General features: G+C 56.6%; 12 protein-coding genes across 21 annotated transcripts; 5 read left to right on the forward strand and 7 right to left on the reverse strand.

Moving 5' to 3' along the window:
* Positions 1 to 6069: 6069 nt before the first annotated feature.
* Positions 6070 to 12487, forward strand: THY1 (Thy-1 cell surface antigen). 2 transcript variants are annotated; one of them, XM_029076194.2, is made up of 4 exons: positions 6070 to 6165; positions 8649 to 8717; positions 9664 to 9999; positions 11036 to 12487. In XM_029076194.2, the coding sequence occupies exons 2-4, from the start codon at positions 8681 to 8683 to the stop codon at positions 11146 to 11148; spliced, it is 486 nt and encodes a 161-aa protein (XP_028932027.1). In that variant the 5' UTR covers positions 6070 to 6165; positions 8649 to 8680; the 3' UTR covers positions 11149 to 12487. The 2 variants fall into 2 exon arrangements, with proteins under 2 accessions (XP_028932027.1, XP_028932026.1); XM_029076193.1 differs by lacking the exon at positions 6070 to 6165 and adding an exon at positions 6199 to 6243.
* A 2958-nt stretch (positions 12488 to 15445) lies between these two features.
* USP2 (ubiquitin specific peptidase 2) lies at positions 15446 to 58919 on the forward strand. 2 transcript variants are annotated; one of them, XM_029075678.2, is made up of 13 exons: positions 15446 to 15588; positions 32065 to 32846; positions 53673 to 53723; positions 54142 to 54265; positions 54514 to 54625; positions 54762 to 54872; positions 55042 to 55106; positions 55252 to 55355; positions 55446 to 55526; positions 55685 to 55763; positions 55967 to 56074; positions 56317 to 56437; positions 57160 to 58919. In XM_029075678.2, the coding sequence occupies exons 2-13, from the start codon at positions 32106 to 32108 to the stop codon at positions 57245 to 57247; spliced, it is 1785 nt and encodes a 594-aa protein (XP_028931511.1). In that variant the 5' UTR covers positions 15446 to 15588; positions 32065 to 32105; the 3' UTR covers positions 57248 to 58919. The 2 variants fall into 2 exon arrangements, with proteins under 2 accessions (XP_028931511.1, XP_028931512.1); XM_029075679.2 differs by lacking the exons at positions 15446 to 15588; positions 32065 to 32846 and adding an exon at positions 46020 to 46253.
* Positions 58920 to 63376: 4457 nt separating this feature from the next.
* LOC100073382 (membrane frizzled-related protein) lies at positions 63377 to 70554 on the forward strand. Its single transcript, XM_029074765.2, has 13 exons — positions 63377 to 63677; positions 63772 to 63871; positions 64067 to 64180; positions 64789 to 64938; positions 65675 to 65906; positions 66773 to 66903; positions 67170 to 67295; positions 67631 to 67707; positions 68395 to 68543; positions 68727 to 68857; positions 69011 to 69148; positions 69364 to 69491; positions 69872 to 70554. The coding sequence occupies exons 1-13, from the start codon at positions 63624 to 63626 to the stop codon at positions 70094 to 70096; spliced, it is 1755 nt and encodes a 584-aa protein (XP_028930598.1). The 5' UTR covers positions 63377 to 63623; the 3' UTR covers positions 70097 to 70554.
* A 45-nt stretch (positions 70555 to 70599) lies between these two features.
* Positions 70600 to 72436, forward strand: C1QTNF5 (C1q and TNF related 5). Its single transcript, XM_029075580.1, has 3 exons — positions 70600 to 70678; positions 70954 to 71209; positions 71645 to 72436. Exons 2-3 carry the CDS (start codon positions 70987 to 70989, stop codon positions 72160 to 72162), a joined length of 741 nt encoding a protein of 246 aa, XP_028931413.1. The 5' UTR covers positions 70600 to 70678; positions 70954 to 70986; the 3' UTR covers positions 72163 to 72436.
* Positions 72437 to 77811: 5375 nt separating this feature from the next.
* Positions 77812 to 80631, reverse strand: RNF26 (ring finger protein 26). Its single transcript, XM_007661969.4, has one exon. The coding sequence runs from the start codon at positions 79836 to 79838 to the stop codon at positions 78516 to 78518; it is 1323 nt and encodes a 440-aa protein (XP_007660159.2). The 5' UTR covers positions 79839 to 80631; the 3' UTR covers positions 77812 to 78515.
* Positions 80632 to 96939: 16308 nt separating this feature from the next.
* MCAM (melanoma cell adhesion molecule) lies at positions 96940 to 105416 on the forward strand. Of its 3 annotated transcripts, XM_029076144.2 has the most exons (17): positions 96940 to 97052; positions 99105 to 99229; positions 99415 to 99625; positions 99771 to 99841; positions 99977 to 100064; positions 100514 to 100693; positions 100807 to 100928; positions 101043 to 101202; positions 101934 to 102052; positions 102204 to 102345; positions 102632 to 102753; positions 102880 to 103018; positions 103116 to 103214; positions 103306 to 103323; positions 103423 to 103564; positions 103871 to 103988; positions 104596 to 105416. In XM_029076144.2, exons 1-17 carry the CDS (start codon positions 96983 to 96985, stop codon positions 104623 to 104625), a joined length of 1956 nt encoding a protein of 651 aa, XP_028931977.1. In that variant the 5' UTR covers positions 96940 to 96982; the 3' UTR covers positions 104626 to 105416. The 3 variants fall into 3 exon arrangements, with proteins under 3 accessions (XP_028931977.1, XP_028931979.1, XP_028931978.1); XM_029076146.2 differs by lacking the exon at positions 103871 to 103988; XM_029076145.2 differs by lacking the exon at positions 103306 to 103323.
* Positions 105417 to 108324: 2908 nt separating this feature from the next.
* CBL (Cbl proto-oncogene) lies at positions 108325 to 171960 on the reverse strand. Of its 2 annotated transcripts, XM_029075081.2 has the most exons (16): positions 171662 to 171960; positions 153157 to 153404; positions 123872 to 124018; positions 122809 to 122965; positions 121727 to 121848; positions 120796 to 120933; positions 118763 to 118850; positions 118264 to 118395; positions 117871 to 118077; positions 115090 to 115221; positions 114610 to 114984; positions 113637 to 113731; positions 111590 to 111739; positions 110983 to 111086; positions 110174 to 110356; positions 108325 to 109358 (listed from the first exon to the last, which is right to left on the reverse strand). In XM_029075081.2, the coding sequence occupies exons 1-16, from the start codon at positions 171866 to 171868 to the stop codon at positions 109084 to 109086; spliced, it is 2760 nt and encodes a 919-aa protein (XP_028930914.1). In that variant the 5' UTR covers positions 171869 to 171960; the 3' UTR covers positions 108325 to 109083. The 2 variants fall into 2 exon arrangements, with proteins under 2 accessions (XP_028930914.1, XP_028930916.1); XM_029075083.2 differs by lacking the exon at positions 115090 to 115221.
* Positions 171961 to 182030: 10070 nt separating this feature from the next.
* On the reverse strand, positions 182031 to 190350 carry PDZD3 (PDZ domain containing 3). 3 transcript variants are annotated; one of them, XM_029074615.1, is made up of 11 exons: positions 190311 to 190350; positions 189929 to 189956; positions 188298 to 188368; positions 187760 to 187971; positions 187461 to 187650; positions 186627 to 186763; positions 185006 to 185210; positions 184550 to 184746; positions 184203 to 184424; positions 182692 to 182892; positions 182031 to 182553 (listed from the first exon to the last, which is right to left on the reverse strand). In XM_029074615.1, the coding sequence occupies exons 1-11, from the start codon at positions 190324 to 190326 to the stop codon at positions 182524 to 182526; spliced, it is 1509 nt and encodes a 502-aa protein (XP_028930448.1). In that variant the 5' UTR covers positions 190327 to 190350; the 3' UTR covers positions 182031 to 182523. The 3 variants fall into 3 exon arrangements, with proteins under 3 accessions (XP_028930448.1, XP_028930447.1, XP_028930446.1); XM_029074614.1 differs by having other exon boundaries at positions 188298 to 188371; XM_029074613.1 differs by having other exon boundaries at positions 188298 to 188416.
* Positions 190351 to 191004: 654 nt separating this feature from the next.
* On the reverse strand, positions 191005 to 200542 carry NLRX1 (NLR family member X1). Of its 2 annotated transcripts, XM_029075829.2 has the most exons (9): positions 200355 to 200542; positions 200130 to 200190; positions 199076 to 199164; positions 197253 to 197872; positions 195976 to 196797; positions 194439 to 195034; positions 193924 to 194010; positions 193542 to 193793; positions 191005 to 191852 (listed from the first exon to the last, which is right to left on the reverse strand). In XM_029075829.2, the coding sequence occupies exons 1-9, from the start codon at positions 200419 to 200421 to the stop codon at positions 191534 to 191536; spliced, it is 2913 nt and encodes a 970-aa protein (XP_028931662.1). In that variant the 5' UTR covers positions 200422 to 200542; the 3' UTR covers positions 191005 to 191533. The 2 variants fall into 2 exon arrangements, with proteins under 2 accessions (XP_028931662.1, XP_028931664.1); XM_029075831.1 differs by lacking the exons at positions 199076 to 199164; positions 200130 to 200190; positions 200355 to 200542 and adding an exon at positions 198217 to 198255.
* Positions 200543 to 202617: 2075 nt separating this feature from the next.
* ABCG4 (ATP binding cassette subfamily G member 4) lies at positions 202618 to 215458 on the reverse strand. Its single transcript, XM_029074403.2, has 14 exons — positions 215205 to 215458; positions 214426 to 214543; positions 213190 to 213322; positions 212936 to 212986; positions 212592 to 212737; positions 212244 to 212367; positions 211780 to 211894; positions 211460 to 211602; positions 211158 to 211256; positions 210601 to 210769; positions 210359 to 210459; positions 209610 to 209768; positions 208920 to 209038; positions 202618 to 204451 (listed from the first exon to the last, which is right to left on the reverse strand). The coding sequence occupies exons 1-14, from the start codon at positions 215455 to 215457 to the stop codon at positions 204226 to 204228; spliced, it is 1956 nt and encodes a 651-aa protein (XP_028930236.1). The 5' UTR covers position 215458; the 3' UTR covers positions 202618 to 204225.
* A 5974-nt stretch (positions 215459 to 221432) lies between these two features.
* On the reverse strand, positions 221433 to 228245 carry LOC100083563 (histone H4 transcription factor). Of its 2 annotated transcripts, XM_029074579.2 has the most exons (10): positions 228192 to 228245; positions 225789 to 225966; positions 225272 to 225501; positions 224913 to 225024; positions 223624 to 223776; positions 223343 to 223420; positions 222990 to 223110; positions 222755 to 222893; positions 222511 to 222635; positions 221433 to 222039 (listed from the first exon to the last, which is right to left on the reverse strand). In XM_029074579.2, exons 2-10 carry the CDS (start codon positions 225961 to 225963, stop codon positions 221562 to 221564), a joined length of 1611 nt encoding a protein of 536 aa, XP_028930412.1. In that variant the 5' UTR covers positions 225964 to 225966; positions 228192 to 228245; the 3' UTR covers positions 221433 to 221561. The 2 variants fall into 2 exon arrangements, with proteins under 2 accessions (XP_028930412.1, XP_028930413.1); XM_029074580.2 differs by lacking the exon at positions 228192 to 228245 and having other exon boundaries at positions 221434 to 222039; positions 225272 to 225449; positions 225789 to 225863.
* Positions 228246 to 235156: 6911 nt separating this feature from the next.
* Positions 235157 to 242637, reverse strand: C2CD2L (C2CD2 like). The gene is made up of 14 exons (XM_029076275.2): positions 242150 to 242637; positions 238994 to 239089; positions 238698 to 238817; positions 238424 to 238534; positions 238191 to 238307; positions 237981 to 238092; positions 237564 to 237672; positions 237353 to 237417; positions 237021 to 237151; positions 236755 to 236926; positions 236502 to 236603; positions 236252 to 236385; positions 235769 to 236033; positions 235157 to 235677 (listed from the first exon to the last, which is right to left on the reverse strand). The coding sequence occupies exons 1-14, from the start codon at positions 242543 to 242545 to the stop codon at positions 235469 to 235471; spliced, it is 2139 nt and encodes a 712-aa protein (XP_028932108.1). The 5' UTR covers positions 242546 to 242637; the 3' UTR covers positions 235157 to 235468.
* Positions 242638 to 252787: the final 10150 nt, after the last annotated feature.

Below are 252787 nucleotides of genomic sequence, written 5' to 3' on the forward strand. Positions count from 1 at the left end.
AGGCGGGGGGTTGCTAACCTCTAGCTCGCTCTCTCCGTCTAGACCTGTCCTGGGTGCAGGGGATGGGTAGACAGAGGAGGGGTCTTGGGGGCTGAAAGGGGGCAGGAGACCCAGAGAGGCAGAGCTGAAAACGGGGATGTTTCTTCAATCTCCTCATCCTTGAAGGTTCCATTTAGCACTGAGCTGCCCCAGTGGGTGGCGGGGGTGGGGAAGGAGGGCAGAAGGGAGTGGAGTGAAGGCTTTAATATATTTGGTGGTGCTGGACCAAGACGGAATGAGCGGAGCCCTGAGTGGGAACAAATTCTAGAAGCTCCAAGCCAAAGACTAAGTGCTGGATGGGGTGGGGCAGTGAAGGCAGAGAGGCAGGGAATTTTGTCTGCATTATCCTCTGGGGAGAAATGGAAAGCCAAATGGGTGGGAGGGCCCTCTCCCACCACCCTGGTAGAAAAGTGAAGGTTTCTGATCAGGGGATGGAGCACGCTGTCCTCTCAGCCTGAGGTTTTCAGAGGTTCCTGGGCTCACTGCCCCATCCTCTCTTTCTGGATCCAGTCCGCCCAGTAGCTGAGGAGGACTTGGAGACTGGCCTGCCCTGAAGGCTAATAATAATAATAATAATGGTTTGCAGGGGAGGTTCTTTTGTTTTTTATCGTATTGGTTAAGTGCTTACTGGGCACCAGGCACTGTTCTAAGCAATGGGGTAGACATAGGGTAATCAGGTTGGACACCGGTAATGTCCCACATGGACCTCACAGTCACAGATGATGTAACTGAGGCACAGAGAAATTAAGCGATTTGCCCAAGGTCACCCAGCAGACTAGGAAGCGGCGTGGTTTAGTGGAAAGAGCACGGGCTTGGGAGTCAGAGGATGTGGGTTTTTAATCCCAACTCCGCCACTTGTCTGCTGTGAGAATTGAGGCAAGCCACTTAAATTCTCGGTGTCTCAGTTACCTCATCTGTTAAATGAAGATTAAGGCTGTGAGCCCCACATGGGACAACCTGATTACCTTGTATCTACCCCAGCACTTAGAACAGTGCTAGACACACAGTAAGTGCTTAACAAATGCCATAATAATAATAATAACACATTATTATTATTATTATTACATGGCAGAGCCAGGATTAGAATCCAGGTCCTTCTGACTCCCAGGCCCATGGTCTATCCACAGGGCCATTCTGCTTCTCTTTCGTTAAGTGCTGATTTTGTGCCAAACTCTGTACTAAATGCTGGGTAGATACAATATCATCAGATCCCACATGGAGCTCGCGGTCTAAACAGGAAAGAGAACAGATTTTGAATCTGGTTGTGGGCAGAAAATGTGTCTATTTATTGTTGTACTCTCCCAAGTGCTTACTACAGTGCTCTGCACACGGTAAGTGCTCAATATGTAAGATTGAATGAATGAATGAATGAATCCCCATTTTGCAGATGAGGAAACTGAGGGACAGAGAAGTCAAGGGATTTGCCCAAGATCACACAGCAGACAAGTGGCGGAGTCAAGATTAAAACCCAGGTCCTAAATTAGAATCCATAGCCGTGAATCCCTTCCAGCCACCCCAAGCGCCATCTGGCCCCTGCCTGGACTGTGACCCTGGAACTCCAGGAGTGGCAGGTGGAACAGGTCCAGATGTCAGGGCCCTGCCAAGGCTCACCGACGTCACTTCAACCGCTTAACGTCTCTGTGCCTCAGTTTCCTCATTTGTACAATGGGGATGAAACACCTGTTCTCCTCCTTAGACTGTGAGCTCCATATGGGGCAGGGGCTGTGTCTCATTTTGATGATCTTATGTCTTAGCACGGCGCCTGGTACATAGAAGCGCCGTCATGATCGTTTTGGGAAGTAGCGTGGCTTAATGGAAAGAACACAGACCTGGAGCTAGAATTCCTGGGCTTTAATCCCTCCTCTGCCACTGGGCTGCTGTGTGATGTTGGGCAATTCACTTAACTTCGCTGTGCTTCAGTTTCCTCAATCTGTAAAATGGGGATTAAATCCTCCTCCCTTCAATTTAGACTCTGAACCCCCTGTGGGGCAGGGACCGTGTCCAACCGGATTATGGTGTATCCATTCCAGTGCTTAGAACAGTGCTTGACACACAGTAAGTGCTAACAAGTACCATAATTATTATAGTAAGTGCTTAACAAATACCACAGTAATCATAACTAGAGAAGCAGTGTGGCCCAGTGGAAATCAGTCAATCATATTTATTGAGCACTTACTGTGTGCAGAGCACTGCTCTAAGCACTTGGGAGAGTACAATATAACAGAGTTGGTAAACATATTCCCTGCCCACAGCGAACATACAGTCAGAGCAGGGGGCTGAGAGTCAGAAGACCTGGGTTCCGCCACTTGCCTACTGTGCAACCTTGAACCAGTTGCTTAATTTCTCTGTGCCTCAGTTTCCTCACCTGTTCAAAGGGAATAAAATAACTGTTCTCCCTCTCCCTTAGACTGTAAGCACTTATGGGACGGGGACTGTGTCTTATCGGGTGAAGCAGCATGATCTAGTGGATGGAGCAAGGGCCTGGGAGTCAGAAGGATCTGGGTTTTAATTCCGACTCCTCCACTTGTCTGCTGTGTGACCTTGGGCAAGTCACTTAACTTCCCCGTGCCTCAATTACCTCATCTGTAAAGTGGGGATTAAGACTGTGAGCCCCTCCAACTGTAAAGTGGGGATTAAGACTGTGAGCCCCTCGTGGGACAGGAGCTGTGTCCAACCCAATTTTCTTGTACCCACCTCAGCACTTAGTACAGTGCCCGGCACATAGTAAGCGCTTAACACTTGCAAGCTGTGTGACTTTGGGCAAGTCACCTAACTTCTCTGTGCCTCAGTTACCTCATCTGTAAAATGGAGATTAAGACTGTCAGCCCCACGTGGGACAACCCGATTACCTTGTATCTACCCCGGTGCTTAGATCAGTGCTTGGCACAAAGGAAGCACTTAACAAATACCATCATCATCATTATTATTATTGTTAACAAATACCACAATTGTAAATGCCACAATGATTATTATGCCAGAGCCTGTGCCCGCCTCACGTGGGCCTGGTATGTTGTTCCATGTGCTTGTACATGGGAAAGCAGACATATGTGGCTTTCCCACTCACGCCCTTTAGAAATATGAATTCTCCATCCAGATTCCTTCCCCTCCTCCCAACTCCCTCCCGCTTCTGCCAGTGAGCAGGAATCATTTCCAAGAAGAGCGGAGAAAGAACGTTCCCTCCCTTCCACCGTCTCTGTCCCTCTCTTTTCCTCTCTCTTTCCCCATCACGCCCAGCCATCTCTCACTCCCCCACCCCCATTTTCCCAAAACGGATTTGGGGTCGCCCCCTCCCTCCAACACCCCCATCTCATTTTCTTGCTGGGCTCCCATTGGCGGAGGCTGCTTGGCAAGGGGCGTTAGGTATTTCCAGCTTCTGCAAAAAAAAAAAAAAAAGTGGGTTGCCGTGCTATTAGCTCTCAAGTCGCCGGGGAGCTGGCTGGCTGGCAGTGGAGGAGAGGATAGGAGGGGGGAAGAGGAACCAGGCCAATCCGGAGCTGCCATCTTCAGCTGCAGCTTCTGTAAGCAGTTCCCCCAGACCCAATCCCAGGATGGGAGCTATTTATTTCTCTCCCCTAGCTGCGGTTCACACTTCGGCACCATCTCCCGCCCCCTCGCTCCTCCTCCACCCACTCTGGGAAGGGCTTGGGAGCAGAGGAGGGTCCCCGGTTGCGTCCCCTGCTCTTTGGCCTCGAATCTCTGAGGTCCCCCGCATGTGACCCCTATCAAGGAGGGACTGACAACCCAGGGCCGGGCTCCTCCTGCAGGGTCAAGTTGGGCAGGATTGTCTCTGTCCCCGAATTGTCCATTCCGAGCGCTTAGTACAGCGCTCTGCACATAGTAGGTGCTCAATAAATACTATTGAGTGAATGAATGAATAAAGTAGGCCATCCCCTAAAGGCCAACTTTCATTCATTCCATCGCATTTATTGAACGCTTACTGTGTGCAGAGCACCGTACTAAGCACTTGGAATGGACAATTGGGCAGCAGATAGGGCTCACAGTCAACGAAGGGCTCACAGTCTAGAAGGGGGAGACGGACAGCAAAACAAAACAAGGAGTCAGGCGTCAATACTATCAAAATAGATAAATAGAATCATAGATATAGATACATCATTAATAAAATCCGTTCCGCAGTAGTCCTGGGCCGGGCTCCGCCCCACCTGCAGGACCCCTGGCTTCTCCTTCAGCCCACCCGGGGGGTGGCCTCCCCCAACACGATGCTTGTCCTCGAGCAGTCGCCATCTCCCTCGAAGCCAGACTCTGGGCCAGGTGACCTAGTGAAAGGCCTACTGAAGGCGCACCTCCTCTAAGAGGCCTTCCCAGACTAAACCCCCTTTTCCTCAGCTCCCCTTCCCTCCCACGTCACCTCGACTCGCTCCCTTTGCTCTTCCCCCTTCCCTGCCCCACAGCACTTATGTATATGTATAGATCTACAATTCAATTTATTGATATTGATACCTGTTTACTTGTATGGACGTCTGTCTCCCCCCATCTAGACTGTCAGCCCGTTGTGGACAAGGATTGTCTCTTATTGCCGTATGGTACTTTCCAAGCGCTTAGTACAGTGCTCTGCACGCAGTAAACGCTCAGTAAATACGATTGAATGAATGTATGAATGAAGGTGACCGTCTTCCTCTCCCTCCCGGGCAGCCCCTCGTCCCTGCCCCACCCACTAGGAAGAGATGAGCTTGGGTTTGGACCAAACCGGCCTGGAGGCAGGGGGATGGCCGGGGAGAAGGTTCAACCCCCCTACCCCATCCCACCCCACCCCTACGGTTGCCTACTGAACAACAAACGAGACAGGGGCAGGTGGTTGCCGAGAGAGAGCGATCTCCCCAGAGGGTGAGACCCCCGAGCTGCTCCTGGATCCATCCTCAACCCCCCCAGTTCATTCATTCATTCAAGCGTACTTACTGAGCGCTTACTGTGTGTAGAACACTGTACTAAGCGCTTGGAACAGTGCTTGGCACATAGTAAGCGTTTAAATACCATCATCATTATCATTATTATTATTACAGTACAGCAGTAGAGAGAGTCAATAATAAGAACGGTATTTGTCAAGTCCTTTACCCTGTGCCGGGCACTGTACTAAGCGCTGGAGTGGATACGAGCAGATCGGGTTGGACACCGCCCCGTCCCACTTGGGACTCACGGTCTCGATCCCCATTTTACAGCTGAGGGAACGGAGGCCCGGAGAAGCGGAATACCTTGCCCAAGGTCACACAGCAGATAAGTGGAAGGCGGGGATTAGAACCCAGGACCTTCTGACTCCCAGGCCCGTGCTCTATCCACTACGCCACGCCGCTTCTCCATCCCAGCTCACAAGGGCCTCACGGTCCGGGCGGGTGGGGAAGACAGACATCAATACAGGTAAAGAGACATCGATATAAATAAATAGAATTCTAGATATGTACATTCAGAGTCGAACCCCCCCCTCCCCCCCCCAGGATGGGTCCGGCCGTCTGGAGCCTGGTGTCTCGGGGAGGGGAGAAGGCTCCTCCCCTCGCCACCATTAAACGAGGACAGATGGACGCAGGACTGGGTGGCGGGGGGCTCTGTCCCGGTGACCCAGGCTGGGGCCCGGGGGATGGAAGCCAAATTGGATCGTCCCCAGTGGCCGGATCCGTCCCCCTCTGCCGCTCTGCGGTGCCAGAGCCTCTCTCTCTTTGCGTGACTCAGTTTCCCCCTCCGTACAACGGGCAGAGTCCCGCCCGATGGAGGGAGGGGGGCGGGGGGGCAGTTAACCTATAAGGCGCCGGGTCCGCTAGAACGGAGAAGCAGAGAGGGGTCGCGCCAGGAACTGGAATTGGGGGTGGGGAGGGGGGCTGGGGAAGGTCCCCTCCCATCCCCCGGCCCAGCCCCAGGCTCGTCCAGTAAACATCCCGGCCGACCAGCCGCAGAGCCCTCCGCCCCCTCTTCCTCTGCAGGAGCCGCCCCCTCCCCTCCCCCTCCCCCGGGCCCCCCCACCCACCCGGGACCCCCCCCCCCAGCTGCTGATTGGCTGAGCCCCTGGACCCCGCCCTCTTCTTTCCCCCGCAAACTGCGGGGCGCAGCGCAGGGCGCAGGGCTTCGGAGGCGGAGGCGAAGGAGAGAGACACACACACACACACACACACACCCGGAGAGGTAAAGGGACGGACAGAGACAGAGAGAGAGAAAGAGAGAGCAGCGGGACTGGGTGAGCCGGCCCCGCCCGGCCCTGAGGTAGGAGCCCCGTGCGGGCTGCTGCGGCGAGGACGGGCCCGGCGCTCCGGGCTGCAGGGGTCGGGCGAGAGAAGGGGAAGGGCGGAGCTGCGTCTCTCCTCTGGGGACCATCTTCCGGGACTGGGCAGCTGCCAAAGGGAGGGGACCTAGGGGCTATTCAGGAGGCAGAGGGGGTCCTGGGTGCAGACCCCCCAACATCCCACCCCCAACATCCCACCTCTAACATCCCGCCCCCAACATCCCACCCCCAACATCCCACCTCTAACATCCCGCCCCCACATCCCACCCCCAACATCCCACCCCCAACATCCCGTCCCCAACATTCCGTCCCCACATCCCCCCAACATCTCACCCCTAACATCCCACCCCCAACAACCCACCCTAACATCCCACCCCCAACATCTCACCCCCATCATCCCACCCTAACATCCCACCCCCAATATCTCACCCCCATCATCCCACCCCAATATCCCACCCCCAACATCTCACCCCCATCATCCCACCCCAATATCCCACCCCCAACGTCCCACCCCAAAATCCCACCCCCGACATCCCACCCTAACATCCCACCCCCGACATCCCACCCCCAGCATCCCACCCTAACATCCCACCCCCATCTCACCCCATCATCCCACCCCAATATCCCACCCCCAACATCCCAGCCCAACATCTCACCCCCAACATCCCACCCCATCTCACCCCCAACATCCCATCCCACCCCCGATATCCCGCCCCTCCCGCCCCCGCCCCCCCCCCGCCTTATCCCTGGACCACGAAAAATGTCCTCGGCCCGCTCCCTGCGCCAGCGAGGAAAGGATCTCAGATCCTGGAAGATCTCTGTCGCGGGGCGCGGGTGGAGGATGGGGATCCAGTGGGTGAGGGGGGCTCGGGCAGGGCTGCGTGGGGAGGGGAGGCGAAGCCGCAGTGCCGCGGGCGGACCCGGGGCGGGGAGACGGAGAAAGGGAGGGAGAAGAGGGGAGGGGTTCGGGTACCAGGGATGGGGGCAGAGGAGAGGGGGGGGGGGAAGAGGTTGGGTGGATGGGGGGGGGGGGCTGAGGATTCAGCCGGGTGGAGAGGAAGGGGAGATGGGGAGGGCGACCCCGACCGCTTTTCCCCGAGCCCAGATGCGGGACAAGGAGATCAGGAATGGGGAGGGGAGAGGGATGAGTCCAAATTGCCCGTCTCTCCTCCTCCCTTTCTTTTCCTCGCCTTCCCCGCTTCCCCCCTCCCCCATCCCGTCTCCATCTCTCCGCCTCCTCCTTCTCCCCACCCCGCTTCCAGTCTGGGTTCTGTCTTTCTCTTTCCCGTCCCCTCCATCCAATTTCTCCTTCCTCCCTCCCCCTTCCGCCTGATTTTCCATCTCCCTCCTCCACCTCCCGCCTGCCTCCCTCCCTCCCGCCCGCCCACCCACCCCCCAAATCTCCTCTCCCTCCTCCTCCCTTTCTTTTCCCCGTGACTCACCCGCATCCGGAGCCCGGGGAAGAAGAGTGCTCCCGCAGGGGGGTGCGGGGAGGAGGAGCGGGGAGGGGGGAGCCTCTCCCTGCCCGGGGCAGCTATGATTTCCCATCCCGGCTCCAATTCCCTCCTCTCCCCTTCAGGACTCAAAGGGCTGAAAAAGACACAGTGTGGGTCCAGGAAGGGATCCGCCTCCAGGCCCGCGTTCCCGGCTCTTCCTTCATCCTCTAGCACTTCACCCACCCACCCCCCGCCCCCTCGCCCCAACCTCACCATTGCCGGCTGCCCTAGGGGCATGGCCGAAGCGGGAGGGTACGGTCCTCGTCCTCGGAGGGCACGTGTTGGGACAGATATACACAATCTCGAACTCAAGGCCGGGCCAGGAGGGGGGTTCCAGCGGTCTGGACTCCTGGGTTCCGAGAGTGGGGACGGGAGAGGCTGATCTCCCTTGCCCACCTGATTTCATTCATTCAGTCGTATTTAATAAGTGCTTACTGTGTGCAGAGCACTGTACTAGGCGCTTGGGAAGTACAGTTCAGCAATAAAGAGAGACAATCCCTTCCCACAACGGGCTCGCAGTCTAGAAAGGGGGAGACAGACATCAAAACAAGTAAACAGGCATTACTAGCATCATTAGAAGTAAATAGAATTAGATGAGGAGAGAGAGAGACAGAGAGACAGAGATAGATATAGATAGATAGATAGATAGATAGATAGATAGATAGATAGATAGATAGATAGATAGATAGATATACCTGATCTCCCTTGCCCACTTTCCTGCCCGACCCCGGCTCCCAGAGACCAGCCAGCTTGGTCGGTGGAATCTGTGCCATGGAGTCCCCTAGCATCCATCAAGGGGACTGAATTCTGGGGCTGGAGGGTGGGGCCGTCTGCCTACCGAGCCCCCGGGGGTCGGTGAGTTCTCCTCTGACCACTCTGCTCCTGCCTAGGCATAGCCCATCCTGCCCCCACCTGAGCCACAATGAATCCCGCCGTGGGCATCGCCGTCCTGCTGGCAGGTACCAGGTGACGGGGAGGGAGGGAAGATGGTGTGCGAGGGGGGCGTCGGGGGGGAGGGGATGGGAAGGGGATGGTCAGTCTGGAGGGGTCCGGGAGGAGTGCCCCCAATCTCACTGTGGCCCAGTCTTGGACCCCGGAGTCAGAGCTCCAAGGGGGTGGCACTCCTCATTCTCTCCACCCCAACAAAAGCTAGCAGGGACCCTCCTGATCTCTGGAAAGCTGCTCCCGAGGGTGCAGCCTTACCGATGAGCTGGCATCTCATTCATTCATTTAATCGTATTTATTAAATGCTTACTGTCTGCAGAGCACTGTACTAAGTGCTGGGGAAAGTACAATACAGCAATAAACAGTGACATTCCCTGCCCACAATGAGCTCCCTCCCCTCCCCTCCACTGCAGCCCTTCCCCAGGGTTTCAGTCAGGGCAGGCTGCCCGGGAGGAGGGGGGAGCTCCTCGTTTTTAATGGAATTTGTTAAGCGCATACTATGTGCCAGGCCCATACTAAGCGCTCGGTAGGTACAAGCGAATCAAGGTGGACACAGTCCCTATGCCATACAGGGCCCCCAATCTTAATCCCCATTTTACAGAAGAGGGAACTGAGGCACAGAGGAAGTGAAGTGACTTGCCCAAGGTCACACGGCGGACAAGTGTTAGAGCCGGCTTTAGAACCCAGGTCCTTCTGATTCCCAGGCCCGTGCTCTATCCACTAGGCCACGCTAATCCTCTGCAAAAGCAAAGGATGGAGAGGGTCTCCGGGCTCCCAAATTCTCCTCCCAAAGGACCCGGACTTTCTCTTCGGAGCAAGCGCTTAGTACCGTGCTTTGCACACAATAAGCGCTCAACAAATACGATTATATGAATCTGAGCCCACCCGTCGTGTGCGTGTGTGTGCGTTTGTGCACGTGCGTGTACTCATATTTGTGTGTGCACGTTGCGCGCATCCCAGTGGTGCAGGCTGCCCGCGGTCAGAAAGTGCACAGCCTGACGGCCTGCCTGGAGGGTCTGAACATGCGCCTGGACTGCCGCTTCGAGAACAGCACCAAAGACCCTCTCAAGTTCGAGATCAGCCTGACCCGGGAGAACCAAAAACACGTGCTGCAGGGCGACCTGGGCATCCCCGAGCACGCCTACCGGTCCCGCCTCAACCTCAGCGCCGCGCACAACCACCTCGCCCTCTACATGGCCTCCTTCACCAGCAAGGACGAGGGCATCTACAACTGCCAGTTCCAGGTGCCCGGGGAGGTGACCCACAATCCCGGCAAGAACCTGACTGTCTACAAAGGTGAGGACCCCGGGAGGGGGCAGAGATGGGGAAGGTGCACCTGCCCAGTCGGGCCGACCAAGGGGCGCGCTGCAAATCCCTAGTGTTCGGGGGGAGCCTCCTGGGGAGAAGAGGTTACTTGTTGGGTTGCTGCTGTGGAGGAGGGAGTTGGAAAAGGGAAGGATCAGTTGGTCAATCGTATTTATTGAGCACTTACTGTATATAGAGCTCTATACTGAGCGCTTGGGAGACTACCCTGCAACAATGTAACCGACACATTGCCTGCTCACGACGAGCTTCGAGTCTAGAGGGGGAGATTAGATGAATTAATAGAAATAAATAAAATTACAGATAGGTTCATAAGTGCTGCCAGGCTGGGGGAGGGGGATGAATATAGGGAGCGAGTCAAGGTGGTGAGGAAGGGAGTCGGAGAAGAGGTAAGGAGGGCTTAGTCAGGGAAGGCCTCTCGGGAAGATGTAACTTTGACAAGGCTTTGAAGGAGGGAAGAGTCACTGTCAGAGATGAAGAGGGAGGGCATTCCAGGCTAGAGGCGGGATGTAGTCGAGAGGTCGACGGCGAGGTAGACGAGATCGAGGTACAGTGAGTAGGTCCGTATTAAGGACCCAAGGGTGCAGGCCGGGTTGTAGTAGGAGAGTAGGGAGGTGAGGTAGGAGGGAGGTCTGGCTCCAAAAGATAGAGCCTCTGCAGTCATCCCTGTGGTCCTCGGTTATGAGGATCTAAGCAGCTCCCACATCTCCCTTCCCCAGAAGCAGCTTGCAGTTTCTCCCAGGGATGGACTCAATCAATCAGTCAATTGACCGTATTCATCGAGTGCTTCCTATGTGCAGAGCACTGTTCTAAGCACTTGGGAGAGTACAGCACAATAGAATTAGTCGAGGCACGACCCTTGACCATAACGAGCTTACAGTCTAGAGGTGAGGCCCCGAATGGGGCCCGACAAGGGGTGGGGGCACCCTGCCCTTTCAAAGCAGCGAGGGGGGTAGGGGGTCGAAGAAGGATCCGGCTCAGCCCTCCCTCCCCTCTCCCTCTCTCCCAGATAAACTGGCCAGATGCGCCGGCATCAGTCTGCTGATTCAGAACACCTCGTGGCTGCTGCTGCTGCTTCTCTCTCTGCCCCTCCTGCAGGCCGTGGACTTCGTGTCCCTGTGAGCCCGGGCCTGGAGCCGGGGCCGAGCCGGGGCCTGGAGCCGGGGCCGAGCCCGGAGCCCGGGCTAGCGGACCCAGAAAACCGTGATGCCCCCCCACCCCCGGGGACCAGGGTCTCTCGGCCACCCAGGCCCCCACGCGCACACTGCACCCCCGGTGGGGGAGGGCCCACCCCCCATAAAAGAATCCCAGCTCCGCATGCCACACTCCCATTGCCCAACCCCCTCCCCCACCCTCCCCCCTACCACCTTCACTTTCACCTCGCAGGCTATACTTTTGTAATAGTCGCCTGAGCCGCTTCTGTCTGCTTTGATTTCCGTTTCTTTTCAGGGCTGGGGGAGGAGGCGGAGAGAGGGAGGGCTGCTTCTCTCCCACTCCTGCTGGGTGCCAGGGCAGGGGCTGAATCCAGGGCCTGGATTCCGGCTGGGGCGGTTGGAGGGCGGGCAGGGAGGGGTGGTCTCCATTTTGGAGCCTGCCACCGCCCCGCCTGGCGTGAGGTCCCTGGTGACTCCGGGCCCAGCAGGAACGGTGGGCCGCTTCCTTAGCGAGCCTCCGAACTGGGGAGCTGCTGGCCGGCCTACCAGCCTGCCCGCCCCCCGCCGGACCCTGCGGTGTCCCTTCCCCCCTCTGGACCCTCTCCACTGTATTCCGGCCTCCACCCTCAAAGAAAGCCCTAAGAGAATGAGGACTCTGAAGTGAACGGGGGAGGGAGGTTTGTCACCCAGTCTCCCCGGGCCCGGTGTAGCCTCAGAACCGGGGACCCGTCCTGGGAAGGGGGATGACCCCCTACGCCTCCCCACCCACAAGAGTTGGCAAGGCTGCGCCCGCCCCGGAAGCTGCCGGGAACCTCTAGCCTAGATCTATCCCTGAAGGGCAGGAGGGGGCCCGAGGTCTGCAAGGGCCACCGCCTCGATCAGGGCGGCGATTTGGCCGTCGGACGGTGTGGGGTGCTGGCCCCCGCCTCCAGGGTGGAAGCTCCCCGAGGACAGGGCGGGAAAATCCCTTCGGAGGGTGGGCCTCCTGCACCCTCCAGCCCAGATTTTATAGCTCAGGTATCTCTCTCCGGCCACATCTCTTTCCCCAGACCTGACGTTTCCTGGTGAATACGATGGATAAACAGAAAACGGTGATTTTAAAACAGTTATATATATATATATACATATATTTACATATATGTATATGTGTGTATACCCCCGAAACGCAACCCAGCTCCCCTCCTCCCTCCTCCCTCCTGATGTCCATGTCTCCTGTGATCATGTGTAGCGTTTCCACAGCTTGTACTCCGACATCTGGTCGAGGAAAAAGAAAAATACCGCACAATAAACCAAATCTTTGGAGTGTGTGAGCGTCTGCTGTGGCCTCTGGTTCTCTCCGACTGCGGGTTGTCCCCGGTGAGCCCCCCCGCCCCATCTTTCCCAACCTCCTGAGTCGCCCTTCCACTCTGATCTGTCCCCCAAGTCCCAGCTCTGCCTCATCTTCCCCTTTAACAAGGCCCAGGAGCCCCTCTGCCCGTGGCAGAATTATATCCCCGAGTCTGCCCCCTATATCACGATCCCGGCTACCATCTCTCCCGCTCCCCCTTCCACTCTGAGTTGGATTCCGTGGGGTCCCACGGGCTGCGACCCCCTCTTTCTTGCCTCCGTGCCACGGCCACACCCGTCACATCCTTGCCACGGTTCTGCTTTTCAGTCCTCCTAGAGAGAGAGAGAGGATGAGAAGGCACCGGGCGGGAGTGGGGAAAGCGGTCTGAGGAGACCCTTCGGCCTCTGATCCCTCGACCGAGCCGAGCCGAGCTCCTGACCCCTGGGGATTCCCCATGAGACAGAGGGAGGTGATGATGACAGAGAGGGGCCCGGCGAATGCCTGGAACCTCACCCCCGCCCTCTCTCAGATGACAAATCCCTCCCAGGCTGGGCAACCTCTCGGGACTGAAACCTTTTACTACTTCCTCGGGAAGGCGGAAGGACACCTGGACAGGTGGGCAGCGACGGAGACGTGCAGTCAACCATTGTATTTCCTGATCCTGCTAATTAGAGGAATGACTAATGATGAGGTTGAGCTCAGCCTGGGAGCGCTTTGAGATCTCCCGGAGGCAGGCAGGAGGAATGCTTGGACCCGCCCTGACCAACTGCACCAGTAAGATCTCCCGACCGCGGTCTGGGGAAGCCGTATGGCGTAGTGGATAGAGCCAGGGCCTGGGAGCCAGGAGGACCTGGCCTCTCATCCCAGCTCCGCCACTTGACTGCAGTGTGACCTTGAGCAAGTCACTCCACTTCTCTTTGCCTCAGTCCCCTCACCTCTAAAATGGGAATTAAGACCGTGAGCCCTAAATGGGACGGGGACTGCGTCCAACCTGCTAACCTTGTCTCTCCCCCGGCGCTTAGAACAGTGCTTGGCACATAGCGCTAAGCAGCACGCCTCATTGGAAAGAGCACGGGCTGGGGAGTCAGAGATCGTGGGTTCAAATCCCGGCTCTGCTGCTTGTTAGCTGTGTAACTTTGGGCAAGTCACTTAACTTCTCTGAGCCTCAGTGGCCTCATCTGTAAAATGGGGATTAAGACTGTGAGCCCCACGTGGGACAACCTGATCACCTTGTATCCCTCCCAGGGCTTAGAACAGTGCTTTGCACATAGTAAGCACTTAACAAATACCAAAATGCATTTTTTATTTTAGTAAGCACCTAGCAGCATGACTCAGTGCAAGGAGCATGGGCTGGGGAATCAGAGATCATGGGTTCAATTCCTGGCTCCGCCGCTTGTCAGCTATGTGACTTTGGGCAAGTCACTTCACTTCTCTGGGCCTCAGTGACCTCATCTGTCAAATGGGGAAGACCGTGAGCCTCACGTGGAACAACCTGATTACCCTGTACCCTCCCCAGCGCTTAGAACAGTGCTCTGCACATAGTAAGCACTTAAAAAATACCAACATTATGATCATTATTATTATTCTCTGGGCCTCAGTGACCTCATCTGTCAAATGCGGATGAAGACCGTGAGCCCCACGTGGGACAACCTGATTACCCTGTACCTATCCCAGCGCTTAGAACAGTACTCTGCACATAGTAAGTGCTTAACAAATACCAACATTATGATCATTATTATTATTCTCTGGGCCTCAGTGACCTCATCTGTCAAATGCGGATGAAGACCGTGAGTCTCACGTGGGACAACCTGATTACCCTGTGTCTCCCCCAGCGCTTAGAACAGTGCTCTCCACATAGAAAGGGCTTAACAAATACCAACATTATGATTATTATTATTATTATTCTCTGGGCCTCAGTGACCTCATCTGTCAAATGGGGATGAAGATGGTGAGCCCCACGTGGGACAGCCCGTTCACCTGGTATCCTCCCCCGCGCTTAGAACAGTGCTTCGCACATAGTCGAAGCAGCGTGGCTCAGTGGAAAGAGACTGGGCTTCGGAGTCAGGGGTCATGGGTTTGACTCCCAGCTCTGCCACTTGTCAGCTGTGTGACTGTGGGCAAGTCACTTCACTTCTCTGGGCCTCAGTTCCCTCACCTGTAAAATGGCGATTAACTGTGAGCCTCAAGTGGGACAACCTGATTCCCCTGCATCTCCCCCAGCGCTTAGAACAGTGCTCTGCACATAGTAAGCGCTTAACAAATACCAACATTATGATAATTATTATTATTCTCTGGGCCTCAGTGCCTCATCTGTCAAATGGGGACGAAGATCGTGAGTCTCACGTGGGACAACCTGATTCCCCTGTGTCTCCCCCAGCGCTTAGAACAGCGCTCCGCCCATAGGAAGCGCTTAATAAATACCAACATCATGATTATTATTATTCTCTGGGCCTCAGAGACCTCATCTGTCAAATGGGGATGAAGATCGTGCGTCTCACGTGGGACAACCTGATTCCCCTGTGTCTCCCCCAGCGCTTAGAACAGCGCTCCGCACATAGGAAGCGCTTAATAAATACCAACATTATCAGTCGGCGCTTCACGAACGCCAGCATTTTTTTTAATATAACAAATATCACCGTTATTATCATCGCTGTTGTTTTTGCTTCCAGGTCCCTGCCCTCCCCTCGCCAGGCCCTTCCTCCGGCCGGGCCCGGGCGCGCCCCTCTCCGGCCCCCACGTGCTTCTCCTCCACGTGTCTCTCTGTTTACCTCCGTCGCCCGAGCGACCGCGGGGGGCGGGGCCGGGCGGGGGTGACGTCACAAGGGGAGCGGCCAATGAGAGCGCGGCGTCTCAGTGACGCCCCGCGAGGGGGCGGGGCCCGGAGCGCCCGGAGCGGGCGGGGCGGGGCCTGCCCGCTTGATGGCGCTGTTTGGCCCGCTTGATGGGCCTCCGGCGGGCAGGAGCCAGGACCGGACGGCCCTCGGCCTCAGTCGGCGCTCCCGGGACCGCGCCAGGCTCGGTCCGGACCCCCCCGCGGCTCCATGCCTGGGCCCTTCTTGGCCCCTGCCCCACGACCACCAGGTAAGGGCTCCTTCGAAGGGGCCGATCCGCTGCCCACCGTACCCCCGGGGTGGGCACTGCCAGTCGAACGCAGGGCGGTCTGGCCGTTGCCGGGGGAGGGGGGGGGGCAGGGGCAGCCGTTCTGGAACTGCCCGGGGTGTCCCATGGAGGTGCCCTTTCCCGGATCTTCCGTGTCTCCCCCAGCGCTTAGAACAGGGCTCGGCTAATAATAATAATGTTGGTATTTGTGAAGCGCTCGCTAGGTGCCGAGCCCTGCCCTAAGCGCTGGGGGAGATACAGGGTCATCAGGTTGTCCCACGTGAGGCTCGCAGTTAATCCCCATTTTCCAGATGAGGGAACTGAGGCACAGAGAAGTGAAGTGACTCGCCCACGGTCGTACAGCTGACAAGTGGCAGAGCCGGGATTCGAAGTCATGACCTCTGACTCCCAAGGCCGGGCTCTTTCCACTGAGCCACGCTGCTTGTGAGCGCTTAACAAATACCAACATTATTATTATTATTATTCTGGGGAAACGGTTTGGTGGAGGGGTGACCCGTGTCCCCCTTCCAGCGAGGTATCCCACTCTCGTTAGGAGCTGGGTCCGCCCAGAGTCTGCCGGGCCCACTCACTCACCGTCGTATCTCAATCAATTCAGTAGTATTTAGTAGTATTTATTCAGTAGTATTTATTGAGCGCTTATTGCTATTGTTTTTGTCTGTCTGTCACCCCGATTAGACTGTGAGCCCGTCAAAGGGCAGGGACTGTCTCTCTCTGTTACCGATTTGTCCATTCCAAGCGCTCAGTACACTGCTCTGCACATAGTGAGCGCTCAATAAATACTATTGAATGAATGAATACTATGTGTAGAGCAGTGTACTGAGCGCTTGGAATATACAGTCCGGCAACAGAGAGAGACAATCCCTGCCCAATGACGGGCTCACAGTCTAGTCATATTCCGGTGAGTATCTCCGGTGGTGGGTTCGGATCCCGGCTCTGCCACTTAGCATCTTTGGGTCTGTGGGCAAGTCACTTCACTTCTCCGGGCTTCGGTTACCTCAACTGTCAAATGGGGTTGAAGACTGTGAGCCTCACAAGGGACAAGCTGATTAGCCTGTATCTACCCCAGCGCTTAGAACAGTGCTCTGCACGTAGTAAGTGCTTAACAAACAGCAACATTATTATTATTATTATTATTATTATTATTAAAATGGAGACAATCCCTGCCCAGTGACGGGCTTTCAGTCTAATCATACTCCGGTGAGTATCTCCGGTGATGGGTTCGGATTCCGGTCTGCCACTTGTCAGCTGGGTGACTATGGGCAAGTCGTAAGCAGCGTGGCTCAGTGGGAAGAGCCCAGGCTTGGGAGTCAGAGGTCATGGGTTCTAATCCTGGCTCTGCCACTTGTCAGCTGTGTGACCATGGGCAAGTCACTTCACTTCTCTGGGGCTCAGTTACCTCATCTGGAAAATGGGGATTAGAACTGTGAGCCCCAGGTGGGGCAACCTGATCACCTTTATCTACCCAGCGCTTAGAACGGTGCTTGGCACATAGTGAGCGCTTAACAAATACCAAATTATTATTATTATTATTATCCTCTGGGCCTCAGTGACCTCCTCTGTAAAATGGGGATGAAGACTGTGAGCCTCACAAGGGCCAATCTGATTACCCTGTATCTACCCCAGCGCTTAGAACAGTGCTCTGCACATAGTAAGCGCTTAACAAATACCAGCATTGTTATTATTATTATTATTATGTGGGCATCGGGGAAGTGGACAAGGAGGACGTTTCTGATCGGGCACAGCCACCCCTGTGAAGCCCGTGTCCCCGGAGGGCTCGACTCCAACAGATATGCGTAAATCCCACCTGTCCGCCTTGCTGCCTGGGGACTGGTGGGCGAGGGAAGGGGACAAAGCCCAAGGCAGAGGAACAGAGGGGCCACCCGGGGGTCACCGCTTCCTGTGCTTCACAGATTTCGGGTTCCTTGGATCCTAAGGGACCCAGGAGGGGTGGGGAAGGACAGACGAGGACTGGATGGAGGAACCCCAGGGGTGCCTGCCCCGAGGTCAGAAATGAGACTGGAATGAAGTCTCCCCATGCATCATTGCGACTCCAGGCTGAGTCAGTGGCATCAGCTGGGACAGGGCGGGGGCACCGCCATGGGGAGACTCCCAGGCTCTGGGGGAGGTAGGGGAGGGGTTGGCTTGGAGGGTACAGAGAGTCCTGGGGAGCAGAGCGTTCACAGGGAGAGGTGGACTAAGCTGGCCAGTGAGGACGGGCCCCGCCCCAGGTCAGCAGGCCACTTTACAGAATGTGGGCAAGCGAGAAGTTGATCTGGCATAGGGATTCCTGGGACGGGAACTCTCTCTACCAGGAGAGGGGTGGCTTCTTGGGCTGTCATCCCCTTTCCTCCTCTACAAGACCTTGGGCCCTTAAGAATTCCATTTTCCGGGCCCCTACTTGGTCTCCGGTCCCTCTCCACTGCCATTCATTCAATAGTATTTATTGAGCGCTTACTATGTGTAGAGCGCTGTACTAAGCGCTTGGAATGTACAATTCGGCAACAGATAAGATACCACTATCCTCCCTCCAATGATCCATCAACCAATGGTATTTATTGAGTGCTTATTGTATGCAGAGCACTGTAATTAAGCTCTTGGGAGAGTAATAATAACAGTTGTGGTATTTTTTTATAATGGTATTTGTTAAGCGCTTACTATGTGCCAAGCTGTGTTCTAAGCACGGGGGTAGCTACGAGGTCATCAGGTTGTCCCACGTGGGGCTCACAGTCGTAATCCCCATTTTACAGATGAGGTTACTGAAACACAAAGAAGTTAAGTGACTTGAACAAGGTCACACAGCAGACAAGTGGAGGAGTCTGAATTAGAACCCACATCCTCTGACTCCCAAACCCGTGCTCTTTCCATTAAATTTGTTAAGCATTCCCTATGTGCCAGGCACTGTACTAAGCGCTGGGGTAGATGAGAGGTAACTGGGTCGGCCACAGTCCCTGTCCCACATGGGGCTCACAGTCTTGATCCCCGTTTTAAGCTGAAGTATCTGAGGCACAGAGAAGTAAAGTGACTTGTCCAAGCCCACCCCGCAGACAAGTGGTAGAGCTGGGATTAGAACCCAGGTCCTTCTGACTCCCAGGCCCGTGCTCTATCCACTAGGCCATGCTGCTTCTCTAAGTACAGTATAATAGAACGGTAGGCAAGATCCCTGTCCTCTAGTCAGTCAGCCAGTTGTATTTTTTGAGCGCCTACCTTGTGCAGAGCGCTGTACTAAGTGCTTGGGAGAGTACAATATAACAATACTAGAAGTTCCTTCCTCTCCAGATGCCCTTTCCCCGGTTCTGGTTGCCCAACCCCCTCCACCTTCTGCAGGGTCTTCGGAGGGGGGCCGTCCCCACCGGGGTGGGTCTCCCACTCTCCCTTTAAGGCTCCCCAGTCCTGGAATGCAAAGAGCTGCTCCAGCCATTCTGGGACGTCAGATAAGATACTATATATATAGCGGAGTTAGTAACCTGAGCTCTGGATTGCCCAGCCTGGAGTCAGGCTCCCCTCCTCCGTTCTCCACTTCGCCCGCCCGTGCCCGCGTGCAGGAGAAGCCCCAGGAGAGCAGTGAGCGGTCTCCCCGGACCCAGGTCGGTGGTAGCCCCGGGCTTTCCTGCTCGCTTCCCTGCGGGTGGGTCTGGGCTAGTTGGGGGCCACCTGAAGGGGCCCCGGGCCGGGAACTGCGGGCACGGTTGCCAGTGCTGGGAGAAGAGGGCAGAGATGCAGGGTGGTAATGGGTCTTCCGACTCTGCTGCCTCCAAATCACCAGAAGCGGCTGTCACCGCAGCCCGGGAAAACCCAGACAGAGAAGCAAAGTTTGGGGCCTTGGCACCGTGGGCACAGTCCCTAAGGGGCCCCCTCAGGGGCCGGGGGCTCTCCAAGTTCAAGGGGGACTCCGAGCCGGCACCCTACCAGACGCCCGGTACGCTGAGGACAGAGAGAAGGCCTGCGCGGCCCCAGTTTCACCCTTTCCTCGGAGCTTTTGGTCCCACCTCGAGCCCCTGCCCGCCAGGCTGAGCGAAGGTGAGGTGGCCACCCTGGAGTGAGCTTCCTGACTCGTGGCCTGAGAGGCCGCCGTCAGAGTCCCCGGGGGCCGGCTACCCCGCCGCGGCCTTCCCGACCAGGCTCTCTGTCACATTCCGATCCCGTTAGCCAGCAGCTTTAGGAAGCCGTGAGGTCACCCGGTGGTGAGGTGGCCCCCGGAGCGTCCCCGGGGAGGGGGCGTGAGAAGCCCGGGGAGACGGGTCGGGCGGCCCCGGCCCCACAGGTGGGGCTCATCTGCAAAGCGGGGGTGATGCCGGTGACTTCGTCGTCCTCGGCCTGGGAGTATTCATTCATTCATTCATTCATTAGTATTTATTGAGCGCTTACTGTGTGCAGAGCACTGTACTAAGCGCTTGGAATGAACAAGTCGGCAAGAGATAGAGACAGTCCCTGCCGTTTGACGGGCGCACGGTCTAATCGGGGGAGACGGGCAGACGAGAACAATGGCAATAAATAGAGTCGAGGGGAAGAGCATCTCGTAAAAACTGCGGAGTCCAATAGGAGGGGCCGCGAGTTGGGCGGAATCAGGGGAGACCAGGGACCTTGGAGGCTCAGGGCAGTGGGAGCAGCCTCCCTGTCCCTGCCCCGTGGGTCGGGAGTGCCGGGAATTCCCCAGTGGCCAGTCACCTCCCTGGCCTGACAGGTTGGGGAGCCTTCACACGAACGGCAGGATATGACACAGCACCCTCTGACGCCAGGGTCCCGTGGCCCGGCCTCACAGGGTTAAACAGAGCCCTCGGGCCTCCCGACCGGCCGGCACCCTGAGGAGCGGGCCAAGGTAAAGCTGAGCTTGGGGTCGAGTGGGGCCAGGGGAGGGTCGTTCTTGGGGTCACCGTGCCCGGGGCACGGCCGCAGGCTGGCCTGGGGGGCCGAGGGGGCCCGGGGCAAGTCGAAGGCCAGGAGAGTCGTGACGCATGTGCTGCATGAGCGGCCAGCCCGGCGGGTGAAATGGATCCACCTGGCCCCATCTCTGGGACCATCGCTCGAATTCCTGAGCTCCGGGCTGCTGGCGGCTTCGCTTTCACCCACCTGGCAGTGGAAAATCAGGAGGGCCGGCTTCCGGCGGCTCCTCTCTGACCAGACCGCCTCAAGCGTCCGTGATGGCCTCTCACCCGGGACCCCAGGGACCACTTTCCGACTCCCGGCGCGGGCGGAGGGGAGAGACGCCTAATGGGAAGGGCCCGTGTCTGGGAGTCAGGAGAACAAGGTTCTAATCCTGGCTCCACCACTTAACTACTGAGTGACCTTGGGCAAGTCACTTCTCGGTAATTCAGTTTCCTCATCTGTAAAACGGGGATGAAATAACTGTTCTCGCTCCCGCTTAGGCTGCGAGCCCCATGCAGGCCAGGGACTGAGTCTGATCCGATCATACTGTGCCGGCCCCGGGACTTAATACGGAATTTGGCACATAGTAAGGGTTTACGATATATCACGATTATCGTTATTAATATTATTAAAGGGGAGAGCCCTGGCACAGAGGGAGAGGGTATTGTGCCAATCCTCTGAGGATTCTGGTACCCTCCTGGTAGCCCATAAGGATCTTATCCTCCCACAGAGAGTGAGAAAACTGAGCCAGAAACAAAAACAATTAATCCATCAAAATTTAGGGCTAACTGTGCAAATCACTGTACCAAGCACTTGTGAGAGTACAGTACAATAGAGTTGGCAGATCCACAAAGAGCTTGCAGTCGTGGGTTCTATTCCCAGCTCCGCCACCTGTCTGCTGTATGACCTTGGGCAAGCCACTTAACTTCTCTAGGCCTCAGTTACCTCATCTATAAAATGGGGATTAAGACTGTGAGCCCCACGTGGGACAAAGACTGCTTACCTTGTATCTACCCCAGCGCTTAGAACAGTGCTTGGCACGTAGTAAGCGCTTAACAAATACCATAATAATAATTATCATTAGAAGGGGAGACAGACATTAAAATAAATTACAGGTAGGGGAAATGGCTGAATATAAGGATATGTACATAAGTACTGTGGGGCTGAGGTTGGGGTGACTATCAAGCACTTAAGGGGTACAGATCCAATTTCTTAGACAACGAAGAAGGGAGAGAGAGTAGGGGAATGAGGGCTTGGTTGGGGAAGGCCTTTTGGAGGAGGTGTGATTTTAGGGTGACTTTTAAGTGGGGAGAATGGTGATCCATTGGTTACGAAGCAGGAGGGAGTTACAGGACAGAGGGAGGATGTGGGCAAGGGGTCAGCAGAGAGAGAAAGAGACAAGATCAAGGTACAGGGAGTAGGCTGGGGTTAGAGGAGCAAAGTGTGTGGGCTGATTTGAGTGGGAAAATAGTGAGGTGAAGTAGGAGGGGACAAGTGCCTTAAAGCTTTTGGTCAGGAGTTTCTTTTTGCTGCGGAGGTGGACGGGCAAGGCATTGGAGGTTTTCGAGGAGTGGGGAGATGGGAACTGAATGTTTTTTTAAGAAAAATGATCCTGACAGCAGAGTGAAGAATGGCCTGGAGTGGGGAGAGACAGGAGTCAGGGAGGTCAGCGGGGAGGCTGATGCAGTAGTCAAGGCGGGATAGGATAAGTGCTTAGATCAGCATGGTAGCAGTTTGGATGGAGAAGAAAGAGTGGATTCTAGAAATGTCGTGAAAGAGGCAGTGGGCCGTGGACAGTGGAGAAGAGTTAGGGGCCTGGGATGGGCGGGGCAGCCTCCCTCTCAAAGTCTTCCTGCCCAGGGTACCAGGGGTGATGGCACCCACGAGAGGTGCCCGCCTAAGCTGCGTGTCTGTACTTGCCACCCTGGGAAACCAAGGGGAGGAGATGGGCATGGGGCCCCATGCTGCGGCAGGAGGTGGGGGTGGGGAGGGAGTCCAGCCAATTGGCTCCCTCTCGCTGGCCCATGAAAGGCCTATTCAGCGGGGTCGTTCCCATGGCAACCAGGAGACTCGCAACTGCTTGAGATCCCTCGCCCAAAGCTGGGAGGCCGGATCCGGGCCCCCACCCACCTTGACCCCCCGCCCGCAGCCGAGCTGGCCCCCTGGGACGCCCCATGCCAGGTAATGCCCAGGCCAACCGATCCTGCCCCCCTCCCCCACCATCCCCGGCTCTGGTCGGCCCGGAACTTCTCAGTTGCCGGAGTCCAGAGGAGGGAAGAGCTCACTCTGCCCGTTCCTGCCGTGAAATAGCGACTGTCTCATCAGGGCTGGTGGGTCCCTTCCTGGGGGGAATGAGGTGAACATCTGTGGCTAGAAACTACTTTTTTTTTACAGAATTCCTAAAGCGCTTACTATGTGCCAGGAACTGTTCTAAGCTCTGGGGTAGATACAAACTAATCAGGTCGGACACGGTCTTAATCCCCATTTTCCAGATGAGGTAACTGAGGCCCAGAGAAACAAAGTGACTTGCCCAGGGTCACACAGCAGATAAGTGGCGGAGCTGGGATTAGAACTCAGGTCCTTCTGACTCCCAGGACCAAGCTTTATCCACTAGGTCACGCGGCTTCTTAGCGTGTCTCAGAACTGTGCCGAGACCCAGTGGTTGCACTGATGTGGGGATGAGGAGCCAAATGGGGCCACCGAGGCAAGTCAAGGCCCCTCTCTGTTCCTTTGTTTCCCTCTGGTGGAGGTAGATGGGGCCTTCCAGGAAGAAAGGGGTTGTTCGGGCCTAGGGCAACCGAGTCTCTCTGAATGGTTGACTAAATCCCCCACCCCCCGGCCCCGGTCATCTCTGGGAATCGGACTCCCATTCCCAGTCCTATGTATCGGGGGTCCCGGTCTGCCCAGCAGTTCAGCCACCTGCGTCACGGGCCCTGCCACGGGAGATCAGTGACCTAGAGTGCCGCCTGTAGAATTACAATTTCCCCAGCGAGCCAGAGAGGAGCGGCAGCGGGATTGGAAAGCCGGAGCTGAGGAAGGGCCATGAGCTCATCCTCTATGGAGAAAAAGAGAGAGGGACACAGAGAGAGGGAGAAGTAGGAGGGGAGGGAGGGAGAGAGGGCTGGCTCTTATTGGCTGCTGGGTTGCGGGGAGCTGGTGCAGGGCCTGGAGTTTCTTTGCTGCTGAATTATTGATGCAGGTCTCGGCAGAGTGAAATGGAGCGGGATTGGCTGGACTTCTCCCTCCATCCTCTACCTTTCCAACGTCCACTTCTTCTCTCTCCCTGACTCTCTGTCCTAATAATAATAATTTTTGGTATTTGTTAAGCACTTATTAAATGCCAGACACTGTACTAAGCGCTGGAGTAAATGATGATGATGAAGGTATTTGTTAAGCACTTACTAAACACTATACTGAGCACTGCGGTAGATACAGGCTAATCAGGTTGGACACCATCCATGTTCCACATGGAGCTCACAGTCTTAATCCCCATTTTACAGAGGAGGTAACTGAGGCGCAGAAAAGTTCAGTGACTTGCCTAAAGTCACACAGCTGACAAATGACGGAGCCGGGTTAGAACCCGTGACCTATGACTCCGAAGCCCGCGCTCTTTCCTCTGGGCCGCGCTGCTTCTCTAAATACAAGCTAATCAGGTTAGACACAGTCCCCGTCCCACATTGGGCTCACAGCCTGCGTCCCCATTTTGCAGGTGAGGAAACCGAGGCAGAGTGAAGTGACTTGCCTGAGGTCACACAGCAGACCGGTGGCGGAGCTGGGATTAGAACCCAAGTCCTCTGATTCCCAGGCGTCTTCTGATTCCCAGGCCCGTGCTCTTTTCACTAGGCCACGATGCTTCCCTTGCTGTCTCGGGGTTGTGGAGGGGGGTGGGTATGCTCCCACTCCCACATCCTCCCAGGCAGGGGTGGGATTGGGGTAGGAATCAGTTTTGGGGGATGGGGGGTCCTTGGGGTAGAGGATGAGTTGCAGGAAGGGTCCTGGCCGGAGGCTTTTCTGTCCATCCCCTTCCTCTCTCCCCCTCAGGGTGGCCAAGCTTGGGTGTGGTTTATAATACTAATAACTTGGGTATTTGTTAAGCACTTACTATGTGTCAAGCACTGGACTAAGCACTGGAATAGATTCAGGATAAGCAGATCAGGCACAGTCCCTTTCCCACCTGGAACTCAGTCTGAGTAGAAGGGAGAACAGATATAGAAAATCCCCATTTTACAGATGAGGAAACTGAGGCATAGAGAAAATGGAAGCAGCATGGCCTAGTGGAAAGAGCATGGGCCTGGGAGTCGGAGGACGGAAGACCTGGGTCACCTAACTAACTGAGGTTCCTTCATCTGCAAAATGGGGATTTAATACCTGTAGACTATGAGCCCCGGGGGGGGGACCTGATGATCTTGTACCTATTCCAGCGCTTAGTACAGTGTTTGGCACATACTTAACAAAATCCTCAATTGTTATTGTTATTACTAATAATTCAGGTAAGTGACTTGCCAGTGGGCCTCAGCTGTGCAGGCCGAGTTCCAGTGCCAAGGGCTTCCCAGCCGCCGTCTGCCCACATATTGCATTCCCTTCCCACCAGCTTCGTTCCTCAAGATCCCATCGAGGCTTGTGGCCCTTAAGGACTGGCAAGGGGCCTCTCCCCAAGCAGGCTGGGCCATGGGTTCCTGGCACCCGAGGGGCCGAGCGGGGGTAAGGTGGACCCATTCCTGCTGATCTCATCGGCCGGTGGGAGATGGGAGTGGGATGGGCCAGAGGCTGGAGGCTGAGGTAGCGGAGCTGGGGGCTACGGAACTTCTGTGGGCAGAGGGTCACGCACGTCCCCTTTGCTATAGATTGGGAAAACCGGTTTCTACTATAGAGTGCTAGCTGGGAAGAGGACCCAGGAGTCCTGGAAGACCGTGGCTCAGTGGAAAGAGCCTGGGCTTCGGAGTCAGGGGTCATGGGTTCGACTCCCGGCTCTGCCACTTGTCAGCTGTCTGACTGTGGGCAAGTCACTTAACTTCTCTGTGCCTCAGTTCCCTCATCTGTAAAATGGGGATTAACTGTGAGCCTCACGTGGGATAACCTGATGACCCTGTATCTACCCCAGCAGTTAGAACAGTGCTCTGCGCATAGTAAGCGCTTAACAAATACCAACAGTATTATCTAACCTCTCTTGGTCTTCCAAGACCCCCGAGATCCCTCAGACAACCTTCAGAGGCATTACCCTTCCTGAACTAGCAACCCCCACCCCAAATTCTGCTGGTCACCATCTGACCAGTATTTTTTTAATGGTATTTGTTTCAAACTTATTATGTGCCAGGCACTATATTAAGAACTGGGGTAGATACAAGCTTCTCAGGTTGGACACAGTCCCTGTCCCACAAGGGGCTCACAGTTTTAACCCCCATTTTACAGATAAGGTAACTGAGGCACAGAGAATGAAGCAACTTGTCCAAAGTCCAGCAGGCAAGTAGCTGAGTCGGGATTAAAACCCAGATCCTTCTGACTCCCAGGTTTGTGCTCTAGCCATTAGGCCACGCTGTTTCTCAGTGCACTCCCTAGCCACTTAACAGGAGGATGCAGGGGCTGGTATTGGATGCCGTTGAGGGGGAGAAGGTTGAGAGTCACCGGTGCATCTGATCTTGAGGCCGAGGCTCCACCCAGGCCCTTGGAGTCAGAGAACCTGGGTTCTCATTCCGGTGCTGCCCCGAACCTGCTGGGTGATTGTGGACAGGTCACTTCAGTATTCTGGGCCTCAGTTTCCTCACCTGTAAAAGGGGGATTCAGTGCCTACTCTCCCTTCTATTTAGACTCTGAGCCCCCCATGGGACGGGGACTGTGTCCGACCTGATGATCTTGTACGTACCCCAGCGCTTAGTACAGTGCCTGGCACATAGTGAGAGCTTAACAAACACCATTTAAAAAAAACAACCTCTTATTACTGGAGAGGTGGAGGGAAGGAAGAAGAAAGGAGAAGCAGCGTGGCTCAGTGGAAAGAGCAAGGGCTTGGGAATCAGAGGTCGTGGGTTCTAATTCCGGCTCCGCCACTTGTCAGCTGTGAGACTTTGGGCAAGTCACTTCACTTCGCTGGGCCGAAGTTGCTTCATCTGGAAAATGGGGATGAAGACTGTGAGCCCCACGAGGGACTTGTTTCTACCTCAGTGCTTAGAACAGTGCTTGACACATAGTAAGCGCTTAACAAATACCATCATCATTATTATTATTACTATTATTATTACTATTATTAAGGGAGAGGTGAGAGTCAAAGAAGGGGAGGCCACTTGGTGGCTGCAGTACTAACGATTGCCTGTAGGGGGCCCCCCTTGCCCAAGGTAAAGTAAGCGCCTCTTGAGAACTCGGCCAACTCTCCAGCGCCCCCTTTTGGGGGTGGGTGAAGGCGATAGCAAATTCACGGCCCCGCGGAAAAGGAACTGTTTAATCAATCAATCAATCGTAATTATTGAGCGCTTACTGTGTGCAGAACACTGTGCTGAGCCCTTGGGAGAGTAAAATAGAACAGAGTTGGAAGGCACGTCCGCTGCCCACAGCAAGCTTACAGTCTAAAAGGGGGAGACAGACATTAATAGAAATAAATTATGGATTCAATCATTCATTCAATAGTATTTGTTGAGCGCTTACTGTGTGCAGAGCACTGTACTAAGCGCTTGGAATGTACAATTCAGCAACAGATAGAGACAATCCCTGCCCATTGACGGGCTTATGGTCTAATCGGAGGAGACTGACGGACAAAAACAAGACAACTTCATCGCAATAAATAGAGTCAAGGGGATGTACGCCTTATTAACAAAATAAATAGGGTAATAAAAATATATGCAAATGAGAAAATGCTGAGGGGAGGGGAAGAGAGAGGGAGAGAAGCAGAGGGAAAGGGGGGAAAGGGGACTTAGCTGAGGGGAGGTAAAGCGGGGGGCAGAGAGGCAGCAGAGGGAGCAGAGGGAAAGGGGGAAGCTCAGTGTGGGAAGGCCTCTTGGGGGAGGTGAGCTCTCAGTAGGGCTTTGAAGAGGGGAAGAGAGTTAGTTTGGTGGAGGTGAAGAGGGAGGACATTCCAGGACAGCGGGAGAACATGGGCCAGGGGTCGATGGCGGGATAGACGTGAACAGGGGATGGTGAGGAGGTGGCCAGCAGAGGAGCGGAGCGTGCGGGGTGGGCGGTAGAAAGAGAGAAGGGAGGAGAGGTAGGAGGGGGCAAGGTGATGGAGAGCCTTGAAGCCCAGAATGAGAAGTTTTTGTTTCGTGCGGAGGTTGATGGCAACCACTGGAGGATTTTAAGGAGGGGAGTGACATGCCCAGAGCGTTTCTGCAGGAGGATGATTCGGGCAGTGGAATGAAGAATAGACTGGAGTGGGGAGAGAGGAGGAAGGGAGATCAGAGAGAAGGCTGACACGATAGTCCAGCCGGGATATTACAAGAGCCTGTACCAGTAAGATAGCCGTTTGGATGGAGAGGAAAGGGTGGATCTTGGCGATATTGTAAAGGTGAGACCGGCAGGCATTGGTGACGGATTGGGTGTGTGGGGTGAATGAGAGAGCCGAGTCAAGGATGACTCCAAGGTTGCGGGCTTGAGAGACGGGAAGGATGGTCGTATCATCCACCGTGACAGGGAAGTCAGGAAGAGGACAGGGTTTGGGAGAGAAGATAAGGAGCTCAGTTTTGGACATGTTGAGTTTTACGTGGTGGTCAGACATCCAGGTGGAGACGTCCTGGAGGAGGAGGAGGAGGAGATACGAGCCTGAAGGGAGGGGGAGAGAACAGGGGAGGAGATGTAGATCTGTGTGTCATCTGCATAGAGATGATAGTTGAAGCCGTGGGAGCGAATGAGTTCACCAAGGGAGCGAGTGTAGATGGAGAACAGAAGAGGGCCAAGAACTGACCCTTGAGGAACCCCTCCAGTTAGAGGATGGGAGGGGGAGGAGGAACCAGGGAAGGAGACTGATAATGAACGTTTAGATAGATAAGAGGAGAACCGGGAGAGGACAGAGTCGGTGAAGCCAAGGTTGGATAACGTGTTGAGGAGAAGGGGATGGTCGACAGTGTCAGAGGCAGCTGAAAGGTCGAGGAGGATGAGGATGGAGTAGGAGCCATTGGATTTGGCAAGAAGGAGGTCATTGGTGACCTTTGAGAGGGCGGTTTCAGTAAAGTGGAGGGGACGGAAGCCAGATTGGAGGGGGTCCAGGAGAGAGTTGGAGTTAAGGAATATTTATTGAGCGCTTACTATGTGCAAAGCACTGTACTAAGCGCTTGGGAGAATACAATATAACGACAGACATATTCCTGCCCACAAGAGCTCACAGTCTAGAGATGGATATGAATATAGTGCTGTGGGGCTGAGGGAAGAGTGAATGAAAGGTACGAATCCAAGTGTAAGAAGGAAGAAGATGTTTGCCCCAGGGAATGAGGACCATTCCACCTTAAGGTAAAAATAATAATAATGCTGATGATAATAAGAAGTATTTATTGACTGTAAAATGAAGACTGTAAGCTCCCTCTAGACTATAAATTCCCCCTAGACTCTAAGATCGATGTGATCAGGAAACTTGTCTACCAACTGTGCTTCTTTCATGGTATTAGTCAAGCGTTTACTATGTTCCAGAAACAGTATTAAATGCTGGGGTAGATGCAAGCTAATCAGATTGGACACAGTCCATGTCCCACATGGGGCTCACAGCCTAAATTCCCATTTACATATGAGGTGACTAAGGCACAGAGAAGTGAAGTGACTTGCCCATGGTCACGCAGCAGACAAGTGGCGGAGCCAGATTTAGAACCCAGGTCCTGATTCACAGGCCCCATGCTCTATCCACTAGAACAAGCTGCTTCGCTGCTCTATTGTATTCTCCCAAGTGCTTAGTACAGTGCGCCGCACGGCACACAATAAGCATCCAATAAATACATTATCCTAAGCCCTTCCTATGTGATGGGATAGTTAGATTAGGTGCAGGCTCCGTCCCACATGAGGCTCACAACCTAAGAGGGAGGGAGAATAGGAATCAAAGCCCCTTGTTACAGATGAGATCACTGAAACACAGAGAGGTTATGTGAGTCTCCCAGGGTCACACCGCAGGCCACTCTAGCATTGGAATAAGAACCTGGGTTTAATTGACTCCCAGCCTGGTAGGCCATGCCGCTTCCCTGATGCTTCAATCAATCCATCCATCGGTCATATTCACTGAGCGCTTACTGTGTGCAGAGTGCTGTTCTAAGCACTTGGGAGAGTACACACAACAATGTAACAGACACATTTCCTGTGAAGCAGTGTGGCTCAGAGGAAAGAGCACGGGCTTGGGAATCAGAGGTCATGGATTCGAATCCCGGCTCTGCCACTTGTCAGCTGTGTGACCTTGTTCAAGTCACTTAGATTCTTTGTGCTTCAGGAACCTCTTCTGTAAAATGGGGATTAAGACTGTGAGCCTCATGCGGGACATCCTGATTACCGTGTATCTACCCCAGCAGTACAGAACAGTACTCTGTACATAGTAAGCGCTTAACAAATACCAACATTATTATTTCCTACCCACAACCAGCTTTCAGGGCTCTGTCCTGGGGCTTCAGCAGCCTGCTACTGCCGTGGGCTCTGGGAAGGAAGGTGGGAGAGGAGGAGACTGGAAGCCAAACAGGACAAAGCCTTACAGAAAGCACATCTCCTCCACGAGGCCTTCCCAGACTAACCCCACTTTTCCTCATCTCCCACTCCCTTCAGCATCACCCTGACTTGCTCCCTTTGCTCTTCCGCCCTCTCCCCGCCCCACGGCACTTATGCACATATCCGTCATTTTATTTATTTGTACAGATGTCTGCTTATTTGTACTGATGTCTGTCCCCCTGCTTCTAGACTGTGAGCTCACTGTGGGCAGGGACTGTCTCTGTTGATTGTTATATTGTACTTTCCCAAGAGCTTAGAACAGTTCTCTGCACACAGTAAGCATTTAATAAATAGGATTGATTGATTGAATGACATTAAACAATTGCTGGCTAAGACAGACCCAGGTCCACAGGTCCCAGAGACCACCGGACGGGGGTGGCCCTCCCACCTGCTTCCCATCACCCCACTTACCCCAGTCCTCACTCTGGATGGGGTCAGGGGACTTAGGGGGTTGGGGGGTGCTAGATTCCCACCCCCTCTCAATCTGGGCAGACACTGTGTACGTATGCCTGTGCGCTCCTCTCCTCTAGACTCTAAGCTTGTTGTGGGCAGGGAACATGTCTACCAACCCTGACATATTGTACTCTCCCAAGCTCTAGTACAGTGCTCTGCCCAGAGTAAGTGCTCAGCAAATACAATCGATTGATTGTGCGTGTATGATGGCACATCTGAGTAAGTCTATAAGTGCACCTGTTTGTGGGTCTAAGGGTGTGACCGATCTTTATCTCTATCAGGGAAGCAGCAGCGTGGCTCAGTGGAAAGAGCATGGGCTTGGGAGTCAGAGGTGATGGGTTCGAATCCCGGCTCTGTCACATGTCAGCTGTGTGACTGTGGGCAAGTCACTTAACTTCTCTGTGCCTCAGTTACTTCATCTGTAAAATGGGGATTCACTGTGAGCCTCACGTGGAACAACCTGATTACCCTGTATCTACCCCAGTGCTTAGAACAGTGCTCGGCACATAGTAAGCGCTTAACAAATACCAACATTATTATTATTATTCTCTGTGCCTCAGTTACCTCATCTGTAAAATGGGGATTAAGACTGTGAGCCTCACGAGGGACAACCTGATCACCCTGTGTCTACCCCAGCGCTTAGAACAGTGCTCGGCACATAGTAAGCGCTTAACAAATACCAACATTATTATTATGGTTTAGTGGAAAGAGCACGGGCCCGGGAGTCAGAAGATGTGGGTTCTAATCTAGCCTCTGCCACATGTCTGCTGTGTGACCTTGGGCAAGTCACTTCGCTTCTCTCTGTCTCAGTTACCTCATCTGTAAAATGGGGATTAAGGCTGTGAATCCCATGTGAGACAGGGACTCTGTCTAACCGGATTACCCTGCATCTACCCCAGTGCTTAAAACGGTGCTTGGCACATAGTAAATGCTTAACAGTTGCCCCAATTGTTATTATCTGTATGATCTGTCTGTGAGTCAGTGGAGGTCGTCTCATAGAAGCAGCATGGCTTAGGGCACAGGCCTGGGAGTCAGAAGAACTGGATTCTAATCCTGGCTCTGGCATTTATCTGCTGGGTGACCTGGGGGAAGTCACTACACTTCTCTGTGCCCCATTTACCTCATCTGTAAAATGGGGATTAAGACTCTAAGCCCCACACGAGATGGGGAGTGCATCCACCCCGATTATCTTGTATCTACCTCAGCACATAGTAAGCGCTTAACAAATACCGCGATTATTATTATTATTTGCTTAACAAATACCATCAAAAAAAAAAAGGATGGACCTCAAGGCCCCTGTGTCCCTCCCCACCATCAAACCCCCTGACCCCAGCCACAGTGAGAACTGTGGTGAAGGGGGTTGTGGGAGTCTCCAGTGCAGGAGGGAGGGAGTCTTGGGGAATGGGTTCGAGGGCAATCCTGGAAGGGAGGCTCTCTGACCATCCACCCATCTCACTTCCCTTCCAGCCCATGCCTCTCTCCACCCGCTCTGAGACCCGGCCGGCAGGATGTCCCAGCTCTCCTCCACCCTGAAGCGCTACACGGATGTGCCCCGCTACTCGGATACCCCCTACATCAAGTCCAGCTATGGCACCTACACGCCCTCCTCCTACGGAGCCAACCTGGCCGCCTCCTTCCTGGAAAAGGAGAAGCTGGGCTTCAAGCCCGGCCCCCCGAGCGGCTTCCTGACCGCCCGGCCTCGCACCTACGGCCCCTCCTCAGCGCCGGACTATGAGCGAGGCCGTCCAGGCCCACGGCCCGAGATGGCGGCCCGGCGGGAGATCCAGACCCGCTGCTGCGAGCGGCCCGTGGGCGGCGGCCTGGGGGGCAGCACCGGCCTCCACTATGGCGTGGCCGGAGGCTCCCTCGGCTACCTGCCCACCGGCCCGCCCAGCCTGGCGCCCCTGACACGCAAGACGTCCAACAGCCACTCGGACCTGGCCCGGGACTTCTCCGGCCTCCGTGCCTCGGACGGCTACCGGCTGGACCCCGGGGCCGGCCGCAGTCCTCTGCTGGCCCGGACTCGCAAGGAGCTGTGCGCCTTGCAGGGGCTCTACCAGGCGGCCAGCCGCTCCGAGTACCTGGCGGATTACCTGGAGAACTACGGGCGCAAGGGGGGCGTCGCCTCTGCCCCGGCTCCGGCCCCCCGGCCCCCCGAGATCCTCAGCCCCACCCTGCGCCCCGGAGGACGCTTCGTCTTGTGGGACCGCAGCAAGGGCTCATCTGACTCCCATGGGCGCGATCACGTGGTGAGCGGGGCTTGGGGTGGGGGTCCGCTGATCCCGCAGGGTTTCTGACGCTTGGGGGGAGGGGGGCCGGTGACCCTGTAGGAGCAGGAGGCTTGGGGGGAGGGTATCTGTCAAATCTGAAGGACAGGGGAAGCCAGGGGTGGGGGATGCTGACAGGGCAGGCCCAGGCGGCTTGGGTGGGTCAAGGGGCCACAGACTCAGCTGAATTTATCAGAGGGCTGGACCTGGAACCGACAGGAACCTCTGCAGGCTGGACAAAGACAGCCCCCAACCCTTCCCTTCCCTGCTGCTCATATCTCCGGGGGAGAGAGATAAGATGGGGATCAGGCTAATAGGAATAATAATTGTAGTATTGGTGAAGTGCTTACACTGGGCCAAGCCCCGGATGGGTACAAGGTATTCTGGTCAGGCAATCCTTGTCCCTCAGGGACGCACAGTCTAAGTGAGAGAGAGAACAGGCTAATTGAATCCCCATTTTACAGATGAGAAAACTGAGGCCCAGAGATGTGTAGTGACTTTCCCAGGTTCACACAACAGGCCAGTGGAGGAGCTGGGGTTAGAACTCGGAGCTCCCGATTTCCAGACTTGGGCTCTTGCCAATAGGCCATCCTGCTTCCCCGGGGAATCCCAGGGGCCTGATAGGTCAGGCACTGGAAAGTAGGCAGGAGACCCCATCGCAGTCACCCCCAACCATGCCGGACACCCACCTCCTCACTCCCAGCGTGGCTCAGTGGAAAGAGCACGGGCTTTGGAGTCAGAGGTCATGAGTTCGAATCCCAGCTCCGCCACTTGTCAGCTGTGTGACTGTGGGCAAGTCACTTAACTTCTCTGTGCCTCAGTTACCTCATCTGTAAAATGGGGATTAAGACTGTGAGCCCCACGTGGGACAACCTGATTCCCTTGTGTCTACCCCAGTGCTTAGAACAGTGCTCGGCACATAGTAAGCGCTTAACAAATACCACCCCGGAACGGTGAGCTTGGGCAGGGAGGTGATGGGGGCTCGGTGAAACGGTAAAGAATGTCAGGCCGCCTCCTTGGCTATTCTCATCCTCTGTTTTTCCATGGAGCTCGTCAGACCCCCGGGTCTTCTGCAGACCCCACTCCACCCTCCCCCTCTACCTCGTGGACCTGGACCCTCTTCTTGCCCCTCCGAGCAAGACTTCAGCCTCCCGTTAATAATACTTAGGGTATTGGTAGGACAAGATGTGCCAAGCACTGAACTAAGAGCTGAGGTTGATACAATGCGACCGGATCCATCGGTCAACCAATCGATGGCATTTGTTGAGAGCTCACTGAATGCAGAGCACTGTATTAAGCGCTTGGAAGAGTACAGTACAGTTGACAGGCACATTCCCTGTCCACAAGGAGCTTACAGTCTAAAGGGGGAGACCAGACACAGGTCCTGTCCAACGTGGAGTTCACAGTCTAAGGGGGAAGGTTGGACAGGTATTTCACCTCCAATTTATAGACGCTCTTCAGAGTGCTCTTTCCACTAGGCCATACTGCTTCCTCTTCACTGCTCCTCCCCCTCCACTGGCTCATAAGCTCCCCCCACCCCCAGCTTCCCTGCCTCTGCCCCAGATTTGAAGACCCAAATGGTGGAAATTCTGGAGGGCAGGGTGGGGAGAAGTGTCACCTTGCCATGAGGACCTCCCTGCTGGTCCAACCCTGGCCTTGGTGTCCACACCCTGGTACTTGCCCCATTCTGGTTCTCAAGACTTGGTACTCACTGGGAGAGAGACCGGGAGAGGGAGAAGCAGGGTGGCGTAGCGGATAGGGCACAAGCCTGAGAGTCAGAAGGACCTGGGTCCTAATCCCAGCTCTGCCACATGTCTGTTGTGTGACCTAGGCAAATCACTAAACTTCTCTGTGCCTCAGTTACCTCATCTGTAAAATGGGATAAAGAGTGTGAGCTCCATGTGGAACAGGGCCTGTATCAACCTGATTAACTTGTATCTACCCCAGAGCTTAGAACAGTGCTTGACACATAATAAGTGCTTAAGAAGTTCCATTATTTTTTGTTGTTTTTAACCTAGCCTAGTGGAAAGCAGCATGGCCTAGTGGAAGGAGCACGGGCCTGGGAGTCAGAAGACTTGGGTTCTAATCCTAGATCTGCCACTTGTCAGATGTGTAACCTAGGGCGAGTCACTTCACTTCTCTGTGGCTCAGTTCCCTCATCTTCAAAATGGGGATTAAAACTCGAAGCCCCAAGTGGGACATAGACTTGCCTAACCTAATTAGCTTGTATCTACCCCAGTGCTTAGCACAGTGCTGGGCACACGGTAAGCACAAAGCAAATGGCATAAAAATTGTTTAAAAACCAACAACAAAGAGGCAGGTGGTGAGTTAGGGCTGGGGAGATGTGACTGTAAGCTCGTTGTGGGCAGGGAATGTGTCTGTTTATTGTTGTATTCTACTCTCCCAAGCACTTAGTACAGTGCTCTGCACAGAGTAAGTACTCAATAAATACGAATGAATGCAATATGAATGAGTGAGTGTGCCCAAAACTGGCTCCCTTCCATGACCAGAGTGCCACCCTGTGCATTTGTTTCAACCTCTGCGTCCAGAAGGGCAGCAGGGAATTCTCATTTCAGGGCTTCAAAGGGGCAGATGCCTGGTTGCGGGGGTGGGGAGGAGATGGCCCCCGGAGAATAATAGTAATGATGGTATTTGTTAAGCGCTTGCTATGTGTCAAGCAGTGTTCTAAACACTGGGGTAGATAAAAGTTAATCAGGTTGGACACAGGCCCTGTCCGGCCTCACAGCCTTAAATCCCCATTTTACAGATGAGATACCGGAGGCCCAGAGAAGTTAAATGGCTTGCCCAAGGTCACGCAGCAGAGAAGTGGCAGAGCCGGGATTAGAATCTAGGTCCTTTTGACTCCCAGGCCCGGGCTCTAGCCACTAGGCTGTGCTGCTTCCCTTCAATAATCTCACTCATCTGGGTTCTTCCTCTTGAGTCACCAGTGGGTATCCAAATGTCAGAACAAATAGCTGAGCTCCAACAAAAATATTACTGGGAGTAGAGTGGTGGTTCTCAGCCCCTTAACGACAGGGATCCCGTCCAATTCTGCCGTCCTCACCCGAGCGCACAGTAGGTGTTCAATAAGTAGTCAATCAACAGTACCTATTAATACAGCGCTCTACACATAGTAAGCCCTCAATAAATACCATTGACGATGAGGAGGACGACACTAGATTGCCATGTCTGCTTATTCTCTTGTGCTGTACTCTCCCAAGTGCCTAGAACAGCGCTCTGCACATAGTAAGTGCTCGGTAAATACCGCCGATCGATCAATTGATTGATGGAGGCAACGGGGGCCGTTGTGACAATGAGATAGAATGATACCGGAGTGGAAATGACCGTGTGCGGTATGCTCTGAAGCAACGGGGTCTAATGGAAAGAGCAGGAGCCTAGGAATCGGAGAACCTGGGTTCTAACCTCGCTCTGAGTACGGCCCTTGGGTAAGTCACTTAACTTTTCTGTGCCTCCGTTTCCTCATCTGTACAGTGGGGATTAAATATACCTGTGCTCCTTCCTACTATACTGAGCCCCATTCCGGGGCCGGGTCAGAGGCTGTGTCCAACCTGATTATCTTGTCTTTCCCCGTGAGCTTAGTAAGGTCCTCGGCACATAGTAAGTGCTTAACAAATAACAGTAACTTCTGTAATAAAGGTAATAACTGTATTTTTTAAACGCTACGTGCAGGCCTGGGGGAGATACATATAAGGCAATCAGATCAGAGTGCACCCGTCTAGACTTTAAGCTCACTGTGGGCAGGGTCCCTGTCTACCATCTCTGTGGTATTGTACTCTCCCAAGTGCTTAGTAAAGTGCTCTGCACACAGTTAGGGCTCAATAAATACCACTGATTGATTGAGTCCTGTCCCACGGTCTAAGGGAGAGGGAGAACAGGTGTGTCATCCCCATTTAACAGAGGAAGAAATTGAGGCTTAGAGACGTAAAGTACCTTGCCCAAGGTCACCCAGCAGGTAAATGGCAGAGCCAGGATTAGAACCCAGGTTTGCAGGCTCCCGGGCCCCAGCTCATCTGTACCCAGTTCCTTGTTGGCTAGACCATTATTCCCACCCTACGGGGAGCAGGACAGAGTCCCAGCTCTGATCCCCGCTTCACGTGCGCACGGATGCACACACACTCACGCTCACTCGCACGCACACAGTTACCCTTGCCACTCTGGGGATTTTCCAGTGTCCCCAGCCTGAGCCCTCACTACACTCTCCCTCCAACCTGGATTGCATTTGATTCACAGTGTCAGCCTCTCCTGGATCTAGGCACCCCTGCACTCAACCAGGATCAAGGGGTCACCTTTGCAGGCATGGGAGCACATCAATGTGGGGTTGGGGCAGTTTTAATAATAATAATAATAACTATGGAATTTGTTAAGTGCTTACTATATGCCAGGCACTGTACTAGGCGCTGGGGTGGATATAAGGAAGTAGGGTTGGACACAGTCCCTGTCCCATGTGGGGCTCACAGTCTCCCTCCCCCATTTACAGATGAGGTAACTGAGGCACAGGGAATAATAATGATGGTATTTTTTAGGCCCTTACTATGTGCCAGGCACTGTACTAAGTGCTGTGGTGGACCCAAGCAAATCAAGTTGGATACAGTTCCTGTCCCATAGCCTCAATCCTCATTTTACAGATGAGGTAACTGAGGCCCGGAGAATAAAGTGACTTGTCCAGGGGAGTGAAGCAATTTGCCCAAGATCACAGAGCAGACAAGTGGCAGAGCCGGCATTAGAACCCATGACCTTCTGACTCCCAGGCCCGGGCTCTGTCTACTCTGATGGCACATCGTAAACGCTTAACAAATACCAGGCTTGTTATTATCATTACTAGGATGGTAAAAATCAGGGAGAAAAGATCCAAAAAGGAGCCAGGTGGGGTAAAGTCTTGCTAAAACTTCAGAGAAGGCTCTCTCACACATGGGGGTGAGGGTGGGAAGGAGCGAAGGAGACATGAGAGGCAGAGGAGGGGCTCCCCATTCCCGCTCCCAGACCGCCCCCTCCCCACCCCTCCACCCCCCCCCCAGCTTCTTGTTTTCTACCTATTGGGCTCCAGATCGGTTTCCACTGAGACCTGCCAGGGAGAGCCCGGCGAACACAAACTCCCTCTTGCATTGCTAGGGGCAACCAGTTCTGGCTGAACTAGTAGCGGGCAGGTGGGGGTGGGGGTTGAGCGGTCCCCAGAGAATTAATCTGCAGTTCCACTAAGAGCCAGGCTTGAGAAAACAGTTGTGCTGGAAAAGGACCAGACTTTGGGTAGGAGGTTCCCACTGCTGTCCTTCCTCCATTTCCCCTTTTCCCCACCCTGACCAGCTTGTTATGGGTCGGGAATGTGTCTGCTAATTCTGTTGTACCCAACTCTCCCAAGCGCTTTGTTCAGTGCTCTGCACATAGTAAGTCCTCAATACAGTTGATTGATTGACCCCACCCAATTCTGCCTCTCAGGTCACCCTCGTTCCTTCCCACCCTCACCGCTCTATGCGAGGGCCTGAAGTTTTAGCGAGACTTGATCTCATCGGACTCCTTTTTGGATCTTTTGTCCCTGATTTTTGCCATCCCTAGTAGTAATAATAACAAGTGCCAAGCCCTGTATGAAGCAGTTGGGTAGATGCAGCATAATCAGGTCAGAAACAATCCCTGTCCCAGTTAGGGCTCAGAGTTTGGAGATGGGTGGGGGAGACAACAGGTGTCGAGTCCCCGTTTTACAGATGAGGAAACTGAGGTCCAGAGAAATAAAATGATTGGCCCAAGGGCACGTAGCAGGCAAGTGACAGAGCCAGTAATAATAATAATAATGGTATTTGTGAAGCAGCATGGCCCAGTGAATAGAGGACGAGCCTGGGAGTCAGAAAAACTGGGTTCTAATCCCTGCTCCGCCACTGGTCTGCTGTGTTACCTTGGGCAAATCATTTCACTTCTCTGTGCCTCAGTTACTTCATCGGTAAAATGGGGACTAAGACTGGGACAGGGACTGTGACCCATCTGATCAGCTTGTATCTACCCCAGTGCTTAATACAGTGCATGGCATATGGTAAGCACTTAACAAATGTCATAAAATAAATATTTGCTAAGTGCTTATTATAAGCCAAGCACTGTACTAAGCACTGGGGTAAATACAAGATAATCAGCTCTCGCATGGGGCTCACAGTCCAAGTAGGAGGGAGAACAGGTCTTGAATCTGCATTTTGTAGATGAGGGAACTGAGGCACTGAGAGAAGTTAAGTGACTCTCCCAAGGTCACACAGCAGACAACTTGCGGAGCTAGGATTAGAACCCAGGTCCTCCGACTCCCAGGCTCGTGCCCTTTCCGCTAGGCCACTGTGTTGCGGAAGGAGGTTTTCCCCTCCCTCTGTGGGCTGTATGCACGCAGGCCTGGGAGTCAGAAGGTCATGGGTCCTAATTCCAGCTCCGCCACTTGTCTGCTGTGTGACCTTGGGCAAGCCACTTCACGTCTCTGGGCCTCAGTTCATCTGTAAAATGGAGATTGAGACTGTGCCCCCCCCCCCCCCGGCCTACTGTAGGACAGGGACTGTGTCCAATCCCATTTGCTTGTACCACCCCAGCGCTTAGTACAGTGCTTGCTACATAGTAAGCGCTTAACAAATACCGTAATTATTCATTATTATGCTCAGGTAGTCCCTGACCTCGCCATTGAGTTGAGAGCCCCATCCCCTCTCTTCCCCTTTCCCTGTCGACCCCCTCCATCCCTCCCCCATTCCCACCTCCAGTGTTTCCTGAGCCCTACTGAGAACAGGCTGTTCCACCAGATCATGCCAAGGCCTCGCCTCCCTCCCATCATCCCCCCCTGCAATCCTCCCTAATCCTCCCTCCCCGTGCTCCAAGCCCCCTCACCAGACTGCTCACTCCCCTGACTCAGGCCTGGGCTCTCCGCCTGTGTCCCTCAGCTCCGTCACTGTCCCCCGGGAGCCCGGAGGGTTGGGAGGAGATTGGGTGGAGAGCGTAGGGGGGAGCGGAAGGGCCCTTTAGGGTGGAGCTTTTAGTGGGGAAATCCCCTAGGTGCCTGAGACTGAAGGAATAAAGTTCAGCTTCCAGCTCCATTTGCCCAGCTGGTTTAGCCTCTCCTTCTACAAACACACCCTCCCCCGGGTACAGTCTCTATGGAGCAAAGGTCTGGGAGCCCGGCTACCTGGGTCCTATTTGTCCCTGGAGATGCTGACTTATTTCCTCCCCACACCACTACTTTGGACCTCTTGGGGAAGCTGGGGGGGAAAAGGGGGTGTCCCTCCAACCCTTTCTCCCACCCACTAAGGCCCAGCCCTTTCCTGGAGTTGGGGCAAGCGGAGGGCACGCTGGAGTTCTTAGTCGGTGCTTAGATCTTCTTTCACCTGGAAACCGGGCCCTCCCCTCTCCCTGGTTGTTTAACCAGATTCAACCCTCCCATTTGCTGGTTTCTCCTGAGTAGAAGCCCAAGATTCTGGGACCTCCGCTTTTCTACTCGTTCATTTATTCATTCATTCAGTCGTATTGATTGAGCGCTTACTGTGTGCCGAGCACTGTACTAAGCGCTTGGAAAGTACAATTCGGCAACAGATAGAGACAATCCCTACCCAACGACGGGCTCACAGTCTAGAAGGGGGAGACAGACAACAAAACAAAACAAGTGGACAGGCAGTCCTTGGGTGCCGATCTCGGTGCTGGGAGGCAGCTGGAGAAACTGGGAAAGTTCTAGCCGAGTGGAAAGAGCACGAGCCTGGAAGGACCTGGGTTCTAATCCTGCCTCCGCCACTTGTTCCCCCCCCCCCGTGTGGGCTGGATGCACGCAGGCCTGGGAGTCCGAAGGACCTGGGTTCTAATCCTGGCTCCGCCACTTGTCTGCTGTGTGACTTTGGGAAAGTCACCACTTCTCTGTGCCTTGATTACCTCATTTTTAAAATGGGGATTGAGACTTTGAGCCCCACGTGAGACAGGGACTGTGTCCCACCCGATTTGCTCGTATCCACCCACAGTGCCTGGTAAATAATGAGAGTTTAACAAATACTACAGTTATTATTATTATTTTTTGGAATAAGGACAGCAAAAGCTGAGGGCCTAAGCCCAGTAATGGGGCAATGCAGAGAGAACTGCTCAGTGCTCATTAAAATGCCATTGATTGATTGATTGATTGGTTGGTTGCCAAGCCTGGAAAAGGCACAGCACTGGAGAATACTTACCACAGAACTCGCGGGGTTTATTTTCAGTTTGACAGGTGCCTCTCTGAGGCCGTCCTAAGCTCTGTGCTCTAGACCTGTTTCACCATTCTCCTGTTCCCCTCGCTCCCCTTCCACCACAGCTGGCACTGCCAGGGTTAACCCTGATCCAGGGAATCTTTCCTGCCCGGCGGAGGTCCCGCTTCACTGCCCACCCAGCTCAAGAAATGAACACCAAGTCCCGAGCCCGTGGGGCTTTTCGGGGGGAGGGGTGCTCCCTGATCCTTTCTCTCACCTTGCCGTTTGCTCAGAGCGGAAGCCAGACCCCCTTCCCCCGTACGCGGTTTCTTATGGGGTCTTAGAACTTCCTCGATGCCAACTCCCCTTCCCCAGAGACTGGAACCTGGACATCTGTGCCCGAACTCCAGATTGGCTGCTCCCTGTGTTTTTTCCCTCCTGTAATAACCCACAAGCCATTCCTTAGGGGTCCAACAGCTAAATGTATTTCCTGGGGAAAGCCAAAGAGCCAGGGCTCCGGTTACCTCTAGCAGGGGGCAACCACACACCAGCCCTATTAAGGTCCCACCTAGGCACAATGGAGTCCCCCAATCCCCCCTAGCCCAGTGAGGTAGACAGGCCTCAGCCCAGATTGTGTGCACTTTGCTCTCTGAGTCTCTGATGGTTGTACTTGGCCTGATTTTGTGGAATCTGAGGCTCCGGGAATGAGACTGGTTGAATCTGGACCTCATTTGATCTGCCTCTCACCTCTTTCCCCACCCTCTCCCTCCCTGGGAACAGAGAGGTGGGGACAGGTCGGGGTCTTGGCGATTCTAGGAATGGCAAATCCTACCCAAGGTCACTGGATTTCTCCTCAGAGCTGTGCAAGTCACTGTGCTCTCCTGGCTACACCCAGCACCAGTCAGACCTGCTTATCCACACCAGACCTTGTGTGAACTTTTCCCTAAGCCCCAGACTTGTCGGGGAACTCCCAGCTGAGGCCTGGCCTCCCTCTTCCTCCTCCTCCTTCTCTTCTTTCTCCTCCTCCTCTCTGACCTCTGCCCAAGGGCAGAAGAGCAAGAGAGAAAAATCTGATGCTCTCAACTCCCTCCTGGAAAGAAAGTAGATGTGCATTGTCGTCCCTACGTCTAGCCTCAGGTTCCTCGGCTCCCAGGGCAAGACAGAGCTGACACCCTGAAGACTCAGTGGCTCCTTCCTGGCCCATCCCCCTTGGCATTTCACCTGGAGCCATCTGGGCCTCCCACTCCTCCGCAGCTCCCACACAAGGTGCCCGAAGCACAGGCAGAGCAGTCTCTCAACCCACACCCTCCCACAGAGCCTTCTCCCTGGCTTCTGACACTCTGCACACACGCTGCCTGCCTTGCAGTTACTTCTCCATTCCATTCCCACTCTAGTCATCCGAAAGCTGCCCTGGGGAAGCTACACTCCCCAGGGCCGGCAGCATGGAACTGGTGAGGATGGCATGTGCCTGGGGTTTCATGGGTCATACCTGTGGCCAGGGCGAGGGACAATGTGTCTGTGGCCATGTAAGCATTCATGTGTGCATGCCAGACCTGTTTTATTAGGAACAGAAGGAGCTTGAGGATGAGTAACAGCGCATGCTGCCTCTCTAGTATTTTTAAATGCTGCTAAAAATATCCCACCAGCTCTAAACAAATTACTTTCCCTTGACAGGTTCACGGGCAGCGTTGCAAGGAGGGAGGGGACTGGGTTGGAGAGCATCGGTAGAGCGGGATAATATCCAAGAGTCGCAGGGTCCTGAAGCAGTGAATGGGATGGGACGCCTCAGAGCCATGCCAGCTGAGAGTGACTTTCCCAGACCCCCTGACCCCGTGCCCATTCCGAAAAGGCAGCCCCTCAGAGGGCCGGGTAAACGACTCCCAGGAGCTCAGCTCTGCCTGCCAGAGGGAGGGGCGTGGGGCCTGGAGTCCAAGACTGCTGTTTACTCCTGGTAAAACGTCTGTGCTGCGGTTTGGGGTGACAAAGGAAACCGAGACCACTTGAGACTGGTCAGGATTTCCACCTCCTTGGATTTCTCCATTTCCCGGAGTTAAGATGAAGCCCCGGTGGAAGGAGGGGCGCCTTTGGGGAGGGCTCCTCCAACCCTGGAGGAAACGGCGGGCCTGGGTCTACCTAAGCCGCGGACAGCCGCCCGCTGAGGGAAGAAAGTAAGAGGGGTTGGGAGTCGGGACTCCTGGAGCCAATTGGGCCACTCCTCCCCCAAAGAAGGAGCAGGATTTCAAAGTGTAGAAGCAGTGTGGCTTGGTGGATAGGACACGGGCCTGGGAGTCAGAAAGACCTGGGTTCTACTCTCAGCTCCACCGCTTGTATGCTGTGTGACCTTGAACAAGTCGCTTCACTTTTCTGTGCCTCAGTTCCCTCATCTGTAAAAAGGGGATGAAGACTGTGAGCCCCATGTGGGGCAGGGACTGTGTCCAACCTGAGTAGCTTGTATCTACCCCAGTGCTTAGTAGAGTGCTGGGCACGTAGCACTTAACAAGCACCATAATTATTATTACTACTCTCTGTACCTCAATCATCTCCTCTGTAAAATGGGGACAAAGACTGTGAGCCCCATCCGGGGCAGGGATTGTATCCAACCCAAGTAGCTTGTATCTACCCCCGTGCTTAGTAGAGTGCTCGGCACCTAGAGCTTAGCAAGTACCGTAATTATTGTTATTATTCTCTGTACCTCAATTATGTCATCCCTAAAATGGGGATGAAGACTGCGAGCCCCATGTGGGGCAGGGACTGTACCCAACCCGAGTAGCTTGTATCTACCCCAGTGCTTAGTAGAGTGCTCGGCACCTAGAGTTTAGCAACTACCGTAATTATTATTATTCTCTGTATCTCAGTTATGTCATCTCTAAAATGGGGATGAAGACTGTGAGCCCCATCTGGGGCAGGAACTGTATCCAACCCAAGTAGCTTATATCTGTGCTCGGCACATAGCCCTTACCAAGTACCGTAATTATTGTTATTATTCTCTGTACCTCAATTATGTCATCTCTAAAATAAGGATGAAGACTGTGAGCCCCATGCGTGGCAGGGACTGTATCCAATCCGAATAGCTTATATATATACCCCAGTGCTTAGTAGAGTGCTCGGCACATCGCCCTTAGCAAGTACCATAATTATTGTTATTATCCTCTGTACCTCAATTACTTCATCTGGAAAAGGGGGACGAAGATTGAGAGCCCCAGGTGGGGCGGGGACTGTGTCCAAGCTGGGTAGCTTGTATCTACCCCAGTGCTTAGTAGAGTGCTCGGCACATAGCCCTTAGCAAGTACCATAATTATTATTATCCTCTGTACCTCAATTACTTCATCTGGAAAAGGGGGACGAAGACTGAGAGCCCCAGGTGGGGCGGGGACTGTCCAACCTGATTAGCCGCAATCTACCCCAAGGCTTAGAACGGTGTCTAGCATGGAGTAAGTGCTTAAATACCACAAAAAGCGGGGCGAGGAGGGGGATAATAATAATAATAATCATGTTGGTATTTGTTAAGCGTTTACTATGTGCAGAGCACTGTTCCAAGCACTGTTCCAAGCGCTGGGGGAGATACAGGGTCATCAGGTGGTCCCACGTGAGGCTCACAGTCTTCATCCCCATTTTACAGATGAGGTAACTGAGGCCCAGAGAATAATAATAATAATAATGTTGGTATTGGTTAAGCGCTTACTATGAGCAGAGCACTGTTCTGAGCGCTGGGGGAGATGCAGGGGAATCAGGTTGTCCCAAGGGAGGCTCACAGTCCTCATCCCCATTTTCCAGATGAGGGCACTGAGGCCCAGAGAAGTGAAGTGACTTGCCCACAGTCACACAGCTGACAAGTGGCAGAGTGGGGATTCGAACCCATGACCTCCGACTCCCAAGCCCGGGCCCTTTTCACTGAGCCACGCTGCTGCTTAAGGGCGCGAGGCGCCTGCGGCCCCCGACAGGAGTGGGGAGGGCTGGGCCTGAAGGGCCAGACGATCCCTTGGATAGAGAAGCAGCGTGGCTTGGGGGAAAGAGCCTGGGCAAGGGAGGCAGAGGTCATGGGTTCGAATCCAGACCCCGCTTGTCAGCTGTGTGACCTTGGGCAAGTCACTTCACTTCTCTGTGCCTCAGTTCCCTTCTCTGTAAAATGGGGATTCAGACCGTGAGCCCCACGTGAGACAACCTGATGAGCCTGTATCCCCCCCAGCGCTTCGAACAGTGCGCTGCACCTAGTCAGCGCTTAACAAACACCAACATTATTATTCTCTGGGCCTCAGTTCCCTCCTCTGTAAAATGGGGATTCTGACTGTGAGCCTCACGCGGGGGGGGGGGGGTGGAGGGAGGGGGTGGCCACAACCTGATGACCCTGGATCTCCCCCAGCGCTTAGAACAGTGCGCTGCACCTAATCGGCGCTTAACAAATACCAACATCATTATTATTATTATTCCCGCCTGGCGCCCTTGACGCCTCGCGCCCTTGACGCCTCGCGCCCCTCGCCGCCTCGCGCCCTTCCCCCCGCCTCGCGCCCTTTCCCGCCTCCTGCCCTCCCCCCCACCCCACCCCTCGCGCCCCTCGCCGCCTCGCGCCCTTCCCCTTCTCGCGCCCCTCGCCGCCTCGCGCCCTTCCCCCGCCTCGCGCCCCTCGCCGCCTCGCGCCCTTTCCCGTTCCCGCCTCGCACCCTTCCCCCCCCCACCCCCCACCCCTCGCGCCCCTCGCCGCCTCGCGCCCTTTCCCCGCCTCGCGCCCCTCTCCGCCTCGCGCCCTTTCCCGCCTCGCGCCCTCCCTCCCCGCGCCCCTCCCCCGCCTCGCGCCCCTCCCCCGCCTGGCGCTCGGGGGGGGCGGGGGGGAGCACGCGCGCGCGCTCGCTGTCCCCGCCCCGCCTTCGGGTGACGTCAGAGGGCGCGCGTCCGCCGGGAGCGAGCGAGCGAGCGAGCGGGCGCGCAGGCGCGGGAGCGGCGGGCGGCCGCCGAGGCGAGGAGCGGGGCGGTCGAGGCGAGGAGCGGAGTGGAGCGGAGCGGCAGCCGCCCCTCGGCCGGGGCCGCCCTCGCCGCTCACCTCGTCCCCGCCGGCATGCGGACCTCCTACACCGTCACCCTGCCCGAGGAGCCCCCCGCCGCCCCCTTCCCCGCCCTGGGCAAGGACCTGCGGCCGCCCCGCGCCCCGCTGCCCCGCGCCCCGCTGCCCCGCTCCCTCCTCCTCTCCACCTTCGTGGGGCTCCTGCTCAACAAGGCCAAGGTAGGCGGGGGACCCCTCACACCCAACCCCGGGGGGCCCCAGGCCCGGCGACGCCCTCTTAATAACATGGGGATGGGTTCAGCGCTTAGTAGGTGCAGAGCACTGTGCTAAGCGCTGGGGGAGATGCAGGGTCGTCAGGTTGTCCCATGGGAGAAGGACAGGCTTCATCCCCATTTGACAGATGAGGTAGCTGAGGCTCAGAAAATATAGTGTCGGTATGGGTTAAGCGCTTACTAGGTGCAGAGCACTGTGCTAAGCGCTGGGGGAGATCCAGGGTCATCAGGTTGGGCCCCGTGAGGCTCCCAGTCTGCATCCCCATTTTACAGGTGAGGGAACTGAGGCCCAGAGAAGAAGAATAATGATGCTGGTGTTTGTTAGGCGCTTACTAGGTGCAGAGCACTGTGCTAAGCGCTGGGGGAGATCCAGGGTCATCAGGTTGGCCCCCGTGAGGCTCCCAGTCTTCATCCCCATTTTTCCAGATGAGGGAACTGAGGCCCAGAGAAGTGACTTGCCCCCAGTCAAACAGCTGACAAGTGGCAGAGCCTGGATTCGAACCCATGACCTCGGACTCCCAAGCCCAGGCTCTTTCCACGGAGCCACGCTGCTTCTCTAGTAATGTCGGTATTGGTTAAGCGCTTAAAGCGATGGGGGAGATGCAGGGTAATGAGGTTGTCCCATGTGAGGCTCACAGTCTTCATCCCCATTTTACAGATGAGGCAGCTAAGGCCCAGAGAATAATAATGACTGCATTTAAGCGCTTACTATGTGCCAAGCACTGTTCTAAGCACTGGGAGGGCGTACAAGGTGCTCAGGTTGTCCCACGTGGGGCTCACAGTCTTCATCCCCATTTTGCAGATGAGATAACTGAGGACCAGAGAAGTGAAGTGACTTGCCCAAGGTCACAGCTGACAAACGGTGGGGCTGGAATTCGAACCCATGATCTCTGACTCCCTAGCCCATGCTCTTTCCACTGAGCCATGCTGCTTCTCTAATAATAATAATAATAATAACAATGTTGGTATTTGTGAAGTGCTTACCAAGCACTGTTCTAAGCACTGGGGTGGATCCAAGGTCATCAGGTGGTCCCAGGCGGGGCTCCCAGTCTTCATCCCCATTTGACAGATGTGGTCGCTCGAGGCCCAGGGAGGTTAAATGACTCGCCCAAAGTCACCCAACCAAGTGGCGGAGCCGGGATTAGAACCCACGACCTCTGACTCCCCAGCCTGGGCTCTTTCCACTGAGCCACGCTGCTTCTCTGGCCCCCCTCGCCCCCAGGGAGTCATTACTCCGGGGATCCCGGCATCCCTCCCCGCAAGTCCCTTGGAGGCCAGACCCCGAATAGGACACAGCGAAGACATCGTAATAAGAATTACGGTATTTATGAAGCTCTTATTATGTGCCCTGCGCTGTCCTAAGCGCTAATAATTAGGGTATTTGTCTAGCGCTTGCTACGTGCCGAGGGCTTTTCTAAGAGCTGGGGTGGATACGGGGTAATCGGGTTGTCCCATGTGGGGCTCACGGTCTTAATCCCCATTTTACAGATGAGGGAACTGAGGCACAGAGATTTGCCCAAGGTGACCCAGCAGACAGATGGCAGGCCCGGGATTAGAACTCACATCCTCCGACTCCCGGTCCTGTGTTCTTGACATTATGCCTAGTGGACCAGAGGCGTAGGGGAGTGGGACCCTACCCGGCCAGGGCCAGACCCTCGACAAAACAGCCGGTTTAAGATGAGCCCCTAAAGTGACCTTCCTGCGTCTGGAGGGGAACCCTCTCACCCGGGGAAGGCAGGAGCTGATGGTCTTTTTCTTTCCCCACCCCTTCTTATTAGCAGCGAGAGGTTGAGTCGGGGACCAGCCCCTAAAACTTTCCAGGTCCGTCGGAAAGACAGGGGGGAAACGGTGGGACTGTCGGCTCTGGGGAACCCGCTTGGTGGGAGAGAGAAGTGGTTTGAGCTTGACGGTTCTTATGTAACAGACGCCGACTCACGTTGGCAGCGAGTGCCCTGCCCCGGGCCAGGGCCACGCGAAGCTCCTGAGCCGCAGCCGGGTTCCCAGGCACCGGCAGGTGAGGGAGCTTGAAGGTCGGGGGGTCGTGAGTGCCAACTGACCTAAGTCCGACCGGCGTTCCCAGGAGGAACCCTAACGGTGGGATTCGTTAAGTCCTTACTACGTGCCAAGCACTGGATTGGTAGCTATAATACAATCGGATCCTACCCAGTCCCTGGACGACAAGGAGCTCACAGCGTAGGGGAGAAAGAACGTTTTAGTGTTTCAGTCGAATTTATTGAGCACTCACTTGTGGGCAGAGCACTGGACTAAGCGCTTGGGAGAATATAACGTAATAGTTCGTGTTCTGCCTGCAGTATGCGCTCATTCATTCATTCAATAGTATTTATTGAGGGCTTACTATAATAATAATGTTGGTATTTGTTAAGCGCTTACTATGTGCCGGGCACTGTTCTAAGCGCTGGGGTAGACACAGGGGAATCAGGTTGTCCCAAGGGGGGCTCACAGTCTTCATCCCCATTTTACAGATGAGGTAACTGAGGCACCGAGAAGTTAAGTGACTCGCCCAAAGTCACACAGCTGACAAGGGGCCAAGCTGGGATTCGAACCCATGACCTCTGACTCCAAAGCCCCTGCTCTTTCCACTGAGCCACGCTGCTTCTCATGTAGAGCACTGTACTAAGCGCTTGGAATGTACAGTTCGGCAACAGAGACAATCGCTGCCCGCTGACGGGCTTACAGTCTCAGTAAATACGATTGAATGAGCAATAAACAGAGGCATTCCCTGCCCACAGCGAGCTAACAGTCTAGAGGGGTAGACGGACATTAATAGATATAATTAAATTATGGACATGTACATAAGTGCTGTGGGGCTGGGAGAGGGGGATGAATAAAGGGAGCAAATCAGGGCGACGCAGAAGGGGTTGGGAGAAGAGGAAAGGAGGGCTTAGTCAGGGACGTGCGCCTTCACGGAGCTGTGCCTCCGATAACACTTTGAAGCGGAGGAGAATAATCATCTGTCAGATATGAGGAGGGAGGGCGTTCCAGGCCAGAGGCAGGACGTGGGCGAGAGGTCAGCGGCGAGATAGACGAGGAGGATGAAGGTGAGGCACAGAGAAGCTTAGGGAGTTACCCAGGGTCACCCAGCAGAGAAGCGGTGGAGCCGGGAGCCGAGTCTTCCGACTCCCGCTCCTGTGGTCTGTCCATTAGGCCACACTGCTTCTCTGCTCTTCTGACTGAGTCTTGCGGCAGATACCTTTCATTTTTATGTGGCTCGTCTTGCTCTTTGCGCTCCCCGGCGATCAGCGAATGCCAGCTGGTTTACAGGCTTCTGAAGAGAGGATCTATTCCCAAGGGCATTTGCTCTTCTCCCAGTTCAGCCTCCTATGGGAGAAGTGTGGGGGAGCTCTCGATTAATGCTGTATTGAGCACTTACTGTGTGCAGAGCACTGTACTAAATGCTTGGAATAGCACAATATAAGTGGGCCGGTTCCCTGCCTACCAGGAGCTTAAAGTCTAGAGGGGAAGACAGACGTGAAATTATGGATGTGTATATAAGTGTCGTACGTAAAAGGGGGATGAATAGCAAGTATTTAAAGGGCAAGCAGCATGACCTCGTGGAAAGATCTTGGGTCTGCTAGACGCAGGACTTGGGTTCTAATTCCAGCCCTGCCGCTTGTCTGCTCTGTGACCTTGGGCAAATCACTTATCTTCTCTGTGCCTCAGTTTTCTCAACTGGAAAATGAGGGTCAAATACCCATTCTCCTGCCGACTTATACTGTGAGCCCCATGTAGGACAAGGGACTCTATCCACCCCGATGAACTCGTGTCTACCCCAGTGCCTAACATATAGTGTGTGCTTCACAAGTGCCAAAATTATATAATAGTAATTGTGATATCTGTTAAGTACTTACTATGTGCCAGTCCCTGTATTAAGGACTGAGGTAGATACAAGATAATCTAGTTGGACACAGCCCCTGTCCCACCTAGGACTCACCATCTCGATCCCCACTTTACAGATGAGGTTCCTGAGGCAAAGAGAGGTTAAGCGACTTCCCTAAGGTCACATAGTGGGGCAGATAGCCGACAGGATTAGAACTCAGGTCCTCTGACTCCCAGACCCCTGCTCTTTCCACTGGGCGATGCTGCCTCTATTATTACAGATCCAAGTAGGTAGGCGACGCAGAGGGGAGAGGGAGTAGGGAAGATGAGGGCTTAGGGAAGGTCTCTTTGAGATGTATAGTTCAACTCCCACCCAATCAATCAGTCGCTTCTGTTGAGTGCCTACCACTACGGTGTGCACAGAACGGCTGACTGGGGTCTCGCTCTGTCCACCCCAGCTTTGCTTGGGAAGAGGCGGGAAGCTGGCGGAGCAGACCCCCCTCACCCCCCAGCCTTTCCCAACTGGCCTTGCCCTGGGGCCTGAAGTAGGAAAGGTCGCTCTCAGGACAATTTGTTCTTCCCTGGAATGGAGAGTGCCGACTTTCCGTGGAACGCCTGATTTCGTATTCATTACAGAAGAATATCTGGCTGGCAGCACAGCAGACCTGGCCCCTTGCCTCTCCCCCAGCTCCACCTGGAGGGGGTTTAGAACTATGTGCCGGAGAGAGGTCAGGCTTAATTACAGACCGAGGGTGCCTACTCCCGGAATCTTTATGTGGACATTCATTCATCCCCCGAAGGGGAGAGGGTTGGCCCCATTGTTGGCTCAGGAATCGCTCCGGAGAGGCCGGTGGGAGCTGGTTCCGGGTGGATTCTCTAGGCAGGAACGGTAACGAGTGATGTGACAACACTGACTTACTTCCCTCTACCCACTTTTCTGTTACCCCTGCCTTTAAGCACCTGGGAATGGGGGTGGGGGTGTGTCAGTCTCCCCCCGGGCCACAGGCTTCTCTTGACACTGGATTTGCACCCTTTATTCACCCCTCCTCCTGCCCCACAGCACTTATCTATCAGTACGAATGCCCGTCTTGCCCTCTAAGCTCATTGTGGGCAAGGAGCATGTCTACCAATTCTATCATATTGTACGGTGATCTGCGCACGCACAGTAGAGCGGCAGCGTGGCCTGGTGGATTGAGCACCGGCCTGGGAGTCAGAAGAACTTGGGTTCCACCACGTATCTGCCGTGTGACCTTGGGCAAGTCACTTTTCTGTGCCTCGGTTGCCTCATCTGCAATATGGGGATTAAGAACGTGAGCCCCGTAGGGGACCTGCATTGTGTCCAGTTTGATTATCTTGTATCTACCCCAGTGCTCAGTATAGTTCCTGGCACCTAGTAAGCACTACACAAATACCATAAAAAAGCACTCAATAAATACAGACCCAAGAGACCCAAAGAGCCTGTTCATGGTGCAGCAGCCCTGTAGATACAGGTGTTGTGGGAAGCACTTAGAAATTGTGTGCGGAGCCTCGACCAAAAGCAGGTGCTGAAACAGAATCTGTCGTTCTGCCCTGAATCAGCCAAGTGGGAAAGTCAGGCTTTTATAGCTCTCCTTTTCCAGGGTCACTAGCAGTTTCCGATAAGACTGTTTGGTGAGGATAACAACATCAGAGGAGGAGCAGTGGAGAAATCCTTGGTATCTCCTTTTATCAGGACATCAAAGGCTGGGCTGCTCCCACTGCCCTTCCTCCCTCTTTATCACTTGATTAGGGTTATGGGCAAGAGTGGGGAGAGAATCTGCAATCATCCTGATCTCTGCCCCAGAGATCCCAGCCCCTACCCGCTGTTGTCTTTGGCTGCTTGACCTGGGGGGGGGGGGGCGGGGGGGGGGGGAGACTATTATTCAGAGAAGCCTGTCCTTTTCAGGTTGGGATTAGGTTTTGGTCTGACAAGGAGCCTCACTTGTTGAGAGAGGCAAGCAGATCAGCAGAGAGGAGAGCATCCTTTCCCCCAAAACCCCGACCCCAATCCAACCCAGCCAGGGGCATTGAGCTCTGACGTCCAAGTGGGCTGTGAGCACATAGCAAGGGTAATTTTAGCCGAGCTATTTTAAGCTCCTGTTCTGATCAGGGCTGAGCTGGCCCCACACACGCCTCAGCCGGTACTGCTCTAGAGTTGCCTCTTCCAGAGTCCCTCCCTCTGGAGAGCTGGGGGCGAGAATTTCATTTTCAAGCGCCTACTTTAACCCTTCTGAAACTCCAGGTTTCCCACCTGCTCAGCGATCTCGGTATGTTCCCAGCCTTAGAAGAGGGAAATGGCAGTGGTCAGCCCATTCGTCCAACCTCTACCCTCTGTCCATCTCCTTATCCTTAACCCAGAACTGGGACTTAGGTAACCCCAAAGCACCCCACTGCCATGCTTTCCTTTCCGGTCAGCCACCACTGGCCGGCACTGGAGTTGGCCTGTTTCCTGTCGGCACCGGGACGTCAAAATGGAGGGAGTCTGGCAGGAAGGATACTCCCAGGGCCGTGTTCACAGTCATCTGGCTAATTCCTTGAGCTGAAGGCCCTAAAACATAATTTGGGCATTTAAGTTCATTCATCTGTGCAAGAACTGTTTGAAATTTTTAGTCGTTTGTGCTGCTTCTCTGTTTTATAGAATGCAACCAGGGAACAGATGAGAAAAAGTCATTCGGTGAATTAGGGCCTGGATCAGAACTCAGGCTCTTTTTTTAAAAAAAAATTAATGGTATTTGTTAAGCACTTATTATGTACCTGTCACTGTTCTAAGCACTGGGGTAGATACCAGCTAATGAGGTTGGACACGGTCCTTGTCCCGCTGGGGCTCAGAGCCTTAATCCCCCTTTTCCAAATGAGGTAACTGAGGCACAGAGAAGTGAAATGACTTGCCCAAGGTCACACAGCGGGCAGGTGGCAGAGCTGGGATTAGAATCCAGTTCTGTCTGACTCCCAGGCTCGTGCTCTTTCCACTAAGCCTTGTTGATTCTCCAGTTCTGCTCTTGGACTTGCTTAGGTGTCGTGGAGTGAAACCTAGAAGTCCTGACCCCAAGAATTGGACTCTGACCACAGAACTGTTCAGCTACAGAGACAGGGAGGAGAAGGATTAAGAAAGCCATTGGGAGAATGAAAAAAGAAGGCACTGAAGAGAACATTACTTTCTGGGCCGGAGAAAGTTCCGGGCACTTCACACCAATTCTCCACTAAAGGGGCAGGGAGAGCGTAAAAGGTGTGGCCTACCTGTGCCTGTCTGTCTGGAGGCGGGGGAGCCCTCTGAGCAGGGCAAGGGGCGTGACAACCAGCCCAGTCCGAGCCCAGTAAGATCACTGTGGGCCAGGAGCTTGTGTACCGACTCTGTTGTATCGCACTCTCCCAAGCACTGAGCACGGTGCTCCGCACACAGTAAGCACTCAATCCCATTAATGGGTCGATTGGTTGATGGGAAATGACGACCCCATCACCTTCTAGCTGCCCAGTCCCGTGCGTCATTCTCAAGCTTGTTCTTTGCTTGTAGAATTCCAAGAGCATCCAGGGTCTGGTCGGCCTGCGCAACTTGGGGAACACGGTGAGTGCCTTCCCCGAGCCCCAACACCACCCAGTTTGGGCCTCTGACCCGGTTCTGGGCCAGCCCAGCCTAAAGGAGGGCCGCTCCTGGCCCTGGTTAAGGCGCTGCGATGGCGATCTTCCTCTGCCCCGTTGCCATCCCCAGGCTCACTTCTTTCCCTCCCTCCCCCCACCGGAACATCTAGGGAGTCCCCGTGGGTCTCATTTCCACCCCTCCTCCCCTGTTTGTTCTGCCTCTCACGCATCCCTACAGTCAATAAGTTACCTCATCCTTCGCTGACAGAGAGGAAATTTACAACATGTCAGCATCTTTTCATCCGTGGAAAGAGGAAGTTGGGGTGGTGGGAGGATTCATTTCTGGGGTGACCTCGAGAATCCCAACACCCGGGTCACCCTAGGCTTCCCGTCTCCTCTTGCAGTGCTTCATGAACTCCATCCTGCAGTGCCTGAGCAATACCCGGGAGCTGCGGGATTATTGCCTCCAGAGGATCTACCTCCGAGACCTCAACAGCGGCAGCCACATGCACACGGCCCTCATGGAGGGTGAGGCCCCCTGGATGGTGGGGTCCCAGGCCCCTCTGACCCCACAGCTGGCCCATCCTCCAGGCCGACAGCATGGCCGTTCTGACGTACCTGTGGGTGGGGCCTCTGGAGATCGCACCCCTCCCACTGGCTCTGGCGGGCGAGACCCCCCCTCCCCCTACCCTCCGCACCTATATTCCAGAGCAGCCCTGGGTCAGGCCAGCGACCCCTGCCCTCCTGCCTTCTGAAACCCTTGGCCTTCCCCACAGAGTTTGCCAGACTGATCCAGGCACTGTGGACTTCATCAGCCAACGACGTGGTGAGCCCGTCCGAGTTCAAGACCCAGATCCAGAGATACGCCCCTCGCTTCGTCGGCTACAAGTGAGCCTCCTGGGGGAGGGTTCCCCGCCTGGGGTTGTCGCTGGTGGAGGGGCAGTGGATTCACCGGGAGAGCTGACTCCTCAGGCCCCAGCGCAACAGTTCCCCCTCCCATCGTCTTCCCCCTTCCCCTGTTCAGCCAGCAAGATGCCCAGGAATTCCTGCGATTTCTCCTCGACGGGCTCCACAGTGAAGTGAACCGGATCATGGTGCGGCCCAAGTCCCACGCTGAGAACCTCGATCACCTTCCGTAAGTGGGAGGGGAGAAGTCGGGGGAAGGGGAGAAGAGGTGAGGTCCCTGTCAGCGTGGCGTCTTGCCGTCCGGGGGCAGATGGTTTTCCGGAAGCAGGAGAGAGTCCCTCTACTGTCCGGGCTTTTCCTACCCATTTCTACGGCTTTGTCTTTCTGCCTCTGAACAGGGATGAGGAGAAAGGAAGGCAAATGTGGAGGAAGTACCTGGAACGGGAAGACAGTCGGATTGGGGGTGAGTGCCCTCCCGGGCTGGCGGTGGGATTGGGCCACGGGAGTCCCTCCTGCCCCGATTTCTAGAGCCTCTGCTGGCAGGAAAGAAAACGGCGAGGCCACGGTTTTTCCCGGGCTCACCCTGCCTGCTTGTGCCTTTTCCTTAGACCTGTTTGTCGGGCAACTGAAGAGCTCCCTGACCTGCACCGAGTGCGGTTACTGCTCCACGGTCTTTGACCCCTTCTGGGATCTCTCCCTCCCCATCGCCAAGGTGGGTGTCCTCCATCCCTCCCCCCACTTCTAGCCCCTTCTCCCTCTCCCTTGGCCATGCCCTCCGAACCTCAGTCTGTTTTCTCTGCAGCGGGGCTTCCCTGAGGTTACTCTGATGGACTGTTTGAGGCTCTTCACCAAAGAGGACGTCCTTGATGGAGATGAGAAGCCGGTGAGAGATCTCCCACCCTTACCGTTTGCCTCCCGTGCGGCTAGGGGCTGCTTCCGGGGAGCATCTCGCCAGGAGATCAAGCCTGGACTGTCTCTGGGTTTAGAGCCTGGGGAGGACTCGTTGTTAAGCAGACCCCTGATACAGCCTTTCCCTTTCAGACATGCTGTCGCTGCCGAGCTAGGAAAAGATGTATCAAGAAGTTCTCCATCCAGAAATTCCCAAAGATCCTGGTGCTCCGTATCCTTGGGGTCTAATAGGGCTGGAATCTCGGCTTGGGAGTCGGGATCGTGGCAAGGGATGGAGAGTCTACATGTTACGCTGTGGGAGGGAGGGATCAGCGAGATGGGGTCCGGCTTCTTTCTCCTCCTTCGAAAAGAAGGAAGCCCTCTCTTTGTCTCCGATGTCGGTGCTTTGCCTTCCTTGACCAACCTCCCTGCCAGATCTGAAGCGGTTCTCGGAATCCAGGATACGAACCAGCAAGCTCACCACCTTTGTGAACTTCCCACTCAAGGATCTGGACTTGAGGGAGTTTGCCTCAGAGAGCAGCAGTGAGTGGCATCCGGGGGCGCAGGGGAATTGGGAAGCGGTGGGGGGAGGGAGTGGGGCTCGAGAGGAAGGGGCGAGGCAGCCGAGTGGATCGGGTCAGGGAGCCCGAGAGGAGGTGAGAGGGGAAGAGGAAGGAGGGGGATGGAGAAACAGGAAAGAAGGGGAAGTGAGAGAACAGGCTGGGGAGGAGAGGACGTGCAGGAAGCCTCTCCTGCCGACCACCTGAGTCGCCCTGTTCCCCCAGATCACGCCATTTACAACCTGTACGCGGTGTCCAATCACTCCGGGACGACCATGGGGGGCCACTACACTGCATACTGCCGGAGCCCGGTGACTGGCGAGTGGCACACGTTCAACGACTCCAGGTGAGGGGTGATGGGAAGGGACACTGCCCAGGGCACAGACCTGGCTCCTCAGAGAAACCACAAAAGAGGAGCAGCGTGGCTTAATGGAAAGAGAATGGGGCCCGGGAGTCAGAGGACCTGGGTCCTAATCCCAGCTCTGCCACTTGCCTGCTGATTGACCTTGGGCAAGTCACTTCGCTTCTTTGTGCCTCGGTCACCTCATCTGAAAAATGGGGATTCTCCTTCCTCTTTAGATTGTGAGCCCCAAGTGGGACGGGGACTGTGTTCAGCCTGATTATCTTGTGTCCACCCCAGCGTTTAGTATGGGGCTTGGCGCATGGTAAGCGCTTAGCCAATTCCACAGTTACCGTTTTATATAATAATAATAAATAATACTAGATCAGTTCCAAACAGCACCCACTGCTTTGGGGTGGGGGTCGGGGCGGGTGAGGTCTGTGGGCTGGACATTCACCTGGTGAGCTTGTGGGAAATATGTGTGGATTGGGGAGCAAGAGGGACAGTCGGGGGGATTGTAACTCAGGGATCTCCTTTACCCCCTGGAGTCCCTCCCGGCTCCAACACCCTCCCCCTCTAGGCTGTAAGCTCATTGTAGGCAGGGAATGCATCTGCTAACCCTGTTGTATTGTACTCTCTCCCAAGCACTCAGTACAGTGCTCTGCACATAGTAAGTGCTCAGTAAATATCATTGATTGACACTGACTCCTCTCCCTCTCTCTCCTCAGCGTGATGCCCATGTCAGCCAGCCACGTCCGCAGCAGCGATGCCTACCTGCTCTTCTATGAACTGGCCAGCCCCCCCTCCCGCATGTAGCGGTCGGCACTCCTCACCCCCTCCTCCTCCTTCCCCACCCAAGCCCCCCCGAGTGCTTTTAAAAAAAAAAAAAAAAGCAAATTGACAAATGAGAGAGAGAGAGTAATAAACTATATAAACTGCCAAGCAGGAGTTTATCCAGCCTGGTCAGGAGCCTGGTTCACTCCAGCCTGGTCTGGGACCTGGCCCAGGGAAACGGGAGGTCCCAGAGACCGGATGCAGAGCAGGCCTCACTGCTTCTCATCTTCTCGTCGTTTAAGTTTGCTTTTTTTTCCCCCTCGTGTGAAACAAGTTATGACCGGAACCCGGAGAGAAGGCCTAGGCCTCGTCCTGGTCCGCGCTAGCTACCGTCTGGCTCCGGCCTCCCGGCGGGAGCCACACCCTGCCTCTCGAGGAGACAGCGGCCCCCGGACCCTGACCAGAGGTGGCAGCGCCTGGAAACCAGCCACGTGGAGGGGGAGACCCCGACCCCCAGCTCCTCAGCCTCGACCAGGCTCGGTTGTCGTCGTCGCCGTCATCCTCATCCTCGTCGTCCTCCAGCAGCGTGAACAGAGCAGCCCAGACCAGAGTCGCCCCACCTCTGCTCACCACGACGGGACAGACAGCGGAAGACCCTGGAAACCAGCCGTTCTCATCTGAGGCCCCGTTATTTTATTTTATTTTAATTTTCCAAACAAAGCCACACAAGTGGAGTGGCATCAGCCTGGATCTCCTTCCCAGCAAGGCCGTTGCGGTGGTCTGACTTTTTAGAACTGGTCAAGCACAACCTTTTCTTCCGCCAGCCCCCAGTGACCGTTGGGAGCCGGCTCCTGACGAGGGCCTGGGCCCCGGAGCTGGTGTCCGACCAGTGTGGGTTGGGGGTGGTTTTAAAAGCTCTTTGGATGGATTCTAGTGGCCTCCAAGAATTGTGCCTTACAGCGTTTAGGGACCGGGAGGTGAACGCTCCACTCCCCAACCGATCCCTTTGGCCTCCCACGGTGCCGTGCTCAGACCCGCTCGGGCGCTGCTGTGAGCCGGCAGAAGCGCTGCCTCTCTCGTTGGGGGACGGCGTGTCTGGCCCTCCCTGCCCTGTCTCTGCCCCTCCCTTCCCGTTCCTTCAGGCCTCTTCTTCAGTAGTTCCCAAACATCCAGGCAGCGCAACCTCACCCTCCCTTCTCTCCCTCCATTTCCTTTAATTTATGCCCTTCCTTCTCCCCTCCCTTCCTCGGAACCCCTCCGACACTGGCGCAACGATGGACTTTACCGGGAACTACCCGCCCCAGAGGTCCTGTCAGCGTGATTCCCCGGTCCCACCCTGGCAACCCCAGCCGCCTGCACGCGGGTCCCGCCCTACCCTTGGGTCACGGGTGGGTGGCCCACCCCCGAGTGAAACATGCCCGAGGCACGAGGGGCCCAGGGAGAGCTGTGGACCTCTCCCACACCAGCAGAAATGGGGGCGGCTCCTTTGTGCTCCTTTGGTCCTGGCGTTTCTCCCCTCCCCCAGAGCGTTACTGGGGGGCAGTCACCCTCTCCCCCCCAGGCAGAGCCAGCCCATTCCCCTTCTCCAAGGGAGACCTGTAAACCTGAGCCATGGGGCTGTTGTGCATTTGTTTACTGTGTAAGCAAGAGGGGGAAGGGAATGTCTGTCATGTACAGTAGAGCATTGTACAGAATAAATTGAGGAAAAAAATGAGCCGGTGTGAGGTGTGATTGAGGTGGGGTGGGTGGGGGTGCCCATTGTCATCTGCACCCTGATGACCCACTGTCCTAAAAGCAGGTGTGCTTGGGAGAGGGGCAGTTAACAGACACGGAGGTGAACAGCCCACGGGATCGATAGCCCCGGCCCTGAGTCCCCCAACCGCAAATCCTCCGGGACTTAGACCAGACTGAAGCCAAAAATGGGGAACTTAAGGAAAGATTAAAGGACTTGGGAAGGTCTGCCCCACAGCTGCAGACCTGAAGCCGGGGACGTTAATGGTATTTGTTAAGCACTTACTAGGTGGCAGGCACTGTACTTAGCGCTGGGGCAGATAAAAGCTAATCGGGTTGGACACAGTCAGTGTCCCACATCGGGATCACAGTCTTAATCCCCATTTTACAGATGAGGTAGAAGTTAAGTGACTCACCCAAGGTCACACAGCATTTAGGGACCAGGAGGTGAATGCTCCGTGCCCCAAACAATCCCCTCGGCCTCCCACAGTGCCATGCTCAGACCTGCTCGGGCACAGCTCTGGGCCGGGAAGCACGCTGCCTCTCCTGTGGGGCAGTGTGTCTGGCCCTCCCCGCCTGCCCCTTCAGGCCTCTTCTTCACTAGTTCCCGAACATCCAGGCAGCAAAGAAGCGGGGGATTCAGAATTAGAACCCAGTTCTACCCCCAGGCGTGTGCTCTATTCACTGGGCCACGCCCTTGGTGCCCACCAGGTCCGAGATCCCCGGCTTGACCGTGCGGGTCTGGGCACTTTCACGGGTGACTTGCCTCCTGCCAAGGCAGCTCCCAAATGGCCTATTATGGTCTATTAATATTTTTTAATGGTATTTATTAAGCACTTACCATGTGGCAAACACTGCTCTAAGTGCTGGAGTCGGCACAAGTTAATTAGGTGTTGGGAGATTTCAGGGAGAGAAGCAGTCTCCCTCCGACACCCAGGAGAATTCTCCATTGCCCAGGGATGCACGTTCCAGGAAGCCATCGCGGTGCCAGAGACAAAGGCCTGGAGGAAATGAGGCACGAGCCCAGAAAGCTACAGCGTAGCCACTTCCCTCCTCTGTTCTCTTTCGTTGGAGGGAGCCGCTCGGGGGAATTGTACGTTCTTTGTGCCTGTACCACTTGGCTTCAGGAGGCACGATAGGATTGCCGCTGCCCTGGGACCCACTCTTGGTCCACTGAGCCCAGAGGCCCTTCTCCAGCAGCGGAGGAACGACAGCCAACCTCGTGGTTAGGGATGGATCATCCGCTACCCCCGATTCTCCCCTCTCCATCCCTGACTCCCCCAAGTGACCCAGCACGGACCATCCAACATCCTGACTCCCTTCTCCATCCCTGACTCTCCACCTAATAATAATAATAATGTTGGTATTTGTTAAGCACTTACTATGTGCAGAGCACTGTTCTAAGCGGTGGGGGAGATACAGGGTAATCAGGTTGTCCCACGGGAGGCTCACAGTTAATCCCCATTTTACAGATGAGGTCACTGAGGCACAGAGAAGTTAAGTGACTCGCCCACAGTCACACAGCTGCCAAGTGGCAGAGTCTGGAGTCGAACCCATGACCCCTGACTCCGAAGCCCAGGCTCTTTCCACTGAGCCACACTGCTTCCCATCCTAGTAAACTAGGATGGACCATTCAATATTTCTGACTCTCCCTTCTCCATCCTGGACTCTCCAGTGAGAGTCCAAAACCGCTGTACTCACCTTATCCCCACCCAGACAGCACTCGTACATATCCTGTATTATGTTGTCTTGTTTTTGTCCGTCTGTCTCCCCCGATTAGACTGTGAGCCCGTCATTGGGCAGGGATTGTCTCTATCTGTTGCCGAATTGTACATTCCAAGCGCTTAGTACAGCGCTCTGCACATAGTAAGCATGCAATAAATACTATTGAATGAATGAATATCCTCATACTCTCTGATTTCCCTCTATCTGTAATTTATTTTAATATCTGTCTCCTCTGCTAAACTCTAAGCATCTCAAAGACAGGGAACATGTCTGTTGACTCTACTGTAATAATGTTGGTATTTAATAATGTTGGTATTTGTTAAGCGCTTACTATGTGCAGAGCACTGTTCTAAGCGCTGGGGTAGACACAGGGGAATCAGGTTGTCCCACGTGGGGCTCACAGTCTTAATCCCCATTTTACAGATGAGGGAACTGAGGCACAGAGAAGTTAAGTGACTTGCCCACAGTCACACAGCCGACAAGTGGCAGAGCTGGGATTCGAACTCATGAGCCCTGACTCCAAAGCCCGTGCTCTTTCCACTGAGCCATGCTGCTCCTCTGTACTCATCTTGTACTCACCCAAGTGTTTAGTAGAGAGCTTGGCATACAATAGGCACTCAATAAATATCATCAGTTGATTGACTGATCTCTAATCCATCCCAGACCTATCTCTCATGAATCAACACTGAAACCTCACACTCCTTCATATCCTTAATGTTCCACTCCGCATTCCTAACTTTCCCTCTGCTAACCCACTGTGGACTTCTCATCCAGGAATTTCTTCAAGCTCTCTTGGACCTGTAGAGAATCTCACCCCCTGATGTTGGCATTCTTTTCCCTTCTGTTCTGAGGCTGCCCCCTTCCAGGAGCAGTGGATGAATGCCCCTTGCCCTGGTAGGGTGGCATTTGGGTAACGATTCCGACAGTTCCAACAATTCCAAAAATCCCAGGTTCTCCCTGCCCACCCTCATGCGATTTTGCCAACTCTATCAATCATTCCTACTTATCGAGCACTTCCTGCCTACAATGAGTTTACAATCCAGAGACAACTCCAGTCCTGGGTCCCTCTTGGCCTAGGTCTTTCCAGACTCTGAGGTGACTGAGTCTGGACAATCGGGAATTATTTGCCCTCTCTGTAATTTATTTTAATGTCCGTCATCCCCTCTAGGGCGTAAGTTCCTTGTGGGCAGGATCATGCCTCTCAGCTCTTTTGTATTGTAATAATAATAATAATGATGGTATTTGTTAAGTGCTTACTATGTGCCAAGCACTGTTCTAAGCCCTGGGGTAGATACAAGGTAATTAGGTTGTCCCACGTGGGGCTCAAGGTCTTAATCCCCATTTTACAGAGGAGATAACTGAGGCACAGAGAAGTTAAATGACTTGCCCAAAGTCACACAGCTGACGAGTGGCGGAGCAGGGATTAGAACCCATGACCTCTGACTCCCAAGCCCGGGCTCTTGCCACTAAGCCACGCTGCTTCTATTGTACTGCACTTGGATTTGCTCCCTTTATTCACCCCTCCCTCAGCTCCACAGCGCTTGTATCCATAGCTGTAATTTATTTATTTATACTAATGTCTATCTCCCCCTCTAGACTGTAAGCCACGCTGGGCAGGGGACGTGTCTACCAACTCTGTTATATTGTTATATTTTACGCTTCCAAGCATTTAGTGCAGTGCTCTGCATACAGTAAGTGCTCAATAATTATGATTGATATTCTCCAAAGTGATTAGTACAGTGCTCTGTACATAGTAAGCACTCAATAAATATCATTGATTGATTGATCTCAGCTGTCGTCTTACTAGAATCTCCTCTGTCCAGGAGTCCCCTCCCTGGCTAGCACTGGCCAGCCACAAACCGTGTCCTGGGCCCTCAGGGACCACAAGGTCCTGATGGATCAGAAACTGGCCTGCAGGCATCAGGAACTTTGCAAGTAAATATCCATCTCCCCTCCACCAGCAGGAAGCCAGAGAGCAAAGCCAGGGGGAATCTGCAACTATGATCGCTGGAGCCCCAGTAATATTAACAAGGCTTACTATGTGCTGAGCGATGTGCTGCAGAATAATTAGACCAGTCAGTCAATCATATTTATTGAGCGCTTACTGTATACAGATCACTGTACTAAGCGCTTGAGAGAGTACACTATAATAATATGAGACACATTCCCTGCCCACAACAAGCTTACAATCTAGCAGATCAGACACAGTCCCCATCCCCCATGAGGCTCACAGTCTAAGAGAGAACAGTTGCTACATCTCCATTTTACGGATGAAGAATTTGAGGCATAGAAAAGTCAAGTGACCCGCCTAAGGTCTCACAGCAGGTACTTGGCAGAGGTGGGATTAGAACCTAGGCATCCTGAGGAAAAACCTCACCCCCAGCTCCAGCACCCCATCACTCAGTGGCTGTGCACCTCCTCTCTGGGACCGGAGGCCTCACTTGACCCGCCCTGACCACAGTCCCCCCAAAATTGCCGTTTGCAGGCGAACCAACCTCGGCCCCCTCCATTCCTGCCCGCCTGCCTGCAAAGCGAGGGGCCGGAGGGGGATGGGCACTCCCAGCCGGCTTTGTCCCTTTAAGAGTTGGGTCCTGTGTGCCAGGGCCGGGATCTCGGCATCCTCAGCTGAGTTGGATTAGTGGGATATTCAGGGCTTTTGTAAATTCCTTCTCTGCGGTTGCTACTCCTCTCCCCCACCACACGCACATACGCTTTCCAGACCCCACAGCCAGCGGCCCTCGGGGTTCGGTCCGCCACAGCTGACCCCGGAGCTGAGGGCCCGCCCGCCGGGGGCCCCAAGTGCCTCCTCGACCCGCCGGGGTCAGCTCCCCCATCAGACTGGCACTGGGCTCCCACCAGGGAGAGTCATGAACGTCAGCAGGCTGCAGGGCACCAGGCTTCGAGACAGAGCACTGAGGGGCATCCAACTACGAGGCAACGTGCTGGGAGGCCACGCTCGGTCATGAAGAACTACAGAGATATGACCCTCTGCATGGAGACTCAGGAGCCGAGTAAGGTACAGGCTGGCACCCTGGCAGCTAACCCCTTTTCCCCGGGAGCCTGAGGGCCGAGCGTAGCCCCCGTCTCAACGCGGGTTTCTTTCCCCACAGACGGAGTTCTGCAACCCTGCCTTCGAGCCCGAGGCCGGGCTGCCCTCTCTGCCAGTGTCGCTGGGGGAGGCCGGGACCACCCCCGACACCTGCTGGGATGGTAAATGGGGACAGGGCTGAGGCAAGGCCGAGGCAGGGGCAGCGAGCGGGCCAGGGACCCCCGTGGGGAGGACTAGAGTGGGAGTAGGAAGCCCAGCGCGGCCCCACCCAAAGGTGAGGCGGCCTGGGAGGTAGGCCCGCTGGGAGGTAGGCCCGGGTGCCTCGGCCTCTTTCCTTTCCTCCTTCTCTCCCCCAGGCCGCCCCCACTGGAGACACCAGCCCGACTGTCGGTTTTCTTGGCTCTGCACCGGGCTGCTCTCCGCGCTGTTGCTGTTACTGCTGGGGCTACTGGCCGCCATCATCTTAGCCCGTGAGTAACCGGGGGCACCACACCCTCTCGGGGCAGCCCTAGGTCCACCTGCACCCCCCTAGAGGGAGGGGGTCAGAGGGCTACTAACTCCCAGCACCAGAGTCCATAGATTGGGGGTGATTATTGTTAATAAGAAGTATGATATTCGTTAAACACCTTCTATGTGCCAGGCACTGTACTGAGCAATGGGATGAATAGAAGCAAATCAAATTGGACACAGTCCCTGTAATCCATTTATTCATTCATTCAATCGTATTTATTGAGCGCTTGCTCTGTGCACTGTACAAAGCACTTGGGAAAGTACAATACAACGATAAACAGTGACATTCCCTATCCATGAGCTCACTGTCTCGAGTCCTGCCCACGCAGGACTCACAGTCTCAATCCCCGTTTTACAGATGAGGTAACTGAGGCACAGGGAAGTGCAGTGACTTGTCCAAGGTCACACAGGAGGCAAGCGACGGAGCCGGGATTAGAATCCATGACCTTCTGACGCCCAGCTCATGTTCTATCCGCCTCACCAGGCTGCTTCTCTAGGGAGAGGGAAGAGGGTACCACCTCACCGCTCCTCACTTTGTCTTTCCTTCATCCCTTCCCTCCCCCCACAGAGCTGAAGTCCCCATCCCCGGATGGGGTGGGGCTCCCCAGCCTGGCCCCCGCCTATGGACAGGCCAACACCACGGTCGTCACCATCCCCACAGCACCCTCCGACTCGGATGCCCGGGGAGAACTGGGCACCACCCCCATGCCACAGCCGGGTGAGTACTCCACCCCAAAGGAACAGAGAGAGGAGTGAACCACCACAGGGCGGGAACTGTCTCTATCTGTTACCGATTTGTACATTCCAAGCACTTAGTACAGTGCTCTGCACATAGTAAGCTCTCAATAAATACTATTGAAAAAAATAAATAAATAAAAGAGGAAGTGACCTCTGCTCTCCTATTTCAGCCCAGCCCACACACTGCGTTCCTCTAATGCCAATCTACCTTACTGTACCTCCATCTTGCCTGCACGCTGCCCACGTCCTGCCTCTGGCATGGAACGCCCTCCCTCTTCGTATGTTAGAGACGAAAACTCTCCCCGACTTCCAAACTTTATTGAAGGCCCATCTCCTCCTGACTAAATGACTAAGCCCTCATTTCCTCTTCTCCCACTCCCTTCTGGGTCACCCTTGCACTCAGATTTGCTCCCTTTATCTACTCCTCCCTCAGTCCTAACAGTGCTTATGTCCTTACCCGTAATTAATTTCTTTACCTTAACCTCTGTCTTCCCTTCTAGACTCTAAGCTCGTTGTGGGCAGGGGGCGTGTCTACCAACTCTCTTATATTATTATATTGTCCTCTCCCAAGAGCTTAGTACGCTGTCCTTGCACTCAGTAAGCGCTCAATAAATACGATTGATCGATCGATTGAACCCAGAAGCTCTGGCCCTCTAACTTTTAACCTTCCGCTCTTTGTCCGCTGCTCCCTGACCTCTGATTCTTGATCTCCGCAGGCTGTGGAGGACTCCTGACTGACCCGGAGGGCACCTTCAGCTCCCCCAACTACCCATCTCCCTACCCTCGCAATGCCCACTGCGTGTGGCTCATCCAGGTGGCCCCCGACCGGGTGGTGCAGCTGAAGGTTGAAACGCTGAGCATGGAGGCCTTGACTTCCTGCCTCTTTGACCGGCTGGAGATCTCCCCAGAAGCTGAGGAGCCTCACCTGCTGGGGGGGCCTGTGGTCAGGTAGGGAGCCCCCCCGGCCCCCTCAGTGTTTGCCCAGGATTGGGGAGTCACAGGCCTAGAACACCCACCCCACCCCCAACCCTGGTTCATTTATATAGATGATGTGGCATCCAAAATACCTCGACTCTCACCAGCACTTATTCTTTTTGTTAATTCGCTTAACTTCTCTGGGCCTCGGTTTTCCCATCTAATTTACATTAATGTCTGTCTCCTCTAGTCTCTAAGTTTGTTTTGGGCAGGGAATGTATCAACCAACTCCGATGCATTGTACTCTCCCAAGCATTAGTACCGTGTTCCGCTTATAGACAGCACTGAATAAATACCACTGATAAATTGATTGATCTGTTGTAAATTGGGGATTCAAAACCTGAGGTTCCTCCTATTTAGGCTGTGAGCCCCATGAGTCCAACCTCATTAGTTTGTAACTACGCCAGGGCTTAGTAAAGTGCTTGACACCAAGTCAGCGCTTTACAAATATCACAATAATTATTATTTTCATCATCAATAAGTGCATACTTAATGAGTGCCTGACATTTTGCTAGACCCCCATTGAGCGCTTGAGAGAGTATAGTAGCAGAAGGCCTGGAAGAGCTTCCAATCTATTGGAGAGAACCCAGCCTTACCCAATTATCTTGTGTCTGCCCCAGAGCTTAGCACAGTGCTCGACTCGAGGTAAATGCTTAACAAATACCACTATGGTGACTATAAGACTGTAAGTTTCTTGTGGGCAGGGGTCATGCCTACCAACTCTGTTGTACTGTACTTTCCCAAGCTCTTAGAATACAATGCTTTGAGTACAATGAGCGCTCAATAAATACCACCAATGGATTATTATTCTGTGCTCAGACCATACTGGTTCACCGCAGGATGTGCGGGCAGGTAGCCCCCGCCACTCTCAACACCAACACCAGTCGTATACGTGCCACCTTCGTCTCCGACGGCAGCGTGGAGGCCTCTGGCTTCCGGGCCTGGTATCGTGCCGTGGTGCCCGGGGAGGGTGAGTGACTCCTGACCCATCCATGGGATGGCTCCCCTGTTTGCTAAACAAGGAGAAAGTCTGGGAGGTTGGCATGAGGTAGAGCATTGGGGGTCGGCGGGGGGAAAAGGGCAAGTATGCCAATCGGCAGTATTTATTGAACACTTACTATGTGCCAAGCACTGTACTGGGTCTGGGGGTGAGGACAATAAAATTGAGTCAGTAGGCACAATCCCAGCCCTCAAGGAGCTCCCAAACTAGCAATCTCAGCCTGGCCGTCCCTCCAGGAGGCTGTGCCCAAGGAGAGTTCGCCTGTGACCAGCTCCTCTGCCTGCTGCCCACCTCGGTCTGCGATGGCACCTTCAACTGTGCGGACCGGAGCGACGAGGCCAATTGTAGCAGCAAGTTCGTGGGTACGGTGCCCCTCGCCGAGGGCTGGGGAGAAGGAGGAGGAGGAGGAGAGAAGCTCAGCCGGACGGGCGGCTGGGACCCCAGACACCTGAGTCCCCGTCCCATCCCTCGGCCCACCCGTCCCCCCTCATCGGCAACTGTGGGCCTCTCCTCCCCGGGATCACGGACCCGCCTCCCGTTTCATGAGCTGGGCCCGGGTCTCATCCCTCTGCGTGGCCTGGGAGGCTGCTCTTGGCCATGTCCAGCTCTGTCAGCCCTGGTGGGGAAGAGCAGGCCCGAAGCTGCAGGCCAACCAGCCCCCCTCCCCTTGTCTCCCAACCCCGGTCCCCTTTTATAGACTGCGGTGGGACCCTGACCGAGCTCCAGGGCTCCTTCCACAGCCCCAACTACCCACAGCCGTATCCGCCCACGCAGGTGAGCCTCACTGCCCTGCCAGGAGGAGAGGTGATCCTGACTGAGAGGACCGGGCAGAGAAGGAGGGGAGAGGGGCGGCCCTGAAAGACTTCCCAGGGCCCTGCCACCCCTCTAACAAGAGAAGCAGCGTGGCCTAGTGGAAAGAGCCCGGGCGTGGAAATCAAGGGAACCTGGATTCTAATCCTCATTCTGCCATGCGTCTTCTATGAGACCTTGAGCAAGTCACTTCACTTCTCTGGGCGTCGGTTTACCTCATTTGTAAAATGGAGATTCAACCCTACTCCCTCCTAGTTAGACTGTGAGCCTCATGTGGAAAAGGACTGTGTCCAACTTGATGAATTCGTATCTACCCAGAGTTTAGAACAGTGCTTGGCATGTAATCAAGGGCCAAGGAAAAGGCGGAGAGAGCAGGAGGAGGCTTGGTCTAGTCCCAGGCCTTCAAATTTGATGCCCAATTAATCGACCACTATTTATTGAGCACCCACCGAGTGCAGAGCTCAGGACTAAAGCGCTTGAGAGAGAACGACAGAAGTCATATGCTCCCTGCCTCAAGGAGCTGGCAATTGACTATCCACACCAGAGATTCCCCCAGAACTTGGCTGTGAGCACCAGATGGGGAGGATGGGAGCGGGCAGAAATGCAGCACCCATCTCCTGTGCCCCCCGCCTCCCCCGCCGGCCCATTCAGATATGCCTGTGGAAGATTTCGGTGCCCGCCGGGCACATCATCGAGCTGAAGTTCAACAACTTCAGCCTGGAGGCCGAGGACCATTGCCACTACGATTTCGTGGAGGTGTACGACAACGTGGGCATCCACAGTTCTGGCTTCCTGGGCAGGTAAGGGTTCCGAGGGCACTCAGCCCCGGCTGGTACAGCAGCCTGGCAGGGCCTGAGAGGAGCAGGAAAGTCCGAGGGTGGGTGGGAGGGCCGCCTGGGGGGGGGGGGGGGCCCGAGAACAAGAAGCTTGGATGAAGGTGCCTGGGGAAGACCAACACGCTCAGGCGCCGGTGCTCTCTGCAGGTTCTGTGGGACCCAGCAGCCGCCACCCCTCACCTCCTCCCGCCACGTCCTGACGGTGCTGTTCGTGGCTGACGACGGGCTCGGCGGCTGTGGGTTCTCTGCCACCTATCAGACCCTCAAGGCCACGGAAAGTAGGTACCCCCGGGCCCGGGGGCAGGGGTGCAGACGGGAAAGCCGGGGTGGGCGAAGAGTCCCAAAGGGGTCGTGCCCAGGAGATGGGGACTGTGCCCCAGAGGTGGGGTTCCAGGATGCACGATGTGCCCGGGCCCACCGTGTGCCTGCAGAGACCTGTGGCTCCGATCAGTTCTCGTGCCACGATGGGGCGTGCCAGGATGCCCAGTGGGTGTGTGATGGATGGAAGGACTGTGCCGACGGCAGCGATGAGTTCAACTGCAGCAGCTACCGTTCCTACCGGCCCCTCGGTGAGGACGCCAGGGCCCGGAACGGTGGGCAGGGGGATGGGCTGGGAGAATAGGAGGGGATGGAGGGAAGGGGGCTGCTAAGCAAAGGGGCCGAACTCTGGGGGAGGGGAGGAGCAGGGGGTGGGGATGGGTGGAGTCGGGCCAGGTTGCTGTCCATCAGAGGGGAAGGTGGTACCCAAGCTGCCAGGCTGATGCCCGCCCCTCGGACTCCTCAGAGTCTGTTTGCGAGCCCATCCAGGTGGAGGTGTGCCAAGACCTCAGCTACAACGGCACGGCCTTTCCCAGCGTCTGGATGTCTCTCCCCGACCAGCAAGGGGCGGTGAACGTGCTGAGAGACTTCACGGTGAGGAGGCCGGAGGCCTGGGCCTGGGAGAGGTTGGTGGAGGCTGGGAGAGGTTGGTGGAGGCTGGGAGAGCCTGGAGGAGTCTGGGGGAGACTGAGACAAACGGGGAGAGGCTGACAGAGGTTGGAGGAGGCTGAGTGAGGCTGGCAGAGGCTGGGGGAGCCTGGAGGGGTTTGGGGGAGACCGAGACAAAGGGGGAGAGTCTGAGAGAGGCCGGAGGAGGCTGGGCAAGCGTAGGAGAGGCTGGGCGAGCCTGGAGGGGTCTGAGGAAGACTGAGCCAATCAGAGAGAGGATGGGAGAGGCTGGAGGAGGCTGGGGGCTAGGGGTGGGCTGGGGTTGAGGTGGCCAGTTCCCAGCCTCTCCCTCGCTCCCCTCGCAGAGCCTCGCCGACCTGGCCTGCTACCAGCCCTTCCGACGGTTCCTGTGCGGCCTGTACGTGCCCCGCTGCGTCCCGGGCGAAGGGGTTCTGCCTCCTTGCCGCCCCGTGTGCCAGGAGGCCGAGTGGCACTGCCAGCCTACCCTGGAGCTGCTGGGTCTCCCCTGGCCCTTCAACTGCAACGTTCTTCCGGAGGCCACCGACCCCACCCAGTGCTCCCAGCCCTGAGATGGGGCCGGCCAGGGGTGGGAGGGCGGGACCCCCTCCTCCTCCCCGCCCAGGGAGCCCATCTCCCAGGAGGGAATCCAGCCCAATTCCCACACCCGGGATTTCCGGGGGGGAAGACCCAGGTTCCCCCGGGATATTCCCTAATCCCTCCAATCCCGGCATCCCACCCCATCTCTGCCTCTCCTGCTCTCCCCCTGGCTCTGCCTCTCGATCCGTCTCTCCCCATCTCTGTCTCCTCCCAGGCCCCGTCTCGGTCTCTCTCCGTCTCTCCCTCCTCCCTCTCTCCCCCCTGGCCTGGCGCCGGGCGACACCACGAGATATTTTCTCAGTTATTTTCCCGGCCTGGCGCTCTTGGCGGCCGGGAGCCTGGTTTCCTCTGGAGTTGGGGCGGGGAGGAGCGGGTCGGGAGGAGGAAGGGAAGCCTGTCTAGGAACTGTGGGATTTCGGGGGGGATCGGGGGAATCGGGGGAGGGGGGCGAGCGGCCTCTGCGGGGGGCGGTGGGGAGGGGGACAGAGGGGCCGGAGCTGCGGGAGCAGAGACCCGAGGGGTCCCGGCCCGGCCCAGCCCGGCCCAGCCTATCGGTGAGTCTGGCCTGGGAGTGGTGGGAAAGGGAGGGGGGAGTCAAAGGGTGGGTGCAGCCGGGCTCCCCCCGAACCCAGATCCCCGACCCCCTCCTCCTCCTCCTCTTCTTTTCCCAGAGGGAGGCCTGTCCTTCTGGATCTCCCCCTGCCAACCCTCAGCCCCACCCGCTAGCCCGGGACCCGGGGGGATAAACCTAGGCTCGGCGGAAAGGGCCAGACCCCGGAGTCTGACCTCTTCCCCCCGACCCCTCCCGGTCGCCCTTTGACCCCGGCAGGCCTCGAGCCCATTGGGGCTCCCCTGGCCAGCAATGAGGCCGCTGCTGCCCCTCCTCCTCCTGCTGCTGGCGGGCCTGGCGTCCGGCTCGGCCCCGCTAGACGACAACAAGATCCCCAGCCTGTGCCCCGGCCACCCCGGCCTTCCCGGAGCCCCCGGGCACCACGGCAGCCAAGGCCTCCCGGGCCGCGACGGCCGCGACGGCCGCGACGGGGCTCCCGGGGCTCCGGGGCAGAAGGGCGAGGGCGGCCACCCAGGTAAGGAGACCACCTCCTCCACCTCCGACCCCTGACCCCCACTCCCTTCCCTTCCCGAGCCGGCCAGCTGCCCGTGGCCCTCGGCCAGTTGACGAGAGCCTGGCTGTCGCTGCTCCGCCTCCAACGGGCCCCGGATGGCAGAGCCGGTTGGCAGAGCCGGTTGGCAAAGTCGTGGGACAAAACCGGGGGGCAGAGCTGGGGCAGGGAGCAGCATTCTGTGCCCCAGAGAGGGTGTGGGGGGCCGGGCTGCCCCAGGAACCGTCCCGGGGGGTGGGAGAAGTGGAGAGATGCCCGCAGGACTGTGCCAGGAGAAATACCCAGAGGGGTATGTGACCGGGAGAGGGGGCAGGGAGGGGGATGGAGGCGGGGGGCCACTAATCTCCCTCCCCTCCTTTTCCCTCCTTTTCTCTCCCTTTCCCTCCCGGCCCCCTGCAGGGCTGCCAGGCCCGCGAGGCGAGGCGGGTGTGCGGGGCGAGGCGGGCCCGAGCGGGGCGGCGGGGCCCGCGGGAGAGTGTGCGGTGCCCCCGCGTTCTGCCTTCAGCGCCAAGCAGTCCGAGAGCCGGGCGCCCCCGTCCCCCGACGCCCCCCTGCCCTTCGACCAGGTGCTGGTCAACGAGCAGGGGCACTACGACGGCGCCAGCGGGAAGTTCACCTGCCACGTGCCCGGCCTCTACTACTTCGCCGTGCACGCCACCGTCTACCGCGCCAGCCTGCAGTTCGACCTGGTCAAGAACGGACAGTCCGTAGCCTCCTTCTTCCAGTTCTTCGGGGGGTGGCCCAAGCCCGCCTCGCTGTCGGGCGGGGCCCTGGTGAGGCTGGAACCCGAGGACCAGGTCTGGGTGCAGGTGGGCGTCGGCGACTACGTGGGCATCTATGCCAGCGTCAAGACGGACAGCACCTTCACCGGCTTCCTGGTCTACTCCGACTGGCACAGCTCGCCCGTCTTCGCCTGATGCGGCTGCCCGCGCCTCGGAGGGGCAGGGTGGGGGGCCTGGGGGCGGGCTCAGGGCGCCCGGGAGGCCCCCCCGGCTGCCCGACCGTCCAGATTGGGGCGGTTGGGGCCGCAGGGGCAGGGGGTGGTCAGTTGGCCCCCGCAGCCAAGCGCCCCGTCTGAGCTGAAGTTGCCAGGTGGCGAGGCCGGGGGAGGGGTGGGTACCCTCGCCCCCCCGGGACCCCCGAGACAGCAGTTCGTCCTTGTAGATTCCTCAATAAAGTTGTGATCCTGTCCCTCTGGCTTGGCACCTTTATTAATGATAATAATTGTTAGTAATGATAAAAATGGTACTTGTTAAGCGCTTACTATAGGCCAAGCACTGTTCTAAGCGCTGGGGTGATACAAGGTCAGCAGGCTGTCCCACGTGGGGCTCACGGTCTTTATCCCCATTTTACAGGTGAGATCACTGAGGTGTAAAAAAGTGAAGCGACTTGCCCGAGGTCACGTACAAGCAAATCGGGTTGGACACAATCCCCGTCCCACATCAAGCGCGCAGTCTCAATCCCCATTTGACAGATGAGGTAACTGAGGCCCAGGAAGCGAAGCGACTTGCCCAAAGTCACACAGCAGACAAGTGGCGGAGCTAGAGTTAGAACTCATAACCACGATGAAGCAGCGTGGCTCAGTGGAAAGAGTATGGGCTTGGGAGTCGGACGTCATGGGTTCGAATGCCGGCTCTGCCACTTATCAGCCGTGTGACTGTGGGCAAGTCACTTAACTTCTCTGTGCCTCAATTACCTCATCTGTAAAATGGGGATTAAGACTGTGAGACTCACGTGGGACAATCTGACTACTCTGTATCTACCCCAGCGCCTAGAACAGTGCTCTGCACATAGTAAGCACTTAACAAACACCAACATTATTATAACCTTCTGACGCCTAGGCCCGTGCTCTATTCACTACGCCATAATAATAACTGTAGCATGTGCCAGGCATTGTACTAAGCGCTGGGGTGGATACAAGCAAATCAGGTTGGACACAGTCCCTGTCCCACATCAGGCTCAAAGTCTCAATCTCCATTTTCCAGATGAGGTACCTGAGGCCCAAGGCATGGCTCAGTGAAAAGAGCCCGGGCTTGGGAGTCAGAGGTCATGGGTTCTAATCCCGGCTCCGCCACTTATCAGCTGTGTGACTTTGGGCAAGTTGTTTCACTTCTCTGAGCCTCAGTTCCCTCATCTGTAAAATGGGGTTTAAGTCTGTGAGCCCCACGTGGGACAACCCGATTACCTCGTATCTACCCCCATGCTTAGAACAGTGCTTGGCACACAGTAAGCGCTTAACAAATACATTATTATTGATTAGACTGTAAGCCCGTCAAAGGGCAGGGACTGTCTCTATCTGTTGCCGATTTGTACATTCCAAGCACTTAGTACAGTGCTCTGCACATAGTAAGTGCTCAATAAATACTATTGAATGAATGAAGTGACTTCTCCAAGGTCACGCAGCAGACAAGCGGAGAAGCCGGGATTCTCAGGCGGTGATGGGAGAAGCAGCGGCAGGCAGGGTGGTCTACTGGGGAGAGCGCGGGGCTGGGAGTCGCGAGTCCTGGGTTCTACTCTCCGTTCAACCACCTGCCTGCCGTTGTTTGGCCTTGGGCAAGGCGTTGGGACTCACCTGGGAAATGGGGATTCAACACGTCTTCCGTCGGGGGAAAGGGTCTGTTGTCTGATCTCCTTGTAGTGTAGCTTCCCCGGCGTTCAGCACTGTGCTCGACACCTAGTACGGGCTTAACAAAGACCACAATGGTTAGTACAGAAGCAGCGTGGCTCAGTGGAAAGAGCCCGGGCTTGGGAGTTAGAGGTCATGGGTTCTAATCCCGGCTCCGCTGCTTGTCAGCTGTGTCACCTTGGACAAGTCACTTGACTTCTCTGTGCCTCAGTTACCTCATCTGTAAAATGGGGATGAAGACTGTGAGCCCCACGTGGGACAACCTGATTACCTTGTATCTACCCCAGTGCTTAGAACAGTGCTTGGCACATAGTAAGCACTTATTAAATACCAACATTATTATTATTATTCTCTGTGCTTGTTACCTCATCTGTAAAATGGGGATGAAGACTGTGAGCCTCACGCGGGACAACCTGATTACCCTATATCTACCCCAGCGCTTAGCACAGTGCTTGGCACATAGTAAGCCCTTAACAAATACCAACATTATTAGTAGTAGTAGGGACCCGTTAGACTGAGGAATCGCCGAGGACACGAGACAAGCTGAAGCAGAGGGAGGAAGAGAGGAAGAGTTTGGGGAGTGATTGATGGATGAAAAGCAGCGTGGCTCAGTGGAAAGAGCCCAAGCTTGGGAATCAAAGGTGTTGGGTTCTAATCCCAGCTCTGCCACTTGTCAGCTGTGTGTCTTTGGGCAAGTCACTTCACTTCTCTGGGCCTCAGTGACCTCCAGCGTGGTTCAGTGGAAAGAGCCTGGGCTTGGGAGTCAGAGGTCATGGGTTCAAAGCCCGCTCTGCCGCTTGTCAGCTGTGTGACTTTGGGCAAGTCACTTAACTTCTCTGTGCCTCAGTTACCCCAACTGTAACTTGGGGTCTCACCTTGGTTTCACAGACTCCGTCCTCTCCCGGTTCTCCTCTTATCTCTCTGGCCGCTCATTCTCGGTCTCCTTCGCGGGCGCCTCCTCCCCCTCCCATCCTTTAACTGTCGGAGTTCCTCAAGGGTCAGTTCTCGGCCCTCTTCTGTTCTCCATTTACACTCACTCCCTCGGTGAACTCATTCGCTCTCACGGCTTCGACTACCATCTCTAAGCAGATGACACGCAGCTCTACATCTCCGCCCCTGTCCTCTCCCCCTCCCTTCAGGCTCACATCTCCTCCTGCCTCCGGGATGTCTCCACCTGGATGTCTGCCCGCTCCCAAAAACTCAACATGACCAAAACTGAGCTCCTCATCTTCCCTCCCAAGCCCGGTCCTCTCTCAGACTTCCCTATCACCATGGATGGAACGACCAAACTTCCCATCTCTCGGGCCCTCAACCTCGGTGTCATCTTTGACTCGGCTCTCTCGTTCACCCCACACATCCGATCCGTTACCGAGACCTGCCGGTCTCACCTTTATAATATCGCCAAGATCCGCCCTTTCCTCTCCACCCAAACGGCTACCTTACTGCTACGGGCTCTCTTAATATCCCGGCTAGACTACTGTGTCAGCCTTCTCTCTGATCTCCCTTCCTCCTCCCTCGCCCCGCTCCAGTCTATTCTTCACTCCGCTGCCCGGCTCATCTTCTTGCAGAAGCACTCTGGGCCTGTCATTCCCCTTCTTGCCCATCTACCTCCGCTCCAAACAAAAACTCCTCACTCTAGTCTTTAAGGCTCTCCATCACCTCGCCCCTTCCTACCTCTTCTCCCTTCTCTCTTTCCACTGCCCACCCCGCACGCTCCACTCCTCCGCCGCCCACCTCCTCACCGTCCCTCGGTCTCGCCTGTCCCGCCGTCGACCCCCGGGCCACGTCCTCCCGCGGTCCCGGAACGACCTCCCTCCTCACCTCCGACAATCTGATTCTCTTCCCCTCTTCAAATCCCTACTTAAAACTCACCTCCTCCAAGAGGCCTTCCCAGACTGAGCTCCCCCCTTTTTCCTCTGCTGCCTCTACCCCCCCTTCACCTCCCCGCAGCTAAACCCTCTTCTCCCCCCTTTCCCTCTCCTCCCCCCCCCCCCCCCGTCCCACCCCCTCAGCACTGTACTCGTCCACTCAACTGTATATATCTCCATCACCCTATTTATTTTGTTTAATGAGATGTACATCACCCTGACTCTATTTATTTGCCATTGTTTTAATGAGATGTTCTTCCCCTTGATTCTATCTATTGCCATTGTTCTTGTCTGCCAGTCTCCCCCCATTAGACTGTAACCCCATCAAACGGCAGGGACTGTCTCTATCTGTTGCCGACTTGTACATTCCAAGAGCTTAGTACAGTGTTCTGCACATAATAAGCGCTCAATAAATACTATTGAATGAATGAATGAATAAATAAAATGGGGATGAAGACTGTGAGCCCCACGGGGGACAACCTGATCACCTTGAATCCTCCCCAGCTCTTAGAACAGTGCTTTGCACATAGCAAGCGCTTAACAAATGCCATCATTATTATTATTAAAATGGGGATGAAGACTGGGAGCCCCACATGGGACAACCTGATGACCTGGTAATAATAATGTTGGTATTGCTTAAGTGCTTACTATGTGCAGAGCACTGTTCTAAGCGCTGGGGCAGACACAGGGTCATCAGGTTGTCCCACGTGAGGCTCACTGTCTTAGCCCCCATTTTCCAGATGAGGTAACTGGGGCCCAGAGAAGTGAAGTGACTTGCCCACAGTCACTCACCTGACAAGCCGCAGAGTTGGGATTCGAACCCATCCCGGGCTTCCGAGTCAGAGATCATGAGATCGAATCCCGGCTCTGCCACTTGTCAGCTGTGGGACTGTGGACAAGTCACTTCACTCCTCTGGACCTCAGTTCCCTCATCTGTAAAATGGGAACGAAGCCTGTGAGCCTTATGTGGGACAACCCGATTACCCTGTATACCCCAGCGCTTAGAACAGTGCTTGGCACATAGTAAGTGCTTAACAAATGCCATCATCATCATCATCATCATCATCATTATTAGTTATATATTGTTATATATCATTATTGTTCCATTATTATTAGCAATGATATAATAATTAATTATTATTCTATTATTAGTAATTATATAATTGATTGTATATTATATAATTATTCTATTATTGGTAATGATATGGTGATAATAATAACGATGATAATAAATAATAATGATACTAATAATGATGATGACAATAATAATAATAACGATCATGATGATAATAATAATAATGATGATGATAACGATAATAATAATAATAATAACAACAACAACAATAAAAACGGAGGTTTCGGCCGGGCACAGAAGCTTCCCAGGCCGCCCTCCCACGGCTTCCAGGGGGCGGGAGCGTGTCGGCCGAGCGGCCGCTAGGGGGCCCTCGTGCGCCGCCACGGGGCGGGCTGGGGCCCCGGCTGCAGGGATCCTGACGGCCGCTAGGGGGCGGGGCGGCGCCCTTCCCCCGCCTGGCTCGGTTGGGGCCCGGCAGAGACACACACACACACACACACACACACACACACCCAGAGACCCGCACAGACCCGCAGAGGCCCGCAGAGAGGCTGCGGCGGGGGCCTCTCCTCCGGGGGCCGGGGGTGGAGAGGAAACGGAGAGGGAGGGAGCCCAGCCCACCAAGACCATTTCAGAAGCCCGAGGGAGGGGAAGGAGAAACGAGGGAAATTCCAGGCAGGGGGGACGGGGCCCAGCGGAGCGCCGCTTCCAGCTCAGGAAGTTTATCTTCCCCCAGAAATATTTATCCCAGGATTAAACGGAGAGACTGCAGGGAGCCAGGGCCCCCTCCCCCAGCCTTCAGCCTCACCTCCCTCTCGTCTCTCGCACATCTGGGAGAGAGGGTGGGGGAGACGGGGAGGGCAGGGCGCACTCTGCCCCGCACCCCACGCCGGGCCCAAGGGGCCCGCTCCAGTTGTGCCGGAGTCTTCGGTCCTTGCCCATCCTCCTATGCCCCCCCGGCCCCAGGCCTGCCACGGGCACAGACACAGTCGGGGACCTCGGGGACTTAAGAACTTTATTGGAGAAACAGCCCCCCGCCCCCCCGGGGAGCGGTGGGAATGTCTCACTGAAAGGCCTGGGCGTGACAGCGCGGGGTTGGGGAGGTGGGCGAGGATTTAACAGCTCTGGGCGCTCCCCTCGGACACCGGCCGGAGGGGGCCCACGGGGGCTGTGACGGCGAGAGCTGGGAGAAGCGGCCTTGAGCCCCAAGGCCCAGAGAGCGGGTCCGGGGCTTGGGTGATAACGAAGGTCGAAGATCAGGCCGGGGGCCTCCGGGTACCAGAAAGAGCTGTCCCGGGTCCAGCGGTCCGGAGGGCGGAAGGGGGGAAGAGAAGGGAAAAGGAGCCGGGGATCCAGGTTGGTGGTGAGGGGGCGGCCGGGGCGGGTCCTGTCGGGGCGCGCTGTGAGGGACGTCGTGCGGAAGGGATGAAAACCGGCCCCCATCGGCTCCGCGGGTTTCCCCACACCCCAAACAGCCCGGTCTTCCCCCCCACCCCCGGCCACCCCCCAGCCGCGGTCTCTACCGTCAGCCCCGCGCCCCCGCCTCCCCGGAAAACACGGGCCCGAGCGGTATCCGGTCGGCGCCGGCCCAAGCCTTATCTCTGCCTCTCGGTCCCCTTGGCTTCGCCAGGGAGGCGGACACCGGGAATGTGCGTTGGGAGTCCGGAGGGTCCGGAGGGTCCGAGGGGGCCCGCCGGGGCCTCAGAGGTAGACGTTGAGAGTCTGCAGGATGCCCTGGCGGCAGAGTGGGCAGTTGCGCTGGTAGACGGGCTGGCCCAGCAGGATCTCGGTGCAGGCCTGGCACAGGCAGAGGTGGCGGCAGGGCAGCAGCAGCACCGTCTTGGTCCGGTCCTGGCAGATGACGCACTTCTTCCGCTCCTCCTGCTCCTTCAGCAGCTTCCAGGGGTCGTTCTCCTCCTCGTTCAAGCGCTCCCGGCCCCCGCCGGGCCCCGTCCGGGCCCCTTCCTCCGGCGGCGGGACCCTGGGCGGGGGGCCGGGGGCCGGCTCGGCGGGGGGCTCGTGCGGCCGGGGGGCGCCGGCGGCGGGGGGCCCCCTCCTGGGTCCTCCCTGCGGGGCCCCCGGGGCCTCCCGGGGCCCCCGCCGGGCCCCGCCCCCGCCGGGCCAGTGGGCCAGCTGGAGGCCGCGGCTGCGGACCCGGCGCCAGGCCTCCGAGCCCAGAAGCAGGCGGCAGAGCCGGGCCACGTCCCCCCGCAGCCAGCGGTAGGGGGGCAGGGCGCGGACGCGGGCGGCCGCCCGCGTCACCAGTCCCAGGGCGAGGCCCGGGTGCAGGACGGCGAGGGTCAGGGCCAACACGCAGGCCAGCACGGCCAGGTCCGACAGGTTGCCCAGGACGAAGGCGGCGAGGAGGCGGGCCGCCGAGGACAGCAGCTCCAGGACCAGCTGGCAGGGGGTCCAGAGCAGGATGGCCGTGGCGACGGCGCTGCTGGACGCGTGCGAGAGGAAGGCCGCCAGGAGGTCCGTGACCCTCCACAGGGGCCCCACGACGGAGTCCCAGAGGGCCAGGGCCAGCGAGAACAGGTTCTGGGTGCCGATGAGGCACATGTTGACCAGGCTGTTGACCACGTAGGCGGCCAGGCTCATGGCGATGGTGCAGACGTCGCAGGCCTGGCGCAGCAGGGCCTGGCCCGAGCTGACCACGCCCCAGACCCCCCGGTGCACCACCTCCCGCCCGCGCAGACCCACGTGCGAGGCCAGGTGCCCCGCCACCTTCAGGCTCTCCAGCCCCGAGGAGCAGCAGCCCCGCAGCAGGGCCCCCGCCGCCTGCACAGCCCCCAGGGCCGGGCGGCCCAGGGCCTCGGCCAGGGCGGCCAAGGACAGCAGCGTCCCGCGGCCGCAGAGCAGCAGCCCGGCCAGCAGCGACCCCGGCAGGTTGTAGACGAAGGCCAACAGCCAGACCACGGCGGCCAGCAGCGACGACACCAGGAAGAAGTTGAGGTCCAGCAGGAAGCTGAGCACGTCCAGGGCCAGGCCCACGCCGTTCACCACCAGGAACACCACGTCCATGGCCGAGGCGGGGGAGACGGCCTCCTGGGGAGGGCTTGCGGGGCGGGGGGGGGCGGGCCCCGGGGAGGGGTCTGTGGAGGTCCTGAAGCGGGAGGTGGCCCCGGGGGTGGGCTTATGGGGGGCCTGGAGTGAGAGGTAGCCCCTGGGGAGGGGCTTGTGGGGACCCTGGAGCAGGAGGCAGCTCCTAGGAAGGGCTTGGGGGTCCTGGAGTTGGCGGGCAGACCCCTAGGGTGGGCTTGCGGGTGGCCTGCAGTGAGGGGTAGCCCCTGGGGAGAGCTTAGGGGGAGGGCAGCCCCTTGGGGAGAGGTTTGTGGGGGCCCTGGAGTTGGGGGCAGACCCCTAAGGTGGGCTTGTGGGGGGCCTGCAGTGAGGGGTAGCCCCTGGGGAGAGCTTCCGGGGTGGGGGGCAGCCCCTGGGGAGGGCCTGGGGGTCCTGGAGGTGGGGGGCAGACCCCTGGGGTGGGCTCGGGGGTCCCGGAGTTGTGTGGGGCAGTCCCCTGGGGCGGGCTTGAGGAGGGGCCTGGATAAAGGGGTAGCCCCTGGAGCAGGAGGCGGCCCCTAGGAAGGGCTTGGTGGTCCCGGAGTTAGGGGGCAGACCCCTTGGGGGGGGCTGGTGGGAGGGGTGGCCCTTGGGGTGGGATTGGGGGAGTCCTGGAGAGGAGGGACGACCCCAGGGGTGGGATTGGGGGGTCCTGGAGAGGAGGGCAGGCCCCTGGAATAGAAGTGGGGAGTCCTGGGGAGGAGGGCAGACCCCAGGGGTGGGATTGGGGGGATCCTGGAGAGGGGGGCAGCTCCCTGGGGTGGGATTGGGGGGATCCTGGAGAGGAGGGCAGGCCCCTGGGGTGGAATTGGGGGGTCCTGGAGAGGGGGGAAGCCCCCAGGGGTGGGATTGGGGGGATCCTGGAGAGGGGGGCAGCCCCCTGGGGTGCGTTTGGGGGTCTGGATGTGGGGGGAAGGCTAAGGCCCGTGGTCCCGGCAGCCCCCGCGGCGGTTGGCGCTGTCCTCCCCGGGCCGGCGGGGGGGCGGGGGGCGGGGGGAGGTCGAGGCCGGTCAGGGCCCCCCCACCGCCGCCGCCGCCCGGGGACGCCTGGGCGCCGCCATCTTGGCCGCCGAAGGGAAAGGGGGCGGGGCGGCGGGGCCGAGGGGCGGGACCAAAGGGGCGGCCGGCCAATCGGCGCGGCCCCGCCGCCGCGGCCTCGGGCGCCCATTGGTCCGTTTGAACGGCGCCCGGCCGTGTTTACATGGCGAGCGTGCAGAGAGGGGGCGCTCCGGCGCTCGCGGCGCTGATTGGTCCGGCGCGGGGAGGGGGCGGGGCCCGGAGGAAGCCCCGCCCCCCGCTTGGCCGGGTCCGGCGGCCGCCTACTACCGTATTTAGTCGTACCGTATTTACCCAAAGCCTCGATCATTAGGAGCCTTCGGGAAGCGCTTCCTCTGTGCCAAGCGCTCTTCCAAGCGCCGGGGGAGACACGAGGTGATGAGGGTGTCCCTCGCGGGGCTCACAGTCCTCATCCCCGTTTTCCAGAGGAGGTCACTGAGGCCCAGAGAATGATAATCATAATGTTGGTATTTGTTAAGCGCTTACTACGTGCAGAGCACTGTTCTAAGCGCTGGGGGACATACAGGGTCATCAGCTTGTCCCACGTGAGGCTCACAGTCTTCATCCCCATTTTCCAGATGAGGGAACTGAGGCACAGAGAAGTTTAGTGACTTACCCACAGTCACCCAGCTGACAAGTGGCAGAGTCGGAATTCGAACCCATGACCTCTGACTCCCAAGCCCGGGGTCTTTCCACTGAGCCACGCTGCTTCTCTAAAGGTGATGAGGTTGTCCCACGTGGGGCTCACAGTCTTAGTCCCCATTTTACAGGTGAGGGAACTGAGGCACAGAGAAGCTAAGTGACTTGCCCAAAGTCGCAGAACTGACAAGTGGTGGAGGCAGGATTAGAACCCACGACCTCTGACTCCCAAGCCCACGCACTTTACACTAAGCCACACAGTAGCAGTAGGAATAATAATAATAATGGTATTAAGCGCTTACTACGTGCCAGGCACTGTTCTAAGCACAGGAGTGGATACAAGCAAGGGGGGTCAGTCACAGTCCCTGTCCCACATCAGGCTCGCAGTCTCAATCCCCATTTCCCCGAGGCCCAGGGAAGGTAAGTGATTTCCCCAAGGTCACACAGCAGACAAGCGGAGGAGCCGGGATTCTCCGGCGGAGATGGGGAGAAGCAGCGGCAGGCAGGGTGGCCTACTGGGAAGAGCGCGGGGCTGGGAGTCCCGAGACCTGGGTTCTACTCTCCGTTCAACCACCTGCCTGCCGTTGTTTGGCCTTGGGCAAGGCGTTGGGACTCACCTGGGAAATGGGGATTCAACATGTCTTCCGTCGGGGGACAGGGTCTGTTGTCCGATCTCCTTGTAGTGTAGCTTCTCCAGCGTTCAGCACAGTGCTCGACACCTAGTACGGGCTTAACAAAGACCACAGTGGTTAGTACAGAAGCAGCGTGGCTCAGTGGAAAGAGCCCGGGCTTGGGAGTTAGAGGTCATGGGTTCTAATCCCGGCTCCGCTGCTTGTCAGCTGTGTGACCTTGGACAAGTCACTTGACTTCTCTGTGCCTCAGTTACCTCATCTGGAAAATGGGGATGAAGACTGTGAGCCCCATGTGGGACAACCTGATTACCTGTAGCACCCCCTGTGCTTAGAACAGTGCTTGGCACATAGTAAGCACTTAACAAATGCCATTATTATTATTATTATTATTATTATTTTAAGTGGTATTCAGCATGGCATAGTGGATAGAGCACGCACATGGGAGGCAGAAGGTCATGAGTTCTAATCTCAGCTCTGCCCACTTGTCTACTGTCTGGCTGGGGCAAGTCACTTCACTTCTCTGGGCCTCAGTTCCCTCATCTGTAAAATTGGGGATTGAGGCTGTGAGCCCCATGTGGGACAGGGACTGTGTCCAGCCTGATTTGCTCGTATCCACACGAGCGCTTAGTACAGTGCCCGGCACATAGTAAACGCTTAACAAATGCCATAATAATAATAATTATTATTACTACGCGCCAGGCCCTATACTAAGCCCCGGAGTAGATACGAGATAATCAGGTTGGACACGGTCCATGTGTGACGCACGGCCTTAATCCCTATTCTACAGTTGCGATAACTGAGGCACAGAGAAGTGAAGTGATTAGACTGTAAGCTCGTTATGGGCAGGAATGTGTCTGTTTATTGTTATATTGTACTCTTCAAGAGCTTAGTACAGTGCTTTGAACACAGTAAGTGCTCAACAGATACCACTGATCGATCCAGTAAGCACTCGATACAGAGCTGCCTCTGGGTCGAGGAGACTGGGAAACTGGAGCAGAGTCCAGTCCTATCCTCAGTGCCTTGACCGGAGGAGTGCCAGTGTTTCAGGTGTGGAACCAATCGTATTTACTGAGCGCTTACTGTGTTCAGAACACTGTACTGACCACTTGGGAGTGTACAGTAGAACAATCAACAGACACATTCCCCGCCCACAACGCGCTTCCAGTCAGGGACTGTGTCTGTTGGCTCTAATCTCGTATCTCATGTGTATAGCAGACACAGTCCCTGACTGTAAACTCACTGTGGGCAGGGAATGTGTCTGTTGTTCCATTGTACTCTCCCAGGCGCTTAGTACAATGCTCTGCACACAGTAGGTGTTCTGTAAATATGATTGAATGAATAAAAGAATGAATGCCCACAACAAGCTCACAGCCTTGAAAGGGAGAACAAGCGAAGGTTCAGCCTGGAGCTGGAGAAGCAGCATGGACTAGTGGAACGAGCCCGGGCCTGGTAGTCAGAGGTCCTGCCATTTGCCTGCTGTGTGACCTTGGGCAAGCCACTTAACTTCTCTGTACCTCGGTTGCTGCATCTGAAAAATGGGGATTAAATCTTATTTCCTCCAATTTAGCCAGTGGGCCCCACGTGGGACAGTGTCACTGATAAACTGATAAACTGATTATTTTGTCCCTATCTCAGCGATTAATACAGTGCTTAGAACATTGAAAGCTCTTAACAAATACCACGTTGTGATGCCGCTGAAGAGTCCAGATGGAATCAGTCTCATCACAGACACAGACCTATACAGGTGGCAAGAATGTTAGAGGAAATCCAGTATCGAAGAGGTGACCTTTAATAGCATAGAAAAGTAGCCAACGGGAGAAGTCATAACCTTAGCTCTGACTTTTGAGGAAGTGACACCTGCAATCAAAGCCATAAAAATATGAGTGAGCTGATGACATTTATTAATAGTGATTGTCAAAGCCATAAAAAATGTAAGTGAGCTGATGGCATTTATTAATAGTAATGGTGATATTTGTTAAGCACTATCTGCCAAGCACTGTACTAAGTGCTGGGCTAGATTTAAGACACCGGATCAGACTCTGACCCTCTCCCAGATAAGCTCACAGTCTAAGGAGGAGGGAGAATGGATATGGCCTCCTCATTTTATAATCAAGGAAACTGAGGCCCAGAGGAAGTGAAATGACTTGCCCACTGTCACACAGCAGGCAACTGGGAGAGCTGGGATTAGAACCCAGATCTTCTGATGCCCAGGCACATGGTCTTTCCACTAGGACCAGCTGCTTATTGCTCTGCACATAGCAAACACTCAATAAATACGATTGACTGATTACACTCCAGTGTCTAGAAGAGTCCTCAGCATTTAGTAAGCACCTATTAAATGGTCTTATCTTATGCCTTCAAGTTGTTTCCGACCCAGAGTGACACCATGGACAAATCTCTCTCAGAAGGCCCCACCTCCATCTGCAATCGTTCTGGTGGTGGATCCAGAGAGTTTTCTTGGTAAAAATACGGAAGTGGTTTACCGTTGCTGCCTTCCGTGCCGTCAACTTGAGTCTCCGCCCTCGACTCTCTCCCAAGCCGCTGCTGCCCAGCACAGGTGAGGTGAGATTTGTAGCAAAGTGCCTCCCACTCGCTACCCACTGCCTGAGCTAGGAATGGAATGGATATTCATTTGATCGTATTTACTGAGCACTTATTGTGTGCAGAGCACCGCACTAAATGCTTGGAAAGTACAATTCCGCAGTAAGGAGAGACAATCCCTGCCCATACCGGGCTCCCAGTCTAGAAGGGGGGAGACAGACATCAAAACAAGTAAATGGGTATCAGTATAAATAAGTAGAATTAGAGATGCCTCTCCCGTAGTCGAGACTGGTAGAGTACTAATAACTCTCCAGGTGCGACCCTGAAAGGGGACTTAATAAATACCACAATTATTAGTACAAGCAAGGAGAAGGCCTGGACCTTGGGGGAACTGCACATTTACCTCCTTCTCGAAATATAAGAACACTGAGAAGACGCCACCATTTCCAAGATGCGTCCACTATCACCACCTTCGAGACGAAAGGGGAGTGAGCTCCTACTACACTAGAAAGAACAGTGCTAGAAACTACACTCGATTCTGCCAGAATGGGTTTTCACTCTATCTTTTGACTATCAGTCAATCAATCCGTGCTATTTATTAAGTGCTTATTGGGCGCAGAGCACTGTACTAAGTGCTTGTGCTAATACAATATAGTGGTAGAGGAAGAGAAGAAGAGGTACAATCTAATAGGGGAGACTGACTAAAATCAACGACAGAGCGTGGGAGCATCTGAGTATAATCAATTAATCAATCAATTGTATTGAGTGAACACAGACGGTGTGCAGAGCACTGCATTAAGAATTTAGGAGAGTACAATATAACAATCGGTAGATGTTCCCTGCCCACGAGGAGGTTACATCTAGAGGGGGAGAGAGGCATGAATATAATTCAATGAATTACAGACAGAAGTGGCCTAATTGATAGAGCATGGGCCTGGGTTCTAGTTCCGGCTCCAGCAACTGTCTGCCATCTGACCTTAGGCAAGTCCACTTAACTTCCCTCTATCGCAGTTACCTCATCTGTAAAATGGGGATTAAGACAGTGGAGCCCCATGTGGGACATGGACTTTGTCCCATCTGATTAGCTTGTATCTACCCCTGCACTCAGAACTGTGTCTGGCACGTCATAAGCGCTTAACAAATACCATAAAAAAAGTGAGTATAAGGATGTGTACAATAAAACCAAAACAATAATCCTATCATAATGACAAGCCCTTGAATCAGGGAAGTTTAAGGGTGGAAGGAAGGGGCGGATCCTGGAAATGTCCCTAGGAAAAAAACAGCCGACTTTAGCAGTAGATTGGCTGTAAAAGCCAAATGACAGGAAGATTACCAAGATTACTGATTTTGGTCACAGGTAAATCAGTGGGGATGAACAAATTAGGAGGAAGAGCGGGCTGAAGAGGGAAGATGAGAAGGGCTGTTATTTTCAAGCTCAGGATTCTGGCTCTAAAGCTCTAAATTCCCCACTGGATCTTGCTCTGTTGGTTGAAATACGAAGATACTGAGAAGCGAGAGGAGTATGTCTGTGAGATGGCAGGGTGGGGGGAGGGGGAGGTTAGTGTATGTGTGTGGGGGGAGGGGAATTTGAGCATGTGTGGGTGTGTGATTTTGTGCAGAGGGCATTACGAGTGTGCGAGAATTTGAGGGTGTGCGTTTGGGTGTGGGACTGTGTGGGTGGGACCAAGTGTGAATATGTGGGGAGGTTTGAATTTTATTGCGGGAAGGGAATGGAGAGTGGAAAGGGAAGGAGGGTGGAGAGGAGGGAAGCAGAGCTTGGGGAGGAGAAGGTGCAGAGAAGGACAGAGACGGCTTCCCTCATCAGAGAGCAGCAGGGATGGTAATAATAATTGTGGTATTTGTTAAGCACTGACCCTGTGTCGATTACTGCGGTTAATACACAGACACAGCCTCTGTCCCCCATAGGGATCACAGTCTAAGAGGGCGGGAGGACCGCATTTTATCCCCATTTTGCAGATGAGGAGACAAGCACAGAAATGTGAAGCGACTTGCCTAAGGTCACACGGCAAGCAAGTGGTGGAGCCCGAATTAGAACCTAGGTCCTCTGACTCCTAGACGTGGGCTCTTTCCACTAGGCTATGATGGCAGAATGGAGCTAGAAGTGGGCACTAGGAGCCTGGAGGAGGCTCCAAGCCTCAGAGGCTAGAGAGTAGGTTGAGGGGACGGGGGTGGGGGGGGGGGGCTAAGATACCTCCCCTCTTTTTTTATAGTATTTGTTAGCACTTACTATGTGTCAACCGTTGTTCTAACTGCTGGGGTAGGTACAAATTAACTAGGTCAGACACAGTCTAAGTAGGAAGGAGGACGGGTATTGAATCCCCATTTTACAGTTGAGGGAACTGAGGCAAGGAGAAGTACAGTGACTTGCCCAAGGTCACGCAGCAAAAAATTGGCAGAGCCGCATTAGAACACAAGGCCTCCGACTCCCAGGCCTGTGCTCTTTCCATTAGGCCACGCTGCTTCTGGGGAAACTCCCAAACGTAGAGAGCAAAGAAGAGCAGATATCATCCCTCCGCCCCATCTCCCTCCTACCATTCCTCTCCAAACATCTTGAGCGAGTTGTCGACACTCACTGTCTCCAGTTCCGCTCCTCCAAGTTTCTCCTTGACCCTCTCCAGTCTGACTTCCGTCTCTCGACTCCACAGAAACCACCCTCTCAAAGGTCTCCGATGATGTCCTTGTCAAATCCAACGACCTCTATTCCCTCCTAATCCTCCTCGATCTCTCAGCTGCCTTTGAAAGTGTGGACCACCTTCTTCTCCTGAAAACAGCATCCAACCTCGGCTTCAGTGACCCTGTCCTCTCCTGGTTCTCCTCTTATCTCTCTGGCCGCTCATTCTCAGTCTCTTTCACGGGCTCCTCCTCTGCCTCCCACCCCCTAACTGTGGGGGTCCCTCAAAGTTCAGTTCTGGGTCTCCCGCTATTCTCCGTCTCATTCACTCTCATGGCTTTGCCCTTTCCTCTCCATCCGAACTGCTACCACGTTAGTACAATCACATGCTGTGGTGCTTGCTTTGTGCCAGGCACTGTACTGAGCGCTGGGGTGGATACCAGCAAATCCAGTTGGACACAGTCCCTATCCCACACAGGGACAGTCTTAATCCTCATTGTACAGATGAGGGAACTGAGGCACAGAGAAGTGAAGTGACTTGTCCAAGGCCACACGGCGGGCAAGTGGAGGAGCCGGCATTAGAAACCATGACCTTCTGACTCCCAGGCCCGGGCTCTGTCCACTATGTCATAAGTGGCTCGCCGGTCTCGCCGCCGACCCCTGGCCCACGTCCTACCTCCTCAAATCGGCCAGACAATGACTCTTCCCACTTCAAAACCTTACTGAAGGCCCATCTCCTCCTAGAGGCCTTCCCGGACTAAGCCCCACTTTTCCTCTTTTCCCACTCCCTTTTGTGTCACCCTGATTTGCTCTGGTCTTCCCCTCTGCCCCACCCCACAGCACTTCTGTATGTGTCATTTTATTTATTTATAATGATGTCTGTTTACTTGTACTCGCGTCTGTCTCCCGCCACAGACTGTAAGCTCACTGTGGGGAGAGACTGTCCCTCTTTATTGCTGTATTGTACTTTCTCAAGTGCTTAGTATGGTGCTCCGCCCACAGTAAAAGCCAAATAAGTACGATTGAATGAATGCATGAATGGCTTCAACAACCTTATGAGGATGATACCCAAATCTACATCTCCAGCCCTGATCTCCTTCCCGCTCTTCAGTTTCGCGTTTCCTCCTGCCTTCAACACATCTCTAGTTGGATGTCCCACCCTCATCTCAAACTTGACATGTCTAAAACAGAACTCCTTGTCTTCCCTCCCAACCCTGTCCCTCTCCTGACTTTCCCATCAGTGGAGATGGCACCACCATCCTTCCTGGCTCACAGGCCCGTAAACTTGACATTATCCTTGACTCCTCTCTCTCATTCAACCCACATATTCAGTCCGTCACTAAATCCTATCAGTTCCACCTTCACAACTTCAATAAAATCCACCTTTTCCTCTCCATCCAAACCACTACCACGTTAATACAGTCACGTATCCTATCCCACCTTGCTGACCACCCAGCCTCCTTTCTCTCCCCACTCCAGTCTGTACTTCACTCTGCTGCCCAGATCATTTTTCTTCAGAAACGTTCAGGCCATGTTTTCCCACTCCTCAAGAAACTCCAGTGGTTGCCCATCCATCGCCACATCAAACAAAAACTCCTCAGCCTTGGCTTTGAAGCACTCAATCACCTTGCGCCCTCCTACCTCATCTCACTACTCTTCTACAACCCAGCTCACACACTTTTCTCCTCTAACGCTAACCTTCTCACTGTACCTTGATCTCATCTGTCTCGCCGCCGGACACCTTGCCCACATCCTGTCTGGCCTGGAACACCCTCCCTCCTCAAATCCGATAGACGAATACTCTCCCGGCTATTCGAATCCTTATTTAAGGCACATCTTCTCCAAGAGGCCTTCCCTAAGCTCCCCCTTTCCTCTTCTGCCACTCCCTCCTGGGTCGCCGTGACTTGCTCCCTTTATTCATTCCCTCTCCCAGCCCCACAGCACTTAGGTCCATAGCTGTCATTTCTTTCTATTAATGTCTGTCTCCTCCTTTAGACCGTAAGCTCGTTGAGGGCAGGGAATGTGTCTGTTTATTGTCCTATTGTACTCTCCCAAGCGCTCAGTACAGTGCTCTGTACACACCAAGGGCTCAATAAATAGGATCGACTGACCGACTGACCAACAGCAGTCCAGCTCTACTGCCCTCTTCAGGGGCGGCGACCAGGCCGGAGCAGGGACAGAGAACGGGAGAACGGCTCTTTGGAGAGGAAGCCGGAAGGGGAGAGGGAAGGCCGGACCCCCAGAGCCAGGTCCCATCGAAGTGGGCCGTGCGGTTGCCTCGGCAACAGCTTCTCCGACTCCCGAGTTCCCGAGGCTCTGTCCATCCGCTGGCAGCCGCCTCCTCCCCAGAGCTTTGTAGCAGTCTCGGATGTGTTTATCGCCGCCGCTGCTAAAAACAGCTCCGAGATGGGCGGGTAGGGCCATAGGTGGGGTCATGAGGAAGGGAAGGTGGGCCGGGCCTGGCGCAGCCCCCCTTCCCTCCCCCTCGGACACCTGGGTTCCTTCTCTGGGCACCTCAGCTAGGACAAGGGTTGCCGTGGGATCGTTTTCTCTCAACTTGGATAGGTGCCCACACTGAAGCGGGGAGGCAACCGGGAGCGAGAGGCAACTTTCTCTGTGGGGCGAAATTCCCCTTGATGGGGCTGCTCGGCCCATTGCCCAGACCCTTCCCCAGGGTGCGAGCCTCTCCCTGGGATTCACCGTTAAACAATCCCAAATACATTCCTCCGGCGCCCTAGTTATTTCTGGGAACGGATGTGACCTTCTCCTGGGGAAGTGAGGGGAAGAGAGGTGTCAGTGAATTCCCAGTCTTTTACCCCATCCTCTCCTCCACCCCGTCCGCTCCTCCCCACCCAAGGCCTGCAGCTTTCACCGTCCCCAGGCCCAGGGCAAGGAATCTAAACCCAGGGGATTAGGACCCCGGAGTCCGGGGGCTGGAGTGGGCGGGGGTGGGGAGGGCAGAGCGGGGACAGCCTGTTCCCCTGACCACTGCCCCCCAGGGACCAGGCTCTTTCCCATCCCAAGCCTGATGCCAGCTCACGGTCTTGCCAGCAGCCGTTGGTTCCTGGCCCGGTTGGGGGCGAAGGGAAGCCCGGCTAAAGTGGGGTCCCAGGGGACGGCGGGGGCCGCTGCTCAGGTGGTTCCGGCCCCAAGCTCCTCTGGGACCTTCTGCTCTTGGATGGTGGGAGGAAGGGAGAGGGGGCGGAGAAACTGAGTCACAGCCCGGAAAGCCCAGGGGGCCAGATCCCAGGTGTCCGGTTCCAGGCGCCTGGCTCCGTGACCGGGCCCGGCTGCTGGCCTGCCTCTGCCTTCTTCCTTAGCCGAGGGAGCAGAGCCGTGAGCATTTATGGTAATGTTAGCCCAGGCACTCCCTTGGCCCTCCCCCAGCCCCGCCCCCCCCACTCCCTCCTTTCCCTCCGTTCCCGCGGGCCCGGCTTGGCTCCTGCACCAGAGAGCATGTGCCCTCTGACCTCTGTTGGAGGAAGCCGCAGTTCTCTGGTGGTAGAGGGATAGTCTGGGCTGGATAGAAGGTAATAATAATAATGTTGGTATTTGTTAAGTGCTTACTATGTGCAGAGCACTGTTCTAAGCGTTGGGGTAGATACAGGGTAATCAGGTTGTCCCACATGAGGCTCACAGTCTTAATCCCCATCTTACAGATGAGGGAACTGAGGCTCGGAGAAGTTAAGTAACTTCCCCACAGTCACATAGCTGACAAGTGGCAGAGCTGGGATACGAACCTATGACCTCTGGCTCCCAAGCCCGGGCTATTTCCACTGAGCCCCGCTGCTTCCCTGAAGGTCGTGCTGGGTGTGTGTGTGTATGTGTCTGTGTAAGGAAGGGGATGAGGGGTCGAGGTCACAAAGGGCAAGGGAGCGGGAGTAGGACGGGAGGCCCTGGGAGAGGGTCGAAGCAGGACTGAGCTGGCGGTCTTGACCCGCTCCCATCCCCAGTCAGCTCCAGCCCCCGGGGGGATAAGCCCGAGGGGCCGGGCCGGGGAGTCTCGGGGGGGCTTTGGGCCTGCCCTGGACGGATGGGGGTGGACCCGGCCACTCCAGCTCCCGCCCCTTGTCCTCCCTTCCCAGAGGAGAGAGCGGGAGCCCGGCATTCCCGGAGGAGCGACAGGAATGCCGGGGGCCTGGGAAACAGACCCTGGGAAGCTGGCGGCTCAGGGTTCCGAATGGGGGGGACCCGGGGAGGGGATGGGGGGGGCAGCTTCAACTTTCGAGTTGAGTAGGCCAGCCGTGACCCGGGGAGGGGGTCGGCCGGGGCGGCGAGGGGAGGGAAGGGGAGGCGGGGGGCAGCCCCGGCCTTCGAGTTGAGTAGGCCAGCCGTGACGCAGACGTCCGGCACCCCCCTCCCTTCCCGCTTCCCCTGCCCGTGCCCAGGATAATCCGCGCCATTGTGCGCCCCCTTCCCCCTCCCCACCGGTCCCGGGCCCTGCCCCCGTCCCCGCCCCCCGCCCCCCATCCCCAGGGCCCACACAATGGGGCCTTTGCCGCCTGCGGCGCTTTGCGCGGAGATGAACTCACGGTTTTTCCAAAGCTGTGGAGGGTTAAAAATAGACACCCCCCCACACCCCCGGCCCTCCGTTGGCCCAAGTCCCCTGCGCCACCAGGGACTCTTCCCTCCAGCATCATCTGCCCCCTCCTGCCGGAGCAGGGGCAGGTGCGCAGGACACGCGTGTAATGGCCTGTCTGGGTGTGGGAGTGGTCGTGGGGGGGGTCGCTTCCCCCTATTCTCTCGCTTCCCTGAGCCCCCGCACCCCTAGTGTCCTGTTTCCTGCCCCCACCCTCCCCTTCCGCTCCGCCTAAGCCCCTAAGGCACCTTCTCCCACCCTTTACCAGGGCCCTGGCCCCCGCACTCCCACTCGGGATTTTCCCTCTCGCCAACCCTCGTGCCCCTCCCCGGGGGGCTCCCTGTCCTGCAGCCCCCCACCCCCACCCCACCGGGCAGCCCGAAGCTCTGAGGAGAGGGTCGGGGGAGAGAGGGGGGTCCCACACGGGCCCTCCCCACCGCCTTCTGCTCCTCCAGGCCACAGCTGCAAATGACTCTTAATCAGACTCAGCTTCCTTCCTTCCCTCATCCCTCTTGAGCTCCTCCTTCCCGGCCGGATCAGGGGAGGGGGTGGGCGGGATGGGGGCAGCAGGACTCTGGGTCCAAGCAAGCACGGAAGGAGGTAGGCAGGGGGCTTCAGGGGGCCAGCCCCACCTCACCCTCCCCGGAGATCCCAGAACCCAAGCAACGTGGCCTACTAGCTAGAGCACCGGCCTGGGGATCAGAAGGACCCGGGTTCTAACGCCGACTCTGCCACTTGTCTGCTATGTGACCTTGGGCAAATCGCTTCACTTCTCTGGGCCTCAGTTCCCTCATCTGTAAAATGGGTATTAAGGCTGTGAGCCCCGCGTGGGACAGGAACTGTGTCCATCTTGACTGATTTATATCTACCCCAGAGCTTAGAGCAGTGCCTGGCACTTACTAAACGCTTAACAAGCACCATTACAAACAAACAAAATAAAAACAAAAACAAACAAAACACTAGTGTCTTGGACCCCAGCCAACCTCCTCCTCTTCCTGCCCCTCAGGAGGTGCTGTGAGTCCCACCTGGGCCTGAGGAAGGGGATGCAAACCCCTCCCCCCGAGAAAAAAAAAGCATACACACACACACATACACTTTCCAGATCATATTCCGTCCGCTGCAGGCAGACAAGCCCAACAAAGAGCCTCAGCGACCCCCGTCCGTTTCAATCCCATTCTCGATGGGAGGCTGGGAGGCTCCACAGCTTTGGAAATAGGCAGGGAAGGGAGTCAGAGGACCTAGATTCGTCCGGGGAACAGCAGGGTGAGTCAGTCAAGTGTATTTAGTGAGTGATTACGGTGTGCAGAGCACTGGACTAAGAGCTTGGGAGAGAACAATATAACATAGTACAGTGGTCTGCACACCGTAAGCGCTCAATAAATACGATTGAATGAATATAACAGACACATTCCCTGCTCACAATGGGCTCTTTTGTCTAGTTCCCTTACCTTGGGGCAGTACCTCTCGTCCGACCTACTCCCTAAACCCAAATCCCAGGTTAGCAGCCCTCCCCGCAAGGAATTTCTCCCTCGGGTCGGGGGAGCTGAGATGGAATGGACACAGGCAAACTCATAGTCCCCCTTCTCACAGTCTTCCCTTCTCCACGATTAACGAGACCCATTCCCTTTCCAGTTTGCTCCCTTTTTTAAGTCTCCGCCAAAACTACGCCCCTCATCTGGGTCCTGGGAAGGAAAGCCAGAAAATCACTGAGACTGTGAGCCTCACGTGGGACAGGGATTCTGTCCAAGTTGATTGGTTTGTATCCACCCCAGCGCCTAGTACAGTGCCTTGCACAGAGTAAGCGCTTAACAAATACCATCATTATTATTTCATCCATCCCCCCCAACCCCCACCCTGATTCAACCGGCTTTGGCGGAAGGGTGGGGATTCTATTTCCATCTTTAAAGACAGAAGGGGACTTGGCAAGGCCCAGCCTGGGAAGGGAAGTTCTTCATGTTGCCTAGCTTCGATCCGTCTTGCTGCAATGCCTCTTCTGGCCCGTCCTCGGCTGAGGCGGAGAGCACTCTTGGCAGGGAGAGGAGCTCGGAGGAAGGGTTATTAGGTGAAGGCGTTCAACACAGTGGGGTAGGCTGAGGACTAACTCTCTTGTTAGATTCATTTGTTCATTCCATCGTATTTATTGAGTGCTTACTGTGGGCAAAATACTTTACTAAGCGCTTGGGAGAGTACAACAACAAAGAGAACATTTCTTGTCTACAGTGAGCTTCCAGTTTAGAGGGGAAAGACAGACATTAATATAAATAAACAAATTACAGATATATGCGTATATACTGTGGGGCTGGGAGAGAGGATAATAATTATGGTATTTGTTAAGCACTTACTATGTGCCTAGCGCTGTTCTAAGCTCTGGGGTAAATACAAGGTAATCAGGTTGTCTCACGTGAGGCTCACAGTCACAATCTCCATTTTACAGAGGAGGTAACTGAGGCACAGAGAAGTTAAGTGACTTGCCCAAGGTCACACACCAGACAAGTGGCAGAAATGGGATTCGAACCCACGACCACTAACTTTCCACTGAGCCACGCTGCTTCCCTGAATGAATGAAGAGAGCAGGTCTGGGTGATGCAGAAGGGAGTGGGAGAAGAGGAGAGGAGGGTTTATAGTCAGGGAAGGCTTTTTAGAGGAGACGTGCCTTCAATAAGGTTGGTTTTTTGGGGAGAGGGGAGGAGTAATTATCTGTCCGACATGAGGAGGGAGGAAGGGCATTCCAGGCCAGAGGCAGGATGTGGGCGAGGTGTCAGCAGCGAGATAGGTGAGATGGAGGTACAGTGAGAGGTTAGCATTAGAATCCTCATCCCGACCCCTACCCTCCATCCTCTCTGGGGAAAGGGACCCGCTCCCTTCTCCGGCCTAACTCCCGAGGCAGCTGGGGACGCCGGGGTCCTCTCCTTGGCCTTTCGCCTCTTGTCCCCGGGTCCCCCATCCTCAGTTTCCCCACTGGGAGGGTGAAGTGGAGAGGAGCAAGGGAGAGAGTCCCGCGCTGCTGGACTCAGGGAGTGGGGATGTCCGGTCTTCTGGAACAGGAGATGAGGCGGTTTGCGAAGTCATCTCAGACCTCATCACCGCCGACCGCCCCCCCCCCCCCAGGCCCATCAGCATCCTTCTCCTCACTCCTCCCAGTGTTCCCCCTCCCCATCAGCATCCTTTTCCTCTCCTCCCAGTGCTCCCCCTCCCCATCAGCGTCCTTCTCCTCATTTCTCCCAGTGTCCCCCCTCCCCATCAGCATCCTTCTCCTCATTTCTCCCAGCGTTCCTCCTCCCCATTACCAACCTCCTGACTTCTCCCAGCTCCCCCCTCCCCCCTCCCCCCGCCCCCCACCAGAGCCAAGGATCCCCCACTCAATCAACCCTGGTTCTCATCCCCCCCGCCCCCGCATCAGATTGGGTCCTCACCCCCCTCAGCCCCCACCATTTCCGAGGGGGCAACAGACTTGGGGGTATGTGTGTGTGTCCAGAGCCGGGACTCTATGGGGATGGGAGTTGGGGGTCTAGGATGGAAATGGGGGAAGGGGCTGGGGGGGGGGGGAGGGCGCTGTCAGGAGGGCGAGGACGGCTTCTCCCCTCTCGCCTCGAAAACAGAAGGCTGAAATCCGATCCTTGCCGGGGACAGAGCCGCGATCGATTTGGGGAGAGGGAAGGGGGGGTTGTGTGGAGGGCTGGGGGAGAGGCCGCGCTGCGGCAATCTCCGGGCCGGCCGGCCCGGGGCGGGGCCCGGCAGGGGGGTCCTCTCGCCCCGCCGGTTAACTGTCTCCTCCCCGCTTCCCCTTCTCTCCTCCTCACATGACCAGAAAGGGAAACTGAGGCCGGGGGCGAGGGGCGTCCAGAGGAGAGGAGAGGACCTGAGAATTCAGCTGTCCTCTCTGGGCCTCGGTCCAGCCGGGGGTTAAAGGGGGGAGAAAGGACGGGCCCGGGGCGGGCGAGGCGGGCCGGGGGGCGGCGCGTCATCCGCACGCCCCCCGGCCCGGGCCACCTTCAGAAGCCCGAGCAAAGGCCTCCGGGGGGGCCCTTGCCTGGCCCCCAGAGGCACCCCCCGGGAGGGGACGGGCAGCCGCGGAGCCCGGCCCCCCGACTGGACCAACAGCCTCGGGGGCGGCCCAGGGGCAGGGCCGAGGGGAGGACCGGAGGCCCGGAGGGCCGGGGGACCGGAGGGCCGGAGGGAGGGGCTGCCTGGCGCCGTCCGGGCCGGGCCGATCGCTAATCAATGGGGAGCTGCGGAGCCGGCCCCGGGGGTTGGAGCCCGGGCGCGGCCGGGCCGGGTGGGTTTACTGCTGGGCGGGAGCCGGCCCGGGCCCCAGCTGTCCGAGGCAGGGGGAGGGACCCCGGCCGGCGCAGTGGGGCCAGGAGAGGTGGAGGGGGCGGGGAAAGGGAGGTTGCGGGTCCGGAGGGCGAGGCCAGCGACCCGGGCCACCCGGCCGGCCCTCCGCCCCGGGCCCAGGCCCGGCCTCGAGCCACCTGCCGCGGGCCCGACCCGGCCGCCGCCAGCCCTCCGCTACCAAGTTTGCCTTTGGGGTGGACGGGGAAGGAGGGCGAGGGGCGCCCCCGAGCATTCAGTCCATCGTCTTTATTGGGAGTAGAATAAAATAGAATACAAATAATAATTACGGTATTTCTTCGTAAGCGCTTACTGTGTGTCGGGCACCGTGCTAAGCGCTGGGATGGCCACGGGCGGAGGGGGTTGGACCCAATCCCCGTCCCACGTGGAGCCCCCCGGTCTCAATCCCCGTTCGAGGTTTCACCGAGCGCTTGCCGTCCGCAGAGGACTGTACTGAGCGCTTGCAAAGGACGCTTGAGCAATAAAGCGGGACGGTCCCTGCCCGCCCCCCCCCCCCCCTCCCCGGGCCAAGCGGGAGGAAAACCTGCCAGGCGGGAGCCGGGGGGAGGGGCGGACCCGGTCCCCTTCCCCTCCCCCCCGGTGCCCCCTCCCCCCCGGTGCCCCCGCCCCTGACGTCAGCCCCCCGAGCCGCCTCGACCTCCCTCACTCGGCCGTCGCCCTCCGGCCGGACACCATGGAGCTGAGCGGCCTGCCCTGCGCCCTCCTCCTCCTCCTCCTCGCCAGCTGCTCCCGCCGCGGCGCCGGTGAGTTGGCAGAGAAAGCGCCCCGAGGCCGGGGCGGGCGGGGTGGGCGGGGGAAAGGGGGCAGGGGGCTCCCCCCAGCCCGAGGATGGCGGGGGAGGGGGTTCGGCCGCCTTCTGGGGGACCCCCGCCCTCTGCCACCCGGGCTCCTCCTGCCAAGCGCGGCCCCTGCAGCTCCTGTTGCGCCCCGGGGCGCGGGAACGGGCGAGGGGATTTGGCTTCCTGGGGGGCTAGGGAGGACACACGCCTCTGCCCACGGCCCCGACCTCCAGGCGCGAGGAGGAGGGGACCCCCAGCTTGGGGGGCGGGGGGGGGACGGGACCGGTGACGGGGATCTCTCGTTGCTCAGACTAGGGGGTCGAGACTTGAACGAAGTGCCCGCCGGGGGTAGGGCAAGGGAGAAGGACCCGACGGGGAGAGATGATGGGCTGTGGGGGTGGGTGGGCCGGTCCGGGGGCTGTAGGTGGTCGCCAGCCTCCCCTTCCAGGGGAGAAGGACCCGACGGGGAGAGATGATGGGCTGTGGGAGTGGGTGGGCCGGTCCGGGGGCTGTAGGTGGTCGCCAGCCTGCCCTTCCAGGGGAGAAGGACCTGAGGGGGAGAGATGGGGTGTGGGGGTGGGTGGGCCGGTCCGGGGGCCGTAGGTGGCCGCCAGCCCGCCGTTGGGAGGCCGGCTTCCTCATGGCCGGGCAGCGGGCCAGAATGGAGGTGAGCCGGTGAGCTGGTGAGCTGCGGGCGGGGAACTCCTGCCCCTGCCCCTGCCCCGGGCTCAGAGGCGTCCCCGCCCCCGTCCATCTTCCCGGGACCGAACGAATAGAGGTCCGGGCTCCCCCCCACCCCACCCCACCCCACCCCCGGCCGGCAGCCCCTCCCCGTGGCCCCCAGCCGCCCTTCCCCGGGAGCCCCGAGGCCCGGCCCGGCCCGGCAGGGGCCTCCGCCAGCCCTCCGGGGTCCGGCCCGCCCTTCTATGGCCCAGAGCGGGCCGGCCGCATTTTGGGTTGGCTTGGGTGGCCCCCCGGCCCGGGTGGGCCCTTGCCCCGGCCCCGGCCCCGGCCCCGCTCCGGGGCGCCGGCTGGCGGGGTGCCCGGCTCCTGCCCTCCTCCCCGCCATCCCGACGCATCCCCGGAGGGTCTATTTGGAGAGGAGGCGCGCTCCAAGGGGCCCGGGAAGCCCGTCCCGGAGCCGGCTCCCACGCCCCCTCCCCTGCCCTCGAGGGAAGGGAGGGAGGGCGAGGGAGCCGGGAGGCCGGGCCTCCCCGTCCCCGCTCTCCTCCTGCCCGCCCTGGGCACCTGCGTGGGCATCTCTGCCCCCCGCGCGGGTGACGTCACCACCCCGGGGGACGGGCAGGACTGGCACCGCTGACGTCACTCCCCGGGGCGCGGGGCCCACTCGGACCACGGGGGGGGGGGCCCGTCCGGGGTGGTGGGGGGAAACCGAGTCTCCCCCCCCCCATTTGGATCCGGGAGGTAGAGGCGGGGAGCGGCTTTCCCCGGGTGGCTGTGTTGGAGGGGCGGGCAGATATTCGGTGCCCGCTCCTCTCCCCCCCGCCCGGGCCTCCCCGGGGGCAGAGGGCACGGAGGAGGCAGCGGGTGACGTAGAGGGGAAGGGAGCCGCACAATGGGGGCTCTGTGGCTCCCGTGCATTCCCGCCGCCTGAGGTCACTGGGGGGAAGGGGTGGGGGTGGGTTTCCTCTTGGCCCCGGGCCCGGGCTGCCCCTCTCGGCCCCTCGGGCCCCCAGCTCTCCGCAGCCTGCTCCTGCCCTTTCCGGACAGGTGACGGGGGGCCCCGGGGGTTCTGCTCCCGCGATTCTGCACCCCCGCCCCCTCCCCACCATCCCCCCGACTGGCACAGTCCGGGAAGGAGGGGGGTGTGTGTGTGTGTGTGTGAGGGGGGTGGGTGGGTAGCAGAGGGCAGGCCCTGAGGAGGGGCTGGTGAGGAGGGCAGCTGTTCTGGAGCAGAGGACCTCGGGGAAACAGCTGGAAAGGGGCAACTGGAGACAGCCGCCCCGGTGGGGACCGCTTAAGTGAGTTCTCCTCTCCGCCCCCTCCGTGGTCCAGCCGGTCCGGGCGAGGTGGAGGTGCTGATGCCAGAGGTGCTGGAGGTCCAGGTGGGCGAGACGGCACACCTCCGCTGTGATTTCTTCCTGCCCGAAGGCAACTACAGCTACATCAAATGGTTCTACGTGAGTGCGCTCTCCCTCCGCCCTGGGCCCGGGGGGTGAGGGGGCGGCCTGGCTGGTGCCATCCCGCCTGCCAGTCCCCTGGGCACTGCCTGGGCCTTTCGGTGCCCCTTATCCCCTTCCCCGTGGGATTTCAATTCCAGAGGGATCTTCATCTCGCCCCTCCTCTTCCCCCCCCCCCCCCCCAGCTCACCAAGGACCAGCGGAATCCCATCTTCTACGTGTACAAGGGCAAGGGCCAGGCCAACCTGGGCGAATTCCAGGACCGGCTCTCACTGGTGAGCGAGACCCAGCTGGACCTGGCCCGGGTCACTCCCCGCGACGAGGGGGACTTCGTCTGCCAGGTCGGAGCCACCGACGCCCGGACGCAGGAGAACCGGACTCAGCTGCGGGTCTACAGTGAGTCCGGCGGCCCCGCCGTGGCGCCCGTGGCTTCTTCCGTCCGGGCCCGGACCCTCCTCCTGTCTGCCCCGGCCCGCACCCTCTCCGTGGACCCATCGAGCCCTCCCCCTCGTGCCCACGCTGCCCGTCCCTTGCTTTGCAGAAGCCCCCGAGGAGCCCACGATCCAGATCACCACCACGGGCATCTCGGTCACCAACAAGAACCTGGAAGAGGTGAGGGCTACCCGAGCCCAGGGTGCCAAGGCCTGCAGCTGGGGCTGCAGGACGGCCAGGGGGCTGGCAAGGGCTGGGCGGGGGTGGGGGTGGCACCGGAAGGCAGGGAGACTGATGGTTTCTTTGCCTCTTCAGATCGCCAACTGCGTGGGTAAAAATGGGTACCCCGCACCCAATGTCACCTGGTACAAGAATCGGACATCCTTGAAGCAGGAGAAAGATAGTGGGTACCCAAACGCTCCCCTCTGCCCCCGGCCTGTAACCACTCCCCATCCTAGGGACGGGCACATGGCCAGAGCCAGCTAGAAGGAAGCTTCTGGCTGGGTCAGGTGCCGCTGTCTGCCATCTTGGGTCAGCTCCGCGGGATACACAGCGCCCTGAGGGCAGCCTCGGGACGCTCTTTTCCATGTTTCGGGATCGACCGACCGACACCTCTAGAGTCCTCCTTTCCTCCACGTCCACTGCCCCTACTCGGGGGGGATAAGTCCCACGCTTGCCAGCACAATTGGGCAGCAACCAGTGACTGGACCCGACCCCCACGCCTTCAGGGCCTGTGACCCAGGCTGAGGGGCACCGGGGAGGGGGCCTCGGGAGGGGAAAGCCTCGGGGGCGGAGCTCCACCTAGGCACGGGGAAGGCTGAATGATGCCTCCCCGGGCCCTGCCCTCCCTAGAGGTCAACATCCTCTCGACACGGATCAAAGAGTCCAACGGGCTGTACACCGTGAGCAGCCACCTCTGGGCCCAACTGGAGAAGGGGGACGAGAACGCCCGTTTCTACTGCGAGCTGAGCTACCGGCTACCCGGGGGAGAACACATGCTGGAGTCCAAGGACGTCACCATCCCCATCTTCTGTGAGTCCCTGGGGGTGGGGGCGGGGGAAGGGGCGGGGACCCCCGCCGGGGCAAGCCGCCCTGGCCGCGACCCTGCACCCGGGCCGACCCCCGGCTCCCCTCTGCCCGGCCAGATCCGTCCGAGAAAGTCTGGCTGGAGGTGTCGCCCGTGGCGCCGCTCAAAGAGGGGGACACCGTGGTGCTGCAGTGCCAGGCCGACGGGAACCCGCCGCCGGAATTCACCTACTGGAAGAAGGTGGGCGAGGGCGGGCGCCGGGCCCGTGAGGGAGGGCGGGGTGGGGGCGCGGCAGGCCTGCCCTGGCTCCTGTGGCACCGAGGGTCTGTTTTGACCCCGCCTCCTTCCACCAAGGATGCCGCGGGGCAGTGGCAGGAACTGAAGGATACCCGGGGCGGGCCCCTGACACTGAAGACGGTCTCCAGGGAGGACAGCGGTCACTACCAGTGCCGGGGCCTGGACCTAGACGCGTTGACCGAACTGATTGGCGACGAGCAGCAGCTACTGGTGAACTGTAAGGGGGCTTGGGCGTGGGGGAGGGGGTTTGCGCAGCGGCACGCGGAGGGATCGCCGCCGCAGGGGGAGGGGGGCGCACCCCAGATGCTTACTGGGGGCGGGAGGCGGGGATGATGCCCAGCAGGACACTCTGACCGGCGGTGGTCCCCGGCACCCCAGGTCAGCGGGCAGGTTGTCCCGGACGGGCAAGTCAGGAAGGTCCTCATCATCCCGCAGGGACCCGTTGCTTCAGAGCCACAGGCTTCTCCGCCAGGGGGTCGGTAACCGGAGCGTGCCGCGCTCATCCCGCTCCCTTCCCAGCTGGCCGTGAGCGGCTCCCTGCCGGCCATGGACGGTCTCTGCTGGCCGGAGGGACCCGAGCGCTTTCCGCGCGCCCTGGCCTTCAGCTCTTTGGGCCTATCCACCGGGCAGGCATCGGGAGTCCGTCCCGTGGACTGGGGGGCTCCATGGGAGAGGGGGCCCCCGGGCCGGGCCGCCTAGCGTGCTCCGGGAAATGGGACTCCCGGAAAGGGCCGACTCCCACCCCCGCCATCCTATGGCCCCTGGCCCTCCCCCAGCACGCCTCCAGGCACACGCCTTCCCTCCCCCAACCCTGGGGGGGATCGAGGGGAAATGACATTCGTGTCTTTACTGTTCCCTGAGAAGGGCAGAGCCGCTCCCCCAAACCCCCGCTCCCCCTCCTCAGAAAAGGCGGCCACACCCATCTGTTGCCCCCCGCTCTCATCACAGACGTATCCAACGTCCGAGTCCACCCCAAGGTGGCCGTGGGGCACGAGGGCGGTAGCCTGACCGTGAACTGTACTGCGGAGAGCAACCTGCCCCTGGACTTCCAGTGGCAGCGGGAAAAGGTGAGGGAGGGGGCTGGGAGGGAGGGAGGAGGAGGGGGGAAGGGAGAGGGAGATTGGGGGAAAGGGGTTGGGGCAGTTGGACCCGGGGGCCCTGGAGGGACTGGGATCCGGCCCTCTGCCCCGGGTGACTCGGCCACCCCCGTCCCGCCAGGGCTCCAAGATCCTGGCGACGGGCCCCATCCTGCACCTGAGCGACCTGAGCCGCGACACGGCCGGGGGCTACCGCTGCGTGGCGTCCGTGCCCGGTGTGGCCGGCCTGGCCCGTAGCAAGCCCTTCAACGTCTCCGTCCACAGTGAGAGCCGGGGCGTGAGGGGTGGGGTGCCCTGGGGGTCGGGCTCGGCCCCTGACCGCCCCTCTCCCTCCCCTCCGCCGCCTCTTCCGGCTAGCCTGGGAGAGACGGGTGAGGGGGGAACCGGGTTCAACCCGGAGTTACCCCGCTGGGGCAGGGCACTCGATGAGCGGGTTTTAACACGAGCCGTGATGCCGGCTCAGGCCATGGGGAACGGATCCAGGGTTTGGGGGCATCTGGCTCTCCCTGCCCACTGCAGCAACCTCCTCTCTCCCCCCTCCCCACCCAGGGTCCCCACGCGTGACGGCGAAGCCCGGGCGGGTACCCGTGCACGAAAACGAGCTGGTGAACCTGACGTGCGAGGCCTCGGGGCACCCCCAGCCCAAGCTCAGCTGGAGCACCAACGGCACCGTGAGCGGGAAACCCGTCTCCCTTGCCCTCGCGGACCCCTCCCTCTCCCCTCGCCCACCCCCAGCCCCGGTCCCCGGACTCCCTCCCCCGGCCCTCCCCGTGAACCGGCCCCCCTCTCCCGGTCAGGTCCTCCACCAAACCATCAACCACCACGTGCTGAGTACCCTGAGCGTGCTGGTGACCCCCGAACTCCTGGAGACGGGCGTTGTGTGCCAAGCGACCAACAAACTGGGCAGCAATGCCACCACCATCCTCCTGGAGCTAGGTGAGGACCGGTCCCCCCCACTCCCGCAGACGGAGCCCCAGGCCCCAGGCCGTAGCCTTCAGTCCCTCTAACCCTTCTCTTCGCCCGCTTCTCCCAGTCAGCTTCACCACCCTGACTCCGGGCATCACCGCCGTGCCAAACTCCACCCCCAGGGCCGACCCCACCGGCCGGACCAACCCTAACGGCACCTCCACAGGTAAGGGGGCGGGGGGCTCGGGGAGGGCCCCCGTGGGCACCCGCTGCCCCCTCTCACCTGTCGCTCTCCTTCCTCCCCGCGCCCACGGCAGGGGATGCTGTGCACAAAGGTAAGCGTTGTCCCGGGCGGGGGGCGGCCGGGCCCGGGACGGCCCCGGCGGGGAGGCCCAGACCGTGACCGGGGGCGGGGGGGTGTCTCCGGAGAGCAGAGCATAAGCGCCAGGAGAGCAAGGGGGTGGTGATCGTGGCCATCATCGTCTGCATCCTGGTCCTGGCCGTGCTCGGAGCCGTCCTCTACTTCCTCCACAAGAAGGGCAAGCTGCCCTGCGGCCGCTCGGGCAAGCAGGACATGTAAGCCGGCCGGCCGCCCCCTCCCCGCTCCCGGGCGGCCCCCGACAGGCCTCACCGCCCCCCGTCCCGTCTCAAGTCCGCCCCCTCCCCCCCCGCCCCCGGCTGTGCCAACCCCGCTCACCGACCCCTATCATGCTGGCAGAGCACAGGCCCGCTTCGCCCCAGCTCCCCTTCTCCCGACCTCTCCCGAACCAGTCGCCCGAGACCCCTTTTCCCCTCCCGGCCCCCTCCCCCCCGCCCATTCCCCCGGCCCAGCCCCGGCCCCTCCTCGCCGACCTCTCCCCACCCCTCCCTCCCTCCTCCCAGCACGCTGCCTGCAGTGCGTAAGGACGAGATTGTAGTTGAAGTTAAGTCAGATAAGCTCCCCGAGGAGATGGGCCTGCTCCAGGGCACCAACGGCAACAAGCGGGCTGCAGGAGACCAGGTAGGAAGTGGGGTCCCCCAGGCAGCGCCCGCCGGCCGGGCCCTTCCCCGCCCCCCCGGCTCCGGGGTCTGAGGAGCTGGGCCCGTCCTGCCTCTCCTCTCCCTCCCTGACCTTTGCCCTCTGGCAAGGCTGGGCATTAGAGAGGCAGGAACCTCAGGACTCTCCCGGCCTTGCTGTAGCGGGCCAAGGTCGCCAGTGGTAGCTGGTCCCCGGGGGAGAGGGGCAGGAGCAGGAGAGGGTGGGGGGAGAGGGGGAAACCAGCGGGGAGGTCAGAGGTCAGAGAGCACCGCTCCCCTCGGCATGGCTGCGGCTCCATCGCCTCCTCCTCCTCTTCCCCGGGGCCGAGGGTGGCGGCGAGAGCGAGGAATCTGGGACTCAGAACCCGAGGATGACCCCGGACCCCACCCCCGGCTGCCCCCCCCCCCCCCCCGTTGGGGGCGGGGGAGGGAGTGGGGGGGAGAGGCGACCCTCCCTTTCCTGGCTTGTGCAGCATCTTCCATCGAGCACTGCCCAGCCCCCGCCCCTCCCGGTCCCCGGCCTCCCTCCGACCCCACCTCCGTCCCCGGGCACCGTTCCTGGACTTGCCCTCACTCTCCTCCGCTTCCAGGGAGAGAAGTACATCGATGTGAAGCACTAGCGTCCCCGGTCCGGGCCGTGCTCCCCCCGCCCCTCCTGAACAGCTGCTCCTGCTCCTCCTGCTCCTCTTCCTCCCCGGCGCCTGGGACGGAGGCCAGAGCCCCGCAGATGGTCTGCGGGATGGACCCGACCCGGTCCGGCCCCCCGCCGACCCTGGGCCGGGGCCGCCGGCGGGCCGAGCCGTCGCCGGCGGAGAGCGGGGTCTGGGCCGGCCCCCTCCCTCCCGGGCCGCGGGGGCGGTTGGGGCCCCGGTCCCGAGGGAGAGCCCCCACGGTCCGCTCCGGAGAGACCTCCGACGGCTCCCCCTTGCTCCGCCCTCCTCCGGGCTCGGAGTCAAGCCGGTTCTGCCACCCCGAACACTGTGAGCCCCCGCCCCCCCCGACCCACAGCCTCGCCCGACTGAAACACTGTGCAGCTCCTGCGGCCGCGGGCCTCTCTCCGGGGCCAAGAGGCCCGCGGCAGCCACGGCGTGGGTGACCATTTCAGCTCTCTTGCCTCTTTCTTCTTCCCCCCGGGCCTTCCCCCCCACCCCCACTTCCCCGGCAGAGATCTAGGCCGGGACTGACCCCTTCCCCTACTTTAGCACTGGGTTGAACAGCTCCCGCGGGGACGAACGGTACTAGCAGTTAGGAAAGGGGGTGGGGCTCGGTTTATATATATATAGTTCTGTCGGATTGAGTGTAAATTTACCAGTTTCTCTGTTGAGGTTGTTTTTATATATATATATATATATATACACATATATATATGTGTGTGTGTACGTAAGTGACAATAAAGCTGAATGGTCCCACAGCCTGCTCTCCGCCTTGTCTGTCTCGAGCCCGACTGCAGCAGGGCCCGGCCGGGGGCCGGGCGGCCGCCGGCAAGGAGCGGGAGGCTCTGGGGTGCCCAATGTGGGGAGGAAGAGGAACGCCGGCCCCCGGCCCCTCGCCCTTTCCCACCCTTCCTCGGGGGAGGCCGGCCGGTTCTGCCCTCGGGAAGCCCGGACGGCAAGTCTGCTACGACAAAAGGAACTTTATTTAAAAATAAATTTTTTGGACAGACACGGGTGCGTGAAAAAAGCTCTTTAGTGGGCTGCGTATGGGAATGAAAAAAATTAATAAATAACATTAGTATAACCAACCTCTACACATTAACGACGGACCGGCGAAACAAAACGAGGACTCGAAAAACCCAAAATGAATCTTAAAGCTCCGCTAGTCTCTGTAAGAATATTTACCTTCTGTTTCTCTTATTCTTTACAGGTGAGAGTGATTAAATACTGCTAATATAAATTTTTTATATTAATGACACTTATACTTTTTAAAATAGTCCATGAAAATCTTGTCTGTGTTTAACACTGATATCCTACAAATTGTCCTTCCTCGTCCCAGGGAGGTAAAAGCTACCGGCTCCTCCCCTGGCCCCTGCCCACCCCAAGAATCACCAAAGGATGAAGAGTGTGAATTAAAAAATAGAATTTGCTTTTCTCTCCTGCCCCTATCATTGGTTTCAGGTGGGGAACGAGTGAAGCGAGAGGGAGACGAGACAAGGACAAAATGCCACGGAGCAGAGAAAACGACGGTTGCTCTTCCTCGGCCGGACGGAGCCGCTTCCGGCCAGGACGCTGGGCTTGGGACGGGGAGGGGCGGGGGGGACCGGCGGCCCGGCCCACCCTCCGCGGCCCCCACCCCACCCCACGAGAGTGGGGGAGTCCCCAGAGGCACCAACTGTTTAATGCTGAGAGGCAGCGGCCCCCACGCGAAGGGAGAGGCTGGGGTCCAAAGCCCCCAGAAGCCACTCCAGTTTCGGGGCTGGGGGAGGCCCAGACGGTGGGGAGGTTGGGAATCGGGGCCCCGCGTCCTAGGCGGGGAACCTGGAGGGTGCCATCAAGGCGGCTTCTGGTCTGGGCCGGTCTAGGGAGATCGGGGGACCTCCGTCCTCCCTTCAGATGGGGCAGGAGCGCCGGGGCCGACGGACGACCCACCCCGGCTAGGCCGCGGGACCCGGCCAGGCCCCAGTATGGATGTCGAGGCTGCTGGGGAGGGCGGGGCCCTTGGGACTCCACATTAAGGTACTGAAATGCAGCCAGGGATGCAGGGTTCCCTTAGAAAGGCACAAAACGTTTGGTTTTTTTTTTTCTCCCCATGTGAGAAAATGAAAACAAAGCAGAAACACATCCATTTTGGGGCAAAGTCCCTCGCAGGAGAAACGTGAGTCACCTGGGTAGGGGGTGGGCAGCAGGCCTCCCCAGCCTCGGCTTCCCCGCCAGCCTCCCCGTCCCCTCCCGGAGTGCCTCGCGGCAAGGAGCCCGGCCTTTCCCCTGAAGCTGCAAGGACCCGGGGATTCGAGCCGAAAAGGTTCAGGATGGAGAATCCGTGGGCTGGGCCCAGGCCCATCTACCAGTCCTGCCCTAGCCCGGCTCCTAAGTGGGATGAGGCCACGGTGGAGGCAGCGGGGGAGGGAGGGGTTTGCCCACGGGGCAGATGTCATGGGCCTTAAACCCAGACGCGGAGGCGCCTGTGCCCCAAGGGATTCAGAACGAGCCCGGGCTCGCCCGGCCCTTCCCCGCCGTGGCCACCGTGGGTCCAAGCAGGGTGCTACCGAGGCCTTTGTGGGGCAGGATGGTTGGAGGAAGGGGCCGGCGGAAAGCCTCGGCAGGAAGACCTCTGAGGAATGAAGTCCGGGAACTGGGAGCTCGGCTCTCTCCTGGGCCGGGGGTCGGGAGGAGGGGGAACCAGGGACTCGGGGGGGCGTTTCGTCCCGGTCGTTCCCGCGCCGGCTCGCGGCCGGTCGGATGACGAAGGGCGGACCGGCACAGCTGCCAAATCGGTAGGAGATCCAGGACTGGCCTCCGGCCCTCGCCCTGCACAGACGCAGGGAGGGGCGTCCGCATTCTTCCCGAGTCCCACACGGAGAGGTGGGGAGGGGAGATCTCCGCACAGCTGCCGGTCGGCAGCCGGCCCCCGCCCCTCGGACGCTCCCTCCTGGCTCAAACCTCCCGGCTGGTACAGGTCTGCATTTCCCCTCTCCGGGCGGGCCTGGCTTCCAGAGGCAGAGGGCCGCCTCTCTGCCTCACCCGCTGCCCACACCGCTCAAGGCCCCGGCCCGAAGGCCCGGTGCCCGGTCGCCCACGCCTTGTGGACGGACAGGAGGAGGAGCGGAAGTAGCTCAGGGGAGGAGGGGGGTACGGCCCACCTGCCACTCCTTCCTGAAAACGGGCTCTTGGCTGGGGCCCTGCAGGAGACTCCCGGATTGGCCAAAACGGATGGGCCGAAACAGATGTTGTGTGAGTGGGGAGGGGACGGGATGGCGGGGGGAGAGGAGGGAAGGGGAGGAAGATCTAGGCCTGGGGCAGGGCAGGTGGGGTGTCTGGTCCAGTCCGTTTTTTCACCCTGCCGGGCGAGGGAAGCAGCCCCGATTCCCTAGAACTGCTTCTCCCCTCCCACAAATCCGCAGGCCCGGTGACCCAAGGCGGGTCGGACTCTGGCCACCGAGGCAAGCGGCAGCCAGAGCCCGCGGGGGCGGGGAGGGCGTGGAATGTATCCGAAGGCCTCTACCTCGTTACCGCCATCGTGCAATTAGGAGACTTAAAATATCGCATTTCCCCAAATCCGTGTCCCTATAGAAACAGTGCTTCGGAGTGACCAGTGTTAGCTGCTAATGTCGAACACGTCTGTAATGATACAGCAATAATTCTGGTTTCCCCCTCCCACCCACCCACCCGACAAACAAGCCAACACAACCGCACACGAAAGTCATCGTCCGGAACCCCCTGGTTAGTGAGACCAGTTCCGGCCTGCCCGGGGCAAACGAAGCACCAAGGAGGGGAAGGGGGATGCCGGGGAGAGGGAGGCTGTAAAAATCACAGAACTCAGAGCTATGCACAGACAATCCAGGCGAAAGGGAAGCGCTGGGCGGGTGGGGGCGGGGGAGATGGGGCAATACCCTCAGTAGATGGAAGCCATCAAGGGATCTCCTCCCGGACGTCTGGGGGGCCGCGCGTACACAGCGGGCTAATCTTATGACCACAGGGGACACCGACACACACACACACAACACACACACACCACCTGGGGAAAACGGAGCCTTCAGAATTCACAGCGCAAGTGCCTTCCCATCGCCTCTCACTCCTAAGGACCCAGTTGGCCCACGCTGCGTAATAAAATCCCGCCCCCTTCCCTCTCTTTCTCTCTCTCCCCTCGACCCCACGCCATCAGGATGGGGTGGGGAGGGAGGGGGAGAACCCCACCCCAGCGGGACGCACATCGCCAACCCCAGACGACACGCACTGGACTAGCCGCTTCTTTCTCGTCCCGCGGCTTTGAAATCCTGAACCACAGACCTGCCATCCAAGAGACGGGACACGAGGCCTCGGGAGGAAGTCTCCAAGGGAACCACGGCCTTCTCGGGGGCCGCTGGGCCGGCGGGAGAGCCCGGCGGGTTGGTCCGCTGTCGCCGCAGGCGCGGAGGTGCCGGGCTATGTGGCCACGTGGGCCGGGGAGGAGATGGAGACGAACTCGCGGAGGATGTTTTTGGCCATCTCGATGTTGTTGTGAGCAATCACCAGCGCTTTCTGGATGTCCTGATAGGAGTAGCCCTGGCTCATGAGGCTCTCGATCTCTCCGGAGAGCTGGGGGGACGTGGCCGCGGCGGCGCCGCCCTGCTGGCAGCTCCCCGCCTTCCGCTCCGAGTTGATCCTCCGAGGAAAGGGCTTGGGGGGCCTCTCGGGAACCTGGGACCCATCGATGAAACCTGGAAGGGTGGGGAGAAAGTGGGGAGCGGGCACAGCGGGTTCAGAGAACTTCCCGGTTTCGGAAGCCGGCCGGCGGGGCTCTCGCCCAGGGCCCAGATCCCGACGGACGAGCGCCCTGACTGCGGCCCGGATTTGCCGTAGGGCCTGCCGGGTCCCCTCCGGAGATGCTCGGGAGGCATCGGGCCCGGGGCCGCGGCCAGGAAGACCGCGGCCTCCCCGGGCGCCCGCGGAGAGCAGAAGAGCCCCGCCTCCCTCTCTGACAGCTGCTGCCCACGGGAGCCCCCTCGGGCTTCCCGAGCGACAGCGGCTCCGGGTGCCTCCCCGCGGGGCTCAACAGGTGCGAGGGGGCCGGGGCCGGCTGGGTGGGTGGTCACCGCCCCGCCCGGGCTGAGCCCAGGGTCCGCCCGGAGCGCTCCCGGCAGCCGAAGCCCCTCCCTGGCCCCGGGAACTCAGCCAGGAACCAGAAACGTGTGGTCTGCACCATCCACTTTAATTACCAGTGAGGCATTATGTTCTCTTGGAACGGCTACAGATCTCATTAGCAGCCCAGCGCGGTAGGAGCTGCCACTCCGGGGGCTTCGGGCCCTCGGCTGACGAGATCCAGCAGCTGTGGGGTTCGGTCTGGCCAATCTCGTCCAGGGGCTACGGGGCCCGCGCTTCCCCTCTCGTCTCCCGCGCCCCGCTCCCCCCGCCGGCACCCCACGCACACGACATATGCCCAGCGAGGCCCTGATGCTCCCGCCCCGCCGGGGCCCGGCCTCTGCTCCGGGGTGCCTCCGAGGGCCCCCGAGGGCGGGCAGAGGCCCCCACTCACCGGGGGTCGGATCCCCATCCAGAGACATTCGGCCGAAGGAGGAACTGGCGTTGGAGATATCCGACAGCGTCCGGCGGGCCAGGACCACCGGCACGGGCGGCTTGGGGAAGTCGTAGCCGTCGTCCTCGTTTTCGGACTCCTCGGGGCCATTGCTGGCCCGGGCTGCCGTCGGGTCGGCCTCCGCTGTGGAGACGGGACAGTGAGCTTCCTCCTCTAGGGAGGAGCCGACCGAGCCCCCGGAGGGGGCCCGGATCTCCTTCCCTTGTCCGCCGCAGGCCCAACGACTTACCGACCGAGGTCGGGAGCAGCGGCAGCTGCTGGCGCAGAGAGGGAGGCACGTCCGAGAGCTCGTTCAAAATTTCTCCCTCCCCTCCTCCCAGAGGATCAGCCAAAGGCAGGCAGGGGCCCGGGGCGGGTAGCTTTTTTGCCCTTTAACCCGGCAAGCCGGTTAATGGAGGAGTGGGCTGCTCGCCACCCACACGTGAAAGAATTTCACTAAGGCTGAAAAGCGGTGGGAACGGAGGGGGTGCCGCCAGCCTGGCAGGCCCGGGCAGGGCAGCTCCCAGACGCCTCCAGGCCTTCCCCGGGCGCAAGGACAGGCAGGGAGTCGGCTGGGAAACAGAAAGGGAAAGGGCTTTTCACGGTCGGCTTCAAGTCTATTGCCTGGGCGACCGGCGGAGCATGTCACGTGACTCTGCTCGGCGAGACTTCCTACTTGGATCGAGCCAGTGTGCCCGCCCGCCAGCCGGTCATTCCCCCTGCTTGCCACATGGTCTGGTCATTTTCTGGGCAGCCCCGGCGAGCCTTACCTGCGGCGTTGATCTGCACACCTGAGGCCGCGGCTGCCTGGGCCTGGATGTTGTACATGGCTTCGTAAGTACAGCTGTCCAGCGGCTGGTCGCAGTCAAACGTCCTGGGTGGCGGGAGGAGGGGAAGGAAGAAGAAATCAAACACACACACACACTCCTTCAGGAAGAGGATCTGTCATCTTCGAGGAAACTAACCGGAGCAGTTTCTCCACCCCGTTCGGAACCCTGATGAAAGAGCCCATCCCCAAGCTTTCTTACGGGATAACGTTCTCCTCCCTTCGCCTGAGCCACTCACTGTCCAACCAGATCACACAAGCGCAATTGTGCCCGGGACTGCCCGGAGGGCAAAATAAAGCCGGGCGGGGCGGGGGTGGGGTCGGCGTGTGGCCGGGAAGCGGGGTCGGTGGCCGCCGATAGCTACTGGTGCCAGTACGGAGACGAGGGCAGAGTGGCGAGCGGCTGGAATACGGGCTCCAAAATGGGGAGGATGCCCAGACCGCAGTTCTCATCCGCTCCCGTGTCGAAACGGAGAAAAACCAGGCGGCCCGCGGGGCCGGCATCGCCCACGCCCTAGATGGCAGAAGTCCCGGGGGTGCCGGGCGCTCACCGCAGACTGTGGGTCATCTCCAAAGGCCGCTTCAGCTCCGGCTTCTGGAGGCCGGGGGGCACCAGGGGCCGCGAGGAGGGGGACATGTACTCCGTGTCCTCGTTGCTGTCGCACGCTTCCCCGGGTGCCAGCTTTGGCACAGGCAGAGGTCTGGGGAGAGGAAGAGGAGAGGGAAGGTCGGAAAACAGCACAGGAAAATAAATTCAATCAAGAAGAGCTGACACACAGTCCAGGGGCAGGAAACCTCTCAAGGCTTGGAATAAATCAGCTGCAAATGGGTTCTGGCAGACGGTCCAAGCAGCACACGTCAGGCCAGGGCTTGACTAGGCTGGAATTCGCAGGCAGAGACACTAGCCTGCTTGGATCCGAGAGACCAAGCTTTGGGTTGGGGTGGGCGTTGGGGATACTCCTTCTTGGTGGTTCCAGCCCACCATCACCCAGGACCCAGGATTACCACGTCAGAGCGCATAAGAATTGTTCATCTTCCCACCCAAAACCTGTCCTCTCCGTCTTTCCCAACACCGTAGACAACACCATTACCCTATCTGTTTCACAAATCTGTAACCTTGTCAATACTTTCGACTCACCTCCCTTCCCATTTAGCCCACAAATTCTATCTGTGACCAAATTCTGTCCGTTCTACCTCCACAACATCACTAAAATCCGCCCCTTCCTTTCCATCCGCAGCGCGACCATGCCTATCCAAGCCCTTATATATCACCTTAACTACTGCATCTGCCTCGTCGCTGACCTCCCTCCCTCCTGTGCTTCCCCACTCCAGTCTTACTTCACTCTGCTGCCCAGATCACTTCTCTAAAATCAATCAGGAAGAGTTCAATCCAGATCTCTCCCCTCAAGAACCTCCAGTAGTTGTCTATAAGGTCCGCATCATACGGAAACTTACCATCGACTTGAAAGAACTCAATCGGCTCGCTCCTTCCTACCTTACCCCGCTGATCTCCTACTACGGCCCAGCCTATACACTTCGGTCCTGTAGCACCAGCTTGCTCACTGTGCCTTCATCTCGTCTATTTCGTTCCCAACCCCTTCCTCACATCCTCCTTCTGACACTGAACACTATGTACGACAGACCACCTCTCTCCCCACCTTAAAAATCCTCCCCATATCACATCTCCTCCAAGAGACCCTCCCCAAGCCCCGCATTTTCCCAACACCCTCCTCCTTCTATGTCACCTACGCGCTTGGACCTGTACCCATTAAGCACTTGATATGCACATTTATATTAATGTCCGTCTCCTCGCTTTGAACTGTAAGCTCCTTGTGGAAAACGGAACATGACTACCAACTCTCATATCGTACTCTCCCAAGCGTTCGGTACAGTGCTCTGCACACAGTAAGCGCTCAATAAATACCACTGACTGACTGTGGACTACCAATGGAGTCCAAGCTCCATTTCAGAGATTCTCTGTGTGACTTTTGGGGCTCTCGGTGGCAGGGAACATCCCGACAACCCTCCTGTGGCACTAGACGCCCAATCCCGTCACTTCCTTCAGCCCCTTCCGGCTTCCACGGCAGATCCAATAAGCCACCGGACGCAGGTCTCCCTTGCCAACCACAGATTGTAGTCTGCCCGTGTGATTTTCTGAAGGCCAATGGCTACCGCATCGCTTGCAGGACTGGGATTTTTCAGTGGCCACCCATGCCATTTTCACACTTGCTGCTTTTGGCGGTGGGGGAGCCCTATGCTTCTCCCACTGCGGTCGCTACGGTTACATGGGGAACTTCAGCGTAACTACTTAAAGTTCACTGTTATCATAAATTTGCTAGAATTAAACAACTCGGGAGGTAATCAGGGAGAGCCCGGCAGCTGGAAGAAGTGCCTCCCACTTAAGAGTGTTTTCTGGGGTCTGGCTTTTCCACTATCTCCTTGAATTTTATCAGATATGACAGAAATTGGGTAGTCACTGACCCCAACCCCTTTTATCCCTTAAGTCTTTGGTCTGGCCAACCACAGGTACTTCTAGGAATCAAGTCCCCAGGGTAGGCCAGGGGAACCCGCACAAAATGCTGAGCTTAAACATCATACCTGGCGGCAAGAGAATAAATGGCATTGGCTGAAGAGGAGGGTTTGATTTTCGGGTGCTCACACTCCAGCCCCAGTGGCGCACTGCTATTCAGACTCTGGAATGAGAAATTCAAGTCGGAAAAACAACTTCCCCAGTCAACTCTCCTCCCCTTCAAAGTCTTACTGAAGGAACATCTCCTCCAAGAGGCCTTCCCAGACTATTTGGCCCATGCCCCTTCCTCTTCTCCTACTCCCTTCTATGTCGCCCTGACTTGCTCCTTTTGTTCTCCTCCCCCGCCAAGCCCCACTGCACTCATATCTGTAATTTATTTATCTGTATTGATGTCTGTCTTCCCGCCTCTAGCCTGCAAGCTCGTAGTGGGCAAGGAATGTTGTATTGTACTCTTCCAAGTGCTCAACGTTCAATAAATACGACTGAATGAATGAATGAACCAATTTGAACTTGCCTTCCCAGGCTCTGTGTCTATCCCCTGCCCCTCTCAATCAACTAAACTCTGGGCCTCCCTCCCACAGCCTAGCCCCCCTGTTGATTTACAGTCTGACAACTGAACTCCCTTTCAGGATCAAAAGGTTTGAATGTCAGGGTGGGTCACACACAGGTCGGGGATGGGAAGACTGAACTATAAGCCGGAGTGGGCCAGGGAAGCACTGGCCCTGGATAGTCGGTAACTGCCCGGGTGTTGGCGAAGGTACGCCGACCGAGGGAGTTGGCAGTGCTTCCCACCGTAGGCACCCCTGCAGTCAGGGAGCTCAGAGGCAGGGACCTATCATTGTGAGCAGGGAATGTGTCTATCGACTCTGTTATACTGTACTCTCCCAAGCGCTTAGTACAGTGCCCTGCACACAGTTAGTGCTCAATAAATACGACTGACTGACCCGGCAAAAAATCCTTATCGGCGCGCTAGGGACACGCCGCCCCGCCCCCAGGGACCCCCGGTGCCGCTGGGGAGCGTGCACCCGAGCTGGGGCTCACCAGCGGGGTGTCCAGGCTGAAGGCACTTCCGTGTCTGAGCCCATCCGCTCTGGGATCCATCTGGGAGGGCAGCGAAAAGGGAAGCGAGTGCCGGTTGGTCAATTCCCGGCCGGACCAGGGGTCGCCGGGACTCAGCGCAGCCGGCACTTTGGGGATGGGCCGGGATAGCCAGGGCTCCCCGGGACGACCGGAGGGGACGGGGGGCAGTTTGTCCCTGACTGGACAGTCGCCAGGCGTGCAGGGTAGCGGGCGCCGCTGGGGTCGGCCCTCCGCCCCGATGGAATGTGGTCTGTCCGGAGGGGGCGGCGGAGGGAGGTCTCGGAGCGTGGGGGGGACCGGCAGAGGCTTATCCTTGTGCAGGGAGCCGGGAGCAGCCTGTGGAGGAGACACGACGGGAGCCCGCAGGTGAGAACCGGATCGACCCAGGCCACCCCCTAGCCACAGGGCCCGGGCAGATGGACGAGAAAGGACGGCTCTCACCTTGGACGCTATTCCAGGACTGGGAGCCCCCGGGGGCATGGATGCTCGCTGTTGCAGAAGATCAAGTCGAGGGGGCACGGGGGGAAGGGAGGCTTGGGGGGCCATGGAAAATGGAGAAGGAGGACGCTCAACCTGGAAAGAGCAGTTTGCTAGGTGAATCTGGGCTCTAGGAAAAGACCCGCCGTGACTCAATCACCCCCAGACAGCAGACAGCATCCCACCCCCAGACGGCAGACAGCATCCAGGCTGGACAAGGACCCCAACCTCCAAAACTGTTCTTCCTCAAGCACCAGGGTGAGTTTCCCCAAGGTGACCGCTGACAGAGAAGCCGAAAGACCACCACTCTCCCCATCTCTGAAGGCTTACTGAAATCATATCTCCCCAGAGAAGCCTTCCCTGACTAACCTCTCAACTCCTCCATCCTATTCGCCCTGCCTTCCGCCATTTGTGCGCTTCCGACTCTTCCCTTTAAGCACTTTGCTATTCACCCCACCCCCAGCCTCACACACTTTATGAACCCCTATATTCTGCCGTTTCCCTGACCTGTAATGATTTTCAGGTCTGCCTCTCCCACTAGACTACGGGCTCCCCGAGGGCAGGGATCTTGTCTACCAACTCTCTTGTATTCCACTCGCTGTACCTCAACCTCATCTATCTCACCACCGACCTCTCACCCACTTCATTCTCCTTCTGAACGCCTTCCCTCCCACTTCACAGCTGACAGGTGATCACTCTCCCCACCTCCAAAGTCTTATTAAAAGCTCATCTCCTCCAAGAGGCCTTCCCCGACTAAGCCTTCATTTCCGCTCCTCCCACTCCCTTCCGTGTCGCCCTAGCACTTGGATTTGAACCCTTTATTCACCCCTCCCTCAGCCTCAGACCACTTAACGTACATAGCGGTAATTTCCTTATTTATCTTACCGCCTGTCTCCCCACTACACTGTAAGCTCGTTGTGGGCAGGAAACATGTCTATCAACTCTATTAGACTCTACTCTCCTAAGCGGTTAGAACGGTGCTCTTTCTGCACGCAGTAAGAACTCAGTAAATACGACCGGTTGACTGACTCTCTCAAACTCTCAGCACAGTGCTCTGCACACAGTAAACGCTCAATAAATACCACAGATCGATGGGAGCCCAGGGGTCCACTGTAGCCCTTGGAATATTTTCATTTTGCCACGAGAGGGCGCTCTCGGCCCCCAAAACCAGCAAGGGGCGAGTTCTCTGCAGATTAATAATAATAATCATCATAATTATAATAATAAGGTTGGTATTTGTTAAGCACTTACTGTGTGCAGAGCACTGCTGAGGTAGATACGGGTAATCACGTTGTCCCACATGGGGCTCACAGTCTTCATCCCCATTTTATAGATGAGGTAACTGAGGCACAGAGAAGTGAAGTAACTTGCCCACAGTCACATAGCTGACAAGTGGCAGAGCCGGGATTCCAACCCATGAACTCTGACTCCCAAGCCCGGGCTCTTTCCACTGAGCCACGCTGCTTCCCAATTACACATTACACATCGGGGAGGCAGAAAGAAGGGTCTTCAACCGGCCACCCTAATTGCCGCTGTCCTTGGAAAGCTGTTTCCACCGGAACGATGGTTCGACTCCTCACCCTGATCCACCGGCTCATCTTTACCTCAATTTTTTCTATGAAAATGGAGAACGCGCGGAGCGCAGGCAGACGCCACACACACACCCAGCAAGACGGGAGTTCGGCTCTCAGCGGCAAATCATTGTTGGGGAAAAAAAATCAACCTAGAGGACAAAGACTGGACCCTCGACAGTGACCATTAAGCTCTCAGTGGGCTTGTCCTCTAGAGCTCAAAATGGACGGGAGGAGGATTTCTATTTAAAGGAGGGACTCTGCAGATAGCTAAATGAGCCGCTTGAGATCTTGGGAGGCAGGGGGCCATGCTGGCCTAATAAATAAGTGCCTCTAGCATTGGTTTTTAATCATGTATTTATAAAGGAGCAGAAAAGTGAGGGGGAATCAAAAAAGCAAAGCTTTCTCCTTCTCCGGGCCCACAGCAAGCAATGGAGCAGCAGAGCCAGGAGCAGTGGGAACAACGGAAACAGCAGCAGCAGCGGAAGCAGCAGCAGCAGCGGGAGCTGGAGGCCGGGAGCCGGCGCAGTGATTCATGCAGAATGCTTCTCCTGCATCCACTCCCCGACAGGAAGCGGCCCCAGGTGGGAGACGGTCACCGAATATTGCCCACATTCATCAAGCATCCAGATTAGACCATGACGGGACAGTCCACTTCCTCGGCCAAACAGCCTGCCTTGTACTTAGTCCGGTCACCAGCGCCAGGCAGGGAGAAAGGCGGCGGGGGAGGGAGCGAAGATGAAAACCATCACGAGCTCCTTGCTCTTTCTCATTGATAGGGAAAATGGCTGCATTTCTGCTGAAACGCAGCTTTATCGGGGCGGGAGGAGGAGCGTGATCTATCACACGTCGGCCCCGGCCGGACACGGGCTTGGCTAGCAAGCCGAGGCGCCGCTCTGCGGCCCACGATCCTCGGGGAAATTCTCCAGGGGGCTCTCCCCTCTGGCCTTGCCTTCTCTCGAGGACGCCCCGCAGGAGACATCGGGCGGGGCCAGGTTGAGGGCCTTACCCGTGGTCCCTGGAGCGGATCTCCCATTTCCCTGCCCATTTTGCCCACCAATCGGCCCACTGCCATTCCTGGCACAGTGTGAATGCCGTGAAGGGAGCGGCTCAGAGTTAACTCGGAAATTCTGGGCGCCTCGAACTCCAACTGGCGGCTCCCCTGCGGCTTTACCTTGGCACCAGCCAGCTCCTTCATCATGAAGAGGGAATCGTCGGCTCGGTCGTCGTCGTCGTCGTCATAATTCGGGGAGGGGGCTCCCTCCGCCCCCTGCCTCAGTAGGCCGCCGCCGCCGCCTCTGGGATCGAATGGATCCACCACAATGGGCTCTGTCCCCTTGATTTCACAGCGGCAGAAAGGGCAGCCCTGGCCTTCTGACTCCTGCGGAGGAGAAAAGGAAGTTGATTTGGGCTCGGTCTCTCCCTCTCGACCCACCCGACCCCCAAGATCTCCACCGCACCCAAACCCCAAGACGATCCCCTACCGCCTCTTCAGTAGCCCGTTCACCGCCCGCCCGCCGGTGATCATCCTGGTTCGGGGAGTGTGGGGTCCGGAAGCCCTCCCTACCTGCCAGGCCGTGAGGCAGGACGTGCACATGAGGTGACCACAGGGTTCAATCTTGACGTCCTTGTCGTTCTCGGCACAGATCTTACAGAGCTGGAAGGTGGAACCCATCTCACAGTACAGCTCGTATTGTTCCTGGAGGGGGGAAAAAGAGACGAAAAGATCTCCTGGCGCACTGCGACCTCGAATGTCAAAGTCCAGCTCAACCCGGGACCCTGGGAGCATTTCCAAAGCATCGTTCAGGGCGGGATGAAGCATCTCCCTTTACGTGGGGGTGAAGGGTTTGCACGCTGGACTTTTTCAAGTCACCAGGCTGGGAGCAAAAGCAACAAACGATGGAAATCCAAACCGAGCCAAAGACCAACGCACTGCAGCCTCCCCACACGCTGTTGAATCCATTCCCTTCTCCGACCAGCCAGAGCCGTCGGCCTCCCTGGCCAGCAGCCTCGGCGGCTGAGCCGACGACGTCGAGACCCCCGGTGTCCCGGGGTCCTCCACTCACCTGGGTGACTTTGATGTGGTCCTGAGGCGTAGGCTCACACAAGCCCGTCAGGTCAGGATTCTGATTCCGCCCATCGGGAAACAAATAGCTTTAAAACAAAGCAAGACTCATGCTCATTCTCCACCTTTGGAAACCACGGCTTTTCATTGCCTGTGGCCTCGTTTCCCGCCAAAACCCGGAGGCCGGTTTAGAGGTTTCATTCATTCGATCATTCGATCGTATTCATCGAAAGCTTACTGTTTGCCGCCACTGTGCTAAGCGCTTGGGAGAGTACAATTTAATAATAAACAGACCTGTTCCCCGTCCACAACGAGCGGTTTTGGCTTGGGGACTTTGGAACAGATACAAAACTGTCGGGGAAAGCGAGGATCGGGAATCGGCTTCCTGGCAGTGGCTTCTCTGTGAAATGGCACACTCCATTCGAAGTAGGAAAATGTTGCGTGGGGCGGGGGGGCGGTGCAGGAATGAACCCCATGGGAAATGCCTGGTGCCACAGAAAGGGTAAAATGAGCCAGGGTGGTCCCAGGGAGAAAGAGACAGACACCACCCTCCCGGGTTCAGCGCAGGAGGAGGAGCTTCTGTTTTGGGTTCTGCGGAGAGCATTAAGCAGTGGCTTCTAATTCCAACTGCAGCTTCTTTTGGGACCAAAGGGAGCCACTATCCTGACTTCGCTACTGGGGCGAACAGCCCAGAAACCCAACTGGAGAGCAGGAGGACCCCGTCCCAGACACTGGGGACACCCCCTGGAGACCTGCAAGTCTCCCATGGGCCTGGGGCTCGGGGTGGGTCTGCGCGCACGGTTAGTAAGGAAGATGGGCTGGAAGGGGAGCTGTCTGACGATACCCAATCTCTGCGAGAGAAAAAGAGCCAACGGCCAACAAGACCCTTCACAGAATTTATCTGAGATAAAGTACTTAATTCCACAGAATTGACAGATGGGTTTTGTACAACCACATGAAAGACCGTTTTAATACTACGTTATTAGTATTAGGAAGAGAAGCAGCACGGCCTAGTGGATAGAGCATGGGCCTGGGAGTCAGAAGGACCTGGTTTCTAACCCCAGCTCTGCCAGCTTAATAATAATAATAATAAAAAATAATAATAATAATAGTATTTGTTAAGCACTATACACCGAGCGCTGATCTAAGCACTGGGGTAGATACAGGGTAATCAGGTTGGACACAAGTCCTTGTCCCACACGGGATTCGCAGTCTTAATCTCCATTTTACAGACGAGGTAACTGAGGTACCAAGAAGTGAAGTGACTTGCCCAAGGTCACACAGCAGACACGTGGCAGAGCCGGGATCAGAACTCACATCTTCTGACATCCAGGACCATCTTCTTTCCACTGGGCCACGCTGCTTCCCACTTTCATTCAATAGTATTTATTGAGCGCTATGTGCAGAGCACTGTACTAGGCACTTGGAATGTACAATACGGCAACAGAGAGAGACAATCCCTGCCCAATGACGGGCTCACAGTCTCTATCTGCTGTGTGACCTTGGACAAGCCACTTGACTTCTCTATATGGATCACAGACTGTGTCCTCCCTGATGTATCTACCGCAGGGCTTAGTTCTGTGCCTGGCACAAAGTGAGCTCTTAACAAATACCATTTAAAATAAATAAAAAGGCTAACGACCCTCGCTGTGACCAAGGGGATCACAATTGCTATGATACTGCTGTAAATGTGGGAAGGGGTTGGGGAAAATTGGGCAAACGGATTCTATTTTTTTAGGGGGGGAATCCTGCATTTTCAAGAGGAGGCAAGGACGATCACTTGCCCACCGAAACTGAAAGAGCTAAGGAACCACTGAACCCTAGCACGCCAAAGTCCTTAAGAAAGAACAAAAACAAAACAAAAACTCCCCAGGGGAACCGAAGAAAGGCAAAGGTCAAACCAATCCACCTGATTCAGGGGCCGTCTGGGGCTCAAACATTCATAAGAATGTGGAGCAAAGAGTTTAGTGTCAGGGACGTGATACAGCCTGGTAGATCCAAGTCCCTACTGGATGGTAAACAGAGGTTACTCACAAGCCTTCCCTGAAGCCATCGATCAATGCTTGGAAGAGAGGTTTATTGTGGGGGATCGTCTGGAGAATGTTCCCGTCAGCAGTGACGTAGCCAATGGCCCACTGACCCAGGCGAGTGCAGCTCAATCGGAAAATGTAACTGAGGAGAGAAACAGCAAGCTTCAGTCTCATTTGTATATATTTTTATTACCCTATTTATTTTGTTAATGAGGTGTCCATCCCCTTGATTCTATTTATCGTGATTATGTTGTCTTGTTTTTGTCCGTCTGTCTCCCCCGATTAGACTGTGAGCCTGTCATTGGGCAGGGATTGTCTCTATCTGTTGCCGAATTGTACATTCCCAGCGCTTAATACAGTGCTCTGCACATAGTAAACTCTCAATAAATACTACTGAATGAATGAATGAATGGTGGGATGAGGGTGAGGAGGTACCACCTTCGAGAAACATTCATTCTTTCATTCAATCCTACTTATTGAGTGCTTACGGTGTGCAGAGCACTGTACTAAGTGCTTGGGAGAGCACAATACAACAGTAAACAGACACGTTCCCTGCCCACAATGAGCTTACAGTCTTGGGACCCGGGGGAGAGACGGACATCAATACAAATAAATAAATTACAGATATGTACTTAAGTGCTGTGGGATTGGTGGGGGGCATTTTCTGACTCCCAGACTGAAGGCAAAGGGCAGATGAGCCCAATATTCCCAACTGTTTGGAAAATCCCGACCCGTTTCGCCTCTTTACCGAAGCCCGCCGACAGCATCCCCTCCTGGATGCCCAAAGAGCTCCAGGACAGACCAGCAGAACCTTGGCAGGGGGAGCACGGCTCGGCAGAGGCCAAGAGAAAACCAAAGTTGATTGAGCCAACCCTTAAACCGGGGCGGCGGGTGGAGAAGAGGGGGAAGCTAGAGGGAGAGGAGCGAGGACAGACCTGCCAGGCTTGTGAATGAATTTCTGGAGCCGAGCTTTCACCTCGTCGTATGTCAGGAAAGCCATGTAACCAGGGTGAGTCACAGCGAGACTGTTCCAGTTCCTGAGCAGAGAGGACCACGGCTAAAGGAACGAAAAGAGTGATGACAGATCATGCAGCCTAAAGTCCACAGCCTGGCCCTCTGAGGGGAATAGAGCGGGTTTAAGGCAGGGGCGTTAATAATAATAATAATAATCTAATTACGATATTTATTAAGCACTTCCTATATGCCAGGCACTGTACTAAGCGCTGGGATGGATACAAACAAATCGGATTGGACACAGTCCCTATCCCACGTGGGGCTCACAGTCGCAAAAGCAGAGTGACTCAGTGGAAAGAGCCCGGGCTTGGGAGTCAGGGGTTGTGGGTCCTGGCTCCGCCTCTTGTCAGCTGTGTGACCCCGGGCAAATCACTTCACTTCTCTGCACCTCAGTTACCTCATCTGTAAAATGGGGGTGAAGACTGTGAGCCCCATGTGGGACAACCTGATTACCTTGTATCTACTTCAGCGCTTAGAACAGTGCTTGGCACATAGTAAGCGTTTAACAAATACCATCATTATGATTATAGATGAGGTAAGATTATAGATGAGGTAACTGAGGCACAGATAAGTGAGGTGACTTGCCCAAGGTCACTCAGCAGACAAGGGGCGGAGCCGGGAGCACCACCAAGGGAAAACCAATACCTGGGAGATGGGGGCGGAGGATGGGAAGCCAGGAAAGGCCAGGAGGGAAGTGCTACGTTATGCACGAGAATCTAGATCAAACACCGGGCGTTTTGAAGTCAGCTCTAAAATCTGCCCGAGGAGAGGTGGGAGGTTTAAGCACCGGTGGGGTCTGACTAGAAGCCGAGAAACCCGGGAAACTGTACAAGAAACTTCAGCCGAACCAAATCACCACATGGGAGGAGCGTGTCTCTAAGGAGCCAACTCAGCCTCTGGTGAGGATGCCCTCGTCCGCCGTTCCACTGCAAGATGTGGAATTTGAAAAAAGGCAGAACGGCCGTTTAGAACGGTTGACAAGAGTCAGCTGCTTCGGACCTACCTGAAAGAGCCGGGTGAAGATGTCAAACTCGAAGACCGAAATGTAGTCGTTGCACGTCAGGTCGATGGTGGACTTCAGGGCCATGGCCTCCAGCCCGGAGCTGATGGGATGCACCTCGTGCAAGGCCTGGCGGAAGCTCTTCCAGGGAACTATGGTCCTGGAAAAGAGAGAGCCCCGGGGTCCCAGATGACGACTCCAGCCTGCTCTGCGGAAAGGCGTCAGTGGTGGAACCAACCTGATCTAGGAAACGCCGGCTTCTTAAAAGCGATCTGAATCGTCCTTGGGGTGCTACTGTGTTTGTCTCCGGGGTGGAAAGGGCGAGGGAAGAGGGAGTGAGGGAACAACTTATCAGCTTTCCAAGCGCTACTTGCCGGCAGAAGACACATTCCACTGTTCTCTTACGGCTGTCAAACTATTCCAGCCCCGCTGACCACTTCTTTTACGACTTGTTTTTTTTTTTTTAACGCCATCTGTTAAGTGCTTAGTGTGTATCAAGCACTGGGGAAGCAGCGTGGCTCAGTGGAAAGAGCCTGGGCTTTGGAGTCAGAGGTCATGGGTTCGACTCCCGGCTCTGCCACTTGTCGGCTGAGTGACTGTGGGCAAGTCACTTAACTTCTCTGTGCCTCAGCTACCTCATCTGTAAAACGGGGATTAAGACTGTGAGCCTCATGTGGGACAACCTGATTACCTTGTACCTACCCCAGCACTTAGAACGGTGCTCTGCACATAGTAAGCGCTTAACAAATACCAACTTTTTTTTTTTCTAAGCGTTGAGGTGGATACAAGTTAATCATGACATGGCTAAGGCTCGCCCCAGACAAAATTAACCGGGTCTACTCTGTACGAAATGGTTCGTTGAACAAGGATTTGCCAGAGCTAGGGTTTACGGGGGACATTTTCTGCTTCAATTTCCCTTTCTTTATGCTTGCGCATCATAACCTAGCCCTGGCCAAGAGCTCTGAACCAGCGCGGTTGTACACGTTGATTTTGTAACTACTTGCAAACGTTCGCTGCAAAAGATCGATTCTTCCCCGGCCTACCCAGAGCAGGCAAAGTTACTTACTTTTCTCCGAACGCTTTCCTCCAAAATTCTGCCGCGTCTGCTTTGGTAATACGAAATGTGTCTCCCTGAAAGAGTCCACTGGGGAAAATGCCTTTGAGTTCTGCCAGCATGTGGCTGAAGATGAGGGAGAGTTTGGTCAGGTTTCGCCTACAAATGATTAAGAAGGCAAGATTTACAAACCAAAATAAAGATATTTCCCACGTAAACGCATCTCCCCATCAGTACACTGGGAAGAGTTTGAGGGAACCCGGATATGATTCCATAAGATGTTCCCCCCAAAAGACAAACATCTTTTAAAGATCTGTTGGGCAGGGAAAAGTTATCAAATATGGGTGAGTAAGCTTGTGGTGAGGAGGCCACAAGCACATATACACACAAATACACACACCAAATACTCTAGCTGTCTTCAAACTAAATATTCTCTCATCTAATATTACTTATTAAGCACCTGCCCTGTGCCAAGAATTATGCTAAGCATTGTACGCTCCTTGTGGGCAGGGAACGTGTCTCCCAAAATCACCGTTTTATTTTCTCCCAAGTGCCTCGTACAGTGTTCGGTAGCCAATAAGGGTTCAATAAATACCACTGATTGATCGGTTGGGGTGGACACGGACGCTGTCCCACATGGGGTCGCCATCTAAAAGACAAAGAGCACGTACCTGCCCCCATTTTTCAGATGAGGAAACTGAGGCCCAGAAAGGATAACTGACTTGCCTACGGTCACACAGCAGGTCAGAGGCAGAGCTGGGACTAGAACCTTGGTCTCCTGGGTCCCCACACTCCGTGCCCTTTCCATCGAGCCATGCTGGCTCATCTCTGTTTTAAAGGGGTTGGTGGAAGAGAAAGTAGGCAGAGCTGCTCTGTTCTGTTTGGAAGAGTGATAATCCATTACCCCGAGCAAATGCTGAGGAATGAGAGACGCTTCTCCTGCCATTATCCAAACACAAGCTGAAGGGTGGATGAGGAAGACGAATCTCAGTTCTCCCAATTTCAGCAGATGAAGCTTGCCAGTTTGGAAGCTCTGGTGTATGTAATACTTAGCTGACATTAAACAATTATACTCTTTCCCCTTCGCATCAGTCCTGATCACCGCTTCAAGGCACTTCATCAGAGTATTCTCTCTCTCTCTCTCTCTCCCCCACCACACCCCACCTTCCTCTTCCGCTCTTCCAGGAGAAAGAGCCCGGACCTGGGTTCTGATTCTGGCTCCACCATTTGCCCTAGGCAAGTCATGTAACTTCTCCGTGCCTCAGTTTCCTCCTCTGTAAAATGGGGATTAAATACCTGCTCTCCCTCCCATTTAAGACTGTAACCTGATGGGGCCAGGGCCTGTGTCCGGCCTGATTACCTCATATCTACCCCAACATAATTCAATGCTTGGCCCGTAGTAAGCACTTAAATACCCTATTTATTATTATTATTCTCCTACTGTACGCCGACTCGCACACTTCATTCCACTGAGGCTAATCTACTCACTGTCCTCCCGCATCTTTCTAGCCAGCAACCTTCCTCCTCCGGAGGGGAACTCTTTCCCTATTCACACCTCGCAGACCACTGCTCTCCCCAACTTTAAAGCCCTCTGATATCACACCTCCTCTAGGTGGCTTTTCTTGATGACTCTCTCCACCCTCATAACTACCACTGAACCACCTAAACCTTCCCCATCATACTGCCTATGTATATATCTTTTTTATGGTATTTATTATGCTCTTACTATGTGCCAGGCACTCTACTAAGTGCTGGGGTAGATACAAGCTAATCGGGTTGGACACGGTCCATGTCCTACGTGGGGCTCACAGTCTTAAATCCCATTTTACAGATGAGGTAACTGAGGCACAGAGGTTAAATGACTTATCCAAGGTCACACGGCAGACATGTGGCAGAGCCAGGATTAGAACCCACATCCCCTGACTCCCAGGGCCGTGCTCTTCGGACTAGGCCACGCTGCTTCCCTATTACTTCCTCTTACATGTAATTCAGAAAAGCCAGTTCACAATTAGAGGTGGAAAATAACATGACAGCTGCCGACAGCAGGAGTTGGGAAGGACAGATAAATAGGTTTGTGGAAATGAGTGAGCGCCAAGAATACGCACAGGTGGTCAGGGTGGCTGTTGGGTGGTCCTGACTTGAGGGAAGACGGAGCTGAATCGGAGAGGGCCTCCAGACAGAGGTGGGATTAAGAGGAGGCCCTCGAAGCCGGGGAGAGCCGGCGCCTGTCGGAATTACGGGGAAGAGAGGAGGGAGGGCAGGCGTGCGGGGCCGGGGGCAGAGTCAAGAATGGGGTACGGCAAGAAGGCGAGCTCGGGAGGCACGTAACCTACTTTCGGTGCGGAAAATCTACAGGCCAGTTTCCTGTAAAACCGGAACTGGAAAAGATCCGTTTCACTGCCTCCGAAGCTTGTGAGGGAGAGTTCTCAGGGAAAATAATGACGACCGTGAAACTGGAGTCCCTCGACAAGTTGCAGTGCGGGCCAGGATGCATTCAGCAGTCTTTGCCACATGCTTTGTTGGGGCGTGAAGTTGAGGAGGGAGAGAGGGGAGGGCTCTTCCTGAGCTCACAACAGGTGCCTGCCTTTTGCTGCTGGTGAATACACGCACACCTATCTCACCGCAAAAATAAGCAGTTACTTGGCTTACACTTTACCATTTGATGCAGTATCAAAGCTGGATCGTAAGACCATAAATACAGGTGCACCTACCTAAAAAGGTAGGATGCTGACAGTGGTCATTACCCCATCACCATTACTTCAAACACGCCAACCACAAATGACACTTTCCTGCCGGCAGAACAAATTTCACTTGAAATTCGAAGCCTTTCTGTGAAAAACCACAAGCATCTCAGTGATCGACTCTACTCTTCCTGACTGTCGCAGCGGGTTCCAGCGTCAACACCTGCAGCTCCACTTCAAAAGAGAGATTTCCCCCAGAGGTTCGGTTCAGTAGTTTACGGCGGGCTCGGGAGGCAGGTCCGGCAATTTCAATAAAACCCAAGGTGCTCATTAAGGAAGACTTTACAAACCTCCAGACTCAGCTACGTCCACGCGCGCGCTAATGAAATCAAGAGCTGACGAGGTAATTAAGCACTCCGTATATCGGGTAGAGAAAAGGAAAAGAGAAACATTTACAGAACTGGGTTGCCTCCCCGTGGAAAATGAAGCCCCCCACATTCAGCGAGGTAGTTTTATAGACATCATCATTATTAACAATAATAATAATAATAGTGGTATTTGTTAAGTGCCTGCTATTTGCGAAGCACCGTTCTAAGCGCTGAGGTACACAAGCGAATCAGGTTGTCCCACGAGGGGCTCACAGTCTTAATCCCCATTTTTACAGACAACTGTATTCTGGGAGCTAGTGGTGGGCAGGGAATGTGTTTAGTTCAGGAGTTTAGTACAGTGCTTTGCACACAGTAAGCGCTCAATAAATACGACTGAATGAATGTTTATTCGGAGTCAGAGGTCACGGGTTCTAAGCCCGACTCCGCCACTTGTCGGCTGTGTGACTTTGGGCAGGTCACTGGGCTTCTCTGTGCCTCAGGGACCTCATCTGTAAAATGGGATGAAGACTGTGAGCCCCACATGGGACAACCTCATTACCTTGTATCTACCCCAGTGCTTAGAACGGCGCTTGGCACATAGTAAGCGCTTAAGAAATACCATAATTATTATTATTATTGTACTGAACTCTCCCAAGCGTTTAGTACCATCCTCTGCACAATAAATGCGACTGATTGAAGTGTACGATCAAATCCTTCTGACCCTGTGGGGTTGAAGAGGGTGGACAGAAGCCGGGGTCCCGTGGGGCCGGACTCTTCTTACCGCCCCACGCCCTGAGGTTCTCTCACCTCCTCCTCCCACCTGTTCGAACCCTTGGGTGGGTTGTGGCCGCTGTGGGTAACCGATTCCTGTTTTAGCTTATTTTAATGACTCTGGGTCCTTCCCCATTCAGACTGCGAGTCCCTTGAGGGACAGGGACTGCGTCTGAATTGCCTGCCTCGCTCTCCACCCCAGCACTCAGCACAGTGCCCTGCACAAACTAAGCGATTAGCAAATACCAGCCTCTTAAAAACGCCCCCAACGTCACGGTTCACTCGGCCTGCAAGAGCACTTTTAGAAACAAAATTCAAGCCTGCAAATCCCGGTCAGCCAGGGTGCTGATATCGCCTGCCCTGATGATTCACATTTATGCATCCCGATCTCTATCTACACCCGTCAGACAATTTGACTGGGAAATTAGACAGCCAGGTCATGGTGCACGGCCAAGTCACTGCACCTTTTAAAACCTCTTAGAGAGGTAGGCTTCTTTCCTCCCTCTCTCTGCTAAAAGACAAGGGGCACTGCTAACCCTGGCTCAGAAGTGCCGGTCGCCCCAGAAATACCCGGTTAAGTTAGGCTACCAAATCCGGCCTCCACCGCAGAGAGTCCAAAGCCAGCAATGCTTCTAATCGACCCCTTAAGGAAGCACGGCTACACCCGGCTCAAATTTCTAACGTGGGTCCTCTTCGGCCCGGAGTGGGCTGTTCCCTTTCCGGCTTCCTGTTCTTTGGAAAAGTAAAGCCGTCGTGCAAAAATCCCATAGCAATCCTTGGGGAGGTGTTTAAATTATGCCAGCTACATTTCTAACTGGAAACTTTCATCATAAAACCAAAGCGACGTATCAAAATGACTCGCTTTTAAGCACGTTTGCACCGAACGGTGCCGGCCTGAAACTGTTCAAGCGATGGTCGGTCGATAAGTCCGTGGTATTTATCGAGTGCTTACTGTGTGTGGAGCAACTGGGCTTGGGAGAGTACAATATAAAAATAAACACAGTCCCTGCCCACAGTAAGCTTGCAGTCTAGAACACGGGGATGGGTCAGGTGGACGTAGAACTACACTTAAAATTATGCTGGGCGGTCACGGAAGAATCTTAAACCGTAAGCTCCTTGTGGGCAGGGATCATGTCTAATAGTAATTGTGGTGCTTGTTAAAAACCCCTAGTGGGCAGGGATCATGTCTGACAATAACTGTGGTGCTTGTTAAGCACTTACTGTGTGCCCGGCACTTTAATAATAATAATGTTGGTATTTGTTAAGCGCTTGCTATGTGCCGAGCACTGTTCTAAGTGCTGGAGTAGATACAGGGTAATCAGGTTGTCCCACGTGAGGCTCACAGTCTTAATCCCCATTTTACAGATGAGGTAACTGAGGCACCGAGAAGTTAAGTGATTTGCCCAGAGTCACACAGCTGTACTAAGCACTGGGGTAGATACAAGGTAATTGGGTTGGACACAGTCCCTGTTCCACCTGGGGCTCACGGTCTTAATCCCCATTTTACAGATGAGCTAACTGAGGCACAGAAGTGAAGTGAATTCCCCAAGGCCACACAGCAGACCAGTGGCGGAGCTGGGATTAGAACCCAGGTCCTCCTGACTCCCAGGCCCGTGCTCTATTCATTAGGTCATGCTGCTTCCCTAACCAACTAACTCTACTGTGTTGACCTCTCCCCTGTGCTTAGCCCAGTGCTCTGCATTCAGTAAGGACTTAATAGAAACCGTTGATTAACTGATTGGTCAAATGACACTTCACTTGATCACTTCAAAGCCATCCCAGAATCACTTAAAGCCAAGGGTTCTGAAAATAGGGCAGGGAACATGTCTGCCGATTCTTCCGGACTGTACTCTCTCGAGTGCGTCGTACGGTGCTCCGCACGTAGCAAGCGCTCAATAAATACCACCGATAGACTGACTGATGGAAAAGCTACACCAGGGAGACTGGGCCACGGGTAGGCCTGTGAACCCAAGAGCTTCAGGATCCCCCATCTCCCAGTTCCCCAAAGATACTGGTTTCTCAGAACCTGGACCTGGAAAACTGCACCAGATGAGAAGTTTCTGAATTTAACACCTCCTCCAGGAGGCCTTCCCTGATCAATCTCTCAACTCCCACCCTATCTGCCCCTCAGTTGACACTTCAGCACTTCCACATCACCTAGGCACTTGGGTACTCACTCCCCTCCCTTGGAGCACTTAGTACTTAGCTTTAAGCTCTTTTACTTCCCCCATGTGAAATTTACTTTAGGCTCCATCTTCGCTGCTTGATTCTCAGCTCCTTGAGGGCAGGGATCTTATCTACTGACTCTCTTGTACCTCCCCAAGGGCTTAGTTCCAAGCTCTATACAGAGTTAAGTGCTAAACAATTATTCTTGACTGATTGGTTGATTGTACCTTCCCCTTCCTCCTTTCCCCTCCTTGTCAAGAAGCAGCTTGGGCCAAGTGGATGGTTGGGCCCGGGCCTGGGAGTCAGAAGGCCATGGGTTCTAATTCCGGCTCTGCCACTTGTCTGCTGTGTGACCTTGGGCAAGTCACGTCACTTCTCTGGGCCTCAGTTACCCCATGTGGGGATTGAAAATGTCAACCCCTCCTGGGACAGGGACTGTGGCCAACCTGATTGGCTTGCATCCACCCCAGTGCTTAGTACGGTGCCTGGCACATCGTAAGCGCTTAACAAATACCAGAATTATCATTATTTGTCTCTCCCTTAAAAAGGCTTACAGGAAGGGTTGTGTTGCCCCAGCCAAAAGGGCCTGGAAAACGTTGCCGAGCCCCAGTCTGGCCGGGGGTGGTCCCTGGAGGGCAACAGCTCAGAAATCGAACTGCCGGCTTCCAACTCTCAATCGATCAATGGTATTTACTGAGTGCTTCCTGTGGGCAGAGACAGAAGGGGAGGGGAGTGCGGGGTCTGCATCTGGAGTCGTTACAGGTTGCTCTGTACGATCCTCTAGGGGAAAGCTGGCAGTGTCCAGAGATACGAACTCACTTTTTGGAAAGGCCCCGTGAAGATATCCTTCGGATGGCCTAAAGCTGTGCTTTCCAAAGTATTCAGGTCTTCTTGAAAAGAAGGGGTGTATCAAACAGCTAGAGTGGAAAAGGTGGCAAGCCAAGCTCAAATCTAATTTCTGACTTCCAGTCATTTCCCTTCCGGTGTTTATACAGGCATTATAACATTGAGGTCAGCAGGAAGTCTTTGCTTCACCTCGCTCCCCCCTCCTCCACGCACACCTTTTTTTTTTTTTTTAACTAGCTCAAAAACAGATTCAGTAAAGTCAAGGGTAGGCTCCTAAGTGACTGAGTAATCTCAAAACCAGAACTGACGTCTGTTAAATAACCAGTTAATGTCTAGTGAGTACCTGGGGTTGAGGGTGCTTAGAACAAGGTCCTCGAGGCACCAGAATACCTTTCAGCCTGAGAAGTACATTAACGCGGCAGGTTCTTCTCGTTCACATCCTGTCAGGCTGGGCTGCATTCGTTCCCCAAAACTGCTTGGCTTTGCCAGAGACTGAGTGATGGAGGCCCTGAGTAGTAATGCACTCAGTCATCCATTCAATCATATTTATTGAGCATTTACTGTGTGCAGAGCTCTGTACTAAGCACTTGAGAGAGTATAATACCACAATAAACACACACATTCACCACCCAAAACGAGCTTACAGTTTGGGGTGGGGGGGGAGAGACAAACGCCTATAAAAGTCCAAGTCAAAGCACAGAGAATCCATCCTTTCTCCTGAATTCCTGAAAACCAAATGCACTAAGCTGAACATGTGTTGCCTATCAATCAATCAATCAGTGGGAAGGTGGACGGGGGTGAGTTGACTGAGTGCTTTAAACCAGATGGTAAGGAGTTTCTTTCTGATGCAGAAAGGTGGGCAAATGGATTTTTCGAGCACTAACTGTGTGCACAGAACTGTACTAAGCGCTTGGGAGAGTACAGTAGAACAATAAACAGTCACATTCCCTGCCCATGATGAGCAGTCTAGAGGGGGAGATGGGCATTAATATACATAAATGACAGATATGGACATAAGTGCTGTGGGGCTGGAAGGAGGGATGAATAAAGTGAGTGGGCATATAATAAAAATAATAATAAGGCATTTGTTAAGTACTTACTATGCGCCAAGCACTGTTCTAAGCGCTGGGGAAAATACAGAGTAATCAGGTTGTCCCAAGTGGGGCTCACAGTCTTAATCCCCAATTTACAGATGAGGTGTCTGAGGCACAGAGAAGTTAAGTGACTTGCCCAAAGTCACAGAGCTGACCCGGGGTGGATCCAGGATTCGAATCCATGACCTCAGACTGCCCGGCCCATGCTCTTTCCACTATGCCACCGCTGCTTCCCATGAATATGTGCAACCACTGGAGGGTCTTGAGGAGTTGGGAGACGTGGACTGGATGGTTTTACAGAAAAGTGACCGGGGCAGCAGAGTGAAGTAAGAACCGGAGGGGGCAGAGACAAGGGGCAAGGAGGTCAGCGAGGAGGCAGATGCAGTAGTCCAGGTGGGCTAGGATAAGAGCTTGCATGGCTCAGTGGAAAGAGCCCGGGCTTGGAGTCAGAGGTCATGGGTTCTAATCCCGGCTCCGCCATCTGTCAGCTGTGTGACTTTGGGCAAGTCACTTCACTGCTCTGGGCCTCAGTTACCTCAACTGTAAAATGGGGGTTAAGACTGTGAGCCTCACGTGGGACAACCTGATTACCCTGTATCTACTCCAATGCTTAGAACAGTGCTTGGCACATAGTAAGACTTAACGAATACCAACATTATTATTATGATTATTAGCGCATCAGTAGCTTGGATGGAAAGGAATGGGCGGATTTTAGTGAGGTTATGAAGGTAAAACCGACAGGGAATGGTGATAAACTGAATATTCAACAGAATTTATTGAGAGCTTACTGTGTGCAAAGCACCGTACTAAGCACTTGGGAGAGTATGCTATAACAATAAAGACACATCCCCTACACACAACGAGCTTAAAGTCTAGAGGGGGAGAATACGTGGGTTGAAGGAGAGAGGTGGGTCGCCGGTGATGCCAAGGTAACGGGTTTGTCTGCACCGTCTACAGAGATGAGAAAGAGTTGGGGGAGGACGGGGTTTGGGTGGGAAGGTGAGGAGTTCGAACTCAGGCAGACGGGCAGAGCCCCTCCAGGTGCACGGTCCTCCTCTGCCGGTAGGGATAACACATCCGCGGAGCAGATTTAGTCTGTTTCAGCGGCGAAGTCCTGCAGGGACCTTTTGAACACAAAGAATTAAGAAGCAATTGAGAAGCCGCGTGGCCTGGTGGAAAGAACACGGGCCTGGGAGTCAGAGGACCGGGGTTCTAATCCCGGCTCCACCACCTGTCTGCTGTGTGATCACGGGCAAGGCACTTCCTTCTCTGTGCCTCAGTTACACCATCTGGGAAACGGGGATTAAGACCCCGTGAGCCCTTCGTGGGACAGGGACTGTGTCGAACCCGATCAGCTTGTACCTCCCCCAGTGCTAATCGCAGTGCCTGGAACGTAGTAAGCGCTTAGCCAATACTATAAAGAAAAAAGAATATTAAAGGTTTCCAAGACCCCGTTCCAGGTGTGAGAGAGCTCGTGGCATCTAGCTGCCCGAGGGTGGCCAAGAACAGGATCTCGGTGGTGAAACGACTTACGGTAATCTCAGATGCTCCGGCAGCAGGTAAACAAGAGCGATTGAAAGAGCTGACTGGGGCAGCTGCTGAAAATCAATTTGGGTTTTCCTATCTCAACAAGTCCCTCGCTTCTCTGAAATGGCCAGAAATCTGCACTGTCAGCTTCTTCAAGGAAATGAGGGCTCTTATGGGCCAAGGCTGGGTGAATTCTACCCGGCCCTCCCAAGTCACGAGCTCGCTCATTCCAACGTCTTAAAAGCGGCGACTCCGGCCTGGGCCGGGGCCGAACCCCAATCGGTGCAGTGCCTGAACCCAGCTCCCGCTGCAGTCCAACCCACACGCTCCGCTCCTCTAACACCAACCGACTCCTTTTTACCTTGTTCTCATCTACACTGCCATTGACCCCATGCCCACATCCTCCCACGGGCCAGGAACTCCCTCCTCCCTCACCTCTGACAGTCTGCCACTCTCCCCGCCATCAAAACCTGAAATCACATCTCCTCCAAGAGGCCTTCCCAGACTGAGCCCTTGATTTCCCTTCTGCGGCGACTATGAACTTGGCTGTGATTTGACAGTCATCCCATCCCCAAAGGACTTACGTATAGATACTTAGATTCTACAGTTTCCCTTAACCCTAATCTATTTTAATGACCGGCTCCCCTTGTAATCTATAAGTTCCTCGTGGGCAGGAATTGTGTGGCAATTCCTATGTACTGTGCTTTCCCAAGCAGTCGGCACAGGGCTCTGTATACAGTGAGCACTCACTAAATATAATTAATTGATTGATGACTGATTAACTTCAAGGATTCGGCCAAGGCGGGGTGAGGAGCATTAGCTCACATGAACAAACCAATGTGATAGCAGCACGGCTCAGTGGAAAGAGCCTGGGCTTGGGAGTCAGAAGTCGTGGGTTCTAACCCCGGCTCCACCGCTTGTCAGCTGTGTGACCTAGGCAAGTCACTTCACTTCTCTGTGCCTCAATTATTTCATCTGTAAAATGGGGACGAAGACTGTGAGCCCCACATGGGACAACCTGATGACCTGTATCTACCTCAGCGATTAGAACAGTGCTTGGCACATAGTAAGTGCTTAACAAATACCAACATCATTATTATTGTTATTACGGCAGCTTTCCCGGACTCAGAATTGGGACTGCAGCCTTTTCATTACGGACAGAGTATCCTCAACTGGTCTCCAGGGAACAAGATGGTTGTGGGGGGATGGAAGGATGGGGGGGCAGAGACGGAGAGAGAGAGGGAGAGAAAGGGAGAGGGAGAGGGGGATAGGGGAGGGAAGGAGAAGGGGGAGAGGGAGGAGGAAGGGAGAGGGATGGAGGGAGGAGAGGGGAAGCATGATTGTTTAAAAGCAAACTTTGGGTTGATGGACAGTGTGAAGACAAACTGAACATATAGAGGCTTAAGAGCAGCAAATGGAGCTTATTTTGAATAGCCACTACAATGCCCCTCAGGATCAGCCTGCCTGTTTCCTTCCTGAGTATGCACAACTTGACTGCCTTCCTACTTTTCCTCACTAATGTCATGAAAACCCTTTCTTTGCAAGCATTTCAGAAGAAGACATCTTTCAGGAAAAAAAACCCCAACACTTGTGAAACTGCGTGACCTAGTAGATAAGGCACGGACCCGGGAGTCAGAAGGACATGGTTCATTTATTCATTGATTTAATCATATTTATTGAGCATTTACTGTGTGCAAAGCACCGTACTAAGTGCTTGGGAGAGTACAATATAACAGTAAACAAATTTCCTGCCCACAATGAGTTTACAAGGTTCTAATCCTGAATCTGCCACTTGTCTGCTGTGTAACCTTGGGCAAGTCACTTTAATTCTCTGTGCCTCAGTTACCTCATCTGTAAAATGGGGATTGAGACTGTGAGCCCGACGTGGCACAGGGACCGTAGCCAACCCGACTTGCTTGTATCCACCCCAGCACTTAATACAGTGCCTGGCAGAAAGTAAGCGCTTAATAAATACCATAAAAAGGGCAGGTTTTTAGCAGAGCTTTCAAGATGGAGAGAGACTTGGTCTAGCAGTCGGTCAGTCAATCGTATTTGTTAAGCGCTTACTGTGTGCAGACTATTGTACTAAGCGCTTAAGAGAGTTCAACAGCAAATTGGAAGGGGTATAGGGTGAGACAGGGAGAATTCCAGGCAAGGCGAGAGGTGGGAGCAATGGATGGGAGACGGGAAAATTCAGTGAGAGTCAGAGTGAAAAAGTTGGCTTGGGTCACCTTGCCAACCTCCTAGTACATTTTTTTCCTTTAGCTATGAGCCCCCCCCCAAAAAATCCCATGTACGCAACTTCAATCCCCTAGGGCCAATTTGCAGTCAGTTTACTAGCTAGCCATGCAAGAATTAGCAGGCAAATGTAGAACCTTTCACACTAGCCTCGCAATCTCCTTGTGGGCAGGAATGGGGTCAACCAACTCTACTGCACTGTACTTTCTCAAGGACTTAGCCCAGGGCTCTGCACACGGTAAGCACGCAATAAATAGGAATGTTCGATTCAATGGGCAAGGTTCCCCTTCTTTAAAATGCCTCCCTCAATGAATTACTGAGAAAAGCAGAAATTTCCAAACTTTGAGGACTGAATAGAGGGCAACAACAGAGCTAAGAAACAAGCCTGTTTCACCTCTACTAATTGTACAGCACTTGGTGGGTTTCAACAGTTTAGTCAAAAACGGGCAAGGAGTGTGACATAGGAGAGGAACATGAATGATTTAGAGTCAAGAGACTGCCTAGATTTGGGAGCTAAGCTGGGGTTGGATATGAGCTTTCTTTTTTTGAGAAAAAGAAGCCAGCATTTCAAAGCGCTCTGGGGGTTTCTGGGGTTCAACTGATTTTTAGGACTTGCACACAGTTACACCAAAATTGTTTCAACTGCAGAAATTACAGGATGAAAATGGCCATTGGCCATATTCCAGATTTCTATTTAAGCACTTACTTTGCATGAGGGACTGTACTAAGTGCTGGGCCAGACTAGATGATCAGGTTGCCCTTGTCCCCTCCTACTTCACCTCACTACTCTCCTACAACAACCCAGCTGCACACTTTGCTCCTCTGGTGCTAACCTTCTCACTGTGCCTCCACCTCGCTGCAGGCTCCTAACCCAAGTCCTGCCTCTGGCCCTCCCTCCTCAAATCCCACAATCATTCTCCCCTTCTTCAAAGCCTTACCGCAGGCACATCTCCACCGAAGACTTCCTTTCCTCTTCTCCCACTCCCTTCTGCATCACCCTGACTTGCTTCCTTTAATCATCCACCCTCCCAGCCCCATAGCACTTACGTACCTGTCATTTACTTATTTCTATTAATGTCTGCCTCCCCCCTAGACTGTAAGCTCATTGTGGGCAGGGACTGTATCTGTTTATTGTTATACTGTATTCTCCCAAGTACAGTGCTCTGCACCCAGTAAGCGCTCAAGAAATACAACTGAATGAATGCAAGGCTGGACACAGTCCCTGTCTCAGAGTCTAAGTAGGAAGGAGAATAAGTATTTTCAATGGCCATTTTCCAGAGGCACAGAGAAGTTAGGTGATTTGCCCAAGGTCCCACAGCAGGCAAGTATCAGTGTCAGGAGTGGAGCTCAGGTGTCCTGAGTCCCAGGCCTGTGCGCTTTCCACTAGGCTCCACTGCCCGGTGCCCTGGGGCGGCCCATCTGGAGATTTGATCTTCCCCTATGGATGGACTTCTGCCCTGGATTAAGTTCTCATGGAATTCAACTGTCAGAGAGAAGCAACGTAGCTTAGTGGATAGAGCATAGGCCTGGGAGTCAGAAGGTCATGGGTTCTAATCCAGGCCCCGTGACATATCTGCTGTGCGACCTTGGGCAAATCACCTCACTTCTCTGGGCCTAGGTTATCTCATCTGTTAAAACGGGGTGGGACAGGGACCTTGTATCTACCCCAGTGCTTAGAACAGAGCTTGGCGCATAGTAAGCGCTTAACAAACACCATTATTAGTTACCTCATCTTCAACATGGGGATGAAGACTGTGAGTCCCATGTGGGACAGGGACTGCATCCAACCTGATGAGCTTGTATCTACCCTAGTGCTTAGTAGAGTGCCTGGCACATAGTAAGCGCTTAATGAATATCACTTCCCCCTCCCCCCGCCCCCCAAAAATGCCAATTGTGTGTTTGACCAGACTTGTTCCTGGATCCATTTCACATGGCTGTGTTTTGAAAGACATCTTCCTGATTGACTTTACTCCATCAGCTCTCTCCCTCCTACCTTACCTCCCTGGTCTCCTTCAGCAACCCATCAGGTGCACTTAGCTCCTCTAACACCAACCTTCTCTCTGTACCTCCATCTCGTCTATCACATGGCCAACCCCTTGCCCAGCTCCTCCCTCGGGCCTGAAGCTGCCTCCCTCTTATAATGATAATAATAATAATGTTGGTATTCGTATTCGTTGGTATTGTCCCACGTGAGGCTCACAGTCTTAATCCCCATTTTACAGATGAGGTAACTGAGGCACAGAGAAGTTAAGTGATTTGCCCACAGTCACACAGCTGACAAATGGCAAAGCCAGGATTCTAACCCATGACCTCTGACTCCCAAGCCCGGTCTCTTTCCCCTGAGCCACGCTGCCTCTTCATATCCAACAGTCTACCACTCTCCCCACCATCAAAACGCCCTTAAATTCCCAGCCCCACAGCACTTATGTCCATATCCGTAATTTATTTACTTACATTAATGTCTCCCCCTCTAGACTGTAAGCTTGTTGTGGGCTGGGAATGTGTTTATTGCTATACCGTACTCTCCCAAGCACTCAGTACAGTGTTTTGCACACAGGAAGCACTCAATAAATACAACTGAACTAAAAATCACATCTCTCCCAAGAGCCCTTCCTTTTTTTCCCCAATCTACCCTCCCCTCTGCACCAACTAGACACTTGGCCAAGGAGGTGGCATGGCATGACAGAGGAGCCGGGGGTCTGAAAGCCGGAGGTCCCGGGTTCGAGTTCCGGCTCTGACACCCGTTTGCTGTGTGGCTTTGGGAAGTCACTGAACTGTCCCATGTCTCCGTTTCCCCGGCTGTAAACTGGGGGTAATAATATCTGAACCCTACCTCGCAGGAGTGTTGTGAGGAGAAATTATCTAAATAACGTAAGACACTTTGGTAATTAAAGTACCACCTAGAAACACAAATATTTTTCAGAGAAGCAGCATGGCTCAGTGGAAAGAGCCCGGGCTTGGGAGTCAGAGTTTGTGGGTTCTAATCCCAACTCCGCCACTTGTCAGCTGTGTGACTTTGGGCAAGTCACTTAACTTCTCTGTGCCTCAGTTACCTCATCTGTAAAATGGGGATTAAGACTGTGAGCCCCACGTGGGACAACTTGATTACATTGTATCTACCCCAGTGCAAATAGTAAGCGCTTAACAAATACCATCATTATTATTACTTTGGTATTCACCCCAGCCTTACAGCACTTACGTACATATGCTTATGCTCTATTTCCCTTGTCAGTGATTTATTTTCATATCTGCCTCTCCCTTTAGAGCGTAAGATCCTTGTGGATAGGGATCATATCTACCAACTCTGTTGGACTGTGCTTTCCCATGCGCTCAGCACACTGCTCTGCACACACTAAGCGCTCAATAAATATCACTGCTTGACTGACTCATGTAACCGAGCCGTTTCCGCTCTTAAGCGGTGCGAGAGAGTCCTAGGCCGGCCCAGGCCTGGCTTCTTTGAAGCAAAAGCTGCCGGGGGTCGGAGAAGTCGCCTTACATTTCTGCTGTACTTGCCCGAGCTCTTAGCATACGGCACTGTAACCAGTGGGAAGGGAATAAATGTCGGCGAGCCGGGGTGATCTGTCCTGTCCTTCCTCTCTTTGTCCACCTCACAGTCATTAATGCTCGACTCTCGCCAAACCGGCAGTCGGATGCCCTCCCTCGGGCTGCTGGTGGCGGCCGTGCAGATGAATTGTGTGTCCGGAGTGTGCAAAATGGGGGTCGGGGGAAAGTATCCCTGCTTTGCCTTGGAGGGAAAGTCCTGCGTTCCTCGGGCGCTGGGGGGGGGGGGGGGGGGGGGGGGGGGGAACTCAAGTCAGCGACCACAGGGACACTAGATGGCGCTTGAAAAACTCATTTTGCCTGCTCCAACTGCCCCCCGGGGCCCTAAAGGCTGCACCTCAAGGTCTGGGATTTTTTCCGCTTTCCGTACTTTAAGACGGCTTAGGGCACACACAGAGCATGTGACAATTATCTCAGCCGCTTCAAAATCCCACAGCCTAGCATTAAGTGCCCTGGCACAAGCGTCTGGTGGGAAGTTCTGCTGGGGTTTTTCTGTGTTTGCTTGTTTTGGTGGTTTAAAAGAAGAAATATCTTACCAGAGAAGGCTATCTTCCGTTCAAAGATCCCTTTTTAGGTCTTGGAGGACCCGAGGCTCATATTTTTAGAACGACCAAAAGTTCTCCGGTAATTCTCGAAGTATAACCTGAAATGATCGATCCATCTTGCTCCCTTCATTCGCTCCTCACCCCCTGCAGCCCATATGTCCATATCCATAATTTTATTTATATTAATGTCTGTAACCCCCCGGGACCGTAAGCTCACTGGGGGCAGGGAACGTGCCTGACATATTGCGTCGCACTCTCCCAAGCCCTTAATACAGTGCTCTGCACACAGTGAGCACTCAATAAATACGACGGATTGCCTATTGTTTCGGTCCAGATCTACGAGAATGTGAAATATCTATCCAGCCCCAGGTTTGCCGAAGCTGAGAGTGTTTCAAGGTGAGGCTCTCCTGCTGGGACAGTGTTATTTATTGCCAGCCCTCATCCCACAGGCTCCTCGTCAAGCTGGAGAATTTATGTTGATGGGATGACTCAGGCTGGTGAGGAGGTGTTCAGTGACCGAAGAACAGGGGTCCATTTACAGCTTCCCTTTCAGCGACAGCTGCTATCAAGTGCAAACTCCAAACCTTGCCCACAAACACTGGTGTCTATTAAGAATGCGGAATGAAATATATTGAGAGTTGACATTTCTAACTCTGGAAGCTGGGCGTCCTCTGCACACAGAAAGCAGCTTTAAAAATAGATTCTGCACAGCGGAACTACTTTTTCAACAAAGCTGCAACACAGGAAGTGAACCAAATGTTGTTTAACTCTTACCTCTTAGGTGGTTTAAAAATAGAAAACGACCAACTAGAATGGGTCCTGAGTCTCTGGTCTACCTTAAAAGTGACAAGCTCTTAAAAAAAAAACAACCCAAACAAAAACTGATCAATCATTTATTTATTGAGTACAAATGGAGTAAAGAACCGTACTAAGCGTTTGAGAGAGGACAATACGACAGAGTTGGTAGACATGCAGCGAATTTACAGTCTGACGCTGCACGTAGCTGTTCTATTAACTGAGACATTTTAGAACTTGAACATCACGGCAGCCAAGAACATCTGCCGTGTCTACCAACACGGCCTTGGTTTTTGAGTCGTTTCACCAAGCAAAGAAGAGGAAAGAGGAAACAGGCATATAGACCAGGTGATTTTTGGACTATTACGAGGGCAGGAATGAGAAGATTCACTTCCAGTGAAGTAAGCCTTCTCCCATCTCCCGCCTCAACCGTCTCCTGAATTCAAAGTCTGAAAACAGGTCCACGGGCTGCTGTCCTGGTAGCCGTCAGTTTCCTCCCCGGATGGATTGCTGTAAAGTTGGTCACTGTTACAACTAGGGAAGTCTAGAAGAACAATATGCACGTGCGCACACGTACACACATATACACACACACACACACCTTCTTCCCTCACTCAAGCACTGGCTACATCTGTGCAAATGAGAACCAAATTTGGATAGTCGCTAATGCACGCCATGTTCATTTAGGGAAACACCACTGAGGCATGATATTCTTGTGTTAGCACCTTTGGTCGACTGTGTGGTTGGAAAAAAAACAAAAATAGTTAAAAAAAAAAAAACCCTCCACCATGAAGACCTTGCAGCCTCACAGGATCATTTAGTTCGAGCGCTATCATTTCCATGTTTTTCAAACATTGGCCTTCAGTTCTAAGACTGGATTCCTTTTCTGTTTCACCATACCCTTAGTCCTTGCTCAACTTGGATTCTGAAAACATTCTGAACATTATATTAAGCAAGAGTCCTAGCATGGTATAGGTTCGGTCCGTTTAGACAAGTGTTTTTTGACCCAGCCTGCTGGTTAGAACTTCCCCATACCACTTCCTCAAACGAACGTTGAGGGACGCAAAAACAAAAAGCACTCTGAGAGGCTAGTTCTTCGGCGCGTCTGTTTTTAAAAATCAGCACACGCGTTTTGGTGTGTTTTGGAACATATGAGCATCCTGACACTTGATCAGTTCACTTCTGTTTACCTGTTAACTTAACGCTTCTGAGTCAATGACTTGTCAGAGGTCAAGTCTTCCATGGGAACAGGCTGACCTGCTTCTGTGACCCACCCATGACCCGCCCCCCCCTGCAATACTGGCGATCGGAGGAAACGGAGTGAACTTTAGAGGGCGGGAGATTTGGAGGGTCTCAAGGCACGTCCACCGGGCCAAAGCCAGTCTGGGAATTGAGGAGAGATTTTAGGGTCCATCTGTTCTAACTACCTACCAGTCAAATGAGAGTCAAAATTTGAGCCCTCTCTTCGTTCACCTTATCCGTACACCTTGGTTAGCGGGAGCCTGTTGCATATTAGCACCAAAATACCAAATGGAAGCTGCTCTCTCAAAAACAGACTGGGAAGATTTTGATGGACACAGGAGTGGCGGTCTCGCTGCACAGGACTTAGATGGGTCCCCCATAAGCACTCTGATGCCCCACAACATATATGCAAATACCCTCTTAGTCTATTCCCTACCTCTAATTTCTTTTAATATGCTTACCCCCCTGAAAACTCTAAGCGCCTCGTGGGCGGGGATTCACAACGAACAACTCAATTATATTGTACCTTCCCAAGCGCTTAGTCAATTGTATTTATTGAGCGCTTACTGAGTACAGAGCACAGTCCTAAAAGCTTGAGAGAGTTCAACATAAGAATAAACGGACACAATCCCTGCCCACAATGAGCTTACAGTCTAGCGACTGTAAATACCTGACTGACTGATTGCTAGGGAGCCCAGAACAAGTCAAGGGAAGCAGCGTGGCTTACTGGATAGAGCCTGGGAATCAAAAAGACCCAGATTCTAATTCTAGCTCCACTTGTCCCCTATGTGACCTTGAGAAAGTCACTTCCCTGGGCCTCCGTCACCTCAGTTGTACGAGGATGAAGACTGTGAGCCCCGTGTGGGAAAGGGACCGTGCCCGACCTGATGAGCTTGTATCTGCCTCGGCGCTTAGGACAGTGCCTGGCACATAGAAAGCGCTTAACAAAGACCACTGGGAAAAAAGGGGGTGAATGGAAAGTATTTAGATGTGGGAGGTGCTCTGCCTGAAGCTTCCTATCTTTGATAAAGTTGGGCCTCATCTTTGGTTAGGATCCGAGAGGACCGAAGTAGCCAGCACCTCTAACCAAAGGCCTAATTGTTGTTTTCTGGTGAGCTATATATAGAAATGATGAGGAAATGCTTAGAATATCAGCAGCTCTTTCCAGCGCTTCGGCCTCCAGGGTTTTTAACCCTGACTCACTGCCTTCTTATCCTTTCCTCTCGGCTCAGCAGAGCTTGTGTGGGACTTGCATATTGTCACTGCTAAGCAATAAAGCAAACAGGGCTCATTGTGTGCACTAAATCCAGTCACTGCAGCACAAAGGGAACTTTTGAAAAATGCCCTAGCGACAGATGTGTCTGTTGCAAAAGATTGTGTCTGGAGGTGTAAATTAACAGAAAATGGAAGAAATCACACACACACACACACACACACACACATCTTCATACAGCAAAGCGGCACACAAAGAATTTAAGAGCTATTTGAAGTGCCTCTCATAATAACAGTACGATGAATCAATCTATGAGCAGAAGCCTTAATAAAACAATATGGGTTAACGAACAGGAGGCCTGACATCTTGACAGTCTAAAACCTGGTACAAAACACTCAGAAAAGGCACATTGTGGACATTTTTCCGAAGGCAAAAAAAAAAAAAGACTGCAAAAATTAGTGGAATTTATTGAGTTCTTACCAGGTGCAGAGAATTGGGACGGTCCGATAAAACAGAGTTGAAAGACGTGCTCCCTGCCCACAAGGAACTTACCATCTAAAGACTGTAAATCTTGTACTAAACAGGAAGATTATCCCGGAATAATGTACTAACCTCCCTCTTCACTGGGCAGAGAGAGTTTTAAAACATTTTAAACCCAACACCCGCTCCCTGTAAAGAGTCTACTACCTCCTGTTTGCTAAAAAATATTACAGAATGAGTGATTTCTAGGAACCCTATTACTGTTGGCTCACTGAATGACCCAGCTAACCTTCAGAGGTTTGGAATCTTAAATTCTCCTACCTTTTTTCTTTTTATTCCCTTGAGGAAAACAAATTAGCAAATGAGAATGCCTTTCTGGGTAAGCCCCTCCCCAATGGCTAATGTGGGAATGAATCTTGGCCAGGTGGGGAGAAAGGGCGTCCTCGTTCCAAATCACTATTAGCCTGAGGAGAAACTGGAGGGCAGAGGATACCTTCACTGAGAATAAAACATTCCCCTGACAGTTTAGCTATCCTCCTAATGGCTTTCGATGGTGAACTGCATTTCCCGTATCTCAATCTTCCCACAGGCAGGATTCAACTTTCACCGCAAAGCCCATCAGAGCCGGCTTGGTCTCTGTTAGTGGATCGTATTTATCGAGCACTTACTATGTACAGAGCACTGTACTAAGCGCTTGGGAGAGTGCAGTACAACGGAATTAGCTGACACGTTCCCTGCCCATAATGAGCTTACAGTCTCTAACACAGCTGGGGTGAAGGTCTCATCAGGTATTTCTGAAAACTGCCTCCTCCAAAACCCCTCATCTGAGATGTATAGTTCCAGTTCATTCACTCAATCATTCAATCGTATTTATTGAGAGCTTACCTTGTATAGAGGCACTTGGGAAAGTACAACACGACAATAAACAGTGGCATTTCCTGTCCACAATTAGCTTACAGTCTGGGGGGAGGGGGGAGACAGACATCAATTCAAATAAATAAAATTACAGATATGTACATAAGTGCTGTGGGGCTGGGGGTGGGGGGAGAGCAAAGGGAGCAAGTCAGGGCAATGCAAAATGGAATGGGAGATGAGGAAAAATGGGGCTTAGTCTGGGACTTAGTTAATATTTTGCTAATGACTTTTTTGTCTTTAGTGAGCTCTCTCCTACTACAACCCAGTCGGCACATTTCACTCCCCTAACGCCAACTTACTGTATCTCCATCTCGTCACTGCCCCCGGGCCCACATCCTGCCTCTGGCCTGAAACTCCCTCCCCGCTTCAAAACTGACAGACCACCATTCTCCTCACCTTCACAACTCCCCTAAAATCAAAACTCCCCCCGACTGAGCCCTCATTTCCCCAATTCCCTCTCCCGCCTACATCACCCGATGCACCTGGATCTTTACCCTAGAAGCACTTGCTAATCACCCCAATCTCAGCCCCACAGCATTTACGTTCCTATCTTTATTTATTTATTTTACTGCCTGCCTCACCCTCCAGATGTAAACTCCTTGTGGGCAGAGAACGAATCTACCAACTCTGTCATATTGTTCTCTTCCTAGTGCTTAGTACAGTGCTCTGCATGTTAAGCACTCAGTAAATACCACTGGTTGATATCTTGGGTTTCCTTAGGAAAGTATCTTAATGACCAATGATTTCATTTTGAGGGTCACGTTTTTTATTCATTTAATTCATTCATTCAATCGTATTTATTGAGCGCTTACTGGGTGCAGAGCACTGTACCAAGCGGTTGGGAGATTACAAAAGAACAATAAACAGACATCTCCTGTCCTTTAAAAACTACCTGGTAGAGTGTCAAACCAGATATTTTAAACTACAAAGACTAAGACTTACCAAGAGATTACAAGTTAAGACCCTCAATCAGAACCTAACATAAATAGCTCTCAAACCTGGAATTTCAATAGCCGGGTCCACTTGTAAAAGAAACCCACCTGCCCGTTAAGAGCAGTGGGGATGGTAGCCATCAACCAATTCATTCTTTCATTCATTCGTATTTACTGAGCGCTTTCGGTGTGCACAGCACTGTTCTAAATGCTTGGAAAGTACAATTCGGAAACAGAGACGATCCCTACCCAACAACGGGCTTACTGAGTTGTTACTCTGTGCTTGAGAGGGTACAACACAGTAGAGTAGGTGGACATGATCCCTGCCCACAAGGAGCTTACAGTCAAGTGATCGCTTGGAATCCTGTTCCCACCATGCCAGATTCACTCCAAGAGATTTGGCGTTCCAGCAGTCACGGGCCCATTTATGTGTTTCGTGCTCAATGTGGGGGGATAAAAAAAAACCAAACCAGAAACACGTCCTCGCTCGGGTTCTGATGCTCCCAGCATTTCAAGAGAACTGATTCCTCTGAGGGGAGTTAAGTGGGTAATTGCTGCTTGTATATTGCAGCCAGGCAAGGGAGTCTGCTCTTGTGGCCAACTTGGAGACTGTTCTTTAAAATACTCTAATTGAAATGCAGATATCGCTCTCACAAGTATTGTAGCTTTGGAGGCCTCTGGGTTAGCTTCATTAGAGCCAAGTGATTAGGAGAGGGTTTGACTAATTGGTGTGGCTCTCTACCCGCTAGCACACGCTTAAAAGCAATGCTATCATTTGAGAGCAGTATCATTGGTCTTTTTACGGTTATTATTATTATTATTACTGAATCCTCGAATCTCTCCTCAATCCTCTATCACTTTCTCTCTGCCCTTCTAAGTCAGAAATATTCTATTTGGACTCATGGAGGCTGAGCATGGCCCGGAACAAAAAGAAGCATTTCAGACCAGAGATCCAAGCAACATCTAGCCCGGCAGTTAACCAGAGAAACACAGCCTCAAAAATAAATAGATAAAGAAATAAATGAAATAAAGTTCCCTCCCTAGGATCAGCTTCCTTCCTCTTTCAGAAGCTGTGTAAGCATTCCCACTTCCGACAAGACAGCGAATATCTGCAACATTTTTCCTGGAAGGATTAGTTAACAGTCTACCCCGGAGCAAACGGGAGGCTCCTGCAATCTTGCTGAGGCAGCAATGCTGAGCAGAAAGCATGCTATTAAAGACAGGACTATTAAAACATGTTTCAACTCCTTGACGTGAAGGCTCCATTTCCCATGAAAGCCAGGACTGTGAGCTTCTCCAAAGGGCCATTTTTACGAAGGGGAAGAAATCATCATCATGACTCCCTCTTGCCGGAACGCTTCAAAAGCGAATGTCAGACATTTTGGAAGTCGGAGCCACCCCAGTACGTCCCCCCAAACTGACTCCACACATGAAAAGGGAAAGGGGGAGGCTAGGGCTCAAGACAAATTCAAGCTTATCCCATCTGCCTTCAGGACCGTAGGATACCTTAAAGGGCACATCAGATGAAAACACCAAACTCTTTTCTAAAGATCTAGGGAGTGTCAAACCCTCTGAATGCCTTCCAAAATAGCAATACGATTATGTGCCTTAAAACTTGGGTACAGATAGGGGTTTGCTAAAGATGCACGGCTCTGGGGAATAACCTATGGGCTCTTCCACCCAAATGAGAATTCCCTTTGGTGGATTTCTGAAGACTAACTGTGAGCCGGAAATCCCAAATGAGGCATTCTGGTAACTACGAGGGCACCGCAGCTCAACGCTAGACACAAGCGGCTCTGAAAGAAAAGTACAAAACATCCATTTTTAGCCGTTGTCCAAGATGAGTCCCCTCAAAGTTAAAGTGGCAGGGGGCAAGGGGGAACAGGGGTGGGGGATGTCACAGGGCTGTAATGTCACCATCTGCACCTCACTTGTTACACACCACATTTTCCTGCCCGGTGCTGCTCAACCACACAAGATACCTAAGCAGTGACTGCAAAAAGACTCATGAACAGGAACGTGTTTTCAGCTCGCACATAAGAAGACTAGCCCCATTTCTGACCCAGAGGTGGTTTCCTGGAATCCATCTGTCCCACATTAGGCCCCCAGAGCGGTCGAGGGGCTGAAGTCGGCCCAATGTCTGGGCCCGAGGGTCAACTGGGGGACACCTGGTGTCGGTCAGAGAGGACCCCAGAGTTGGAAACGGGAACCGAGTGTTCCCTGCTGCCTCACAGTTTCATTCTTTCAGGCGTAGTTATTGAGCGCTTACTGTGTGCGGAGCACTGTACAATACCACAATAACAGTCACATTCCCTGCCCAAAGCAAGCTGTCGGTCTAGACGAACGAGCTTCAGCAGCGGTGGCCTCCATTTCAAGTGTTGGGGGTGCCTTTGGAAGAGCACTCCCTTTCCGTTTCGAAGCCAGAGCACGATCGAGGCTGTGGTCCGACCACCAGGAGTGCAGAGTTGCTTCCAGAGCATTTTTGGTGACCTGACGATAATGATTTCGCTTAAAAAACAAGCACAGCTTTCTGGTTAAGGCAAATGGCACTAAGGAACACTAAAGGTCTCCTGAGAAAACGACAAAGCTCAGTTTTTGCACCGCGAAGGTGGCCCATGAATCTCTCCACCAACGATCGTACTGAAATACGCATGACAGCTTTGAAGTGAACTGCCTATGACACTAAGTTAAAGATGTCTTCTATTTTCTTCAAAATGGGACCCCACCAGTCTAAGCCTTGGTAATTTTACTCAAGCCGGCCAAGAAAGCATGGCAAGAAAGTCTCCATTCGCTTCAAAGTCTGGGGCCGTCGGCTGTACTTATTCCTCGGTATCACGTAACACTCACGACTATCATCCCACTTTGACTTCCTGAAAGCCGTCTTAGCAGAAACAGGTGCAGCAACACAAGTCAGAGGAAGCAGGCTAGAATATGGCCTGGGATCCTAGCTGAATTCATTTCCGAACAACAAAACACAAAGGAAAAGTTTATCTCTAGATTTACGTTCTGGAAGTACACCTGATGCCCTTTCTGCATATAAGCTGATATGAGCATGATCTGGATATCTCTTCTTCAATGAAACATTTGCACCCTTGCCATCCGGCCCATTTGCCCTCCATAAGTGGCCCCTAAGATGATGGAGGGGGTTCCTAAATCCAGCTAAACTCAACCAACTTCCCTTAGCAGCGGCAGGGTTGTCGTTCCATGCAAACTCAGCAAGGGTCTGAATATTCACTTCTGGTGAATGACACATTCCTAGTCGAGTTAAGGACACATCTGCCCTCCAGAGAAATTCTAAACCAGTCAGGAAAAAGAATGGGGGAGGGCAGAAGACTAGCACCTCCAGGCAGGATATGAAGGCTCCACAGGGAAAGACACGCGGCAAGAAATTGTTTTCTCGGAAGAATGACCATCAAAATGTGGGCCACTTTGGTCATCCTCGATTTTTATTTTTTAATGTCCCACGGCACTCACCTAGGGCAATGCTTCCCACCCTCCCTCAGATTATGAACTCACTGTGGGCAGGGAATGTCACTGTTTATTGTTGTACTCTACTTTCCCAAGCGCTTGGAACAGTGCGCTGCACACAGTAAGCGCTTAATAAATACGACTAAATGAATGAAGGAAAGATGGGTGACGTTGGGGGCAAAAGGTCCACATCTGGAATGCACTTGGCTCAAACATTCAATCAATCAAGTTTACTGAGCCTATATGTGCAAACCATTGTACAGTACTCTCCTGCCCAAGTCTATTTCAACAAAGGCATTTTTTATTTATAGCTTAGGTTAATGCATACAAATGTGTCCCTCAAGGCTTACCATTCAGCAGCCTGACTCTTTCTAGGGTAAACAGCAAATGGGTGGCAAATCCAAAGTATTTACTCAACTGCTACTCTGCGCAGAGCATTGTACTAAGCGCTGGGGAGAGTACAACAGACATAGGGGAGATGGCCCTTGCCCACAAGGAGCTTACAAATGAATGGGGGAGATGGACACATAATCGTTTAGAGAAAGGGGAAAGAAGTGTTTAAGAAAAGGGCACGGAGATCAAAATGGACAGAGGTGTGATATGAGCTTGTGAGTGCTGAAGTGACAGCTGGGAGGTTGTAACCTGGAGAAAAGAGTAAATAATCCGAGAAGGCTTCCCGAAGGAGGTGGGATCTCAGAAGTGTGACCTAGTGGATAAGGCAAGGGCCTGGGTTCTAATTCTGGCTCCACCATTTGTCTGTTGGTGACCACGGGCAAGTCACTTCACTTCTCTGTGCCTCTGTTACCTCATCTGTAAAATGGGGTTGAAGACTGTGGGCCCCATGTGGGACAGGTACTGTGTCTAATCTGATTAGCTTGTATCTACCCCAAGCGCTTAGTGCCTGGCCCATAGTAAAGGTTTAAATACTTCAAATAAATCTGATGGGGACAGCTGTCCCCCAACAGATTTGAAGGGAGAGGAAGTGAGTCGACAGGACGTGAGAAAGAGGTCAGTGGTGGGAAAGACAAGAACGAGGCACGCTGAGCATGATCGTTGAGTGGAAATGGACAGCGTGAGCTGGGTTGCGGTAGAAGAGAATGGATAGGGAGGGAGAAGGAGCTGAAGTCTGATGCCAATGGTCAACAGTATCTGGTTGACGCAGAGAGATAACCGCCGAAGGCTTTTGAGGAAAAGAGAGCCGTAGGATGAGTGACTTTTTAGAAAGATGATTCGAGTCGCAGAGGCAAGTAAAGACTGGAGATGGGGGAGAGGCTGAAGCTTGCCGTAATAGTCTAGCTGGGATATGACAAGCTTCAATTAATCAGTCGCATTTACTGAGCACTGACTGTGGGCAGAACTCTTGTACTAAGTGCTTGGGGGAGTACAATATAACAGAATTGGTAGGCATTTTCCCACCCACAAGGAGCTTACCATTTAGACTATAAACTCGTTGTGGGCAGGGAATGTGACTACCAACTTTGTCACCTCGTTACACTGTACTCTCCCCCAAGTGCTTAGTAACGTGCTCTGCACACAGTAAGCGCTCAAATACGACTGACTGATTTTGAGGACCCCCAGGGTGGTGGCCTTTGGGTGAAGGAAAGGCAGATTGGGATTCTGGGGGGAAACGAGCAAGATTTAGAGAAGGACTGAATGGGAGAGCTGAAGGAAGTCAAGGAGTCAAGAACAAGTCCACGGCTGTGGGCTTCAGACACAGTGAGGATGGGAGTTGAAGATGTCAGTGAAACAACCAGATGGAGGTGTCCTGCCAACAAGAGACACTGCAAGAGAGTGGATGGGAAAAGGTCAAGGCTAGCGAGATTGATTTAGGTGGTTGAGGCCACATGAGTGCATGAGCTCAGAGTAGGAGACCCACCAGAGCAGGGCCTTGAGGGACTTCCCGACAGGAAGGAAGAAATGGAATCAGAGTTGGAGAAGAAGATAAACAACAGATAGAAGGAGAACCGGGACAGAACTGAAAAAAATATGCTTGACAATTCCTCCAGCTCCAGGGAGGTAGAAAACAAGATCTGGAACCCCAGGAAAGATGGCGGCCTGCTCCTGTGCGGGGTCCCCACTGGTAGCCTGATGATGATTCTTCACTGCATGCCTGCTCAGGCAAATGGTGATACTTCCCAGGGTAACAAGCATTGCTGGGTATTTCCATTTCCTCTTTTTTTTCCAATCCTGATTTCTAGAAAATGAGTCCCTTTTAGGACACCCTAATCTTTCTTAAAAGATAGCATTGCCTACTTGGTTCTATGTGATGTCTAAACTCTAAGTCTTCCATCTCATATACAGGAGAAACAGTTTCCCCTGTTCCAGCTCCACAGCACTTATGTATATATCTGTAAATTTAATTATATTAATGTCTGTCTCTCCCTCTAGACTGAAAACTCACTGGGGGCATGGACTGTGTCTGTTTTATTGTTATAGCGTACTCTCCCAAGCACTCAGCACAGTGCTCTGCACACACTAAGCTCTCGTCCAATATGACTGAATGAATGAAAGTTTCTTTAACAAAGTAGTTGGCTGCAAAGGAAACAATATTATAGCTACGTATCTTGGAGTACATGTATTTTTTCAGGTAAATTATGGCCCAAATCTATCCGGGGCCAATCTACCATTGGCAGATCTTGCTGAGTGCAGGGCAGGATCACTGCTTCTGAAATCAAATACTATTAGTCCTGCCTCCCAGTCTGCTTCCAAGGCCTGGGAGTCAAACTCAGGACAGATCCCAGAAAGCTCGGGACCACAGGAATCCTGTTTAAATGAGGCAGGTGTGGGACAGAGGTCATTCTGAGGTTCCGTTGTTAGTTTCAGCTCTGTCACCGGCCAGCTGTGCACCCCTGGATTTCTCAGCCTCAGCTTCCCTAGTTGTACAATAAGGACAAGGCCTGCTTCCTCCTACCTCCCAGCGACGGCGCAAGGATGGAATGAGATCGCTGATGTGAAAGGGCTTTGAAAACAGAGAAGCTTTAGCCAAATTTGAAGTTCCAATATTACGAGGTATACACTAGGATGTAATTTCAGCAAAAATATCCCATCTGCACGACCTCAACCTTAATATTTTTCAGACCTTGCTGTGATGAACGGCAACAGAAGTGAACTATTAGCAAATCCTCCCCTACTGCCTTCAAGGTAACAAATCAAATACCGTCCAGCTCTGGGCACATTCTGGGACATCAATCAATTCATCAGTGGTATTTACTGAGGGCTTACCGTGTGCAGAGCCCTGTACTAAGCACCATTCTCTGACAGGCTTATGAGCCACCATTAGGCTTGCCCCAAGCAGAGGCAGAGTTATGGAATCCCAGCTGAAGAGATGAACATAAACCATACGAGGCCAACCGGATTAGCTTGTACGTACCCCGGTGCTCAGTACGGTGCCTGGTACATAGTAAGCACTTAAATACCATTAAAAAAACAGTAATCCATCTACAACCTTCATCTGAAGCCAAAACCATAGAAAATCTGTTCAATGTTACGTTCTTTCTCCTCCTACACAAGCACCAAAAATGAGGAAATCGGGTAGGGAGAAACAACTTTTTTTTTATATATATATAAAATGCACCACCCACAAACTACACTAGCTCGGTTCACGAGGAGACGCAGGAAACCGAGCCAAAAGGGAATACCACAATCCATACTGAAGATCATATTATAGAAATCTATTTTCGCGTTTGTGCTTTTAATTCAAATGAAAGAAACGATCACTGCAAAGACATCTTCCCTCCTGCCAGCCACTACTAAAACACCGTGTCTGGTGTCATTTCCACATTTTTCTAGCTTGCAGTCCTAACAGAAAGGAGATTGCATGAAAAACCAACTAACCCAGTTCCCTTTCTGCTCTGAGCTTCTGGGAAAAATTCTTTAAAACCATTTCTCATTTCCAAACCCTAGAGCCTCTCTACATTGAAAAAGGAATGCTTTCTCAAATACATTTTTTAACAATACAATCCCACTCATTTTCCAAAAACTATTCAGACCGAAAAGGAAGCATTTGAACATTATTCCGGCACACAGCTGGGCTCAGACACCTGTGGCTAATAGCTGCAAGGTAACTGGGACAAGAAACATTACTCCCAGCCTGAAGCAGGGCAAGGTGATTCGAACAAGACAAACAAGGCTTATTCTTTAGATTTCAAATGAGGCAGGACTAAACTCTTGCAGCTATGGTACTCGGCGTTTTCTCTGTCCATTTGCTAATCCAGAAGGCAGCCTCCATGCTGGAGGAAAACCGCTTCCTGCTTCCATTTGCACAGGGGTCTTAAAAGTCATTGCCTGCCACCTTCCCTTTAATTCACCCTTCTCCCCGCCCCCCTCCAAAGCAACTCACAGTACCTAGAATTCAGGGAATCCTGGATTGGATAGTTTAGCACATACCCAGCTCAGAAAGCATATTCTAGCACACACCCATCCACTTCACAGGAATCTATGAAGTGTCGCCGTTACCTGGGTTGAGAGTTCTCTTCGTACATTCGCTCTTTTCCTTCCTTAAAGAGGCTGATGGTCTGCTTGGTCTTCTTCATCAGGTTTTCCATGAAGACCCTGAAGTATTCATTTTCTCCAAGTGTCTCCATCTTACCCTCATATCTTGACAAGATGGTGCGCAGATGCTGGTAGGTATCTGGCAGCAGGTCTAAGATATATGGCGGGCTGTTCTTTAAAGCCAGTTTGGGGTTCTGACATAAACGCACCACCTGGAAGAAATTGGCCAGCAGAAAAGTCACTTGGCTGTGCGGGGCAATTTAAAAGCTACGAGCAAATAACTCACTGAATGTTCCCTTAACTGAGTCTTCAAAACCGAAAGAGGGCCCGAGGAGGGTGTGCCATGCCCCACTGACTAAATCTAGATTAAAAAAAAAAATACTTTTGAGTATTTTCTGCCTTGAGAAGTATATTTACAGTGTCTTTGTTCAACATTACGACCACGACTTTCAGTGATAACCACTGTACTTATTTCCGAGAAAGGGAGCAAGACTGGGGAAGGATGAGGCGAGGGGTGAGAGGAGAAGATCGGGGAGGATTTAACCCCATTTTACAGATGGGGAAAACAAGGCCAGAAGAGTGTGAGTGTGCGTGTGTGTATGTGTGTCTTTCCCCCTTCCCCCCAACCCATCATCACCTCCAAGTGCAATCCACCACAAGTCCTGTCACTTCACACCCTTGCATGTGCTGAACCGTGAAGACTAGGAGCAAAGACTGGTCCCTGAAGTCAGTGAAGAAGCTCCCATCACCCCAAGAAACAGTCATGCTGGGAAGCTAGGGCATTCTGCAAGATCCCAGCCTTGACCATCTGCCGGTGTTTAATTTTTGCTCTGCTTAAATTCCCACGATCTTCCTGGGCTGACCTATGCCTTTTAATTTCCCTTTCCTTCTTATCAAATTATTGAAAGTGGCCTTCTTCTGATTTAAATTCCTAGGACAGCATCTTGAACTTTCTGGATATCAATATATGTTGAATTAGAAAAACATGTAAGCATATGACAATAAATCATATGTTAGGAACCCAGTGCCACTTACTAAATACTTTGGAAAAAAGAGTGCATAATGCACACTAGAAGGAAAGGAATCAATCGATCGTACTTACTGAGCACTTACTCTTCCAGGAAGGCAGCTGAAATCACTTTAGTTATGTATGCTACACGTTAATCTCAACAATTAATCAATCATTGGCATTTCTGGGTGCTTACTGCGTGCAGAGCACTGCACTAAGCGCTCGAGCGAGTACAGTACAAAAGAACACAAATAAGACTAGACTGTAAGCTCAGCGTGGGCGGGGAACATGTCTGCCAACTCTCTTACAACATACTCTCCCAAGCGCTTAGTACAGAGCTCTGAACACAGTAAGCGCTCAATTATTACAGCTGACTGATTGATATAATGCTGGCTACGAAGACTAAAACAAGATCAGTATCGCACACTGAAGGCAGAGCTATCCAAATTCCCACCTGTAGGAGGATGACATTTTAATGGTAAAAACAATCTATACATTCTAGTCACTTCTGCTTTCCCTGACTCTCCCTGGGGCCATTTGGTTTTTCTCTCTTGCTGCCAATTAGAAAATGGGCCATTTGCATCCGAAGAGAATTAGACTGTTGCCAGGTCTGGCCAGGACCAACTTGAGCTCATTCCCACCGTAACCTGTCCTGTGGAGAAGGCATCTGTCGGAATCACCTGACTTTACTGATTCAAACTCGAGAATTCCTTGCATGTATATATAGCCTCCATGAAACTCTAGAGCCTCTTAGATTATAATCGTTACGGTATTTGTTAAACTCTCATCAAGCACTGTTCTGAGTGCTGAGGTAGATACAAGATAGCACTACAGAGTCACACCAATATCCTGGTTGACATTGTTACACAAATACCACAGTCGCCCTGTACATGTGGTTTCTTAGACGGTAAAAAGTAGAAGTCAGCAAGCTAACCCCTTTTGATTGGGTATCCACAGTGGGGAGAGCGCTACATTAGACACAGCGATTACTAACAGAGTAGTAACCCAAGTTGCGCCCTCCGGAATCTGAAAATCTAATCCGAGGGGCCAGACCAAGTTCACAGCTACACACTACTGTCTTTTGTCTTCAAAGGCGAGGCCACTAAGGGTGAAGCTTACCTTCGGGGGTGCAGAGGGCTAATGTACAGTTTAGAGAGAACATAAGTAAGGACAAAAAGAAAGAAAAGGTATGAGGGTGCCTTCTCTAAACTGTAAGCTCATTATGGGCAGGGACTGTGTCTGCTAACTCTGTACTCTCCCAACCGCTTAGTACAGTGCTCTGCACCCCGTAAGCGCTCGATAAATCGAAGAGGCTCCTGAGCAATATCGTTGCCTCGAGTCAGGAGGGGTCACTCTGGGGAGGCTTCATGGAGGATGGGGTTTCGGGAGCTTTGAGCTCTAAAAACAGTCATCAGATCTAAAGGTTGCTCGCTACTTTAATCAGTAAACCAACAGTATTCAGTGGGCACCCAAGGGTAAAGAACTGTACTAAGTGGTAGGGAGAGTATTACCGAGGCAACAAAAACATGGCCCCTGCCTTCAGGCAGGCTGCAGTCAGTCCAATGGGGAAGACAGGCACAAAATCATTTCCAGAGAGGAGGAAGAGGAGAGTGGAAGGTGAAGATGATGATGAATAAGTGCTCATAAAGCAGTGTACATAAATCGAGACGCACAAAAGTACTACGGGTGGTTTAGAGGGCCCAAATACTGAGATGATGCTTAACTGAGAGATCAAGTGAAACAACTGATGTGAAAGCACCTTGAAAGGTAAAAGGGCCATGCAACACAACAAGATATTACGAGCTGAGGTAGTAGATGGGAGGATATGACCTGAGGAGAAGAAAAATTAATCTAGGAAAGCCTCTTGGAGGAGGTTGGATTTCAGGAGGATTTTGAAACTGAGGAGGGTGGGTAGATTTGAAGGGGAGAGGGAGTTTCAGGTAGCAGGAAGAGTGTGAGCAAGGGACCAGAGGTGGGAGAGGAAAGAAGGAGGCACAGGATGAGGTGGGAGGAATGAAGAAGAGTGTGAGCTGGGGGTGTAGCGGGAGAAGAGAGTAAGGGCTGATGGGGGGCCTTAAAGCCCCTTCAGAGCCCTCCAAAAATTCCACGACCTCCTCCCAAGCCTTCCCCAACTAAGCAGCGTGGCCTAGAGGAAATCCATCAACAGAACAATCAACTGCATTTACTGGGCGCTTACTCTGTGCAGAGCTTTGTACTAAGAGCTTTGGGAGAGTTCAATATAACAGAGTTGGTAGACCCGTTCCCTGACCACAATGAGTTTAAAAGTGGACGGGCCTGGGAGTCAGAAGACCTGGCTTCCAATCCCAGCTCTGCCACTTGTCGGCTGTGGGACCTTGGGCACATCACTTTCCTTCTCTGTGCCTGAAACAGTAACTCATCTGTAAGATGGGCATTAAATCCTATTCCCTCCTACTCAGACTGTGAGCCCCAAGTTGAACAGAGACTGTGGCCTGCCCAGTGATCCTTTATCTACTCCAGTGCTTAGTACAAAGCTTGACACACAGTAAGCACTAAACAAGTACCATTTAATTAAAAAAAAAATCAGTTCGGCCAATTCTCATCAAGCCTTCAGTCAGTTCCCTCTCACACTTGCATAGGGTTTATTCAATGATGTTCATCTTCAGCACTTGTTTAAAATATAGGCATATCTGATATTTCCATGTGCATCCGCTCAGTTTGAGAGTGCAGACTCCTTGTGGTCAGTACCTTCTCAAGCTGTGAGAAGCAGCGTAGCCTGATGGATGGAGCACGGGCCTGGGAGTCAGAAGGACCTGGGTTCTAATCCCAGCTCCGTCACATGTCTGCTGTGTAAGCTTAAGCAAGTCACTTCACTTCTCTGTGCCTCCGTTACCTCATCTGCCAAATGGGGATTGAGACTGTGAGGCCAATGTGGGACAAGGACTATTTTCACCTTGAATACCTTGTATCTACCCCAGCATTTTCTCTTTCAGGGTCACACCTGGAGAGTTCCCAGTCCTCTACCAGTCTTGACTACAGAAGGGAGAGTCAGGCAGAAGCATATCCATTTCATTCCTAGCTTGGCCACTGGTTAGCAAGTGGAAAGCAACTGGTCCAAGTCAAAACTCACCTGTGCTGGGCAGCAGTGGCATGGGAGAGAATCAAGGGGCAAGACTCAAGTTTACTGCGTGGACGGAGGCAGCGGTAAACCACTTCCATATTTTTACTAAGGAAACTCTACGGATCCACTACCAGAACGACTGCAGATGGAGGTGGGGCGTTCTGGGAGAGATGCGTCCATGGCGTCGCTACGGGTCGAAGTCGACTCGACGGCAGAAGACAAGACCCCAGCGCTTAGCGCAGTACCTGGGGCATAGTAAACACTTAAATACCATAAAAAAGTATCGTCTTATAGAGGCTCCTGGTGTGTCTCCCAAGCGTTCAGTACAGTAGATTGTACCCAGAAGGCCCTCAATAAATACCATTACTACTAATGCTCAAGAGTTTCAGCTCCGTGTGGGTGAGGAACGGCTCCCAAATACACACAGTAAGCACTCGATAAATACGACTGATTGACTGATTTAATGAGGAGAGATCTCTGCAGAATGCTTTAGAAAAATACTCTCGGCAGTGATGTGAAGTATATGTTCTTGAGCTCATCCACTTGATCAAAGAGTCGGGGCAAAACTGCCCAGTGTATATTTTTCGGAGCTTCCCGCTGAGGAAAACTTCTTTGGCTCCTGATATCGAGCAAGTCTAGTCAGTCCTGCCCTGATGGATGCTTTCATTACACGACTGAGCTAGGGCACACTCAAAGAATTAGGGAACGTTCTTCCTAGGATAGAAGTGTGTTCTGGAATATAGGATTGACAGGCAGGTGCAAATACAACCAGCGTAGGTAGATGGGGTGTGCACATGCCGATGGGGAGGGGAGGAAAGGAATGTCGGACAAAGGGTGAAGCGGTCATGCGTCCCAACCTTCTGAGGCACCCTGGGCTTGGGAGTCAGGAGACCTGGGTTCTAGTCCCGGTCATTCATTCACTCATGCATTCAATCGAATCTACTGAGCGCTTACTGTGTGCAGAGGATGGTACTAAGTGCTTGGCACAGTACAATATAACAATAAACAGACACATTCCCTGTCTACGGCAAGCTTATAGACTCCCACCTCTTGTCTGCCTTGCAGGTTCCAGCAAGTCACTTCACCTCTCTGTGCCTCCTCATAAAATGGGGACCAATTCCCTGCTCGCCTTCCTCCTTACAGTGGGGGCCCTGTTCGGGGCAGGGACAATCTCCAACCTGATTTTGGGGATCCTACCCTAGGGCTTAACACAGAGTAAGCACTTAGTAAATGACATCTTTCTGACTATGATATATCACATTTTATTTACTGTACTGTGCTTTGTGATGCTCTGGATTTTTGAAGCTTTACAATATGTACATTGTCAATGGCATTCACTGGGCATTTACTATGTGCAGAGCACTGTACTAAGCACTTGAGAGGTTACACTATAACAGAGTTGGCCGACGCAATCCCTGCCCACATTGAGCTTCCAGGCTAGAGGATATCCTTGTACTCTCCCATTTCCCCTACCTGTAATTTATAATTTAATTTGTAATTTAAAATAAGTCTGTCTTCCCCTCTAGCCCTGTAAGCTCCATGTGGGTGGGGATCATGTCTTCCGATTTTACTGAATTCTACTCTTCCCAGTGTTCAATCCAGTGGTCCGCACACAGGAAGTGCTCAATAAACGCCACTGGAGTGATTGATTTAGATACACTGAAAAAACAGTGAATGGCAAGACTGTAAATCATCTCTGTGAGTGATGGACACCACGACAGAGGAATCTGCATCGGGAAACATCTACCCGCAACCCATTAATTCCCACTGAATCAATGGTTACTATAATGCAATTTTCCCAAAAGGCAAGCTTTTTCCAGAACACAACTACGGTGGTACAGCAGAAATGACTACACTTTAAATGAACGGAGGAACTTGCATCAGTCAAATCCCTGGGGAGCAAGAGGGGAAGAGAGAGAGAGGGAGAAACATGGCTTGACAATCCACCACCTCTAGAAAAGCTTTCAGGAAGGGTCCCTAGTGAACGTTTCACATCCTAAGTTAACATTAGGAGCATGGATAAGTGCTCCAATGAGTCTGGGCATCGGCCGGCTTAATTTTCCACCCCTGAATTAGGTAACACAACTTCCTTAACAATGGGGTGGGGGGGGGGGAAGCATTCTCAACCCTCCATTGTCAAGAGCAAGGAAGAAAAAAGCTGCAACGTCACTCGCCTTCCTACCGAGTTTGTCCTCCATTTGGCAAACTTTATATTGTTTTCTTAGTCCTGCAGCAATACAAATGGCTGCCTTTTGTTTACTTCTCTGCCTGGGTACTTGCAGCATCATTCCGGACAATGTCAAAGGAATGTGCACAGCCCTGGGAGAGAGACCAGCAGTGTGCCCCGTTCCACGTCCTACACTCCTTTCCCCATACATAGTCCTCTTTTCCCTGGGTTGCTCCCTCGGCCGCCCGAAGAAGTCTTGAATCTGTAGGAGAAGACTGGAAAGCGACTTCAATCGTGGTAGACGGCGTTGAGCTTCAAGCTTTAAAATTTCCCTTTAAAGAGTTAAAAGTGTGGGAGAGCAAATGAGCGTCTAATTCAGTTACAGACTCCTTGTGAGTCCTTTAAGCTCTGAAAGGAGTTTGCGTTCTGCTTTTCCAGGTCCCGCCCCCGCTTCTCCAAAAGCAATACTGAGCATCTGTGTGACCTAGTGGATGGGGCATAACAGGCCTGGGAGTCAGCAGTTCTACGATCTAATGCTGGCTCTGCCCCTCGCGCCTGATGTGTCACCCTGGGGAAGTCACTTCACTTCCTCAGCTACCTCATCTGTAAAATGGGGATAAAATACACTTTCTCCCTCCCAAACTGTAAACCACATGTCTGGTAGGGATTGTGTCCAATCTGTTTAAAAGCTCATCCTCCAGACTGCAATCTCGCTGTGGGCACGGCATGTATCTGTTTACTGTTGGACTGTACTCTTGCAAGTGCTTAGTAGAGTGCTGTGCACACAGTAAGCGCTCAATAAATACGACTGAATGAATCCCAGTCCTTAGGTCAGTGCTTTGTGCACAGTAAGTGCTTAACAAATACTGTAATTATTATTATTACTATCATTCCCACTACTACAAGCTCTCAACTTTTCCCACTCAGACGATACCCTCTCACTACCCACCTTGACATTTTTAGGTTGGACCAAGGTTGCGGACAGCCCTTACAACGGACATTACCTTACTTTTTAGGGCTCCCACCACGGTGATTTTCAGACCCCAAGCTCCACAGGAGCCCCAAATACTTCAACACCAACTACGGGGATGAATATGTCCAACCTGATTTTCCTTTCTGGTATTTGTTACAGCGCTTCCTATGCATCAAACATTGATCTAAGCACTGAGATAGGTACAGGTTACTTAGGTTGATATTTGTTAAGCGCTTACTATGTGCCAAGCACTGTTCTAAGCGCCGGGGTAGATACAAGCTAATCAGGTTGGTCCACATGGGGTTCACAGTCTTAATCCCCATTTTACAGATGAGGTAACTGAAGCACAGAGAAGTGAAGTGGCTTGCCTAAGGTCACACAGCCGACAAGCAGCAGAGCCGGGATTAGAACCCACGTCCTCTGACTCCCAAGCCTGGGCTCTTGCCACTTAGCCACGCTGCTTCTCAATTGGATAGTCCCTGTCCCGCATGAGGCTCAGAGTCTAAGAGGGAGGTAGGCTGAATCCCCATTTTACAGATGAGGTAACTAAGGCCCAGCGAAGTTGAGGACGTGCCCACACACACAGCAAGCAATTGGCAAAGCTGGGATTAGAACCCAAGTCCGTCTGACTCCCAGATCCGGGCTCTATCCACTAGGTCACAGCTGCTTCTCAGTTGGATTGGATCTTCCCCGGCGCTCAGCACAGAGCTCGGCAGGTAGTAAGCAAGAGCTTAACTAATACCACAATATTATTGTTATATTTCCAACCCATGGTATTGGTCTGGGGGCTCGTCACGGGTGTGGCGTACCCAAGCTCTGAGGGTTTTCGGCAAGCGGCCGGCAGAGTAACGACGAGGAGGGTGGGCTGCCTTCTCATCAGTCCCCGTAAACCCTTGCAGCGATCACAAGCCCCTGAGTGTCCAGATCTTTTGCCCTTGACACGCTCGCAGATTAGTACAGTGCTCTGCACACATTAAGTGCTTAATAAATTACCCTTGATGGGTTGATAGGATGCATGTTAGAGAAGCAGTGTGGCTCAGTGGAAAGAGCCCGGGCTTGGGAGCCAGAGGTCATGGGTTCGAATCCCGGCTCTGCCACATGTCAGCTGTGTGACTGTGGGCAAGTCACTTAACTTCCCTGTGCCTCAGTGACCTCACCTGTAAAATGGGGATTAAGACTGGGAGCCTCACATGGGACAACCTGATTACCCTGTATCTCCCCCAGCAGTTAGAACAGTGCTCTGCACATAGTAAGCGCTTAACAAATACCAACATTATTATTATTATGTTAGAGTCTTTCTCCTTCGTGTGCCTTTTTTTTAAATCAGTGACTTGAGGAGCAGTACAGCTTTTAAATACACACCCCGCAGTTCATCTTTACATTATGATTATATTTTTCTAAAACAAAGCAATTAGTAACTTGCATTTTATTTTCAATGAAGCTGTATCATTGAGTAATGGGCACCCAAAAAAGCCCTTAAATTCTTAATTACTGTTCTCCTTCACCCACTTACCAAAACTCTATTCAGGTTCCGAACAATAATTGCTACATCAGATGCCTCAAATACCACCCTATGGCAGAACCACACTTATTAAGAGCACTCTATCAGTTATCATCTGCAGCAAATAGCTAATTACCCCACCATCGCTTTCAGTTATCTCGCGAGTACACGTTATCTCCCGTCAAATCTTCCTGAACTTTCATTGAGGCAAAATACAGCTCGACGAATCAAAGAGATGGGGTAAATTCTAGAGCGACCCGAGTCCTTGTCCACATTTTTGGCCTTGGCTCGAAGCTTTGTGAGGAAATGAGCTTTGTGCTTCCTGAGCAGTTTCCTCCTGCACTTTGCACCGTCGCCCGAAATCTCACGACGGCGAGTGGAAAAGGCACCCGGAAAGCCATTTCTGAAAGCACCCAAGGAAGCCGCCTAAGCATGAGTTCGTCGATACTCTAGACTGCAAGCTCGCTGCGGGCAGGGACCGTGTCTACCAACTCTGATGTACTGCACTCTCCCAAGGGCTTAGTTAGGTGCTCTGCCTATAGTGCCTCAGTTACCTCATCTGTAAAATGGGGATTAAGACTGGGAACCTCATGTCGGACAACCTGATTACCTTGTACTCCCCCCAGCGCTTAGAACAGTGTTCTGCACAAAGTAAGCGCTTAACAAATATCAACATTAATATTATTATGGTAAGCACTCAATAAATTACCACTGATTGATTGATCCTGAGTAAACACTAAGACATCCTAAATAGACCCCTTCTAGACTGTAAGCTCATTGTAGGCAGGTTACGTGTCTGCCAATTCTGTTGTACTCGCCCAAGCACTCAGTAGAGGGCTCCGCAATAGTCAGCTCTCAATAAATACCATTGATTGATTGGTCACGTGGGCTAAGAGCTCTATTCGGCCTCAACCTTGAGGATGTTGCTCTGGGCAAGTGACTGGTGAACCAGACATTTCCTGGGAACCAGAGGTGGAGTGGAGGCCAGTGAAGGGACCGGCTCACTTGATGGAAGAACACCCTTACATGCTGTTCGGTAACAGTGGATATATTCAAAAGGCGATGGCAGTGAGTCGATCAATCAATGGCATTTATTAAGCACTCTGTACAGAGCACTGTACTAAGCCCGTGGGAGAATACAAATCGATAAAAGTTTCGGGTTTTTTTTTTAACAGTATTTAAGTACTTACGTACATACCTGTAATTTCTTTATTTGTATTGATGTCTGTCTCCCCACCCCACCTCCCCCACCCGCCAAGACTGTAAGCTTGTTGTGGGCAGGGAATGTGTCTATTGTTGTTTTGTACTCTCCCAAGCGCTTAGTATGCACAATAAGCGCTCAATACATACGACGGAATGAATGAATGAATGTACACCAGGCACTGTACTATGCACCGGGGTAGATACAAGCTAATCAGGTTGGACCCAATCCCTGCCCCACATAGGGCTCACAGTTCTTAATCCTCATTTTACAGATGAGGGAGCTGAGGCACAAAAAAGTGAAGTGACTTGCTCAACGTCACAGAGCAGACGAGTGGGAGAGCCAGGATTAGAATACAGATCCTTCTGACTACCAGGCCCAGGCTTTATCCACTAGTCCAAGCTGCTTCCCCATTAGGTCATGCTGCTTCCATGCTTCCTGACCACAAGAAGCTTAGAGTCTAGAGGGGGAGACAGTCATTAAAATAAATTATGGATCTGTATCTAAGTGTTATGGGGCTGGGGGTGGAGTGAATATCAAGTGATCCAGCATGGCCTAGTGGCTACAGCAGGGACCTGGGAGTCAGAAGGACCTGGGTTCTAATCCCTTCTCTGCTGCTTGTCTGCTGGGTGATCTTGGGCAATTCACTGAACTTTTCTATGTGGATTAAGACTGTGAGCTCCGTGTGGGCCATGAACTGTGTCCAACCTGATTACTTTGTATCTACCCCAGCACTTAGTACAGTGCCTGGCAAGCAGTAAACACTTTACAAATATCAATAAAATAAAATTAAAAAGTGCTTAAAGGGGAAAGAGTTAAATGTACTGGAGACACAGAAGGGAGAGAGGGTAGGGAAAATGAGTCCTACAGTTGGCCATCTTTTTCCTATACCAAAACAACTTCCAACCAAAGGCAATTAAGAAGGATTCACCGCCACCACCCTCATTATTATCATTTACAATAATAATAACTGTAGTATTATTATTAAGAGCACTCTATCAGTTATCATCTGCAGCAAATAGCTAATTACCACACCATCGCTTTCAGTTATCTCGCGAGTACACGTTATCTCCCGTCAAATCTTCCTGAACTTTCATTGAGGCAAAATACAGCTCGACGAATCAAAGAGATGGGGTAAATTCTAGAAATTATCATTCTAAATTATTATTATAATTATTATAATACATATACATATAATACATATAATACAGTTATTATTATTATTATTAGAGTCGAGAGTACAGTACAGTAGATACCGATAATCAGATCCCACAAGGGGTTCACAGTCTAAGTAGAAGGGAGAACAGATATCTAATCCCCATTTTGCACTGAGGCCCAGAGAAGCGACTTGTCAAGGTCACCCAGCAGGTATGTGCGGGAGTTGGGATTAGAACTCAGTTCCTCTGACTCCCAAGCCCACGCTCTTTCCACTAGGCCATGTTGCTCCTCTTACAAATAACCTTATCGTTCTGGGAATTAATAAACGTTAAGAGATCCGAATATCAAATCAAGCTTGACACCTCCTCCAAGTCCGAGGTACAGAAGGAATCCGTGGTTCATTTTAAGTATAGATATTCCTCAAAAACGAGGCAAGCTCGAACCCCGCCCCTGCTAGGATCTCCGGAGCAGGGCTGGCTCCACACACTCTTGACACCATCTAACCTTTGTTAATGAATTCATATCCGTGCATTGCACAACTTACAGCTCAAGATATGTGCTCTAAGAAAAAGCTCTCAGTAAGCAGGGTGGAGGGAGGGGAGGGGGGCAAGAAAAGGCAAGGGAAGAGAGGGGAGGGACGTTCAGTTAATTGGCCCGGCTGCCGCTCCATGTGTGGGCCATGGACACAGGCCCTTGTACCCCATGGGAGAGGAGCGGCAGCGATGGCAGGGGGCTGGTTGCTTGGGGGAAAGGCCTCTGGAAGAGCATTCCACCACTCCCCGCTTGCCACAGCTCCCTCTGAGAGCCCCAGGTTTGCCACCTCCCTGCCCAAGGGACACAGATCCCCATAAGGGGGTTCAGACAGTCAATGAGGGCTATCCCAACTCAGTTCTGCCAGAAAAGAGAACACGCTTCAATGTTTAGCATTTCTTCAACCACCTCTCTTTTAGTCTTGTTTTCTTCTTACAGCTTAAGAATCAGTTCCTCTCCCCATTTTCCCCATAAGGAAAATGAACACGGGTAAGAGAGTCCTGGCAAATCAGACCCCTGATTTTCGGGTTGCTTTTTAATAATAATGTTGGTATTTGTTAAGCGCTTACTATGTGAAGGGCACTGTTCTAAGCGCTGGGGGAGATACAGGGTCATCAGGTTGTCCCACGTGAGGCTCACAGTTAATCCCCATTTTACAGATGAGGTAACTGAGGCACAGAGAAGTGAAGTGACTTGCCCAGCGTCACACAGCTGACAAGTGGCAGAGCCAGGAGTCAAACTCATGACCTCTGACTCTGAAGCCCAGGCTCTTTCCACTGAGATGCTTCAAGTTCATCAATGGAGATCTCTTAGAGGAGAACTCCGCTATAAACCTTGTCATTTCAGGCTAATTCCCTGGCAAAAATATTCTTTTTTAGAAAATCTGGGAACTCCCTTCAACCCATCTTGCAGTTTTCCACCATCCCGCCACATACAATGACAGGGATTCCCTTCGTCTCCAAGGCCCATCGTCCCCAACCAGGGCCAAGGTCGGGGAAAGGAATTCCTGGAATCTTCTTTATCTGATCCCGGACTAAAAAGGGACTTATCATAGCTTGGTCAAATCAACGAATCAGTAGTATTTATTGAGCAGAGCATTACACCGGGCACATGAGAGAGTACATTAAGAGAAGACGCGTAGCTAAATGGAAAGAGTACGGGCCTGGGAGTCAGGGGACCTGGGTCCTGATCCCGTCTCTGCCACCTGTCTGCTGCCTAGCCTTGGGCAAGTACTTAACTTCTCTGTGACTCAGTTTCCCAAATGGGGATTCAAATACCTGTTCTCCCTCCTACTTAGACTGGGAGTCCCATGTAGGGCAGAGACTGTTTCCAACCTGATTATTTTGTAGCTACCCCAGTGCTTAGTACGGTCTTGGCACATGATAAGCATCTAACATGCACCATAATAATAGTAATTATTGTAATGAGAGTAGAACTGGTAGACCATGATGCCTGCCCTCAAGGATAATGCTGTCTAGTCCAGGGACACTGACACTAAAATAGTTCGCAGTTAAGCGGAAGCAATAGAATATAAAGGGATGAATGTAAATGCTAAGGGATCGGGGAGACAGATGGGTTTGTTCTAAAGGGCTTGGGTGGCAGGGAAGTGCAGAAGTGGTTGTGGGGGGGAATAAGTTGGGGGCAGGAGAGGTTAGCTGGAGAAAGCTTCCTAGAAGCTTTCAGAAGGTCCTTGATGTCAGGGAGAGGAATCATCTGCCAGATGAGAAGAGGAATTAAGTTCCAGGCAGAAGGGAGGATGCTAGCAAGAGGTCGGAGGAGAAAGAGTCGAGAAGGAGGCACAGGGAGTAGGTTGGCTCGAGAGGAGTGACGCAGGCAGGCTGGGGTGGAGTGGGAGAGGAACAGAGATAAGTAAGGGGGAGAGAGCTGATTGAGAGCCTTAAAGTCAACAGTCGGAAGTTTCGGCTTTCACGGGGCAGGGAAGGAACAACTGTTTTGGATCCTTGAGATGCGGGCAAATGGTATGGACCTCAAGCCCCATATTTCAGTGGGGGTCTCCCGAGTTTGTAATCAGCTTTTGAAACAACACAGTCACCAAAAAGTTCCAAGTGACCTTTCAAAACATCCTTGGCAATACTCTGGCTCAATACTTCCCATTATTGTGAGTTAGGGCCCTCCAGTTCCAGATGCCACCATCTTCAGATTTCACCATGCAAATACACTCCCAAACACTCCACTTGCTTTTGCGGGGTGAAATCGGAGGCGGCGGTGCCCAGATCTGGTGCCTAGCTGCCTACTAGATGCTGCCATCTTGTATTTCACCGGGCAGGCCCAAGTCAGTGGTGTGGCAAATTCACAGGGCTCACACAGTTAGAAAAACAAGGCTCTACCCACCATCTCCCAGGTGCATGATCCCATCACACGCCTCAAAAATCTCTTAACATTGATGGCCCACATTAATCTCTGCTGAAAACCCCATACCACCTCTCTCATGTCACAATGAGGCACCCAGCAGGGTAGAAGAGTCTATCTCAGCCTGAGCAGGTGGCTGAGAAGTACCCAAACACCACACCTGATAAGCTCTTCTTGCCACCAAGCAGAATTATCAAAAAAGATCTGTATAGATTTGGGGCAGGGGTAGGGGTAAGGGTGAGGAGAGAGAGGAGCTAAGGGAGAACAAACAGAAATATATTTTTAACCATTTCAGTTTGGCAACGTTCATTTTTCAATAGAGGCAAACGGAAGCACACCGTGGCCGGTTATTTCCAACGGATTTCAAAGGGTAAAATGTGAAAATGTGCCCATCGCCTCCCGACGGTCTGTCCTTCTAGAACCATTTAATCCTAGGGAAAAAAAAGCTTTGAAGAATCACAGAGTGACTACAATCTTCCATTGGGTGTGGACTAATGCCAAAAAATACATCCCCTTTTCTTTCTTCCCCCTCTCTGTGAATTATTTTACTGTCCTTTTCTCCAGCTATTTTGTAAACTCTATGAGAGCAAGGATCATGTCTACTATCATGCTCAAAAGTCTTTAAAACAGTGCTCGATGCACAGTAGGGCTCGAGGATCTGGGTTCCACTTGCCCGTTGGTGACTCTGGTCATGTCACAATTTCTCGGGGCCTCACTGTCCTCATCTGTTAAAATGGGCATTCAAAACCTGGTCCTCCACCCTGTTAGACTGTGAGCCCCATGTGAGATGGCAACTCTGCCCAATCTGATTGCTTTGTATTTACCCCAGTATTTAGCACGCAGTAATGCTGAACAAATACTACATTATTATCATTAACTGAACAGACTGCAGGCATATGTGGAGCACAGGAGATGGTACAGCTGAACTGTACGTTAGCAACTGGGACAGACTTCACTCCGGCTCTGCCACTATCTTGTTGTGGTGGGATTCTAGTGAGATTCTGAAGAGTGGAATGACCCGCTTGTTCAAAGGCAAGGTGCTACTGAGTACATTTATCGCTATGGTAGCCCTGCTTTGGGTAAAAAATACATAAATAAAAACCTGTCTTTGTCTGAAAACCAGGTTTGAGCCTCCAGATAGATGTGATGCCTCCCACCTTCCTCAAAAGCTTCTTCAGATGTAAAAAGCTCAACATAGTACACGAATTCTTAGATGTCAAAGGGGAAAAATTAATGGGGCCCTTTTAAATGCACCATCCCACAGAACAAGGGTACTTAAGGGCTATGTCCCCTCATTCTCGGGAATGGGAATCGGCCAAGAACACTTCTTGTAGTTCTTTTGAATATTGAATTTTCAATATTTTGCACTTCCTGCACCCACACTCTCTTACCAAGGTCTATTAGTATTAGCAACAAAGCCTAAGGTCTCTTCGCTGTAAGACTCTTATTTAAAAGATCACTTCAGAAGCCAGTTCTGAATGGAAAAAACAGACCTCTGCTTTGGGGGTGATGACAAAAATCAACATTTCTAAACCAATATGAGGAGTGCCCAACCCAGGGGAAAACCCGATCTCTGGCTGGGGTTTTAAATCCAAATCTGACACACATTTGGGTCTTCAGCTAGGATCAGCATTCTCTAAAATTACAGAAGCCAGTAACAGGGAAAATATAGTTTAGAGAAGGGGCCCGCTCGACTGTAAACCCACTGTGGGCAGGGAATGTGTCTGCTTATTGGTATATTGTACTCTCCCAAACAGTACAGTGCTCTAGACACAGTAAGAACACAATAAATACGATTGATTGAATTAGTGAATCTTAAATCCTTGGCATGTAATAGTGTGGTACTAGTGACAAGATTTATTGAGCATATATAAAACACCTTTACATTTATGAAGTGCTTCACAATGATGTTTTTATTTGTTGTTATCCAAGTCTCCCCATGAGGAATTTTCCTTGTACTGATGCGGAATCCAGGCTAAATTCCACCAGAGTTAATGAATGCACTCAGTAAATACCACCGATTGACTAATTCCTGCAATCACCTTAGCCCCACTGTCATTAACAAAGGTGAAAAATGCCAGAAGCAGGGTGACCTATTGGAAAGAGTGTGGGCCTGGAAGCCAGAGGACCTAGGTTCTAATCCCAGTTCCACCATGTGCCTGCTGTGTGACCTTGGGCAAGTCACTTAACTTCTCTGTGCCTCAATTCCCTCATCTGCAAAATGGGGATTTAATACCTGTTCCTCCTCCTAAACTGTGAGCCCCGTGTGGAACCGGATTAGCTTGTATCTACCCCAGAGTTTAGTACAGTACTTGGCACATAATAACCACTTAAACACCAATCTTACTGTTATTAAAGTGCAGTGCTCCCAAACTTCAGACTGACAGCTCCAAATTCTCTGGACTAACCCAGGCTATTTTCCAATAATTGGACAGTGGAAGAAAGTCGAACGTCAGTCCAGCCCTCCAGACCGTAAACTCGTTGTGGTCAGGGAACGTGTCTACCAACTTTATGTATTGTACTCTCCCAAAGGCTTAGGACAGTGCTCTGCACACAGTAAGCGCTCAGTAAATACCATCGATGATGATCTCCAAACCCAAACTGGTCAAACAATTCTGCAGTGCTGAAATACCTTTCGCTCTTGCAAAAGGGAAGCTCACTAGAGCTGTAAAAATGGAACTAGACAAACCACCGTGAGGACCCGAGAAGAGAGTACGGGGCTTGGCGTGGGCTCGGCAGATACAGTCTCTAACGGAACGATAAGTAAAAACCGGGCCAAAAGCGTGAGATGCCCTGCTCGGCTTCCTCGCCCTCGGCTGTGCATCTTCAGGGCGGTGATGCGTGGGATCAGGACACCACGGAATACAAAAGCCCAACCTCGGCAGTGGACTGGAGTCAACGTTCCCACAGGAAACAGCGGTAGATCCAGCTACTATATATGGAGAGGAAATTCCATCCGGGTCTCACAACTGAAGACCACCCCCCCCAAATCCCACAGCCGATGGTTTTAAATTCTGCAGGGCATTGAGCACCCGGGACCTCTAAGGGTTATTCCTTCACGGAAAGCCTCCATCCTACCGTCCTACTCCTCGCTATTGGCTTTAAAGCTCTCCATCGGCTTGTGCCCTCCTACCTCACTTCTCTTCTCTCCTTCTCCAAGCCAGCCGGCACACTCGGCTCTTCTGGTGCCGCTCCCCTTCTCACTGGGCCTCCATCTCGCCTGTCTCCCCGCCGACCCCCGGCCCTCGGTCCTTCCTCTGGCCTGGAACTCCCTCCCTCCTCAAATCCTCCAACCGACCCCTCTTCCCCGGTTCAAAGCCCTACCGAAGGCTCACCTCCTCCAAGAGGCCTTCCCAGACCAATCCCCCTTTTCCTGAGCTCCCCCTCCGCGTCACCTCGACTCGCTCCCTTTGCCTTTCCTCTCCCCGCCCCACAGCACTTATGTCTAAGCAGCGTGGCTCGGTGGAAAGAGCCCAGGCTCGGGAGTCCGAGGTCACGGGTTCGAACCCTGCCTCCGCCACTTGTCAGCTGTGTGACTGGGCAAGTCACTTCACTGGGCCTCGGTTCCTTCATCTGGAAAATGGGGATTAAGACTGTGAGCCTCACGGGGGACAACCTGATTTCATTCAATCTACCCCAGCGCTTAGAACAGTGCTCGACACATAGGCGCTAAACAAATCCCGACATTATTATTACGGGTTCTAATCCCAGCTCTGACACTTAGCCGTGTGACTGTGGGCAAGTCCCTTCCCTTCTCTGGGCCTCATCTGGAAAATGGGGGTGACGACTGGGTGCCCCATGGGGGCCAACCTGATGACCTTGTATCCTTCCCCAGCGCTTGGTGCAGAGTAAGCGCTTAACAAACGCCATTATTATTATTTTTATTATTAAGAGCCCCGACCAGGGGATGAAGGCTGGGAGCCCCATGGGGGGGCAACTTCAGGACCCTGTATCTACCCCAGCGCTTGGAGCAGTGCTTGGCACACAGTAAGCGCTTAACAAATGCTATTATTGTTATTATTAAGAGCCCCGACGGGGGGATGAAGACTGTGAGACCCATGGGGGGGCAACTTTATCTACCCCAGCGCTTGGAGCAGTGCTTGGCGCACAGTAAGCGCTTAACAAAGGCCATCATCATTATCGTTATATTATTATTAAGAGCCCCGACGGAGGATGAAGCCTGTGAGGTCCACGGGGGCCACCTCAGGACCCTGTATCTACCCCAGTGCTTGGCGCACAGTAAGAGCTTAACAGATATCATCATTATGATTATACTATTAAGAGCTCCAACGGTGGGGGGATGAAGACTGTGAGGTCCACGGGGGCCAACCTCAGCACCCTGTATCTTCCCCAGCGCTTGGAGCACAGTGAGGGCTTAACAGATGATATTATTATTTTATTTTTTTATTATTCTCAAGAACCCCGGGGCTACACCCCCCCCCCCCCCCGGTCTCCTCACCTTGTCCATTAGCTTCCAGCACTTCTCCACCATCTTCTTGTCCACGGCTCCCGGCGGGTGGGGGCTGAGGTGGTGATGATGATGGTGGGGCTGGAAGGCGTCCTTCATCAGGCCGATGAGGCCCCCGCCGCCCCCGCCCGAGCCGGACGCGGCCCCGGCTCCGGCCCCGGACGCGGCCCCGGATCCTTTCTTCACGTTGCCGGCCATCGCCCGGGCCGGGGGAAGGAGCGGGGAGGAGGGAAGGGCCGGTCCTCGCCGGCTGCCGGGGCTGAGGAGAAGCGGCCGCCCGCCGAGGACCGGACGGCAGGGGGAGGGAGGGAGGGAGGGAGGGAGCGCGCGCGCCCACCGCGGGAGCGCGAGGGGGCGCGCGAGGGGGCGCGTGGGGGGGGGGGGGCGCGCGAGGGGGCGGCGCGCGGGCGTTGCTGGGCGGGGCCCGGTCGCTAAGGGGCGGGGCCCCGGCGCGCGCCCCGCTCCGGACCGGATGTGGGGGGCGCCTAGAGAAAACGCCTAGAGAAAGCGCCCCTCCTCCCCACCAACCGGGCCGCCGCGAGGGCGGGAAAAGGGGGACGAGCGGCGGCCGGCGGGACCCCCGCGGCCTCAGTTTCCTTCCTCCCGCCCTTCCCCTCCGACCGCAGCCTGCCCGGCGAGCGCGGCCCCGGCGGGAGGGGAAATGGGGGGCGAAGGGGGCGGGGGCCCGCCTCCGCCTCTGCGCCTGCGCCCCGGCCGCGGGGACTGGGGCATGCGCAGTTGAGCGTAGGGGGGGGGGGCTGGCGGCGCCTGCGCGCGCCGCCGGTTCGAATCCCGGCCCCCTGGCACCTCAGGTGACATTCATTCATTCATTCATTCAATAGTATTTATTGAGCGCTCACTAGGTGCAGAACACTGGACCAAGCGCTTGGAATGGACAGATCGGTCACAGAGAGAGACAGTCCCTGCCCTTTGACGGGCTCACAGTCTAATCGGGGGAGACGGACAGACAAGAACAATAGCAAGAAATAGAATTAAGGGGATGAACATCTCCCCACTTCCTCTCACCGAGAATTCTCTCCCCCACTTCCTTCCTCCATTCGGGCCTCCCCACATCCCGAAAAATAACCCGTTTCCCCTTTTGCGAAAAGACAGTGGTTCCCTTTCTGGAAACCGAGTTTCCCCTGAAGACATCTCTTCTCCCTTGCCACATAATAATAATGTTGGTATTTGTTAAGCGCTTACTATGTGCAGAGCACTGTTCTAAGCGTTGGGGAGATACAGGGGAATCAGGTTGTCCCACGGGAGGCTCACAGTTAATCCCCATTTTACAGATGAAGTAACTGAGGCCCAGAGAAGTGAAGTGACTTGCCCACAGTCCCACAGCTGACAAGTGGCAGAGCTGGGAGTCGAACTCATGACCTCTGACTCCCAAGCCCGGGCTCTTTCCACTGAGCCACGTTGCTGGGGCATCTCCCTCCCCACAGCACTGTGCACGTTTCTACATATTATTTATCACCCTACTTATTTTGCTAATGAGGTGTACATCCCCTTGACTCTATCTTGATGATGTTGTCTTCTTTTTTTTTTGCTCTGCTGTCTCCCCCGTTTAGACTGTGGGCAAGTCACTTCACTGGGCCTCAGTTCCCTCATCTGTAAAATGGGGATGAAGACTGTGAGCCTCACGTGGGACAACCTGATGACGCTGGATCTCCCCCAGCGCTTAGAACAGTGCTCTGCACATAGTAAGCGCTTAAATACCGATTAGACTGTAAGCCCGTCAAACGGCAGGGACTGTATCTGTTGCCCACTTGTTCATTCCAAGCGCTTAGTACAGTGCTCTGCACATAGTAAGCGCTCAATAAATACTATTGAATGAATGAATGAATGAATACCAACATTATTAGACTGCGAGCCCGTTGTTGGGCAGAGATGGTCCCTCTCTGTTTCCCAATTGTCGATTCCAAGCGCTTAGTCCAGTGCTCTGCACGTAGTAAGAGCTCGATAAATACTATTGAACGAGGCACCGCCAAGAAGTCTCGCTTGCAGAAAGTGCCACCCTCTGGTTCCAGGGCATAGGTGGCAGGGCAGTGTGCCAACCCGGCAGATGCTCTAGTTACTCAGAAATCGGGATTGCGTGCTCTGCCGTAGATCATCCATTTTCCATCTCTCGGGGGTTTCCTTTGACATAAGGAAGGCGGCCTGTCACCTTCGGCTTCCTGAGCCCCAAGCCCTTCCTGCAGGAACGGGAAGGCCTTGACCAGAGCCTTCATTTGGGCTCTTCTCCCCCCTCTGTGGAAAGACCCAATTTGTCTTCCGGTCAGACTCTGTCTGCAGGGAAGAAACTGCTCCCCGCTCCTTGTACCCCTCCCTTCGTGTCCTGATTCTGAAACTCAGTTCCCTTTATCTGCAGTTAAGTTTGAAGAAGTCACACCGCTGGATCAGTTTCCTACCCCTTATCACTTCCCGTCATTGGGGTGAGGCTGGGAGAAAGGGAACCAGGAACGTGGTCAGCAGGGTTTGAGCTGGCTTGAGGAAACGGACCCAAAATGTCACACAGCTCCTTCAAGAGGCCTTCCCGATTAAGACTTCTTTCCCCCAGCTCCCACTCCCTTGGTTATATGCTTGGATCTGAATACTTTGGACGCTTGCTATTTACCCCAGAACGCTGCTGTACATATCTGTAAATGATTTATCTACATTCATATCTGTCTTCCCCCTCTAGACTACAAATTCTTGTGGACAAAAGGATCGTGCCTCAGTCAACCAATCAGTGGTATTAATGAGCACTATCTTGCACAGAGCACTGTACTAAGCACTTGGGAGAGTACACTACAACAGAATTAGCAGATACATTCCCTCCTACCTGGAACTCCCTCCCTCTTCCTAGCCAAAGCCTTACTAAAATCAGATCTCCTCCAAAAGCCCTTCCCTAACTAATCCCTCATTTTCCTATCCTGTTCACCCTCCCTTCTGCTCTGCCTCGCCTAGGCTCTTGGATGTGAGCCTCTTAAGCGCTCTGATAACTCATCCCACTCCCAGCCCCACAGCACTTATGTACATATCCTTATGCTCTTTCCCTTTCCCCTGTCTCTAGTAGGTGTTAACATCTGTCAGTCTCCCCCTCTAGATTGTAAACTCCTTACAAGAAAAGATCTTGTCTACCAACTCTACTGTACTCTCCCAAGGGCTTAGTTCATTAAGGATCCAATAAATACCACTGATTGATTGATCGAATGATCCAGCAGAGCAGAACTTTCACCATTATTCTTTTTTATGTTATTTGTTAAGTGCTTACTACGTTCCAGGAAGTGTACTAAACACTGGGGGTAGATACAACTTAATCAGATTGGACACAGTCCATTTCCCAATCGGGCTCACAGCCTTAATCCATATTTTCTAGGTAGCTGAGGTAACTGAGGCACAGAGAAGTTAAGTGACAAGTGGCAGACAAGTGGCAGCACTAGGGTTTGAACCCAGGTCATTCTGATTCCCAGGTCTGTGACTTATCCATTAGGTCACGCTGCCTCTCTGTCGCCGACAAGGACAGTTTCAAAGCCCTTCTAAAATTGTACCATCTCCTGGAGACTTTCATTAATTCATTCAATCGTATTTATTGAGTGCTTACCCTGTGCTTGAGAGAGTAATAAGTACTAAGTGCTTGGGAGAGTACAATTCAACAATAAACAGACACATACCCTGCCCACAATGATTAATCTGTCCTCTCCCCCACCTATTTCCCCCACTAGTGTCACTTTGACACTTCCAAGTCACCCAAGCACTTGAGAAACCCTCCTGCCCCCAGTAACACTTCGGTACATCTCTTATGTGTACAACTCTTTGCACCCTATTAAGTCTATTGAACTCTCCCAACTACTTAGCACAGGGTAAGCACTCAATCGATCAATGAAGCAGTGATATTTACTGAGCACTTCCTTTGTGCAGAGCTTGGAAGAGTGAAATAAGACAGATTTTGAGTCGGGTTCTCTGCTCACAAAGAGTTTAGAGTCTGGAGGGGGAAGACAGGCATAAATTAAAATAAATCAATTACTGAAATGAACATAAGTGCTGTGGGGCTGAGGGTTGGGTGAATACCAAGTGCTCAAAGGGTACAGATCCAGCGTGGCTCAGTGAAAAGAGCCCGGGCTTGGGAGTCAGAGGTCATGGGTTCTAATCCCGGCTCCGCCTCTTATCAGCTGTGTGACCTTGGGAAAGTCACTTAACTTCTCTGGGCCTCAGTGGCCTCATCTGTAAAATGGAGATGAAGACTGAGCCCCATGAGGGACAACCTGCTCACTTTGTATCTCCCCAGCGCTTACAACAGTACTTTGCACATAGCGCTTAACAAATACCAACATTATTACTTAACTGCTCCGTGCCTCGGTCACCTCATCTGTAAAATGGGGATTAAGTCTGTGAGCCCCATGTGGGACAACCTAATGACCTTGTATCCACCCCAGCGCCTAGAACAGTGCTCGATACAAAGTAAACGCTTAACCAATACCATCATCATTATTACTATTACATCCAAGGGCATAGATGTAATTTTATTTATTTGTACTGATGTCTGTCTCCCCCTCTCCAGACTGTAAACTTGTTTTGGGCAGGGAATATCACTGTTAATTGTTGTACTTTCCCAAGTGCTGAATACAGTGCTCTGCACACAGTAAGCGCTTAATAAATACAAATGAATGAATGATTGCTCACTGAAGGAAGGACTGTATCTTTGTCTGAGTCACTATTTCCTAGCTGGCCTGCGAGTCTGCCAGACAATCAATGCTAATCTAGTTTAGTGTTAATCTAGTTTCCTCTCAGGATAAATGAGGCCTTATGAGTAAATGTTATTTCCCTGCCCCATGCCTCACGGCTAACATGGAGTAGACTGTGACTTTCCACAGGCACTGAAGCACAATCTTAAATTCAAACTAGCTGGCTTTTGTGGAGCATATAATAAGCACCTTGTGGGGGGTAGGGGGGTTGACTGACACAGTCCTTGCCCACAGGATGCTCCCCGGAGGGATAAAACAGACCCTTGGAAAATCCACCCCAATTTAGGCTTGTGTTTGCCGGAAATGAGGTGAGGGACAGGTGGCAAGAATGAGGTTAGGGAATCAGCCTGGCTTCATGGATAAAGGTGCAGGCCTGGGAGTCAGAGGACCTGGGTCCTAATCCCAGCCTCGCCATTTAATAATAATAGTAATTATGGTATTTGTTAAGCGCTTACTATGTGCAGAGCACTGTTCTAAGCGCTGGGGTAGATGCAGGGTAATCAGATTGTCCCACGTGGGGCTCACGTTTTTTAATCCCCATTTTTACAGATGAGGTAACTGAGGCCCAGAGAAGTTAAGTGACTTGCCCAAGGTCACACAGCAGACAAGTGGCGGAGTCGGGATTAGAACCCACGACCTCTGACTCCCCAGCCCATGCTCTTTCCACTAAGCCACGCTGCTTCTCTGGGTGACCTTCTGGGTGACCTCGGCAAGTCATTTAACTTCACTGGGCCTCACTTTCTTCAACTGCAAAATAGGGATTCAGTAACTGTTCTCCCTTCAAGTTAGACTGTGAGCCCCATGTGGGACAGGGACTGTAACCAGCCTGATTAACTTGTATCTCTCCCAGTGCTTAGAAAAATGTTCGCCATATAGTAAATGCTTAACAAATACCACCAAAAAAAGGATAGAATCGGGTGGAAGATGGGGCTAATAAAGTGGGAGAGTGAGTGGCAGTGAAGCAAAGGTTTCCTGGAAGAGGTGACCTTGAGGAAGAGAGCGACAACAAACTCCTGGTGTCTATTATATTGCACTCTCCCAACCGCTTAGTACAGGGCTCAGCAAGGAGTAAGCGCTCAATAAATATGATCGATTGAAAGGTAGATGAACAGGGAATCCGTTCTATGCGTGAATCCTAATGAAAAATGCAAATCTCTGAGTTGCTAACTCAGGCAGGTAAGAGTCAAATGAGTTTCCATTTTTTAAATGGTATTTAAGTGCTTACTATGTGTCAAATACTGTTCTATGCACTGGGGCAGATAGAAGTTAATCAGACTGTATGCAGTCCCCGTCCCACCTGGGGCTCACTAACTAGAATAATAATAATAATAATAATGCTGGTATTTTTTAAGCGCTTACTAGGTGCAAAGCACTGTTCTAAGCGCTGGAGGGATAGAAGGTGATCAGGTTGTCCCACGTGGGGCTCACTGTCTAACTAGAACAATAATAATAATAATAATTATGCTGGTATTTGTTAAGCGCTTACTATGTGCAAAACACTGTTCTAAGCGCTGGGGGGGATAGAAGGTGATCAAGTTATCCCACGTGGGGTTCACAGTCTTCATCCCCATTTTACAGATGAGGTCACTGAGGCACAGAGAAGTGACTTGCCCATAGTCACACAGTCGCCAAGTGGCGGAGCAGGGATTAGAACCCATGACCTCTGACTCCCAAGCCCGGCCTCTTTCCACTGAGCCACGCTGCTTCTCTAGCGAACAGGCGCCGAATCCCTATTTTGCAGTTGAAGAAACAGAGGCACCGAGAAGTTAAGTGACTTGACCCAGCAGGAATACGGCGGGGCCGGAATTAGAACCCAGGCCGGTCCTTTATCCACTGGGTCGCTCTGCTTCCCTTTGATCCTGATCCCTTTCTCCCCTCTCAAAAGGTACAGAAGCGGCAAATAACTTGTGGATGCAAACAGCTCTTCCAGCCTGGCTTCCACAGGGAACACAGCGGATTTGGGATGGGGGCAAGGAGGGACGGGGGAGACACCCGGTTGTCCTGGGAATGGACTGGCCAGGCCGCAGGAAAGTCGGTCCAGCTTTCTGGGCCTTGGCGCCCCCAGCTGTCCAAAGCAGAGGGGTCAAGTCACATCATCTGGCTAACGGAAAGGGCCTTTCCCTTGGTCCCTTTTTAATAACAATAATGTTGGTATTTGTTAAGCGCTTACTATGTGCAGAGCACTGTTCTAAGCGCGGGGGGAGATACAGGGTCATCAGGTTGTCCCACGTGAGGCTCACAGTTAATCCCCATTTTACAGATGAGGGAACTGAGGCCCAGAGAAGTGAAGTGACTCGCCCACAGTCGCGCAGCTGACAAGTGGCAGGGCCGGGAGTCGAACCCATGACCTCTGACTCCGAAGCCCAGGCTCTTTCCTCTGAGCCACGCTGCTTCCCTAGAAAGCACCCTCCGACCTGCCTGAAGCCTACTCTTTAACTATGGGCATTCCTCAGCCCCAAGGTGAGCCTGAGATTGAAGCCCGAATAGCCAGCAGTAATTATTGCTGTGGTCATTAGAAGGAAAGTGCGGGATATGTTTAGTATGGAACCGGAGCCTTGGTCTGTGATTGGCGGCTCCTTGAGGGTAGGAACCAGCGGGACTGTCTGTGGGGCAGAAAGGCTGAATAAATAAGCACCAATTATCCTCCCGATTTGAAGTCGGAGTGACCCGCTCTGCGCTCTCAGATCCTGCAGATCAGCCTCTCATTTCAAGCAGGTGGTCGAAGGCATGAAAAGCAGCGTGGCCTAGAGGGAAAAGCTAGGACCTGGGAACCAGACGACCTGGGTTCTAATTCCGGCTCTGCCGCGCGCCTAATATAGAGAAGTGGCATGGCTCGGTGGAAAGAGCCCGGGCTTGGGAGTTAGAGGTCGTGGATTCTGATCCCGGGTCTGCCACTTGTCAGCTGTATGACTTTGGGCAAATCAGTTAACTTCTCTGTGCCTCAGTTACCTCGTCTGTAAAATGGGGATTAAGACTGTGAGCCCCATGTGGGACAACCTGATTACCTTGTACCTTGGCACATAGTAAGTGCTTAACAAATGCCATTATTATTATTAATATGTGACTGCGGACAAGTCACTTCACTTCTCTGGGCCTCAACTTCCTCATCTGTACAATGGGGATTAAGTCTGTGAACCCCCTTGAGGGACGTGGACTGTGTCCAACCTGATTAGCTTGTGCCTACCCCAGTGCTTGGGAAGTTCCCGGTACATAACAAGTGCTTAACAGATACCATAAAATAAAATTAAAAGGCAGTAAGGGTGAGCGGGGGATGGAGTCAGGGAATTAAAGAGAGAACAGACTTCCAGAATCCTTGGCAAAAACCACCGTTCTGGCTTCTTGCCCTTACTGAGCTAGAGTGAAGGTAGGAGGAGGGAGAGAGAGGATGGTGAAGATTTTATTCGGGGGGGCCATATCCACCAAGGGCACTCTGAGGGGGGAGGGACTCAGTTTCCCCCTCCTCACTGATCCCTCCAACATCACCCTCCGACCTGCCTGAAGCCTACTCTTCAGAAGAAGAGAAGCAGCGTGGCTCAGTGGAAAGAGCACGGGCTTTGGAGTCAGGGCTCATGAGTTCGAATCCCAGCTCTGCCACTTGTCGGCTGTGTGACTGTGGGCAAGTCACTTAACTTCTCTGTGCCTCAGTTCCCTCATCTGTAAAATGGGGATTAAGACTGTGAGCCCCATGTGGGACAGCCTGATTCCCCTATGTCTACCCCAGCGCTTAGAACAGTGCTCGGCACATAGTAAGCGCTTAACAAATACCAACATTAGATTACTCTTTAACTACGGGCATTCCTCAGCCCCACAGTGAGCCTGAGGTTGAAGGCCGAATAGCCAGCAATAATAATAATGATGATATTTGTTAAGCGCTTACTATCTGCCAAGCACTGTTCTAAGCGCTGGGGTAGATTCAAGGTAATCAGGTTGTCCCACGCGGGGCTCACAGTCTTAATCCCCATTTTTTACAGATGAGGTAACTGAGGCACAGAGAAATGAAGTGACTTGCCCAAAGTCACACAGCTGACAAGTGGCAGAGCTGGAATTAGAACCCATAACCTCTGACTCCCAAGCCCGGGCTCTTTCCATTGAGCCATGCTGCTTCTCAATAAATAATAATGGTGGTATTTAAACACTTACTATGTGCAAAGCACTGTTCTAAGCACTGGAAGGATATCAGGTGATCAGGCTGACCCTAAGGTCAGGGCCTGGTCGGGGGCCCCGCGGCCGGGGAGGAGGGAAGCAACATGGCCGACGGCGACGCCTCAGCGCACCCTGGAAACTCTACGGATGATTGCACAAACTCTACGGACGATTGCAGATGAAGAGTGGGTCATTCTGGCAGAGATGTGTCCATGGAGTCGCTATGAGTCGGAAACGACTCGACAGCATGACTAGACAAGAGGGGAAAGTAACAGAATGTAAAGACTGCCAGGAAGCTTTCATTCTGACTGAACTCAGTGACCTGGACAGCAGCACACTGAGGCCCTTGCAGGTATCCTCTACCCCCGGACTCGTCGGACTCTCAGTTTTATATTCTATTTATTTGCTATTGTTCTGAGATGTTCATTCCCTTGATTCTATTTATTGCTATTGTTCTTGTCTGTCTCCCCCGATTAGACTGTAAGCCCGTCAAAGGGCAGGGACTGTCTCTATCTGTTACCGATTTGTACATTCCAAGTGCTTAGTACAGTGCTCTAAACATAGTAAGCGCTCAATAAATACTATTGAATGAATGAAGGAACGTGGGGCTCACAGTTTTTATCCCTATTTTTCAGATGAGGTAACTGAGGCCCAGAGAAGTTAAGTGACTTGCCCAAAGTCATACAGCTGGCAAGTGGCGGAGCCAGGATTAGAACCCATGACCTCTGACTCCCCAGCCTGGGCTCTTTCCACTGAGCCATACGGCATATAGTATTCAAGCTTCCAGTGACCATTTGGCTCGGGCAACGCAACTTGCCGGTCCTCTCCCTCCCCTCCCCATGGGCATCGCCTCCCTGGATTGGCTCCTGCCCACTGTGGATTCCCCTGTGCCCATCACCAAGAGCCTGCTTCCCTCCCCGGGGAAGACACAGAGGTAGGCAGTGGAAGGAGCTGAGAGGAACCAGCAGGTAGGGCAAGGAAGAGGAGTCGGGGAGGGGGCGGGGATGGAGACGGGCACAGAATCAGCCTGACAAGGTGCTGTTTTCTTTCAAGGGACCCCCAAGAGGCTCGGAATCAGATCGCCTGGATTCCAACCTCAGCCATTTTTTGATACGTCTGCCCTCTGACATGAGAAGGAACCCAAAGAGATGCCACCCAAAAGCATAGGAAAGGGAGTGAGATCTGGGGGCGAAAGAACCCAGAGGTTGAAGGGAAAGGAAGTGTTCACTTTCTGCCTCCCCCAAAAGGATATCACCCAGAAAACTCATTCCCCTGTGGGTCCGTTGAAGGAGAAAGGACACCTGGGAATTCTCCCACTCCTTGAGGCTCATTCCTGCTCTGCCCACGACTTCCAGCAATTTCCTCCAGGGCAAACACCTGGAGGGAAAGGTCGCTCAGGAAAGGCCCGGGATCCCAAGTCCTGGGGTCATTGCCGTCATCCTTCTTGTCCCCTTCATCCCCTCTGGAGGAATACACACGTGGCATTCAGGTGGCCGGGAGGGGGTTGGACATTTCAATCAGATCAGACTGTACAGTGGGCCAGAGGCCCCCCAGAACTTCACCATAAATCCCCAAACACCCCAGGTTACAAATACCATCTGTCCCGTTCATACATCATCTTGCCCCCTCTCCACCATGCTTTTCCTTCCGGGGATCAGGCGAGTGGGCGTCCGATCCTCCATTCCCACTGGACGCTCCATCTCTCCGCAGGTCAATGGAATCGACTTCGGGGTCAAGGGACTAGGAGGGGCTCTCTGTCTCTCTCCGCCATTGAGAGTCGCATGCTCTTTCGACACCGTCTTGGCCCCAACCCCCTCCGTCCACATCGGCCTGGTGGGGCGGGAAGGTTCCGAGGGGCTCTGGTGCCCTGCTCCCCCGGGGGTGGTGGAGCAGTTGGCCTCGGAGCCCGGGAAGGGACCGGGAGGGACCCCTCAGTCTGCCCTGGCCCGGGGTACGTGGCGAGGCGGCGTTGGACACTGTCCCCTACAGCAGCTCCGAGGCGAGAGCCCAGTCCTGAAGTGACAGAGCAAAGGAGGCCTCGGACCCCAATCCGGGTTAGCCCCACCCTCCCCTCTCTCTGGCAGGTGGGCCCCCAGTTCTGCCCCTCCCCTATCCAGAGGGTCCCTCCCTGCCCCCCAACCCTCAACTCACCTTCTCCGGCTCCTGCGGGCCCTGGCCCTGCCCCCCCTGCCCGGTCCGGGCGGCCAGCAACAGGCGGAGGGGGGGCTCGGCCTTCAACAGCTCCCTCAGCCCTTCTGGGCTGGTCTCCTCGCCCACTGGGTGCCCGTTCACCTCCAGCACCACGTCGCCGACCCGCAGCCCGGCTTGAGCTGCCGGCCCCCCGGGGGTCACCTGGAGGGATGGGAGGCAGAGTGAGGGGGAGGGTGGGGGCAGATTTCATGTGGATCACAGGGTGGCCCGGCATATTTATTCTATTTATTGCCATTGTTCTTGTCTGTCTCCCCCGTTTAGACTGTAAGCCCATCAAAGGGCAAGGACTGTCTCTATCTGTTACCGATTTGTACATTCCAAGCGCTTAGTACAGTGCTCTGCACATAGTAAGCGCTCAATAAGTACTACTGAATAAATGAATTTTTTTTTACCCTATATATTTTGTTAATGAGGTGTTCATCCCTTTGATTCTATTTATCGTGATTAAGTTGTCTTGTTTTTGTCCGTCTGTCTCCCCCGATTAGACTGTAAGCCCGTCAGTGGGCAGGGATTGTCTCTATCTGTTGATGAATTGTACATTCCAAGCGCTTAGTACAGTGCTCTGCACATAGTAAGCTCTCAATAAATACTACTGAATGAATCTCCCTTCCTCTGAGACTGTGAGCCGTCTGTAGGACGGGGCTGTGTCTGATCTTTTTGTCTGATAACTGCCCCAGCGTGCAGACACATGGTAAGCACTTTATGAATACCAAAAATCCCTGTTCTGCCAATTGCTTGCTATGTGACCTTGGCCAAGTCACTTAACTTCTCCGTGCCTCAGTTTCTTCAACTGCAAAACTGGGGATTCGATACCTGTTCCCCTTCCTTACTTAAGACGGTGAGCCTCAATGAGAAGGCCCAGGTCTGGACTGTAAACTGGTTGTGGGCAGGGAATGTCTTTTTATTGTTGTACTTAGTACAGTGCTCTGCACATGGTAAGCGCTCAATAAATACAATTGAATGATTGAATAATTGATTGACAGGGACTGTGTCCAACCTAATTAATTTGTACCTAACCCAGTGCTTAGAACAGTTTTTGATACACAAGAACCATAAAACAAAAATCATTATTATTATAGAAGATCAGTGTGGCCCAGTGGAAAAACATGGGCCTGGGACTCAGAGGACCTGGGTTCTAATCCCTGCTCCGCCACTCGTCTGCTTTGTAACTTTGGACAAGTCATTTCACTTCTCTGGGCCTCAGTTTCCTCAGCTGTAAAACACCTTTTCTCCCTCCTAGACTACGAGTCCCACACGGCTGCGTGTAACCTGATTATCTTGTATCTACCGCAGTGTTTAATATGGTGCTTGGCACGCAGAAAATTCTTAATAAAACACAGTAAGTGCTCAATAAGTGTGACTGAATGAATAAAGACGATTGAATGAAATACCACAATGACTATTATTCTAAGGTCAGTAGTTCCAAGGTCACGGGATCCAAGAACCATCACCTGGGAGATGAAGAGGTCGGGCTCTTCGGCCACCCAGCTGAGCCGGAAACCGTAGCTGCCGCCGAGCGGCCGGTAGAGGAGGCAGAGTCGGGGGTCGTGAGGGTGCGGGGGGGCCGGGTGTGAGGGAGGGGTTGGGGGCGTGGAGAGGGAGTCTGGGGACAACGCCGGGGCGTCTGCCTGGGAGGCAGTAGTTGCCACAAAGAGCAGAGGGGACAGGCGGACCTGAACAGAGAGGAGACAGAGGTCAGACCCCACCGGGGGGGGGGCCCAGACCACCCAGACCGCTGGCCGCCAAGACCCCCCACCGGACCAAGCAGAGCAGCCGCCCCCCCCCCCCGGGCCAGTACCATGCTGTAGAACCGGTCGGCCTCAGGGTCCACGACGACAAGGGAGAGGTGGGACCCGCAGGCCCTGATCCTGGCCACCACCTCCTCATGGCCCAGTCCTTCCAGGCTCTCCCCAGCCACGGCCACCAGCCGGTCCCCGGCCAGCATCCCGGCCCTTTCGGCCGGCAAACCTGGATCCACCTCCCAGAGGAACTGTCCTGGGGTGGGGTGGGGGCCGGGGGGGAATCCGGTCACTCCCCCCGTCCCAGGCCTGGCAGACCCCCAGGGACACCCAGGCTTCAGCCCAGGGGGTGACCCTGAGGACAGCCACAGTGGTCTCACACACACACACACAAGTGGACGGGGGTCGGGTAAGGTGGACAGCGTGACCACCAAGGAGGAGACACGTACGTGAGCCACGTCACCTGGCTTGGCTCCAGCTGTGCTCAGAGAGCCCCCTGCTCCCCGCCGACTCACCAAACTGGCCTCTGGGACCTTTCTCCTCCCGCAGCAGGAAGCCAAACCCCTGCGGCCCCTTCTCCAGACGCAGCTGGCGTGGCCGGGCGGGCAGGGCCCAGCCTTCGGCCAGCGGGGCGGCCAGGGGCAGGCCCAGCTGGTGGCAACGATCCTCCACTTCCCAATCCACCACCAGAAGCGTCACCTGCTCCCTGCTCTGTTGTAGCTGTGGGTAATAATAATAACGATAATGGTATTTGTTCAGCGCTCACTATGTGCCAGGCACTGTACTAAGCGCTGGGGTGGAAACAAGCAAATCAAGTTGGACTGTCTCTTGTCCCATGTAGGGCTTACAGTTTCAATCCCCATTTTACAGATGAAGTACACGGGGCCCAGAAAAGTAAAGTCGCTTGCTCAAGGTCACAGAGCAGACAGTGGCAGAGTCAGGATTAGAACCCAAGACGTTCTGACTCCCAGGCCCGTGCTCTATCCACTAGGCCATGCTGCTTTGGACAGCTAAATCCTGAATTTCAGTGCCCAGAGGGCCACATGTGGGGTGGAGGTGGGCACGAGCATATAATAATGTTGGTATTTATTAAGTGCTTACTATGTGCCGAGCACTGTTCTAAGCGCTGGGGTAGACACAGGGGAATCAGGTTGTCCCACTTGGGGCTCACAATCTTAATCCCCATTTTACAGATGAGGTGACTGAGGCACCGAGAAGTTAAGTGACTTGCCCAAAGTCACACAGCTGACAAGTGGCCGATCTGGGATTCGAACCCATGACCTCTGACTCCAAAGCCCGTGCTCTTTCCACTGAGCCACGCTCTGCTCCTGGGAAGGTGGCTGAGAGTCTCTGGGGAAAGTGCAGGTGCAGAGTCGAGTGGAGGAAACAAAGTTTCAGTCTGAAGTTGCAGCAGGGAAGATGGAAGTTAGGCAACAGAAAGAACTTCACAGCGGGGAGACAGGGGGAAGAAGGGGGAAGTGCCTGAGGCTGCGGGGTCTTCTTATTCCCTGCAAAGACTGAGGGAGAACCCCTGGGACTGGGATGGGGGAAGCAACCAAGCCATCCGGGGTTGGCTTAGGGCAGAGCAATGTAGCCTAGTGGAGAGAGCTCGGGCCTGGAAGGCGGAAGGACCTGGGTTCTACTCCCAGTTCTGCCGCTTGTCTTCTCTATGCCTCAGCTCCTTCATCTGTAAAATGGGATTTAAGATTTGAGCCCCACGTGGGACACGGACTGTGTGTGCAACCTGATTAGCTTGTATCGACCCCAGTGCTTGGTACAATTATTATTATGTTAACTTGTTAAGCACTTACTATGTGCCAAGCACTGTTCTAAGCACTAGGGTAGATACAAGTTAATCAGGTTGGACACGGTCCCTCTCCCACACGGGGCTCACCCTCTTATTCCCCATTTTATAGATGAGGTAACTGAGGCACAGAGAAATGAAGTGACTTATGCAAGTTTACACAGTGGACACGTGGTGGAACTGGGGCTAGAGCCATGATCTATCCACTAGGCCACACTGCTTCGGTGCCTGGTGCATAGCAAGCACTTATATACCAAAAAAAAAAAAAAAAGAGGGAGATGGGGCCAGGAGTTCAAGGGGGAGGCTCGGGGAGTGAGGCGGCTGCCCCATACCTTCTGGTTGAGCTGGCTACAGGTGATATTCCTCACGTCGACCCCGTTGATTTCCAGCAGGCGAGCCCGGGGGGGCACTCCAGCCTGTTCCGCTGCCCCCCCGCCGCTCACCAGCAGCCAGAAATTCCCCCGGTCCCCTGCCGAAAGAGAGGACGCCTTCAGTCTCCAGTCTGGCTTGAGCCAGCTGGGAGCAGAACTAGCCCTAGCTCTCCAGCACTCCATCACCTTGGCCCTTCCTACCTCACCTCGCTTCTCTCCTTCTCCATCCCATCCCGCACACTCTGCTCCTCTGGTGCCGCTCGCCTTCTCACTGGGCCTCCATCTCGCCTGTCTCCCCACCGACCCCCGGCCCACGTCCGGCCTCTGGCCTGGAACGTCCTTGCTCCTCAAATCTGCCAGACAAGGCTTATTGAAAGCACGTCTCCTCCAAGAGGCCTTCCCAGACTAAGCCCCACTTTTCCTCATCTCCCACTCCCTTCTGCGTCACCCTGACTCGCTCCCTTTGCTATTCCCCATTCTCCCAGCCCCACGACGTTTATGTACGTCTGTCATTTTATTTATTTGTACTGATGTCTTTTTATTTGTATCGATGTCTGTCTCCCCACCTCTAGACCGTGAGCTCGAGTGGGCAGGGATTGTCACTCTTCGTTGTTATATTGTACTTTCCCAAATGCTTAGTACAGTGCTCTGCGCACAGTAAGCACTTCATAAATATGACTGAAAGAATGAATGAATGAATGAATGAATGAATGAATGAATGAATAGAACAGCCCTGGGCTGGGGTTGGGACGGAGGGCGACCAAAAGGGAAGCTCACAGTCGCCAGCCCACTCACCGGAGGAGACGCTGAAGCCAAACCCGCCCTCATCTTTGACTACGTGGCACAGTCGGGGACGGACGTCGGCGCCGAGCTTGGGGCAGAGGTGGGCACTGTCCCCCCGCAGGGCACGAGCCGCGGCCTCGACGTGCCCGGCCAGAACCGTCAGCAGCACCCGCGAGCCGCTCGCCCTGATCCGCCGTACCACCTGCCAGGGAAAGTGGGGAAGGGAGGGGCGCTCAGCGGTATCGGGTTGCCCGGGCCCCCATCAGGCCCTCTCCCACTGCTCCTCGACACCCCATTCCGCCGGGCCTCACCTCCTGGAAGGTTTCATGCTCCACACTGTCCATATTGACCCCCAGGATCCGGTCACCATCCTGCAGACCCTGGCACTGGGCAGCGGAGCCCGTCTCCACCCAGCGCACGGCGTGCCCAGCTCGGTTCGGCTCCTTCCTCAGTTGGAAGCCAAAACTCCCACCCTCGTCCCTGCTCAGCAGGCAAAACCGAGGCCGTTCCGGGCCCCAGGAGTCTGTTGGGAGGGAGGGAGGGTCAGCTCTGGAGGAGGGGGGTTGAAAGGAGTGGGCAGCAGAGCACTCAGGGGAGAGGGGGAGGATATCACCCAAGGAGACAGGGTTCCTGGTGACATCTCTTAAACAGCGAACACCACATGGGTGACGGATGGGAACCCTAGTGTGTGCGTGCGTGCGTAACTGCAGAGTGGGAAGGGGTTTTGACTTTGCCACCCGGCTCCTCCCAGCCTGCGTTAAGTACGAGAGATGGGGTGGTCGCCGGGGAGACGGTTACAGGCGAGACGAGGTGGCGGCCAGGGAGACAGGGTGAGGGTAGAGGAATTACCTAGGTGGTCGTGGTCCTCGGCCAGCGAGAGGGCAGGGTTGTCTATCCCGAGCTTCGGGTCAAATTCGAACCTTCTAGGAAGAGGCGGGAGGCATGGCACCTGGCCTAGGGCATCACACCTGTCCCGAGGGAAGGATCCTGGGTCCTCTCCGCCTCCCTCTCTCTCTCGGCTTCTCCCCAGGACAGAGGGAGCAGCAAAACCGTCACCTCCGTGTTGCCAAAAAGTTCCACTGGGAGCTCCTTGAGGGTAAGAGATCTTCCATACTTTTAATCTGAGTACTCTTTCCAGCTCTGAGTACAGTGCTTCGCACAGAGGAAGTGCTTATAATACATATTCTTACTATTACTTTCTCCTCTCTAAGGCCCTCAGTCACCTTGCCCCCTTCTACCACCTCACCTGGCTACTCTCCTACTCCAACCCAGCTTGAACCCAGCTTGTGCATTTCACTCTTCAAATGCTAAGCTTCTCACTATATCTCGATCTCGTCGCCGACCTCATGCCCACATCCTGCCTCTGGCCTGGAATGCCCTTCCTCTTTCTATCTGACAGATAATGACTCTCCCCAACTTCAAAGCCTTACTGAAGTCACATCTCCTCCATGAGGCCTTCCCTGACTAAGCCCCCCTTTCCTCTTCTCCCACTCCCTTCTGTGTTGCCCTGCCTGGCTCCTTTTATTCATCACCACCCCCTCCCAGCCCCACAACACGCTTATGTACTTTTCGGTGATTTTATTTATTTATATTAATGTCTGTCTCCTCCTCTAGACTCCCTGCTCTTTGTGGGCGGGGAATGTGTCTATCTTCTACTCTCCCAAGCGCTTAGTACAGTGCTCTGCACACAGTAAGCGCTCAATAAGTGATTGACTGACCGATTGGCTCTCTACCCATCCTCACTCCCCTCCCACCACAACCCAGTCCACCCGCTTTGCTCTTCTCACACCAACTTACTCTCTGTGCTTTTAGCTTGTCTCTCTTGAAGTTCCTTGATCAGATCCTTGCTCCTAACTGGAATTTCCTTCCCCACCATATCCAACAGACTACCACTCTCCCAATCTTCAAAGGCCTATTAAAATCCAACCTCCACCAGGAAGTCTTCCCTGGCTCTGCCACTTGTCAGCTGGGTGACTGTGGGCAGTCACTTCATTTCTCTGTGCCTCAGTTCCCTCATCTGTAAAATGGGGATGAAGACTGTGAGCCTCACGTGGGACAACCTGATTACCCTGTATCTTCCCCAGCGCTTAGAACAGTGCTCTGCACATAGTAAGTGCTTAACAAATACCAACATTATTAGTCTTTCTTCTCCTCACCTTATTCTTCCTCCCTTCTGCCTTAGTTACGCGCCTGAGTCCATCCCCGCCAAGCACTTTAGTGCTCACCCCATTCCCACCCCTGACACACTTAGGTTCAGATCCTTAAAATCCACCTGTGATTTATTTTAGAGTCTGTCTCCGCCTCTCAATCCCCACTCTATTGTGCACAGTAAGTATTCAATAAATACCACTGACTGACTGATTACTACTCTTCACCGGCCAGGTGACCAGGACATCCCCTCTCCACGTCCCCCATCACCCCTTAAAGTTAGGTCCCTCCTCCCTCACCCCCATCAACCCTGCATCCAGTGTGGCACTCACGAGGTTAACCCAGCAGTATCCTGGAGACCTGCGGGGTAGAAAGGGCAAGTGAAGGGGGGGTGCCAGGCTCCCCCCGTGCCACAGGCCGGGGTGAGGGGCGGGCGAGGGGCTAGCTAGGCTACCAACCCAGCAGAAATGAGAACCCAGGAGTCCCCTCCCTGCCTCTCCCCAAGATGCCTCCCCTCGCACCACTGCACTGTCTGGCCCTGCCTGGGCTCAGGTTCAGCGGGAGCTGATCCTCCCTTTCCAGGCAGACTCCTCCGCCCCCTCACCCCACCCCACCCCACACGCTGAGAGTGGCTCCCAGCGGTCCCACTCGTGGGGCCACCGGCCCCCACCTCCCGGGGCTCCCTCTCGGGGGGTCCCACCCTGCACCTTCTACCTGCTGCCGCTTCCATGGTTGAGCCTTGGACTCCGCGGCCCCAGAGAAGGGGCAAGGTCCAGCACAAGCAGCTGACCCCACCCCCCCCACCCAGCCCCCACCGTCTCCGCCTCCTTCAAGACGGCACTGACGCAGTCCAGGGCAATGGTTATTGGGCGGGTGTCTGGCCCTAGGGAATCCTGGATCCCTTCCCCGTGCCAGGCTCCATTCCCTGCCCTCCCGTCACCCCCTACAGTCCCGGAAGACCCGACCACGTGCAGAGTCACGGCCCCTGTGGGGTCGGGACCCTGCTGGCCACCCCCGTCCCATGGTTGGGAGGAAGGGGTGAGCTGCTTCGCTGCTCAACTTCTCCCAAGGTGCTAGGGACAGGGGAAGAGCCGGAAGTGTCGGCCCGTGCCTCTAGCTGGGTGCCCTGAACTTGGGTCCGTGGGGGCACCGATGCCCGGGTGGCACCAGGAACGCAGAGCCATCCGTGCCCCAGAGAGCCGTGGAGGTTGGCGGGGGAGTCGGGGTGGTTGAAGTCAGTCAGTCAGTTGCATTTATGGAGCACTTACTGTGTGCAGAGCACGGAACTAAGGGCTTAGGAGAGTACACGATAACAGACACATTCCCTCCCCACCACGAGCTCACAGTCTAGAGGGCAGGTGTCCCATTCCTGCATGGTGCCACGGGAGAAAGAAGAGGCAACAGCAGATAAGTGGCATTTGGCTTTTAATGGCAGCAAGTCGGGACTCGTGGACCCTGGGAGTCCCTCCAGCCCCGGGCATCCAGCTGGGCACGGACAGTGTGGGTCAGAGCGGCGAAAGAGAGAAGGCACAAACAGCAGATTGGGGCAAAAGGCCCCAGAGTAGGCGGGGGAGTAAACTCACAACTCCTGCCCGTGGGGCTTCTTCCTCCACCTCTCCGGACAGACCGAGGGACCCCAAACGAGGGGGCGGCCTGGATCTCCGGCCTCTGGAGGAGGCGCGGAGGGGTAGTCCGAGAGGCCGGGTCAAAGGCCGAGGCCTCGCCCGCCGTGCCCTCCGGCCCCCTGGAAGACAGCATCATGCCGTGCCCGCCTCTGGGCATGAACTTGGGGCTAATCTGCCCTGTGGGCTTCGCAGGGGAGTGGAGTTGGGGGGGGGGCGTTCACCCACCGAGTCTCGATTTCCCACCCCCAAGTGCTCCCCGCAGCCGAGGAGGCCTCCCCAGCGGGGCAGCCCGGCTCGCTTCCCGGCGTCTGGCTAAGTGCCCGGGTCCTGCAGGCTCTCCAGCAGGGCCTTGACTTCGCCCTCCACCCGCAGCAGTTTGGCCCTGCGCCAGGGGTTGAGGGTGGTAGCCCGGCTGTCTTCCAGGTCTCTCAGCAGCAGCCCCAGGTGGCCTCGCACCCGGCCCCTGTCCCAGCTGCGCAGGTTCCGCTGCACCTCGCCCAAGATCACCGCCCAGTGCTCCGACACGGCGGCCCCTTCCATCAGCGACGCCACCACGCGGGCCCCGCTCGGGGTCTCCCGCACCGCCTGCAGCGCCTGCCGGCCCTCCGTGCTCAGCTCGTTGAAGTAGAGGCTGGGGAGGGAGGAAGGGAAAGCGAGGTGGTCACTGGCCTACAGGAAGTGCTCACGAGGCGTGTGGTTTGATGGAAAGAGCCTGGGAGCCCGAGGACTGGTGTTTTGGGGGGGTTTTTTTGGTCTTTGCTAAGCGTTTGCTACATGACAGGCTCTGTACTAAGAACTGGGGTAGACACAAGCTGATCAGGTTGGACGCAGTCCATGTCCCATACGAGGCTCACAGTCTTAGTCCCTGTTTTATAGATGGGGAACTGAGGCACAGAGAACTGAAGCGACTTGCCCAAGGTCACACAGCAGACACGTGGCAGAGCTGGGATTGGAAGCCAGGTCCTTCTGACTCCCAGACCCGTGCTCTCTCTACTAGGTTTAATCCCGGCTCTGCCAGTTGCCAGCTGGGTGACCTAGAGCCCGTCGTTTCGCTCCTCTTTGCCTCGGTTTCCTCATCTCTAAAATGGGGATGCAATACCTGTTCTCCCTCCCCCTCGAACCCTAGGACAGGGACCGGGTCTGACCTGATTAACTCGACTCTACCCCAGTGCGTGGCACATAGTAAGCGCTTAACAAAATACCACAATCATCATCATTATTATTTCAAGTTGGGCAAACAATGAGGGGGCAGAGGAGAGGCGGCAACGAATGAGAGGGCGGGAGGAGGAGGAGGCAGTGACGAATGAGAGACAAGGACCAGCTGATCAGGCAGACAGAGCGCGGGCCTGGGAGTCGGAAGGTCCTGAGTTCTAATCCCAGCTCCGCCATATAATAATAATAATAATAATGGTATTTGTTAAGCGCATACTGTGTGCCAAGCACCGTTCTAAGCGCTGGGGTAGATACAAGGTCATCGGGTTGTCCCATATGGGGTTCACAATCTTAATCCCCATTTTACAGATGAGGTAACTGAGGCACAGAGAAGTTGAACAACTTGCCCAGAGTCACACAACTGACAAGTGGCGGAGCAGGGATTAGAACCCACGACCTCTGACTCCTAAACCCGTGCTCTTTCCACTAAGCCGGGACTGCTGTGTAGCCTTGGGCAAGTCACTTCACTTCTCTGTGCCTCAGTTCCCTCATCTGTAAAATGGGGATTGTGACCGTGAGCCCCACGCGGGAGAGGGACTGTGTCCAAGCCGATTTTGCTTCTCTCCATCCCAGAGCTTAATACAGGGCTTGGCAAATTGTAAGCGCTTTACCAGTACCATTATGGTTATATGGTTATATGGTTATATGGTTATATGGTTATATGGTTAGAGAAGCAGCGTGGCTCGGCGGAAAGAGCACGGACTTTGGAGTCAGAGGTCATGGGTTCGAATCCCGGCTCGGCCACTTGTCAGCTGTGTGACTTTGGGCAAGTCACTTAACTTCTCGGTGCCTCAGTTACCTCATCTGTAAAATGGGGATGAAGACTGTGAGCCCCACGTGGGACAACCTGATTCCCCTGTGTCTACCCCAGCGCTTAGAACAGTGCTCGGCACATAGTAAGCGCTTAACAAATACCAACATTATTATTATTATTATTATTACTGTTATTATTATTAGGAGGGGACGGGGACAGAGCAGAAAGTGGAGAAGGGGCTGTGACAGGGCAGAGGCCACATGGAGAAAGAGGTAGGGAGGGCAGGAACGAATCACGGGCTAAGGAGTGGGTCCACTGGCCGGGGTCGGGGCGGGCCAAGGGGCGGACACTCACTGCAGCATCTTCAGCGTGGGGTGCTCCTGGGCGGCGCGGGCCAGGGCCAGGGCGGCAGCGTCCCCCGCCCCGTTGTGGGCCACGTTGAGCTCCTGCAGCTGCTGGTTCTGGCCCAGCTGGGCCGCCAGCAGCTGCAGCCCCCCGTCGCCCAGCCCCGTGTGCAGCAGAGACAGGTGGGTCACCGAGCTGTTGCCTGCCAGTCCCTCGACCAGCAGCTTCACACCCGCTTCCGTCAGCGGGTTGTTGGAGAGCCTGGGGGGAGGGAGAAAAAGGGGGGTGGATATTGAGGCTCGGGGGGAGGAGGACGCGGGAGCCCCCGGATCCAGGTCCGGTGGTGGCGGGCCCGGGGGAGGGGGGCCCCTTGACCGCCCCGGCCACTCACCGCAGGGTAGCGACTTGGCACCTGTCATTCAGGAGGAGGTCTCGGAGTTCCCGGCAGGCCTCGGGGCCGAGGTTGTTCTGCTGCAGACTGGGAACAAGAGGCCCGGTCAGGGATCCGGGCCCCCCGCCCCCATCCCCATCCCCGGCCAGCCCCACGCCCGCTCCCTCCAGAAGATTCTGGCAGAGAAGCGGCACGGCGTAGCGGCTAGAGCATGGGTCTGGGAGTCAGAGGTCATGATTCTAATCCCAGCTCCGCCACCTGTCTGCAGTGTGACCTTGGGCAAATCACTTCACTTCTCTGTGCCTCGGTTACCTCATCCGTAGAATGGGGATTGAGACCTTGAGCCCCACGGGGGACGGGGTCTGCGTCCAACCCAATTTGCTTGCATCCACCCCAGCGCTCGGTACTGTACCTGGCACCTAGTAAGCGCTTAACACATATCATTATTATTTTTATTATCATTATTGTTATTCTCCCCCACCCACCCATCCGGCGGTGCCCCCGGACCCACTCACCAGAGCCGACGGGCGCGCAGGAAGACTGGCGCGAGGGTGCGGAGCCCGGAGGGGTCCAGCTGGCAGGCGGCCAGGTTGACTTCGTCCAGGGGGTGTCCCCCGCTGCCCAGCACGGCCGCCACCACGGAGCACTTGAGCGGGGTGAGGCGGACGCCGGCCAGGTTGAGGCGGCGCAGGGGCCGGAGCACGTCGGCGGAGAAGCGCTGGTTCTGGAACTCGAAGTGGAAGAAGAGGTTGTCGAAGAGTTCGGACGGGGGCAGCTCCCCGCGCCGGTGCTTGGCCAGCTTCTTCTTGATGGCCCGGGCGTTCTCCTCCGCGTCCAGGGTCTGGATGGGGCAGCCCAGCTGGGCCAGCACGGCCCGGTTGCGGCTGGACAGGAGGCCGCCCAGGAACATCGGGAAGAGCTCGAAGACCTCGTCCTCGGGGGGCCCGTCGGGGTGCTGCCGGGGGCCCTCCACCCCGAGGATGCTGGCGCCGATCTGATCCAGGACGTCGTCGTTGTAGTAATCCTCCTCCTTGAACATCTCCAGCACCACGGCCTGGGCCAGCGCCTCCCGGCTCCGCCCCACCAGCCGCCCCATCACCTGCGGTACCACCTGGAGACGGGGGGATTCGGGTCGGGGGGCGTCGCGGCCATCGCCCCGACTCCCGGTCAGGCCCACCCCGGGACAGAGAGGAAGGGGGAGTTCCCCTACTGAGCGTCAGGGAGGGGTTCTTCGCTCGCATCCACCCCGGCGTTTAGTCCGGCGCCTGACCCATAGCGAGTGCTTAACGGGTACCGTAGTTATTATTATTTCTATCTTAAAGTCTCACCTCCCCACCTCCCGCTGCTGTTCCCGCTCCACAGGAGAGGGAGTGGAGCCGGCCACCTCCTCCAGGAATCCCTCGGGTTCGGGATGTCACCCTCTTCCCTCTCGGACGCTTCCCCAGGTCCCACTGCGAGCAGTGGCCGGATCTGAGCCCGGCATCTGAGTCGGGGGGGCCTGTCGGGGCAGGGGAGATGGACACGTCAGAAAGGCCCCTTGGCGACGGGGGTTTCCACCGGGAGATGGGGAGCCCACCGAGGGCCCCGGAGGCCTCCACTGTCACCTCAACTTTTTTTTATGGTATTTGTTAAGCGCCGATTATGTGCCAGACACCGTACTAAGTGCAGGGGTAGATGGAATAATAGTAATAATAATTATGGCATTTGTTAAGCGCTTACTATGTGCGACGTGACCTAGTGGCAAGAGCGAGAGCTTGGGAGTTGGAGGTTGTGGGTTCCTAATCCCGGCTCCGCCACCTGTCTGCCGTGTGACCTTGGGCAAGTCACTTCACTTCTCTGTGCCTCAGTGACCTCGTCTGGAAAATGGGGATGGAGACCGTAAGCCCATACGGGACGGGGACCGCGTCCCACCTGCTTACCTCGTATCTCCCCCAGCGCTCAGAACGGCGCCTGGCGTGTAGTGAGCGCTTAACAAATATCATAATTACGACGACGAAGATGACCGTCCTTACTAATACGAGCTAATGAGGCCAGACCCAGTCCGAGTCCCACCTTGAGTAAGTTGAAGAGCAGGGGCAGCGCCCTCAAGGGCAGCAGCTTGGACAGGATGCCCAGCACCAGGCTGACGTCCTCCCCGACCCGGCCCACGGCCTCGGCCAGCTCCTTGCCCAGGCGCTGCAGCGGGGTCTTGCGCTCGCCCAGCACGATGTACAGGGCAGCCAGGTACTCCTGCAGGGCGGGCACCGTGAACACCAGGTCCTGGCGTCTCCCGGGCTCCAGGCAGGGCGCCAGGAAGAAGCGCAGGGCATCGCGGCGGAAGACGTGAAGGAGGCGGAACTCGGCCTCCGTCTTCACCCCGGCCTCCAGGCAGGCCTGCACGTCCGCCTCCGAGAAGTAGGTCTTGCGTGCCCTCACGCCCTCGTACGCCAACCTGCCCATGGTGCGGGCGGCGTAGCGCATCAGGGACACCCGCGAGGGGTCCCTGCTGTCCAGCGTCTCCCCGTTGAAGTTGAGGCGCAGGAAGCTCGTGTAGATGCCCGTCAGCGTCTGCCCGGCGGGGGCGGGGGCGTGGAGGAAGTGGAGGGTGGCGCACACCAGCCAGCAGTAGGAGGGCAGGAAGCAAGCGGCCGTGATCTGGTGGTGCCCCTCCAGGTTGCGGGAGAGCATCTGCACCAGGCTCTCGCGCTGGGCCGGGGTGCCCACGGGGAAGCCCGGGGTGCCCGCGGGCCCGCAGTCCGGCTGGTTGAGGCGGAGCTGGAAGTAGAGCTTCTGCAGGTTGGTGTCGGAGAAGCCGCAGATCTCCCCGTAGCGGCCCACGTACTTGCTGGGCACCCGCCCGACGGCGGAGGGCCGGGTGGTCACTAGGATGCTGGCCTGGTGGGTGCGCGGGCATCAGGCAGGCCCCGGGGGCGGGGAGGAGCCGGGAGTCCCAGCCCCTCTCTCGCCTCCCTCCCCCAGGCCTAGCCTCTTCCACCCCCTTCCCCCAGCGGGCTTCCTCCCACTCCGCTGCCCTCGACGACCGGCAGAGAGAGAGAGAGAGAGAGAGCCCGGGGAAAGGCAGGCGGCCCGGGACTCGGGAAGGAGTGGGCAGAGTTGGAATACCAAGGGAGGACCGTCGCCTGGGAGAGGTCAGCTGTCCGAAACAAAATGGACAGTGGCTACCTGGGAGGGATGCCCTTTCCCCCAAACGCCCCGTCCCCGCCAGCCGGGCCCCAGGTAGCCGAGAAGGGGCACCGTCCTGATGGCAGTGACCGGTCCGCGCGCCGAGGGACCGCCGGGACCGCCGGCCCTCGGTCCCACGGGCGCGGGTGCCCGGCGGCTTGACTCACCTCGGGCAGCATGTATTTGCGCAGCAGGTTAACGACGATGCCCGCCGGGTCCACGGGCTCCTCGGGGTCGGCGCACAGGGAGGTGCTCGCCAGGCGGAAGTCCAGGTTGAGTCGCTCCAGGCCGTTGAGCACGAAGAGCACCCGGGGGCCGTCCGTGCCCAGCAGCGGCAGCACCTCGCGCAGGTGCAGGTACTTGCGGGTGACGAGCTGACAGAGGGAGACGGACGCGGTGCCCGGGGCCGAGAGATCCTCGCAGGAGAAGGGGATGACCAGCTCGAAGCCGGGCAGCCGCCCGTGGCACCAGTCCAGCACCATCTTGCGGACGAGCGTGCTCTTGCCCGTCCCCACGGTGCCGTAGAGCACCACCGTCTGCACCCGTCGCCCGCAGGCGTCGGGGTCGAAGAGGTGGGGCAGGGGCAGGGTGCGGGCCCCGCTGGGCGGGGGCTGGCTCTCCAGGGCCGGCTCGGCAGAGGGCCGCAGCAGCTCCTCCGGGGAGCTCTCCCGGATCACCGGGTCCACGTGCGCCGTGTCCAGCGAGAACGTCGGCCCGAACTGGCGCTCCTCCCGGGGCAGCCGGCTGAACCACTCTGCCAGGCTCCGGCGATGCCGCTGGATGGCATCTAGCGGGGAGAGGGGCCGGGGTGGGGGTCAGAAGGACCTGGGTTCTAATCCCGGCTTTGTCGCTTGTCTGCTTTGTGACTTTGGGCAAGTCACTTCATTTCTCTGGGCCTCAGTTTCCTCTTCTCTAAATTGGGGACGAAGACCGTGAGCCCCCTCGGCTTGTATCTTCCCCAGCGCTTAGTACGGTGCCTGACACATAGTAAGCGCTTAACAAATACCACAGTTATTATAAATATTATCGGGGTGGCAAAGAGAGGCACAGTCCATGCTCTCCCTCCAGGGGGGTCCCACCCAGGTCCTTGATCCCTCCCAGCCCGGCCTCCCCGTGCCCCCAAAAGCTTACCTTTTTTTAAATTATATCTGTTAGGCATTTACTATTTGCCAGGCCCTCTAAGAAGTGTGGCTTAAGGGCCCGGGCTTGGGAGTCAGAGGACATGAGTTCTAATCCTGACTCCGCCACTTGTTTGCTGTGTGACCTTGGGCAAACTTCTCTGTGCTTCTGTGACCTCATCTGTAAAATGGGGATTAAGACTGTGAGCCCCACGTGGGACATTCTGATGACCTCATAACTACCCCAGCGTTTAGAAGGGGGCTTGGCAAGTAGTAAGGGCTTAACAAATATCATCATTATTATTACTAAGCACCGGGGGAGATGATAATAATCATGATTATGGTATTTGTTATGCGCTTACTATGGGTCAGGCACTGAACTAGGCGCTGGGGTGAATACAGACTAATTGGGTTGGACACATTCCCTGTCCCACATAGGGCTCACAGCTTCAATCTCCATTTAAAGATGAGGTAACTGAGGCTCAGAGAAGTGAAGTGATTTGTCCAAGGTCACACAGCAGACAAGTGGCGGAGCCGGGATTAGAACCCATGACCTGAATCCCAGGCCCGGCCCCTATCCACTATGCCACGATTGCCTCGTATCTATCCCAATGCTTAGAACGTAGGTGCTTAACAAGTACGGTAATTATTATTATTAAACAAGATGATCAGGTTGGAAACAGCCCATGTCCCACATGGGGCCCCCCCAGTCTTAATCCCCATTTTACGGATGAGGTAACTGAGGCACAAAGAAGTGAAGTGACTTGCCCAAGATCACGCAGAAGACGAACGGCGGAGCTGGGATTAGAAGCCAGGTCCTTCTGAGGCCCAGGCCCGGGCTCTAACCATTAGGCCACACCGCTTCTCTTTACCTGATGCTGTGATACTTCGGAACAGCTGCCCATGACGCCCAGATGGGTGCGAGCTACCCGCCGAGCCTCCTTGGTGGCGACCCGATGTCCTGCATCGGGGAGAGAGCGTTCAATCGTTCACTCCTATTTACCGGGCGCTTACTGTGTGCACAGCTCTGTACCGAGCGCTTGGGAGAATACAATAGTATAATAATAAACTGACCCATTCCGTCCCCACAACGAGCTTACAGTCTAGAGGTGGGGGAGACAGATACGTCGTAAATAAACTACAGCTAATGACCTGAGTGCTGTGGGGCTGGGAGGGGGGCGAGGAATAAAGGGAGAGAGTCAGGGCGACGCAGGAGGGAGGGGGAGAAGGGGAAAGGAGGGTTTAATCAGGGAAGGCCTCTTGGAGGAGATGGGCCTTCAATAAGAGGGTGAGAGGGACCACCCTCTGCGGGGAGAGGGAAGGGTTGGGAGGCGCGGCAGACAGAGGGAGGGTGGACCGGGGCTGGGGCCAGGGGACCCCGAAGGACTCAGAAGCAGCATGGCCTATTGGCTTGGGAGTCAGAGGGCGTGGGTTCTAATCCTCCCTCCGCACCTCTCTGCCGTGGCGAGTCACTTCACTTCTCTGTGCCTCAGCGACCCCATCTGTCAAATGGGGATTAAGAATAATAATAACGATGGCATCCGTGAAGTGCTTACTATGTGCCAAACGCTGTCTAAGCGCCGGGGGGATACGAGGTGATCAGGTCGTCCCCCGTGGGGCTCACAGTCTCCATCCCCATTTTTCCAGATGAGGTAACTGAGACCCAGAGAAGTGGAGTGACTTGCTCCAAGTCCCACAGCTGACAAGCGGCGGAGCCGGGATTAGAACCCACGACCTCTGACTCCCAAGCCCGGGCTCTTTCCACTGAGCCGCGCTGCTCCTCTAAGGCCTCCGGGGAATAGGAGTGTGAGCCCCTCGTGGGCCAACCTGACTACCTGGTACCACCCCTGCGCTTAGAACAGTGCTGGGCACACGGTAGGCGCTTAACAGATACTATTCTTCTTCTTCTTTCTGATCAGGACTCACCCAGAGATGGAGGTGGGCAGCAGGGCTGCGGGCGAGGTGCGGGCGAGAAGCGGGAAGGGACCTGCGGAGGGTAGAGGAGCAGTTTGGCAGCCCCTTCTCCCCCCCATGCCCTCCCTGTTCCGGCTGCCCCCACCCCCCCACCCCCCCCGTCTGGGTCTCGGGGTCCGGGAGGGGTGGGGGGTTGGGCTGGGCCGGTCCCGCCGCCCACCCCGACTTTGGGCTCACCTGATGCCCGGCCCGGTGGGCGCAGGCGAGGCCGGGGGAGGCCTGGCAGAAGGCTGCCCAGGCGCATGGCGGGCTGTCAGGGCCGGGGGCCCGGGCCGAGGCCCCGCACGGCCCAAGCTGCACGGACGGGGGGCACGGGGTAGGAAGGGGGCACGGCCCCGGGGGTCCGGGGGGCCCGACGACCCACCCCCCGCTCCCCGCCCTCCCGATGCCCGCGCCGGCCAGCGGACACCCGGCCGTTCCTCCGGATCCACTTCCCCGTCACCGCCGCCACTTCCTGCCCTGCCCCGCCCCGCCTTCGCCGACCTCGGCCACCCCGCCCCCGAAATCCGCCCTCCCCAACGCCCACCCCGGGAATCGTAAATCATGTTGGCATTCGTTAAGGGCTCACTGTGTGCGAAGCACTGTTCCGAGAGTCGGGGGAGGATACGAGGCGATCGGGTTGCCCCCCGTGGGGCTCACGGTCTTCACCCCCGTTTTACGGATGAGGCAGCTGAGGCCCAGAGAAGTGAAGTGACTTGCCCACAGTCGCACAGCTGGCATGGGAGTGAGCCGGGATTTGAACCCATGATCTCTGACTCCCCAGCCCGTGCTCTTTCCACTGAGCCACGCGGCTTCTCGACGTGCGACGCCCTCCCTGCTCCTGGGCTTTGCCCAAGCCCACCCTGGCAGCCCGGCAGGACTGGGGCTTGGGCCCCCCCCTCCCCCGCTCCCCTTCGGTGCTAATCAGACCCGCAGGGGGTGGCCCCGGGCACGTCCCTCTCCCCCCATCGCCCTGTCCCCACGCGGGGTCGGTGCCCAGGCCGGGCGGGGGCAGCCCCGGTCCTGCTGCGGGATGGGGACCGGGCCGGCGTAGCCTCCTGCCGGCTCGGGCCTGCCCACCTCCCGCCCGCCCGCCCGCTCCCATCCCGGGACACTCACCGGGGCGCTCGGTTCTGGGGCCGGTCAGAGGGCCGAGAGGAAGGGGCAGCGAGGGTGAAGGAAAGGAGGTTGGGGAGGTGGGGGGAGGGGGTCGGGGTCCAGCAGCCTCACGCCCCAACCCGCTCCCCCGGCTGCTCCGGTCCCGACCGTCCCGCCCCTCTGACGAGGCCTCCGGTGCCCAGCCCCACCCGATCCGCCTGCCACCCAGCCTGTCCGACCGGCACGCCCGGCCGGCCCTACGCAACCCACGGCCCGGGCTGCCCCGGGCCCTCGGCCGGGGCCCGCTTCCTTCCCTCACCCGCTCCTGCAACACCCAGACACGTAACCCCGAAACTCGGCCCGCACGGGCCTTGGGATCCTTGGATCCTCGGTACGGAGCTGTGCCACGCGCCGGCCCGACGCGAAGACACACGGGGGGGGGGGGGGGGCAGGCGACCCGGGCACACCCCAAACCCACTACATCTCCCGGCCTGCGGTCAGGAGAAACATCTGCAATAGCCGCAGCCGAGCCCGCGACGCACCCTGGTCCGGTCCCACGTCGCATCCCGACCGGGAGTCGTACTAACCTCACTGGACGTCCATCTCGCCGCCGAGCCCTCGCCCACATCCCGCCCCTGGCCTGGAACGGCCTCCCGCCTCATATCCGACAGACGATGACTCTGACCCCCTTCGAAGCTTATTGAAGGCCCGTCTCCTCCAAGAGGCCTTCCCCGCCTAAGTCCCCCTTTCCTCTTCTCCCACTCCCTTCTGTGTTGCCCTGACTTGGTTCATCTCCCCGTCCCAGCCCCGAAGCGCTTATGATCATAAGAACAGTGCTTTGTACATAGTAAGCGCTTAACAAATGCCATCATTATTATTATCTGTAATTTATATTAAAGTCTGTCTCCCGCCCTAGACGGTAAACTCACTGTAGCGGGGAATGTGTCCGTTTACTGTGATAGTGTAATAACAAAAATAATAAAAATAATAACCGTGGTATTCGTTAAGCGCTCACTATGTGCCGAGCACCGTTCTAAGCGCTGGGGTAGATGAAAGGCGATCGGGTCGGACACGATCCCTGTCCCACTTGAGGATCACGCTCTTAATCCCCGTTTTCCAGATGAGGTAACCGAGGCACAGAGAAGTGAAGTGACTTACCAAGGTCGCCCAAGGTAGATACGAGGTACGAGGGAAGATACGAGGTAGTTGGGTTGAGAGTGATTATATTCTCCCAAGCGCTTAGTCCGATGTTCTGCACCCGGTAGGCGCTCAATAAATACGAACGAATGAATGAACCATTAGGCACCTGGTTCCCAGGAAACCACTCAGCCCAGCCCTAGACAGACCGATACCCAGGCCCGCCTACAGTATAAATAGGTTTTATTAATAATGGGGGAAATCCCACAAGTACAACTGGCATCTTGGTGCATCTGAACCCACGGGAGGCTTGCCGGGTGGGGTGGGGTGGGGGGAAGAAGGAAGGGGGAGGAGGGGAGAGGGCGCAGCCCCCAGGAGGGAGAGGAGAGGTTAGCAGCAGAGAGCCTGGGTCCCTCCAGAGAAGCCAGCCAAGCTCTGGCTGCCTCTTCTTCGGGCCCGGGGTCAACGTGTCCCTTTCTGGGGCGGGAAGGGGGCAGTTGGGACGCGGACAAAGCGGCAGAGAAGGGGAAGAGGCCGGTCAAGGGGGGCTGGGGAGTGGGGTCAGCCCAGAGAAGGGGAGGGCTGCCCGGGGGGTGGGCAAGTGGCCGATTCCAACTCCTCCCAACTCCTACCTGTGCTTGGGCCCGGCCCTGAATGGCAGGGCGAGGAGGAGGCCCGCGCCCACAGCCCCTGGAGATCCGCCCAACCGAGAGCCCTGGGAGAGAAGGCGGCACGGGACTGGACGGGGCCCTGTGTGCCCCCCCGACCCCGGGCACCCCAGCCCCGCTGCCCCGCACCCCCCGGCCTTCAGAATACCCCTGCTGCCCCATGGCACTGGGGCAGAGGACGGGGGGGGGGGGGGGGAAACACAGGGGAAGATTGTGTGCACGCCTGTGCGTGGCAGAGACTGCGTGTGTGTGCACGTGTAGTGACGAGGCTGGGGAGGGGCAGGGGTCTGGTAGCCTGAACCTCCCCGCCCCCCTCCGACCCCGGACCCCGTTAAAGTGCATTCTCCAGAGTTGCTGGGGGCGGGGGCGGCAGGGGGAGCATTATTGCTGTGTAGCCCTGGCTAGAAGGGGGGAAGAAAGTCAGGGGAGATCTGACCCCCGGCCCCCTTCCCGGGTCCCAGGTCTGGGTAGACCGAGGCAGAGACGGCAGAGCTTCTGCCAACCGGGGCTCCCCACCTTGGATTGTTCCATCACCCTGGCATACAGGGAGGTTCCAGAGTCGGAGACTTCCAGAGTCTTCCCGTCCTCCCCACATCCGACATTTTAATGGGATCGCCCCAAAAGAACCGTCTTGGGGCTAACTCTTTGCAGCCCAGAGAGGGGTGTGCGTGGGGGGGGTGTACTGGGGGCAGGGTGAAAGGCTGTTTACAAACACTTGTGCGGTGGGAGCCCCGGGAAGGGGGGCGCTTTGGTCAGATCGAAGAGGAGCTGGGGGCTGGGGAAGGGGAAGGAATCGGCAGTCCCTGTCGGGTAGGGTTCGGAGCAGGTGTAGCAGCAGGGGAGGGGAAGGGGCTAACCCCAGCCTCTCCCCCTCCTCCCCCCCCCCAGGATCCCTTGCATGCAGGGAGGGGAGAGCCACAAACAGCACAAAAACAGGAGGGCAACACGGTCTGGAAGAGGGCAGGAACCTACGGATGACCCAGGCGTCTGGGGAGAGGGGGAGAGCAGACAGTTTTTTGTTTGTTTTTCTGTCGGGGGGTGGTGGTGGGAGCGGTGACTCCAGCAACCGCAGTCTCTGAGGTTAAAACAGTCCCGAGGGGCTGGGGGAGCGGGGAGTGGCGCTGAGGGGGCTGGGCGGGGGTCTCCAGCGACGGGGGTGGAGAGCTCTATCTCTCCGATTTGACACGGTAGCGCAGGACCAGGTAGGCCAGGAGCCGGAGGGCCAGGAAGAAGACCCCCAGCACGAGGAAATCCAGATAGAGCCGGGCGTCCTCCACGTCCAACTCCTGCAGGATGCGGCTGGGCTGCTGGAAGGGGCAGAAGCTGACCGGGCAGGACAGGTCCGCCCGCCCCATCCCGTAGATGGTCAGGATCACACCCTCGAAGCCATACCTGAGCACGGGAGAGTCGGTGAGTCAGTCAGTGGTATCTGTTGCGCGCTTACCGCGTGCAGAGCACTGCACTAAGCGCTTGGGAGAGGACAATAAAACAATATAACAGGCACATTCCCTGCCCACAGCGAGCTTAGAGTCTGGGGGGGAGATAGCTATTAATAGAAATAAATAAATTACAGATGTGGACAAAAGTGGGGTGGGGCTGGGAGGGGGGAATGAATGAAATCAGGGAGATGCAGAAGGGAGAGGGAGAAGAGGAAATGAGGGCTTAGTCGGGGAAGGCCAATTGGAGGAGATGTGCCTTCACTGGGGTCGTGCGGGGGGAGAGTCATTATCAGATTTAAGGAGGGAGGGAAAGGAAGGGTTAGAGGCGGGACACCCCCGGCCAGCGACCAGCGGTCAGCCACGGCACCTGCCCCCGAGAGCCAATTAGCCTGGCCCCAGGGAGAATCGCAGACAAGCCCCAAGTCAGCTTTCGGCAGAGAAAACAAGTAGCCCAACGCCAAGCTAATTAGCATTTTTCTTCATTAATCAAGACTGCTCCCGTCTCCAATTTCACTTAAAGCTAAAAGAGTGTGGCTCATATAGAGCTTAGGGAGTCGTTCGGTTTCCTCTGTGATCACTTGCTCGCTGATGAATTGGCAAACTCATAACCAGGATGCAGCCCTCGTTTCCTCTTCTACAACTCCCTTCTGTGTCCCCCTTGCTCTTGGATCCGCACCTTTTATCCGTCCCACCTTCGGCCCCGGGACGCTTGACGTCCATATCCACAATTTATTTATTTATATTAATGTCCGTCTCCCCCTCTAGAATGTTAGCTCCTTGTGGACAGGGTACGTGTCTAATCAACTCTGTTACGTTGTCCTCTCCCAAGCGCTCAATACAGTGCTCTGCCCCCAGTAAGAACTCGATAAATACGCTTGATCGATCGATCGGCTGATGCAGAGGAACTAAACAAATAGGTGAGAACCCGAAAGCCAGTTGCTCAATTGGGCTGCCCGAGTCGGGGTGGCTAAAGCAAATAAACAAAGGAATGAGTCGTCGGTGCTCAGCCAGTTGCTCAGTCTCCTCTGTGATTGTGGCTCACTTGGGGCTGGGACCCAGAGAATCCACCCAGAACCACAAGACAGTTGCTTCACTGGGCCAGCTGAGTTTAAACAGACAGGCTAGAACAGAATGGGATTAGGGCTGGATGGCTGGAAAGAGTTTATCCCCTCTTGACTTTCAGTCACCTTGCCCTGCTCTTACCTCGCCTCGCTACTCTCCTACTAGGACCCAGCCCGCACACTTTACTCCTCTAATGCCGACCTTCTCACCGTGCCTCTATCCCGTCTGTCTCGCCGCCGACCTCTCTCTCACGTCCTGCCTCCGGCCTGGAACGTCCTCCCCCCTCGTATCCGACAGACAACGACGCTCCCCCTTTCAAAGTTTTACCGAAGGTCCAACTCCTCCAAGTGGCCTTCCCTGACTAAGCCCTCCTTTCTTCTTCTCCCACTCCCTTCCTCTTCACCCTGACTCGCTGTGAGGGCTCGGCACATAGTAAGCGCTTAACGACTACCATCTGTATCCCTTGATTCATTCCCCCCTCCCAGCTCCACAGCACTTGTGTACCTATCTGTAATTTCTCTGTTTATAGTAATGTCCGTCTCCCCCTCTAGACGTTAAACTCACTGTGGGCAGGGAATGTGTATGATTATTGTTGCACTGTCCTCTCCCAAGCGCTTAATCCAGTGCTCCGCACACAGTAAGTGCTCAGTATATACGCCTGACTGACTGACAGAATTTGGGCTCACTCAGGTTTCTTAACCACTGACTCTCCACCCTTCTCTGTCCCGTCGATTACACCTCCTTGAGCAGGGGGTTGGGCAGGAGGAAGTGGGAAGAGAAGTACAGAGGGAGGTGACTGGGGACTCATCTCTCTCCTTCAACCCACATACTCAATCTGTCACCAAATCCTGTCGGTCCTACCTTCACAACATCGCTAAAATCGGCCTCATCCAAACTGCTACTATGCTGATTCAAGCAGTTATCCTATCCCGCCCTGACTCCTGCCTCTGCTTCCTCTTTGACTTCCCTGCCTCCTGTCTCTCCCCACCCCAGTCCCTACTTCACTCTGCTGCTCAGATCATTTTTCTAAAAAACCCTTCAGTCCATCTTACCCCGCTCCTCAAGAACCTCCAGGGGTTGCCCACCCACCTTTGCATCAGAGAGAAACTCTTTACCATCATTTTTAAAGCACTCAATCAGCTTGCCCTCTCCTACCTTACCTTGCGGATTTCCGGCTACAACCCAGCCCGCTCACTTCATCCCCCTAAAGCCAATCTACTCACTGCACCTCGGTCTCATCTATCTCGCTGCCAATCCCTTGCCCGCATCCTCCCTTTTACCTGGAACTCCTCCGCCCTCCTTATACGACAGACCACCACTCTCCCCACCTTCAAAGCCTTATTAAAATCACCTCCTCCAAGAGGTCTTCCCCAACGAAGGCCTTTTTCCCCTTCTCCCTCTCCCTTCTGCGTCGCCTGGGCATTTTGACTGTACCCTTTTTTAAGCACTTGATACTCATCCTACCCTCAGCCCCACAGTACGTAGGTACACATCTGTAATTTATTTATTTAAGTTAATGTCTGTCTCCCCCCTAGACTAAGTTACTTGTGGGCAGGGCATAGGTCTACCCATTCTGTTGTATGTAGTCTCCCAAGTGCTCAGTACGGTGCTCTGCACATTAAATACCGTCGATTGATTGACCAACGATAGAGTTCAGGGCTGAGAGGGAGGGCAGAAGGGGGCTAGGACCCTGGCAGAGTAGGCACGGGGCAGAGATGTACTGGGCCTGACTGCCAAGTGGGGAAGGGCAAAGAAGTGGAGCAGGACAGATTATTCATTCAGTTGTATTTATTGAGCGCTTACTGTATGCAGAGCACTCTACTAGGCTACTGTTTCTGCCTTCTCACTGATCTCCCAACCTCCGGCCTTTCCTGTCTTTCATCTATATTTGATGAGGCTGCCCCGATCATCTTAAAATATTATTCCACATCTTCCAAAGTCACCAGTGACTACCTACCTCCATTAAGCAGACACTCCTCACCACTGGCCACAAGGCTCTCTCCGTCGTCATCATCATCATCATCATCATGATGATGGCATTTGTTAAGCCCTTACTATGCGCCAAGTACCGTCCTGAGCGCTGGGGGGAATACAACGTAATCAGGTTGTCCCACATGGGGCTCACAGTTTTAATCCCCACTTTACAGATGAGGTAACTGAGGCACAGAGAAGTGAAGTGCCTTGCCCAAAGTCACACGGCCGACAAGTGGCGGAGCCGGGATTAGAACCCACAACCTCTGACTCCCAAGCCCGAGCTCTTTCCAGTAAGCCACGCTGCTGCATCTTGCATACCTGCTGCTCATCACTGGGTACTCTTTCCTCCGGCCGAGCTCATCTTCTAACTGTACCTTGCTCAGGCCTTCCTCCCTGCCTGCAACTCCCTTCCCCTTCCAATAAACCAAAGGCACACCTTTCCCTGTCCTCAAAGCCCTCCTCAAATCCCATCTCCCCAAAGAAGTCTTCCCTGATTAACTCCTAATAAGCCAAGTTTGGTCCACCCAACAGCCATCTTTTGCCCATCCTCAACACTTGTGCATATTCAATGACTTATTCAACCAGGCTCTTTCTGACACGGGGCTTAGACTTAGACCCTGAGCCCCTTATGGGTCAAGGACAATGTCCAACCTGCTTACACTGTATCAGCTCCAGCGCTTAGTACAGTGCTTGGCACATAATAAGTGTTCGATTAACACCACGATTATTATTACTATTATTGTAACCCTGCTATTCTGATTCCCCCAATCTTCCCAAGCTTCCAGGAAGAGAAGCAGGGTGACTTAGTGGAAAGAGGCCAGGACAGGCCATCAGGAAACAGGGGTTCTTACCCCAGACCCACCACTTACCTGCTGGGTGAACTTGGGCAAGTGACTTAACTTTGCTGGGCCTCAGTTTCCTCATCTATAAAATGGGGATTCATTAGCTGCTCTCCCTCCCCCTTGGGCTGTGAGCCCTATGTGGGACAGGGACTGCGAATGATCGGAATCATTTTCTCTACCTCAGTGTCTAGCACACGGTGAACACACAGTGAACGCTTAACAAACACCACAGATATCATTATAATGATTTTTTTTTTACCATTATTATCATTAAGAACTCCCTCTGGACCAAGCCTCTGTTCTTACACCCACTCCCACTGTGCGTAAATAAACTGTGTCTGTCTGTCTCTTCTGCTCGGGTGTCAATCCCTAGAAGGCAGAGTCTGTGTCTTTTGCTTCTAGTGGACTCTCTCAAGGACTCTGTAGCTCCACACCCACGGGGTGCCCAGGAGGTGCCCAATAAATACCACTGATGGGTGAGGCAACAGACGGGAGAGGAGGGCAGACAGAGAGGGCCGGGTGGGGCAGGGCGGGGAGCCTGACCTGACGTAGGAGAGGTAGGAGCTCCACTGCAGGTATGTAGGGATGGTTTTGAAGCTGACGAAGAAGCCGGAGAAGAGGAGGACCGGGATGGCCGTGACGGGTCCCACGAAGGTGGCCACCTGGTAGGGGAAGCCGTCAGAACGTCACGGGAAGCCTCCTGCCGTCACCCCTACACACGCCCGCACGTCCACGTGGGCGACCCGCACGCTCCCCGGGACCCTCGCCGTACCTCGATCTCGTCTATCTCGCCGCCGAACCCTCGCCCACGTCCTGCCTTTGGCCTGGAATGCCCTCCCTCCTCATATCTGACAATGACTCTCCCCGACTTGGAATTCTTACTGAAGGCCCATCTCCTCCAAGAGGCCGTCCCTGAATAAGCCCTCCTTCCCTCTTCTCCCACTCCCTTCTGCATCGCCCTTACCCACTCCTTTTATTCATGCCCCCTCCCAGCCCCACAGTACTTATGTCCACAACTGTCATTTATTTCTATACTGTCTCCCCCTCTACACTGTAAGCTCGTTGTGGGCAGGGAATGTGTCTGTCTATTGTTCTAGTGGACTCTCCCAAGTGCTTAGTCCAATGTTCTGCCCACAGTAAGCGCTCAATAAATACGAATGAATGAATGAATGAATGAATGCTGACCCCTTGCCGCCCTCATCGTCCCCCACCCTCGACTCCCCGCCTCCTCACCTGCAGGGAGTTGGAGGCCGCGCCAATGAGCAGCCCCAAGGACTGGGCTACGAGAGCGGTGGCCGTGGCCAGAGCGGAGAAGAGCAGGAAGCGGGTAGCCTCGGGGGGTTGGCTCGTCATCCAGTACACGATGCTACAGTAGGCGATGGGACACACTACCTGGGGAGAGGGGGGATGGGGAACCGGGGGGGGGGTATCGACAGCGGCTCCACCCTCTCCCTCCCTCGGCGAACCCCGAAGTTAGACGCCCAGCCACCCCGGCCTCCGGCTGGAGACCTGGGATGACTGGGGACGTATCTCTTCACCTGGGTTGGGGTGCCAAGGACTGGAGGCTGGACCGAACGGACCCGTGACCTCATCCTGACCTTCCCAGGAAGTGGACCACCTCGAGAGCCAGGGTGCGCCTGTCCCCCCAGCTCCCGGGACCTGACGGTCAGTGCCTCTGCCGGGGCTTTCCTCTTCTCCCACTCCCTTCTGCGTAGCCCTGACTTGCTCCGTTGATTCGTCCCCGCTCCCAGCCCCAAGGCACTCGTGTCCATATCTGTAATTTATTGATGTCTATTACCGTCCGTCTCCCCCTCTAGACTGTAAGCTCGCTGCGGGCGGGGAATGTGCCTGTTTATTGTTATACCGTACTCTCCCAAGCCCTTATTCCGGCGCTCTGCACCCAGTGAACGCTCAATAAATACGACCGATCGAAGGCCTCAGCTCTCCCTCTCTCCCCAAGAATAGAGGAGAAGGGGACTGACCTGGAAGGGAACATCAGCCATGGTCTTGGCCAGGTAATACGCTTTGAGGCTGTACCAGTAGTTGAGATGTTCGCGCATGAAGACGGCCATCTCCAGGGGGACTGGAAGGGAGGCGGAGCCGTCAGGAGGCCCTCCTGGGAATCCTGCCACCCCGGCCGCCAGCCCCCGGCCCACCACCCAGTCTCGGAACCCGGACCCACCCCCGGGGCCCGGAGCCACCCAGGGCCCGCTGGGCGACTCACAGGTGAGGACGGTGGGCATGAGGGCGGCAAACATGAGGAAGAGCATGGAGAAGAAGAGGCAGCCGGTATTGTTGAAGACTTTTCCGGCGTCATCGCCGATGTGCAGGTAGAGCAGGCCGATGAGGACGCCGATAAGCACATGAGACATGAACCGCAGATGGGTGAGGACCTGGAGGGCCCGGGGGACAAGGGACGGGGGAAGCAACACACCGGTGTTTATCCGAGGGCGGGAATGGAGGTGGGACAACAGCTGCTCCAGGGGTGGGGGAAGGGACTTAGGTGTCCCGAGGCACCCGCCAGGAGCAGGGTGGCATTCGGGTCTCTCTGGCCAGGACCGTCCCCTCGCCGCCCTCCAAACCCAAACCCCAGCCTCCCTCCTCCCCCCCGCCCCTCCGACCTTGCATCCCTTCATTCATTCAGTCAGTCATATTTATGGAGCACTTGCAGTGGGCAGAGCACTGTACTAAGCGCTTAGGAGAGTACAAGATGTCAACGGTAAACAGACACGTCCCCCGCGGGCCTACTCTCTGCCCCGTCCTCTAGCCCCGGCCCCTCACCGTGTCCCTGAGGATGGACAGGAAGGTTCTCTTGAAGAGGATGCAGAACTGGGTGAGGGTACTGGTGGCAAAGGTGTGGCTCTCGATGTGGTCCACTTCCTGGGGAGGTCAGGATGAGGTCACGGGAGGGTCGGCCTCACCCAACCCCCAGTCCAGCCTCCAGTCCTTGGCAGCCCAAGCCAGGTGAACAGAGGACCCTCTGCCCCCATCACCTCAGCTCTCCAGAAACTCTCTTGTCCGAGCCCCTGGCGGCCTGCCCCCCGGGGGCAGCCCCCAAGTGCCCCTGCCACTCCCTCGCTCACCGTGGGGCGCGGGGGGCAGGGGGTGTTGGTGTCCCCATGCCCTGGGCTGCCCTTCTTCTCCGCCATGGTGCACAGTCCATTCTGTACTGCCCGGAAGAGCAGGGGATTCAAGTCGCCGTACTCGCCCGATGCCACCTCGATGACTGGGAGCCGCGGGGAGGAGAAGAAGTTCAGACACAGGCGCCTGCGTACACACACACACTCTCATACGCACACACACAGATCCAGCCCCCCTCTGGGCCTGGAGAAGGCCTCGAGCTCATAATCCTCGGATTCTCCAGCCCCCCCGGCCCTGGCGGGACGGGCCCGCTGCCACTCACTGAAATCGGCGGGGTTGTGGTAGGTGGGGCAGTGTAGGCCCAGCCCTTTCAGGTAGGGGATCAGGTTGGTGACCACCCCTTTGAAGATGCACTGGCCTTGGCTCAGGATGTAGAGCTGCAGTGGGCGGGTTGGGAAGGGGGAAGAGAGGCGGAAGGGTTGGCATAAGAGCAGAGGATCCAGTGGGTCTGCCCACCCTCCGCCTCCTCTCCCTCCCGCCAGGGCCGCTGGTGGGGGGGGCGGCGGGGGGCACTACCCACCTCTGTGCCCTTCAGGTCTGGAGAGGAGTCCCCGGTGCCCTGCACAGCTCTCTCTGTCGATGCCAGGGCACAGTGAGGGGCCCTGCCCAGCTCCCCCTCCGCCCCGGCCCCGCTGCACCCGGCAGGAGGTCTGAGCCCCGCCCCTTCCCGGGGTCCCTCCAGGTCCCACGGGTGACCCAGGCCCGGCCCCGCCCCCCCGGCCCGACCTTGTCGAACATCTCGAAGAGCTTGGCGCTGGGCTGGTGGATGGTGCAGATGATGGTGCGGCCCCCCTGGGCCAGAGACTTCATGAGGGACACCACCTGGAAGCAGGAGGCGCTGTCCAGGCCACTGCCCGAGGGAAGGGGAGGCAGAGAGGTGAGGGGCATCAGTGTCGGGGAAGGGCCACTCCACGCCCCTTACTGCTCTCTGCCCGGGACCGGATTCGCCTTCCCGCGTCGGACAGGGGCCGGACCGGGCCTGGGCCCCAACCAGTGGCCCGGGCTCCGCCCCTGGGGCTCAGGATGGGAGGACGGACGGACGGAAGCTCCAGGGGGTCGTGAGAGTGGCCGTACCTGGTGGGCTCGTCGAAGAACATGACGGGGGGGTTGTTGACCAGCTCCAGGGCGATGGCCAGGCGCTTGCGCTGCCCTCCGGAGAGCAACCCAGTGCGTGTGCGCGAACAATCCAGCAGGCCCAGCGCCGTCAGGATCTCCGTCACCTGGGAGCCCCCCGACCCGCCTCGCCGTCAGCCCGGCGGCCGCCCCACCTCAAACCTCACACCCCGGATCTCCGGGCCCTCATCTCCCCTCCCCGCCGTGCCCTCCCCGCCACCCCCCACCCCCGCCATTCCCGGAGCTGAGCAGACACGTAAAGCAGGGATGGGGACTTTGGCGTATCTACCCCGCCTTCCGCTCACCAGCTCCTTCTTGACCTCCAGTTTTTCATTCAGCTTCAGGTTGGCGGAGACCTGGAGTCCGAGAGTCGGGGTGCGTTGGGAAATGGGGGGGGGGCAACGGGGGTGGGGGTCACTGAGATGGGAAAGCTCACTTTGGGGGACCGACGGGCGCTGGGGGGGCAGGAGAGAGGGAGCTTGGGGTGGCAGGACGAGGGTGGAGGGAAGGAGGGAGTTTGGGGGTGAGAGGGAGGAAGAGAGTCGGGGGGGGGGCATACCATCATGGCCTCGAGCACGGTGAGATGGGGAAGCAGCATGTCGTCCTGCATGATGTAACAAGACATCTTGCGGAAGGTGCGCAGTTCCCGGGGCCTCCCGTTCACCAGGATCTGCCCCTTCATGCCCGACTCCCTGGACAGGACGGAGAGAGGCGGAGAGGGGCGGGAGAGGACGCTGGGAGAGAGGGGCCCTAGACGGGTCCCCACCTCGTCCCCCAACCTGCCCGCAACCCGCCCCTTCCCTCTGGGGGGCTGACCCAGCCCATGGGCGGACCCCTACACCGCCCCTAGGACGGACAGATACCCGTCCAAGACCCCTGACTCCAAGACAGACCAAGACCTCCCCCGGGGCCCCCAACTGGGACATACCGGTATCTGCCCAAGACCCCCACCCCGGGACTGACCAGGACCTCCCTCGGGGCCCTACACCGGGACAGACCAGACCTGTCCAAGACACCCCCAGTCCGGGATTGACCGGGACCTCTCACAGGGCACCCCCTAACCAGGGCAGAACAGCCCTTGTCCAAGACCCCCCAACCCCCCGGGACTGACCGGGACCTTCCCCAGAGCCCCCCACTGGGACAGAGAGGTGCCTGCCCAAGACCCCCACCTCCGGACCCGACCAGGACCTCCTCCAGGGCCCCCCACAGGGACGGACCTGTACCCGATTAAGACAGCCCCCCGGGGCTGAGCGGGACCCCCCCCAGGGCCCCCATCTGGGACAGCCCAGTTCCTGCCCAAACTCTCCCCCTCCTGGACTGCGGGGGGGGGGGATCTCCCCCAGGGCCCCCCATCAGGACAGACCAGTACCCGCCCAAAACACCGCCCTCCGGAACTGACCGGAACCTCCCCCAGCACCCCACCAGGATTGACCTGGACTTCACCTAAGTCCCCTCACCACCAGTACTGACTGGTACCTCTCCCAGGCTTCCCACTGGGACCAGTACCTCCTCTAGGTCTCCCCCCCGGGACTGACCTGTACCTCCCCGGGATTAACTGGTACCTTCCCTAGCCGCCCTCCTCCACCAGGATTGACCTGTACCTCCCCCGGCCCCCCACCAGGAATGACCTGTATCTCCCCTGCCCCCCACCTACTGAAAGTGAGCGGGACTTCCCCTCCCCTCCACCGGGACTATCCTGTCTCTCCCCAGGTCACCTGCCCCCTAGCAAGCCCCCCCACCCAGAGAACTGAGCGGTACCTCCCCCAGACCCCTCTCCTCGCCCCCCCGGACCAACCTGTACCCCGCGAGGATGTTCATGAAGGTGGACTTGCCGGCGCCGGAGGGGCCCATGATGCCGATGAGCTCCCTGCGGGAGAACTTGCCGGACAGACACTTGAGCAGGGTCTTGTACCCTGGGGAAGCCATCGGGTGGGTGAGGAGGAGGAGGAGGAAGAGAGGAGGGAAATCAGGACCGGAGAAGAGGCCAGCTCCAACTCGGGCCCTCCTCGGCACCCGGACCAATGCCCCCCATGCCAGGGGTCGGGGAAGGGGGGAAAAGGACGACGACCCTGAAATCCCACCCCTGCTTTCCTGGCCCTGACACTCCAGGGGGTTGGGGCTGAGCCGGTCAAGGCTTCTGCCCCCCACCCCCCCACCCCCCGTAGGGGCGAGAGGCCGAGCTGAGAACCAGGAGTCCTGGATTCCCTCAGGACTCTGCCCACTCCCCGGGCTTCGATCTCCCTCACTGGGGAGGGGCAGGGGAGGTCCAGGCCCATCTCCCCTCTCCCCGTCACCCGGCATCACCCTCCACACCCCTTGCCACCCCCGGCCGGGAAACCCATTTTGCCTCTTCTCAGGGAGCCCCGGGGAAAACCGGCGGCGTGGCTGGGAACCCAGGCATCCCAGCTCCCCGCACTTGGGCGCCCGGCCCAGCCCAAGGGGCGGCCTGTCCCGGGGAGCCGGGCCTCCGGGGACCGGGCTGGAGGGGAGAGAGGGAGGGAGGGAGGGATGGAGAGAGGGAGGGAGGCAGGGAGGGAGGGCTGGAAGGTGGGTGGGGGGAGGCAGGCCCCTCACCCCTCTTGCGCCAGCAGGGCCCTTCGCGCACGGAATAGCTGAGCTCCACGAACTCCACGTCCACGGCCGAGCGTTTGGGCAGGTGGGAGAAGCGCTGGGCCTCGGTGATGTGGTTCTCCACCTTCTTCAGGTGCGTGGTCAGCAGAGGGGGGTCCGCGGGGGCCACGGCCCGCACCGCCCCTTCCTCTAAGCCCACGGCCACCGCCACGGGCCCCGGCCCGGAGCCGCCCGCCTCCAGAGCCTTCTCCGCCATCGCCGCCCTGGTGGGGGGAAGGGGACCGGCCCGGGGGGGGGTCCCATCTGGGGACCCCCCCTCAAAAGCCACACCTGCCTCTTCCCCTCCCTCCGCCCCCCATCCCCTCTGCGGTCCAGCCGAGGCTTCCCCTGCCCCAGCCCCTCCCCGGCAGGCCCCCCTTCTGCCCCGGCGCCCCCAGCCCCAATTCCTCCTCCTGCCCCGCCCAGCTCTCAGGGCAGCCCCCTGCCCTCTTGCCCCCCTGCCCCCGGATGGGGGGCGGTTTTTTTGGGGGGGGGGATGAGGGCAGGGGCTTCCCGGGGCCCAGCTCGGCCTCTCTCCCTCCCTAGAGGTGGGCGCACGGCCGGGCCTCTGGGGGAGGGGAAGGAGGACGTTGGGCCGGACAAATGGACAGCGTCCCCCTCCCCTCCCCTCCCGTCACCTTGAGGCGCCCCCCGGCCCGGCCGAGCGGCTGTGCGGGTCCGGGGGAGGGGGCGGGGGGTCTCGGCGGGGTTGCTCCCCACCTCCCTTACCTGGCTCCGGCCGCGGTCCCGGGCGTCCGGGCTCCCAGGGGTGGAGGGGCGGGTCCGGGGCGGGGTCCGGCAGTGCGGGGAGGGCCCCGGCCGCCGGCGGGGGGGAGGGGAAGGATGGAGGGAGGGATGGAGGGAGGGATGGAGGGAGGGATGGAGGGAGGGATGGAGGAAGGGATGGATGGAGGGAGGAAGGGATGGATGGATGGAGGGAGGGAGGGAGGGAGGGATGGATGGAGAGATGGATGGGAGCCCACCCCCACCCCCACCCCTCTGGACCCCCCCTGTGCCGCAGCCCCCGCTCCCCGGCTCCGGGGGCTCCGATCCCCCGCCCCGCTCCCTCTCCCCAAGCCGGCCGGGAGGGAGGGAGGGCAGGCGGGAGGGCGTCCGGGAGGAGGGGCGTCCGTCCGGGAGGAGGGGCGGAGGGACTGGCGGGCGGCTGCGCTCTTTCCCCGGCTCTGCTCAGCCCCCGCCCCCCCCCCCCCCGCAACCCCCGGACCCTGCCCCACCCCCAGGCCCACCCCCCAGCCCCAGCCCCAGCCGCTCTTAAAGGGGCCGCGCAGTCCCGCGGCAAGAATAAGGAGATTAGTGGCGGGGGGCGACCTTGGGAGGAGAGGGGAGGAGGGGGGCTGGGGGGCTGGGGGAGGGGGCTAGGAGAAGGCGGAGCTGGGGGGCCAGAGAGCCGGGCCGTCGGAGGGGCGGTGGGGCAGGGGCAGGAGGGAGGGTGGGTGGGTGGGGCAGGGGCAGGCCCTGCCGGGTGCCACCCCCCCCCCCCCCGGGTTGCCTTTATCTTCTGGTTCGGGGGATGGAGGGACCCCCGGGCTGAGAGGAGGCGGAGGCACCCAGACTTCTGGGGGCCGCCACCACGGTGGGAGACTCTCCGACCCTCACCCGCCCCCCTCACCCCCCTCACCCCCTTCACCCCCTCCCCCCCCCCCCCCCCAGGGACCAGGGAGCCACAGAGGGCGGGAAAGGAGGGCGTCCTGCAGGGCCTGGAGGAGGCCCAGATTCGGGTGTGAGTGGTCCACGGTCAACAACGGGCCCATACACGCACACGCCCCCCCCCCCCCACCCCAACACAAACACACACCCCCCGCTCACCCCCACCCACCCCCACACATAGAGCAAATGTGTTCCCCGTCCCCCGCACCCCCCCGTCCCCTTCCCCAGCCCTCCTTCTCCGGAACGGGGGTGTCCACACCTGCAAGGTCATGGGAAATACACAGATGTGGAGGCTGTGAGGTGTGTGCCCCCCCTTGCCCCCCGTGCCCCCCGCGCCCTCAGAGGCATGCCCACCCACCCGTGAGGTGGGACCCTCCTCTACCGGCCACCGTCGGCCTCCCCGGGCCGGGCCGGGCCGGGCCCCGTCCTGTCCTCGCCTAGCCCCGGCCCCCCCCCCCCCCCGGAGCCCCCCGGGCCCCTCCTGGACCCCCCTCCCCCGGCCCCTCCGGACGGTCCCCGCCCTCCGGGGGAATTGGGTCAGCGCCCAGGCCACGTGGGGCGGCGGGCTCCACCTCTCCCCGGATCCCCGCCGGACCCACAGGACCGGCCCGGGCAGAAGGACCGGGGGCCGGGAGGAGGAGGAGGAGGAGGAGGAGGAGGAGGAGGAGGAGGAGGAGGAGGAGGAGGAGGAGGAGGAAGGGGGGGGAGAAGAAGAAGAGGATGGGGAGGAGGAGAGGGAGTTGGGGGGAGGAAGAGGATGGGGAGAAGGAGGGGGAAGAGGAGGAGGGAGAGAGGAGGAGGAAAAGGTTGGGGAGGAGGAGGGGCAGGAGGAGGAGGGGAGAAAAAGGAGCAGAGGAGGAGGAGGGGGAAGGAGAAGGAAGAAGAGGAGGGAGAGAAGAGCAGCAGGGGGAAGATGGGAAGGAGGAGACGGAGGGGGAAGGAGAAGGAAGAAGAGGAGGAGGAGGAGGAGGAGGAGGGAGGAGGAAGGAGGAGAGAGCGGTCCATCACCACCATCGCCGGGGCCGGGGCCGGGGCCGGGGCCGCCGGGGGTGCTGAGCGTGTCGCTGCAGCAGGGAGGTTACTAGCAGTCAAAGCCCAACCGCCTCCTCTGCTCCATCTTCTCCTTCCCAGCGGCTGCTCCCCAGGCCCGGGCCCGGGCCCTGCCCCCTCCGCCCCCATCCCCCCATCCCTCCCCATCCCCCCCGTTGTGCCCCCCGACCCCCCCCCCCCCAAGCCCTCCTCAGGACCATCTGGCCCCGACGGGGGGGCCGGGGAGGGGAGGGGGGAGGGACGATGCGGGGAAAAGGTCTCTCTCACTGTCTCTGTCTCTCTGAATGTCTCTGTTCCTCTCTCTGACTGTCTCTCTCCTCTGGTTCTCTGACTCTCTCCCCTCTGGTTCTCTGACTCTGACTGTCTCCTCTGTTTCTCTCTCTGATGTCTCTCTCTGTTTCTCTCTGTCTGTTTCTCTGCCTCTCCTCTGTTTCTCTCCTCTGTCTCTCTCTCTTTCTGTCTCTTTCTCTGACTTCTCTGTTTCTCTTTGTCTCTGTCTCTCTGTCTCTGTTTCTCTCTCTCTCTTCTCTGTTTCTCCTACTGTCTCTGTCCTCTGTCTGTCTCTTTCTGTCTCTCTGTCCCTGACTTCTCTGTTTCCCTCTCTGTCTCTGTTTCTCTCTCTGTGTCTCCTCTTTCTCTCTCTCCTGTCTCTCTCCCTTTCTGTCTCTCTCTCTGTTTCTCTCTCTCCTCTATCTCTCTCTGACTGCCTCTCTATCTCTCTCTGTCTCTCTCCGACTGCCTCTCTGTCTCTCTCTGCCTGTCTCTCTCTTTCTCTCTCTGACGGCCCTTGTCTCAAGCACTGTGGCTCAGTGGAAAGAGCCCGGGCTTGCGAGTCAGAGATCAGGGGTTCGAATCCCGGCTCTGCCACTTGTCAGCTGTGTGACTATGGGCGAGTCACTTCACTTCTCTGGGCCTCAGTTCCCTCCTCTGTAAAACGGGAATGAAGACTGTGAGCCTCACGTGGGAGAACCTCATTCCCCTGCATCTCCCCCAGCGCTTAGAACAGTGCTCTGCACGTAGTAAGCGCTTAACAAATACCAACATTATTATTATTATTATCTCTATCTCTGACCGTCTCTGTTCCGCCCTTGCTCCTCCCCCTTCCGGCTGCAGGGTGAACTGCACCCCGGCGGCGGCCTGCTCGGGACACTCACATATTAATCATCATCATCATCATCATCATAATGGTATTAAGCGTTTATTATGTGTCGGGCACGATGCTAAGCGCTGGGGTGGGTACAGGCAAATCGGGTTGGATACAGTCCCCGTCCCACGTGGGGCTCAGTCTCGATCCCCCTTCTACAGACGAGGGTACCGAGGCCCAGAGAAGTGAAGTGACTTGCCCAAGGTCACACAGGAGACAAGTGGCGAAGGTCGGGATTAGAACCCATGACCTTCTGACTCCCCAGCCCTAGCCACTAGGCCATGCTGCCCCCTCTCCCCGGTTATCGTCCCCGCCACCGCAGCTGCCTTGGGTCCGGCCTCACCCCAGGACCCCCGGCTGACCGTGTCCCGGCCCCGACCTCGGCAGAGGTCTTGCCTCGGAGCCCAGGCAGAGCAGACTCCATCCCCACTGCAGCTCCGCTTCGGTTCCCGGCGTTGGCCCGGGAAACGGGCGTGTTCTCGTTGCTGAGAAAGCAGCATGGCCTAGTGTAAAGTGCAGGGACCTGGGAGTCGGAGGACGTGAGCTCTAACCCCAGCTCCTCCACCTGTCTGCTGCGTGACCTTGGCCAAGTCAATTCACTTCTCTGGGTCTCAGTTCCCTCATCTGGAAAATGGGGATGGGGACTGTGAGCCCCAAATGGGACGGGGGCTGTGTCCAACCCAATTTGCTTGTAGCCACCCCACCGCTTAGTACAGTGCCCGGCCTATAGTAAGCATTTAAATACCACAGTTATCGTTACGACTGCTCCGGCAGCCCCCCAAGCAGAGCGGGGCCACCCGGGCCCGGCAGGTGTCTGGGAGCCCGTTGGGGGGGGCAGAGTCAGAGCCGGGAGCCCCCCTCCTAGCCCCCGGCCGGGTGATTAGAGCACTCAAGAGGACCAGTTTCCAGGCCGCCGTAGGTCCCAGGCTCCTGGCCACACCCGCTTCCTCCCCCTGAGCTGCTCCGGCTAATCCCCTAATCCTGCTATTATTATTAATATGGTATTTGTTAAGTGCTTACCACATGCCAAGCACTATTCTAACTGCTGGGGCAGACACAAGATCATCAGGTTGTCCCACATGGGGCTCACAGCCTTAATGCCCATTTTACAGTTGAGGTCACTAAAGCCCAGAGAAGTCAAGCGGCTTGCCCGAGGTCACACGGCAGATAAGTGGCGGAGCCGGGATTAGGGTCCACGTCTTTTGACTCCCGAGCCCGTTCTTTTTCCTCTCGGCTACACTGCTTCCCCCTGCTAGACCCCCCCAGGGGTCCGGAGGGCAGAAGGGGGCTAAGGCGCCCCGCCCCTTCTGCCTGGGGTCCGGACTCCTGATAGGGAAAGGGGGCGGGGGAGACACTGCACGGTCACCGTGACGCTGGACTCCTGAGCTCCGTTCGGCCCCATTATCTCCTCTCTCCTCTAGCGCTTGGAACGGTACTTATAGCACAGTAAGGGTTTAACAAACACCACTATCATGATGATTCCGATTATCGACCCCGGGGTCGGGTCAGGGTGCGGGGGAGGAAGGGAGCGTTTGGAGCCAGGTTGCCCTCCAGCTTTGCCCCAAGGCTGCCACCTGTCCGCTGTGAGACCTCGGGCAAGTCACTTCACTTCTCTGGGCCTCAGTGACCTCGTCTGTAAATGGGGATGGAGACCGTGAGCCCCACGTGGGACGGAGACTGTATCCACCCCGGCGCTTGGAACGGCCTCTGACACATAGTAAGCACTTAAATACCAAAATTAGTAGCAGTGAGAAGGGTGAGGGGCCTCACCCTGCCGCCTTGCCCCCAGACATGACTCGGTGGGCATCACTGCACAGTGGAGGCAGACCGGGCCCCCCCACTAGAAGGGGGGTGAGGCTGGGCCAGGAAGGTCTGTGACCCCGGGGGGGGGGGGGACCAGTTTAGGCCAATCCGGGCTCACAAGCCAGGTGGGCAGCCAGCCAGGTGGGGACGCCCTGTCCACTCTCATGCCGGGGACCCCTCCCGTTCACTGCCTCAGACCCCTCAGCGGGCACTCCCAGGCTGCCGGGACCCCCGCACCTGACAGGAGCCGCCCGGTCCCAACGCGAAAACGTGCCCAGTTCCACGTGCCGGCCGTCCCTCCCGCTGACCCGGCCGGCTCTGGGGTCCGCCCCCACCCCGGCAGTCCCCTACAGGAACGGTCAGCGAACAAGGCGGGCGCTTCACTCTTTAATTACCAACAGCCCCCACCCCCCAGATGGGCAAGGGTGCAAGCTGGACCCCAGGGTGGACTCCCGCCCACACCCGCTCCTCCCCTCTCCTCCACCCCCCCGCCCCTCCCCCCCCCCCCCCGGCCAGGGCCACTTCTGGGGGCCGGACGACCGGCGCCGGGCGGAGAGGGAAGGGCCGTGGGGAGAGGCGCGGGGCCGGCAGCGGCCCGGGGGGGGCCGGCGGGCCGGAATCTCCGGCGGGGTGGGGCCGCGGCGGGGTCCGGCCCCTCACACGATCTGGATGCCCAGCTCCTCGGCCGTGCGCCGCAGCCGCTCCATGACGCCGCCCTCGGGCTCGGGGGGCTCGGGCGGCTCGGGCGGCGGCGGGGGCCGCTCGGCCGGGGGGGCCGTGGCCAGGACGTAGTAGACCGTCTCGTTCTCGCCCCGAGCGTTCTTCCGGTTCACCACGTGGATGACGGGGCTGGGGGGGCCCTGGGGGGCGGGGATGGCCTCGCCGGTGGCCGCCTCCTCCTCCTCCTCCTCCTCCTCCCCGGGCACGGGCTGGAGGACGACGTCCTGCGGGCTGCCCTCGCCCGGGGCCCCGGCCTCCTCCTCCTCCTCCTCGTCCTCCACTGCCGGCGCCTGACCCGGCCCTTCCCCGTCTCCCTCTTGCTTCTCCCGCTCTTTGAGCAGCTGCTCCGTCAGCTCCACGCTCTCGTAGCGCACCAGCTGCAGCCGCATGTAGCCGTCTTCGTGCTCCTTGTACCTTGGGGGGCGGCGGGCGTTAGCGCGAGGCCCGCGGGGGGGGGGGGCCGCCAGACCCACCCTCTCCTCTCTCTCCGCACACCCATCGTGAGAGCGCCCTATGCGGAAAAGCCTCCTTCCCGCGTCCCCGCTGGACCCGGTCCCTTCTCTGCCCGGGTCCCAGGGTGCCCGTAGATGTTGGATGATGGTATTTCTCAGGGCTCCGTCTTTAGGGATCTTCGGGAATCTTTTAGATCCGTTCGCCCCTCGCTCTGTTCGCCCTCCTCGCCTCCCTCGGCACCCACGACAGGGTGCCCGTATCCCCGTCTCTTCCATCGGCCTGCCGGCCCCCACGTCCCTCCCGCGGCCTCCCATTTTGGACCGGCGGCTCTTCCTCCCCCTTGTCCCTCCCCCCGGCGCCCGGGACGGGGCTCTCTGCACACGCAGTCGGGGCCGGGCGGGGAAGGGCGGGGTGCGGAGGGTCCCGCCTCACCGGAAGCGCGGGTGCCCTGACGGCCACTTGAACTGGTGCTTTTTGCGCAGGTGGACGGTGAGGTTGTTGCCGCGGGTGAAGCATTTCTCACACACGTGACACTTGTACCGGGGCTCCGAATCACCCTGCGAGGGGTAGCGGGGGCGCGGTGGGGGCGGGGAGGGTGAGCGGTGAGGAGGGGGGAGGGACGGGGCCACGGCCCGCGCCCCCCCGCCCCCTCCCCACCTTCCCCGGCCCCACCGACCTCGTGGACTTTGCGGTGATGCGACTTGATGGAGCAGAGGGAGCGGGCGCTGAAGTCGCAGCCCTCGAATTCGCAGCGGTAGGCCGGCTCCTTGCTGTGCGTGTCCAGGTGTTTGCGCAGGTCGATTAGGTTCTTACAGCTGGCCGGGGGAGGGGGGTGGGGCGAGAGGGCGGTTAGGGGCCCCCGCCCGGCCGCCCCCGCCACAGACCGGTCCCGCCCGGCCCCCCGCCCTGACCTGTAGTCGCAGTAGTCACACTTGAAGGGCCGGTCGTCGCTGTGGCGGAAGCGGATGTGGTTGCGCAGGGAGGAGGGCAGCGGGCACGTCATGTCGCAGAGCGGGCATTTGTAGTGGTTCACTAAGGGCACAGGGCAGGGCTGGTCAGCGGCTGGGGGCGGCGGGGGGGAGACGGGGCAAAAGCGAGCGTCCCCGGCCGGCCGGCCGGCCGCCGCCCACGAAGCCCGGCCGCGGTCCCTAGGCCGAACGCCCGCCCCGGCCCCGCTCCCCGGCCCGCGCGGGGGGATGGCCGGGCCCGGGGTCGGGCCGAGGGGTCAGCTGGGGCTCGGCGCCCGCCCCCGGGGCCCACTCACCGTGGTTGCGCATGTGGTCCCGCAGTAGCCGTTCCGTGGCAAACCTCTTGGAGCAATGGGAGCACTGGAATCGCTGCTCTGGGGGCGGTGGAGGGAAGGGAATGGAAGAGCGAGCCGGGGGGGCGGGGCGGGGCGGGGCGCGGGGCCGGGCCCGAGGCAGCGGGAAGGGCCCGGGGACCCCCGACGGAATGGCAGGCGGCAGGGCACCCTCCCCAACCCTCCCCCCTCCCCCCCGCGATGCCCACCCCCTCCCCAACCTGCCTCCCCCGGCCCCAGCTCACGGTCCAGCGCGGTCTGGCGGCGGATGTGGTCGAAGAATTTGGTGTTGTTGGCGAACATGCCCCCGCACGTGGGACAGGCCACCACCTTCTCCTGCGTGTGACTGCGGAGGTGCTCCCGGAGCTTGCAGCGGCCCTTGAAGGTGCAGTCGCAGTCTGGGTGCGGGGAGAGGGCGAGAGCGGGAGGGAGGGTCAGGGGCCCCACCCCGGGAGCGGGAGGGAGGGGAAGGGGAAGTGAAATGCAGAAGCAGCGTTGCCTGGCGGGCAGAGCCCGGGCCTGGGAGTCGGAAGGACTTGGGTCCTAAGCCCGGCTCCGCCGCTTGTCCGCTGTGTGATCTTGGGGAAGTCACTTCGCTTCTCTGGGCCTCAGTTACCTCATCCGAAAATGGGGATTGACTGTGAGCCCGGGTGGGACACGGCCCGGGTCCGCCCCCTCCCGTCCATCCAAATTGCTGTCGTGTTAATACAATCGCTTATCCTATCCCGCCTTGCCGACCTCCCAGCCTCTTCGCTACCCTCCCAGCCTCCCGTCTCTCCCCGCTCCAGTCCCTACTTCACTCTGCTGCCCGGATCACTTCTCTACAGAAACATTCGGGACGTGTCTCCCGACTCCTCAAGATGCCCCAGGGATTGCACGCTCACCTCGGCGTCAAACAGAAACTCCGCGGCATTGGCTTTAAAGCAGCCCATCGCCTCGCCCCCTCCTACCGCACCTGGCTCCTCTCCTGCTCCAACCCAGCCCGCACACTTCGTTCCTCTAACGCCGACCTTCTCGCTGTACTTCGATCTCATCTACCTCGCCGCCGACCCCTCACCCACATCCTGCCAGTCCTGGGACACCCTCCCTCCTCGAATCCAACAGACAGTGACTCTCCCTGCCTTCAAAGCCTCGTTGAAGGCCCGTCTCCTCCAAGAGGCCTTCCCTGCCTAAAAGCCCCCACTTTTCCTCATCTCCCATTCCCTTCGGCGTCACCCGACTGGCTCCCTTTTTCACCTCCCCCTCCCGGCCCCCCAGCGCTGGTGTCCCTATCTGTACTTTAGTTCTGTTACTGTCTCCCCCTCTAGACCGGGAGCTCCCTGTGGGCAGCAAATGTGTCTACTGTCCTGTCGTACTCTCCCAGGGGCTCAGTACGGTGCTCTGCGCTCCGTCGGCACTCAATAAATATGACCGCACGAATGAGTAAACACGGACTGTGACCAAGCTGATTAGATCGTATCTACCCCAGCACTTGGGACGGCGCTGGGCAGATTGTAAGTGTCTACCAGAAACCTTAAAAAACAGAAAACCCTACCTTTCCAGCCACAGAGCACCACGTGGTTCTCCTTGCCCGCTGCCCGGTATTCACAGCACAAACTGTGCGTCTCCACGTGCCGGTAGAACCACTCGGGATTGTCGAAGGAGCTCTGGAGGGGAGCGGGCGGAGGGCGGGGGTGACGGCGGGGCCCGGGGCCCTGAGGGCTACCGGTCTCCGCCCCGCAGGTGCCCCCGGGCCCCGCTCCGATTCAGTCGGCCGCAGCGGGCAAGAGCCGGAGGGGAGGGGCGGACGGTCCCACGCCCGCCTCGGCCGGAGCTCCGCGAACCCTAGGCGCCCGGCCCGGTGCCCCGCGCAGAGGAAGCGCTCGGTAAAATACGACGGACCGACGGGCTGACCTCGCAGTGCTCCCACAGGCACAGGAAGTGGTCCGGGACGTCGGGGACGATGTTGCGGCTCTGGAAGTCCAGGAGGCAGGGGCTGAGGCCGGCCTGGCCCCGCAGGGCCCGCAGCCCCCACTGCTTCAGCTTGGTGTGATAGCAGTGGAAGTAGACGTGGCGGATCAGGTCGGCCGAGCTGTCGGGGGAGCAGAAGCCGCATTCCTGCCACAGGCACGAGAACTCCTCCGCTGGAAGGGGACGGTGACGGGGTCGGGGCGGGCCCCGGCGAAGCGCCCCGCCGACCGGGGAGGAGGAGCGGTCCCCCCGCCGGCGGAGCCGACCCCCGGGGGTCGTCAGAGGAGCGGGAGGAGGCCGGGGGCGGCGGCGGGGCCCCGGGCCCCGAGGGCCGCCGGCCTCTTCTACCCCGCGGGTGCCCGCCCCGCCTCGGTCGGCCCCGGCGGGGGCAAGAGCCGGCGGGAGGGGGCGGGGACGGGACCCCTCCTCCCCCAAACCATCCCCGACGTTCCCCGCTCACCCAGCGGGTCCACCTCCTCGTCCTCGCCCGCCTCCGGGCCCGGCAGGTGCTGCCGCAGGTGCTGGGTGACGTGCTCGCAGAACTCCTCCATGGTCGCCCCCACGAAGCCGCAGGACCCCCACTCGCACCGCAAGGTCAGCCCCTCCCGGCAGGGGACTTTGGCGGGTGGCGGCATAGCCTGGGGAGGGAGGGACGGAGGGGCGAGGGGCGGGGGTTAGGCCTCAAGGGTCTGCCCGGTGCCCGCCGCTGGCAGACAAGGAAGGGGACGACGGGAGGGCAAACGGCAGGAAGGCCCAAAACCCAAAGACGTCGGACATCGGCGCGGCGGGGTCGGGGCTGGGGGAGCCGCAGACTGGGTGAAGGAGGCAGGCGGCGGCCGTTTAAAGGGGTCATCAGATGCCTTTCCTCTGCATTAGCCGATAACAAAATAAATTGGTGTCTGCGCGGGTGGGACTCCGGGGAGGGGGCTCACGGCTCGGTCACCGGGACCGGGGGGGGGGGGGTCGGGGCAGAGCAGGGTGGGGAGGGTGGGGGCGGGACCCGAGGGAGGGCGGGTAGAGATTTGCTCGGCACGCGGTAGACGCTCAGTAAATACTCCCGACTGATGGATCGATAGGAGAGCCCTGGGCGGGGGTGGGAGGAGAGTTTAAAAGGGCAGTGGTTCAGAGAGGGAAACAGAAAATATCCTCTGGGACTTGCGACTCGCCCCATCCACAGCCCCACTGAGCTTCTAGAACATACCTGTAATTTATTTAACATCTGTCTCCCTCCCTCTAGACTGCAAATTCCTTTCATTCATTCATTTAATCGTATTTATTTGGCGACGACTGCGTGCGAAGCACCGTACTAAACGCTTACTACTAAAAGAACTGAACGACCGTACACTAAAACGTTCCCTGCCCACAGCGCGCTTACGGTTCCTTACGGGCAGGGAACTTTTCTACCGACTCTGTTGTACTGTCCTCCCCCATGCCCTTAGCACGGCGCTCTGCACGTAAGAAGCGCTCAATGAATACGACCGAATGAATGAGTGACTGACAGCGAGGAAAGAGGAAGCAGAAAAAGGCCGATCACGGGTAATACCGTTGGTATTTGTTGAGCGCTCCCTCTGCGCCGGGCGCTCATACTAACCGCTGGCTTGGACGGAAGCAAACGGAGTCGAACCCAGTCCCCGTCCCCCCCCCGGGACTCCCCAATTTCCAAATGTTTTAGACTGTGAGCCCGTTGGGGGGCAGGGACTGTCTCTATCTGTTGCCAAACTGTCCATTCCGAGCGCTCAGTCCAGCGCTCTGCGCACAGGAAGCGTTCAGTACGTACGACTGAACGAATAAATGAATCTGCGGTCGAACCGTCCATTCCAAGAGGTCAGTCCGGTGCTCTGCACACAGTAAAAGCTCGATACATACGACCGAATGAATGAATCTGTGGCCCAACAGTCCATTCCAAGCGCTGAGCCCAGTGCTCTGCGCACAGTCAGCGCTCAATACATACGAAGGAATGAATCTGCGGTCGAATTGTCCATTCCAAGCGCTCAGTCCAGTGCTCTGCACACAGTCAGCGCTCAATACGTACGATTGAATGAATGAATTTGTGGCCGAACAGTCCATTCTAAGCGCTGAGCCCAGTGCTCTGCGCACAGTCAGCGCTCAATACATACGACTGAATGAGTCTGCGGTCGAACTGTCCAATCCAAGCGCTCAGATCAGTGCTCTGCACACGGGCAGCGCTCAATACGTACGACTGAATGAATCCGTGGTCGAACTGCCCATTCCAAGCGCTGAGGCCAGCGCTCTGCACACAGTAAGCGCTCAATACATACAGACCGAATGAATGAATCAACCGCCCATTCCAAGCGCCGAGCTCAGCGCTCTGCACACAGTAGGCGCTCAATACATACAGACTGAATGAATGAATCCATTCCAAGCGCTGAGCCCAGCGCTCTGCACACAGTAGGCGCTCAGTACATAGGACTGACTGAATGAATGAGGGCTCGAACTGTCCATTCCAAGCGCCGAGCCCAGCGCTCTGCACACGGTAGGCGCTCAGTACATAGGACTGACTGAATGAATGAGGGCTCGAACTGGCCATGAATGAATGAATCAACCGCCCATTCCAAGCGCTGAGCTCAGCGCTGTGCACCCAGTAGGCGCTCAATACGTAGGACCGAATGAATGAACGAGGGCTCGAGCCGTCCATTCCTGGCGCCGAGCCCAGCGCTCCGCGCACAGTAAGCGCTCGATGGGTCCGTCTGAGGAAACTGAGGCCCAGAGGAGCGAGGCGCCCGGCGTCCCAGCGGAGAAGGGGCGGGGGCGGGATTGGAACCCAGGACCTTTAGCCGCTCCCGGCCGGGAAAAAGGGAGGAGAAGAAGAGGAGGAGGAGGAGGAGGCGGCGGGCGGACTCACCTCACCGACTCTCGGGCTCCTGGGCCACCTGCGGGCGGCGGGGGAGGAGGGGGGGAGGGGAGGCGGCCGCGGGCGAGCGACAGCCCGAGCAGCCAATCGGAGAGCGCCGCCCCGCCGCCCTCGGCGCGCCGCCAGCCAATGGCGGCTCCCCTGGGGCGGGACGTCAACGCCCCCCGCCGGGCGGAAGGGGAAGGAAGGGGGGCCGTCCGCCAGGGGGAGCGGTGCGCACACGGACGGGGTCCGGCCCGGAACGCCCACACCGCGTCCGACGTTCCGGCCCGCGCTGGAGGACTTGCGGCTGCTGCTGCTGCTGCTGCGGATGGTAATAATCACGTGGGGATTTGTGCAGCGCTTACTCTGTGCAGACCACGGTTCTAAGCGCTGGGGTAGGCACCGGGGCATCGGGTCGTCCCCCGTGAGGCTCACGGGCTTCATCCCCATTTTACAGAGGAGGGAACTGAGGCCCAGAGAGTAATAATGTTGGTACTGGTTAAGCGCTTACCCTGTGCAGAGCACGGTTCTAAGCGCTGGGGTAGACACAGGGGAATCAGGTCGCCCCCCGTGGGGCTCACAGTCTTCACCCCCATTTTCCAGAGGGGGGGAACTGAGGCCCAGAGAAGGGAAGTGACTCGCCCACCGCCCCACAGCTGACGTGTGGCAGAGCCGGGATTCGAACCCGTGACCTCTGACTCCCAAGCCCGAGCTCTTTCCCCTGAGCCACGCTGATAATCTGATAATCGTCGCGTTGGCGTTTGTTCGGCCCTTACTCTGTGCAGAGCACGGTTCTAAGCGCTGGGGGAGATACAAGGCAATCAGGTTGTCCCACATAGGGCTCCCAGTCTTCATCCCCATTTTCCAGATGAGGGAACTGAGGCCCAGAGAAGGGAAGTGACTCGCCCACAGTCCCACAGCTGACGTGTGGCAGAGCCGGGATTCGAACCCGTGACCTCTGACTCCCAAGCCCGAGCTCTTTCCACTGAGCATGGGTTCTAATCCCCGCTCCGCCGCTTGCCAGCCGGGTGATTCTGGGCAAGTCTCTTCGCTTCTCGGGGCCTCAGTGACCTCCTCTGGAAAATGGGGATGAAAACTGAGAGGCCCACGTGGGACATCCTGATCAGCCTGTCTCCCCCCAGCGCTTAGAACAGTGCTTGGCACATAGTAAGAGCTTAACAGATGCCACCATAGTACAGCGCTCTGCACCTAGTAAGCGCTCAATAAATACTATTAAATGAATGAATATTATAATAATGACATTTCTTAAGCGCTTACTATGCACTGTTCTAAGCTCCGGGGGAGATATCCGTTGCCGAATTGGACATTCCAAGCGCTTAGTACAGTGCGCTGCACATGGTAAGTGCTCAATAAATACTATCGAATGAATGAAATACTACTGAATGAATGAAATACTATTGAATGACTATAAGGTCATCAGGTTGGCCCACTTAGGACTCCCAGGCTTCATCCCCATTTGACAGATGAGGTCACTGAGGCCCAGAGAAGTGAAATGACTTGCCCAAGGTCACGCCGCTGACGAGCAGCGGAGCTGGGGTCGGAATCCGTGAACTCCGACTCCCAAGCCCGTGTGATGGTGATATATTTGTTAAGCGCTGAGTAATAATAACGATGATAACATCTGTTAAGTGCTCCCTATGTGCCAAGCAATGTTCTGAGCACTGGGGGAGATATAAGGTAATCAGGTTGTCCCACTTAGGGCTCACAGTCTTCATCCCCATTTTACAGATGAGGTCACTGAGGCCCAGAGAAGTGAAGCGACTTGCCCAAAGTCACACAGCTGACAAGTGGCGGGACCCGGGATTAGAACCCACGACCTCTGACTCCCAAGCCCGGCCTCTTTCCACTAAGCCACGCTGCGTCTCTTGCTTACTATGTGCCAGGCACTGTACTAGGCGCTGGTACAAGCAAATCGGGTTGGGCGCAGTCCCTGTCCTACGTGGGGCTCACTGACTCGTTCTCCATCTTATAAATGAGGTAACTGAGGCCCAGAGAATCATCATCATGATGGTGTTGAGCGCTTCCTATGTGCTAGGCGCTGTTCTAAACGCTGGGGTGGATGCAGAGTCATCAGGTTGGACACAGTCCCTTTCCTGCATGGACCTCACACTCTCGATCCCCATTTTACAGTTGAAGTCGCCGAGGGCCAGAGAAGTGAAGTGACTCGGCCAAGGTCACACGGCGGACAAGCGGTGGGGTGGGGATTGGAACCCGCCGCCTTCCGACTCCCAGGCCCGTGCTCCATCCTCCGTGCCACGCTGAAGAAGGGGATGGAGAGGGCGAGAGGGGCGCGTGAAGAAGCCGGCCGGCGAGGGCCCTGAAGGGCCGGCCGTTGGCCGGGCGGGGGGGTGGGCTCACGGGTGCCAGCACTCTGGGATCAGGCGCTAAAGAGCGACCACTGCCCTGCCCGGGATGCCTGCTATATTGTGGTACTCTCTCAAGCGCTTAGCACAGCGCTCCGCACCTAGTAAACACTCAATAAATAAAATTGACCGACTTCCTGAACCCTGGGGTTGCGGGGAAGCCATCGTTGGAGTCGCTGGTGGAAGGGAGAGAGGTGCCTTTCTCCCCTTCCAAGCCTGGCCTAGTTTTAACGATATGATAAGAAGTGGTATTTGTTAAGCACTTACTATGTGCCAAACGCTGTTCCTAAGCACTGGGGGAGATACGAGGCAATCGGGTTTTCCCACGTGAGGCTCACGGTCTTAAGCCCCATTTTACAGAAGAGGTACCTGGGGCACAGAGAAGTGAAGTGATTTGCCCGAAGTCACACAGCTGATGAGTGGCAGAGCCGGGATTGGAACCCACCACCTCTGCCTCCCACAACCGGCCCCTTCCCACTAAGCCACGCTGCTTCTCTTTCGATACCTTCATTCCTTTTTAAATACCTAGTTTTAATACCTTTTGAAGGCCGGTGATAATCCATCGAGCGACGGTATTTACTGAGTGCTTACTGTGTGCCGTACTAAGAGCTTGGGAGGCCACAGTACGACAGAATCGATAGATTCCCTGCCCTCAAGGAGTTCACAATCCACAGTCTCCATTGCAAACAAGCGGGAGGGCAAGCAGAAAATACTTTCTCAGGCATCTGCTCTCCCGCTCTCCCGCAGAAGACCCACCGCTTATTGTTTTGCCGGGGAGGGCGGGAAATTTAAAGATGATAAACTGTAAACACGTGTGATGGAAAACTCCTGCTTCGCCACGAAAAACCCACCCAGGACCTTGATCCACCCTGATCCCGCTCAGCCCCCGTCCCCCTTGCAATGCCGAAATCTGAGGACGGGAATAATGGCCTAGAAAATTTGCCTCTAGACCCATCGATCCTTCGGGAAATTAGCCAAACATGAGGTTGGGGGGGCTAACCCGGGGGCTCCAGTCTCTAGTTCGCGATCTCTGCCGGCTCTTCGCCCCCGACCGGGACACGCCGGTGAGAGAGAACACGGGCCTGGGAGTCAGAAGGACCTGGGTTCTAATCCCATCTCCCCGACTCGTCTGCTGTGTGACTTTGGGGAAGTCACTTCACTTCTCCGGCCCTCGGTTATCTCTCCTGTAAAACGGGGACGAACACCGAGCTCCGTATGGGACGGGGACGGTGTCCAACCTGATCGCCAAACTCACTCTCTTCCCCTCTTCCCAGCCCTCCTGAGAGCTCCCCTCCTCCAGGAGGCCTTCCCAGACTGAGCCCTCCCTTGCCCTCTGCCCCTCCTCCCTCTGCTCTTCCCCCTTCCCCTCCCCACAGCACTCGTCTATATCTATTGGTCTATTTTATTAATGATGTGCATTTATCTATGGTCCTCTTCATCTATTCTGAGGGTAGCGATGCCTGTCTACTTGTTCTGTTCTGCTGTCTTCCTCCCCCTTCTAGACTGTGAGCCCGTCGTTGGGCAGGGATCGTCTCTATCCGTTGCCGAATCGTACTTCCCGAGAGCTTGGTCCAGCGCTCGGCCCACGGTGAGCGCTCAACAAATGCGGCTGAGTGAATGAATTCGCTTGTATCTACCGCAGCCCCTGACGCGTAGTAAGGGCTTGACAAATACCATCATCGTTATCATCATCAAGTCCACGTTGAGTCCACACCTCTCCACTTCCGAAAACCCTCCGGGGGGTTGTCCATCCAGCTCTGCATCCAACAAAAGCTCCTTACCCTCAGCCCGCGCCCTGCCTTACCTCGCTGATTTCCTCCTCCATCCCAGCCCGCCCATTTCATTCCTCGAAGGCCAAGCTACTCCGTCTCTCGGTCTCAACCGACCTGGCCGTCGACCCCCGGCCCGCATCCTCCCTCTGGCCTGGAACTCCCTCCCGCCTCGTAACCGGCAGAGAGCCACTCTCTCCGCCTTCGAAACCCTCCTAAAATCTCATCTTCAAGAGCCCTGCCCTTTCCCGCCCCAGTCGTCATTTCCCCCATTCGCTCTCCCTTCCGTGTTGCCCGTGTTCTTGGAGAAGCGGCGCGGCTCAGCGGCGAGAGCCCGGGCCGGGGAGTCAGGGGTCACGGATTCAAATCCCGGCTCTGCCGCTTGTCAGCTGTGCGACTTTGGGCAAGTCACTTCACTTCTCTGGGCCTCAGCGACCTCATCTGTCAAACGGGGATGAGGACCGCGAGCCCCACGGGGGACAACCTGCTCACCTTGTATCCTCCGCCCCAGCGCTTAGGACGTTGCTTTGCACGTAGTCGGCGCTTAACCAATACCCTCATCATCATTATTACCCGTAGCCCTTAAGCCCTTCATATTCACAGTTTCTAATCCCAGCTCCACCACTTGTCTGCTGTGTGGCCTTGGGCAAGTCACTTCACTTCCCCGTGCCTCAGCTGTCTCATCTGTAAAATGGGGATTAAGACTGTGAGCCCGATGTGGGACGTGGACCGTGTCCGATTTGACTCGCTTGTATCCACCCCAGCGCTTAGTACAGTGCCTGGCACACAGTAAGCGCTTAACAGATACCATAATTACTATTATATTTCACCCCGCCCTCCAGTCCCACAACACGTAGGTCTGTATCTCCCGTTCCTTCCGCCCTCTGTAATTTATAGTAATGTCTCTCTCCCCCTCTAGACTGTGGGCAGGGGATAGGTCTACCAAATCAAATAATAATAACGGTATTTATTAAGCGCCTACTATGTGCCGAGCACTGTTCTAAGCGCTGGGGATAGACGCAGGGGAATCAGGCTGTCCCCCGTGGGGCGCGCAGTCTTAATCTCCATTTTCCAGATGACGTCCCTGAAGCCCAGAGAAGTGAAGTGACTTGCCCAAAGTCATACGGCTGATGGGACAGAGCCAGGATTAGAACCCACCACTTCTGCCTCCCAAGCCCGGGCTCTTTCCACTCAGCAACGCTGCTTTGGAGGGACACAGGGACAGAGAGGCAGAACGGAAGAAACGGATAAAGGACACAGAATCAGCTGGGGGAGAAGCAAAGGCTGGCCGGCAGCAGAGAGAGACAGAGAGGCGAGACGGAACCGCTGTATTCTCCCGAGGGTTTAGGACGGTGCTCTCTGCCCAGTGAGTGCTCAGTAAATACCACTGGTTGATGGATTGATCGCCCCCGCCCCCCTGGCCGAATCGGTCCCCAAGAAAAATGGAAAGCCCCGAAGGGCCCCGACTTCGGTTTCTATGGTTCCCAGAATGGGAAATAATAATAATGTTGGTATTTGTTAAGCGCTTACTCTGTGCAAAGCGCTGTTTAAGCGCTGGGGGGGGAGGGGAGGGGGGGATACGAGGTTGATCAGCCTCACAGGGCTCCCAGTCTTCATCCCCATTTTACAGATGAGGCAAGTGAGGCCCAGAGAAGTGAAGTGACTTGCCCAAAGTCCCACAGCCGACAAGCGGTGGAGCCGGGATTAGAACCCGTGACCTCTGACTCCCAAGCCCGGGCTCTTTCCACTGCGCCTTGCTGCTTCTCTGGCCAAACAGCCATTTGGCCACCCGGTCATCATCAATTATATTTACCGAGTGCAGAGCACTGTATTAGACGCTCAGGACAGTACAGTTCAGTTGGTAAACACGTTCCCCGCCCACGGGGAGGTTATAGTCCGGAGGCAAGGGCAGATGTAATGACCCTGCCAGCTCAGGATAAGGGCGCAGGGAGGTCACTGGGTCCGGTCCCGCCCCCAGCATTCTCTCCTCTCTCCCAGAGGATCGGCATGGCCTAGCACGGGCCTGGGAGTCGCAGGATCTGGGTTCCAGTTCTGGCTCCGCCGCTCGGTCGCTGCGTGACCTCGGGGAAGTCACTTGACTTCTCCATGCCTTAGTTCCCTCGTGTGCAGAATAAGGCTTCGGTAGCCGTTCGTTCTCCTTCTCAGACCGTGAGCCCGCATTCAGTAGAGTGCTTGGCACACAGCAAGCGCTTCACAAAAAAGAAACCCCAACCAAACAACAAAAATCTCCTCACAACACCACAATCTCACAATCTCCCCGAGGCCCCTCCCACAGCTCCGTTCCACATCTCTCCGCCGTCACCCCGCCCCGCCGGCATCTTCACAGACGACCGGCTTCGTGGCTCAAACTCCAATCGAAATTTATTTCGATAAACTGAATCCCCGGCCAGCATCCGGCTCCGGAAACCCTCGCCTCCGACGCGTCCGGAGGGGCACGGTCCCGCTGCCTTCCCCTCCCGAGTTCCTCCCTTCGGCCGGAGCGGCCGCCGGGGGAGAAGGCGTCAAGTACAAAACGGTAATAAAGGGGGAATTCCGAAGGGCGGGGAGCGGGGGGGGGGGGGGGGCGCGGAGGGAGAGTGAGCGGCGGCCCCCCGGGCCCCCGTCGTCCGGCTTCCTAGAGCCGCCGGCCTGCCCCGGGGGACGTGAACGGGAGAGGCCGGCGGGGGCCCGGAGTGAGGTCCGTGGAGAGAGGGGCGACCGGTGGGGGAGACGGGGGGGGGCCTCGGATGCTCCCGGCTCCCCCCAAATTCCCTCCCCGGGACACCGAGGGGTGGGCGGGGGGGGGTGGGCGGGAGGAGGCCGTCGGGGCCCCGCGTATAAATAGAATAAATAGCGGCGGGGAGGGGGAGGGTGTAGAAAGAGTAGGGACGGGGGGCCGCCGGCCCACGGGCCCGGGCACCCCAGCGGGCCGAGCCCAGGGGGGTAAGCAGCGGGTCCCGGTGCCGGGCCGGGAACCGCCCTCCCATCGCCTCCCCTCTCCCGCGGCGGCAGGCCCCTCCCTGAGTCCTCCCCGGCCCCGGGGCCCCGGCGGGCCGGGGGGGCGCGGCCCCGCTCCGCCCGCTCGGCCCAGCGGCGGGAGGCGGCCCCCCACCCCCCCAGTGTCGGGGGTCCCTCAGAGCCGGGGGCTCGGGCTGCCGTCGGCCTTGGGCTTCGTCTTGAAGGAAAAGCGCTTGATGAGGCGGCGGGAGAAGCTGCCGGCCTTCTTGCGGACGCCGGGGCCGGCCGCGTTGGACAGGTCGTCGTGGGATTGGCTCAGACCCGCCTCCCGGGACCGGTGCCGCCGGCGGAAGATCACCTTCGTGCCGCTGCGCAGGAAACCCACTGCGGGGGGAGGGGAGGTCGGCGGGGCCGGTGGGGGTGGGACGCGGTGGGGGGCGGGGGGAGGAGGGGCCCCCGGGGCGCCGCCGCCCACCTTTATGATCCTTGAGGCTGCGGGTGTCCAGGGTCCCGGTGGAGCCCGTCTCCGACTCCACGTCCTCCACGGACGGCCGCTCCGAGATGTCCGACCGCGTGGTCTCGTCCGCCTCCCGCCCGCCCAGGCCCTCCGGTCCGGGGGACTCGGCCCGGGGGGTGTCGGGCGGGGGCGACGGCCCGGGCCCCGCCTCCCCCCGCAGGGAGGCCTCCAGGGATGCGGCGTAGCCCAGGGACAGCGCCAACTCATCCCGGGCCAGGGGCACCTGGGACGGGGAAGAGAAGCCGTCACCGACCCGGTCTTCGACGCCGGGGGCGGGGAGGCGGGCGGTCGCCGCCCCGGGGAGGGGGAAGGGAGGGAGAAGGAGAGGGACCGCCGGGGCCGGGGGGACCCTCCCCCGCCGGGTTCCTTCTTCCGCCGCCCCCCGGACCGCCCCGGTGTCCGGCGGGACCCCCGCTCCGACCACCCGCCGCCGCCGGGCACCTTGGAGACGCCGGATATGATGAGCGTGCTGCGCTTGGTGGGCGTCTTCTTCGCCCCCCGCCCGCCGGGCTCCGTCAGCTGGCGGATGGCCGTCTCCGCCACGGGGTCCAGCCCGTTGGAGAGGGGGCTTCCTCCTGGCCGGGGCAACGGGCGTCGGCGCGCGGCGCCCGCCCCGGCCCCCTCACCGCCTCCCGCCTCCTCGGAGCCGGTACCGCCCGCCCGCCCCCCCCCGCCCCCCGGGGCCACTCACGGCCGCTGCCGGGGGAGGCGCGGCCGGGCCCGCCGCTCTCGCTCAGGACCGTCGTGGTCTTCTCGGTCACCTCCACCTTGGACGGGGAGCGGGACGGGGAGTCTGGGAAGGAGCGGAGCGGGGGGAAGGCCGGGTCAGGGGACCGGGACGGGGGGCGCGGAGCCGCCCGTCCCCGCCCGCCACGACCCCGTCCGAGGGGACTCCCTCCGGGAACACCCGGGGTCGGGCCGCCGAGCCCCGCCGGCCGCCTCACCCATCTTGCCGTCGGTCCGGGGCCGGGACTGGACGGTGGTGACCGTGGTGACGATAGTGCCGTCGGGCATGATGGTCCGATCGAGTTCCACCCTCTTGGTGGGGGTGATGCTGGGGCGGGGGGCGGCGAGGGCCGGGGGGCCCGGGGGCCGCGGCCCTTCCTCGTACTTCAGCTGGAAGCCAGGAGGCGGGGTCGGAGGCGGCGGGCGGCGTCCCCGCCGCCCCCGCCGCCCTCCCCGCGCCCGGCTCCCGGGGGAGCGCCCTCACCTCCAACGCCAGCGTGGGAGCCGGAGCCCCCGGAGGCCGACCCGGCCCGGGGGTCAAGGTGCAGATTTGCCGGCGTGAAGTCGGCCGAGAGGAGGAGCCCACCTGCAGGGTGGCGTGGCCCAGGACGACACCTGGGGGGGGGAGGGGGGGCCGGAGCCGCCGTGAGCCCGACGGACGGCGCCCCGGACCCCCGCCCCCAGGGGACCTGCGGCCGGGGGCGAAGCCCAGACCCCCCCCCCCCCCGGGACCGCGAGGAGGGGTCCGGCGAGCCGCGGCCGCCGGCGTCCTCCCCGCCCCGGGGCGCGCTCTCCAGCCCGCAGCGCCCCACTCACCGTCTCCGGTGTCGCCGGGGCTCAGGACCTTCAGCGTCAGCGACCGGCTCCGGGCCCCCAGCTCCCTGCGGGACCGGACGGACCCGGGATGGGCGGGGAGGGAAGGTCGGCCCCGGCCGCCGGCATCCCGTTTTCTGGACCCGGGGTGGGAGTACCCGGCCCTTCCCCCCCCCCCCCGACCCCCGGGGCGGGGCGGGACCCCGCTCCTTACAGGGCCAGCTCCTCGGGCCACTCCGCATCCGGGCCGGCCCGAGCCGGTCCGGTCCACTTTTGCTGCAGGGGGTCGTCCAGTTCGGCCACGCAGCGCAGCTCCCCTCCACCTGCCACGGGGCCGAGATCGATCCACCGTCATTTACTGAGCGCTCACCGAGCACGGGGCGCTCTACCGAGCGCTCGGGGGAGGACCCTACGGACACATCCCCTGCCCACGGGGATGAGCTCACGGTCTAAAGGGAGAAACGGGGAGAGGTCGGGAGGGCAGAGGTCGAGGGCGACGGGTTCACCGGGCGTGAGCTGACAGGCGAGGAGGCCGAGATCGGGGGTCCCGGAAGGGGAAGAGCCTTTGGGGTGCGGGGGTGCCCCGCCCCCCCCCCCCCCCGCCCAGACCCCCACCGGCCCCAGTTCTCACCTCCCATCTCGGCACCCACATTGGTGGCCTTCAGCTGTCTGAGCAGCAGCCGGGCAGGGCCCGGGGGGGCCGGGGGGCCGGGGGACACCGTGGGCGGCTTCTCACGGGGCACCTGAAGGGAGGCGGGTCAGGCTCCGCCCGGGTGAGGGCCGCCGGGGGGCGGGCCCGGCCCCTCCCGGCCCCCCCCCCCCCCCCGCCCCCGCCCCTCACCGAGCTGCCCGGGGCCGGGCAGGCCCGCAGGTTGACCATCATGGCCGGCTGCGTGCTGACCACGGCATCCTCGATCAGGTCCTCGACGGTGGACAGCTCCACCTGCCCCTCGCTCCTCTGGCCGGACGTCACGGGCCCGGGGAGGGGAACGGAGTCACGTCGGGGCGGGGAACCCCCGGATTCCCTCATCTCCCACCCACCCCCCCCCGCCCCGGGCCCCGGGCCCCGCTCACCTCCCGCGCCCGCAGCCTGGGCACGGCCGTGACGCTCAGCTCGGGCCGGACCGGGAAGGCCCAGGACACCAGCAGCCCCTCGCCCGGAATCTCCTCCAAACTGACCTCTAGCTGGGGAGGGGAGAGGGCCGGCGTCGGGCGGGGGGGGGGGGGGGGTGTGAAGGGCTGCCCGGACCCTCCCCCTCCGTCCCGGCCACCCGGCGCTCCCACCTCTGGCCCTCGGGACCACTCCCCACCCACCCCCCCGGCCTCCTACCCCGCCCCGGGTCCGCACCTGGGCCCCGGACAGCGCCAGAGTGACACCGTAGGTTTCCATGGAGACGGCGGCCGGGGACTGCTGGGTCACGGACACCGGGAACCGCACCTCCTCGGCGGACACGCGGCACCGCAGGACCTGGCGCACGCCGCCGCGGGGAGGGGGAAAAGGCGCCGGGTGGGCGCTAGGCACGCGGGGCGGGCGCCACCCAACCCCGTGGCCTCAGACGGGTCCGGGCAGCCCGGGCAGCGCAGGCGCCACGCGCCTGGGGGTGGGGGGCAAGGCGTCACCCGCCCCGGGCCCCGGGCACTCACCACGCTGGACTCGGACCGGTCCGTGCAGGTCACCCCACTGACCCGGGCATCGGGAGGAAGCTGGGGCGACTCCTCGAAGACGATCTGAACGGAGCTCTGGAGGGAAGGGGACGGGGTCAGGGCCCCCACAGCCCGAGGCGGGTGAGCCGGGGGTGGGCTCCTCCCTCTCCGGGCCTCTCGGAGGGCGAACCCGGGCACGTGGGGCGACACGGCCTCCGGACCCCGGGGTCCGAGACCCAGCCGGCCGCTTCTCCGGCGAGACGCCGGGGCGGGACGAGCGGAGAGAGAAAGCCCCTTAGGAGAGGGCGGGAACCTTATTCATTCATTGCTTCCGGACCGTAAGCCCGCCGTGGGCGGGGACGGTCTCCATCCCCGAACCGTAATTTCCCAGCACTGGGTAGAGTGCTCCGCGCACGGTAGGCGCTCCATAAATATGACCGGAGGATGAATGAATGAGTCGGGCGCTTACCGTGCGCCCGGCCCTGTACCGAGCGCTGGGGAGGGCGCGACGTAACGATAAGGAGACGCGTCCCCCGACCGTAACGAGCTTACGGTCCGGAGGGGGAGAGGGACACTGATACGAGGAAGCAAAATTTCGGGTACGGACACGAGCGCTGCGGGGCCGGGGCCGGGGAGATGAACAAAGGGAGCGAGCGAGGGCGAGGCGGAAGGGAGCGGGAGAAGGGGCAAGGAGGGCTTCGTCAGGGAAGGCCTCTCGGAGCCTCACTCCCACCGCCCGGCCCCTCCGCCCCCGTGACGGGAGGGGAATCGGAGACGCGAGCCACAGCTCGTCCGCCCGGCGAACCGGGGGTAGGGCCCGGCCCCTCCTCCGGCGAGCTCTGACCCTCGGCCGCTCGGGCACCTTTCCACCCGCGTCCCTTCCCCCTCCTCCCGCCCTCCCCGGCGGGTCCGACGTCCGTTTGAAGGAGCGGCCGTGGGGCCCGTTCCCGGCCCGGGTCATGAGCGTAGGCCCCGAGTCGGGCACCGGGGACGCGCCGACGGCCGACGGCCGACCTCCGACCGCGGACACTCTACCTACCGGGATCCGGTCCGCCCCGCCATCCGGCCACCCGGATCGGCCGGCGGGGCGCGGGAGAGCCGTCCGATACCGCCCGTGGGGATGGGGACCTTCCGGGTGACGCGGGGGGAGGGGAGGAGGGACGCTTCCGGGGGGGGGGGGGGCCGGGGGCCGCCCCGCCGCACCCAGCCGCCGGCCGGAGGAGGCCCGAGGGCGAGGCCTGACCTCTACGGGACCGCGGCCAGAGCGGGCGGAGAGGTGGTTAGTACAGTGCTCTGCACGTAGTAAGCGCTCAATAAATACTACTGAATGAAAGGTGGTTACGGACGCCGACCCGCCCGCCCGCAAGACGTTGGCTTCCCGTGCGCTTCCTGGCCGACGCCCCGCGGTGCAATCGAGGAGGCCCCGTCTCCGGAGGGGGAGGCGCCTCCCTAGGGCGAGGAAGGGTGGGGGGGGCCGGCTCCCTCCCGCCCCTTGGGACCGGGGGACGGGAGGAGGGGGCGACCGGGCCGGAGCCCCCTCCTCGCCGCCCTCCCCCCGCCCCCCCGCCGGGTCTCGGGTCAACGCCCCTCGAGGTGCCACGAGTTCTAGGCCCGGCTCTGCCGCGTGGCCTCGGGCGCGCCCCTCTGCTTCTCCGCGCCTCGGTCACCTCATCTGACGGGCGGGGGAGCCGGGATCAGAGCCCACGCCCTCCCGAGTCCCGGGCCCGGGCTGCGTCCGCCACGCCGTGCCGCATCCCCGAGGTAGATCCCGCTTTCCATCCCGGCGTTTAGAACGGCGCTCGGCTTAGCGGGCGCCCGGCAGACACCCTCGACCTCGGGGCGAGGCGGCGTGGCTTTAGCGGAGGGAGCCCGGGCTTGGGGGTCGGGAGACGCGGGTCCCGGTCCCGGCCCCGCCGCCCGTCTGCCGCGGGAACCCGGGCAGACCGCTTCGCCTCTCCGTGCCTCGGTCCCCTCATCTGTAAAATGGGGACGAAGCCCGTGAGCCTCACCCGGGACAACCTCGTCACCCGGCGGCGGCGGCGACGGCGACGACGACGACGGTAAGGGCGACGACGGCATCCGTTAAGCGCTCGCCACGCGCCGGGCGCCCTTCTCAGCGCCGAGGGGGATGCAGGGCGACCGGGCCGTCCCGCGCGGGGCTCACGGTCCTCATCCCCGTCTTCCGGATGAGGGAACCGAGGCCCAGAGAAACGAAGGAGCGACTCGCCCTAAGCCGCAGGGCCGCCGAGCGGCGGAGCCGGGAGGAGGAGGAGGAGGAGGAGGGGGCACGGCTGCTTCCGACTCCCCGGCCCGGGCTCCGGTCGCCGAGCCGCGCCGAAGCGGTCGGCACGGCGGCGGGCCCGGAGCGAGCGCCTAAGAAACGCCCCCGTCGTTATCACGACCACCACGACGACGACGACGACCATCCGCGGGGTGGGTCCCGGCCCGGCAGCTCCGGCCGGGCCCGCTCCGCGGAGGCCTGGAGACCTGCCCGTTCGCCCGCCCGCCCACACTGGGCACGGATTAACGTTGCTAAGGGAAAGGTGAACTGGGCCTCGTCTATGGAGGCCCGAGGCCGGGCCCTCCTGCCCCCTGGCCTTCCTGCCCCTCCGGCCCTCCCGTCTCTCCGCCCCCCGTTCCCAGGCCCTCCTGCCCCTCCTGCCCCGGGCCTTCCTGCCCCTCTGGCCCTCCCGTGTCTCCGCCCCCCTGGTCCTCTTGCCCCCCGGCCCTCCTGCCCCCCCGTTCCCAGGCCCTCCTGCCCCTCCTGCCCCCGGCCTTCCTGCCCCTCCGGCCCTCCCGTCTCTCCGCCCCCCGGCCCTCCTGCCCCCCCGTTCCCAGGCCCTCCTGCCCCCTGGCCTTCCTGCCCCCCCGGCCCACCTGCCCCTCCTGCCCCCTGGCCTTCCTGCCCCTCCGGCCCTCCCGTCTCTCCACCCCCTGGCCCTCCTGCCCCCCCGGCCCTCCTGCCCCTCCTGCCCCCGGCCTTCCTGCCCCTCTGGCCCTCCCGTCTCTCCGCCCCCCGGCCCTCCTGCCCCCCCGTTCCCAGGCCCTCCTGCCCCTCCTGCCCCCGGCCTTCCTGCCCCTCCGGCCCTCCCGTCTCTCTGCCCCCCCGGCCCTCCCGCCCCTCCGCTCCCCGGGCCTCCCGCCCCCCGCACTCACCCCGTTCCTGCAGGCCTGCTCGTTGAGCGCCCGCACCCAAGCGCGCTGCCAGTTGTCCCGGAAAGACTTGAAGGCGAAGAGGGAGGCCAGGAGGCCCCGGACGCCCGGCTCCTCGGGGGCCCCGGCGGCGGCTCCCCCGGCCCGCGGGCCCAGCAGGGAGCGCCAGGCGCCCGGCTCCCGGCCCGACGGCTCCGGGCCCCCCCGGCCCTCCCGCGCCCCCCGGGGCCCCCGGCCGCCCCGCGCCCCCCGCGCCCCCCGCGCCCCCCGCGCCCGCCACACGGCCCGGCCGTACTGCAGGAGCCAGGCCGACACCGTCAGCAGCGACGCGGCGAAGAGGAGCAGCAGCGCCGCCCAGCACGACGCCTCCCGCGCCCCCGCGCCCCAGCCCGCCTCCATCCTCCCCGCCGGACCCCGCGTCAGCCGCGGCCCGCGGGGGGCATGGCCCACGCCGACCCGGGGGACCCCGCTCCCGCTCCCGCTCCCGCTCCCGCTCCCGCACGGGATGGGGATGGGGATGGGGATTGGGGGATTGGGGATGGGGGATTGGGGATCGGGGATCGGGTTGGGCGGCCGGCGAGCGGTCGGGGAGCGGCCGGGGAGCAGAGCAGCCGGGAGCGCGCGGGCTGCGTGCGCAGCACAGTCCCACTGACAACACGGACCGCCCGCCCCCCCGACCCCCGCGCCCGGCCCCGCCCCCTCCCTCTGACCACGCCCCCTCCCCCGCTCGCCCCCTCCCATTGGCCAGACCCCTCCCCCCGTTGCCGGGCCACGCCCTTTCACCGCCGCCCCGCCCCCTCCCTCCCCCCTTCCCATTGGCCGGGCCCCTCCCTCCCTCCCTCCCGCCGTCTGGCCACGCCCCCTCCCTCACCCTTTCCCATTGGCCAGACCCCTCCCTCCCCACGCCCCACCGTCTGGCCACGCCCCTCCCGTTGGCCCCTCCCTCCCCAGGCCCCGCCCCCTTCTCCGGCCCGCCCTTAAAGGGGCCCGGGCCGCGTCCGGCGGAGGGAGGGGGGGGCGCCCTCTAGTGGGCGGAGAGTGGCCGCCCGCCCGCCCGCCCGCCCAGTCTCCAGGCAGGGGGGGAGGCGGCGGTATTTCCTAAGCGCTTACTGTGCGCCAAGCACTGTTCTAGGCGCCGGGAGGGATCCAAGGCCGTCAGGTGGTCCCCCGTGGCGCTCCCCGTCTTCATCCCCGTTTTCCAGATGAGGTCACTCGAGGCCCAGAGAAGTGACTTGCCCAGAGGCCCCCAGCTGACGAGTGTCCAAGGCGGGATTCGAACCCACGACCTCCGCCTCCCCGGCCCGGCCTTTTTTTTCCCCACCGAAACATAAGTAACTATGTTCTCTGTCAAGCCACCTCTGCGGAGAAGCAGCGCGGCTCAGTGGAAAGAGCCCGGGCCGGGGAGGCGGAGGTCGGGGGTTCGAATCCGGCCTCCGCCGCTCGTCAGCTGGGTGACTTTGGGCCAGTCACTTCCCTTCCTCTGGGCCTCAGCTGCCTCAGCTGGAAAAGGGGGATGAAGACTGGGAGCCCCACGGGGGACCCCCTGATCACCTCGTATCCCCCCAGCGCTTAGAACAGTGCTGGGCACCCAGTAAGCGCTTAACAGATGCCATCATTATTATTATTATTATTATTGTTAAGCGCTTACTAGGTGCCCAGCACTGTTCTAAGCGCTGGGGGAGCAACAGGTTAGGTTGGACACAGTCCCTGCCCCACACGGGGCTCCGTACTCTTAATCCCCATTTTACAGATGACGGAACTGAGGCCCGGAAAAGCGAAGCGACCGGCCCAAGATGATAGTAATAATCTGGCATTCGTTAAGCCCTTACGATGTGCCGAAGCACCGTTCTAAGCACTGGGGGGGGGGGGATACAAGGGGACCAGGTCGTACCCTGTGGGGGGGGGGGGGGTCACAGTTTTCACCCCCATTTTCCAGATGAGGGAACCGAGGCCCAGAGAAATGAAGTGACTCGCCCGAGGTCACACGGCCGACCGGTGGGGGAGCCGGGATTGGAACCCACGACCTCGGAGTCCCGAGCCCGGGCTCTTGCCGCTGAGCCACGCTGCTCCCGAGTGCTTCTGCTTCAAGATCACACAGCCGACTTGCGGCGGGGCCAGGATTAGAACCCGCGACTCCAGGACTCCCAGGTCCACGTTCTATCCACTGAGCCACACCGAAAGCAATAAGAACGACGACGACGAGGACGGTGGTATCTGTTAAGCGTTTACCGTGGGCCGAGCACTGTCCTAAACGCCGGGGTGAATACGAGGTCATCGGACCGTGAGAAGCAGCGAGGGCTCAGCGGAAAGAGCCCGGGCTCGGCAGTCAGAGATCATGGGTTCGAATCCCGGCCCCGCCTCCTGTCAGCCGGGTGACTGCGGGCAAGTGGCTTCGCCTCTCTGGGCCTCGGTGACCTCATCTGGAAAACGGGGATGAAGACGGGGAGCCTCACGTGGGACGACCCGATTCCCCTGTGTCTACCCCAGCGCCTAGAACAGTGCTCTGCGCCTAGGAAGCGCCTAACAAACACCAACGTTCTTATTATCGTCGCCGTCCCAGCTGGGGCTCGCGGTCTCAATCCTCGTTTGACGGATGAGGTGACCGAGGCACGGGGAAGCGAAGCGACCTGCCCGGGCGGGACGTGGGTTCCAATCCCGGCCCCCCCCCCCGCTCGTCTGCCGGCTGACCTCGGACGAGCCGCTCCGCTTCTCCGGGCCTCGGTCACCTCGTCCGGAAAAAGGGGATTAAGACCCGCGAGCCCCACGGAGGACGTGGACCGTGGCCCACCCGACTCTATCGCCTCCGCCCCCGCGCTCGGCGGCGGGCCCGGCACGCCGCAGCGTGGCTCGGCGGAAAGAGCCTGGGCTTCGGAGTCAGAGGTCACGGGTTCGAATCCCAGCTCCGCCGCTCGGCGGCTGGGTGACTGCGGGCGAGTCACTTCACTTCTCTGGGCCTCAGTGACCTCAGTCTGTAAAATGGGGATTGACCGCGAGCCTCAGGTGGGACGACCTGACGACCCCGTATCTATCCCGGCGCTTAGAACAGGGCTCGGCACGTAGTAAGCGCTTAACAAACACCGTCACTGTTAAACAGAGGCCCGGGCACCTGGGTTGAACGGGAACCCCCGGATTCCCACAGTAACGGCTGGGGCCTCCGCAGGGGACCGGACCCTCTGGGTCCCGGCCCCCGCCGGTCCCCGGGCGGCCCGGGGTCCGGACACCCGAAACCCTGAGCCCAGCCAGCCGGGCCCGCGCCCTGGGCTGCCACCCGGGACTCCGTCGCCGACTCCCCGAGAGCCCGGCCTCGACCCCCTCCGCGCCCGCTGGCCCTCCGCGTTCTTCGGGGGACGCCGGAGAGCGCCAGGGGAGGGTCGAGGGCGACCCGTTCGGTCGCTCCATCCTATCTGTCGAGCGCTCGCTGCGTGCGGAGCGGCCGGACTGGGCGCCGGGACCGGACGACTGGGCAACAGATGATGGAGACCGTCCCCGCCCAGTGACGGGCTCACGGCCTAAACCATTAGAATTAGACCGTGCGCCCGTCGAACGGCAGGGACCGTCTCTCGCTGTTGCCGACTTGTCCATTCCCGGCGCTCGGTCCAGCGCCCCGCGCATAGTGAGCGCTCGAGAAATACTATTGAATGAATAAACGGGGGAGACGGGCGGCAGAGGAAAACGAAAAGACCACATCAAGATAGATAGAAGCAAGGGGACGTACACCTCGTTAGCAAAATAAATAGGGGGATAAATAATATATACACGAATGAGCTCAGTGTGGAGGGGGAGGGGGAAGAGCGGAGGGTTGGGGGGGGGGGGGAAGGGGAGGGGGAGCAGAGGGAAAAGGGGGGAGCTCAGTCCGGGAAGGCCTCCCGGAGGAGGTGAGCTCTCCGTAGGGAGAGAAGCAGCGCGGCTCAGTGGAAAGAACCCGGGCTGGGGAGTCGGAGGTCGTGGGTTCGAATCCCGGCCCCGCCCCTTGCCAGCTGTGTGACTTGGGGCAAGTCACTTGATTTCTCTGGTCCTCAGTTCCCTCATCTGTAAAATGGGGATTAAGACTGTGCGCCCCACGTGGGACCACCTGATTCCCCTGTGTCTCTCCCAGCGCTTAGAACAGCGCTTTGCACCTAGTAAGCGCTTAACAAATACCATTATTGGTACTATTAGGGCTTCGGAGAGGGGAAGGGAAGCAGCGTGGCTCAGTGGGACGAGCATGGATTTGGGAGTCGGAGGTCACGGGTTCCAATCCCAGCTCGGCCGCCGGTCAGCTGTGTGACTTTGGGCAAGTCACTTCACTCCTTTGGGCTTCGGCGACCTCATCTTTAAATGGGGATGAAGACCGTGAGTGAGCCCCCCGTGGGACCACCCGATCGCCCTGAATCCTCCCCGGCGCTCAGAACGGTGCTCGGCACATAGTAAGCGCTTAATGAATGCCTTTATCATTAAGAGAGTGAGTTTGGCGGAGGTGAGGAGGGAGACTCCAGAAGGCTGTCCTCTTCCTCTCCCGGCCTCAGGCCTCGCTGGCTCCAAGCCTAGGAAGGAAAGAGGGAAGGAAGGAGTCGCCTTGCCGGGCCCCCTCCTCCTCTCCGCCCGCCGCGGGAACGGGACCGAGGGGGTCGGATTTCACCCCATTGCCCTCTCGGCGGAGTCGGCCCGCTTCCAAGGCGTCGTCTGTCCCTCCTCGGGGCAGCTCCGGCCCCGACGGCGGCCGGGGGGGGGGGCTGGGCCTGCCCACCTCGGGGGTGCGGGCGAAGGAGGCGGAGGCCAGGACCGGAGGGGCCGCGGGCGGGCGGGGGCTCTGGGCCCGGGGGAGCCGGTTGGGCGAGGAGGGGCCGGAAGAAGCAGCGTGGCTCCGTGGCTAGAGCACGGGCCTGGGAGCCGCGTGGACCTGCGTTCCGACCCCTCTCCTCCCGACCACTCGTTTAGTTCTCGTTCGCTTGGCCGTCCGTCGCCCCCGTTTAGACGGTGAGCCCGTCACCGGGCGGGGATGGTCTCCCTCTGTTGCCGGATGGTATGCTCCAAGCGCTTAGTCCAGTGCTCCGCACGTAGTGAGCGGTCAATAGATACGATCGAATGAATGAATGAATGAATGTCTGCTGTGACCTGGGATGAGTCACTTCACTTCTCTGTGCCTCAGTTACCTCATCTGGAAAACGGGGATTAGGCGTGCGAGCTCCACGTGACCGTGTCCGACCTGATCCATCCGTATCTACCCCGGCGCTCAGAACGGTGCTTGGTACGTGGTAAGCGCTTACCGGGTACCATAATGATAACAACAATAATAACGTCGGCATTGGCTAAGCGCTTACAGGGCACCGTTCTGAGCGCCGGGGTAGACACGGGGGAATCAGGTTGTCCCACGTGAGGCTCACGGTCTTCACCCCCGTTTTACCACAGATGGAGCACGGGCCCGGGAGTCAGAAGGACCCGGGTTCCAATCCCGGCTCGGCCACTGGTCTGCTGTGGGACCTCGGGCAAGTCGTTTCACTTCCTCTGCGCCTCCCTGACCTCATCTGTAAAATGGGGATCGAGACCGTGAGTCCCACGTGGGACTGCATGCAACCGGATTTGCTCGTATCCACCCCAGCGCTTAGCACAGTGCCGGGCACGGGGTCAGCGCCAAACGAATACCGCATTCACTTATTATCGGGGTGCACAGGCTCGCTATGAGCCCAGCAGCTCCCGATACTTTGGGCGAGCGCGTGGGACGGGGAATGAGAAAGGAGGGGGAGACACAGAGGCTCCCCCCCCCCCCCCGACACACCTAAATTGCGGCCTCCTCTCCCGGCTGTCCCGAACGCTCCCCCCTCCTCCACCCCCCCGACCTTTCCTCTCCAAATCTCAGGACCCAAAACCCAAGAGGTCCTTTTCCTCCGAAATCCTCCCTTGATCCTCATATCGACCTCCTCTCCCCCCCTGCTTCCTTCTAATGCCTCTCTGCGGGTTCCGGGAGTCGGTTGAGGTCACGTTGGTTTCCGCATAAGAGCTTTTAATCTCCCTCCGTCTATTATCCCCGCAGACTGTCAGCCCCGCGAGGGTAGGAATCTGTCTCATCCTCCCTCTCTAATCCCAGAGCTCAATTAATGATAATAATCGTGGCGTTTAAGTGCTTACTCTGTGCTAATAAGAGCTGATGAGAGCTCCCTCTCTATTGGGAAGAGCTGGGGTTGATACGAGAAGATCAGGTGGGACACGGTCCCTGTCCCGCTTTCATTTATTCACTCGATGGTATTTATTGAGCGCTTACTATGCGCGGAGCACCGGACTAAGCGCTTGGAGTGTACCATTCGGCAACAGAGACCATCTGCTACTGTTCTGATGAGATGTTCAACCCCTCGATTCTATTTACTGCCATTGTTCTCGTCTGTCCGTCTCCCCCGATTAGACTGTGAGCCCGTCTAAGGGTAGGGACCGTCTCTATCTGTTACCGATTTGTCCATTCCAAGCGCTCAGTCCAGTGCTCTGCGCATAGTAAGCGCTCAATAAATACTACTGAATGAATGAATGAATGAATGAATCCCTGCCCAGTGACGGGCTCACAGTCTAAACGGGGGAGACAGACAGCAAAGCAAAACAGAACGAAACAAAATAATAATAATAATAATGGTGGTGGTATTTGTTAAGCACTTACTATGTGCAAAGCACTGTTCTAAGCACCGGGGGGATACAAGGTGATCAGGTTGTCCCACGTGGGGCTCACCGTTTTTTTTTTTAAATTCCCATGTTACAGATGAGGGAGCTGAGGCCCAGAGAAGTGAAGTGACTTGCCCGAAGTCACAAAGCTGGCAAGCGGCGGAGCCCGGATTAGAACCCACGATCTCTGACTCCCCAGCCTGGGCTCTTTCCACTAAACCACGCTGCTTCAACAAGCAGTCTGGCGCAGACATCATCAAGATAAATAGAATCATAGAGATATACCCATCATTAACAAAAGAAACAGGGTCATAAATAATATATGCAAATACGCACAGTGCTGAGGGGAGGGGAAGGGGGAACAGCAAGGGCGGGAGAAGGGGGGATGGGGAGGGGGGGAGGAGCGGAGGGAAAGGGGGGGCTCAGTCTGGGAAGGCCTCCTGGAGGAGGGGAGCTCTCAAGAGGGCTTTGAAGAGGGGAAGAGCGTGAGTTTGGCGGAGGTGAGGAGGGGGGGCGTTCCGGGACAGCGGGAGGAAGGGGCCGGGGGGCCGACGGCGGGACGGCGAGGAGGCGGGCGGCGGAGGAGCGGAGCGTGCGGGGTGGGCGGTGGAAAGAGAGAAGGGAGGAGAGGTGGGAAGGGGCGAGGTGACGGAGAGCCTCGAAGCCTAGCGTGAGGAGTTTTTGTTTGGAGCGGAGGTCGATGGGCGACCGCCGGAGGTTTTTAAGAAGGGGAGTGACAGGCCCGGAGCGTCTCTGCGGGAAGATGAGCCGGGCGGCGGAGTGAAGAATAGACCGGAGCGGGGAGAGACGGGAGGAAGGGAGATCGGAGAGGGGGCCGACACGATGATCCAGTCGGGATATGACGAGAGCCCGTACCGGCACGACAGCCGTTTGGACGGAGAGGAAAGGGCGGATCTTGGCGATATCCGAAGGCGAGACCGGCAGGTGTCGGTGACGGGCCGGGGTTTCGCGGTCTAAGGGAGAAGAACGGCGTTGGGACGAGGCAACTGAGATTCAGAGAAGTTAAGGGACTTGCCCCGGGTCACCCAGCAGAAAAGTGGCAGCGTCGGGATTAAAACCCGGGTCCGTTGGCTCCAACGGCCACGCTCTTCCACTGGGCCACTCTGCTTCTTTAATTCAAGGCTCTGCTCAACGGAGGACTCGATATGGACCGTGGAAAGCGTGTCCGTGTCCCTTTGTTTCTCCAAACATCCCTTTCTGGGGTCGGCTGGGTATTCCCCCAGAACAACTGTGTTTTTCGCCAAGCAGTTACTACGTGCGGGGCATCAGACTGAGCGCCGGGGTAGAGAGATAGAAGATAAGCGGGTTGGACCCCGTCCCTATCCCGCACGGGGCTCACGGTCTTAATGCCCATTTTACGGAGGGGGAAATGGAGGCACAGAGAACCTAAGTGACTCGCCCAAGGTCACACAGGAGACGAGGGGCGGAGCCGGGTCCCGTCTCCCAGGGCCGGGCTTTTCCCACCGGCCCGTGCTGCCTCCGGAGAGGGGAAGGCCCGGTGGTCGGAGACGACGTCCCCGACGTCGAACCTCGTCTGGGTCGGCGGGGGTGGCCGGAGAGACCGACGGATCTTCCCTCCGCCCTTCCCTGAACGGTAAATTCCCCGAGGCCGGGGATCCTGCCATCTCCTCTCCGCTGCGCCCGGCCACAGCACCCGAACGTGGATTTTCAAATGTCCCCTGCTCCCCTAGTGGTCCTTCTTCCGTTTCTGGGCCTCGATCTCCTCTTCGGAGCAATGGGCCCGGCCCCCCCCCCCCGCAGCCCTCGAGAAGCAGCTCGGTCTAGGGGAGAGAGCACAGACCGGGAAGGACCTGGATTCTAATCCTGGCTCCACCGCCTGTCTGCTGGGTGACGGGCAGGTGGCTTCACCTCACTGGGCCTCAGTTTCCTCATCTGTAAAATGGGGATTGAGACGCTCATAAATACGATTGGATGAATGGATGTATCCACGCCACCGGCCGGCGTCTCCAACCCCATCCCTTCGCACCTCAACAAAACACTTGCCCCCGCCCTTCTAGCCTCCCCGGCGGCCATCTTCCACTGTTCCCTTCCCAGTGGCTTCTTCTCCACTGCTCTCATTCATTCATTCATTCATTCATTCACTCACCAGTATTTATTGAGCGCTTACTACGTGCAGAGCGCTGGACTGAGCGCTTGGAATGGACAATTCGGTAACGGATAGAGACCGTCCCTGCCCACTGACGGGCTCACGGTCTAATCGGGGGAGACGGATGGACAAAAGCAAGACAAGTTAATCGCAATAAATAGAATCAAGGGGACGGACACCTCGTGAACAAAATGCACCGGGGAATCAGAATACTTACAACGTGCCCACGTCTCCCCATCCTCAAAACCCCCCCTCCCCTGACCCCACGGCTCCCTCCGGTCACCGCCCCACCTCCCTCCTACCATTCCTCTCCAAACCCCTTGAGCGAATTGTCCACAGCCGCTCCCTCGACTTCCTCGACGGAGAAGCGGCGTGGCTCAGCGGCAAGAGCGCGGGCTTTGGGGGCGGAGGTCGCGGGTCCGAATCCCGGCTCGGCCCCTCGTCAGCTGTGTGACTTGGGGCGAGTCACTTAGCTTCTCTGGGCCTCAGTCACCTCATCTGTAAAAGGGGGATGAAGACTGGGAGCCCCACGTGGGACGACCCGATTCCCCCGTGTCTCCCCCGGCGCTTAGAACGGTGCTCGGCGCGCAGTAAGCGCTTAACAAATACCAACGTTATCATTATGATTATTATTATTATTATTATTATTCCTCTCCTCCAATTCTTCTCTCCTGGGCCCCCTCCAATCTGACTTCCATCCCCCTCGCTCCGCAGAACCGCCCCCTCGAAGGTCGCCGACGAGCTCCTTCTCGCCACATCCGACGGCCTCCGCTCCCCCCGATCCCCCCCGCCCTCTCGGCTGCCTCCGACCCAGCCGACCACCCCCTTCTCCTGGAGACGTTATCCAACCTCGGCTTCACTCTCCTCGCTTCCCTCATCCGTCGAATGGGGCTGAAGGCCGTGAGCCCCACGTGGGACAACCCGATGACCCGCTGTCTACCCCGGCGCTCGGAACGGTGGTCGGCACGTAGTAGGCGCTTAACGAGTACCGTCATTATCCTTCGCTTCTCTGGGCCTCAGTTCCCTCATCTGGAAAATGGGGCTCGAGACTGTGAGATCGGTCCGTCCCACGTGGGGCTCCCCGTCTCCATCCCCATTTTCCAGATGAGGTCACTGAGGCCCAGAGAGGTGAAGAGGCTTGCCCAAGGTCGCCCGGCTGACAAGTGGTAGAGCCGGGATTCGAACCCACGTCCTCCGGCTGCCAGGTTTGTGTCCTTTCCTCCAAGTCATGCCGCGTGCCAAGCGCTGTTCTAAGCGCCGGGGCGGAGGGGCTGAGCCCCACGTGGGAGGACAACCTAGTTCCCCTTGAGAAGCAGCGTGGCTCCGTGGAGAGAGCCTGCGCTTCGGAGTCGGAGGTCATGGGTTCGACTCCCGGCTCTGCCGCCTGTCAGCTGTGAAGTGCAAGTCGCTTGACTTCTCTGGGCCTCAGTGACCTCATCTGGAAAATGGGGACGAAGACAGTGAGCCCCACGTGGGACGACCCGATGACCCCGTATCTCCCCCGGCGCTTACAACAGTGCTCCGCACAGAGTAAGCGCTTAACAAAAACCAACGTTATTACCTCCCCCGGCGCTTAGAACAGTGCTCGGCGCGTAGTGAGCGCTTCCCAAACACCGACAGTAGGAGGTCGTCAGGTCGTTCCACGCGGGGCTCACAGATTTCGGCCCATTTTAACGAGGGTATTTGGGAAGCGCTCACTACGCGCCGAGCCCCGTTCTCAGCGCTGGGGTAGACAGAGGGGAATCAGGTGGTCCCACGTGAGGCTCCCAGTCTTCATCCCCATTTGACAGATGAGGTCACTGAGGCCCAGAGAAGGGAAGTGACCGGCCCGCAGTCACCCAGCTGACAAGTGGCAGAGCTGGGACTCGAACTCATGACCCTCTGACTCC

The sequence above is a fragment of the Ornithorhynchus anatinus genome, chromosome 11, assembly GCF_004115215.2.
Source record: "Ornithorhynchus anatinus isolate Pmale09 chromosome 11, mOrnAna1.pri.v4, whole genome shotgun sequence".
Classification (NCBI taxonomy): domain Eukaryota; kingdom Metazoa; phylum Chordata; class Mammalia; order Monotremata; family Ornithorhynchidae; genus Ornithorhynchus; species Ornithorhynchus anatinus.

Excerpts from the sequence above, each read along its gene's own strand:
- USP2 (XM_029075678.2), top strand. The coding sequence starts at position 32,106 with ATGTCCCAGCTCTCCTCCACCCTGAAGCGCTACACGGATGTGCCCCGC. Across the intron at positions 53,724-54,141 it reads TGCGCAACTTGGGGAACACG|TGCTTCATGAACTCCATCCT; the intron begins GTGAGTGCCTTC and ends CTCCTCTTGCAG. Across the intron at positions 56,438-57,159 it reads CACACGTTCAACGACTCCAG|CGTGATGCCCATGTCAGCCA; the intron begins GTGAGGGGTGAT and ends CTCTCTCCTCAG.
- ABCG4 (XM_029074403.2), bottom strand. The coding sequence starts at position 215,457 with ATGGCGGAGAAGGCTCTGGAGGCGGGCGGCTCCGGGCCGGGGCCCGTG. Across the intron at positions 214,544-215,204 it reads GCCCTGCTGGCGCAAGAGGG|GGTACAAGACCCTGCTCAAG; the intron begins GTGAGGGGCCTG and ends TGGCTTCCCCAG. Across the intron at positions 213,323-214,425 it reads AACATCCTCGCGGGGTACAG|GGAGTCGGGCATGAAGGGGC; the intron begins GTTGGTCCGGGG and ends CGTCCTGTCCAG.
- PDZD3 (XM_029074613.1), bottom strand. Across the intron at positions 185,211-186,626 it reads GTAGCCAGCTCAACCAGAAG|CTACAACAGAGCAGGGAGCA; the intron begins GTATGGGGCAGC and ends TATTACCCACAG. Across the intron at positions 184,747-185,005 it reads AGGTCCCAGAGGCCAGTTTG|GACAGTTCCTCTGGGAGGTG; the intron begins GTGAGTCGGCGG and ends ACCCCACCCCAG.
- C1QTNF5 (XM_029075580.1), top strand. The coding sequence starts at position 70,987 with ATGAGGCCGCTGCTGCCCCTCCTCCTCCTGCTGCTGGCGGGCCTGGCG. Across the intron at positions 71,210-71,644 it reads GGGCGAGGGCGGCCACCCAG|GGCTGCCAGGCCCGCGAGGC; the intron begins GTAAGGAGACCA and ends GGCCCCCTGCAG.
- C2CD2L (XM_029076275.2), bottom strand. The coding sequence starts at position 242,545 with ATGGAGGCGGGCTGGGGCGCGGGGGCGCGGGAGGCGTCGTGCTGGGCG. Across the intron at positions 236,034-236,251 it reads TCATATCCGGCGTCTCCAAG|GTGCCCCTGGCCCGGGATGA; the intron begins GTGCCCGGCGGC and ends TCCCCGTCCCAG. Across the intron at positions 235,678-235,768 it reads CAGCCTCAAGGATCATAAAG|TGGGTTTCCTGCGCAGCGGC; the intron begins GTGGGCGGCGGC and ends CTCCCCCCGCAG.
- THY1 (XM_029076194.2), top strand. The coding sequence starts at position 8,681 with ATGAATCCCGCCGTGGGCATCGCCGTCCTGCTGGCAG. Across the intron at positions 8,718-9,663 it reads CATCGCCGTCCTGCTGGCAG|TGGTGCAGGCTGCCCGCGGT; the intron begins GTACCAGGTGAC and ends CGCGCATCCCAG. Across the intron at positions 10,000-11,035 it reads GAACCTGACTGTCTACAAAG|ATAAACTGGCCAGATGCGCC; the intron begins GTGAGGACCCCG and ends CCTCTCTCCCAG.
- NLRX1 (XM_029075829.2), bottom strand. The coding sequence starts at position 200,421 with ATGCGCCTGGGCAGCCTTCTGCCAGGCCTCCCCCGGCCTCGCCTGCGC. Across the intron at positions 199,165-200,129 it reads CTGCCCACCTCCATCTCTGG|GACATCGGGTCGCCACCAAG; the intron begins GTGAGTCCTGAT and ends TCCCCGATGCAG. Across the intron at positions 197,873-199,075 it reads CCGAAGTATCACAGCATCAG|ATGCCATCCAGCGGCATCGC; the intron begins GTAAAGAGAAGC and ends TCTCCCCGCTAG.
- CBL (XM_029075081.2), bottom strand. The coding sequence starts at position 171,868 with ATGGCCGGCAACGTGAAGAAAGGATCCGGGGCCGCGTCCGGGGCCGGA. Across the intron at positions 118,396-118,762 it reads ACCACATCAAAGTCACCCAG|GAACAATACGAGCTGTACTG; the intron begins GTGAGTGGAGGA and ends TCCCCCCTCCAG. Across the intron at positions 111,740-113,636 it reads ATTTATTCTCTTGCCGCCAG|ACCTCTGCCTGTGCCAAAGC; the intron begins GTATGATGTTTA and ends TCCTCTCCCCAG.
- MCAM (XM_029076144.2), top strand. The coding sequence starts at position 96,983 with ATGGAGCTGAGCGGCCTGCCCTGCGCCCTCCTCCTCCTCCTCCTCGCC. Across the intron at positions 99,842-99,976 it reads CCAACAAGAACCTGGAAGAG|ATCGCCAACTGCGTGGGTAA; the intron begins GTGAGGGCTACC and ends TTGCCTCTTCAG. Across the intron at positions 100,929-101,042 it reads AATTCACCTACTGGAAGAAG|GATGCCGCGGGGCAGTGGCA; the intron begins GTGGGCGAGGGC and ends CCTTCCACCAAG.
- RNF26 (XM_007661969.4), bottom strand. The coding sequence starts at position 79,838 with ATGGACGTGGTGTTCCTGGTGGTGAACGGCGTGGGCCTGGCCCTGGAC.
- LOC100073382 (XM_029074765.2), top strand. The coding sequence starts at position 63,624 with ATGAAGAACTACAGAGATATGACCCTCTGCATGGAGACTCAGGAGCCG. Across the intron at positions 63,872-64,066 it reads CCCCGACACCTGCTGGGATG|GCCGCCCCCACTGGAGACAC; the intron begins GTAAATGGGGAC and ends TCTCTCCCCCAG. Across the intron at positions 69,492-69,871 it reads ACGTGCTGAGAGACTTCACG|AGCCTCGCCGACCTGGCCTG; the intron begins GTGAGGAGGCCG and ends CTCCCCTCGCAG.
- LOC100083563 (XM_029074579.2), bottom strand. The coding sequence starts at position 225,963 with ATGCCGCCACCCGCCAAAGTCCCCTGCCGGGAGGGGCTGACCTTGCGG. Across the intron at positions 225,502-225,788 it reads CGAGGAGGTGGACCCGCTGG|CGGAGGAGTTCTCGTGCCTG; the intron begins GTGAGCGGGGAA and ends GTCCCCTTCCAG. Across the intron at positions 223,111-223,342 it reads GGACCACATGCGCAACCACG|TGAACCACTACAAATGCCCG; the intron begins GTGAGTGGGCCC and ends CTGTGCCCTTAG.